Here is a 282,004-nt window from a genome sequence, read left to right as displayed (position 1 = left end):
GGGGGCGGGGTGGAAAAGCCATAGTCTTTTAACATCTTTCCTGCTATCAGAAAAAAATAACTGCAGTTGATCTCAGAGTAAGCATGTGACTTTTACACAAAAATAGTGACCAAGAACCTGGTATATAAGGCATGTACTCTGACACCCGCACCCCTTGCACTATCAAATACTTTCTTCAGTTGGCAGCACTTTCTACTGCAAAAACCCTTGCTACAGTCTAGTTCGTAAGCAGGGTGGAGATTGCCTCCCCCCCGCCCCAGATACACAGCTGATACATAAGCAAACCATTTCTCTTCCTTGTCTATAAGGCCTCATGAGTTGTTCATACAGCATTACCAGAATCTTCAGAAGGATGCTGTAACAGCATCCAGACATTCTCCAAATAGCCTCAGAGAACCAATGCTCATGCCCCAAGGGAAATCAGTGACAACTAGGTTCCTAAAACCCAAAGAAAGTTTTGGAAAAATCCTGTCCATAAAATAAACCAATCAAATTGTATTGCATTACTTCACGGATGCATGCTTTCCTTGATCAGCAAACAGCACAGGGACAGCAGGAGCTTGCCAGCTATGCTGAGGTGAGCTTTCCTGGCAAAGATGGCTTGCCTCAATCTCACAAAGAGCTACTTCCCTACTTTTTTGCTGGAGCCACAAGGTGCTCTAGCTGTACTCACAGAGCAGTTGGGAGCTGTGGAGCAAAAAAGCTTTTGGCTTAGGTTCTTGGGAGCTGTGGAGCAAAAAAGCTTTTGGCTTAGGTTCTTAAACATAGTTGGCTCCAGGGAAATACTGTAGTAAACATCAAACACATGATCTGCCGGCACAGACAATTCTCTTCTGTGCTGCATCGCTTCTGATACTGCCTATATCACTGTCGTATCCAAGTGCCTCCCAGCAGTGCACCAAGTGCTGCAGCTAATATCTGATGTTTAGTTTATTCTCTCTGTTCCCTGAGGGAGAATCATATGCACCACAGTATGAATTGTTTTGAGAGATTATAGGTTCTAAACAGGTACAGCCAGCTTCTTTTTGAAGCTAAAAGTATGTGCCCTGAATGAAAGGTGCTCAGGCACACCATACGCAACAAAAGTTAACTTCACAGACTAGGGCCAATATCCTCCTCTCCCTTCTATTAAAATAGTCTCTTCTGCAAAGAATATCTGTATTCTTCTGGAATAATGTTCTAGTGAAGCAAAAGCCAAATCAACCACTGTCCTACCATAAACATCCATGGAAGTTTTTACACCACACACTAGTGCTGAAATACACCATGACTGTACAGCCACAGCATTCACTGATTCTTATAAAGTATTTTGGAATCCCTGAACAAGAGGAACTATCAGTTTATCATCTGATCTAGGATACAGCCTTTGTTTCCTCTCTGCTTTGCAGACTGTCATTTTCATGTCACCTGCACCAAATGCTTGTACTCTCCTTGAACTAGAACAAGTCTTTTCTAGTTCCTTGGCAATACTCTACATCTCACTCTAATTTGGCTCCCTCAGCTGCGCACATGTTTACCCTTACACGTGGTTCCTGAAACAGGCCTGCCTAGCATATCTGACAAAATCTGAACAAAATTGCCCGAATAGTGATGTTAGTATGAAAAAGTCATATCTCTAGACAATGATACAGTTAAGTTTTATTAATAGCTTGTGCACGTGATGGACAGAAAACACTCCCTTAGAAATGAGCAAGATAGATTAAACAATTCCAATAACACTGCAAGAGAGAATTGCATTTTTCAATGCAGAACTTTTGCATAGGATAAGAATGGTTTCCAGAGGTGTTTGAAGGTTTTGTTACTGTTTTTTTGACAAGTCATCAGAATCTACAAACCTGAACACTAAAAATTCTTGTTCACAGACCAGAATATTTTCTGTATTGAGAAAAAGACAAAAAAAACAAGAATAGTTAAAAAAAGACATACCCTAACAGAGAGGGCATAAGAAAAAAACTAATCAGTTCTGCTCAAAAAGAGCTATTCTATAATTCCCTAGCAAACCCACAAACAGCAATCAATAAAAGTTCCTAATTCTCCACCTGTTCATGTAGCTTTCTTCTCCATGAAGAATTAGGGTCCACACTAAGAGCAGAAAAGAAAAAAAAAATTACAAGAAAAGAGACAACAGCATCCCTGTAGTCTTAATACTATTTCAGATTTTAAACAATGAAAAGTCTTCTAAGAGCCAGAAAGTCACATTTGAATCCCATATGTAGGTCAGAGACAAACTGTTCTTTCTAAAATACATTAGCAATTAAAATTTAGAGATTTGATTTAACTTCACACAAAAAAGTTTCCAAAGATGCACATCTGCCATCTCCGCTGTGCTAGTGGACTGAGATGCTGTGAGTGCTAGAAGCACTGTCAGAACAGGAACCTAGAGATCCTGGAAGTCTAGAGCTCAGCCCCCAAGCTGCTAAGTCCAAAGCCACTGAACAAGTTCTGGTGACAAGCAGATGTTTTAAACTGCAGGGGTCCAGCATGAATAACCATCCGATTTTCATGGATGAAAAAATCAAGTCCGAGGTGCACAGCACATTGTTTTTATCACAGTGGTCTTCTCTAGAAAGAGCACCTCCAAGTCACTGAGGACTCATCTCAAGTACGGCAGCAGGTGAAAGTGTCAGCCAACACAAGCAGGGCAATGGAAATGATGAGTGTATAAACATGTAAGTAAAATAAAAAAAGATTCTTCTTGGATTTTGATGAGTGCACTATATGAATAGGATTGAGGTAACTCAAAAACACTATAACCAAACAGAAGAGCAATTCCCAGGGGAAACTTGTATCCCAAGTTGAAATTCCACCTGTACTCATCTCCGGTGTTTTACTTGTTTTGCCATGCTGTCATCTCTATCACAGAGCCAGTGTGATTTCAGAAATGCTTAACACACAAAACAGTTCTATCCCTACATAAATAACATAAATACTTTTCTTGCAAGAAATCTTCAAAATCCCAAACCTCTGCAAAATGCTACAACAGAATTTGCACATATCTTTTAGTTCTGATTGCATGACAATCCACTTTGAATTGGCTCCCATGGTAACCGCAACATTAAGGTCCCCAGAGAGCCGTCTTGCACACATACACAAGATTGGAAGGGATGAGTCTGTGGCTTTGCAGTTGAAGAGACAGGACAAAAACTTGATTCAGTGCAGGCAGTCTCTCCAAAACAATATCCTCCTTTCAGCTAACAGGATTCAGAAAGACACCATTTCTTTCCCTTAGGAACAGGATTCAGCTCACATGTCATCTCCAGGACTAGAGCACGCACTTCTCTTTAGGAACTGACCTTTGCTACTCTCTTCCCTCACATCCCAGTGCAGCCTAACTGTAACACATGTACTTACATCACTTCACTAGGAGCTTTTTGTTCCTCAGCAAGACCCTGCTTTGTAATTTTTCTAGTTGCGTTGCTGGAAGCCCAAGGAAGCCAAGAAACAAAGCTCTGCATATTTTTTCAGTCAACTGGAGAGCTAGCTGCTCTAGAGAAACACTGTGGTGTAGTCAGCCCAAACATGCAGCTCAGGGAATGTCCCCTCCCCTCTTTCCTTTGCCATACAGATGGCTCCAACACTCCTGAAAGCAAAGGCATCCTTTGTTCACTTGTATCTCATCAAATTCCCTTTCCCAAGGGCATGCCTCATCTCACAGCTTCAGCTCCCTCACTGATGATTTTTCTCAACTGGCCACTCTAAGCTGCTGCAGGATGAGACAATACCATGCTTCTGCAGCACACTGCGTTTCAGGAGCAAGGGAATGAAATACATCTCTCCTGCTTCGTCAGCTTGAGAAGATGGAGCAGTAATGACTAGACTGCAAGCAATGAGGCAGCACTTACTGTTCCACTGCACCACTGTGCTGTTCACTGCCACACACACAAAAAAGTCCATGTCTTCCTCATTTCCACCTGCTAGAAACTGCATTTCATGCAGGGACTTGGTCTAATCAGAACTCAGAGATGCTCAAGAATGTGAGCTGATTTAAGAACAAAACAAAACACCATACTTAGGTTGTCAGTACCTTTTTGACCTCTAGCTTGCTGTGGGGTACACACTATGACAGGCATCACAGATTTTTAATGCAAAAAGATGTATGTGAAAGGAATATTTATCATCCTTTTCATGGAACAACCCTTAAAAATTGAGATAAACATCCCTAGAAGAGGCACTTTTACAACATACCACTGAAAGACAACTCCACTAGCGTCCCTCCTTTCTAGCCCCCTGTAATTTATTACAGCATCATAATATTCAAACTCGGACTCTAGCAAGACAGAAAGAGGCAGGAAAGTAGTTTGAGCAAGACCTGTATCAATGAGAAGCGTTTTTCAGGAGAAAGATCGGAAAGTGATGGTTCACTCTTTGCCCCAAAAGAGGTTATGTTTCTCAGCAAATTAAACCCTTTTGTTCACCTTCCAAACGTATTTTGGCTGAGCTGCCAACTTCCAGAAAAGAGGCAGGAAATAGCAAATGAAATACACTATAATTAAAACCATAAAAGCTATATAAACTTCTAGGCTACTACATAAGACTTCTGTTGAAAATAAGGGGTTTTGTCTATTATTTTCTAAAGTTGTTCTGCTTAACATTTACACAACTTCAATTACTCATAGATAAAAACAATGCACACTCTCTAATGAAGATTACTATGAACACTATCCTTCCTTTGGGAAAGTATCTTCAAGTAGATGAGCCAGAGATACTTACGCAAGCAACAGGTATTTTTGATTCAGTTTCTCAGAAGTGAGAAATAGAAGAGAATTTAAAATTCCTGCCCATTTGGCACAGGGCTCTTTCTGCGCCATGACATTGTTATTCACAAAGTGGATTCAAGTCCTGAACATATCTGCTACTTTACATCTGGTTCCTGTTATTCTAACCTCAGAAGCAAACTGAAAAGAAAAAAAAAAAAAAAAAATCTGATTTCTGCTGATTGCTTACACTTCCCTAAAGTTCCCTTTCTTCGTTCTATCAGCCCAGTTATTTAGAGGATATTACCCTACTCCAACAAAGAACTGAAAAATATGAATTTTTCCAGTCAAGGCAAAGGCTCTAATGGATCAAAACGCTTTCTCTAATTAGAGTTCATCAGCTCCTGCTTCATATCCTAACTACTCCACTGAACACTGAAACACCCTTACAGTTCCGTTACTATGCCTGTTGTATTAGTGATAAGTCAGACACGTACGTTCAACCTCAGAGTTCAGTTCTACCTTCCTAGAGACAACTTTTCATACATGAAGTATCAGATTCTTCTTCCTCTAAACTTTTGTCACAGCTATTAACAACTGACACTGGGCCAGTTGCCTCTGAAGAACGAGCGGTCAGAGAGCACATGCAACATCCTGTCTGCCTCAGGGAATAACCAGAAAACTAGCAGTACAACATCTGTATATAAAACAGCCAGTCTGCTGCTACTCCCTGTCCTCTGTACAGTCGTGATTGCCCAAAGCAGACTTACCGTCAGAAAAGACAGGATCAGGCTCTCCTCAGTTACACCACAGGAGTCCTACTCATTTCACTGGGATTTGCTTATTTAAATCAGAATAGCATGCAACTTTGTATGACCACAGGCTTACCCAATGCAGTTAGAAAGCAAGATCTGCAAGCAAGTTAATGAGTTTGTGAGGGCATGCTAGTCTACTAAAACAAACACTGCTCAAGCAAATTCCTACTGCTTATAGAATCATAGAAAGCTTTGGGTTGGAAGGGACCCCTAAAGGTCATCTAGTCCAACCCCCCCGCAGCGAGCAGGGACACCGCTAACTAGATCAGGTTGCTCAGAGCCCTGTCCAACCTGGTCTTGAATGTTTCCAGGGACGGGGCCTCCACTACCTCTCTGGGCAACCCGTTCCAGTGTTTCACCACCCTCATTGTAAAGAATTTCTTCCTTATATCCAGCCTACACCTACCCTGGTTTAGTTTAAAACCATTACCCCTCATCCTATCACTGTTGTCTCTCCTAAAAAGATTGTCCCCAGCTTTCCTATAGGCTCCCTTTAAGTACTGAAAGGCTGCAATCAGGTCTCCCCACAGCCTTCTCTTCTCCAGGCTGAACAAGCCCAACTCTCTCAGCCTGTCCTCATAGGAGAGGTGCTCCAGCCCTCGGATCATTTTTGTAGCCCTGCTTTGGACCCGCTCCAACAGTTCCATGTCCTTCTTGTGCTGAGGGCTCCAGAGCTGAACACAGTACTCCAGGTGAGGTCTCACCAGAGCAGAGTAGAGGGGCAGAATCACCTCTATCGACCTGCTGGGCACGCTTCTCTTGATGCAGCCCAGGACACGGCTGGCCCTCTGGGCTGCCAGCGCACATTGACGGCTCATGTCCAGCCTTTCGTCTATCAGTACCCCCAAGTCCCTCTCAGCAGAGCTGCTCTCGATCCTTTCATCCCCCAGCCTGTATTGATACCGGGTATTATCCCGACCCGGGTGTAGGACCCTGCACTTGGCCTTGTTGAACCTCATGAGGTTCACACAGGCCCACCTCTCCAGCTTGTCCAGGTCCCTCTGGATGGCATCCCGTCCTTCTGGTGTCTCAACCGTACCACTCAGCTTGGTGTCATCTGCAAACTTGCTGAGGGTACACTCGATGTCGCTGTCCATGTCATTGATAAATATATTGAACAGCACCGGTCCCAGTACGGACCCCTGAGGGACTCCACTCATCACCGGTCTCCATCCGGACACTGAGCCATTGACCACTACTCTCTGGCTGCGACCATCCAACCAATTCTTTATCCACCGAATGGTCCACCCATCAAATCCATGGCTCTCCAATTTAGAGAGAAGGATGTTGTGGGGGACCATGTCAAAGGCTTTACAAAAATCCAGATAGATGACGTCCACTGGTTTTCCCTTGTCCACCCTTGTTGTTACACTATCATAGAAAGCCACTAGGTTGGTGAGGCAGGACTTGCCCTTGGTGAAGCCATGCTGGCTGTCTCGAATCCCCTCCCTGGCCTCTATGTGCCTTAGCATATCTTCTAGGATGATCTGTTCCATGATCTTCCCAGGCACAGAGGTGAGGCTGACAGGTCGGTAGTTCCCAGGGTCTTCCTTTCTACCCTTTTTGTAAAGGGGCACGATGTTTCCCTTTTTCCAGTCACTGGGTACTTCCCCTGACTGCCATGACTTTTCAAATATCATGGAGAGTGGCTTGGCAACTACATCAGCCAGTTCCCGCAGGACTCTGGGATGCACCTCATCAGGTCCCATGGACTTCTGTATGTTTAGGTTTTTCAGGAGGTCCCGAACCTGGTCTTCACTTACAGCTGGAGGGATTTTACCCTCCTGGTCTCCTTCATGCCATCCATCGACTTGGGAGGGGTGAGGAGAGAGGTTGCCAGTGAAGACTGAGGCAAAAAAGTTGTTGAGTACCTCAGCTTTCTCCTCATCTGCTGTTGCCAGTTTGCCGGTCTCGCTCATGAGCGGGGGCACGCTTTCTTTGACCATCTTTTTCCAGCTGACATACCTGTAGAAGCCCTTCTTGTTATTTTTTGCATCCCTTGCCAAGTTCAGCTCCAGCTGTGCCTTGGCCTTCCTGACCCCATCCCTACACAACCGGGCAGCTTCCCTATACTCTTCCCAGGAAGCCAGTCCCTGCTTCCACTGCCTGTGCAGTTCCCTCTTCTTCCTTAGTTTGACCAGCATCTCTTGCCTCAGCCATGCCGGTCTCCTCCCTTCTCTGCCCGACTTCTTACACTTGGGGATCGAGAGCTCTTGCGCTCTCTGGAATACATCCTTAAAGACCTGCCAGCTCTGTTCTGTTCCCCTGTCCCTGAGGACCGTTTCCCAGGGAGTCCTTCTGACTATCTCCTTGAAGAGCTGGAAATTTGCCCTCCTAAAATTTAGGGTCCTGACTATGCTCTTCGTTATTCCCATTTCCCTCAATAGCATTAGTTCCACCAGCGCGTGGTCACTGCAGCCCAAGCTACCTCTGATCTTGACATCCCCAATGAGCTCACTCGCATTGGTGACCACCAGGTCCAGTATTGCATCGCCTTGGGTAGGGGTGCTTATTACCTGGCTTAAGAAGTTGTCCTCAATGCATTCTAGGAACCTGCTGGATTGCCTACAGCTTGCCGTGATGCTTTTCCAGCAGATGTCGGGGTGGTTGAAGTCCCCCAGTAGGATGAGAGCCTGCAAGCGCGAAGCCTCCTGGAGTTGGAGGAAGAATGCTTCATCTGTCAGCTCCTCTTGATCTAGCGGCCTGTAGCAGACACCAACCACTAGGTTCCCTTTGCTGCCTCTCTCTCCGATTCTTACCCATAAGCTTTCAACCTGCTCGTGGTTATTCTTCAGGGACAGCTCTTCACTCTGTAGTGTTTTTTTCTTGATGTAAAGGGCAACACCCCCGCCCCTCCTTCCTCGTCTGTCCCTTCTGAACAGCCTGTAGCCATCAAGAGCTACATTCCAGTTGTGGGATTCATCCCACCAAGTTTCCGTGATGGCAATCAGGTCGTACTTCATTCGTCATGTCTTGTATTGCCTGATAGGAAACTAGGAACAAACAGCATTAGCACTGCAACATTCAAGAATTCAATAGAAATGCATGGTAAGACAGAAGGGTTGTTCCTGCATCACTCCTTGCTTGCTGTGTTTGACATCAGTTGTCAGTACTTCCACAGAACCTGCTCTATTCTACTCTTGCTCCATCCCATACCAGTTACCCAGCAGGCAGTCCAAGAAACATCACCTCCGAAATAAAGAGGAGGGACAGGGGGGAGATACTGCACACTCCCCTGGTGCCCTCTTTCTCAAAGTCATATTGCAATACCTCCCACAGTAGCTTCTGCTTGTTGCTCTCCTTTAAAAGGAAAAAAGGAAGCATTACCTTTGCCTGTGGGTGTCAATGAAACAAACAATCTCAAAGCTCAAGAGAATCAAAATGCACCCTCACTTGGAGCTCCCTGTAATCAATCCTATAGGAAAGGGGACCATAGCTAGTGACTACCATAGTAGTCAGCATGGATTCACCAAGGGGAAATCATGCTTGACCAATCTGATAGCTTTCTATGATGGCATGACTGGCTGGGTAGGTGAGGGGAGAGCAAGGCTTTCAACACAGTCTCCCATAATATCCTCAGAGGGAAGCTCAGGAAGTATGGGCTGGATGAGAGGTCGGTGAAGTGGATTGAGAACTGGCTGAATGGCAGAACTCAGAGGGCTGTCGTCAGCGATGCTGAGTCTAGTTGGAGGCTGGTAAATACTGGTGTCCCCCAGGGGTCAGTACTGGGCCCAGTCTTAACTTCTTCATCAACGACCCGGATGAAGAGTTAGAATGTACCCTCAGCAAGTTTGCTGATGACACCAACCTGGGAGGTGTGGTAGATACACCAGAAGGCTGTGCTGCCATTCAGTGAGACCTGGACAGGCTGGAAAGTTGGGCAGAGAGGAACCTGATGAAGTTCAACAAGGGAAAGTGCAGGGTCCTGCACCTGGGGAGGAAAAACCCCATGCACCAGTACAGACTTGGGGTGGACCTGCTGGAGAGCAGCTCTGCAGAGAGGGACCTGGGTGTCCTGGTGGACGACAAACCATGAGCCAGCAGTGTGCCCTGGCTGCCAAGAAGGCCAATGGCATTCTGGGTTGCATTAAGAGGAGCGTGGCCAGCACGTCAAGAGAGGTTCTCCTTCCCCTCTACACTGCCCTGGTGAGGCCTCATCTGGAGTACTGTGTCCAGTTCTGGGCTCCCCAGTTCAAGAAAGATGAAGAGCTACTGGAGAGAGTCCAGCAGAGGGCTACGAGGATGATGAGGGGACTGGAACATCTCTCCTACAAGGAGAGGCTGAGGGTGCTGGGCTTGTTTAGCCTGAAGAAGAGAAGGCTGCGAGGGGACCTAATAAATGCTGATAAATATCTGAAGGGTGAGTGTCAGGAGGATGGGGCCAAGCTCTTTTCAGTAGTGCGCAGCGACAGGACAAGGGGCAAGGGGCACAAACTGAAGCAGAGGAAGTTCCGTCTGAACATGAGGAAGAACTTCTTCCCTCTGAGGGTGACGGAGCCCTGGAACAGGCTGCCCAGCGAGGTTGTGGAGTCTCCTTCTCTGGAGATATTCAAGACCCGCCTGGACAAGGTCCTCTACAGCCTACTGTAGGTAACCCTGCTTCGGCAGGAGGGTTGGACTAGATGACCCACAGAGGTCCCTTCCAACCCCTGCCATTCTGTGATTCTGTGATAGCTAGCACTAGACAGCTGCTACTACTACTAGAGCCCGGATCCCTTTTACCAGGTCCTCACGAGAGACACATCCCACTTGAAAGGCTGTGGCAGGTCCCAGGTACCAGTGGAAGCCAGCACCGATATCCAAAGCAGACACCCTGCCTTCCTTTACTGCACCTCACTGCTGCTCCCAGAACCACTCCCTCACATGGCTGTTCGTGTGTTTCAGTTTTGTTAACATTAGCATCTTCCCCACAATAAAACTCCACAAAAAAAAACAAGGGCCTTCGTAAAAACACAGTTGGCCATTAGCATGGGATAACCTGACCGTGGCGTGGCAGACACATCTGCCCCATGGAGAATCTTCTGAAGCCAAACTGCAAGCCCACAAGTCAGCAGCAACACAGATATCCCCAAAGCTAGCAAACATCTGCCTCTTCTCACAGTTCTCAGGTTCTGCTACATTTTCTGTTACAAATTTGCACAAAGGATCTCCTCTTCTCACAAGGAAAAGGAAGAGGAGCCCAGAAACTGAAGGAACATGTTAGTGCAAAAAATTTCAGTGGGTTTCTTTGGACGATGTAGAATTTCTGTATTGGTGATTGAGTGACAAGGTACCAAAATACATCGGTGCTCTTCAGAAAGCAGGAAGACAGCACTTACCCTTTTTATTCCAGGTTGTTCATTTAATCCTAGACAAATAGGAACTTCACACATTTTTCAAGCATTTCATAAAGTAATAGCAATAAAATATGTAGGTAAGGAAGCTGTTTTACATTAAATAGGAAAAAAAAACCCAACAGCCTGGACTTCGTAGTAAAAAGATTAAAGTATGCAAGTAAGGGGGTGGGAGGAGGGCAAGAAATGAGATGTCACATACTGCAAAGAAGGAAAGCTATTGCATATTTAACGGAGTACAAGACATTTATTTGTAAACCCATTAGATTCTGAAAGAATACCCATCTTCCTTCCTAACCATTTCCCTCTGTAATGCAAGGGGGGCCCACACTGAAACAGCCCACCACCCTCCAGAAAGGCTGCAGTTCCTTTTCCAGGGGCACTGTATCCCAGTTCCACAATAACAAGCCCTGCAGTTTACTAGCTCTTCTTATCCCAAAACACCAAAACCACATCAAAATCCCACACTTCACCAAAGCAAAGAATAACAAAAAAACCAGAATCCCACCTCAGCATCTGTACTCCTGTGTGTCCCATGAAAATTGCAAGGGAGCAGACCTGTCTACATTAGGAAACACGCAGATCCTGCAGTTCCTGAACTGTCTGGCCTCACTGATCTGGCCTCAGTGTTAGACTACATATGTTGTCTGTTGTCCCATGGCCATACCAGCCAGTAGTCTGGAAGAAAGGAAAGCAGTGGCTGACATCCATGACAATCAGAATATTCTTCATCTCGAGGAAAGAGGGAGAACTTTATCCAGGGCAGTGCAAGAGAGTCGCTCTCTTTGTCGCTCATCAAAATAGCTTATAAACTTCATCAGTTAAGGCACATATTTCGATTCTGGTGTGAGTTTTGAATAACAAAATATTTCCCCCCTTTTCTGCCAGACCACTGTCTAAAATTACTCATTTTTACCACAGCAGAAAGAAAACAAAGTTAAAATGCTGACAAAAATGTTGCTTGAGAGCTTCAAGTAATTGCAGCCTCAGACCTCTTCCTTACAACCAGGACTGTATTTCGAAAAGGAGAAGAACAGGCAGAGGGAAAAGTCACACCACACATTCACAGAACATGACTCTGATCTGTCTGAAGGAAAGGCCAAACTTTGAGTCTCTCCTGTCCAAAACAGACAAGGACACTCACACCTATTAGCTTTCCTATGCTAGCACCAATCCACTAAAGTCATCTCTTTCACAAATCTAAAGGACACAAAAAGGGTACATGGGTGGGAATGTGGGTCCTCCACCTTCTGACAAATTTGATTAAAATTGGCTGAGTCAAACATATCAGCATGGAGTGACTGTCTGCATGTGCCCCGACAACCTCACACACAGCATGATCTTGTAAGCTCATTTTTTCAAGTGTAGTTTCCTAAGGAAACATGGGAAGGAAAGGCATTTTCACTGGCACTCCAAGCAAAAACATAGTTTCATCTGGCACCCTTCACAAGTACTCAATTAGTTTCCAATTCAAGAACAGAAAAGAACAAATTAATTGACCAGTAAAGTCTTAGAATAAGTCTGGTACTGTGCCATCAAATGGAAATGAGGGGAATCGGGCTACAAACACCCCTGCTGAAGGCATCCAAAGTCATCCTCTGCCAATGCTTTTCCCACGGGATACCTTTGGTTCTCATCGAAAGAGCCAACACAGTAATTGCAAGAAAGACTGTAGATTTGAATGCCTGTACCAAGAGAATTTCCAGCAGTCAAAATCCACACACACAAAGCCAGTGAGCTGACATACAGACATATACACACATATCAGGCTACCAAGTGGTCCAGCCTACACAAACGCTAACCAAAGCGCAAATCAGTACTGTAACATGCAAATCAAAAGTGGATGGACAAAAGCCACCACAAAGCTGCATTCTGAAATCCATCTTTACACAGGATGTTAATCAGAATGAGTAAGCGAGTGAACATTTTCATTTCTGTGTGTGCAATATTCCCCAATGGTTCAGTCATTACAGCAAGAACCCAAGCCTTTAAAGACAGATCTGCCTAAGAAGCTGAACACTTCAGAGAGTAAAATTAACTTGGTGGTTAGCTTCCCTTCCCAAAGAATTGTATTAGACAATTATCTACAGAAGTCAAAATCAGGCCAACATTTAAGGGCCACAAGGGGAATAACACAATGATTGCAAAGAAAAAAGCAAACAATGGCTAGGTGCTTGTACTTGTTTGAGTCATATACACAGTGGCATTCATAATGAATACTAATTTTGAGTTCTGCTTTATAAGGCATATTCCTAAAAGGAACTTATTTCCTAATTATGAGCTCCAGTGACCATGCACATTAAACAACGAAAACAAACGGCAGTAGATATTAACATTGTGACAGTCCCATTATCTCTCAAGCAATGCATGAGGATAAGGCTGTTAGCCATCCTCATAGGCAAAATTTACTTGAAATGTCATTTCTGTCCAAGTTCCTACAGCTGTCAGTTTACTCTCCCTCTATCCATACCAAAAGGAGGCAACTGGAGAAAACTGAAGTAAAGATTGAAATTCTTACTTACCAAGAATACCCCTAGTTTAGAGATAAAGTCCTTAAAGTGTTCTTGCTAGCTCTTTAAAAGCAAAAACCAGAAACAGTCACCCTCAAAAGAGACTGGGAAATGACTGGAATTTTTGCCTTAATGATGTAGAACTTTTAAGGGATTCCCTGCTCATCGTCCTCCTTAAAAATGCAGGGGCAGCAAAGACTTGATCTTCTAGGCTACGTGTTCTTCAAGAACATGAAGCATTGCTATTTTGCCACAGAGCACTTCAGGCATTTAACAGTCCTTCATTACCTCCTTAAGAGCCTTCATCTGCAAACACAGCAGTACTGCATTTCTCAGCTGCAAGGCTTTAAGAAGTATCTTCCAGATGTCACCTCAAGGCTCAGCTGAGTGCAACAAGCAAAAGCAGAAGCTTGATGCTCAAGAGCCCCAGCATACACAGCTCCCTTGACAGGACTTTATTTCCTATTTTACTAGATGTATTAAGCAAGAATGAGAGAGGCATGACAGTTTCTGAAGAGATTCACTTACAGCTTCAGCCTTGCAGCGGATGAATTTAAAAGCCAAATGATATTACTGAGAGCAAGAAAACACCATCTAACTTGGAAGCAGTGGGAAAGTAAAAGATGTGCAGCCTATGGTAAAGTTAAAATACCCCCTCATAAGACAAAACCATGCTACTTAATGGGTTTGTGCCTGCTGCATTACTGCTTTCCCAGCACCACAAGTGATTCCAGACAGACATCAAGCTCAAACAGAACAAAAGCCCATAAGTCTCAGAGGAGGTAAAATCTACTGTTTTATCAATGGCATAACCTATTATTGCTGTATTTCCTAATGCAGCTTTTAGCTTAAACATGCAATAACTGGCACAATACCATCATCGCAGGGCTGAAACCAAAAACTAAAAAAAGCTACAAGACTGCACAGAGAAATCACAGGCTTCTCCCAGGACATCACCCATGACAGACACATGGACAATGAACAGTTATGTCTGGAAGACACTCCAGTTATCCCCACACAGTGCAAGAGACCTGCACTGAGAGAACAGCAGCTCATTTCAATTAGGGGAGCAGGACTGCTCAGTTACTCCTCAGTATCTCAAATGTTAAAGATTAACCTCTAGCAAGTCTTCCAGTGATTATACAGAACAGACTTCCAAGGACAATAGCAAGTGATGAAAGAATATTCCGAGACAAGACTGCGTAAGACTTTTTGCCTTCTATGCACTGTTGCATCTTCTCGCCAGGTGTAAAGGATACAAGCTGGCCCTCATCTTAGTCTGAATTCCTGAAGAGACACACAAATAGCAGTAATACAGGGATATGCTTAAAAACAGGATTCCAATGCTGATTCATATTGAAGCTAGGACAGAGAATGACACGTTCTCTATAGCACATTTCAAAAGTTTTGAACAAGACATCCAATTTACATTTCTTTTAATAAAAATAGATCTGCTTTATTCAGAATTGCTGCTGTTCCTATTGTACTTCGTAAGAAATGCAAATTCCCAGAAGAAAAATGCATTATTCACTTCCAGTGTGTGAATCAAGGAAGATTTGCATATATTAGACTGACTCAGAGGTGAGTTCAACTAATGCCAGTCACATGAAAAATTAACCATAGGATCTACTCATATTGCAATAGCAATGACTGACATCATGCAGCAAGAGAAATATTTTGACCTATCATATGACACTCCCAACATGTAAGGATTTCTTTTTCTATGTGAGCACATAAGCGTAACCTAGCAACAGCCAGAGCCTTTACCCTCTTTCACATGTACCTGACCCCAATAAAGCACATCTTTTGTCCCAAACCTTAACAGCTTTTTCTGGCAGAAAGTAGTAAAAGAACGGGAAGGTTTACTGGCACTTCAAGTCCATGACTGCAATCCTGCTTTTTTGTCTTGTTTCTTCCACTCAGGATCCTGAGCCCCATCTCATGGTCACCGTGACCCAGCCTTCATATCCCCGTATGTAAGCAGAATGCCTTCCACTTTTGCTCTACACATTGCTTGTTCATAGCGCTTTCTTTCCCCTCACCCAGCCCCTCACACATACAACCTTCCCCAAGTTATTTCCATCAACCAGAAGTAGATGGAAGCTGTCTAAATGCAGCCCAACAGGAACAAACCTGTAAAGCAAGTAAGCTGTTCCCAAGCGCCCCATCACCCACATTTTGGGATGGGGTACTTTATAGACTAGACTATGAGCATCATATGTACTCCTGGAACACAGCTTCCATTTTAGTATTATGCGAAAAGGAATCAAATACAAACACACACTCTGAAGCTACTCCATTATTCAAGTAATGCAGTAAGGTGGGACAAACAGGCAAATTAGCTTTAAAAAAATGCACTCCTAATGCACATTAACTGTCCAATACTGGTGCATACACAGAAGCCCTTGGTCTAATTCACACTGCATTTATTGCGAAGGGCCTGTACTACACACTTGGAAAGTGCAAGATGCTCTGCAGAAAGCAATGGGGGCCAACCTAAACCCAAGGAAATCTTGTCCTAATTCCCAGAAGTTAGGTATCTGTTCAAAACCCCCAAAACACAGAAGGCTTGGTATCTCTTCCAAAATGCTTGTTTAAAAACGACCGAAAGAAATTATACCAAGTAGTGTATTTTAGCTGTTCTATCTTGGTGGCATCTGAATTATTTTCATTGTTAAGACACAGAAGTAATTGTTTTTGAAATACATTAAAGGGACACAATAAGGTTAGAAATAAGCAGGAGCATTAAGTGGAAGTCAGACTGAATAAACACAAATCTTTTGCCACCACTCCAGCATTTCTCTTGCAGCATTAGGCAACATTTGGGTGAGCACGAAGATGCATATGCTAATATACAATGTCCTGTTCTCCAACCAGATATATTGCTTGGGTTCTTTACAGGAAATTCTGCCAAAAAGGGCATTAAGGCAAATGCTAGTGTTTTCTGTGTGCATTCTAACTAAACAAAAAGTGAACATTGACATACAGTTTCCTAACTATCCAAATCTTAGGTTAGTAGGAAAAATGTTTTCATATATACATATGGAGGGCAGTGTTTGTGCTCACATGTATAGCATTGGGCATTACACAATGAACTGAAAATCAGGTACTTATATCCATGCTCAAAGGTCAGGTCTTCAAGAGTCCTCACTGTCTACTGGACAGACTTTGTACATCAGCTAGAACCAGCATACAGAGTGCTTCTGAAGTTACACACTTGAACATCCATTCCATTTAATTGCACACCCAAGTTCAAAAATTCTCCAGCTGAACAGCACAACAGCACAGCTATTTCCAGAGAGCAGTAGCTAAAATATATAACACACCAAAGATGAGGAATCAGCAGGCCAGCAATGAGTGCCACACAAGCCTGGGTACCAATCAGTAGCTGAGAGGCCAGAGAAGTGCTCAGGAGACCCAGGCTCCATTCCCAGCTCCACATATGCTAAAGACAGTCCCTGTCCATCTTCCCCCATTCAGCGGACATGTTCCCTAGGACAGGAGCCCCCATTCCCCGTGCAGTGCCTTAATGCTACAGGGTCTCTGATAACGAGCAGAGCAAAGACTAATTCCCTTCTCTTCATGCCTGCAACAGGAACAGGCTGACACAAAACTGCAAGCCATCAGTAACTGTAAATAAGAGAGAAAAATACATAATTGAGGCAAATTAGATTTGGAAGAAAATATTGAAGGGAAAGGAATAAAACAGCACTCTTCATCAGCCGAGACATCACTTAGTCATGATCTGGAGTGTTCACACCTGCTGCGCTCTGCCACAAATTCCCACAGCTCTGAAACGCACTGCAGCCGCACTCCGACACCTCTCCTTCTGCCAAGCCTAAGCAGCGTAACAGGATCATTTAGTCATTCAAGTTCCCATTTCGTTAATCACTGTAACACCTTCAAATCTCTGCAGTGTATTTCACACAGAACGTCTGCACAAAGTAAAGCAGCCTCATGGGCCTGCCTCCACGAGCCCAGTGCAAACACCTGAGCTGCTGAACACATGGGCGATCTTGCCACCAGACAGCAGTGGGCTTGGACCGCTCGCACAGTGGGCATCCTTATTTATTCACATGCTTACACAGTCATGTGGGCCTACTAACAACTCTGTTCTGGTCACAGTTTCCCATTGTTTTTTTTTGATCTGTTATATCATAAAGGCCTCAGTTCAGAGAAATACTTTGATACATGCCGCTCTGCCCTGGCTAAGCCAGACCCAGGCAAAACAGGTCTCAGAGCCAAGGTGTTCAAGGCAAGAGACTAGCAAGGACCTAGCACAAAATTCTCCATGGACTCTGTAGATACAAGGTACCTATAACACATAATTGTGAAAGCCCTTTGAAGTGCTGCTCTCTGTGCCTTCATAGACTTGAAACCCTTTGGAAATGCACCTCTGAATACTTATCTGAATAGGGATTTGTCGGTACTTTGCTGCATAGGGGCCCAGATTACAGGAGAATAAACAATACGGGATCTTTATTTTCTACACCTTGAAAACTCCTTCCCAGTTCCCCTTTCTTTCACCCCCTCAGCAGTGACTATTTAGCTGCATTACATTCATGTGGACCTGTTTAGTTCAGCTCCTACTCCATGACCACGGGTTTGGCAGGTGATACAAGGAATGTTTTGTTGTGATGAAAATATCACATCATGACAAAGAATGTTTAACTACCTAAATACAAAAGTTCATACTGCACTTGCAAATAAAGGACTGACATGTCTGTGAGACACAGTGGTGACAAGAAAAATTCAGCAGAGTAACCCTTCCTTCCCAATTACAGCTGCAGACAGCCACATGGGCTGGTGCCAGTAAAATGTAAGCTTCTGCTTCCATGGAAGTGAAATAACCTCTACAGACTGAAAATGAGGAATAAACAGAAACCAATGTCAGGTCTTGTAACTCAGATTAGTGTCTGAGGGTTGAAAGTTTCCAAGACAAGAAAAGGGGGAGATTTAAAAACATCTTTGTGAAACTGCAATACAATTGTCAGATTCATGTTTTTCAACTCTAACTGTTCCAAAAATCCTGGGTTCCCCATTATATTTGGTCAGACATCCTCTTCTGACTCTATAGTACGGAAACGACAGCATTGTCGCGATTCCCAGCTCCTGGTCTTCTGCCAGAGATTGTGAACCTCTATCCTACATCCAAATTGCCTGGGCAAGCACAGAACCACCCATCTCACAGAATCACAGAATGGCAGGAGTTGGAAGGGACCTCTGGGGGTCATCTAATCCAACCCCCCTGCCAAAGCAGGGTCACCTACAGCAGGCTGCATAGGACCTCGTCCAGGCGGGTCTTGAATATCTCCAGAGAAGGAGACTCCACAACCTCCCTGGGCAGCCTGTTCTAGTGCTCTGTCACCCTCGAAATGAAGTTCCTCCTCATGATCAGCTGGAACTTCCTGTGCCTCAGTTTGTGCCTGTTACCCCTTGTCCTGTCACTGGGCACCACTGAAAAGAGTCTGGGTCCATCCCCTTGACACCCACCCTTAAGATATTTATAAGGTCCCTGTCAGCCTTCTCTTCTTCAGGCTGAACAAGCCCAGCTCCCTCAGCCTTTCCTCATAGGAGAGATGCTCCAGTCCCCTCACCATCCTTGTAGCCCTCCACTGGACTCTCTCCAGTAGCTCCTCATCTTTCTTGAACTGGGGAGCCCAGAACTGGACACAGTACTCCAGATGAGGCCTCGCTAGGGCAGAGTAGAGGGGAAGGAGAACCTCCCTTGACCTGCTGGCCACACTCCTCCTAATGCACCCCAAGATACCATTGGCCGCCTTGGCAACCAGGGCACACTGCTGGCTCATGGTCAACCTGTCACCCACCAGCACTCCCAGGTCCCTCTCCACAGAGCTGCTCTCCAGCAGGTCCGCCCCAAGCCTGTACTGGTGCATGGGGTTGTTCCTCCCCAGGTGCAGGACCCTGCATTTGCCTTTGTTGAACCTCATCAGGTTCCTCTCTGCCCAACTCTCCAGCCTGTCCAGGTCTCGCTGAATGGCAGCACAGCCTTCTGGTGTATCCACCACTCCTCCCAGTTTGGTGTCATCAGCAAACTTGCTGAGGGTACACTCTACCTCTTCATCCAGGTCATTGATGAAGAAGTTGTACAAGATTGGGCCAAATACTGACCCCTGAGGGACACCACTAGCTACAGGCCTCCAACTAGACTCAGCGCCGCTGATGACAACCCTCTGAGTTCTGCCATTCAGCCAGTTCTCAATCCACCTCACCGACCACTCATCCAGCCCACACTTCCTGAGCTTCCCTAGGAGGATGTTATGGGAGACAGTGTCAAAAGCCTTGCTGAAGTCGAGGTAGACAACATCCATGGCTCTCCCCTCACCTACCCAGCCAGTCATGCCATCGTAGAAAGCTATCAGATTGGTCAGGCATGATTTCCCCTTGACTACTCCCGATAACCTTCTTTTCCTCCACTTGCTTAATGATGACCTCTAGAATGAGCGGCTCCATCATCTTTCCCAGGATGGAGGTGAGGCTGACCGGCCTGTAGATCCCTGGGTCCTCCTTCTTGCCCTTTTTGAAGACTGGAGTGACAGTGGCTTTTCTCCACTCCTTGTGGACCTCTCCTGTCCTCCAGGATCTTTCAAAGATGATGGAGACTGGCTCAGCAATTACATCTGCCAGCTCCCTCAACACTCGTGAGTGCATTCCATCAGGGCCCGTGGATTTGTGGGCATCCAGATTGCTTAAGCAATCTCTCACACAGTCCTCCTCGACCAAGGGAGGGTCATCCTCTCTGTAGGCTTCCTCTCTTACCTCCAGGGCCTGGGATTCCTGAGGGCCTGCCTTGGCACTGAAGACTGAAGCAAAGAAGGCATTCAGTAGCTCTGCCTTCTCTGCATCCTCCGCCACCAGGACACCCACCTCATTCAGCAGCAGCCCCACATTATCCCCAGTCTTCCCTTTGCTGCTGATGTACTTGAAGAAGCCATTCTTCTTGTCTTTGACATCCCTTGCCAGATTCAATTCCAGGTGGACTTTAGCCTTCCTCGTCGCATCCCTGCATGCTCTGACAACATTCCTGTACTCTTCCCAAGTGGCCTGTCACTCTTTCCACATTCCATGGACCTTTCTCTCCTACCTGAGCTTCGCTACAAGCTCCTTGCTCATCCATGCGGCTCTCCTGCCTCCTTTGCTAGATTTCTTGCTCAGGGGGATGCACCAATCCTGAGCATGAAGGAAGTGATGTTTAAAGAGTGACCAGCTCTCTTGGACCCCCCTGCCTTCGAGAGCCCTGACCCACAAGATTCCTCCAAGTAGCTCCTTGAAGAGGACAAAGTCAGCCCTCCTGAGGTCCAAGGTTTTGATCCTACTTATCACCCTAATTCCTCCACGCAGGATTCTTCACTCCACCATTTCATGGTCACTACAGCCAAGTCTACCTCCAACCTTCACATCCTCAACCAGTTCCTCCTTGTTTGTTAATACAAGGTCCAGCAGAGCGCCTCTCCTTGTTGGCTCCTCCACCACTTGCATCAGAAAGTTATCATCGATGCTCTGCAGGAACCTCATGGATTGTGTGTGCCTGGCTGTGTGGTCTTCCCAGCTGATGTCAGGGTGGTTGAAGTCCCCCACGAGAACCAAGGCCTGTGACTGTGAGGCTACTTTCAGCTGCCTGTAGGCCGCTTCATCAACTTCCTCCTCCTGCTCAGGTGGCCTGTAGTACACACCCACAATAACGTCACCCATATGAGGCTGCCCCTTAATTCTAACCCATAAGCTCTCAACTCCTTCATCTGCCCCCAGGCAGAGCTCAATGCATTCCAGTTGCTCCCTCATATAGAGAGCAACTCCACCACCTCGCCTTGTTGGCCTGTCTTTCCTGAAGAGCGTGCAGCCATCCATGACAGCATTCCAGTCATGCGAGCTGTCCCACCACATTTCTGTGATGGCAACCAAGCCATAGCTGTCCTGCTGCACAGTGGCTTCCAGCTCCTCCTGTTTATTGCCCATGCTATGTGCATTGGTGCAGATGGCACTTGAGCTGGGCTGTCCATCTCACCCCTGGACACTGGCATGCCACACCTGGGCTCATCTCTAGTGAGGTGAGCTATGTCCCCTTCCCCCTTTGAACCTAGTAAAGCCCTCTCAATGAGCCCCGCAAGCTCATGGGCAAGAATCCTTTTTCCCCTTCGAGACAGCTGGACTCCATCTGTCACCAGCAGGCCCCGTGCCATGTAAACCTCCCCATGATCAAAGAAACCAAAATTCCACCAATGGCACCAGTTTCTGAGCCAACTGTTAATCAGGTGAGTTTTCCTGCCCCTTTCAGTGCTCTTCGCTGCCACTGATGGGACTGAGGAAAACTCCACCTGTATCTCATGTATCCAGAACCAGGGTATTTATCCAAGCCAAACACTACAGCTGTCTCTACATATTAACTTATAACCAAGTTTGTAATGAATCTTTGGCAGAGCCACCTATGAACATGACACTTGTCCACACATCACAGCTAAGTGCTTGATTTATGAACAGAGCTCCAGTTTATGTTGCTGCAAGTCTAAGCCCTGTACACAAGCCACCAAGCAACTGACCAGAATTACTTTACATCTGTACAGCGAGACATCTTTCAGCTCCCACACAATTGTAAAGCATGCTGCTGTGCACAGTATAGCAAGGTACTACCCAGCAGCTAATTTTCAGCATGTTTTTCCTATCCATGCAGTAGTTCAGTGCTGCCATGAAACCAATTCAGAAAAAAAAATTACTACTATTATTCAGTCTTGAACATGACATACCCACCTCTGCTCATCTTACTACAATCACTGCCAGAAATCTATAAAGTCAGTTGATCCCAGTTCCGGGGCTTGTTCCTCCAGACATTCCTCAGCAAACCACTGAGTGAGTAACATCCTGACCACTCCCAAAACTTAGCAATACCACCTCAGATAGGCTTAAATGCCAGCTTAAGTCCAACAAAATCCTATCTCGCCATTTACACACCATAAACGTGTGCTGAAGTCTGTGAGAAATAGCACACAGGCAAGTGATGGGACCAAACTGTGCATCCAGCTGCTGGCATATTTTCCTATTTAATGACAAAATACCATTCAGCGTAGCCAGGTACCCACTCAAAGCCAATTCAGCAAGAAAGAACTCCTGGTACGAGTCACCTGTTTCACCAGTCTTTCATCAGGTAAGTGAATAACAGCAAAGAAAGCTGCAACATCGATACCATCACCTGCAAACCACCTAGATGTCAATGTTCCTAAATGACTGCAAGATGGAACGAAGGGGAGAACTATCCTACAGCAACAGACATTTATATTTTGATTTTTTTCTGGCCTACATCTATGAAGGAATGAATTCAATTATTTTTCTATACTACCGATTAACTGCTGAAAATACTACTGATTAACTATCCAAACATAAAATGCTGGCTATTACAGGTGTGTTCTTTCCTTCTCTTTCAAAAGATATTAGCCACAGTTCAGATACTTAAGCACATAAACTCAGCCAAGCATGTTTAATGAAAGCTTTACCTTCTATCACTGCATTTTTAAAGCAGAGAATAGGCTGCCTTTCACCCTTCCAGCATCAGAATGAAAAAGTAACTTTTTCCATGGAATTGAAGAAAATATTGTGGCTAGCAGAGCCCTGTTGAGAGACAGATTAATTACCTACTTGACTGTGCATGCAAGAGTAAGCTTGTCATAGCTAAGGGAAAAAGAAAAAAGACAATCAGTTAGGGAAAGGTAGCAAAGCTGCTGTGCTAACATTCTCCTCCCTTAGACCTTCTTCACAGTTCAGTGCAATGAGAGCAGTATGGTATTCAGAAACAGCAATAAAGCAAAACCAGTCTGGGGAATTCACTGCCCTTTGAATGGGACTACACAGTTAATATTTGCAACCCACAGTGCCACCTTACCACACAGTGCCACCTCACTCCGTTTTCAAAAGTGAGGAAGCCACATTCTGAGTAGCCAAGCTAGAAGGTAACACAATGCCCTTCAAAACAAGTACAAAAATGCAGCCACAAACTGCATCCTGAACGAGCATAACCAGAGCACTAGCTTTCTACAGACTAGCTGTTGCCTGGAGCTCTGCACAGCCCAGAGACACCCAGTGGTTGAATCGTACATCACAAGCAGGTATAATTAATGGCAAAGTTAGGGAACGCATCCTCCCAGTTCATTGGTTTAGCACAATCTCAGATTGACATGATGATTCTCTGCTCACCTCCAGCTCTCATACTGGGGGGAGGAATGGATAGGGAAGTCTAGAAGAGAGACCTGACTGAGTGACAAATGGCAAGAAAGTTCTGAGAAAGGAGAAATCTGCAAGGTTTCACACCAAGGATTATCTTGCACCTGGAGATGTTACCTACACCCTCTGGCCCTTCCTGTGCTCTGCCACTCCTGAGGAAGCCCCTGTAGGCATGGCTCTGCCTTATTTGAGGTCTCTGGCTGAGTTTAGATAACCATTACCTGCAGTCTGAGATAAGGGCAAGTGTTATGTCACACTGAAGGTCAAATGACAGGTAAATGCTTCTTGCTGAGCCGATACCTTCAGCGGCAGCAGCAACCCTTCCTGGCTTAACGGAGACTTAATGACACACAACCACTAGTCAAGATACCTGTGCAAAACAAAAGTAAGCCATCATCCTTCACATTACTAGCAGCATAGGACCAAACTCTACACTAGAAAAAGTGAGAAGGAATACAGATACAACTTGAAACAAGCTTTTAGCAGCTCTGCATAAGTATAAGCAGAGTTTCCTTCAACCCAAGTAGCAGCAAAGCTAAGCTGCAAAAGGTGGTATGGACAATGGGTCTTCCATGCATTGCATGGACTCTCCAACACTAGACTCGGCTGCATCTGACCCAGCTTCAGGCACCTGTGAAGTACCCAAGTTAGGCGGATCATCATAGTCACCTTCCTCTAAGGTCAACAGAGAGAAATGAACAACCCTTGCCACTAAGATGGAAGTCATCATCTAGACATAAGCATCTCTCCATGTCTTATTTCAGACCCGTCATTTAGGTGGCATGAATCCAAGCCAAAGTGTATTAGGAACAGCTACACTAAACAGGGCCAACTAAACAGGATTAATATTATGCTCCCTTACTTGGCCTCCACTATTGTTAAATCTGCGTAGCAATGCTCAATTCAGATGAAAGTAAATGGTGAAAGCACAGTAATCTCCAGAGACACACAGAAATGCATATTTTAAGCTTCTTTGTGGCTCCTTCTGGAAAACAGCAGGGCAAACTTTGTTTACAACCCATAGCACATGCGCAAAGACAAATGCAGCCTTCAGCCAAGTTCCAGCAAAGACAACTCTTTTTTCTAGAACTGAATTTTCATTTTTCTAAGGAAACAGTGCTTTTTTGGAAATAGCAACTGTATTCTAGCAAGGAACAAACATCAGGGAAAAGTAATATACCAAGTGCAAGAATTGGTGACCTTATTGCGATCCTTCTACCATAAGAGGCTTAAGAATAGTTCCATTCCCTGACAGAAAGCTCAGAAATGCAGCAGCACCAGTAAGCCAGAAATACTATGGTGACTCCTTTGTGTTGCACCAAGTATCAGCTCAGATGCTCAAGAGAAACAACAAAGGCATCAAACAGGACACAGGCTAGCCAAGCGGATGCAATATGGCAGCACAACCTGGACTGGAGCAATAGCTCTTTTCACTGACTTGCTGAACACGTCACTTTCTGCCTCACTTCTTACATCCCATAAAATAAGTCCTCTTTTAGCACAAGTTTGTCCTACAGATGAACATTACTGATAACCAGTAGGTGTTCTCAGAATACAAGCTGATCATGGGGTACTGATAACAAAGAAAACAGGACAAGGAGATTTCATGTTCCAACACCCCTGACCCTAGTCACATACTGGATGCAGAGAGGAAGCAAAGGAAGCATCTGAAGTATTGCAGGAGAACTCAGAGACACAGCAGCTGTATAAACCTGAGAAAACATAAAGCAGGCAAGACTGATCACGGAGAACATCACGTGACTACTGTGAAATGAGAGAGTATAAACAAGCTTGGAAGGCTTAAGGTCTTCTCAGAAGCCGAGGGCAGCATTCAGGATTCTGCTAGCCCCCTTAAATCACTCTGTATCTACTCTTGTGCTCTGCTATCAGAATTGGCAAAAAATAAATAAAGTAAGAAAAGAAGAAGCAGGTAGCAGACAGAGCTAGGTCTGCTGCAGCCCCCTTCTCTCAGCTGGTCACAGCTCCAGCTTCCAGCATTTGCCTCTCTGTCAGCCCTGCCTATGCAATCTCCTTTCAGCTATCCCCCATATGACTCAAATATGAGGCATTTGCTCTGCACCACTGTGCGTAGAGACACTGACACTCACACCAAGTTCTACTTCATCACTGACACATAAAAGCAGCAGAAAATTAAGAGGGAAGGTTCCCTCTCCCTCCCTCCTCCCTGCGTCATTAAAGCCTCATCTTTTGCTCTGCGAAGCTTTTAAAAAGAGAAAACAGATCTGAAATGAAATGGGAGGGGTGTAAAAAAATGTCTGGAACAAAATACCATATGTGCAATGCCTCTTCTCCTGCTCTGTGAGCTGCGAAAGGAAACAGCACCTTCCCTGACAGAAGCAACAGGGCTGTCTTCAGCAACTGGGAGATGGAGGGAGAGGAAAGCGGCAAGAAAAACACATATTGTCCACAGTTCAGAGAAGAGCCCCTTTCAGCAGCCATTAGTAAGAAAGTTGCAGAAGTGACAGCTTCACTGCCTCTCTGCCCAGCTGGCTCGCCCACCTACCTTGAAGCAGCATCCAACACCACAGGAAGGGCTGGCTTTGTTTTCAACACTGTTGGCCAGTGGCCTTATACACACTATTACAAAATGCTGCTTTCCTCACAAGTTATGATGGAGCAATTTATTTTCATTGGCATAAGCAGAGAAGGAGAGACAGTCTGATCCACTCTGCAGCAGCAGGACGCTGTGAAAGGCAATTTTACATGTGTACATCACACAGTCATAACACAGTATGCACATTATGCACACCTTGTCTTAGAAGGAAACCTTTCAAGAGAGACCTTTGGCTTCTGAAGATAAACTGGAGCATCTACACTCAGAATCTTCAGCCTTCAATCCTCATCATCCATGTGCTGCTACATCAAAGTCAAACCCCTGGTTTGACTTCCTTCATGACTTTCAACTCCCCATTCCCTCATATTTCCACAGCAGTCTGCCCTATAGTCACAAGAGGATTCTCCTACCCTGTTGACATTATCTACTCCTTGTTACACCCAGTCCAGTCCATGCCGCTGAGCACAAGCTGCAGGCTGAGTGTTGGGTAAACAGTACCAGATCCATCGCACTCCAGTGATCCTTGCTGACATCAACGCTCATAGGCAGCTATTACAAGTCAAGGCCAGAATAGTAAGCAGCAGCTTCCTCTGTGTCTGTGGTGATGCAAACTATTCCACAGTAAATCCAGAAATTGCTAACAGTCACACCCTGCTCTCATCATCTGCACACACAGACACACACACGTACTTACACTCACAGGTGCTAAATACCAGCCTTACTTTTTGCATCGTCTGTGACTTCTTCCCTCTCCAGTCCCTCAAATTTGGTGTCTCCACTCTGACTTCAGACTTAACAAACACTAGGGCAGCTTGGCATATCGGATTTCAGAAAAGCTTCTTTTTCCCCCCACAAATACTTCCAGCTTTCGGTCAGCCCCTTACATCCCAGCTCTTCCAAACAGTGGCTCAGAAACACATCCCCTGACTTGTTTGCCGACATCCATGCAGCTGACCAAATGCTTAGCTCTACTGTAGTGCTATCATATGTAAATCTTAAAATACTTCAAATCAAAATGAGACGTTCCAGATTACAAAAAATAAACACAACATAAACACCAAACACTAACAACTCAAATGACTGCTAAAATTATCAATATATCAGCTGTAATAGCATCATTTTGGAGAGGATTTTGCTGGGGCTTTTTATTATTACTACTACTATATCTGCAGAAGGCAAGTCAAGAAAAGAAATAGCCGGAACGAAGCCTTGCATCCAAGCAACCTCTCTGTGAGCAAATGCTGACCCATTTCAGGACTGGCAGAACATTGTGCTGAAATTAAGTGGTGTGGGTTCTGACAGAAACACATTTTCACAGGTCTAGTATGAAATCTGTAATGCATGCCACTGAATAAAAGCTTCCATAGGCTGTACAGCAGCACCTAAATATTTGTCCTACTGCTGTTCAGCCATAGCTGGCACACATTCAGAGACTGCAAAGACAAAGCCAAACCAAACCTCAAACTGACTTTTCTACCTCCAATTTGCATTACACTTTTCCCTCCAGGGATCTCGCATGGTTTGGTTTGGATTCCATCCCAGCTCAGTCCTGAACAGAGAAATGTATCAAACAATTTCAATGCACGAACACTTTTCATTTTAAATTTAAATAGTTGAAATTACTTTGAATGCACATGCTTGACATTTCAATACTGCTCTGGGTAACTTTTTAATCCACTCATTTTTTACTAAGTGGTTAGAGTGTAGGGCAATTGGACTAAACTGAAAACAGAAGAAGATTGCACCAAGACAGACATCCACAGAATGAAAGCTGTTCGGGTGGAGTGCCACCTTCCAATGGGAAATGAAAACTTCATCACTAGCTATTCAAAATTCAGTCATACCAAACACTGTCCACCGTGAAGCAGGACAAAGTCATGAGCCATCTGCAAAAAGAGGAAACTCCATGAGGCAAATAAGCCAGTTCTGACTTTCACCTCTTTCACTGCAGAGACAGGTGAGGGGACAACAAACTGCCAAATGCCTTGAGGATATGGAGCAAATATGCAGGGTCAGAGCCTACCCTGAAACTTATACAAAAGCCTGCCCAACAGAACAAGTCACCAACAGGCAAACGCAGAGTTAATACATACACTCTGTGTGTGTGTACACACGTATATAGTTTTACAGACACCATATCATGAGGAAGGGTCATCAAAACCATTTTCCTCACTGTAACAAGTAACTGAGCAGCAGTAAAGGACAGCTGGCTTATCCACAGCAGCACTTGCCATCAGAGTCAGTACTGCACATGGTAAATGGGGCTTCCAGTCGCCAAAAACCACAGGGTGCAAAAGCAGTCTGACTTTGGACGAATCATTGCTAGGACTAAAAACTGCAACAGGTAAACTAGGTGGATGGAGAAAGAAGCCTACAGAAAGTGGGGGGAGAAGCCAGAAAACAAGGCTATTAAACTGTAAATTCTTTGATACAGAGAATCTTGTGTGTTCTGATATTGGCTAAGACAACAGCCCAGAACTGGCTGTCCTCTCATAATAAATAATAAAGGAACCTGAAACCATTACAATCCAGCAATGGCTCATCATGGGTCCTATGAATAAAGGACTTGGCAATAACCCAGCAGCCACAAGGCTTATGACAGCTTTCTCAGGGACTTCAGAGAATTTGACTTCTTACCAGTAACTCCCTTAGGCTCCCAGAGGAATCCCCAAGCAGCTTTTCAACCCCTAGGAGTCAGGCCAGTTGACAGCAAAGCTGATACTCAAAAGGCACTGCAATGACAATCCCGCAGCAGAGCAGGAATGCAGGCAAGCAATAAAAGTGATGCTAAACAGGTCCACAATAAACTGGCCCTAACTGAAATTTAAACAGTACAGCGCTGTCAAAATGAAATGGTCATTTACTGACAGAGAGAGCAAAGAAACATAAAACCCCAACAGAACAGTAAGAGATCACAAACAACCTTCAGAAAACAAATGCTTCTCAAGCCTACCACTGCATCTAGATGAAGAAATGTCCTCTTCTACTTCTGAGTGTAGCTGTCTGTGTCCTCACCTCTACCAGGGGAGCAGCATCTTCTGGGCAGTTCTTGCTTTCTGGAATAAAGGCATTCTATTATCCATTCTCCAAGTAAGAAATTTTCTTTTGTGTGTGACAGAAAAGTCCTAGTCATCCTACAGTCCCTTTCCTCCAGATGTCCCGATTCACTCTGACAAAGGCAGAATGTCTAAGCAGCAGTACAGGTAGAGCCACTGCAGCACAGCACTAGCCCACAACCACTGTGGCTGAAGCTAGAAATGCTTGAGAGAGGGCACTGAATTGGTATTTCTCTACAACAGCAATAGCTCTTCTTTGCTCCACAAACCCCTCCTCAATCCATAAAGTGGCTGTACATGTGCTGGGAGGAAACTATTCTTTCACCCCCATACCATTTTCTTCTGCAGGATAGAAGGGACAGTATATTTGTTCAGCATGCATTTTAAGAAGATAGGACATCTCTGCTTTAAACTGACCCCACACACTGGAGATGTATCTCAACAGAGAAGAAGAAAAATACATCTCCTCTGCAGAAATGCAAATACATCCAAATACACCTCTGGCCCAGATGCAGACAGGTGGCATCCTTCTGTAACGCTGCACGTTAACATCCACCCACATTACAGATAAACCACGGCACAATTCACTTATTACAGAGCTAGGCAGAATCCACACTCATCTTCAGAGGTTTCTCAATACAAACAGAAAAAGCTCTTTCACAGAATGCAACCACTTTCTTTAATATTAAGCTTATCTTCTCTACTGAGAATGGCAAGTGTCATAAATCAAAAGATGTGAAGCAGCTTGACAAGGTCATACAAGAGGCCTGTGGGAAAAAGCCCTGGCTGGGGGACGATGTCCCAGGGATGAAAATCCATGTCCATCACTCAGCATGCCGCTCATCAGGCCAGGGGAGTGCAAGGGTGAAAAGAGGAAAGATGTCTTTGTTTTATGCCTACTTGGCAGAGAGCAAATTTAAGGAATCAAAATAATTTGGGGGTCCTCAAAATTCTCAGCATATCCTAAAAGAGATGGGAAAAGTACTTTCCAAATAGCTTTGAGGAAAGCAGAGGTATATACAGTTAAGTACCATTTTAGATCAGGCAGGGATTTGAAGGCAGGCTGTAAACAAAACTGCAACCTTGATCCCTCTGTTCTTTTTACTTAGGCCAAAAATAAACGCAAAACCCCAACCAAACCCATCAGTCCCCGGGCACAGCTCAAGCAGCCTATTGTTCCGAGAGGACTTATCAATCACTACAGGCAACCCTCTCTGATCAGGTCATATGATTGAAGGCTTTACTTTATTATTCCCTCATACCACCACCAAGCAAAGCAGCAGCAGCGTAACAGATCAGACAAAGGAACTGCTGCCCTTCAGAACAGACTCCTGAATAACTGCTCCCTGATGTGCACGTGTATGTGATTTAGCTGTGTGCAGTGGGAATGCAAGAGTAACATGCCACATGTGCCGTTACATACTGAGTTTAAAGAGGCAACACAACCATTAACAACAAGGACATTCAGAACTCCAGTTGGTCTTGTATCCCGAGTTTATTAAAACTACGTGACTATTTAACCCAGTATGTTGCAGCATTCCCAAGGACTATATACTTGCTGAAGAATGCCAGAACTGCTGGGTAGAGGCAAGAGATGATGGAAAACTCAGTGAAAGCTAGCTCTCCACAGCTCGGTCCCAGCTCCAACATAATTGTGTTTCACCAGCATGCAGGCCTCAGGGCTTCTCTGCAGCAAGCCGGAGACCCTCCCTCAGCCTTCTAGTCCTGAGGCTACTACACCCCACAACTTCCCAACCCTCTGCCACTCCAGTGCCACTGTGTTGTGATTAAAACGCCGAAAAAATTAATTCACCTGCAAGCAAAACAGCTTCAAAATCCTCATTCACAAAGAGTGTTTGAGGAATATAGGGGCTTCTCCCCCTTTACCCACTGGAACATAACAGTTCTTGGTCTTTCATACAAAACACACCGTAATTTCTTTCCTGCAGAGCAGCCACCGTGCATGTGTCTACCACTGTAATACCTCAACATTTTTTTCAAGAAGCACTTCAACAAAAAGGAATTCACTCATACAAAGCAAACCGTATTGCTTCTGCAAAACTCCATTTGAGAATCCACAGTCAAAGTGCAGGACCCCTACGGTTACCAGTTCTGCAGTGTGATAGCTTCAGCACCCCTTGTGAGATGAAGCATGTCACCTTAATGCATCCTTAAGGTGAGAGAACGACCAAGCTGACTGGCTTCATCACCCTAAGGACACACAAAGTGACATACTTAATCTGATGAGAGACGGTAAAGCAGTGCGTCTTAATATTTTATGAAACATTTGGCTGTTTTTAATTTTAAAAACAGCAGCTCAATAAACAAAGCAATGGAAAGTTCCCTGTGGATGGCACAATGATAGGTGCACAGCAGCCCACTCAGATGAATGATAACATGATATCCTATGCATCGACTATGTCCTCCTCTCCAAGTCCACACTGGAAGCCCCGTACACTGGGAGATCTTGGGCTTTGCACACTAGCAGGGACTTTTCCAGAAATAGCTGTCTTGCACCAGGATGCAGGACATAGCAGGGGCGGCTTTGGACTGGTTTAGGACATCCAGCACCTTAATCTGGACACACCAGGCTGACACGCCCAAGCTGAGTAAGTGGTTTTAATCAGAAAAACTTAATTTTCTTCCCTACCTCATCAGTTCTGGAACAAGACTACAGTTACAGACTTCCATGAAACATAAAATGCAAGCATCCCATTGTATTACTACTGCACACTTGTTATAAGCTTGCTTGCTTCCTTAAGTAGCCACTACTGGCCACTGTCACAGACAAGGTACTCAGCAAGATGGATCTTTGCTCCTGCTTACAACAACCATCTTTTATTCCCACTCCCATGAAGTCTTGCAAGACACAAGACCGGCCAGAAGACAGATGGAAGAAAAAGCCCAAGCATCAAGTTTAAACACAGACATAAGCATCCCCAGAAGGCCCAAAGGATAGCTTTCAGCAGAGCCTGCTCTAATTCTTTGTTCCAAATACATATATCATCACTTATGAGAGCCTCAGAGATAAGACTTCAAAAATAAGTTAGATAATGGCCCCATTCCTTTTCATTGGAGTTCAGGGACTCACAGATGCCTGGGCAAACTACTACAAGAGGACTGGCTTGCTGCAGTCTCTTTAAATAGAGACAGATCTTGATGGGAAAGGACCTGCTTATACACCCATAGACAAAAATTCCCAAAGACAGGAAGTACATCAGAGATAAAAGCACATCCATAAACTCAACGGGAATGCACATATTGCTTGCACCATGGAAGAACACCACCTTGAGGCTCCTCCCTTCAAGTATTTATAAGTGACAAGTCCTGGCCTCACCTCAACTTCATAGTCCATCCTTTACTCTGCAAAGATTCTGCAGAAATGAAAAGCATTTCATCCCCCCCAAGAAAGGGTATTATTTTGTCATCTGAGGACACTTGCATGGAAGAGCAGAACTGATCGGCAGCTCCTGTGATCTCTGCGATTAAAATGCTGCCTCAGGATATTATCCCCCCCCCCAAACAGTCAATTAGGCTGTGATATATTCATATAATAAAGGCTTTTTCTTATAAAATATGTCAATCCAAGACTGGCAAACATTATACTTTTGCCCTGAAGTGACCTTACTGAGAACAAACATGACAGATAAAACCAGTCCTAAACTAGTTAAATACTGACATCTGAGGAAGCAGAGAAGTGAGGGAATAGGGGGGTGTTTTTTCCAATCCCATCTCAGTACTTTAAAAAAAAAAAAGGCAGGGGTGGGGCGGTTAGGGAGAGCTAAGGGTGATGAGCCATTTCCATGAAGGGCTATCTTACCTTTTTATTATTAATTTTATATACATGTACTTATATACACATAAATATGTACACATACACACATAAAACTACACTCACCTGACACCTAGAGCAATTTCTACAGGTACAATAGCATATTAAACCAAACATCGCAAAATTCTGTTCATGGCATCAGACACAACTGTGTCTGATGACCATCATGACGACCATCAATGGACAATTCTTAACTAGTCTGTTACACTAAGGAGCCTTACACCACATTAAAAAAAAGTCACTATTAAAACAAGAACTGCCTTTGTGGAGCACCCATCCCTAGTCAAAAAAACCACCTCAGCTCTCACTTCTAAGCACAACTGGGATCACCCTGAAAATACAGATGGCCCAGCTATGCTTCTCCACAGTAATGCCCTGCCTCCAAGGGCCCAGTGCAAATGGGAGGACACGTGAAACAGCACTAATGTACACAAGCAGAAGAGAAGCCTCCACAAATCTTAGAAAGCTACTAAACAGCACCACTGCTCACCATCTCCTCCCAGTTTGTTATCAGGAGCAATCTCTAGATGTGCCACAGAGATCATTAAAGATATCCTTATGAATACACGTACACTGTCCGAGTCCCAAGTACAGAGCACCATCCTAGCATCCTAACTCCTGTGCAGTGAAGTGGAACAAAGTCTCTACCCCACAAAAATAGCAAAATCAAGTCTCTGCCCCCTTCTCGAGTAACAGGCAGTGAGCTTTACATCTAACACAATGACACCTTAAATCATTTTATGGAAAAACATTTGCATTTTTTGACTCCCTCACACACTCTATTTAGCAGAGACATCTGTTACTCAATACATATATATTTCATATAAATCCCACCCTCCAAATCCTTTCAATCAGTTGTCACTAATGAAGCTTTGTGTGCAAAACCAAGTGCATTCTGCCCCCATTAGGAAGCCAATTACAGCAGGAAAAACAAGCAATTAACAAGGTGTAAAATAAACATCCTGCCACCTGCCTTTTAATAGCAACCCCACTTCAAACAAGTCACAGTCTCCGCACAGCTTTCAGAATTGGCAACTGATATTATATATCTATTTATGCAGCAGCTGCTATTCATTGCAACAAATATTACAGGCTTACTAGATAAGGTCAGCATATTTAAAAAAATATATAGCAAGTATTAAACCCTGCTTTGAGGCCCCAAATGTTGCTTTTAATGAAATCAGCAGCATCAGGCTTGTCGGGTATTACAGTGAAGCTGCAGTCGCATCCCCAGCTTAGAGAGGTTGCTCTTCATTTCTACTTGCTTAGCAGCTTCTGTATCTGTTTCACTAAATCCAGGGGCCTGAGCAGCTATTAAACAGCATGCAGGCCAACTAAACAATGCAAAGCTCTACAGAGTAGACAAGTCTCTGCTCCTTCCATCATCACTGCCTCTCCCTCTTGGCTTTCTCCACCTCCCCACCATCATGTATAAAGCTGTATCCTATTGCTGGGGGGGTGGGGGCAGAGCACATAATAAAAAAAAATCAAAAGGGAAAACAAATCAAGATTCCAGCTTAGTCTTTGCTCCTGGAGCCTGCAAGCTTTAGAGGGAAAGGAGGGAAATCCTTCCAAAGTCAGACTAGCCAGCTCCAGAGGGAGCCACTTCTCTTTCCCTTTTGTGGAATGGGATGGATGACACACTTCAGAGTAGGTAACCAGGACTAGAGAAAGCCCAACAGTAAATCTACACTATTTAATAGACTCAGGGTAGAGAACGTGCCTGGGAAAACATCAGCCAAGCTTTGTCTTGCATAGTTTTTTGGGTTTTTCTTTGTTTACCTTCCCCTCTCGCTCTGGCTCTCTACTGCTACGTATTTTTCCATGTCATGTTTTGGCTCCTGACTAATGTCCTATTTAATCACTCATTTCAAGATTCATGCAAGTCTTTTTCTCTCAGGGTTCTTCTCTCTCTGGCTTTGTTGAGATCCAGGAGTACAACGCTGAATATGGTACCACGAAGTTTCATAAGCATGTACATGATTCTGAGGTGTTAGTCAGAGACGGAGTGAAAATCAAAAGTATTCCTTCTCTAAATTACCACAGGATGAAGCAGGAAACAGAGCGCTCTACTCCAAACAGAGCCAACAGGGCTATTCACAGGTATATAGAAGGTTGCAAGTCATTATTAATAGTACCAAAACAATCCTTCACTGAAAAGCTCATCGAAAAAGTCCTGAATTTAAATAAGGATTCACTACCATTGAACACAACTGCTACCTAACTCGCAAATGACATCTTAAAAGACCCAAGTCTTCAGTTCTGGTGATTATCTACAAGTATGCAGAAACAAGCAAAGTCAGAATAAGGGGACCAACCACAGAAGGTGAAAAGCACTGAAGTCTCCAGACCTGTTAGGGTGCACACCTTAACCTGACATACTGCAACCCATAAAGTGGAAAAAAAAAATAAATTCTCAGCCACTGGTTTCTCACGCTACCAGTATGAGTGCAGTGATCCCACAACTCCTTCCTACAGCCCTAATTACAGAGAGACGGTCACAAAAGACACAATCTGCCAAAATGAGCTGCAGGAGGTCATATGACCACTCCAGCTATAAAAGTATTTTAAGAGTAGTTCAGTCAGTCAGGTCACTTAATTGACTTTTCTGGTGTTTGTTTTTTAAACAAACAGCAACATTTTCCCTTACATTTTGTGGATAGGAGAACAGGAAGCAGGATCTAGTCCTTAGTCACCAAATCTAGGATTTCAGTACTCGCTACTAACAGTGCCACGGAGCAGTCATGCCCAACTGCACTTTGTAGGTCTAAATCCACAAAAAAAATGCCTAGAAGAAACCTCAATCCAAGCGTGATGGTGGGACAGAACACTGTCAGCTTTCAAAGGTTGTTCAGATCAAGGGAAGAAGCCCTGTACTGCATTAACCAGGAAGAGGGATATATTATCTGCAATGCCCCTGCTCCAGAAGCACATCAGAAAAGCAGTCCATGGTTCTCAAACTTATTTCAACTCTATTAGTTCTAGGGAAGCCTCTTCTGCTCAATGCTAAGGAATGCTCCAACGGGTTTCCTGACCACCGGGCTGGCTGAAGGCCCAAAGAATCAGCAGTCTGGGGACTGCTACTTATTGAAGGTGGCAAGAGACCACAAATGGGACAAAAACTTAGCTATGAGAAAGAGCCATGCAGTTCTAGGATGAGTTCTAGAAGACAGGACTCCAATTCTGGCAATTGCTCTTCAGAAGGATGCTTAAAGAGACCTAATTCTCCAATCCTTCCAGTTTTCATCCCTCTTCAGAAGGATGGTTGACGATACCAAATTTGACTAAACTGCAACAGCTGAGTGTCAGCAGTGGCCAGCTCACATGGAAAAGACGAGTAGAAAGGTGGCATGCCACAAACAGGGGCTCACTCCTGACAAGGTAGCACAGTCACCCTGAGCTACAGCCCGTAAAACATTGACTCTGATTTCTTACAGTCATATGTGTGCAAACGCCCCCCCAACTCTTTCAAACAGACTTCTGCAGTTTGGCAAACAGTCAGATTAAGCAGAGGCTACATGAAGTTGAGCAGAGGATGTTCTCAGTATGTAGCGATCTCTCCAGGTCACAGATCATAAAAACCCTTACATTTTCTAGAATCAAAGAAGTTACAGCCATAAAAGACATATTAGCTCATTAAGCCCATCACCCAGACAAAGCAGGTTATCCAAAAAAGACATAACAAAGTTAAAGTAATACTGTGAGAACAGAGTAAATTTTTCTTTGAAAAAAGATGCTAAGCAAAGTCAGATACGAGAACTAAGTCTGAAAGTTAAAATTCAGTTTTGTTTTTAAGAAATAAGCACATTTCTACAAGGCAGCTGTAGGACACTAACCTACATCTAATGATGTGGCTCTGCCATGAAGCCCCTGTGACAGCCACTCTTTTCTCACTCCAAATCGCAAATTTCCATCTCCAAGCACAAATGCCTTTCACTGCACAGTTCAGTAAGAAAATTACTTTGGAGCCCTGGTGCTGAGAACGCATCAAAGCACAATCTCCAAATTCCAACCCCCCCATATAAAAGATATCAAAGGAGAAAAAGAAAAGACACAGTTTGGCTCCCACTGGCCTACAATAATAATAATGATAATAATCTAGAGATCGCAGGAGGTTCATCTACCCGCCAAGGCAAGTCAATTCGCTCTGTTCACAACTGCGTATAATTGTTCCTGGGACTGCAAAAATTACTGCCTTTTCACTAGCAATCAGAATTGTAAAAACACTTTCAGACAAACTCAAACTCTTCTTTGTTAAAACTATTTGCTCTTTTACGGTTCAAGTTAGGTCTGGCATTTCTGTGCAGAGGGTCAATAATCCAGTCGTTCAAAAAACAGTCACGAAAGACGTATTAACATAAGCTGTGCATTAAGACACAATTATTTATATGCCTGACAGTAATGGCTCTGCGCTGTTCACTGTATCAACTCACAGACACTTCAGCAGGAAAATAAAACACTTTTAGAGAACTTCTGCCCAAGGACAGCTAGCATAATGTTAACGCTGCAGCAAGAGAAAAGTAAGGACCGACAGCGTTCAGACCAATGCTTCATCCCAGAGTCTCCAGAACAGCAGAGTCTGTCCCTAAAGTTTGTAGCCATCATAGCACGCTTCCTTTCCCTAAGCACACACAGCCTATGCCCAATGCCTCCCCAGTTCTCAGATTAACGAAACACAAGGAAACAGTTCCAAGACGCATTATCCTATGCTACCAGACCTCCGCGGCTTGCGGTGCCCAACAAAGCCGGCCGCTTCGCCGCGGCCTCCGGAGCAAGGGCAGCTCCGCGTCCCTCGGACGCCGCGGCAAACGCTCCCCTGCGGAGCGGGCGACGCCGCCCGGCAGCGCGCAGCTCTGTCCCTCCGCTCCCCGCACAGGTCACAGCCGGAAGGAGCAGCGCCAAGAGTTACTCGGGACAGCGTCCGGTCCAACCTGACCTCGGAGTTTGGAAACTCTCCGCAAAGCCGCGACAGCGCCCGCAACCCGACTGGGACTCGGGGGCGGGTTTGCCTTCGGGGAAGCAGACACCGTCCGGGCGGCACAGGGCAGCGTAAAGACCAACAGCCCCTCGGGGCGGGCGGCGGGAAAGCGGAGCGGCTCGCACACCCGGGCAGCAGCCGCTCCCGCCCTGCCCCGCCCGAGGGACCGCGAAAGGAGGCCGAGGAGCAGCCCCGAGCGCTGTCAGAGAGGCGACCCGGCCGCGCGCCGACCGCCGGGGTCCCCCTCACGCCCTCCCCCGGCCGGCCGCTCCTCAGCCCGCCGCGGGGACGGGCTCTCCGGCCGCGGAGCCACCGCGGGCACCGTGCGGGAAGGGGAGCGGGCCGGCGGGCGGGCTGCCGCGGGGTGCCCCGACTCCGTCCCACAGCCCTTCCCGCCGGGGTCCCCGCCACGCCCGCCACCCCCCCGGCCGGGCAGGGCTGGCGACTGCCGCGCCGCCGCCACCAGTTGCGCTTCCCGCCCCGGACGGCGCCGGTACCTCAGCCGGGCGGGGGTGAGCAGTCCCGCCGCTGCGAAAGCCCTCTCGCAATGCAACAAGTGCCCACCCGCCTGGGAGCGAGGAGGAGGAGGAGGAGGAGGAGCGCGGGCGGGCTCAGCCGCTCGCCCCGCCGGTGCTGCCGCTCCGCGCTCCCGCCGCCCCAGCTGCCACTCAGCGCGCCGCACGCGAAACGCGAAAACCAGCCCTCCCCCCGGCACGCGCGCTCTCTTGAGCCGCCCGGGACGCCGTACGCTCGGCCGCTACCATCCCTCCGCCCTGCCCCGAAACGGGGGTGTGCCGGATCGCCGCCCGCCCGCCCCTCGCGTCGGCCAGCACGGTGGCGCCCCGCCCTCCCCCGCCCGGCCGCACTGGTAGCACCCTGGCAGCCGTTACGGTAAGAGCCGCCTCTCGAGGCCGCGGACCCCTCAGCAGGGCCAGGATCTGCTTCGCCGCCTTCGGGTGGGGTTCGTGGGCGAACTAGGACCAGCCGCCCCCGGGGAGGCCTGGCCCGGCGAGCGAGGCCTAGGCCCCGGGCTGCCGCGGCCCCACAGCCGCCTCTTGGGCCCTCTCTCGGCTCGTTCCCGCGGGCCGTGGGGCAGGGTATCTCGGGCTCGGGCCGCGCTCCCCAGGCAGCGGGCGGGGCTGCCCGGCTGCCGGCAGAGCGCCGCTACCCCGCTCGGCCCTGGCGGGCGGGCCTGGCCGCCGGTGGCCGGGCGCGACCGGAGCCGTGTTGCGCCGCTGTGGTTCAGCGCCCCCGTAACGCGGGCTCCTCGCTGGCCTGCCGCCACGTCGTCGGCTGAGCTGCCGCTCGGGACTCGTGCGGGCTCTGAATGCCCTTGCTTATACTGGGGTGAGGTATTCGATCCTTTTGCAGAGGCGTGACACTGTGTTTTTTAACGTTACAGCTACGGCGCAAAAATGATCATCCCAGTCAGATGTTTCACCTGCGGCAAGATAGTTGGAAACAAGTGGGAAGCCTACCTTGGCCTTCTGCAAGCAGAATATACAGAAGGGTGGGTGTTACTGCCGTATGGTCTTTGACTCGGATTTTAGATGGGATTGCACACTATGCAAGACACATATAAGCGCAGGATCGTGGCATTACGAAGTAGCTGTAAAGATGCTACAAACTACAGATGCATCCTGAGGCTACCTATTTAACCAGAGGCTAGAAACTATAATAGGTAACAAAGTACTCCTTTCCCTACTGAATGTTTCTGAGTATTAGTATGGAAGTTTCCAAGTCATAACCTTTATACCCAAATCAGCCTTAAATACTTAACTGTGTGGAAGAGGAAGGAAAGAAACAAGCAGTACAGTTAACTTTGACACCAGTGTGTTTTTTTTTAAAGGGGAGAGAAAGAAGTTACAAGCGTAAGAAGTAACTAACATTGTTAACAATGTATACCCCTTCTAGCGTTTGTTTTCATACTCACTACTCAGAACCGCTAACCGGATTTGAAAGCACTGGTTTGCTGGGGGGAAGGGAGAGTTTAACTTCACTAGACACCTGACTGATAGTTGTAACAATTCTATTTTAAGAAGTCTATGTCTACTTTGCATAGCCGGAATTGTCTTTTAATAGTTTTAGGAGGGTCTGGCTGCGGTGGGACTAATTCAGAAGGGTTTGAGAAGGTAACTATTGAGAAATATTTACATTGTCATCAAGTTTAAGTTTGAATTAAAAAAAAAACAAAACATAGGTTTGCAATTCAAAGGAGTGGAAAAAAAAAGTTAGAAGTTTGAGAGACTCCCAAGTGATGCTGAAACTGTGAAGTAGAAAGAAAATAGTATTTGTGTTGCGTTCACATGGTTAGGATTACTAATAGGTTTTTAAATGGACTTATGTCTATGAAATATCAGAATAATGTATATTAACAACACAGATTTCGCTGCCTTTTCTCTAAAGTAAATCTGAAAACATTCTTGTGGTTTAGGATGCTGTTTTGTCAAATGTTAAACAGTGGAGATCAGAGCAAACAGCGAAGGAAAGCTTTCATTTTTGAACCTCATGTAAACTTGTAGAAAGTTGTGATTAATCTCTGTGCTTCTCCCTGCTTCATGTGGAGTTTGCAGGGGAAAGATGTCCTGTCCCCCCACCATTATCAGTTTCATTAAAAACTGTCCTGTGAAAATCATTCAATACTTTTCCTATATCTCATTAGTTCTCTGAGTGGCCTTTTTAGAGTGCATTTACATCCCAGAACCTGTCAAACATAGCAGCTGTAATGTGTTACTCAGCTAAACTAAAGGTATTTGGAAAGTTCCTACAAAAAAACCACAAAATTTTCTTTCATTCATAGAGTTAAAAGTATTAAAATAGTACAGGATGCTAACCATTTCTCACTAATACTGAAATTTGTCAGAGCTATTCTGGTTGCACTTCTGATTTATTTTCCAAGTATTACATTTTAATATTTTTCCTGTCTTCGTTGTTCCTCTGATTTTGTATGGGACAGGAAGATGTATGTTGTTACTGATAAATGCGCACTTGAAAACTATTGCTGTGGTCACTAGTGTGATTCTGGGATGCCTGTTCAAACATATGCAGTTACAGTATTGCAAGATCGGAAGCAGAGTTCACAGATATCGACCAGTTACAATCGTACAGTGCAGTGTCAGAATCGCTATTAATAGCGGCTTAAGAAATGGATGGACAAAATGGAAGAAATAAACTTGTCTAAACAACGTGTGGTTAAAAGAAGGCCCACACCTTTCTGTTTGTCCCTTAAAATTGCACTTTTTCCACAAGTTTAAAGGAAAGCTAGAGGAAAAGGGAAATGCAACTGAAATTCTTTTAGCTGAAATGTATAGTATGACTTCTATAGTTCTGATTAATGTTAGTATTTGGCATCTCTGATAACTGCATTTGAAAGTTCAGAACTTTCCAGATAGCTCTTAAAACTTATGTATCAACAGACATCAGATGCTTTTGTTCTCAAGTGTTTGGAAAAGTTTAGATACTATGTGATACTATTTATAAATACTCTTTTTTAAAAAATACACTGTTCATACACTTCTCTTAAGTAAATTTTGTAACTGATAGTCCTAAAGTGAATAGCCCAGCTATTTAAGCCCTTGAAGAACTATTGATAGGTACAAGGAGTAACTGACATCATCTGAGAAGCTGCTGGAATTTGACTCCATGTGGTTAGACCATACTGCTTGAAGTCTAACAACCTTTCACCATGGTCCAGCTTATGAAGAGACTTCCTTACAGTTCTTTGTGCTTTAGAAAAGTATGTACCAGCTTCTTCCTACAGGAGAATTACAGGTTTCAGGAAATTACATTTGTTTTAAGCAAATGCTGTATTCTTGCACTGCATCATACAGATCTAAAGACCTGAGTTCAGTCATACTTCATGAATGTCAAATTCTGAAGGAGTATCAGACTGGCTTTATGGTTAATAGGTTGGTGCTAAAGAGCTTGGATAGTGTCACTTATCTTTAGAGGTCTGATAGCGATATCCATTGAAGACACATGCAGTGGTTTAGGCTAGGATGACTCATGTTCTCTACACCACCGTAAGAATCTCAATCAGTCATTCAGAAGGAATTAAGCGGAAAGATTGTGAAACACATTTGTTGAGCAGTTTGCACATCCTTATTTATATATTTTTGGGCAACAGGTTGTATAACTGAATGCCGTCTTACATGGGAACTGGAAAGGATTTTAGACTTCTTCAGAATTAGCATGCCATCCATATGTGGGCTAGTTTGCATTCTGAGTTATTTTAGTTTCTATATATCTCTTACCCTTTTAACATGACTTAGATCACAAATATATCTTGTGAAGTAGGCAAGTATCATCCTCAGTTATACAGAAACGTTGTGTTATAGCAATGCTTAGAGATGCTAACAATAGCATGGATAACGGTGCTTAGATATGACATTCCTTATTCCTGTGTCAGCAGACTGTCTAGTGCCTTCGTGCTATTTTCTGCCATACAAATAGCAGGAGCTGTAGCCAGCACAGGTAATTATGGACTGTCCAGGATTTTAAGAGGAGTAGAAATTATTTCACATGTTTCAGAACTGTGTCCCTGCTACTACACTCACACTTCCTGATTGATCAGATTTTTAACCAGTTCACCTCCTCTCTTTTCTGCAGACTGGTGTTTGTAAAAGGAAGACTGAGTTACTGTAACTAAATACTTGAGGTTAGAAATGAACAGTATTTCAAGTCTCTTTCCAGCTGTGAAGACTAAAATTTTATTTCCAAAATCAAAATACTTGCATCTCACTTAACTTTGCTGTTTCATGACCAAATATGTCCTCATGAGTGGGGTAGTTCAGAAGAGGAAATTCGTGAGAGTTAGTCTGTTACGGTTCTGTTCCTATGGGAATTCTGCAGACTTACCTCTGAAAGTTCAGTAGTTGTGTCAGCTGGATGCCGTCTTCAACGGAAGATCATGTGCTTTTGCAGGCCAGAGAACAGGCAAACACCCTGTCAACAGCAGTAAACAGAAAAGAACATTAACAGCACATGATAAATTTCTGATTCTTGGTTTAAACTGCAAACGAGTTTTCCTCTATGACTAAGCTCAAAGTAATCAGTATGTTGCTTAGGAACACTTACAAGTGGTTCTGACTCACTTCATCCTTTTTTTTTTTTTAATTGTTGTTGTTCATTAATAGAGATGCCCTGGATGCCCTTGGCTTGAAGAGATACTGCTGCCGCAGAATGCTCCTAGCCCATGTGGATCTGATTGAGAAGCTTTTGAATTATGCACCCCTGGAGAAATGAGATTTAAAAAGCACCATGCTGCAAGCCATGTGGAACGTATCTCTAATTCTAAATTTGTAACTAGACTTCAGGCAGTAAAAGACAAAAGCCACCTGTAGTTCAACCATTGAGAGATGTTTACCTTCTGGAGAAAATACCACCCCAAGCCACTGACCTCTTTCGAGGAAACAAAGGGAAGATGAAGTACACTTAACAAAGATTTGGAGATTAAATTAAAAGTTTGGATGCTTCTTTTTAAATCTGTGTTTGGAGTTTTTTTGTGAACTTTTAGATGCTTCTGCCAGCAAAAATAAATGTTTGTTCATGTAGAAAAATGATTCTATTTCATAAAAATGAAGTAAAGGGCGGTCTCTCCCTGTAGCCTTCCTACATTTTCTGGGTAGGGTTAAGTGCCATTTGCTTGTGCTGGTTACTTTGAGGTTAGGAGTACTATTAAGTAAGCAGTTCAGTGTTTTGTGCTAGGTAGGCAAGCGGTTAGAAACATGGGACTGAAGCTCAGGGTTCCAGCGCCAGGGAAGTAATTGAGTTTGTTTGGTAAGAATGAGGTGTTAAATCCTGAAAGCTGCTGGAGTTAGCAGAATGCGCTTTCCACTGCAGTTAAAGTCAACTTGTGGTCTTACGCCCAGTTCTTATAAGGACACTGGGGCCGCTGCATTGTGAAAAACAGTGAATCAGATGGAGCAGTACCCTTTATTCAGGTAAAACGTGTGAGTGTTCCCATGGGAAGCACTGGATGTGAGAATTTACGCAGGCTGGTGTGAACAGGATCAAAGTCTTGATCTTGCCAAGCACCTGCACTGCTCTGTAGCTGGTACACATGCAAGCTTTCCACTTGTTAGTCATTTCGTTGGCTTCACATTTTGCTGTGCATGTGGTGTGGTGTTGCTTGGCCAAATGAAGAGTGCTTGTGCTCTCCTGGGGGAACGAAACACGGAGAGGTCAGGTGTACGTGCAGGGCTCGTGAAGGTTACCTACACTGAGAGACAGGCATTGACCCTGCCAAAAGGTCTCACCTTCCCGTCAGACTGTCAGCTTGCAAGCTGGACTGTCTTTCACACTGTTCTCCACTGTGTGCCCAGGCAGACACACCCACCTCACCTGAAAAGGAAGGAGGCCAGTTCCTACATCTGTGCAGCCTCAGGATTCTGTTTAAATGCAGCGTTAGCCCATATGCAAATCTAGGACAAGTCTTCGTTACAGCAGCCTTGTAGAAAACGGGCTGGAACAGATGATAAACCCTTAATTTGCAGTCTGTTACTCCTTGGTACAGTTAAACTTTTGGCACTAGCGTATCGACTGCTGGGTAAGAAGTATCTCTGTGGATTCTTTTCTGTAGCTGAAGAACTACAAAGAAGCTGGATTGAACAAAACCTGGGTTTCCAGAGATGCTAATTATTTAACATGCTTACTGGGTCAAATTTGTACGCACAAACCTTAAAACTAGATTGTGTCACAAAATAAATTGCAGGACAGCTTGCCTTTGGCTATTACCCTGCCAATCTTTACACTTGAATTTGCATTTCAATTTAGTACAAGGCAATAGTAGATGTTTCCCATATTCAGCAGTTCTTCACTGAAGATGTTTTAAAATCGTATGCTTTATCCTAATGCAAAGAGAATTAAGCAATTCTAGCATTTGTTTCATAGTTGGTTGGATAGCTTATGTTCTGCATGCCTGCTGTATTAGCTAGCTAAAAGTGCTTTAAAACAAGAAAAAAAAAACCCACACTTCTCTTTCAGGCTGTTTTTTAAAAGGGACACTGAAATATAGGATGATCTTTCCAAATGGAACTCCTGTAGGTCACTGTTCCGTGTTGCAGCGGAGCATTACACGGAGATACGTGCCAGCTTGTTCACAGAAAGTTCAGAACGCTGGGCCCACTGCTTGTTCCCTGAACTGTGCTGAGAAAGCGCAGCAGCCCAGGCTGGTGCGTCTGGCAGAGGCAGCCGTGCATTATGCTGTGCGGAAAGCTGTCCTGCACCAGTGCCAAAGAACTGGATTAGATGAGCCGACAGGACTTTGTTTCTATCTGCAAGAGCAATTTTCTAATCTAGTTTTCTGCTTTAGAAGAACATATTTCTTTTCAAAGCTGATGCCAAGTTGTCTGATATGAAAAGCTATGGCTCAAATACTTATAATGAAGATGCAATTTGCAAAAACACAGCAGGCCTCATTCAAAAATTCAGAGGAGAAAGAAAACCACCTTGGATGCTGTCCTTACTGCTTCTCAGACAGAAACAGGGTGCAGTGGAAGCCCATGACAGTCTGATATCACGCCATCAGACAGGTGTTACACAAGGAACAGCAAAAGAATCGAAGTATCAAGACTTAAGTCACAGCCCGCATTCATATTAGTTCATGCAGCACATGACAAACTGTCTGCAACGCAGCTTTTCCTCAGGAATTTGCAAACACAGCAGTGACCAAAATCTGTTTCTGTAATGTGGTGAAGCAAACAGTTTATCGTGTTCATATGAAAGGTTGTCTCAGGAGTTCTGTCCTTGGGAGGGTTAAGAGCAGAAGCAGAGCCTAAATCCTGTTCCGAAAAGTGTCAGTGAATTTTTCAATGGATTTCTATAAATCCCAGCTTTCATCCCTGCTCTTTGGTAAGCAGGAAAGTAATTCTGTAATTCCCTTTTCGCTGTCATTTCTCCTGTGCTTCCTTCTGCAGCTGTTAGTAACATAAGCGTATTGGATCTTTCTAACCTGCCACATCTCTTTGAGAAGAGCCATTAGATAGGCTCACAATAACTGTACTTTTTAAGGTCAAAGACACATGTGTATACCCAAAAAAAAAAGCCTTAGTTTTCCCTGAGTCTTAATAAAAAGGAGCCCTTAGCAGAATCAACAGATAGGCAGAAGTGGCAAAAAAAGATCAATTGTACTGAATATGCAGCCCTAAATCACATGCAGAAATCTGCCAATTGGAAGATTGCTGAAAAAAATGAAAATCCCACCACTCCTCTGCAGTCATTTATTCACTTTATATAGAAAGCATTTTGGAAATTTTTCAAGTCTGTTTTGAAAGGCTGTTGCAGGGATCATGCTAACCTGGTACCAGAAAAGGGAGCAAGTGCAATCAGAAGTGTAATGGAAGAACTGTGGTTGCCCAGGCTGCCGCCTCCCCGGGGCCAGGGTGGCCTCAGGCAGGGCTTTCAGTGTCGCATGAAAAACATGAAGTGGTGCCTGAGGAGCACATGATGGGAGATGGGGTCATGAAAGTACAGACGAATCTGCTTGTGGAGTCCAGCGTCCTGCTTCTACCTCACGCATCAGCACCAAGGTACGTGTGTGCTTGGAAAGCTTTATGTTTCTTGAAATGACAGTTTTACACAAAAAAAAAAAACCATCGATCACGATTCTGAGTCCATCTGCAGGAAGGAAGCGAAGTGTTTTCACGCCTCTCAGTAACGAGTCTCGAACCTTGTATTTCAAAAGGAGTTTTGCTCTGAAAAACAACCTCTTGTGAGTGTCTCACCCCGGGGTGATATGCTGAGAGATGTGTGCTGGGTTTTTGTTCTTCCTGTGACCTTTTCCCAAACACAGCCTGCAATTAGATACTGAAGTCTGATTTCTTGTATATGCTGCTTGTCTATGTGAAAGAAAATGAACTCTGAAAACCCCTATTACAACCAGAGCACAAACCCCATAGCCGTACATTTCCATAGAGATGCCTAACTAGCCATGTGGCTACAAATTTACGTTTCATTGGTAATAAACTACGAGGATCCAGAACACAAGCAGCCTCTTTCCATGCAAATAGCTCTACAGGAAAAAGCAATTATTTCCCCACGCCCCCCGCCAAAAAGAAAACCAAGACCAAAACCAAATAGCTTACTTGCCTCTAAAAGCAATTCAATTCCAAATAGTTTCTAGCTTCAGTAGTGATCCTAGTAAGAAAACAGCACTTCTACTTAGTCCTCTCTCTGAGCAGACCCATGTACATCCATTAGAGCTTAATTAGCCAGTGAGATTTTCTTACTCCTGGAACTTCTCAGTTGACACATCTCCAAAATAGTGTTTTTTCCACCTGGCTCTGACTGCCTAGATGATGAACACAGCTTTGATTTCCCCTTCAGTGCATCTGCACCATGATTTACATTGTGGCTTTATTTTCAGATCCAATTTTTATTCAATTTCTCCAGCCAGTGAGAAAGCATTTTTAATTGTTCAGTAGGAACAGCACAATAGAGATGTTTGAAAACCAAGGACAGGGAGCACGTGGCTGAGACTTTGACTTTGCCGTGCTGCACAGTTTGATGTGTTGCCGACTGAAGTCTGCGGGAGCCTTTTCATTAACTTCCATGTGACTTAAAATGGCCTGGTAGTGTGTGGTGCCTTACACCACTCAAGTGTCCAGGATTAATTCGTTTTGTTAAGTTCTGCTAAGAAAAGCTGTTTGAGGTGCCCAAGCCTTAGATACTCAAAAGAGCTTTCAGATCTTGCTGCAGACCTCAGCCGTGTGCACCTCCAGCACATAAGGCCATTAAAAAAAACAAAAGGCAAGAAGTTATCTTTGCCTTCATAGACTCCAGCCACCCGGAGGGAGCTGCAAGGCAACTGGCTTTGCTTTGGGCTAGCGCTTGGAAACAGCACAATATTTACATGGCAGTAGGTCTCAGTTAAACCCTCATCTCTCTCTCCTTGACACTCGCTTACAGAAATGTATAAGGGATGTAGAGCCAAGACGTGCAGAGAGCATTAGATTCCTACCCTCAATCTTATTTCTCCTTCTTCACAAATGCTCATCTTCCAGACTTTGTCAGTCAACCATTTTGGTGAGCTACACCTTGTCCTGTGCTTGCAGGTCACACATAGCTGGGGTGAAGACATGGAGCTCCCAAGCACCACATGAGTTTCCCCGCAATTTCCTTCGTGACACATCTGCTCCCGTATCTCACATCATGTCTTGTAACAGCCAAGCGAGAAAATTCATGCAGCAAAGTCCTTCACTTATGCCTCCCAAATACGAAGCAAGTGTTTTAATAAAATGGTTTCATTATTTCCTGCTTTCAGGAGCTGAACAAATAGTGATCAAAGAAAGGGATGAAACAGCAGACAAAAAGCTAAAAGCCCATATACTTTGGGGGGGCACAAGAAACCAGCAGTTAACAGCAAACTTCAAAGCAAGTTGCAAAGGCTGTGGTCAAGACTTTCCATAGGCACTAATGATTTAGAATTAACCCATGCCCCACCCCAAGGGCTGGATTTGGAGCTAGAAAGAATGAATACTGAATACCCGGCTCTTTAGGAATCAGACCTCCTTCTTTTAAAAGCAGGTCTACTTGGAGCACTCCAAGAAATGAACTGCTTTTAAAAAAAGAAGAAAGAAATCAGTGTCAGCAGTAGGACAGCTGTGCTCAGCACCCACTTTTCTTGAGCTGTTGCTTTCCGTATTTTCTAGTGGTTTGCTACAGTGACATCTACAAGCTTTGAACTACTTCAGAGATTAGCATAAATGTCACTGTCCTTACCGATATCTCTCCAGAGACCCAATCCAAGTGCATGAAGCTCAACGGGAATCTTTCCTCCAACGCTGGTGCACTTTGGGTCCATCCCCATCTCTTTGCTTTCTCCAGGCTGGTCACATCAGCAAGAGAGACTCCCTTTGCCCATCTCCATGTAACATCATTGTTCATGTCCTTCAAAGACAGAAAAATGCCTCACCTTAAGGTGCATACTTAGGGACAGGCCTTGACAAGAACAAATAGGCTCGTTACACAAAGCTTGGGCAAGCCACTTGTGCCGCACCTCAGTTTCCCTGCCTGTACCTCTGAGTACAGGCACCTTTCAGAAGCCATCAGAGATGGGCAACAAGGAGAAGCCTAATCTCACTCAAACCCTAGTGTCTTCTTTCCTCCCTATTATCAAGGACCTCTACCATATACTGCCCTCAAATCCTAATGGAGTATCTTTAAAAAGATTTTTAAAAGTGCTTTCTGGATGTGAGCAGAGCCCAGTGCGGGAACTACTGATTCAGGGCTGCTGCCCTTGAGCTTGTGAAACAATTCAGAGATCAGCAGCATCACTGTTCCCAGCAATCCAGAAGGTACAAGAACACAACTAAAGCCCAGTTATCTCCAGCTGATAACTCAAAACTTCCTTAAAGTGCTTCCCCCCTCCCCCCCCCCCCTTTCAACTAAGTCTTCCCTATGGCAGCACACATGAAAGCATGCTCCTCCCCAGACACTGCTAGGAGAGGGAAGGGAGAAAACATCCACTTCATGGAACAACAGGGTAAACGGTAATCAAAGCAGTGTCAGCTACTCACGGTTGAAGGCTGCACTGATGAAATTGGATGTGCTCCTACCACCATTCATCAGCCACTGCCCATCAACTGACAGGCTCTGCTCAGCTCTTCATCAATACAGTAACAGTTTGCAATACAGCCAAGTCCTCAAGCCTCCTGTTTTAAAAGAAAGTGGAAATGCACACTTTTACAATTGAGTTTATAAATTTATGTGCAGCAATGGAATAGCTAATGCTTGGGCTGGAGGTATAACAAAAGTTTTTGCTGAAACTCCCCCTGAAAATTTAAAAACAAAACCAAAAAGATGTGTTGCTCTCAGCTGTAGGCCTTTCCTCATAATGAGCTGTGCAGCTGCAGCAATTACTAACTTTAGTTTTTTAAAGGAGCAGTTTAACCAGGAGGTCTTCCTCCAGGAACGAGCTAGTAAATGAAAGCATTAAGTTAATAAGAGCTTGAGTGCTTCACATCATTACAGAGAAGGCCTACAGCTCCACACTTCACCAACTCGATTTTTTAATTATTATTACTGTCAAAACAGCTTGAAGAAAACCCCCTTTTGATCCACTCAGCATTAAATGCAACCTAGACAAATGGCTGCTTTCCTCCGTTAAACAACATTTTTAAAAGGCAAAAAAGTAATAATAAAATTCCACTGATGAATAATTACCTCTAATAAATAAAGAGAAACAAATGCCATTGCCTCAGCAGCTTTCACATCAGCTACCCAAGCTGCTGCTGAACTGAAGGAACATCATGTGTTGCAATAGCTGGGAGCAGCAACATGGAGAAACTCCCATTTCAGGTACGGTGGGAGACATCTGGAGATGTGGCTCTCGACGGCTGAGCAACAGCCAGAGCAGCCAGTGGTTCCTGACAGCCTGGCATCCCCCATCCACCCTGCAGCTCTGTGCTGAGCACAGTTAAACCCATTTTATCCTGCCCTTGTCTCAAACCACAGATGGGCAAACCTGCTTTGGGCCAGGTCTGGGACATAGATCTGCGTTGTCCAGGGGAAAGCTGGAGCCTGCACCCAGGGTCAAGGTGGTCATGTGCTGCTTGAGTGAAGGTCCTTCATGGAGGCTGTAGCCATCCTGCCCCAGACCCACCAAGACAGCAGTGTTCACCGTCACGCCCTGCCAGCGCAGCATGCCCAGGAGGCCAACAAACTCCGACAGCTTCCACATCTCAACCCAGGGCAGATTTTCACAAAAGGTGACTCCTCCAGGGGATACTTGGTCAGCAGAGCTCATCCTTCTGTTAGTGGCTTCTTATAAATTATACTCATCCTTTTTCCCTGCCAACCCACCTCCCCCAGGCGTGTTCCCAAGTCAAAATATCTGAAACTTATTCTGCACTCTGAATGGGATCAGCTAAATGTAACCAGAGAGCTTCAGGCCTTTGCTCCCTTCTGCACGTCTGCTTCCAGGGGGCTCTGTCGGCAGAAGCGGGGAAGTCATATTGCATGTGAGGTTACCGCAATATCACAAACTTAAGCTGGTTATTTCTTTCTTCTTTGTTTTAAAAGCTACAATATTCAGGTAGCTCAAGGAAAAACAACCTTTGGATTTTGTCTGCTCATAAATCCATCACAACAGCTTGGGGGAAAACAGTAAATAAGATATCGGAAGAAGAGCACAAGAGGCCAAAAGAAGAGTATCTGCCTCTGGACATGCTATTTGCAACCAAAGCCAGGTACCAGGCTGTGATATTAGTATGTGGTATTGATTTGTTCTTAATCCAGAGAAATGCCCCCGTAATGAACTCTGCTGTGCCCTTAATGATTTCATATCGAAGGATGTTAGGTGCCTCGCTCATAACAGAGTAACAGCAATTCCAAAAATAGCAAGCCTCATAATAAAATGTTATTGAGGAGCCTGAATTTCAATATAAAAGGGACTCTGCTGTACTCAAGGGCTTACTAGATACAAATGCATACTTTAAAAAGTTGTATTAAAGTCGTGTTGGCGCCTGAGTTACAGAGGCAATGTGAGATGCTACTCCAGGGGACAGCTGAGCCCCAGGTCCCCAGGAAACTTCTAGGCAGATGTGATACAGGCTGGATTTAATCCCACTGGATGACTAGGGCTGGATGCCTAGAAAGCGCTGAGATGCTTTTGAGAGCTGCTCGCGAGGCTGGGAGAGTGTGCCCGCAGTGTTCCTCAGCAGCAAGCAGGGACAGCACATGAACAGGGTGCTGGACCATTAGCCACGTGCCTGACCCTGGCTCTGCCGCTCACCCCCCAGCCTTGCGCAGGAGCCTTCCAGAGGGCCACCAGCAAGCTGCCACTGCAACTGGTGCAAGAGGGCTTGTGAGGCAGGGCAGCCACCGCTGGCTTACCGGTGGGAAGAAGCCAGCATCTGCACCAAGATCAGGGCCACCGCAAAGAGCTCAGAGCTGGGAACACCAGGTCTAAGGTTGGCCTCACTTGCAGGTGAGTCCTCAGCCTAAGCTTCGTCAGTGCAGCAAACAGCAGCCCCAGATTAAGTCAGCCATCCGGGCTCCCCGGCCTCTATCAGCACGGACCTCAGCCTGCAGGCTGGCCCAATCAATAGGACCCCAGCGGCTGGGGAGGATGGTGGTTGCCCATCTCCCATCACATGCTGAGTCAGCAGGGAGCAACGGCTGGTGTACAACCTGGTGTTGAGATGCGCAGTGGGCAGTTGGTGTGAGTTATAGGTTGTATGCATGTATAAAATCAACACACCAGCACACCTGTGGGGAGGAAGAAGGCATCCTCCCAGCTTCAGGAGGTTGGGTGACCTCTCCAAAGCATGGGGTGGATGATCCCAGGGAGCTTGGCTCAAAACGCAGAGAAGTCTGTCTGCATCTAACTACACGCCTGGCCTTGGGGAGGTCTTCTGGCTTAGAAGAGGTCAGAGATATGGAGCATGCCACCCAACTTCATACCCAATTCTACCGAAGGGTACTACTACTAACTTAATGGCCTCAAGTTGCGCCAGGGGCGGTTTAGACTGGGTATTAGGAAAAATTTCTTTACTGAAAGAGCAGCCAGACATTGGAATAGGCTGCCCAGGGAGGTGGTTGAGTCCCCATCTCTGGAGGTGTTCAAAAACTGTGTAGATGTGGCACTTCAGGACATGGTTTAGTAGGCATGGTGGTGTTGGGGTGACGGTTGAACTTCATGATCTTAGAGGTCTTTTCCAACCCATGATTCTATGATTCTATGATACCAGGACCCATTTGCATCTTAAGCCTTGGTCACCCTCCTGCTACCTGGATACAACATATTTCTGCTGGCTTATTCCTACCCATAATTTTGGGCCGCTGCAGCCCCAGATGCAGAGCAAGTGGTCCCCAAGGTATCCCAGCAATGACAGGAGGGAAACACAGGGAGGGGACCCCACTCACCCCAGCATGGCCATCCTCTTTGCAACCCACTTTTTCCATCTGCCTTTTCCCAATCCACTTTCCCCAGGCCTGTTCGAGGCAGCATCCCTCACTGTGTGAGAACAGATCGAGACAAGGTGTCCTCTCTCCAGGAGACATCAGAGATTTTCTCTTTGTCGAGAGTGATGGGAAGAATGAGTCTCATAAGCAGGCAAACGTTCAACAGCAAGTTCAAGTGGACATTTCACCCCAGCTGCAGAAGACGCCAGCTGCAAAAAGTCATCACAGAGATGGGCACAGCTCTGTGAAATGGCTGAAGCAAAAAGCATCTCCGTATTTCCTCCCTCCTTCATTTCTGTATCGCTTGCCCAGCAGGAGCGATGTTTACTCTGGCCCTGGGACCATCTCTTGCTCCTTTCACTCTGGTGTCAGAGACATCCAAATTAGCACTTACCTGCATAACAGTGGGGCAGAATTTGCTCTTGGAACTAAAAACTGGAGCAAGCCACAGCTGAGGGGACGTGACATTTTAGTTCACTGCAGGGTTTATTTAACCCTTGCTCCCAGCACGCAGGATGCGTCTCCCATCCCTGACTCGTCCCACAGCTCCTGCATAGCAAAGAGCTTGTTGCAGAGCTGCTGGAGCTGAAGCCAGCAGTGTGGCCATCCCACTGCTGCTCCTTACCCTGTTGCATTGTGGAGGCCACCTGCAGCGTTGCAGCCCCCAAACCTAAATCCCCCCAAAAGGGGCTGCGGCAGCTGCTGCTTCCCCTCCCTGGGCAGGGACAGGGATGCTGCGATGGTTGGGATGGGCCAGGCAGGGCCAGACACGCACCTCGCCAGGGCAGGGCACCGGGGAGGAGGCTGCTCCTGACCTCGGCCATGTGAGCCAGCTGATGGTGGTGGCACGTCAGGGACACGTTGCTAGCTTCCCGCTAGCGCTTCTGCAGTGCGGTACAGGCTACAACGAAAACAAAACATGCAGCTTTGTTTCTCCCATCCTGCAGCCCTTCCTTCAGCACACAGCCCTGCACCCAGCCCTCAAGCTGGACTTGTCTTGGGTCAAAGCACATCTCCTCTGCCCACTGTGGAACTCAGCCCCAAAACCTCTGTTTTGGCTGGCTCCAGAGCTCCTCTCCTGGGCCAGAGGTGCACAAGGGAAGGCCCAGTGCTGCAAAGAGCAGCCTTGGAGCCCTTTCAGGCCTCCAGGTAACCCGCGGGCACCAACTGGCTCCATTAAGAGCAACTGGGGGCATTTCCTGCCACCTCTAGTGGGACTGGGGACAGGATTAATTAGATGGAGGAAACAAGGGGTGAACATTGGCCTCCTACAAGCCCAAAAAGAGAGCTCAGAACTTAGCTCATAGGTTATTCAGGAGAGGGGATGTAGACTGGGGAAAAAAGCCATTAGCTCAATTATGCCTAACTACAGCCCGTTGTTTCTGACCCGTGCCCAGGAGGTGGTGTCAGTGGGTCTGCCCCTGCCCGCAGTGTCCATGTGCAGGGCAAGTGGAAGTGCCCGAGAGGGCTGCAGCTCACCACCTCCTCCCTCCAGCACCTTCTCCTGGGGAAAACCGGTCTTATTTCTGGGCTAGAAAAGCAAACCTGTTCCCCTGAGCTGGCTCTAAGCAGGTGAAGCAGGAACTGCCTCCCTCTTCCCAAACCCTAACTCCCTCTGTGCTCTAGCCTAGTTCCTGCTCCTAGTTGACCCACAGGTTGGCAGCATGTGGTCCCCCCCAGGAGATGACCAGCATCCTTGGACCCTGTCTCCAGGAAGGACTCTGAATCAAGAGCAACCTCTCCAGTGGCGCGTGGAGAGCAGAAGTGATTTGCATTCACGTTCCAGAAACCTCTGCCTGCAAGAGCAGAATCAAGTTTACTCAAGGCTCCAGGCTATGTAAAACTGGACAAAAAAATTGCTGATGCTCAGCCAGAGGCTGCAGTTCGACACCGATCTGCGTTTCCCATTGCTGGTTTCAGAAGAGGGGTGCCACCAGAGCTCAGCAGTTCTGTAGGGTCATAACTCCTTCGGAGCAGTATTTTTCTTGTTACTTAGCTTACAGGCAGAACTTCAGTGGTGCAGCTGCAACCGGGGCTGCGAGGAGCTTGGCACAGCTTGTACAGACACCAAAAGGAAGTTTTCAGTCTAAGCAGGCAAGGAAAAGGAAATATGATTAGAGGGGAAAAAAAAACACTGACAGGAATGAATTTGCCTGCCGTGCTTAGCCTCGCTGATGCAGGAGGTCAGCTCTCACTCGGGCAGGTGCAGGACGGACTTCTGCTGCCGTGCTGTAGGCTCGTCTGCTCCCACCCAGCACCGGTAACTTCTGACTATCTGGTCACTTCGCTAAAGCGGTCATTGAGCTCTATCAGAAACACCGATGCGAGAGGTGTCCTCAAACTGGGGATGCAACACCAAGCTCCTGTACTGCCAGTCAGCACCTTAACCGCATCCCCGGCGACCCACCGCTCTGTTTGTGAAATGCTGCCTCTTCTCAACCACCTTCATTTAAATTCAGTTCACTTCCATTATGCAGCGTTGGTTTTTTGGTGAAAAGGGCACCAAGAACCCATATTTGTTGGGACTGTGATTTTAATAGTGCCATTAACTATGGTAAGTGAACTGTAAGATACATTTGACTAACATTTCGGATTTGGGTGTTTTTTGGTTGAAAAACACATTTAATACATATTGCAGCCTGCTTTGATGTCCTATGATTTAGGGCTCCACTCCCTGCACTGGGCTTAAGGATTGTTCAACGTGGAAGTGTGGACAAACCTCAGCAACGTTTCTGTTGGGTAATTCTGCCACAGCTGCCAGCTAGAGCCCAAACAACTGAATAATTCATGAGCCCATCCACGGAGCACGAGGCATTCAGCAAAGGGAAGAGGAGGTCAGCTTTCAGCTGACTGCTATTAAAAACTTTCATTAAAGTCCTGGAAGAGAGAGGTGGGAAAGGGAGAAAGGAGGAAAAGAAAATGAATTATGACATTGATCACTTTTGTGGAACAATGGAGGAGGAGGGATGGAAAACACAAAGAAGGACAAAGTATCTTAGGGAGCTGGGCATGTCTAAATGGGACAAGATTTAATTCAGGTAAACATAAAATTGTACCTGACAACGCTCAACACATAACAGAGGAATAACAGGCAAGAGAGGAGCTGTAAGAGCTGAGCGTGGAGGGACATGCCTCCAGATGTCATTCTGCAGTGATGTTAGCTGTTATTTTGGCCCGGGGGGGAACTGAGCTGACATCCTCCCAGAGTGGAGACAGCGGTTGAAGTCCCAGTCCCCAGACCTGAGCCTGGTGCCTCACATCCCAGGCCATCATAGAATCACAGAATGGTAAGGGTTGGAAGGGACCTTAAAGATCATCTGCTTCCAACCCCCCTGCCATGAGCCCGGACATCTTCCACTAGTCCAGGTTGCTCAGAGCTCCATCCAACCTGGCCTTGTACACTGCCAGGGAGGGATCATCCAAAGCTTCTCTGGGCAACCTGTTGCAGTGTTTCACCACCCTCATGGTGAAGAATTTCTTCCTAATATCTAATCTAAATCTGCCCTCTTTTAGTTTAAAGCCATTCCCTCTTGTCCTATCACTACACACCCTTGTGAAAACTCCCTCTTCATCCTACCTTCAGGTACTGGCAGGCTGCTGTAAGGTCACCCCGGAGCCTTCTCTTCTCTAGACTGAACAGCCCCAACTCCCTCAGCCTGTCCCCATAGGAGAGGTACTCCAGCCCTCTGATCATCTTCATGGTCCTCCTCTGGACCCGCTCCAACACATCCATGTCCTTCTTACGTTGGGGGCTCCAGAGCTGGACACAGTACTCCAGGTGGGGTCTCACGAGAGTGGGGTAAAGGGGCAGAATCACCTCCCTCGACCTGCTGGCCAGACTTCTCTTGATGCAGCCCAGGTTTTCTGGGCTGCAAGCACACATTGCAGGCTCATGTTGAGCTTCTCATCCACCAGTACCCCCAAGTCCTTCTACTCAGGGGTCCCCATTGTTTAATGCTGCATCCCGGAATGGGCAGCAAGAAATAAAAGTGTGTAAAACAACCTGGGAAAACAGCCCGTCAGTAAAGACTGCTTGGGAGGGTTAAAAGGCAATTAAACAGGCAGCTCTCCCAGGAAAGAGGAGGCTCTGTCAATACTTAAAACGTGTGCTATGAGTACAGCGTGCTACTGAGCAGCACAGGCCGCTCTCTGCATAGACACCCCAGCCGTGGGTCCCCCAGCATCCATCGCACACTTGCCACGTGAGTGTGGACAAAACACTTGCCTCAGTTTCTTGTGTAAAACTAAGCTTTTTGGTATTGCCCTGCCTTTCCTGGGACACAACGGCTGTGCACTGACACAGGCACCTGCCGGCTGTCAGCAAGGCGCTGGTAGACAGACGCCTGTTTATTTACAGCTGAACGTTGGTGAGGCACCGCTAGGATAATGAGAAAGCCATTTGCTGTACAATACAACAATTCACCTTGGTCCCTCGCTAATCCAGGCCTGGGGAGCCCTTTAGAAGAGGGGAGGCTGAGGCTGTGGCTGCTGGCAGGTAGAGAGCATCTCCGGCTGGTGGCTGACCCACCAGGGCAGAGGACATCCTCCCCCGGGAAAGCAAAGGGGGACCACGACTCTGGAAGGAACGAGCACATTTCTGTGGTGGCAGGTTTCTGGGGTAAAGGGGTTCCAGCACCTCTGAGCAAAATAAGAAATGAGAACCTTACCCGTAGAAGTTCCTGCAGGCAGTAGAAATCCTCCAGCATGGCAGGAGGCGATACATAGATGTAGCTACATGTACACATACATACGGTCAAACACAAAGCGTCGCTCCACACACCCTGCACCCTGGGGTCAGCGCCTGGTTCGAGTTGCCCTCTAACCACACAGAGGGTGCAAGGGGCTTGGTGTGACCCTCATGCTCTCCCCATGCTGCCAGCACCACGTGCTGCAGCCTCCGAAGTCACCTCTGGGACTGCAAGGTGGGGGCGGTCGGGTTTTGCTGTCCCGGTGCAGGGACACAGCAGCAGCTTGCATGATCAGGCCCTGCCGGGGCACTGGGCTCTCTCTGCGCTCCCTGAAGGCAGAAACTGCTCTTCCCTTGTCAGCAAGACAGTTCACTCCTCAAAAAAAATGAAGCCTGGGAACGCCTGGTGCTCAGCAGCTCCTTTTCCGCAGGCAGGAGCAGCAATCAGAAGAGATGAAGCTGCCGATCCTGATGGTCTCAGCGCGTGCAGCGTCCTTTCTGCTACTGCAGGCGGCCGAGAACACAGGAGGAGCAGCCCCCCTCGCAGGGAGTAAGGAGGCTTCAAAACCCCAGCGTGCCTGATGGTCTGCTGTGCTGGAATGAGTCGCTGAGTGAATCTGGTGGGCACCAGCACCCCTGCTGTTCATGTGATTACAGCTCGTTTGGGAGCACCATGCCCACTCCGCACAAGGAATTTGTCATTTCTGAAGGCACCACATGAACCTGCTCCCCACTGCCTCCCTGGCCAGTGGGGCGGTGCCACTGGTGCCACTGCCACCTCTCAGCCCGAAGAGCTGCTCTTCAATGGCACGGGAGCCAGCCCAGGACCCCCCCAGCAGCACCAGCCACGCCAGGAGAAGCTGTCGGTCCCTGCTCACGCGCACCATGCCCCAACTTAGCAACAGTGCTGCTCGAGGCATCTCGTCACTCCTCGGTGCTGTGTGGTGAGGAGCCGCACAGAGCACCCAGCATCTTCTCCCAGGGGTGCACACGTACACACGGAAGCCTGGGGAGGAAGGGAGAGAGCATTCCCCTTTGCCATTTCCCAAGCAGGGTGTATTTGTCGTGTCTTGCCGAGGAGGAGGGTATCGCTGCCTGCTCCTCGTATTTCTCTCTCCGCTGTCTCTCCTGCCCAGCCTCAGCCCAGCAGGAACGCAAGGACATTACAACAACCGCTGACAGGAGGCTTTATAAGCGGTGAAAGCAAGCAGCACCAAAGCCTCCCTGGGTGGAAAATTCCTCCCAATTAAACGGCAGGAGCAGAAAAGGCACGTGTGCGAACTGGTCTGGGGTTAGAAGCAGGCCTGCAGGAGAGCGTGAAACACACGTGTCTTATCTGAAACAGCAGGAACAGTGTGACTGCCCCAAAGCTGGACTCTTGCGTAAATTATTTACTGCTGCATCTGTTTTTCCCTTTTATTCCTGAGCAAATCGTACTGACCACCCGGGTACCCCAAGAGAGCAGATCACCGGCTGAGCTAATTGCTGCAAAGGGCAATTAGCACAGCCCAAATCTTCAGGTCTGGAGGAGGAGAAATCCGCACTCCTGCCTCGAGAGAGGCGGCAGCACCCTGAGGGCTGAGGCTGCACGGCCGCGGGGATGCTGTAAGATGGTAATTGCACCCTGATCACAGACGCTGCGGAAGCAGCCACTTCTAACAAGAACAGAAATTGCTTTTAAGCAATTGCTTCATGCCAAAAGACACTGTGCTACAGACTTCACAGACGCCACCCCGTGACAGCCTTGCAGAAGAAGGGCTAATTTCCCTTCAGGGGTGGGAAGGGTTGACTGGAGCCACACCACACCCCTAATGACACGGAGGGGAACAGGACAAGGCACGAGCAGGTGAGCTGGGGGCATTCCTCTTTCTTCCGTGGCAGAACAGCCGAGGTGGCGCGGTGGCTGTTTACGACACACTTGACATGGAGCCATCCAAGCCACCTTCTGTGCCGCCGCCAGAAGCGTGCAGGCAGGAGCCGCACACCAGCGAGCAGCTGGGATGAGACTGGCTGGAGTTGGAGGAGCTGAGCCCACACCACACTGCACCAAGCCCCGAGAGCCACGGAGTGGCCGTGCCCACTAGCTGCAGGCAGGCCTCTCCATCTGACCAGGTACAGGTGCATTTGGAACTCGTCACGTGTGATTTTTCAGCACCGAATCCCAAAGGGTATAAATAAGGACACGTCTGCTCCCTCTCTTTGACATGTCTGTGATGCAAGGTGGCTATCAGCTACCCCACAGCACGCCGAGCAAACAGCACACAGCGGCACGTAGCACTCCCCACGCTCTGTTATCCCACAGCGGCACAAAGAGGCAGCCCCGCTGCTGTAGCCCACCTATGTCCTTACAGATGGAAAGGGGAAAGAGTTCCACTGTCTTTCGGGTAAGCGGCAACAGGCTGCAGGACAGCACAGCAGAGACCGGGCCAATTCGCAGCCTCAGCTGGCCCTCCTAGGCAGCCCTGACCGGTAACCAGCCGCACTGGGTGTGCACGCCTCCACGCACAGACCGCGCCTGACATGCAGTACCGGGTACCCCAAGGTCCGGTGACTTCAGCTCTCGGGGCGGCACATGGAGGAGCAGCCTGCAGCACCCCGTGGCAGCGGATCACAACCAGGCTGGCAAGATCAACAACGTGAAGCAGTCTTCATTCTCAGCCTCCCAGCTTCCTTCTCAGCCTGGTCCCTCAGACCAGCTTCTTCTGCTGGTGAGGAGTCAGTTCCTCAAGGATCTGAGGAATCCATATAACCCATCCGTCTCGCGGTACCCCTTCAGTTTTGCTACACAGAGTAAGTACACAATCTCAAGCTTTATTTTTCTATTGGCCAGCAACTTAAACTGGGTTAAAAAAAAAACCAAACCAAAAAAAGCAATGAATATTATTACACAGAGAAAAAGTATAAAATAACTCAATTGACACAAGCTAACTTACTGTTCGCATCTCATTCCTCCTGGCCTCTCCCAACCCTGAAGGGAATGGGCGAAGGCAGCTATGAAGATATGCTTAAGAAACCAGAAATATTGCTTCAAGCAACATACTCAGTATTTTCCTCTTAGTTAGTAGTCAATACTTGTCAGGAACTTATTATAAAACAAGAAATAATTTAGAGGTTTCTCCTTTAGATCATTACACAATAATTTAGATTTCTTTCCCCTCTTTCCTACTGCTGTAGAACCAAGGATACACCTCGGTTCCTCCACCTCTCTTTCTGCATTAGTTAACAATTATTTCATGGGGCTGGTGTTGATGGGGGAGTTTCAGATTGACCTGCTCTGAACTTTAACTTGTCACCCTTTAGCACCAGTCCAAGATTTCTGCTCTGTGAACTAAAAAACCCACGCTGTTGCAAGGCCATTTAGGTGTCTGGGTTTTTTTTTTGCTCATGTTAACTGTCTGCTGCCAAGGGACAGGGCTCAGCCCATACCACTGAAAGGCCAAGAGAGGGAATAAATTTGTTTATCAAAGGGCCTGTCTTCACTGCTCAGAAACACCAAGACCCCAACAGCCCTTTCTGCTTCATGGATGAAACAGGCATGCCAGGAGGATGAGAACTAGACACGAGGCACAGATGTTACTATGAAATCAGGCTAAGACCCTGGTTGGCATAATGATGGCACCAAGTCCACAGCAGTGGTGATGTCTATGTCGTGTATGTATCCAGGATCCCAACACAGAGAGAGTATTTAATCAAATCTATTTCTCTGCAGCAAACAAAGTTAACCCAGCACTGTCAATTTACCAAGAACACTGGGGCAACTGGTTGAAGCTGACGCTCCTGACCTTCTTGGCAGCAACCAGTAAAGTGAGCTTCCACATCTCATTAAAGCCAGAAAACGTTCAGTTGATCAATGAGCTCTTTGGAGGCTGATATATGTATAGATTTATAGATGCATAGGTCACTTCCTGCTCATGAGAGACAAGCCTGGAGGTTTTAATTAGAAAAATCAAGCTGAGGACATCTCTCAACATGCAAGAGATGTGAGCTGGTATTTCCACTAACTGAACAGGCCAAAGGCCAGCAAGGTATACCAGCTCCAAAAGCAGACCAGTTCTTCACCAGACCTCTGCAGGGGATAGGCAGGAGCAAACAACTTAGAAGTTTTCTCACTCACACTGGAAGCCACTCAATAAAACAGACTAGACCCAAAAGAATTAGAAAGTTAGTCCATCATCTTTGCTCCTGAATCCCTAGGAGGCAAAAGGCCTCTTGTGGCTCCTAAGGGCACTGTGTTGGGGGAAGATTCAAGGAAGGGGACGAAGGATTGCTGAGAAATCCTAAGGCACCCACATCTTGGCAACATCATAGTCATGACAAGATTTCAGCTGCACCAAGATGTGCTTCTGATCAGCAGGGAGAGTAGCTCCTGCCCCAAGCAACCAGGCAGGCATCCTCTCAGGCAGAGAACAGCCATGTTAGAACATCAGTGCACACTTGGGAGGAGGGAGAGAAATCTTCCATGTATGAGAGACTCAGCTCTGGCTCCAGCTCAGCACAGAAACGTCATCTGTCCTCACAGTCAATGCCTGATGCTGCTGAGCCACTTCTCAGAGAGCAAACCATGCTTCTTGCATAGCATCCTGATACCTTCATGTTGGCTCAGGAAAAGCCTCAAGAGAAATGGCCATGGATAATTCTTACTTTGTAGTTACATCAAGGGACAGCTTCGCTAAAGCTTCTAGCAGAAGATCCACAGCTCTTTTGTTTCTTGACAATGAAGAGGACCCGCTGAACTCGTGGCTGCCTTGTACACAAAAAAGAGAGTTACTTTTCCCCAAGGGGGCAGGTAAGGCTGTGCATAGTTTGAAAGGCATTTAAACACAGAGCCAAGTCCTCAGGTTATAGACACTTCTGTGGCGGTGGTGGAGAGTGGTCAGGTTGGCAGGCGCGAAGGGAAGTGGCAGAGGGGGCGGGACAGAGTTCCCGCAGCTATTAATATGGTTCTGGCTTTAAACTCCTGTACAAGCAGCAGGTGAAAATCATCCCAAAGATCTACAGGGTGTAAAGAGAAGAGAGAAATGCATGAGAAAACAGAATGGATGCAGCGGAGGCAGAGCTTGCAAACTAAAAGCCTGGACCCAGACTGGAGTGGCAGCTAGCTCCTGCCTGGGAATACTGCACTCTAGCTTGCAATCAGCAGCAGGAGAGAACATAATCTGTGCTAATCCTCGTAATTAATCACCAGTGGCTTCTCTAGGGTGTAATTTGGCTACTTGCCAGGACAAAGAGGAAGATGAGGAACTCCCAGAGACATCCGCATCTGGAAGGACAGGATATCCTGTGCCCTCCGCTCTAAAATGGGAATGGGGGCATCCATATCCTACCCCTTTATTCATCAAATCATTTGCAGACCCACCGTGCTGTTCCTCAACATGGCACAGCCGAGGGAGAAGTTCGGAGGACTTAAAACAATCCCAGTGAAGCGGCGTAGGAACCTTCTCCTCAGCGGTCAGGCAATCACGGCACATCCCACAAGAGGTCTCTGCTCGGTTGCCAAACCGCCCGCCACGGCCAGCACTGCCTTGCCTGCAGCCCTGGGGCAGGGGAGTCTCTCCACCTTCCCGGCTGGCTGAGCTCCTTCATCAGAAGAAAATTTTACAGACAGGTAGAGGAGGCTTTTGCTTTGGAGCTAGTGAACCCTCGGGTCCCTGAAGTACCTGGCAACTTCTCCTTGCCAGGCAGGGAAGAGCCTAAAACATCAGATTTTTGCATCCCTCAGCACTAGGGTTCATTTAACTCCTGCCCCGCACCCCCAGAACTCCACTCAGCCCTTTTACCTGCACGCAAGCAATGCTGATTCCCACTGCCCCAATAATTTTCAGATGTTCTTGAATGAAGTTTTCCAGCTTGGTAATGCAACCACTCTGCAAGGTGAAAGGAGGGACATGGAAAATCAGCTTCATTTTAACCTCTTGTTCACTTTAATCCAATGGTTGCAACCCTTCAAAGCAACGCTATAAAGTGTCTGGTGGGCAATCTCTTCCTCCAGCATCACTGGAAAAGCTATACAGATGATGTAAACTGCATCGTGTTCTGAAGCTCTCTGGACCTACTGTCTCAGGAACCGTCGAACAAACCCAAGGCGGCTGCTAGCTGGGCAGAAGAAATGCAGAAGAACATGCCACATCACACAGAGAAAGTGTGTCATTTTTCTCTGAGATGCGTGGAGAAAGATCACCTCATTCACTGCCTAGCACATGCCTGGGGAGCGTGTTTACTCCCATCAGGCCAAAAAACGCTGCCGAGTGGCTCCAGTACCAGGACCTCTAACAGGACATGAGCCTTTTAACAGTAAATTCCTCCCAGTACTATTTATGACAGCAAGGAGTTTCAGTCTGAACCCAGAAAGCCATGCTCTGCCTGCCTCTGCCTTACAACTGCATCCCTGGCTGGCAGTCTGACCATTCCCTCCCTGTTTCACACCCGAGTTTTTGTTATCATAAGGCAAAAATAAATCAGTAAGACCATTCTCTGCAGGATGGGGGGAGGGAGGGGGGAGATCGTCCTTTAAATAATTAAACTGTTTTATCTGTTGAGGCAGGTTTTCCATGGTAACATCAGGGGGATTTATTGTGTAGGTTACAGCAGTGCCCCAGGAGTTTACAGTGTTCACTACACCTACATGCACGCAGGCAGAGGGAAGGAGGGAGTAGGCAGCCCTCCAGGGAGAGATGGCAAAGGCCTCACTTTTCCCATGCTAGAATTAGGTTTTAGAGTCAGCATCAGCTGCCCTGATACAAAGCAGTTACTCCTGTTCCCTGATCTGACCCTTTTCTAGGTTTTTCTTCCCCAAAGCCACTAAAATCCTCTCTGAACTCTGACTGACACCTTGTATCATGATATGCAGCATCTGATTGCAGATCCAAACCTCCCCTTACACGTTTTTCTCCTCTAGAGCTAGTCCAACACATTTAGCAGCCGACAAGGCCTCTCTAAATAATGGAGCTGGGCAGCTACCTCCAGCTTCAAGCAGACCAGAGAGAGGATCGGAATTGCCACCCCTGCCCCTCAAACGGTTGTGGGTTTCCACTCTCAGAAACACCTCATTAGCCCTCAGACTCTCCTCTGCACTTCCTCGCTGGGTCTTGTCTGGATGGCACAAACCTTATGCAAAGCCTTCTTCCTGAAGAGCAAAACCCAGACAAGCAGCTGGACGTATGAGGGGCTTTGACACATCAGAACGACTGGACTTTGTCTCCCTGTTCATTCCCTAAAGATAGATGGTTGGATTCCTTTTAGCTGTTTGAGTTGCTTGGCTTCATGGCAGATGTTACTCATACTCCTCTTCTGAGTCCTACTCAAAGCACAGACGGTGAGAAGAAATAACCTGTTTTGAAGGAGCCACCTCTTCATCCACAGCCCTCCTTAACTGTTAGGGGGACAGGGACAAGGAAAAGCTCCAGTTGCTGCTCCCCATTCTCAATACAGCCAGCCACCGTGCTGGTTCCACTGATTAGCAAAAGGACTATGCTACCCCACAGAGAGTGTCACAGCGAGCAAGTTAAAGCCAGGTGACAGGACTCAAGGGCGCCAAAATAAATGCAAGAATTTTTACCAGCCTTATGCCAGCTGAGTGAATAAATGGTCTGAGAGCTACCTGTTTACTTACTCAGCTAGTCTGGGATTCAATTTGCTGCTTTTCTAGAAAAGAGACAAGTATCCCAACTCCAGCGTTCTTCTCATCCCAAACTGCAGCCCACTGGAACCAGCCTAATTTGCCTGCTATGGGGCCTTTTCCCCATATGCTGCTTCTTCATGCTGTAGGTCAAATCCCACCATCTCAGTCTAGGACCAGAAGTATCTCCATTTGCACCTCACTGAGTAATTCCAATGACAGGAAGCTGTGTCAAATGTAGGGCTCTCATCCAAGCCTCTTGCTAGAACCAACAGCCTCTCCCACTTCCCCTTATCACTAGCATACTCTGCAGTAACAAATATAATTCATTATTTTTCTCTACATCTACATATAAAACAATAGCCTAAATGGCTGAATGCTCAACTAGAGAAATTACTTCCACCTCTTAAAGAATCCTTCTGACTTTGAAGCCTACTGACAGTCTACAGCATCAACCCAACACCCTCACTCCCTACCCACCTCCTTTACATACTTTCTGACAGGCGGCTCTGAAGCCCTTTTGCTCTTTACCTCCTTGTAGATGTTGGAAGGATGGTCTCTTCGGCCACACAGGTCGGTTATCGTCTTACAGCAGCTGTCTGGGACTTTCCGTCCATTGGCCTCTGGAGATTTGATCCACACGCTGTCAGCCCAGTCTGTGTAGTTGTTGCTCCCACAGCACTTGAACTGGATGCACACAGAGCAACGGCTGAGCCTGCAAGCACCACAACCTCCTTCTCCCTCTACCCTCCCACACCACGCCGTGGTCTTCACTCTCCTTTGCTGACTCCAGCTATCTCACGGGCTTTTTTTCTTTTTTTTATAGGCTACTGTAATTGTAAGTGACTTTGGTGTTAAGTCCCCAAAACTATCAGCTTTATCTATCTTGCACCAGCTGACTTTTGGTTACTGCTAGGATGAACTGTAACCAGAGCGCAGCTGCAGCTGCCTCAGCTATTAACCACCAGAGTGGAGAGTGTTAATGGTGGTAACAAGGTAAGTTTAATTACCAGTTACTATCGCAAATGCACCTGCTATGGCAGTATGCATAGAGTAGGACCCATGCTTTGAAAGTGCCTGTGCACAAGGGTCCTTTCCATGGGAAAGCCTGTCAGAACTGCAGCAGCCCTAACCTGAACCACCCCTGGGCCAGGCACAGCTAGCAACAGCAGCAGGAGGGCTCCTTCGTTACATCTTGCTCCCTAGGCTACTGAGAAGCCTAATGAAAAATGTCAGCAGTTTCTCCAAAGCTTTGAAGCGGGAAGTAGAAACAGCTGTCAGAGTGACTTGGCAGCTCCAGTTCACTCTGGGAGCAATGCAGGTATTTCCCCAGTGCTCCTGGGCATGCAATTCACAGATCACACCACGCAATTCTGCTGGTTGCACAGCCCAGGCCCTGCACTCCACCCAACTGCATCTTGAATCAGGAACAGCAGAACATACACTCAATATACAGAAGAAACATCTGTATGTTGGACGTCAAGACCCCACGATGCCTTTTGTGTGCCCAATTTTAAGCCCTGCAATTGCGTTAATTCTCCCTGCCTCTAGCCAGACCTACCTCCTGCTGCAGTTTGTCTACGGCGCTGGTAACACTCTCTTCTCCCTCCTTCCGGTACTTCTGCGTCATGGTGTTCTTCAAATTTTGCTTCAGCTCCATGCTCAGCTGAATGGAAGAGACAAGCGGAATAAAATCACAAGGCAAACTCGCCCCTCAGAGCAACCCAGAGCCCTGCAAACGTTTCACTGCCTTTGCTCCAAGAAGAAAGCAGAGACCCTAGTGGAAGCTACAGCTGCATTCAAAGTCATCCTCCAAGCCTTGACTGGACAGGTTTATTTCCAACTGATTACAGATCATGCCTCCATTTTAACAACTGGAAGGAGGTGCTTGAGGGCCAAATTTCAGCCTGTGCTACACACCACCATATGGGTCCTCACCTTGAATACTTAAGATTGCCAAGACATGCCTGCATCGAGAGACTACAAAGCTGTGCCTGCTTAAATATGAATATGCCTATGAGACCACGTGCAGTCTTCTCCCTCTCAAGCCTGTGACAAAATACTAAAACCCAAATCACTCTGTCCAGGACCAGGAAGAAATCAGAGGCCTGGACATGCTGCACTGAAGCCATGTAGTGTTGTATTGGCATCAAAAAGGATGCCACAGGACGGAATTTAGTGCATGATTGCGAAAGTACTGCGAGGCCTTTCTTGCTAGCATTGACAGAGAGACAAAGTCTGATTTTACAAGTACAGAATTTCTGAAAGCATCGTCATAAACAACTGGCATGTTCAGGTGATCAGATGCAAACATTTCTTCCTGTGGAGGTCCGTTTAATCCAGCTGAACTCTTCTCACCTATCCAGGTGACAGCCAAAAAGTGCCAAAGAAAGAGTTGTATATTTTTTGTCATCCTGGTTCACAAAGCAACGCTGCTTTAGTCCAACACCTGTGAAATTCTAAGTTTCCTATACCAATAAACAATGTCAACATGCATTTTAGATGGGGTCAATGAATGAAACAGGTGGGTAGCCTCTCTATACAGCTATTATTCTACACAGTAAGTAGTAAATGAGAGGTTGAGCATCTGGTTATGCTGAACTGTGCAAAACACGGTCTGCAATTTATTTTCCATTTGAAACACTGTTTTTTCCAACCCCATGTGTCAAATGGGGACAACACCTACCTCACAGAGAAGATACGAAGCTTTATTCGCTAATATTTGCAAAACGCTTTGAGATCCTGCACTGGGAAGCTCTACAGAAGTGCAAAGGACTTTGTGTAATAAAAAAAAAGGAAAAGGTTCAACAGCTGGAAGGCAGAGGCAAATAAAGAGGAGAGTCCATTAGCAGAATTATTACTTGGGAGAAAAGCAGTTACCTGCAGGCTCACGGGAAAGTACGGCGGCATGGAACAGAGACAACAAAACAAACAGTTTAGACACACACATGCAAGCCTTAGACACCAAAGCACGGGCTGAAATAAAAACAGTGGCCAACAGAGCAAGCAGCCAGCAACCAGGAAAGAAGGGGGATTTGCCAGCCAGAGGGCAAGAGGAAGTGCAGCTACGGATCAGAGATGCCCTCCAGTGATCTAAAACACTCAAGGGTACAGCTCCGAATACGCTGCCCTTTATTTCAACCTAAGGATCAGCTCCTCTTCATACATTGTCATATACAAACCTCTTGCCTCTGCACGGATGGATGGACGGACCTTGGCTTCTTGCCACACCTGCTAGGATTGACCTTCTCTGTTAAATACATGCACTTATGCCACTGATCCCTCCTGGTCGGAGCCAGCATAGTTCTTTGGCTCCTCACAAACTGCCAGTGCCCATCTTAGTGAGGCAAAGCACAGAAGGCCCAAGAGAAAAAGGAATGGCAAGGAACCCTGACAGCAAAGCCAACAAGACAGGATGTCCAGCTGCTTTGCAGATAGCCACTTGACAACAATCCTGATTTGCCATTTCCAATCCGCTTCCAGACATGAGAGCAACTTCCCAGGCTGTGCCTTGGTGGCTAAACTCCCTTTGAAAACAAAGTGATGACTTAAGCCTCTGGCCTCTGCAACTGCAAAAAGGGCCAAGCTAGAACTGCAGCTGTTGGGAGCCTACGGTGTTCTCCAGCCCCTCAGCTGAGCTGGTCAGTAAAGCTCTCAAAAACTTCTTGACCTGAAAGGACCTCTCAGCTGGATCATTCATTATCTTTGCCAGTTCAAAAGTACAGCAGTGAGCTTGCTGGATGCAGCAGGAGCTGTTCCTATGTCCTGAATATACTAAGTGGCACTAATGTGATTTCAGTTGCTTGCACTATGCCTTGCAGGGCATTAAGAGAGTTCCCAGATCTACACAGCCTCAAAAATTGTCTTCTACAAGGCTCTGCAGAAAAAGAGCGCACAAAGGTGACCCACAGGAAGGAGCTGAGCGGCAAAGCTGAGCAGCTTCCCTAGAGTAACCACCACCACTTTGTCAAGAAATAATCTAAGGTTTTCTCTACTGGGAGGGGAGTGAGTACAGACATGTGGAAAGGTGAACCACCACCAGACCCTAGGCGCCAAGCCTCCAAGCCCAACTCCCTCTAGAGAAATGGGATGATAACCAGCTGTTTTCTCTCCCTAGTTTGAGTCTCTAAGGTCTAATGTCCACTCACCTGCTGGTAGTAGATATAGGCCAGGATTCCAGCAATGATCTCCAGGAGAAAGATGCACAGCAACAATATGAAGTACTGTAAAATAATGGGAATAGCAGGACATTAGAACAGAATGTAAGGAGATGCCAGGAGCCACCTTTTCATCAGCTGGTAAAATGCACGACTCTGTCTTCATTGATGCTTTTCTGCAGCAGTGTTCAAAGGCAGGGGCTGGGATTAAGACCTGAATATGGTAGGAAAGGAACAATCCCACAGGTTAAAAAAAAAACCACACAAAAACAAACCACAGGATAACTGAAGACAAGCGTTAAGTTTAACTCACGGAGCCAGACGGATGCAGAGAGTGGAAAAGTGCAGGCAAGTGAGATAAGATCCCTAGACAAAAGAAAGTGGTTGCTGGATAACCTGATGACTACACTCCATATAGTAGAAAACCTCCGACTCCGACATCAATACAAAAAAAAAAATTGAAACTTTTGCTTGTTTTGATATCGTGGAGGGCATTTCACCAAGTTACTAAGGAGCAATGCATGTTATAACGATGATTCAATACAGCAACGAAGAGTCTATTTCCCCAAGGGTACAGCAGACCAGCTAAGCATAAACCATACATGTATGTTCCCAGTGACTTCTGTGGGGCTCAACCACAGGCTGAAGAGCACTACTGAAGTGGACGGACTCCAGCACTGATTCACACTCAGGACTGTGACTATATGTTCTGCTGAACTAGGATCTAGAGAGGAAAGCTCAGTATCTCAAAACCAAAGTGAGAAGAGCTCTTAGAAGACTAAGAGGAAAACATGACTATTTCTTAAAAGGGCTTAATGGCAGTGAAATGGAAAGGGATGTGCCCTGCTTATCACAAAGAAGAATCAAAAGGACAGCACAGAAAACTGTCTGGGAACACAAACAGGAAGGGAAGCCAAACCTATGAGGAGGAACATGTGTACTAGATTAAAAGGACTGTGCAGGCCTGAAGACAGAGGGTGATGTGACCACTTCCTCCTTAGGTTCAAAGAGAGCTTTTGAGGGGGAACTCCTGTCCTGACACACAGCCCCTGCTTTGCTGCTGGTCAGCAATGAACAGTTTCTTTACGGATCCAGGCTATTCTATGACTGCTATTAAATTCATCTTTCTGTAGATAAAGCTGAAGAGACACCAGTTCCAGCCATAACAAGCAACTCATGCTAAGTCCCTGTAAGACTTGGCCTCCCCAGGACAGATTAAACCAAGTATCTCCCATTTTCTGTTCTACCCCTGAGCTGAAGAAATGGCTGTTCCCAAGGGATGAAGGAAACAGCTCCCTACAAATGCAACTGGACGTCAAACTGTCTCTCCCCGGCGCAAAGCAGGACAGTGAAGACCTGGACACAGCAAGGTGACCTACACAGCATGGATGCCTTTTGTTGCACAAGGGTTCCACTCCCACTGTGCACCCTCCTTTACTAGTTATTTCCAAACTCTTCTGCAGGAGTAAAATGACAGACACAAACATTCAGTCTTCCTCTTTCACCCCTGTTGGGATTCAGCAGCTGTGAAGGATGGACAGCTGGGTTTTATCTGCAGGCTGGGCTTTAATCTGAGCACACAATCTCAGGCTTTCACTTCCCAGCCCCACACTCTTCCCCAAACGCTGGCCGGCTCTGCAGAAGCCTGTACAAGGTACTCATTCATACCAGGGGAATGAGTCACCAAGCAGAGTGCGGGGAAAGTTAAAGGCTGGTCCCACACTCTTACGGCATGCCTGGACACAAAGACTGGCTTTCTTTTGTTGGGACCTAGTTATGCCCTAACTGCTCTGACATCACCTCTCTGCCAAGGAGGGGGCAGGAGGGTGGCAGGATGCTGAGAACAACGAATGAACTGGAAAGCATCTTTTCTTTATTTTTCCCTGCTCTGTGTCGTCATGTGAGAGACATTCAGGTAGAGCTGAGTTGTGTCACCACAGCTCAGCTCGCTGTGCTGGCTTACGGTGGATAGAAAAAAACATGTAACCAGAAGACCTTCAAAAACTTGAGTCACAAGGCCATTGTAAAAGCTTGTAAGGGAAGTTAGTGCATCTGGCACCCAGGCATTAAACCGCTATGTATCATTACCCTTATCTCAGTCTCATCATTCCCTCAGGGCCACTTCCAAGTATCATGCTGAAATAGGGGAGCAGCAGTTTTCACTCTGGGGACACACAGAGCACAGGGCTGCTTTCCTTCCTCTTCATCTGGAATTGCAGGGCTTTCTTACACAGTTCTGCTCTGGGAGGAGTAGGCTAGCTCTAGCATGGAGCTGCGGGGGAATGCCCTGCTCACTTCCCAAGAGACTGCAGAACAAGTCAGAAATGTGCGATCACCCAAAAGCCTGTAGCAGGCACACGCCTGGACCTGGGTGGGCTCTGGGCAAAATTTATTCTTGCTCTGTCTCCAAGCCAGAGTCAGGGCTGCCTGGTGTCTCCTCAAGATCTACAAGTTCCAAATTTCTTCCATCCAGCTTCAAGTGTTTGAGTGCAGTGCCAAGCTTTAGTGTGTTTTCTCTGAATAACCGAAAGGATGGTTCACCCGCCTACAATCCAAATCGCTCTCTGCAGAGGTCTTTCCACTACGTGAAGAAGAGATACATAGCAACTGCACTCCTAAACTAGCAATCTCACTTCAGTGAGAGGGCTCCAGGCTGAAATGCAGCAGGAACAGAAATCATAACCAATGCATTCCCTTCTCCCCTCTCAAGGTAGCTAACTAGAAGTGGCAGTGTGAGGGGCCAAACCTGAAGAAAGCCACCTTCTTTCTTTACATGCAAGGTCTTCTATTTGACAGGTCCTTTCCTAGGACTTCTGCTTGCATATTTTTGTGTATGAAAGTGTGCATCTTGACTGAAGTACAATATAGTAGTGGTTTGTGTGCTTGCAAAGAACTCGACTGCAGCATCATGACCAGCTAGGCTGCAGATCCACTGCCATGCCTGCTCACAGAGCCAGAGAAACTCCACATCTGTTGCGCAAGCCTCGGCACATCATCTGGCTACAGAGGGACACAAGGAAGGCAAATAAACAATGACCTAAAACAAGTAGCAGAGCTGTGAGTGATGAGCAATGAAATACTACGAAAAGCCTTGAAGTGGGCTCATAAAACTCACAGTTAGGTAGAAAGGCAGCAAAAAAATTCACAGCTTCCTGAGTCTTCAACAGAAAAACAAACTAAAAACCAGATATGCATTTTACAAACAGCACCCAAAGCTGTCAGTAATTGATTTTAAAAGCACCAAGGAGGCACTGGGGAGAGCAGAGAGTGCCACTTACAGCACTCCTTCCCATATTTACATGGGCCTCTGGTACAGAGAGAAATTGGGACAGGGTGGCACAGACACTGGGGGCACCAACTGTGAAGCTGTCAGGATTGCTGTCTGAGCTCAGAGCTGGCAAAGGCCCCCAGCCAGGCTCACCCAGCCCTGGCAAGCACAGCCCTATCTCTTGTGTGGATTACTCACCGGCAACCAAAGCAGAGCACAAGCAAGAAGAGACAATAAGCCTGTGACAACCAGCAAGTCTGAAAGGACATGTGGTATAAGGACATAGAGTGACCTTTTGTTCCCAAGACACAATTATTAGTTTTCTGTGACAGAATAACAAAGAAAAACCCACCGGATTTTCATCTGAAGCTTCTGGCTGAGGCAAAAAGACAAAGGGACATCTCTGGCATGGAAAGTAAGCGTAGCAAGGCCAAAAAGGACTGCTACAGACCAGCAGCCTAATGAAAAAGCACCAGCAACGCATGCACTGTGTGTCCTCCTCTGTGTTTTATTCTCCCTTCCCGGCCCTATTCTGCCTCTCACAGGGATTACCAGGCCTTCAAAGTAGTGGTACAAGCATCAGGCTTGCTCATGACTCCTGTTTCTGCTTCTCCATCCAAATGAAAGAGGGCAAATGCAACAGTCAGGTGAACGAGGATTTGCAAAGGAAGGAGCTGGTGAAAACTTTCTGAAGTATCCTTTTCTGTAACTGTGAAAGCAAAGAGCCACTGACTGTTATTTCCATCACTGCACTCACTTCTGTAGCCCAGAGACTAAATGGGACTGCTGCCATAGTCCAGACTGAAAGTGAGATCTGAGATGGGCAAAGAATAGAAACCTTAGGGCTGGTCAAAAACTTCAGTGTACATGGGTGAGCAGAGAGCTCAGGAATTAAGAAAGGTTTAAAAGAAGCAGCAGATTACAAAACAGTGTGGCTTTTTTTGTGAAAGAAAAACTAAAATATTTTTTTTGCAACTAAACATTCACTGGAAATGTTCTGATTTTTGACAACCAAGTGAAAAAGCATGTTAATTTGGCTTGAACCTAGTGTAAATAAAAGTCAGTTTTGATACAGGTCTCTCACATCTTTCCTCTCTCCTCTCATTTTCCAGAAGAGCATAAGGAATGGGCAGGGAATAAGGAAGGGACAAAAGCTGCAAGATTTTGTTTTGAATAGTTTCTAATAGACACTCTTACATTACAACTATACTTTGTACTTTTGAACCATGCAGTGGTAAGCACGTTCTTTGGGTGGATGAAAGGAAATGCTCTGCAGTAGAACCTGCCCCCTAGGACAAGCACAGCAGGGCTGTTAGGAGCCAGAGGCCTTAGGAGTATTTGCTCTGGGACAAACAAATACAGTTGGTGCAGAACACAGCCAAGGTGTTTCCCTCCCTCCCAGTATGGTTCAAGATAAAATGGGGTGAATACTCCCCCAAACAAAACAATCAAGCAAAGCTTACCACTCTTAGCAAATTCCGACGCTCTTTGAAGGTGGCACAGCAACCAAGGATGCCAGTAACCATGACAACCACCCCAGCCACCACCAGAATATAAGCAGTTGCTGAATACGTGCTGGAGGAGAGCAGGCTGATGTAGTCACTCTTCTCAGCTAGGGTCCAGGTGCCCACTGCCATCACAGCCCCGCCAGCCAGCTGGGTAGAAAGAGAAGCAAGCAAATGAAAAGCATCTGATGCATGAACTTCCTCACCTCCTGGAGCAACTGGACTGGGATACCAGGATGTGCCTTAGCTCTGTAAGCTGAGCCTAAGATGATCTACACTAAAGGAAGGACTAACTGGACCAGGCGCAGGCCCCAGTGCACTGGAAGGAGCTGGGCTTCAAGGTGGTCAGTTTTGCATCCCAGGCAGCCCGAGATGAAAGCTATCTGGGGCATCGACATGTGCACAGTAATTCATACTTGGACCAGAGCCTTCCCAAATGCGGCCACACTGTTATCTAGGCAAATACGAAAAAAATGTCAAGTCTATTGGGGTGCTACCTAGCAGCAGAGGGGAAGAAAACAGTTTTACATCAGCAAGCTTTCCACTGTTTGTAAAGGAGCAAGACTGCCAATAAATGACAATCATGCCCAATATCTCCTTCCGAGACTATACATCTAGGGAGAAAGCAGTCAAGGAGCTAAACAGCCCAGCTGGTTAAACTCTAACCCTTGCAGCAAACAAGCATGGAGAAGCCAGCCAGACTCCTAGCAGTCCCTTCTCTCTTTGCAAGCCTTGTGTTTCTGGAGGGTTTTATGCAGCTTCTAGTAAGCTCAGACAGTTTTCTTTAAAAGTCTGACCTGGACACTCCAATGCTGTGTCACAGGCAGCAAAGGAAAAAAGAATCCTTTGGTGTCAGTAACTATCTGGTGAAAAAATCTGGTGGAAAGCATGACTCTAGGCAGCTCTGCTGTGGACACAGCTGCAAGAAGGTGTTTGTTATCCTTGCTATAGCTGTCCCAGTCTACTGACAGGACTCCCTCTGCCATTTTGAGAGGAGGAATGGGCAAGACAGTAGAGTCCCCAGGCTCCCTGAAAAAGCAAGCCAGGTGAAAAAACAAAGCAGAGACACAGCATATTTTCAGGCTCCCTGTTATTTTCTACACTTAGTACCACGACCTAAAAACAGCCAGAGACTACAGTGTCTAACCATAACTTCTGCAGCCTGGGCAGGCAAGCCCAAGGGATGGGATTTCATCCCACAGGACAGAATCTGCATCCTACTGATGTCAGCACTTCTTGCCAAAGACTTCATCAAGTCCAAGATCTCTGTGGCCCTAACACGAAAACTGCAGTGCCATCTCAGTGCCTCTGAAACAGACCGAAGCTTCTTACCCAGAAAAAAAAGTTGAAGATGAAGAGCAGGTACTTGAGACAGATCGTCCCACATGTTTCCTTCTTTTCCGTATACTCACGCATCTTTCTAGCTCAGAAAGTTCCTGGAAAAAAAAAAAAAAATCAGAAAAGCTTGAGTCAGCCACCACCCCCCTTCTGCCAAAAGGCCAGGGTTACTCTCCTCCTGCAAACTCACACTTCTGATCTTTCGCTGAAGCCAGCCAGCAAGCCATCCAAGTGACTTCAGGGATGCTAGACAGTGCTTGCTTAAAGAACTCTTGTATTCATTTGGGTGACCTACACAGCACAAGACCTGGCACAGTGTGAAAGGGAAGCAGATGGCACCAGCATGTGGCCTTCCTGTACTGCCTTCAACCTCCTTCTCTCTCCCCATCCTGCTGTCACTTCTGGAGACTCATTTTCCTTTAGATAAATACCTGGAGCGAAAGGAACAGACCTACTGTTGTGTGCGCGGTCAAGCCAAAACCACAAATTGTGATCAACATAATGGTTTGGAAACTTCAGTATAGTTCACGCTCCCTTCTTCCTATTTGAACTGAAATAAATGAAATCCCAGTCCTGTTATCCAGAAAATTCCAGTTTCTGACTCCTGACTGCAGACTGTAACTGCTGCTTCTGAAGGCAGCGACAGAAACCTCTGTCCTTGACATTTACGGAATAATCTGTCTCCAGAGAATATTCTTTCCTCACTGGCATTAGTTACAACTGCCTTAAATAGATCCTCTCTAAGTTTTGGCTATTTTTAATCTTTACAACTGTAACTGGGAACATACCTGTTATTGACTCAAACGATCTACCCTTTTTGAACCCCAACAATACGTTGAAGTAATTAATTCTCTTCTTCACTCTGCTTATTTCTCATGGCCCTTCTCACTGGCCAGCTGCCTCCTACGGCAGCTGTCCCAGCTACTAAGAGGAGGAAACATAACCATTGGCTTCAGATGATCTGACAGCGTAAAATGCCACTGCAGATATATAATGAATGGGAGTTTGTTGTGGGTCAGTCCCACTGCAGTATTACAGATCTGCTACACTCTTGAGCAGGTTTCTCAGAAGTAGGTTTGCAGCAAATGTGGTTTCATGTCACTTCACTGCCTCCTGTTGATGCCAGAACGTCTGAACCTCTCCAAAAAAATATTGTCACCATTGCCTGACCAGGCAGACAGAACAAAGGCACTGCCCAGAACACCACTGCCAGCACTACCGGTGTGAGGCAGTTTGCAGAAGTACAACCAAATCCACACCACCTCACCTGCATTCAAGTAAAAAAAATCATTCCTCCTCCCCTACCAGCCAGTGGGGAATGATGCAAACACCTTGCAAACATTACAGAGCAAAATGCTTCCCTATTTCAGCAATTTCCCTGGAAGCAGGCAGGGAAAAAGCCTCTCCCCTTTTCCAGAGGCATGGAGTTCATATTCACTTTGATTACAAAACTTCTTCCCACAAGTGATGCGAGCTTCCTCCAGGGAGCCACTGCAGCTGCAACCCAGCCATGCAGTACAGACACTCATCTACCTTGGCCAGCCCACTGCAAAACACCTGACAGTAAAGAGAGCAAGCAATGGGTGCGCACAGCCAGGCTGCACATCAAGTGGCTATCAGGTTGGGTCAGTCTGTCAGCATTATCTTTGCTGCTACGTTGCTAACCTCTGGCTTTAGAGCCAGACGAACCAAGGCTGCAAACAGCAGTTGCCATTCTGCAGCATAACTGCATTTTATTTGCAGGGAACCGTTTCCTTTAGCTTCATGCCAGCCCACTCAAAACCCCCAGCCAGGCCTGTTCTTTAGAAACTAATAAATGAAGCTAACAGGGAAAGCAAAGGTGAGAACGTGCCAGCAGCCCCACCCATGCTTGTCCCCCCTCACCATTTCATAAGGAAACATTTTTCTCTAGAATAACATCTGGCAACAACAGTTGGTATCAGAAAGCTGTTTCACTGGCAGAGGGAGCAGCTCTGAGATGGTGGCATATATGGAGGAGAATAACTCTTCAGTTATCTTGTCTTCAGCAGAGATCAGAACCTCCAGCAATGCTCAGATTAATTACCATGTTGCAGCACGAAAAGCCCCAGGGCAGTGGGGAGAATGGATGCTGGTGGCACCATATGCGCTGAACAGACTTGTAAATTCTCAATGAGAAGACGCCCTGTGAATGCAACGTGCATGGAAGGTGACAGATCTACTGCTCCCAGAGGCTTCATTTAGCCACAGAACAGGAACGGCAGCAGTGAGGCAGGCTCCCATAGTCACACAGGCCTGAACAACCCAAAACAGGTACCTCAGCCCAGACCCGAGAGACGCCCTCCAGTAACAGCCTCTAAGGGCTGCGCTTGGCTTTTTGGCCACCCCTGCTAACATCAGGGATGTACGTAGAGGAAAACACACCGCAGGTGTGCCGAGACTGACCATGGTTCATATCACTGATAGCCAGGGGACAGTAACAACGCTCACTGTTCTTGGGCTGGCTCCTTAGCCCTGTCCCCCTCTTGCTCCAGGATTTCAGGAACCCTTACCCCTTCCCCTCAAAGTATGTCTCCCGCCAAAAAAATGCCACAACAGGTATTTGTACGTATCACCACACAGCAGGCGCTGGGCCCTAGCGAGGGATGCTAACTTGTCCCTCCTTCTGATCTGAGAGCCCATAAATCCCAGGACTAAGCTGCATCTTGTTCTGGGTGAGGACTGGGCAGACACATAGCTGAGACTGTACTTGCACTCAGATGACAGACAGCCTGAAATTCCCATCGAGACTGCAGGTCCTGCTCCACCAAGCACCAGATACAGGCCTTCCAGCATCGCTGCTGGGAGGAGAAGATCTGTCTGCTTCCAGAAAGCTGGCAGGGAACAGCTGCAGGTTTATAAAGCACAGTGATTCATGCAGGGATGGCAGGCCGTGAATCAGAAAGCAATCAGGGCTGTCTCCTGTTTGATCTATCCTTCCTAGCCAGGAGCAGAGCTGATGGCACTGGCTGCCTCTGCATGCTTAATGACTCACCCAGCGAGCTACTCGGGGAAAGGCAGCTCTCTCCAGACCCTCTTTTTGGAAGTCATGTATTTGTGCTCCTTGTCTCACACAGGGTGGCCTGCTGCCTCCCATCGCCTGCAAAGACTGAGTCAGGATTTAGAGAGCTATGCTGGTCTTCAGTGAAAGCAAGCGAGGGCAGGAGACACCGGTGAAATGCCTTTCCCAAAGAGCCCAGGCAGTGGAGAGGGGAGCCACAATCTGCCTTGCAAGGTAACAGTGACTTTGGGCTCTGAGCCTCGGGGTCCCAAACAGCACAGAGGTGTTGATCTGCGCCACAGCACCGGGATGAACATGGGGGGCCTCATACTGAATTCACTGATGTGACCAGGGTCTCTTGGCTTCAGTCATCTTTATAAGAGACCCTCAGAAGTGACATGAATCACTCTTGAAACCACACAAGAACAAGCAATATTATTTAACACACATGGTTATATTCTATTTGAAAACACAAAGGTCTATTCTGAATCACATCAATAATTACAAATGAGCTCTCCAGTGGACAGAAAATGGCGAGCTATGCCACAGGGGTGTATCTACAAATGCATAAAAACATATTAATTAGACATGAGCTTCATAATAGGAAGCATTTTGCTAACTGAAAAAGTAGTTCAAAGACCAAAAAGCACTTCCATAAAGAAGTTCACTTGGTCCAACCCAATAGACAGTAGCTTCATCAGCAACTTAAAGTTAAGCAAGCAATCATGGGATACAGGCTGTGAAGTTTAGTCAATATAATGAAGAGATGTATTTTTATGTTATTCACCATAGATCAACAACAGGTTCCTAGCCTTGCAGTGTGTGTAGGCATAGAAGTGACACAGGGAAATAATGCTCTAACTAAAACGATGGGAGGAAAAAACAAGGACAAACTCAGTGTGACAAAACCTGCATACGAAAGGGAGGGGTAACAGTTTGAAGATTAATTCAAGAAGCTGGGAGCTGAACAGCTTGAATCAAATTCTCCACTCTGACACACACTTTCTTCATTGCCTTTGGCAAGTCCCTTAGTCTGTCCTTTGCCTCTGCTCTTCCTCCTCAGTGCAGGACCCTCATCTTTCTCTAAACCCAGTGATGTAAGCATCTGCACTGAGAACCCCCTGCTGACAGTAGAACATCAGCTGCAAGGCACAACAGGCTCCAGGTGACTGGTGTATTGGTGAAAGCCTGACAGCACCACAATTTCACTGCCTCAGAAGTCCTTTTGCCAGTCTAGGCTTCTTTGGCCACCAAACTGGAACAATCTCTTTTGGGGTTAGTAAAATCCATACTTATAACGAGAGGACTGTCTGGTAAAGCGATTCTGGCAACCATTTACAAGGCATGTTGGCTCAAATACATCAAAGATTGCAAGATACGAGTAATGAAGTACAAGAGAATGAAGTAATAGTGCACCTACACGAAGAGCAAGAAGGAAAGGATGACCCACCTATACAAACATCTCAAAAAAAAAAAAAAAAAAAAAAGAGAGCGAGCTCACCCTGCCTTGTCTGACTGCAAGCCACAACCTCCCAGCTAGGTAAGAACACACAGTACATGACTGCCAGGCAAGGCAGAGGTCACTTCAAAAGTGAAACCATTCCGTGGCCTGATTTTCTTGGACTCTCATCCTACTGAGTCTGAACCTTTAGGACAAACCGGACAACAGGAACGCACCACAAGTTGAGCTGTTTGGCTCCAGTTCCTGGTGCTGAGCACCTGGGAACACAAGCACTGCACGCACAGCTGTTCTGTTGTGCTGAGCCACCTAAAATCTCAATGGCAGGACTTGCTCTGGTATCCCACATCAGACCACTGTATTTTTATTTGCAGACCCAAAGGCACATAAAGGCACGCACCCACATCCCAGCTCAGAAAGCACGTGACATGCACACACATACACTCTCCTGCTGGCTAGACACTCATTTAGTCATCACAGACATTACTTGGTACATTTGCCTCAACTTGCACAGTAACAGTACTTAATTAAACAGCAAAGAAAACCAGGCCTGCAGGCTTTTTCTGCACAACCTGCCCTAAAGCAGCATCTGACGGATGGAGAAGAAACAGCGCCAAAGCAAATTAAATAACTCCAAGGCCATTAAAGGCATCATTATTTGGAACTATTGATTTTTTGAATGATAGCAAGAAAATTGGTATCCCAACGCATCAGTGACGTCTACTTCATAGATAACTTGTATGCCAGAAGTTAGGTAACTTCTCATATCTTTGCCAACAGACACAAGAAAGGCTTCCTGCAGGAAATCCTGCTGCACCTATGCTGCTACGAAAGTGCAGCTCCCAAAAGGCTGCAAGTCCAACATCATCAGCTCCCTGCCAGCACAGCAACCTCACACACCCAGCCGGCAGGCTGCTGGCCTGGAGGGCAAGGTTCAGCTATCCTGAAGTCTATCTGAGCTGGGCCAGATAACCCTGGCCCTAAGGCAGCCCTTCGTAAACAAAGCAGACGTCCTCTCCTTGGTATGTGCAATGCAGGTGTGGGCCAATAACCTATTATCTTCAGCAAACTCACCAAATACCTCATTCTCCAGCAAGGTTAAACTCCAGCCTTTGAAGGCATGACCTCTCCAAGTTCCCTCTCTGCAAGATGAAAATATTACCACCGTCATTTTACCTACCCCACTGAGCATCCTCACAAAATGCCTCTAGCTGCCTGTCAACTTGCCAGCGCATCTCACAGCCCAGAAAGCGGCCAGAAATCATTAAATAAAGCCTTCCCAGGAGACAAACTCTAAAGCTTGCAGGTGAAGAGCTCCAATTTGCACAACTACCAAGCGCCATTATCCACCTCAAACTAACAGCCAACATGGGTTAACAGTCTTGACACTGACCTCTCACCACCAAAGCAGCTCGCAGCACCCGTGCAAATGTCCAGTCCTCTTCAAAGTGCTTTCTTCCACACCCTCTCTTCTTGCTGGCTCTGGTCCTCTGCTGGATTCAGGAAAGCAGAAACCTGAAAGAGAAAAGAAGAGAGATGCAGAGACTCAAGAACTATGTCAAAGATTATTTTGGGAATCAGTAATTGGTAATAAGCTTTGCCATCAAGTCCTCCTTTTACCAGACAGCACATGAATTCAGAATACACCTTATGAATGCATTTGATTAAATTCGAAAGTGTGCACTGAGTAATGGGGCAGAGCCAAACTGCGGCAGTGGGGAGTGTGAAGACCTTCTAATGGTAGGAAGCTGTCAGAACAGATTTATATTCACTGCTGCATCCTGTAAATGCTGGCTATCATTTCTGTCAAGGCTGCATACACATCACCACGACAGCTCATTCTGGTGCAAAAGGCCTGAAAGTAACTCCATGAGAAAGCTCAGGAAGCAGACTCTGCTGTGCAGTGTGAAGCCCTAGCAGGTGTTAGTGCCTTGAAGGGATTACTGCTCCTAACCCTCCCATGGGAATGACCCTGTAAGAGGAAAGAGGTGGGCAGACAGTACCAGAACTCATTGCGTACGTCCATCCTCTGCTCCCAGGGCTTATAAGCCTCACGATAGGGAGCAGGAACCAGAGCAGGGCCCCGCAGAGAACAAGCGTGCTAGGAAGTCACTGTTTTCTCCACCCTCTATCCCTGCTGAAGCATAATCAAGACACAGTTCCTAAACACCACGGCAGGCTCTGCTGGAAAACAGCTCCCCTGAATTCATCTGCCACTGCCAGCCACCCTACGGCAAGGCTTCAACCTCCCAGTTCAAACTCACAGCACCTCCCTCAGATAAGCAAGAAGCCACAGGAAAGTGTTTTCAAACGTCACAGGAGTTATTTCTCTACAACGTTACTACATTTCTCATAGAATGGTATGGGTTGAAAGGGACCTTTAAAGGTCATCTAGTCCAACCCCCCTGCAACGAGCAGGGACATCTTCAATGAGACCAGGTTGTTCAGAGCCCCATCCAACCTGACCCTGAGTGCTTCCAGGGATGGGGCATCTACCACCTCTCTGGGCAACCCGTTCCAATGCTTCACCACACTCACCGTAGAAAATTTCTTCCTTGTATCCAGTCTAAATCCACCTTGTTTTACTTTAAAACCACTACCCCTTGTCCTATCACAATATGTCATGATAAAAAGTTTGTCCTCATCTTTCTTATAAGCTCCCTTCAAGTACTGAATGGCCACCATAAGGTTTCTCCAGAGCTTGCTCTTCTCCAGGCTGAACAACCCCAACTCTCTCATAAGGAAAGCTGTTCTACCCCTCTGCTTATTTTTGTGGCACTCCTCTGGACCCACTCCAACAGGTCCATCTCTTCCCTGTGCTGAGGGCTCCAGAGCTGGACGCAGTACTCCAGGTGGGGCCTCAGCACAGCAGAGTAGAGGGGCAGAATCACCTCCCTTGACCTGGTAGCCATGCTGCTTTTGATGCACCCCAGAGTACAGTTGGCTTTCTCAGCTGTGAGCACACATTGCCAGCTCATGTCCAGATTTTCATCCACCGGCACCCTCAAGTCCTTCTCAGCAGGGCTGCTCTCAATCCCTTCAACCCTGGACTCTATTGATATCGGGGGTTGTCTGAAGCCAGGTGCAGGACCCTGCACCTGGCCTTGTTGAACCTCATGAAGTTCACAAGGGCCCACTTCTCAAGCTTGTCCAAGTCCCTCTGGATGGTATCCCATCCCTCAGGCGTGTTGACAACACCACTCAGCTTGGTGTCATCTGCAAACTTGCCGAGGGTGCACTCCATCCCACTGCCTGTGTCATTGATGAAGATATTAAACACTACTAGTCCCAATCTAGACCCCTGAGGGACACCACTTGTCACTCATCTCCATCCAGACATCGAGCCGTTGACCACTACCCTCTGGATGCAAGCACCCAGCCAATTCCTCATCCACCAAGCAGTCCACATCTCTCCAATTTAGAGAGAAGGATGCTGTGGGGGACCATGTCAAAGGCCTTACAGAAGACCACATAGATGACACCCACAGCTCTTCCCTTGTCCACCGGTGTAGTCACTCCATCATAGAAGGCCACTAAGTTCATCAGGCAAGACTTGCCCTTGGTGGAGCCATGCTGGCTGTCTCAAATCACCTCCCTGTCCTCCATGTGCCTTAACACAGCTTCCAGGAGGATCTGTTCCATGATCTTCCCAGGCACAGAGGTGAGCCTGACAGCTTGGCAGTTCCTAGGGTCCTCCTTTCTACCCTTTTTTCAAAATGGGTGCTATGTTTCCCTTTGTCCAGTCACTGGGAACTTCACCTGACTGCCATGACTTTTTGAATATCATGGAGAGTGGCTTGGCAACTACATCAGCCAGTTCCTTCCAGACTCTGGGATGCATCTCATCAGGTCCCATAGAATTCTGTATGTTTAAGCTCCTCAGGTGGTCCCGAACCTGATCTCCTCTTACAGTGGGAAGGATTTTGCTCCTCCAGACCCAGTCTTGTCATCCATATCCATTCGAGAGGGGTGGGAAGAGATATTGCCAGTGAAGACTCAGGCAGAAAAGTTCTTGAGTACCTCAGCCTTCTCCTCGTCCATTGTTACCAGTTTGCCAGTCTTGCTCATATGGGGGGCTACACTTTCTTTGACCTTCCTTTTCTGGCTGACATACTGGTAGAAGCCCTTCTTATTATTCTCTGCATCCCTTGTCAAATTCAGCTTCAGCTGTGCCTTGGCCGTCCTGATACCGCCCCTGCACAACCAGGCAATATCCCTATCCTCTTTCCAGGATACCCATCCCTGCTTCCACTGCCTGGGCAGTTCCTTCTTGCCCTTTAGTTTGACCAGGAGGCCTTCACTCAGCTATGCTGGTCTCTTCCCTTCCTTGCCTGAATTCTTACACGTGGGGACTGAGAGGTCTTATGGAAAGCGTCCTTAAAGATCTGCCGGCTCTGTTCTTCTCCCTTGCCCCTGAGGGCAGTTTCCCAGGGCCCCTATTGAGCAGCTCCTTGCACAGCTGGAATTTGGCTTTCCTAAAATTCAGGGTCCTGACTTTACTCTTTGCCTGACCCACCCCTCAGGACTGTGAACTCCACCAGTGCACAATCACTGCAGCCCAGGTTGCCTCCAATCTTGTCATCACCAATTAGCTCCCTTGCATTGGTGACCAACAGGTCCAGTATCGCATCCCTTCTGGTAGGACTGTCTATTACCTGGCTCAAGAAGTTATCCTCAATGTACTCCAGGAGCCTCCTGGATTGCCTACAGCTCACCATGCTACTTTTCCAGCAGATGTCAGGGTGGCTGAAGTCCCCCAGCAGGAGAAGAGCCTGCAAGTGCAATGCCTCCTGTGGCTGGAGGAAGCAGACTTCATCAGTAAGCTCCCCTTGCTTTTTACTACAGGCCATCTTATCAAGCACAAGGTTCCCTTTATTGCCTCCATCTCTAATTCTTACCCATAAACTTTCAACCGGCTCGCGGCTATTCCTCAGAGATGGCTCCTCACACTCTATCGATTTCTTGATGCAGAGGGGAATCCCTCTGCCCCTCCTTCCTTGTGTGTCCCTGCTGAACAGCTTGTTCTTGTTGATAGCAGCGCTCCAGTCACAGGAGTCATCCCACCAAGTTTCAGTAACAGCAAATAGGTTGTAGCTTTCTAGCAGCATGGTGGCTTCCAACTCCTTGTGTTTATTGCTCACGCTGCATGCATTGGTGCAGAGGTGCTTCAGCTGGGCTGTTGGCCATGTCACCTTTTTAGAGGAACACACCTTAATTCCTTTGAGGTACTTCACCAGTGTTTCCCTGTTGGCTCCTACTACCCCAGGAGCCCCTGGCTCCTCTTTGTAAGACTTCATGTGTGCTCCAGTGTACCCAGCATGTCGCAGACCAACAGGCTGAGGGCTCTTGCTAGCACTCCATCGCTCTAACTTTGGCGCATTGTCCCATGGCTTGTCATTTCTCTGGGGGCAGGTAGGCTGCATAAGGCTGCTGTACTGGAAATTGGCCTCTAGCATCCTCTCTGTCCCTTGCTTTTCTAAGACAGAGGGTTCCAAACTTTCTGCAGTAGTTTGTACTGCCACATCCTCAGCCATTTCACCCTCATCCTGCAGCAAGCAGGTTCGATTCTCCCTGCAATCTGTTCCCACTGGCATTGCAGGCAGCAGGATGGAGAGACGAAGAGAACAGCAATTCTTCCTCCCTAACCTGTGTGTTTGGGTAATGAATTAATGATCCTTTGGTTTTAGGGGCTGCTGAGAAGTGAGCAATGCAAAGCAATGTCTCCCAGCCATATCACCTGCTCCTATCAGAAATGTGCACAGTGGATCTGTGAGAGGTAGATACAACTTAAAAGACATCTACATTCAACAAGAAGTAAAATCTCTTGGCCATCTTCAGCAGACCCTGCTTGGCCCTACCGCTCAACTGGGAGAGCACCTTTCTGAAAAACTCTGGATAAGTGAGAGCTTATCTGGGAGCTTGGGGGGATCTCACCTCAGCACCCTCTGGGCCTAGGCATCACCTCCACAGGCGTATCGGAGTCCTGATGTCACCCCTTGGGACACTTGCCAAATCCTTCATTTCTTCTACCCTGGCTGCAGTTGCTGTGTTTTAAATAGACCCCTCTAGAGAGATGTAGACCCTTAACTTCTGCTAATTTTGATGAGAGTCAGGTATCCAGCGAGGACTGTGTGCCTAATACACCTGAGGAGCCGCCTGCTCTTCAGGACAAGAGCTGTCTCTCAGGAGAGGAGCACTTAGCCCTTCAGCTCATTTTTTGGAGACTGTTTACTCCCCAGGGGAGGGACTTAGTGAAGCATAAATAACAACAAGCATAAACTTCAAACTCAGCAAGGATTTGCATGTTCAGTACTACACACATCAACCTGCAAATTAAGTGTTTTATGAGGGGGTTAGTCAAACCTGGGTGAGGTGATGGCTGGCTTCGGGATCCTTGAGGATAAAAGGGACCTTAGCATATAACCAATTTCACAACCATAAAGCAAAAGAAAGCATGAGAAAGAAAGAGCAATCGAGCATACCCGGGACCGTGCCTGTCTGCGCTCTAGCACTGTTCCACTACAAAGCAAGCAAAAACCTTTCATAGGGCTTTCTGACTCTAACAAAACTTAAGCAGTCAGCCACAGCCTGAGAGCAGAAAGCCCCTGTCTGCTGCTCCCAGAAGTGGGTAAGTGGAGAAGCAAACGGTCCCTCCGAGCACCCAGTCCCCTTTGGGAGCTGGAAGGCAGGCCAGAGACCGGCACACACTGTGCAGCCAACGGGAACTCCTCCCGTGTCAGACAACATCCTCTTATATGTCACAAGGCCTCCTTTATCCTGAAGGATCCCGAAGCTCTTTACGCTATTTACACACAGGAACCACTTCACTAGTCATTGAACTGAGAAGAGGAACAATAACCGCCTCTTTTCTCTCACTCGAAGTGCCAGAAATCTGCCTGGCACGTGTTTACAGACAGCTCATAGTAATGAGGGTTTGCCATGATGAGTAACGATAGTTCAGATAGGTCGGGGTCAGCCAACAGACAAGACAAACTCTTCACTGCAGCTTTTTATTGGCATTTCAAATTCTGTTTTCCCAACTCTGTTCATGGGCATTGTAGGGTTTGTGGGTTTGGTTTGTTTTTTTTGTTTTGTGGTTGGCTTTTTTTTTTTTTAAGCTGGGCTTTGTCAGCACTGGAGAACTTACCAGTAGCACTAAACCGCATTTCTAAACAAAACAGTTTGTGCAGAATCAGCTTTCCGCCTGATCCCTTCCTATTCATTACATTCATTTTCAGCTCAATTCTCAGAAGCGAAGCAACTGGGTCCTCAGTGTTTTCAGGGAGTGCTCACAAAACCTCCCTGCCCTGTAGCCATGCCAGTACCAGGACCAAGCCAACAAGTGCTAACATTCATCCCAGCCCCCACAAAGCCCACGCAGGCAATTCTGTACATGAATTCAAAGCGTTCTCCAAATAATGTGACAATGATAACCATTTGTTTACTGTCTACAAATAGCTGGGTTTTTACATGGTGGTTTGAGCTCAGGGCAAAGACTAAGCTAAGAACCCATGCTGTGTTGTAGCTAGCACGCAGTCACTCAAAATTTGGCTGCAGTCTTACTGCAAAGGTACTTTCAGTTTCATTCCCTACAAATCTCTGCAGTGAAAAAGCAACTAGCTAAAAGCCAGTAGACTGTCTGCCTACCCACAGTATGAGGTGCATTTCCCATGGCAGGTCATCATCTTCACCTCACCGAGGTCACAAATGAATCGTGGGACTTTAAAACCTACTGTCAAAAACACGTGCAGCAGTTTTTGGAAGAGAGGGCTGGCAGCTGGTGTGTCACCATGAGGTACATTTCTAGCCTCTCAATGACACAATGTTCTATAATCTTGCTGTCTGAAAGACCCTTTGCCTCCTCAAAGCACCCCAGCAAAGGAAAAAAGGTAACATCTTTTAATATGAGTGCAGAGAGATTGACTCTCCCAGCAGAGATAAGGGGGGGATTCGCTCTCCTCCCATCCCAACATCCATTCTCCTAGAGCTGTTCTGTCCTCCAGAAGACCACTGCAGAACGCAGAGCTATAAAAAGTGAAGTTTTCAAGCTACTTATTAGCACTGCCCTGCCTGTGCCTGAGACACCTGACTGTAGACAGCACAGCAGAAAGCAACATACACACAAAAAGCTGGCACCAAATTCAGCTTTTGTACAAAACTTCTTCTGCTTTGAATAGGCCGTTCCTGTTCGCACTTTCTGTGGTGTCAACAAGCAAAGCAAAAGTCTCTGGAATCAGCCCACACATCTCTCCCAGGCAGCCTGCATCAGTTTCAACTCCACAAAGATCATATTTTAAAAGCAACTGAGAAGCGATTTGACAGTGGAAACTAAGGCCTAACAGTCTTCTTGCTTCAGCCATGTTGCTGATTAGCTCAAGGCTTGTGCCAGCCATGCAGAGCAAACCTCTCAGCGTGTCAGCGATGGAGTTGGTACCTGCGGTCCTAGGAACCAGGCAACACACTTTGCAGCAGCCCAGTGCGCTGACAGAAGAGGGAACGTCATGCAGCCACAGAACAGGGCGACAGCAGCTCCCACCTCAGCGTAGCAGCCATAGAGATAACCGCTGGCATCTTCAGGAGGTTCCATTCCCACCCAGGACAGCCAAGTCATGCGGGAACACTCTTGCACCTGGAACTGGCCATTTTGCTAACAGCAGTGCCAGGAATAACCAAGAAGTCTCTTCTGACCATCAGTCCTTACATATCCCTGACGTCCATGTCTCTGGGGGTGTTGTGGAGTGATCACTAAATGCTTTGAGGAGTTATATTCCTATCCAGAGCTAAAAACACTTTTACTAGAGTCAGATCAAATATCAAGCACAGTCAAGGGCAAATTAAATGACATTTCATTTCCTGAAGCTGTAAGTCCAGTCCATAAGAGCTGTCTCTCTTCTAGCTATCGGAGCAATGCTGGAAACAATGCTCAATCCATGCTGCTTGAGGCTGCCTTGAAAAGGACCATTCTTTCAGTAAATATCAAACAACCCCCAGCCAAAAATAAAACATTCCTCCCCCTTCCACCTGGCTCTTGTGTAGTGAGTTTTAATGACTCCACCAAAACCATTTACACAGCTGTTTCTAGAGGAGCCTCCACACTTGACAGGGAGGCACCAGCATGTCAATAAGTAACTGGGGGGCAAGGGCTGCCCTCAAGGCAATTACCGGCTGGCCCTTTGCCAAGGCTGGGGGCAGGGGAAAAGAGAAGTCCTTGACACCAGAGCACAGGCCAACAAGCTCTAAAGAAACCCCGCAGCCGCAAGCCATCAACCGCATCCCTGAAACACCTCGGTCCACCAGTATGCACACAGACCTGCTCGCAGAGGCACCAGGAGCTGGGCTTGCTCAGGTCCTCTCCGCTGCTTCAAATAACTGCCCAGGCAAAGGGCTGCTCTCCACGAAGGGTACAGAGCTATACCAAGCGCAGAAACTTTGGAAAGACTGTCTCAGCACATCATCCACTTCATTTAGAGCTGGCAGGAATAAGTAACTGGAAAAGCGTTCTTCTGACAGATGCCAGCACAAACCAGCTGGACTTCAAAATGAATCCTGGATTAACCTTCAAATGCCCACTGTGAAAATGAGGTCCCTCTAGGATATCAAGGGATAGAGGAACCCAGAAAACAAAAGTCACTTCTTGCTTTTGAAGAATTTAGACAAAACTCTAAAATTCGTGCTGCAAGTAACCAGGGCAATTCTGGCACAGAAAATAACTCTCCTGTTACTGACCCCAAGCAACAGGGTGTTTCAGCACTGACCACTCCGGTGTCAGGGCCATCTTCCTGTCACTCAGAAAACTCCTCACTACAGTGGTATATCCACATACAGCAGCAGTATCTGACTTGATAACCACCACCGTGGGCACAGAAACAGGCGAACAAAAAAGACTAATTGGTCAGAGTAATGCAGGGAGAGGGCACCTGGGCAGGCCAGACACGGTCAGCAGTCAAAAATTGGGAGGATACTGCTGATCTGCAGCAGTTATGCCCTTCATACACAGAGAAACCAGCTTCCCACTTACACACCTCTAAACATACTGTTGATAAGCATTACACTGATATAACTGCAATAATTTAAGTTGGATACTCTCACTGCTCTCATCTAAGTTGGCTTCCCCCTCCGTTCTTTTCTTTTTTCCTAAAAACGTGTTAAAATTCCTGATGAAGCAGCAAACGGTAAAACCCCTTTCATATACAAGGTGGTTTTCTTCCACATGGAGATAGATGAAGGCAAAGTAAAGCTCGTGACACCAGTGAAAGCACAGTTTTTCCTCTCGAACTGTTGTCTGGTTTTCCCTCCTTCCAGGCTTCTTGCAGCACACCGGTGAGTCAGGATCCACACTGCCTCAGCACCTGACCAACTCTGAGGGCAAACGGCCCAGGGAAGCTGGCAACCAGGATTTTTTCCTGGTCTAAGCACAGTGGTTTAAATTCCCTTTTTCCCTGTCTCAGAATACACTGCACACACTGGAGGTAAGCCCTGGGGAGCACACAATGGACAGAGCAGGCTTTTGGTGGGCTCTCCAGAGCCCATCTCCGAGATGAGGGCAACCTCATTCCCCACACACAGCACAGGAGCTCAGCGGGATGCTTGTACTCTTTCCCTGCTCCAGAGGAGAGAAAAAAACAGCAAACTGGGACTCAGTGGTGCAGAAACTAGCCTGATGGTTCCTCCTCCCCAAATACAGAAAGAGGTCCTCACAATAACAGGAAATTTGTCCCTCCAGAGACCCTCCAAGTGGACAAGGTAAATTGGAGATCACATCAAACCTCTCATCCTACCTTTGGCAGACCTCTCACCTAAGACAAGTGCCCTACAAAGATGGAAGAGGGCTACTCCATGTATCAACGAGGGACCTGCAACTAACCAGCGCTTCCAGCTTGCTGGCAGCTCCGCTCCTCCACAAGCTGTACTTCCACACAGGACTGGACTCATCCCTTCTACAACAGCCGAACCCACAAGCATGAAGCCCTACACTTTTCCACACACGCGTTCCTGGTGCACAGCACTCGACACACACACCTGAGACCCCTGCTTGCTCTAGAGCTGGCTGCTCCAAGACAGTGCCTGCCATGCACATGCCAGTCTGCCCAGCTTCTGCACTCGCCGTACACCACTGTGACTGCACACGCAGCTCCCCACTGCCTCCCTGGGAGCTCTGCGTGCAGCTTACAGCCACCATGGAGAAAAATAACAAATCACCTCTGTTTCTGGGGCAATGCGGGGGGCAGATACGGGACATGAATTCCTCCTTTCTGGATTCCAGCAAAGCTAGGAAGAAATACTGACATTCACGAGCCATGACTATGCCTGCCTCCTCCCGCACTCCAGAAGTCCAGCTCACTGGCTGGCATGTCAAAAATGCCAGCACGGTTGGCATCTGCCAGCTGGCTCTGTTAGCACACAAATTTGACCAAAACCATCCCTCCCCCTTATTTTCTTTACTGTTGCAGTGTGGTAGTCACTGAGGATCAGAGCACTCCCTGAAAACACAACCATGCAGGCATTGCAGCTGTTGCTCTAGCAGATAACAGGTCAGCGAGGCTCAAAACATGATCCACTTCACACAAAACAGAAACCTCTCCTGCAGAAATTCCTACCTCAAACCACTCTTGGTTCCAGTTTGAACTGGAATTCAATCAGTGAAGGAGCCAAAGGACCCATTGTTCATTCTCCAGCTATGCTGGTAAGTCATACACTTGTACTGAACGAGCTGCCTAGGACCCCTCCGCTAATCTCCATGGGCCATAACTCCTGACTGCCCCTCCTTCTCTCACTAGGCCAGTATCTTGCCCCCACTAGCAGCTACTCATGCTTACACCTTCTAAGGAGCCAGGTACACTTTCAGTCCCATGCCAGGCTTATTTCACTGTTGCCTGAAATGCACCTACCAAACTGTACAGCACCTTTCCAGCTCAGACTGGAGAGCCTGAACCACCTGACCAGCAAGAAGAACTAAAGTTAGAAACACAGACAAAGCTGGTCATACCCAAACATGGCCCAGCTCCCAAAACACACCTCTTATTCTGCCATGCAATACCAGGAATGCAAAATAGTAATTATCCGCTTGGTCCTTCTCCTGTCTACTTCTCTCCCACCAGGGCAGAAGTGTTCCAGGGCAAGGTATCAGATGTACTTTCATCCTACCCAGCTGTACAGCAGAGCCAGGTCTTTGACCCACCACATATCCATGTGGTGTTTGCTCCTCTCAACCTGTCCCTCTCCTACAGTGGCAAAGACATCTGGGAAACATGCTGCAGATTTCAGCCCAACTCCACAGCTTCTTAGGAGAGTGCACCTTCCACACAGCAGCCACAGGACAAACTCCACCGAAGCATGGGCGCTTAGGCAGAGCCTCACAACTCTTCCCGTTGTCCCAGATCCCCACCTGCTCTGCTTAAAACCAGGTCCCTGCTGCTTTGTTTTCTTTCCTACAAAAGGAAAGAGAACCTGGGTTGGAAAAGTGAACTTTGCTCCTTTTGCACTCAGATCTGTTAGAAGCAATACATAAGAAACAATGGTCAATGCCAAACATTTTACGTCACCTACTTCTGTCTCAGTTTTTCCTTACGAAGCCTTACTACAGCTGCCAGGAACAACACGTGGGTCTGAGCAACACCCCCATCGCACCTCCCACATGTCTCATTTGAGAGCAGTAGTGTGCCCAGGTGGCCAAGAAGGCCAACAACCTCCTGGCTTCCATCAGAAATAGTGCAGCCAGATGGAGTAGGGAGCTGATCATGCCCCTGTACGCAGCACTGGTGAGGCCGCACCTGGAGTACTGTGTTCAGTTTTGGGCCCCTCACTACAAAAAAGACATCGAGGTGCTGGAGCATGTCCAGAGAAGGGCAGCGAGACTGGTGAAAGGTCTAGAGAACAAGTCTTCTGAGGAGCGGCTGAAGGGAGCTGGGGTTGTTTAGTCTGGAGCAGAGGAGGCTGAGGGGGGACCTTGTCACTCCCTACAACTACCAGAAAGGAGGTTGTAGTGAGGCAGGTGTTGGTCTCTTCTCCCCAAGTAACTAGTGATAGGACGAGAGGCAATGGCCTCAAGTTGCGTCAGGGGAGGTTTAGATTGGATATTAGGAAAAATTTCTTTCCTGAAAGAGCGGTCCGGCATTGGGACAGAGTGTCCAGGGAGGTGGTTGAGTCCCCATCCCTGGAGGTGTTTAAAAAACGTGTAGATGTAGCACTTCGGGATATGGTCTAGTAGGCATGGTGGTATTGGGTGGACGGCTGGAGCTGATGATCTTAGAGGTCTTTTCCAACCTATGATTCTATGATTTCCACCTCTCTTCGGAGGCCATGCCACATCCCACATCCTCCACGCTCCCTCACTCAGATGCACTCTCCTGTTACACACGTGCTCAGCAGGTAGAAAAAGCAACTCCGTGGCAGCTTACACGGATGCAGGCAATGCACACTGGGCAACTCACTGCACAATTAAAACTGCATCTGGTTGGTTGTACCCTGCCAACAGCAGCTGCGGGTCAACAGCCACATGAATGTACATAGCTGTCAAGGGCTCCTCTATTAACCTCCACAGAATGTAATTTCTGATGTCCTTCCTTACCCCACTAAACCAGTATCCTGCCTCCACTAGTGTCCAGCACTGCTGGCATCAAAACCATGCATGAAATGCACACAAATACATACACACAATACAAAAATATGTATATATATTAACATATCAACATGTTCCTGAAAACCCCAGCTGCTATGTGTCACGGCAGCTACTTACGATGACACCCCTCTAAGGAGCCAGCTACACTTTCAGTCCTGTGTCAAGCTTACTTCACTACTGCCTGAAACGCACCTACTGAGCTGTACAGCACTTTTCCAGCTCAGACTGAAGAGCTGTAAGCACCCGACCACTGAGGTCAGAAACACGGACTGAGAGCGCCATGCTAGAATGTGGCCCAGACCCCAAAACACACATCTTTTTCTGCCATGGACTACCAGGAGTGCAAAATAGTAATTATCCTCGTGCTCACACTGCCGCAAGTTTTATTACTGTGCAGCAGCCAGGATGCAGGACTAATAGGACTGATTGAATTCACTCCCCCGGATGCCAAGCTGTTGAGATCACAAGCAGAGGAGTCTGGCAGGCGCGACGGAGCAGAGCACTGGCAGAGAGATGCCCATCAGCAGTGCTGCTATTACAGTGCTGATCCTTGCCAAGAGGGCCTGGCTGCATACAGTTTTTGTGCCATGGGAAGAGATGGTACAAGGTGCTCTCCACAGTACTGAGAAAACACCTCATCTCCATCCTGCAGCCCTGCTGTTCCTCATCACTCCCTCCACACCCTGGCTTCAGGCAGGGGGTGGCAGGGAAAGGCACCTTTCTCATAGATTGGGAAGATCGCCACCATCCTGGGGGAAAGCTCTGCCAACATGAATGTGCAAAAGAGTATGGGAAAAGGGGGGCGATTTTACAAACAGTGGCACTGTTCATTTCATTTTGGCTCTGCTGGGGAAAATCATGCTCAGGGTCTGAAACGAAGGATGAGCGAGTGAGACAGAAGGAGACCTGGTCTTCACCTTCAGGATCTCAAAGGTTTCCTAAACCACCAGGGAGACTAAGCTTTCTGTTCCTCACAGCCAGGGAAGCCGAGGCGAGCTATAATTTCCAGGAGTCACCCTCCCTCAGGCTTTCCATGACCTCAGCTGTTGGTGCAGATACTCAGGGAGGGCTGGAAATAACCCAGCATCGAGCCCAGGAGTAAAGAGTAGAGGTGGGGAGTAGGAGAACACCTTCTCAGGAGGTTTCAAGAACAAGACTGACAAGGCCACTGAAGACAACAGTAGTAGACTGGGACATGAAAAAGCAAAGGTCCCCCATTTTGTTTTCCATCCTTTTACCTTTCTAAGCTTCCTTCTTAAACAGAAGGCACAATAAAAACAGAGGGACAGCATGATTGCTTTTATAGCGACCAGATCAGCTGGAAACGTCAGACAGGATAGTTGGCCTGTATACATGGTGATAGAGAAGTTACATGTACAAACACATATGAAAATGTACTTTCGTCCTATGCATAACAAGCAGCCCAACACAATCCTTAGAGCAGTAGAAGCAACAAGTGAATTCACCTGTGGCATGACCCAACTAGAGGGGGCACAGCTCACCAGCCAACCCCTTCAGGGCTGTCTCAAGAGTAAGGGAGTTGTTGCCCAGTCTGCGTGAACAGCTAGAGTTGTTGCCACAACTTTCATCAGCTGGGAATAATATAATACGCCTGCTGGAAACTTCCTAATGGGGACAGATAGCACTCCAGCAGCCACTCCCACCTAGCATTTCTGCTTGACAAGGGAATACCAGCAGCTTTCTTCCAACCCCTTGCTGAAGAATCTCTCACACCCCTCGACACAAACCTTCCGCAGACTCCAGGAGAACTCTCAGGGCCAGAAACTGCTGTAGGGGCACGAACGAAGTGAAGCAGCCTAATTTAAGGGATGCTATACAGGAGCTAAAATAAAGGTATGTCGTTGCTAAAATTCAGCAGGACACTGCAACAGGTTGATTACAGAGTGCTCAGGAAGAGTCAGGATTTATTTTTACAGTTGACTTGCTTCATGAGATGACATGGAGCAAAGGCTACCGGGAAAGATTCCCCATGGCAAGCAACACCCCGGCGCAACAGCAACCCACCGCCACCAGCTTCCAGAAAACAGAAGAAATCAAACACCACCTGGATTTGTGGTGAGAAAGTGCTCACTCTCCCCCTCCTCCGTCTGCGAGGGTCCCACGAGCCCAACACAAAGGCCAAGTCTTATTTGTGCAACGGGGAGAATTAACAACAGGCAGAGCGAGCTAAGTATCATTTCACACGATTATGGCAAAATTCAGAACACCCTTCCTAACGCACAGCCTATGCAAAGCTTCTGACACCCTCCCCCCCCCCGCAACAGGTTAAAACACTTAAAAAAAAAAAAAAAAACCAGGCAAAAGCGGAGCCCCTGTGAAGCTGCAGAGTGCCACGGGGCGCTGACGGTGAAGCAAAGCCGCGCTGCAGCGGAGCTGGCCCTCAGTGCCCGCGGTCCGTCGGGTACGGCCGGGCCCCCTCACGGCCCAGCCTGCCGGGAGGGAGGGAGGGAGCGGCGGCTGAGGGCAGGGCCGGGCTCCAGCTGCAACAAACCGGGACCGCGCGCAGCGCTTTGTGCCCCCCCCCCGCCGGGCTGCCCGGGGCTGCCGCCGCCCCGGCCCCCCACCCCGCTGCCCCGCCGCGCCACAGCCCCAGCGGCCGCCGAGGGACCCGCGCGCCCGCCCCCCCCCCCCCCGGGCGGCCGCCATTTCGGGGCGCCCCGCCTCACCCCTCCGCAGCGAGTCGCGCCGGACCCGAGCGCTCCGCGCCGCCTCACGCCCCAACCTGCCGCGCTGCGAGGGAGGGGAGCAACCGCCCCGACGCAGCGAGGGCGGGAGCGCGACCCGCCCGGCCCAGCGCGGCGCGGTGCAGCCCAGCGCAGCGGGCGCGGCCGCCCCGACCCCACGGGGCGGTGCCTCGCCGGGGGACGCCTCCCTCCGGCACCCGTCCTGGCCGCAGTGCTGCGGCCGCGCCGTCCTTCGCTCCCTGCGAAGCAAAGCTTGGCTAGAGGCGGCGGCCGGCGGGGCCCGCGGGCTCGGCAGTGCCTGCGGCGGGAGCGCGGGGCGCTGCCGGCGCTGTGCAGACCTGCCCGGCCGCGCCTCTGGGAGCAGCGACCCCGGGCTCCCGCCACCTCGCCCTGGCGTTTCCATGGCCGCAGGCAGCACGTTAGAGCAAACGCGAGCTGGAGCGTCAGTCTCTGTTTTTCCCCTTTTAAGGCGTCAGACCTGCTTGTCTCCGTGAGCAGAGCTCTCCGTGAGTGCCCTGCGAACCGAGATCGAGCCCCGACGGGCACATCGCCGCGTGGTTCCATGGCCTCATTCAGCGCAGCCCAGACACCCGCGCTGAGCAGCAGCCCCGCGCGGAGGCGGGTCTCGCAAGAAGGACCCTGAGCGGCCCCGCACGGGTTTCCCAGGGGTGGGTGGGAAGAGGAGATGTGAGCAGGGAGGGGCGAAAAGGCCGGTTTAGGACCTCGTGGGTGTTTGCGTCGACTGTGCCACTTCACCTCTCCTGGCTGTGTTCCCAACTCAGAAATCACCCGGTCGTTCCCGACGAGCGAACCGCCTCCCCTCAGCCCCCGGGACCCGACCTGCGCTGCGGCTCCGAGCCCCCGGAGAGCCGAGGGGTTGAGCAGGACCTCAGGGGACCAGCTCACGCGCTCAGAGGTTTCTGGCAGGCAGAGCGTGGCAGGGCCGGGAGGCAGCAAGAGACGAAGGCCCCCACCGCAGGCCCAGCCCTCCTTGGCGGAGTCCGGGTGGCCGCACTGGGCCGCTGCCGTCTTCCCGTGGCTGTGGATTTCATGTACAAACAGGAAAGAGCGTAACCTCCCACCCTGGCAGGTTTGGGTCAGCAAACGGGCATGATGAGGCACAACCGCTGCCTGCGTGGCTGCCCTGTGCTGGGGAAAGCCCGCAGGTAAAGGTGGGACACGCTGCAGGAGACCGCACCGCCCAGTCCTCAGCTTATTACTGGAGCAACATATACTTACTGGAGATACATGTTTACCTTGAAAAAAATAATTTTACCTGGTCAGGTCTCGTGTGGACTGGTCATTTCGGAAGAAGCGCACAGCTACGCTTAGGGCCTTATGAAACCACTTGGCCTGATGTGCATATAAAGCATGCCTCACAGGCCTGAAGAGTCTGGAACTGGATTGCTGTGGCTGCGCCAACCGAAATTACTGTGCGACTCACAAACAGCCAGATAAGTAATGAGCAGGCTGATGGTGGCTCAAAGAGCTACCGAAGCTCTGAACTGCAGGACCCTGGATCTATTGGTGTTGAGCAGATTTCCAAATGCAGCATTTAAAAGTGTATAGGGTAAGTTATGAAATACCTTAATACTTGGAGCTTGAGCACTTGGACAATAAATATACAGACTAAGCAATTAGCAAGTAAAAAGAGGATGAAAAGACGCGAACAGAGGAAGGTGACAGGACAGAAAACACTGAGTGAAAGACTGCATGATTCCCATAGCAGGAACTGATTTAATGTGTGTAAATGGAAACTGTCGCTTGGAGTTCAGGCTGCTGGAACAAAGAAGGCAGAAGAAAACCAACATTGCCAACCTTTGCAATTCCTGTATTTGTCCCATGGGAAAGCTTTAAACAACACTGTGGCTTAAGGCTCTCTCTTCAGCCCTGTTCTGGCTTTTCAAAGAGGTGCTGTCTGGCTAATCCTGTTACACTTACCCTTAGGATATTAACAGGAAAGAGACAAGTGCAACACAAGGCAGAGTGGGGTCTCTGCGTGCGTACAGAGCAGACCTTTGTGGGACTGTGGCTGCTTATCGGAGCAGCTGTTTTTTTCACCTTTGCCCCTAGATCTGATTGTATATGTAGCTGCACTGTTGCATGTGCCAGGAGAGGTTTCCTAGGCTGTAAGAAAAAAGTACTTTCTTGTGATACAGTTCCAAAAAGCCTTACAGGTTGTGTGCAAAAAGTCACCTGTACACAAAGAGACTGCAGCTGACATGGCGCAGGAATAAGGCCCCTGGCAGAGTCTGCTTTGCATCCTCCCTTGTCTCATGCCACCTCAGGATATTCCCATTGTTTGATTTTTATTTACGGTGCAGTTTCTAGCAGTTGCTTGCAGAAGGTGGCTGCTCCTAGGGCTTCCATTTAGAGGCAGGAGAGATTCTGACAAAAATAGAGGTGGTGTAGTAAAATTTGGAATTGTGTCGACCATCTGGTCTGTTTTGAGCCTGGTATCAGAAAGGTTTAAAAACTAACAACATGCCCCTCTAGACTGTAAGCATCTAGGTCTTCCAACGGGACATTCAAATCTTGTGCAAAGAGACAACAAAACCCCATCCAGTAATAAAACCCACCCTGGTGCTTACTGTTGTCCAAGTGCAACCTGCTCAAGCTCTGTGCCACTTTGTCATGGTTGAAACAAAAGTCCGCCCTGTTCTCTAAAAAAAGACATCACAGTGAGCTACTTTCTGTGCTATCAATTTATAGCAGGGGAAATTACTAGTGATTTCTTTTGTAAAGCTGCAGAGAGATTAGTTCTGTAATGCACAGACATACTAGTTGAAGCTGTGCCAGGGCATAAGGATTAAAAACAATCAAATTCCTAACTCTAGTGAGTTGGGATATTATTAAAATAAATGTTTAGTTCTACAAATACAGGTATGAGGTGACAACATGCTCTGCCTGAAAGCACTATAACTGCCCCCAGACATCAGGCAAACATCTCCCCTTTTTCTCCTCCCTGCTCTGCCTTCTCTGATCAGTCAGACTCCAGCTGCTTTAAAGAAGAAAAAAATAAGGTTGGATATTAATTGCTCCTGTGCCGCCCCCGCAACATGGGCTCCTGATCAACTTGCTCTCTACTCATAAATCTCCCATTTGTACCACCATGGGGGACAGGCTTCTCAGCACTTCCTCAGCAGCGAGAAGGGGAGGCCATGCTACAACCAGAGACTGAACAAGGGAGGCTGAATCTCCTGAAAAAAAAAATCTCTCAACACAACCATTTGCAAGACAGCATTCCTTTATTGCCTGTACTCTGCTTGCACACTAAGAAAACATGCTGAAGGCTGTACGTTAAAAAAACCACATGGTAGTTCTGGCCAGTGCAATATGACAGCACCGATAAAGGTAATACGTAGACTGGCCTGTATTTGTGTGTGTTAGCTGTATTTCACACCTTTGTCTTTCATGTGCTCTGTACACAGTGTGGGAGGTGCACATTCAGCCCACGTTAGCAGATTCGATACTGCTCTCTCTTCCTTCTGCAGCAACCTCCCAAGTCCTGCTGCTGCAGGTGAGTAAATGTTAGCCTTACTGATGTGCCCCGACCAAAGATGCCAGTTCTTAGTCAGCGCCGCTCCTTAGTAACCTGCAACTGGAGTGTGCTGCAGAGCAATCAGGCAGCAGCTCCCCCAGCTCAGGTAGTGGGTTTGACCTATTCGACAGGTGATAATGTCTGTGCTCCTTCACGGCAGGTTGGTTAGAATGCCAGAAAGCCCCATCAGTGGTCAGATTGCAGGTGCTTTCTGAAAACAGAGAGGATTTCCCTTCCAAAACATCGTTTCTTGCAAACACAAGCCGTTTCACTGGCAGCACTGCCCTACATGCCACACCAGCAGCCCTGCTTCTTTCAGGACCTCTTCTAACTTTTCTGATTCGCAGTCTCTGGAAGGCATTACTGCAGTTAAACACAGAATGAAACACAGCCAGCCAGCAGTAAGGACTGAGCAGGAGCTTTTTTACTTGTAGGTGTTCCTTTAAGCCAGGAATCCTGCTCTTCCAGAGAAAACCTTCCTCTTTCCTACCCAGGAGTAAAGGGCACAAGGAGCAACCATGGAAATTCTTTGTAAGAGTGACAGGCTGTCGGTGACTCAGAGTACTTTTCCTGCATGGGGTATTCCCAGAGAAATTTGTGCAATAAACAAACGTTTAGAGTAGCCGCTTTATCTCAAGAGAGGAAAGACAGTGGATAAATATTGGCCTTCCCTGTGCTGCAAGGCTGGGGGGACTGCTTCACAGCTGCAGTATCACATCTTGCACCTAAAATGTCAGCCACATACAGAAACAGGCCCAAAGAAGAAAGGGAACAGGACATCATACAAAAACTCACTTAGTCCCACAAAGCTTTAAGAGCAACTGAGCTACAAAACGGAAAGTATCACACCCCAGGGAACACCAGGGGCTTCATGCCCAGGCACAGCGGCAGCTATGCCAAGAGATGCGCTTCTGGGGCCAGTTCCTACCTCAGCCCACGCCTCTGCTCACACTGCTTTGCCCCACTCCTTGGTAACAAGAAGGCCCCTTCCCAATGGGTATAGGTTCAGTCCTGCTCTTTCTGAGGCCCTTCACAAGGAAAGTGAGGTTATTGCATGAGGTCAATGTAAGAGAAGAAGCTTCACTAGAGACATGTCACACAGGCAGCTGCCTTTGCGCTTCATACGTTTGAAAGCACTGTGGTCAAGCTAGCAGGCTAGGATCTTTCAGTACTGCTGGTAAGTCAGTTCCTGTATGCTGGACATTCTTCAGGAAAGGATAAGAAAATGGGAGGAAATAGGCAGCATTCAGCAATTAACAAGCTATATATGGCCCTCCCTAGTACGTACAGCACAGCTCCTGCTACAGGTTATGAATCAGCAGCACGTGCCTGTGCCTGCGAGTCCCAAGGCAACTGCTCTGTGTTCTGGGAACAGTAAGAGAGAGACAGTAACAAGGTCCGTTGGGGTAGAAAAGTGAAGAAAGCCATCAGGATGACACATTTTATCGGTTCATACTATATCCACATATGGAATCAGTTAACTACAATATGGCAAATCAAACCAAATTTTGCAGTAAATACAGGGCCTGATCCAGATCTTACAGGAACTGATGGAGGTTTTCCCGCCGACTGCAGCAGGCTTTCAGCTGGGCTCTGCTGTTATGAAATCAAGAGGAGGTGCTGCTCTTTAAGATGGGTGGATCACTACCTAGAGCTAGTCCAAATTTAAAATAATTTCTTTATCTCTTACACTAAAATTCTATTTAACACAGCACCCACTGTGTCCTCCACTGTCTCCTGTGAGGCCACTGCTCTGCCGGAACAAGACTTGATCCCTTTACAGGGAAGAAACCTCTCCAGACAGAAGGCCCTGTTTGTGCTATTAGCCAAGACCAGCCAAATTCCCCCAAAGAAGCAGAGGCCTCCAGAGACCAGTGCTGTGTGCAGAGTTGGGAAATGGAACAGTGTGGATCATACGCACATTTTGGCCTGATTCAGTGCCTTGAAATTCCCAGGTGGGGAAAAGATGCAGCTTCGCCAAGCCTCTGCAGAGCTGATACCGTCAGATTCGGCTTGCTCAAAAGGAACCCCAGCTTCATGAAACGGTGTTGGCATATGTCTCTTGCTGACATATTGATGCACTTTATGTGCAGCACCCTTTCCTCCAGCTGACATCTTCCAGCTGCAGGGCATTCTCCCTCTGCCTGTCTTCATGAGCTGTCAGTAACCTGGAACAATGTTAATAAACAGCTAAGTCCTACTGTGAATTTAACAGAGAGGATGCACCGGGAGGTGAAGGGATAAAAGAAAACAAAAGGATATTTTTCTTGCAAGATTTCAATTACTTTTTTCAAAACTACTTGCTTTTTTAAAAATTAAAAATCCTACAGCAAACTTCTTTCAGACTTACAAAGTGCCTTATCTCCCTTTAAAAATATTGCCACCAAAATTTCACATTCTGTATAATGCTTAGTAAGATAAGGAAGAAAAAACCCTTAGAGATGCATGCAGACTTAAAACGGAAAATGCCAGCTTAAAATCTGGGATAGCACACAAGGTTTCTGTGATGAAGTATTCAAATTAAACTTCCAGCTTTCAACAGCCAGCTCTGCCAGACAAATCTTTGCATGCAATAATGTCCAGTCTCCACTTGGTGCTTTGCAGGCACAGAAGATAAGGACAGGGGGGAAGAGCGCATTGCTCCAGGTCTTTTTTATGACATGGCAGAAAGTCAGTCTCCAACAAGCCCCTCCTCTTCTCCATTGCCCAGCAGAGCCCACACCGACCACCTACAGCTGGTGAAGCATCCCAGGTAGACTGACTGCCCCTGTTCACTGACCTGGCCATGTGCAGCATGGGCTCCATGATGTTATAGCCAGTCATTGCACTGCACTCGTAGAAGACAGCCTTGTATTCCTGCCAGAGAGCACAGCAAGCCCCCATGTTGGCTGCCAGCTCCCCCCCCCCATTCACCCACACCACTGGGAGCTGGCCCACCCTTGCCCTCAGCAAGCCAGCCGAGAGCAGTCGGGGCCAGGAGGGTGGCTGCTGCTGCCCTGCTGGGGCACGCACTCTGCTCACCAACCCAGGAAAACGAGGTGCTTCTTCAGCATTAGGGGCCCAGCCAGAGTGTCCGAAAGGGAACACTGGAGAGTTATTTGGGAAGAGAAACCATATTCCCAGGGTACTTGGATTCCCTTACCTTTGTGCTGCAGAATCTAGAAGATGGGGAACACCTCTGAAACCCTGCCTCCCCCCACCCAGGGGCCAAGGTACCTGTGGGCATGCAGGCAGAGGGAGTGAGGAAGGAGGCAGGATGATTTTGCAGAGCATGCATTAGCGGAGTCCTCAAATGGGAAAACAGCCATGCATGCTCCCCTCAGAAAGAATGAGCATCGCTCAGGAGTTATCAAGCCTCAAGAGAAATACATGAGCATGCCTCAAGGGCCATTGTGTGCCACATGCTGGCCACCACCTCATCCTCCCTGGTACAGGATGGACCTCAGTACGTGTTTGCATTGGGGAAACAGGGGGCGGGGGGGCAGAGGAGGAAGGTGCTATCCTGGGAAATGACTCCAAGAAGGGCTTACTGCCAGCCAGGCTGCCCAGCTGGAGGGAGGCTGCAGAGCAAGTCGAACAGCAGAGCACAGAGTCACACCTTTGCCAGCCTTTCCCCCTCCACCTTGGGCACATTCCAGGTTTGTCTCTGTGCAGCATCCACTTTATTTCCAAGCAGAAAGACCACAGCTCCATCCTCAATACCTTCCTGCAAAAGAAAGAGTAAAGCACCATAGAGACTCAGCTGAGGGAGGAAAGTATCTTGGAGCAGATCCTGTTCCAGCTACTTCGAACAAGACCTTCAGTGCCAGCAAGATCAGGCCCTTTAGATCATTAAAGGGGCATTCCTCAAATAGCCCCAGGGATTTGTGGAAGGAAGCTTAAACTATGGGAACGTATTTCAAATGTCTGGTATGTTCAGCTGGAATGCTGAGAGAGGGGAGACAGGACATAAGGTCCTCCCTGGGAAATAACAAGCCTAAAGAAAAGCAGTTTGCCCTATAGGCTGTGGGGAATTTAAGTTCAGGACGAGCTTCTTATAAAGTTCAATAGTTTTTGTGTGTATGTGTGGTACTATTCGTCCAATGTGTTGTCCTAAACTCAACCATCCCTTGCTGAAAATCCACTGGCCAAGCAAGCTAAGCAACTTTCAACGGTTGTATAGGGTCTCTGTAGGAACTGCTTGCTATTCCTAGGTGATTCCTAGAGCCCATAACCTTTGGTAAAACTCCCTCTAGTTCCACTGGCTCACTAGAACATCACCAGAGTATGGACTGCAGAATGGGGCTCGAAGTTATTTCCAAACTTGACTGTCCTGGATGACTTACAGTACCTGAACAGCTTCAAAGCAAGATAAATACTAAGATGGGGAAAGGAAAAGAAGAGAAATTTATTGGAAGTTACAGATTTCGAGTGCTTTGATTTTCTGCGTGCTCAGTTTAACCTTCCTGAAAGGAATCTGATTTTCAGAGGCTGGTTAACTTTGAAAATCTTAACCTTTGATCTTTTAGAGTCCAAAGAAATAGCTAAGTGCTTTTTTTCTTTCCCCCCACGAGCACGCCTGTGGAAGTTAGTATTAGAAACCTCCAACCTATGCTTATTCATTTCACTTAGATCTTCATTTTTGAGACTTGGCACAATCAAAACAAAATCACCCTTGACAATTTCCCTTCAGCTCTGAGTCATCTACACACAACATTTAAATTATACAGACAGGTATTTTTGTTTCCCCTAGAAGATGCAAGCCACAGATGAATGCTTTTATTGAGAGTTTGGAAACAAAAAGCAGGGGGGCAGGCCACAGTATTAATACACAGCCACCAAATAAAAAAAAAGGAAAGAAAAAAAGAAATCAACTGTTCAAGTAGAAGCAAATGAGAAAAAAAAAGATGTTACTGATATTCCAGTTTCATCTAGAAATCTCAAAGCAGAGTCAGGATGTGATTGTGCGAAGCGCTGTGCACACATGCTGCAGGTCTGAGTGTAAATGCACCAGGGACGTCTCCCCTTTCTGTGCATAGGCTGGACTCCAGGAGATCTCCTTGCCTGAGCACTGGTGTGATGTGACCACGTCAGGAGATGTTGCCAATGCATGTGGGCTGCTTACAAACACACCCTACTGTTTTGGCAGGTCCCGCCATCTTCTGCCATAGAAACAGCCCTCCCTCATTTAATGGGCTACCATTGGCTTTGGAATCTTCAACAAGAAGCCCCTGGTCCCAAACTGACTACCACAGGCAGTACCCAGAGCATCTGCTTTGATAATTCATCTTCCCAAGGTCAATAGGACCTCCTGGGCATCGGACAACGTTGCTCCCAAACAGACTATTTGAGCTGGTCTGGAGGAAGGCAACGGCAGCACTACCAGTGTTGGAGAACCAAGGCCCTGCTCTCACCTGGACACTGCTCATCCAGTTCCGCACCGCTGTGAAGGAGCACTCGGCTGTAACGTCGTACATCACCAGGATCCCGTCCGCCTTCCGGAAATACTGTTTGGTAATGCTCCGAAACCTGAGCCCAGACAAAACCAAAGGTACTCTCAGAACCACGACTGTGTACTGACAAGAGAATGGGATTATCTGTCTTTTAGTGCAGGCTCCCTGCAAGACCTGGCAGCCCCTGTGCCCGAGACATGTCCCCTGGGGCTGGTGTGTACAGACTAGTGACAGACAGGTCAGATCCATGCACCTTTGAGGCAGGCCAGGCAGCCATAGGTAAGCAGGAGTCTTTCCAAAGGCATGGTGCTGAGAAAGCAGGAAGGAAGACCTTTGCAGTCAGGAGAAAAGAAACAGAAGGATCTGTTTGGGTGGGACAGGAAAAGGTAATTGCCTATAAAAAGAGAAATGGGTGGAAAAAACATGACCTTTCTCTAGAGTCTGGAAGAATCTGCAGACTAAGCTGAACCACAGTATAAACTAGGCATGCATAATGTCTTCCCCAGTGCTGTCAAAACAGCAATTAAGATCTCAGCATCAGTAGTCTGTTTCCAACTTTGAATCTATAAAGCAATGCCATCACACATAAAATCAGCAGTAAGACACCACTTCCAGGAGAAATTCCACTAGACATCTACTTTGTCCTGTGAGTACCAGTTAGAACCACAGACTTGTATTTTGGGAATAAATTCCAACAAAGAACAAAGAAACCCCAACCAAACCTTAAAATCTGTAAGCAGTTTGTGATAGGGCCATGATATTACCACGTTGATTGCAAACTAATGGAATTAAATGCAACACAAGTACTGAGATCTCACTGGAGAGCTGTGTATTTCAGCCCGGCACAGGATAACAAGCTCTCCTATTCCATTAAGAGCCAAGAAAACCTACAGCAACCAGCGACCCTCCTGAACTCTTCACATGATTGCCTGAAGCCTGTTCTTTCTCACTGCAGTAAGGGCATGACATTCTAGCAACTACCCAACTGACAAAGCACAGACCCTATCTTTGGCAGTCAAGGTGTATCTCTAGAACTACACGAGAGGCTAGATACTCCAGAAGAAACATCAAATGTAGCATGCGCCAGTCTCAGGGAAGTCACCAAGAAGTTCTTGCATGCTCCAAGGGGTTTCTCTGTCTCTTCCATATGGTATTCACGGTTACACACCTCCAGTTAGAAGTAATTAATATTTCTCTAGAAGTAAGAAAATCTTTTGCTTCTTCCCAGGTCTCCTATTCTGTATTAGCATTGAGCCAAGTTCTCTCTTGCAAGTACACATCTAAGACCTGCTAATGCTGTAGGGGCCTACTCAAAAGGTCCTTCTGCAGAGACGATGTCTTGAATTCGGCCTCTGATGCAATCTGGCCTCAGTAAAATGTCACGTTTCATGTCATAACAATTTCCCTTACTGCTCAGCTTCAGCACTGAAATAACCACAGGAGTCCCACTAAAAATAGTTATTTCTTCAGCATGAAGCTTGATTTTGGAAGAAATAGTTTGCTTTTCAACATATACTCCTACATAGTGTATTCCCACCAGGTCTGCATGATCTAGCTGACTTAGTTAGACAGCATCATTACTCTCTTGGCATAGCTCAGGATTATAATATTCCCATGACCTCAACTTACTCTTGAAGGCCTGCCCTCTTTACATATTTAGCACAAAATACCCAGTGCTTATTTCTACCGGGCTCTTGAGGTTAATGGCCCCCTTGAAATAGCTTTTCACCTTCAGCTTCAAAATGCATTCTACATAAAGTCTAATTTACATGAAGGCAGTGGTGGGCTTTCATCTCAAGTAGCAGATGAGGGTCAAGTGTGTCCTCTACTACTCTGATGCTCACCAACAGTGCTGGTAACATCCAGTGATGGCCCATGCTTTTGAAACTAGAGGCCTTCAAATGGGGAACCTGTATTCACTGTTGCAAAAAGCTACACTGCCCCTCTACCAAGGATGTCACTTCCATGAGTCTGTCAGCAGAAGGGAAGTGGAAGGGGCCAATAACCTCACTGACGGAGTCCAGCAGGGTAGTTCAAATCACCTTCCCCACAGGTCAAACTAATTCATTTGGGCTTTGTCTGAATCAGGTCTGGAAAGGTTCACATACTCCTTTTCACCCTCTGAATAGCAAGTGGTGATGAGCAGCTGAAGACAGCAGTGGCACAACTGAATCTGAGAACATGATGTCTATCCAGAGCCTTTGTTTCTATCTTAATTTGCAGCCCTGTCCTGCAGCTTTTCCCAGAAGCAGTCTGATGTAGGAGAGCTTTGAGGGCTAGAGGAGCTTCGAACCCCACATCATAGAGTTGTTTAAGGATAAACTACCTGAAGCCACAAGCACGCGTGTCAGACATACGGAAATTTCTATCAGTCTTCAGAGCAATCTCTCTGGGCCCTGCTTCGTAGCCACTCCTAGAAATCTCCGAAACAGAATTATGCTGCAGGTTCAGCACTGGAGTAGCCATTGTGACCTCGCTGGTCCTTCTGAAGCTAACAGCTTTCCCAGAGACAGAAACCAGGTGCAAGCACTCTTCCCCCTTCCTCCTGTTTCCTACATGGAGCCTGGCAGTAGGGCATCCTCACAGAAACTGCTTACCTTTCTTGTCCAGCTGTATCCCACAGCTGTAAGGCAACCTGGGTGTTATCCACCATCAGACTCTTCACCTGGTAATCGATACCTGTCAGGAAGTTAACAAAGGTCATAAAATAGGATGGGGAGAGAGCATTTTGTCATTGCAAGGCCAATGGCCAAGATCAACATTATTTTGTTCAGGGAAATGGTAAGATTGACCTGAAATTGGGAGAGGGACTATCTTAACTTTAGTTGGGCTAAAATACAGGCAAAAAACATTTGTCCAGGCTGACTTTCCCACCCTTCTTAGCCAGATCAATCAGGAACCCCATTACTTACCAATTGTTGCATTGAGCTCAGCCAAGAACCTGTCATAGCAGAAGCGGTGGATGAAGGAACTCTTCCCTACTCCAGAGTTCCCTACAAACACCACTTTAAAGATGCGATCTGGGGAACAGCTGGGTGGTTCCAGTGCCTGGAGCTACAATGGAAGAAAGGGATGCAGTTTTGAAAAGCCCAGCTGCAGACTGTCCTTTGATTTAGGCACTGGACCCCTGCACTATAAACCTATGGAGCTGGAGTTAGACGGGAAGAGAGTCAGAAACCCTTAAGTCCCTGGTAGCAGGTGTTTGAGGAAGAACCTCAAGTAATTAGACTCACCCTGGTTTCAGTGCCAACAGGCTGTCCTCTAAGAAGCAATGGAGCATCATCTAATCCATCTGCATTTTTTCTACAGTCAGCATCACCCTTCAAAGTCGTCTTCAGCCACTCAGCATCTGCTGCCAATGACCATTTCTCCTTGTCTCTGCTCTTCTCTCTGAAGTTTGTGCTGCCTCCTTCTCCTGTCTTCAGCCACATCCCATTGCCTGGGAAGTATTTACAGTTCTTTCTGTTGGGTTCTTCCACTGCCACATCCACTGGGAAGGTGAAGGGAAGGTCCACAGAGGCCAGTTGTCTGTATTAAAGCCCACAGGCACCACAAATAGGGTGGGAGGGTAGGGGGAAGAGGGGAAAGGTTGCAAATTCCCAACACAACCAATGCTATTCAATTAGCGCATATGCAATGCTTGCAGGAACTCTACTTCATACATACACTCCCCATACTCCCTGTGATTAAGACATCAATGGCACCCCTAGGGAAAGAGAGACAGCTCACCTGAGCTATGCTGTACTTATATGTACTGACATATATTTCATTAATTTTAATAAAAATTACCACCTTCCGGATTTTTCAAGAATTCTTTGCCTCCCACTTCCCCCAGTATTGAAAAATCAGGCAAAGCATAAGAGATGGGAACAGTAAAAACATTTTTTTATTAAAAAAAGCAACAACCCCCTGCTCTATTTTTATTACTAATTACAACACAAAAAGAAGCAACAAAGGTTTTGAGGTTAGTGAAAAGGGTTTTGACTGCAGGTAGCAGGGCGAGGGCTGGCTGAATGTCCTTGGGAGGCTGGACGCAGCGTGCGTGCATGTCACTGCTCTCTGCTGAAGGTACACAGCTGTGCTCCAGGCAACAAGCCCATCACTTCCAACCACTGCTGTAGCAGGGCCTTACTGAGTTCAGGCAGCAGAAAACTGCCACAGGTGTGCAAATTGCAGTGAGCATGCTCACACCAGGGTCACTTTGCCTGGTGTTGGCTCTGCTCTGGCCTGCATCCACACCTGGCCTGAGGTCAGGGAGCCAGGACCCAAAAGATGTTTGTTTTGTTTTTTTTTTTTTTACAAAGCTTCCAACCAGACACGCTGCGCTCTCAGCAGCAACAAATCCGCAGGACCCCTGCCCAGGCTGTGGTAGTGGGGCATAGATATTGCACTGACTGTGCCTACACAAGAGCAGGCTGATGCACTTTGCTCACTGGGAGTAGAGCTGACATGGTAAGTGGAGGAACAGCCTTCAAAAGAACAGGTAGAATAATCAATTTAAACTACTGGAATCATTGCTGAGGAGCAAGGCAGCATCTTAGCTCTGCCTTGGCTTACGTGGTTAAAGAACTAGACAAAGGGAGTGAGAAGGCTTAGAACTCAAACGGCTTTGTCCACCACAGATATCTCCATTGCCTTCATTTACCACCAGATTGCATTTGGAAGCAGATTAGAGAGACAAGAGGCTTACTACAGTCAATCTCTTTAGAGGCAGGACATCACACCTCTCTCTGCAACATTCTTCTCTTGCTGCTAGTGCGGGAATCAAGGCAACAATTCTCCTCTCTCATTCCTGTCGATACAGCTCAACAGGGTTGCAAAATTCACCTGCTGCCATGCCTACACTTCTTCCGTGAAAGGAAGCTCACATTCCTGGTTGTCCTCCCTGCATCTGCCCCAAATGCCAACCCAGAGCCACGCCAGATGGAACCTCTCCCCATGGAAAACAGACATATCCTCCCAGGCTCAGGGGAACAGCCCCCATCTCCTAGGGCTGGCAGGAGTAGGAGCAATGAGGGGTTAACTCCAAATCCTCTCTGGGGGGTGGGCTGGGTGGAAGGGACAAACACAAAGCTTTCTGAACTGTGACTCCAGCTCTAATGGATTTTATTCATGTTTCTCAAGCAATGTGATGTGACACAGCACTGGGACAGAAACAGGACCAACAAATATTTCTCCCCTTCTCACATCACCCTCGCTGCCAAACTTCTCCACTTACTAAGCCTTTCCTGTGGGTTTATGCCAGCAACAGCTAGCAAGATCTTTGCAAGAAATAGCTGGGGAGGAGGATGGGATATCTTGGGTGACTGGTGCCATAGATAGCATGTTTGCCAGTCACACAGCCACAAAAGGGCTCTGTCAGACCTATCCAAACAGCCTCCCAGCCTGGGCTCAAGAATGAGCCCTGCTCCACAGCTCACCTGTGGCCCAGGAGCCAGAAGCTCAATTCTGAAATGCCACTACCAGAACTGCAAGCATTAAGGGTGAGGTGAAACTGGAAGAAACTCTGAGCCTAGACCTGTGTCTCTGGCTGGCACCAGGAGAAACTGGGAAGCGGTGGAACCTTCTGCAGAGACCTGGTAGGAAACAGGGAAGCATGCCACCTTCAGAACCTCTTTGGGGCCAGCAGCTGCAGGGGACATCCAGCTCCAAGCCGGGTCAGGGCCGGGCTGGCCCCTCTGCCTCTCAGAGGAACCAGGCTTTTGGCCAGTACCGGTGTCCTGGTCACAGTAGTTCGCACAGGCTGATGCTTAACGCCAGCACAGTTCAGGCAGGCAGGAGTGTGTGGGTATTGAAGCCATTGTAGAGTAGGGAAGGGGAGGGGTGGGGGGAAAGGTCTTGGCCACACAGAGATGTTTGCCTGCCCTGGCTGAAGGGGAGGTCTGGTGTGCCAGGTGAGTGTCTGCATAGGTATGGAGGGAGATGGGCAGGATGAACCCACCTGGAGCTGGGCCCTCTCCTCGGGGCTTTCAGCTGCCAGAGAGAACACAAGCCTTGTGCAGCTCCTGCCCTCTCCCATGCCCCAGGAATATGGGCTCTGGCATGAGGCACCAGTGGACAGGATTTCTGCCTGAGGAGGAATTGGCACACTCGGGAGATGATCCAGTCATTTTAACAGAGCTGCCTGACTCAGTCAGAGGCAGCCTTCGTGACTCCCACCCCACGAAGACTCCTGTAGCTTCTAATGGCATTTAGGTTGCTCCCGCATTGCTGCAGGTAGAAGCAGTGCAGAGAGGGGCCATCCCGCTGTGGAAATTAGCTAACAGCGTACTCAGCTTCACGCTGAGCCAACACCACCTGATGACAAGAGGCAGCTATAGCCACAGTCAAGCTGCAACCCCCCCATGCTCCCAAAACCAGCCAGCACCACGGTGGGAGAACTAGACACGGGACACAGCTTGACTGACAGGGTGCTCCAGCGGGCACAGACTGACACCACGAACACAACACAGATGCCCATCTAACCGTTTGACCGGCTTGTCGTCCAGCAGGTAACTGCCTAGCACTGACCCTTTCTTCAACAGGAGCTTTTTGCTTTGAGGCGCCTGGAAGTTGAAAAGAGAAGGGATGAAGGACATGATTAGGACCCAGGAATCCGACCAGCCCCAGTTCAACCACTCACCACCTCTGCAGACTGCTCTGGGGAGTCAAGGCTGGAGCCCTTGCAGCCCCGCATCATGCAGCGGTAGTGCCTCACTGGCAGGTTTGAACAGAGGTGAGCACAGGGCTTGCTTCTCTCAGTTCAACTCCTTTAACTCATGCAAGAAGGCATCGCTGTTGCTGCTTTCGCCTTTGCAACAAGATCCATCAAAAATGGTGATGCCCCAAACCGAACTTTTCCTCTAGCCAGCCAGAGCTTTTATTTCTGTGGCTTGTTTCTCCGCTTGGTCTCACAGCTGAATCTCTCTTTCCCCATCTGCCTTTTTATTATGCTGATATTTTGTGGAACAGACCAATTGCCCTTTCCTCAGAAGGCACTGGTACCCCTCCTGCACCGGTACTCACCTAGAGCCGCACATGCACCCCAGGAAAGGAAGGAGACCACTCTGCAAAGGGCAGCGCACATGCTCTGCCTCACACAAACGTCCCTCTGTATGCTTTCCCCCTACTTACCTCAGGCTACACACTTCCTGCAGCCAGTGTTTACCAGCTCCCCAGAGGAGAAAGCAGGACAACTCCTCTTGCAACCCTCTTCCCCTCATGCAGCATCTTTAAGTGTCAAAGACGAGCAACTTGCCTCTTCGTGGCAGAGAGAGGACTGACCTGCCAGCTCCCCCAGATGCCATGCTAAAGCCTAGCCTGCCCTCACTCACAGGCTGCCTAACTGCCCTGGCTACACACACAAAACACAAAGTGAGAGACAGCATGGCAAGGTGCCCACCTCCTCGGCACTGGGGGAAAGGGAGATGTACTCGCTCTATAGGTCTGGAGATTTCGGACATGTCCTCACATGTTATTTCTGGGGGTAAAGGTGGGGAAAGAGGAATTTGCAGCCTGCCAGGTCTGCCTCTGGCAACGGTTTTGAACTGACCAACACCTGCCAGCAACTCTGGACAGGCCTTCCTTCATGCTGCCCACAGCCCAGGGGAGGACTATGAAGATTATTTCTTCAATAACCCCTGGCTTATTTTTAAAGACAAAAAATTAAGTAGCTGCTCTGTTGGCCAGAACTCCCAGGGCATCTTTCTTGCAATGCAGTCCAACAAAAGTATGGACTTCACAGAGGACCTCACACAACTAGGAACTTTGAGGGGAAAAAAAACCTACACCAAAACGTTTTTTACATACAAAACTGGTGTTCAAGAGGGGCTCCAGCCACAGAAACAATCCAGCACTGAGAGGCTGACAACTGTGGAGCACACATCTTCCAAGGCAAAAGATACCCAAGTGCATAGTGACCCTTTGGTCAACACTGCTATCAGGCTGTCGTTCAACCAACCAGTGGTTCTCCAGTGGTGATGGAGAAGGAAGCTTTCAGGGTTTGAGCAGGTTCACTCAAGGGCACTTGCTAGGCACACAGAAACAAGGAAATCATATTACAGCCCACTGGAGCCGAGTCACGGCCTTCAAGTCACCTGCAGAGCAAAGGGACTCCCAGGCAATCTGCTATGGCACCAGCCTACCTGCAGAGGAAATAGCCTGTGGAGTACGTACCTGGGTGAGAAAGGAGAAACAACAGGGCATGTTTTACCATTGGTTCTGGCATGCTTTATTGGCCTGCCAGGTTTGTGTAACATTTGGCTTTTCACCAGGATGGTAAAGGGACAGACGTGACATCACAGCTGTACAACACACGATGGCAAGGATTCCACAACAACAGCACGTGTACAAGCATTTTGGGTGGGAAAGCTTCTGGTTTATCAGTGGGATAGGAAAAATTCTGGTTTATCAGTGAAATACAAATGCATGTCCGATGTAGTCAAAATCCAGAACACTCTTCATGATGAGCAGATACGAAATTTGCTGTGTCAACAAACAGCGTGCAAGCATAACTCCATAGCCAGATGGGTCATAGGTGTGAAACTGAACCCGCAACCCTTGAGTCTTAAAAGCACCCATCGGTGTCTTGCTCACAGACAGGAACAGCCACACATTGCTATCTGTGACCTAGCCACTGGGGCAAAACAGTGTCCCACAGTGCCGCGGGGCCAAGTTCTGCCCACCCTGGCAAGGCCAGAAACTCTTATGAAGAGCAAGGTATTAAGCTGGGCACCAAGAAGTGCAAAGGAGCAGCAGCTGGGTTGCTGTCAGCTGTGTACAGCCCAACTCCTCCTTCCAAACATTTCAAAATCTTTGCCATGAAAGAACCACTATTCATCACACCTTCATTTCACAGAAATAATACAACTCTTTCCAGCCCCAACAGAGGGTATCAAGGCCTTGGGTTTCTTTTTCACCTGTAAAAGCATTGATAGTCTCTGGCAGAGAGAGCATCACACACCAGGGATCCGCATCAGAAGGCTGGACTCTCGTTTTTGCTGCTGCAGGGAAGGATTGCTATTTTCTCTGCCCCCGAGAGTGGGACAGGCTGGACAGCAGATCTTCTGCAGGTGTATGACAATAGCAGCATCTGTGCCTTGCCTTGGAGCCCTGCTTTCCTGTGGACTGAAATAAGAGAGGCCATCTAGATGTCCTGGCTGACAAAGGGAAAAACTTTACTCCAGTACAGGCTTCGTCTGCTGAGCATGACACAGCCTTGCCAAATGAGCAGTGGTGGTAGGAGGAGTTCACCCTGCTGCCCCATCCCTACCACCGGCACAGGGAGAAGGGAGGGAACGGCTGCTCTGTACTATGACTCTCTCTGCTAGGCAATCTCTTAGGTCCACCTGCAGTGGTCATGCTTCAGAGCAGCCCTGAGCAGGTGTTAGTGGGGGAAAAGGAGAGGAGAATAGAGGAGAAGTGGACAAGCTTTGCACACACAGAGGTACATACCTGAACTGTGGTCTCCACAGGCCACCCACCCCACCCACAGGAACCCAGAAGCTGATGAAGCACTGTGCATGGAAAGAGGAGAACAAGCCATTTCCTTTCCCTGTTTGCACTGGACTCTGCTACAGAGTGACTGTGTTTATTAATTCTCCAAGAGGTAGAAGGAAGCTCTGGTGCACACACACATACTTAGCAGCTTTAAAAATAGAGGGGGTGGAAAAAAAAAAAAAGAGAAAAGGAAACAAAAAAAAAAATCTTCCTTCAAATTTCAGAAACACACATACAAAGGCACACACCTCACCTCCATCCAAAACAGTTACTGAAGTTGTTTTACACAGCTGCTGCTCCACTTGGAGAAGTCCAGCCTCTCCCTCAGCGGGGCATCTCATCCCCTATCTGGGCATGAGCCCTGGGCCTCCTTCCACGTTGCCTTACACACCCGCCTCTCTCAGAGCCTACCACTGCCCGTCCTCACTGCAAGGCAGATACTTTCATGTCTTCAGGTGAAGCATGGTGACAGAGCAGGCAAAGACACGTGGTGGAAAGGATGGGTCCAAGAAGAGCACAGTGCAGCCTTGCCAGTGACATTTGGGAACCCAAAGACATTTTCGTGAAAAAATAAGAATTAAAAATAGGTCACATATTCATACTTATCTTGAAGACTGGGAAAGGCCAGGCATGGAGTTGACTGTTCCAGATGTCAGAGGCCCCCTGCTTTCTCCTAGCCCTCTGACACAAGGCTCACTAATGCACCTCTACCCCAGCAGAGTTCACAGGAATGGGGGAGCTGCCCCAGAGGAACACCTGAAAACATCTGCTACAGACTCAAGGGATCAGAGAAACTCCAAAACCTTCCTATGCCTCTCCATCCCTATTCAGCTGGCAACACATCTGGGAATCCATCTTCTTCCTCACCACCTAGCTCCAGGGATGCATCCAGCTTCACTGCCCTCCTTGCATGTGCCTGGTGCCTGTCACAAGGCACAGACCCCACCGTGAGCAGCAGGCAGCACCCACTGCAGCCCTGCGTGTGGCTGCGTGACAGTCACAAGCTAATGCGCCTTGGATTAAACTCAGGCAGCTGCCAACAACACCAGCAGAGCTCATATCCAGCACAGGCAGAGAGGTGCTGCGAAGTCTGTATGAAGCACCAGACCAGGCGTCGTGAGCTCAGGTCATTGTCCCCCGTGGAAGTGACAGGCCCCCGAGTGGCGACAGCAACAGCAGCAGATGAAAGGAGGGTGGTTGGGAATTGGGATTTTCTTTCTTAGACTAACCAGCTTCTTGGCTTCAAAAGCGTCTCGCTCATCTCGAAGTTTCTTGTTCATCTCTCTGCTCCGAAGGAAGACACAGGAGAGAAACAATGAAGCACTCATCAAAAATAAAGACCAACATTTGAAAGCTAGAACAGAAAGGGGGCCTGAGACACAGATAAAGATGTTATTTATTGCCAGACATGTTGGGATTTCCATGTATCCCAGCTCAGGTAATGGGCTCCACATAGTCCCCTTAGCCAGCAGTAAAGACTAAATTCCTACAGTGGAGGGACTGCTTGGTGAAACAGCACAGCCTGTACACTGCCAGAGCTGGCCAGATTGCACAGCTCTGTCTGGACCTAGAAAAACAAGCAGTGCCTGAGTGCTGCTTGAACACACACCATAGCTTTCTGTGGCAGAAATGAGCACAGTGCTGAAACCTTCAGCCCCTTATGCGCACAAGAGCTCAGCATTTCTCCCCAGCCCTGTTCTTACCTGAGGAGCTCCAGCTGCCGAAGGAGGCTTTTTTTCTCTTTCTGCATGTTCTTGGAGACCCTAAACACATCCCTGGGCAAAGGGGATTTTAAAATGGGAAATAAGTTAGTGGGAGAGAAAACACAAAGATCCCTTTCTCAGGGACACTTGTGGTATCCTCAAAGATAAGGGCCTCCTATGCTAGGAGGATTCAGAGGAAGCAGCACTGCTGCAGGAGCTGGGATGGCTGGGTTCTACCACAGGCTCTCCTGCTCCCCTGCAGTGTAAGGGCAGGCAACCCATTTTCTCCTTTCACACTGCGGTTTCCTCAGCTGTTAGAGATGGGAAGGATGCTCACTGCCATCTGGATCTGAAACATCCCAATGTTTTAGCTAAGTATTATCAGATTAAGCCCAGAAACAGAAACACAAGTGACTAGAAGAGGATGTGTAGGAACTTTATAGAGGCGATGGTTAACTGGAAAATACATGGAGGAGAAGCCTCCTTTAGGCTGAGGAACATCTGTGTTTTTTACAGTGCTTTTCTAGCCAAATGCCAATGAACATATTCATTTCCAACTAACGGCAGGCGGGAGCTAGCCGTATCACTCCCTATTTAGGCCTATAAGACCACTAGGATGTTACTACTTTTTCTCAAGAAGAGACTGGCAATCCTCTGATGAGACCAGGCTTCTAAGCAGAGATCCTTATTCTTCGGTTACTTGCCTGCCCTTCCTTTCCTGCCTGGGTCCCTGCCCTGACACCCCCTCCCCTGCCCATTCCCACCTGTCTTTCTGCTCTTGCTCAAGCTGAGCCTCTTTCTGGAGCTTCTGTAATTGCCCCTTCACCACCTCCAGCTCCCATTTGCTTTTCTCCAGCTCTTCCAGCAGGTTTTCATTCAGGTGCCGGAGCCTTTCGTTCTGCACACGGGTCTCCAGCTGCTCTGAGTTCAGAGACTGTAGCTGATGTTCCAGCTGCAATGGGAGAGGAGGAAAAAGGGTTAAACACAGCAAGGAAGAGTTTTGTGCTACAATCATGCCTGTAAAAACAGGCTGAAAAGGAGATGTAAACAATGAGGGGGAAGGGAGATAAATGCAACTTAGGTCTACAGGACCACCAGTGGCATCAAGAAGGTGAATTGGAAGCAATTATTTCTCATCATGCCAGCTCAGGGGACCAAGCAATGCAATTAGTCAGGCACAGCTGAGGAAGTGCTTCAGGCAGTGTGAGGAGCTTGCTTCTGTCAGGCACTGTAGAAATCAGACCCCAAGTGAGCCTCAAAGGACGACTGGAAAAATTTGGGCGGAAGCGGGGGTGTGTCTGTCGGGACTTATTAAGCATAGTTGTTGAAATGCATCCTCTAGTTCATGGGCTTCCTGAGCCCATGGCAGCTGAAAATGGAATATATCAAGGCCCTAGGAGTATCTCACACTACACCTGGAAAGTCAAGTGATTGGGTGGCCTTTACTACTGTTGGAGACAGGACCTCAGGCTAGAGATGTTGTTTAAATGTCACTGGGGCACAGCTGCACTCGAGGCAGCACAAGACCCCAGCACAGCTAGCAAGCCTGATTTGGGAAGCTTAAAGCCCGCTGTCAGGTGCTCAGCCAGTGATATGATTCCTCACAAATGGCTGGCATAGTCTGGGAAAGAGTCAAAGACTGATGCAGCGGTCAAACCCACCCATCTCGGATGACAAGTAGGGCGTCACAAGCAGGATCTTACTGACACTTCAGTATCTAGCCAGCCATACCAGCCAACCAGGGCCCTCTGCTGAAGCTTGTGCTATGCAGAAAGTGTGGAACCCATCTGAGAACATACAGCCCCAAAATAAAATTATATAATCCATGCTTAGAACCAAAGAGGAGCACCAAGAACCAGTTCTGACCAGTGTAGTAAGTGGCAGAGTCAGCCTTCACATTTATACCTTCAGCTTGCCTTTTCTCTCAGCCTACCTCCTCCCCCTCTCAAAGGGAAAGTAAAACATGGTGGCATACAAGATAAAGTGTTTTTTCCTTGCTACCCTGCTTTCTGCCAGCACACACGTACAACAGTCTTGAGCAGGAGTGAACAGAGCTGACCTTTCCTAGGTTCCTTGAAACATAAGCCCCACACCTCTCCCCACTGAGGCTGCAAGCACAAGTCACGCCCAGCTTTGTCTGGAGACTTCCAGTCGTTTGGACGCCAGGGAAAATTTGAGCGTGACCACATACGCTGAACAATGGAGTTGAGACTAAGAAACAGCAACCCCAGGCCACAGCCTTTGGATCTTTCAATAAGCCAGGGGACAGGCTTTAAGTAAAGCACCTGCCCCTCCCTAAGAAATCTCTGCCATACACAACTCTCCCATTTATGTTGTCTGTACTTGAAGCAACACTGTAGAATAGCACGATCACAATACTGGCTTACACCACAAGAGGGACCTGATTATCCACATAACTCTGAGGCTTATACTAAGCTTAGAGCATCAGAAATGTCCGTTTGAGAAAGTGTCCACGTAGCCCAGTACTCTGCCTCGACCCGTAGCAAGAGGAGATGCTACCTAGGAAGAGCATGCCTGGACACCTAACTATGGTCCATTCCCCTCACATACCCCCAGTATCTATGGGCCCTGGACTAGAGATGTTAAAGGCCACATCCCTGACAATTCCTCCTTTTAATGAACATTCACAAGCCTGTTGTCCATTTGTCCAATCCATTTTTGAACTGCTGATACTGTCTGCCTCCTGCGGCAAAAATCCAGAAGTTCACTGATCTCTGCGTAAAGAAGTATGTTCTTCTAAATTAAACTCATACTGGTCTCACTGAGTGTCCCTCACTTCTGCTGTTGCAGGATTTAGGGAATAACAGTTCTATGTGGACCTTATCCACCACCTTGCTGAGTCCATAAAGCTCACATATTTTCCTTCAGTCTCCTCCTCTCCAAAATCAAGTCTAAGCTTTCCTAGTTTCTCTTCCTAAGGCAGATGCTCTATTTCCTGAATGATATTAGTTCTCTGTACCTTCATATTCAAGAAGGACACAGGGGGGTTAGAAGAGACCAGAACTGCACACTGCAGTTGAGGCGCATAAAGCTTGTGGGCAGCAGGAAAATTACATCCTCTGTCTTCTTCTCAATATCCTTCCTGATGGCACCTAAGTTTTGCTGGCTTTTCCATCTGCTGGACAATGAGCTGATTATTTCAGAAGAGCTATTTCACCCACATTGCAGCTAGGTATCCAACTCAGATACCCCCAGCCGCCAGCAGCTTACAGGTACCTCCCATGACTTATTTCTGTGGGTGTCATGTCTCAGTTCTTCAGACACAAAGGAAAAAGATACCCAGAATGGACCATCCCATACAAATGTCCATGCCAGGGCCAGCACGCTAAAGGAAAGTTTCTGCTTTGATCTTTTCTGTGACTGATTAATCAGTACGTCATTAGGTGCTGAAATGCAAGTATACAGTGTGTACAGCTCTAAGCATCACAGAACTGTTCACCCACATTATTTTGGAGCAGCCAGAAAACACAAACTAGACAAATTTGTCTCTTGCACGTCCATACACAGCTTTCTTACACACTACAAAATGGTCCCAGACTCACAACTTCCTAATTTTTACCCTGTCTTCCTTGCCAAATGGTTATTGTACAACTGATAAGAAGACAGTGCCAAGACAAAACAAAGCAGATAAGGTGTGGGCAAAACATTTGCAGGAAGACACTACAGTTGAAGACAAACCAATCACTTGACAAACCACTTCAACGTCCTCAGAGAAAGGAAAGACCTAGACTAGCTAGTACCAACCCTCAGCAGAGGAAAACCATTCTCAGTCAGAAAAGGTCTTAGCAGAAAGACAGTAGAAGGAGACATGCTTCTTTAGGAAGTGTTTGGGTGCTGTTACCTTCTTCTGGCGGCAGAGGATTTTCTCCAGCTCCTGCTCTTTGCTGTACAGTTCCTTCTGGAGCAGGTTACTCCTGTCATGTCTCAGTGCTTCCTGTAAAGACACACAGCTGTGCATACAACATCCAGCATGGTAAGAGCTGTTCCTTGGCCAGATGAGTCACTGCCTCTGCTTCAGACCAGTTTGACTTCAGCTAAGAGAGATGAGGTACCTGGCAGGTCAGCCTCTCCCTTTCTGCTTTGATCTGTTGCTCCATTTCTTCATAAAGGCACCTGACTTCTCGGTCATGGTCTGTCTCCTTCCTGCAAAAGGCAGGGTGCACACAGATCAGCAGAAAGGAGAGTACAGAAAGAAAACAGGAGGGGAGGGTGGAAACAGATTCCCACTAACAGCTGTGTGGCACTGAGTGGGATTTTAACCAGACCAAATGTTATGAGTGGGCACTGATGCAAAACAAACGCATGGGGATCAGATCAAGATAAAAAGTAATTTTATTACAGCAAGAAAAACCTCTGCATCCTGTAACCCAGTATCTTCTTGCATTTGAGGCAGCATCCAAGCATCAGCTGGTTCCTGACAGCAAACAGCCATGATGTTCTCCTTACCGCTTCAATGCCTGTTCCATAGACTCCTTCTCGTGATTCACCTCCCTTATGTATGATGAAACACGCAACAGAAACTCCTCAAAATTGGGTAAGAGCTCCGGACGCTCCTTCCGTAGCCGAGCCCAGAGCTCCCGAATCTCATAGGGACTGCAGCAAGCGTACAAGAGAGATGGAAACCAAATGAGTTTCTGTGTCATCTTATGGACTGTTACTCCAACTCCAACATGCACTTGGGACAGACAAACTACCCTTCTCCTGTGATGACCTCCATTACACTATCATAACAAAGAGGGGAGTTGGATGGTGACAGAGCACGCATGCAGAGTGCAGATCTACTGCAAGGTTAAAATAAAAGAAGTCATCTGAAAGAGGAAAAGAAAAGTCTAGGAAGCAACCTGGAATTATTATTTTTCAAGCATTCAGCAATAACACACTTGGTGTATAAACCAAGATTCGACAAGATGAACATTCAGCAAATCTGCGAAGAGCTATAGTCAAGCAGCAAACTGTTACAGCCCAGGGATTTTAGCACACATGACACAGGTGATGTTCTCACACCAGGACTGTACTGGTGGATGCTACTGTCCTTGTTATTTATTTGTTTCACAGGTTTGGAAACTGAGGCACAATCAAAAGAAGCGAATTTGCCCATGTGTCACATCTAGATAATAATGGAGGAAGCCCTGGAAACCCTAAGTCATCTTCTTCTGAATCTGCAATAATTATATTGCACTGTTTTGGTGTTCAATGCATCACAAGTTGGACACAACACTTACAAGACTCTTAGAGAAAGAGTAAGCTTTATAAGCCTGCAGACATCACTTCATGCTTCTTTTGGAGGAAGAGCTTTATATTATTATTTTTAATTTTTCTTTTAATCCATTAAGTACTTTGGAGGAACTGCCTTGAAATGTACAGAATAATTATACCTATAGACATTATCCAAATAGATATTTTTCTTTGTCTATGTATTTGTCTCAATATTCTTTGTGAAAAAACAAACAAAAACAACTAAAAAGCTCTTGATTGCCCTGCCACCATTCCATGATAGTCGTCTTTTTCTGTCCCAAGTTGAAAAAGTTACTAGCACTTCATCAAAACTTCGTGTTTTAGATAACAGAACATATTGAGTCCATTGATAAACAAAGCCATTTCTTTCTGGCAAAACAGCAAAGATAGCTCAGATTCTTGCTTCGACCTCAATTAGATTTTGTTTTATATTACTTCTTTACAGCAGCTGGCTTGGCACAAAGGCATGGCATGAAGTAGCTATTGAACCCATTGCATAAAACTGCACATAAGTGGTCAAAATAAAAGACAGGATAATTCCACTTTAAGACTTGATGCTTCTCAAAGCACAGTTATAAACAGCAGAGGCTATTTTCCCACAACAGTAATGTGGCCTTTCACAGTGTCATTCCATTTTTTGAGGCATAACAGCTTTCCAGAATTTTTCAGGACAGAAGTTGTTTAGCATTAAAAGAAACATGCAGGTGCTTCGCATCACAATGCAAATGAGACAAAAAAAAAAAAAAAAATCTGTTTTCTGACAGATGCAGCTCTGAAAGCAGCAAACTCCTTCACTCAGCTTCTGTCTCCAATTCTGTCCATCTCCTGCCCCTACCTGGGCTGCTCCCTGCAAATTTGCAGCGCTGTTGGACTACGATGCCTGAAAAACAGGGCTGCCACTGATGCTGTTGGGCACCCCAGCCCCAGCAGATGCGCATCAGTAAGAACAAGTTATGCAAAGTGTTTCACTTGTGAAGGCCCTAAAAAAAGGCTGGATGACACTGGGGCCAGGAGACACTACTGGGGCCTTGCATTAATGCAAGGGCATTAATATAATGTTTCAAGGCTCAGGTGAGCATCCCTTGCCCAGTTTAGCCTTTCACATTCTTCAAGATCAGCCCAGTCCCAAACAACCCCTCGAGCACAGATCTTTCACAGAGACTCTTAGAACTAAGGCTGTCTGAACATATGTGAACAGTCACCCACCATTTTGGAACAGATAGCACACTCATCCTCCTTACCTTGTCTAACCCTCACATGCTTCTTTTCATTTGCTGCATGCAGATGGGCTTCTACGTCACTAGCTGCTACATTTTACAGCTGTGGTATGAATTCTAGTTTGGGAAACCTGTTGCATAAAGCTCTGCACTGGAAGTAATTGTAAACTGATGAGAAAACCCAAACTTCACTGTGTTTATTTCCAAGCATATGAAAACCCAAGACAGCAGTAGAGAATGCCCAAGCAGTGCTTCAGAGAGAAAGCAGCTCAGTTCACCTCTTTGGTCTTTGCTGGTACTTTGAAGTTTTGGTATTGCAAGATCAAAATAGAGTAGAAGTAATGCCATGCGACTCCCCTACTTACTCTTCAAACACTTGGGCTGCTCCGAGCTGCTCCAGCATGGAACAGAATCGTTTCTCTTCATCATCATCTGCTGGGTCCAAGCCATCTGACCAGCCTGACTCAAAGGTCTCCTCGTGTCTGGAGTGATCCATTCTCCCAGCCCCCTGACACAATTCAATCCCTATTAACTTTCCTGGTGGAAGGAGAAGGGAAGAAGGAGAATAAAGTCAAATTGGATGTTATTAAATAAGCTACTATTTGAAATGCAGCCCGACAGAGCTCCACGTGAAGCTGCCTGCATGCTGCTGCTGTAAAATACAGCTCTTGGTCAGTAAAAAGCCTCCGTTCCAATGTCCTGAGTGATGTCAGTGTCCAATTTGCAATGCTGGGACTGAAACTGGCTCCCAGCCAAACAACAGGCTGTTAGAGCTCTGCTCACATCTGCACGAAGATGATCTACCACCCACGGCCTTGGATTCTCAGCATGTGAAGCATGTGGCATTAGGTCACTTCACTCCCATGGAGCAGCGCTGTGGGTTCAGTTGCCAATGATCCCAGAAGCTTCCTCTGGAACTGCAAGCCTGGCACTGAATAGCACCATGCCTCAGTTCCCCATCTTAAAAAAAGTGAGGAGATCATTACCCTTCCCCTCATGTGCTATATCTGTTCTGATTCAAGTGCTATGGGACAAGCACTGCCTCTTGTTGGATTGTGTGGAGTGTCTGAACAAAATGAACTTACCCTCCAAACATCCCCTCCTGCCCCATCCCACATTAGGATGGCTTCCAGCTATCTGGATCCTGTTTCATGCTGAGACACTAATGCCATGAGAACTTCATGCTATGCAAGGCATGTGACAAATATTACTGCTGGGAACAAATTCTTCTCAAAGAAACAAATCAAGCAATCTTATCCAAAACGCAGGCACCCATCCTGTATACAGAGGTCAGACCTCCATTAGCAGCTACTCTTCCTTTCCAAAACATATCTGCTTGGTTCAAACAGCAGAAGTGACATCACAACTACAGGGCCAGGAGCCAAGGATGTTCAGAGCACGGATGAGAACATGAAGCTGCTCTAAGGGGAAAAATATCCACTATTTGTGTACCTCAAGTCACTTAATTCAACCACTTCTTAGCTCTGCATGTGCAGAACCTAGCCAATTCTCTCCTGCTCTTGAAACGTGCTGTAAAAAGAACTTGCAGTATGGAGATACAGGCCCTACTCAGCTTAAAGCCTGAGGCTCAGACAGTTAATTAAGGAGATGGGCTTAGATTAGGCACTTTGGATGTCTGCTTTAAAGAAGGAGTCATTATCTTTCATTATCTCTCTTTTACAGCTTGGAAAATTGAGGAAGAGAATGATCTGAAGGTTGTTTTGACATCCTAGAAGGATCTCAGATTGCTTTAAATTGAACATTTTAAATGTATGCTCTTTTGTCAGCTGTGCAGATGCACCCTGTAACTTCTCAGAGGCCATGCAAGGAGCCATCTCAAGAAGTAGAGTTGATTGCAGCTTGAACTGCTTCTCTTGATTTCCCCCCTGCACACCCCAGAAGGAAGATAGCAATATGCCAGGCCAAACTCGAGTTAGGGGCAAAGTCTGACAAGGATTTCAATGAAGCCAGACACAAAGAACAACCATTAAGAAAAGAAATGCAGAAATCAAGTGTTTTGCCTAGATTGGAGCAAGTCCCACAGAGCCAGGCTACCAGCACAGGGTGGTACCTGACAACTGGTAGCTGACACAAAGAGAAATCTTGCCTACCTCTGCCAGCAATGCCACTGAGGCAGGTACCCTCACGATGTCCGTCTATGGCTATGGCTGGGACAAATGCCTCAAAACAATGAGATTTGGGAATAACCAAGTCATCCAAGGTGCCAAAGGTGCCAAGGTGTCCAAATGACACCCATTCACCTTCTACACAGCATTGGGCAGGAAAACCCATGCTCCTGAGGTGACTCTTCTTTCTGGCAAAGGCAGCAGAAACAGCCAACAAGGCTTCACCCCTGCAGGCAGGGACACGAGGCAGAAACAGGCATAGTCAGCAGGCACTCAATGGGTTAACACATTCCCAGAAAGGCTGGCCCAAGACACAGCTTTCCATGTTCATTCAGCTTCTCCTTTCAGGGCTGGTGGTTGCGGGTCATTCAAGTTGAAGCACCAAAAAGACCCCCCCTTCTCCAAGTTGTGAGGAAGCCATGAGCAACCACAAACAAGACACTGCAACTTAAGGGCCTCCTCAACCACTTCCGAAAATTCTAGACCACCTGTGTTCACTTGCTTTGACCTGATCCCATTAACACATCTACATGTCCAAGGAAGGTGCTGACAGGGTGCAGATTTTCTGAGAGTTTACAATCAACTAAGGCAACTAAGCACCCATGGCAGAGGTTATTAGTGCTATGGTGGTTCCTCCTCCTTAAAACCTCTTGCACTGCTTGTACTGCTGGATGATGACTCTGGTGTAGGATTAACATTCTCTTAGAGTTTGGAAAAGGGGGCAGTAAGAGGAAAACAAAAGCCAGTGTGCTAGCCTACTGACAGGACTCCTACCAATATCCTCGAACAGCACTGAATAAACCAGCTGAAGACAGTCGCCAAGAGGCATATTTCTGTCCTCTCATCCAACAGGGTCCTTATCCAGATGAACAACTGTGGATCACATGGGCAGATACAGGCTGCAGTACGGACCATCTCCAGTAGGAGATGTTCAGAAGCTGGCTCTACCAGCTAGGCAGGTAAAAGCTGTGGAAGAAGGCAACGCAAAGCCTCAGGAAGAGGGAGACCAGTATTTCACACACACCTTCTCCAAAGATATTCACATAAGCACGGGGCATTGCCCTATATAGCTGGTACAACTTCGGCAGAACCACTGCACTTTCCTCCTTACCAACATAAAACATCATGTCACAGGTGGGCTTTTTCCTTCCTCTGCCTCTGTGCAAGTCCTTACCTAGTCCCATGCTGAACTCCACAGGCGTCAGGTATCCATTACTGTTCTGTTCCAAGCTGTCAAAAACAGTCTCCAGCTGTTCAAGGGTTAGGGGGAGTTCACTCTGGAGCCGCTGCGGAGACAAAAGAACAAAATTAAGACATGACTCAAGTCTTCCCTGTGACTAGGTCCTGTCCCTGCTGTCCTCAGCTTCAGCCCACAGCAATGTGCCCCTTTCAGCCCTGCATCCTGGCAGGGATGTGACAGTCTGCCAGTATGGCTGAGTGGTGACACAAATGCCTGTTTGGACCCACTGATACAGCAACGCTTTCCACTACTGGATGACTCAACCAGGACTGCAGAGAGGGAGCTTCGGGTTATTTTGTTTGGAGGGAGCTCAACCCTCTTCCTCCCCCACTTCTGAACCACTGCCTCTAGTTCCCTGTCTGCCTCCCTTCGCCCCTGCCCCAGCCCTGCCCGAAGGTGGCTGCCCACCGGGGCACTGCTGGCTCCCCGGGGCCACTGCTTCTCCTGGGGAGCTCTCCACCAGCACATCGGGTACCAGCTCCATCTCTGGCCAGAGGGGGAAGACAGACTTGTGGGCGTCTGGATTCAGTTCTCAGCTCTTGCAGGAAATCTTGCAGGTCATAAAACATTCTGTGCATAACAGAGTTAGCTTTCTTCTGTCATCTTCTGCCTGTTGGGACCGTATCACTACCCACAGCACAGACAAAGCGCAGAGAGATTTCGCTTCATTATACATGTGTAGCGCACCTAGCGTCAAGGGGCACCCAAAGAAGCCTCCAGATAACAAAAAGCATCAACTAAAACCTAATTACTGTCCGGTAAACATTTAATAAATACTTATTAATGTAACAATACAAAATTAGGCATCACACAATGCAAAACAAAGTGAGTCAATAATTAAACAAGCATGGACCTGCCAAGTGTTATAGATGGAGGGAGAGATGAGACAGAAGAAAAACAATCTGCATGTAACATTAAAACAAAACTCACAAAGAACTATAGAGATTCTGTTAACAAATACTGTTATTAACAGAAAGCATCAAAACACATTATTCTACAGCAAAGTTATAGTTCAGGTCTAAAGTGAGTTTTTGAGATCAGGCTTCAGCTATGGTTGAGACAAAGTTATACAGCTTTTTTTGTTAAGAGTTTGGTGGATTTTTTTCATTGTTCACTGTGTTTGGGGATGGAGTGTTTTGTTTTTTTAAATAAAACAAAATATTTCTGCCCCCACCCCGATTTCCCACCTGCTGCATGCCTAATGTTTGTAGGAACTGTTGCAAATTTTTTTTACTTTATGCATTCCTTAAAAATTTGGAATGGCAGTCCCAGTTGTCCCAGGAATTCCCTGGAGGTCCAAGGCCCTCCTGGGATTTTCAGTTCCTAGCAGCTGGCTGTGGCAGAATTTGGCTTCCAGAAATCTCAATGAGATAGAGCCCACGTGCACATCCACGCTTGCCAAAAGTAAAGACATGCCACATTCTCCCCTCTTCTGCCACCCACAACTTTACAGCCCCTCCCAGGAAAGGGGAAGGATTTTATCCCTCACCTGCATGTCCACCTTGGTGATAAAACCCTTCTCATCCTTGTCACACAGCTGAAAGAGCTCCCTTGCTTTCTCGAGCATCTCCACCTGCACATCTCCCAGTTCGCTCTTTTGGCTGGAAGAAGAAACACCAGAAGCAATCCCATCCTCCTCATCCCCTTCCTCTTCTCCTTCCCAGCGGACATATCTCAAGAATGCTCCTCTCTGGTCCTCCATCTTCTCAATGACTTTTCCCTCAGGGCAGGGGCAAACAGAAGAGCTGCAGGGCAGGAAACAGAGAAATCCCAATCAAACATGACCCTCCACTTCCACCCTACACATCATCTAGTTATCTGCCTTGTTGGTTTGAAAGAACAATATTCAGCAACCTTATCTGTTACCGAGGGGAGGGTGGTGAAGACAGAAGTGTGCAAATAGTTTGCATCAGAGACACACACCATACATAGGTACACCCTGTACACAACATGGGCGTAACCAAGCCTACCGCACAGCCGTAAACCTCCACACTGTGATGGGCTCCAGCCCCTGCACCGAGTAGGGATGCTCTTTTGCCATCTCTCCTCCTCTGGCTCAGACCCACAGGGCAGTCAGAGTTCTCTGTTGGTGAAAGTCAGGTGCCAAGGGAAGGTTTCAGATGACATGAGAGGATGGACAGGGAATATTAAAGCATGCAGGTAAATCTGCATGGGAGCACGGTGACAAGTCCCACGAGCTGAGACAGGGAGCAGGGCCAGCTCCCAGCTCTCGCACAGCTCCCTGGATGCCCTGACCACAATGCTTGTCTCTGGTCTGGGTTCCTCCGCTAATAACATGTGCTTTTGATCCTCCTGTCACTTTTCTGCACCACTTTTGAACACCAAACCTGCATCACAACTGCAAGAACCCAGAGAGGAGGAAGATCCGTGCAAGTGAAGGAGGAAAGAGAAGAAGCAATGTCTCTCCCAGCCCTCTCCCACCCAGGTCCCCTGGCTGGCCTTCCACCTCTGATGCTTTCTTGTTAACGCTTCCCAAATAGTAACTCCATCTCCCTTCATGTTATTACAGCACAAAGAAAGGTCATACAATTCCTGCACTGGAAAAAACCTAATGAGCTGGGCACTCCTGCCACCCTTGCCTCCCAGCCTCTGTTTTCAGATCTTGTAAGCTGCCAAACAGAATTTTAATCTGAAATGTTCACCTTTATAGGAAGGAAACCACACGACTATGAAGACATTTCAGAGGCCAAAGAAAATAATTCCATTACTTACAAGTACCTAAAACAAAAAGGCTAGGAATGAGAACACCCCTTTAAGCACAGCACTGTGACTATAAAGATGCGTACAACACATCCCTACCCCAACCCACCTTCTGACTTACTGATGCCACATAACACTTTCCAGACAGCTTTTCTTCAGCAACACCACCACATTTTTTAAGCCTTGTTGCACTGATTCCTTTAGACTTCTCCTGCTGCAGGTCTGTGTCCTGCATTGCAGGGCAGAAGTGAGCTGTGCAAGCAGGCTGAGAGCAGATTTAAACAGTGCTACACAAAGAAGGCTGGAAGGTTGTTTGTTTTTTGTTTTTTTTTTTTTAATCTCCAAGAAATCAAAAGCCACGCACAGATGCCATGATAACAAGTTCATTCTGTTTACACTCGTAGTACAATGGGAGGATAAAGAGCATGATGGCTAGGAAGAATGTCACATGTAAGAACTATATGAAGCTGACACAAAAGGAGAAGGCAATTACACACCACGCTATTTGACTCCATTTATTACTGCTGGTTTGTGAGCCAGAGGGTTGTTCTGCTTCAAAGAACAAGCAGAACACTTCACTCCCCCTTTCAAATCAGTGTTTTTTCAGGACACCTTCATTTAGTGTCACTTGAGAAGATATTTATTTGAAACTCTGCCGAAAACTACCTATAAATGGGTATTCTTACCTGTTTCTAGTCAAGTAGACATTCCTGGCAAGCAATGGACACAGAGCTGGACACAAGCTTCAGGGAACACTGCAGAGGAAAGAAGGAAAGAAAGCGTGGAAAGCGTAAAAAGTGAGAAGGCAGGGAATCTCTTTCTCTCTTGCTCTTTTCCAAACAAACACTCCTACCAAGCTTTTTTGTGTTATGGAGCCAACAGCAAAATGTGGAGATTAAAGCTGGATTCTATCCATTAGCTGGACAGTCAGCTTGCGTCTGATGGCAAGTCTGTACGTGTTAGTAGTAAAGAAGTCAGAACCCCATTTTACTTTTCATATTCAAGTAAAAGTCGCAAAGCTGATCTTGAAAGAAAAAAAAAAATCACAAAACCCCCAAAACTAAATATCTTATGCTGCATAGATTTTACAGATGATTACAGTGAGGAAGCACATAGCCCCATTGAAGAATGATAATTATTGGCTGCCACAGGCCACCTTGCTGAAAATTTTTGCCAGACCCATTCCTTCCATGAAGACAAAGTCTTAGCAAAATCTGCACCCTGTACCAGACGGTGAGCGTAGGTGGCAGCAGGGGGAGAAAATGAAACTAGAGTTCAAACCAAGAACTACAACAAGATTGCAGAAAACAGAATAAGAAAAAGTGCAGATAAGAAATATGTTTTCTGAAACATCCCTCTAGCTACGTAAGAGACACTGAGGTCCCCAGAAGTAAAGAAGATCTTACATTCTTATTAGCAGCCTTCATAGTTTCTATTTCAAAAGCCAGAGCAACCCACGCAGACGACGTCTCCCCAGCGCTGCTGCAGCAAACAAAAGGTTGTACGGGGAGGATGTTCTATTCTATTCTCTCTCGGAGACATATCTGCAGGCTGAAATCAGACCCTTTACATCCCTACCTCTAGCAACTCCTAATTTTATCAAAAGCCAAGCTGTACTGTAGCTCCCAAACATTGGCTGAGCTAAAAGCCTCTTAATTAGAAGAGCTGGGAGCCTGACATGGACAAGAGTCAGAAAGGATTTCACTCAGATGTAAAAGACCAAGCCCATTAATTCAATGTTCCAGGTGCAAACTCTCTTTTTCAAGCTGCTTCAAGTGGCTTCAAGCCAGATGTGGCTCTGTCAATGGTGGGACAGCACTTGTAGAGGAACAAAGCGGCAGGTAAGAGAGCACCCCAGTAAGCAAAATACATGGCAGCTTTTGTGGACTTGTCTCCCAGAGGCCTTTGACTGAGAAGCGCTTCATCTCCGTCCCCATTTGCAATGGCATTGCATGGTATAAATGCAGATGAGACACAAAGCAGATCTCAGTGAAACAAATGCTGTCACACCTCCCCCAGTTACAGATCATCACTGCAAACTATCGGGGAAGCCGCTTCATCAGCAAGATGTGGAACATCACTGAAGGACAGCTTTGAAAGAGGCTGCGGTCATTAGAGTACTAAATCTGGGGACTGGTACCCAAAAGCGAGGCCAGCAGAGCTGGCTTGGGTGCAGAAAGTACAGCTTGGGGAGAGCCATGCTTGCCTAACACAAGTGGAGAAGACAGAGAAGATAGCTATGACATCTAACGCTTTTGGTCAGGCAAACCTGCCAGGCTCCCCCAGTGAGATGTAGCCAAGCCACCTCCAGTGGCAAAGCCAGGGGTCATTACCAAAACTTCCCGACAGGATTAATTTTTCCAGGTCTCTTCTGGTAAGACAAGGTAGTCATTGAGTCAGCACCAGTTAAGAATTAGTTTCCACATCTGTCCTGGAGTCAGGACAATCTCTGTTTCTTGGGCTGTTGATTTCCATCATATGAACATCTGCAATGGGTCAGAGCAGAGGTCATCTAGCCCAGCATATTCCCCTCAATAGTGGCCACGAATGGCTGGTGAGGGAAGAGTAACAGCAGGGCAAACACAGAGAAGGCTTTCCTGAAGGGATCGGCCAGCCTCTAGCCACTGTCAGCCTGGGGCAATCCCTGAGCCACATGGTTCCCCTTCATTTTCAGAGACACTTGTCCAGCCTCCCTTTGAATCCACATGAAAACATTCACTGTTCACATGAACATGCTGATAGAAATGGGGTGCCTGCTGCAATCAGTGGGTGCTGACAAAGCTTCACGGGACTATTCCGGTTTTCTGTGTACACAGTTTGACCAGCAACCATTCCACAAGACACAGAGTCCCAGCCTCAGCTCAAACAAGTGCTTCCTGCCACCTTCACATCTGGGAACCGTGGCAGAGCCTAAAAACCCCTCTCCCAGGGCCTGGAATACCTACCAGGAAGGTGGAAGTGCCAGGGACACAAGGGCACCAAGAGGCTCCAATCGCCCTGGCCAGTCTCGATGTGTAATGTTCTTCTACCACCCCCTCTTCCCCCACCCCAGGGGTTTGGCTGTCTGTGCTCTAGGTTAGCTCTGATACTGCACAGTCCAGATTTGAGCAGTGTCCAACATCTGAACAGCCTGATACAGAGCTCGAGAGAAAGCCAGACTTCAGGACCTGCGGATTACACCACATATCTCCTTCCACAGTGTATGCTGGGGCCCAGCAAGCAAAAATTCACCTGCTCCTCACCTTCCCAGAGCCTGGAAAGCAAACATAGATCTTCTCAGACACAGCAAAGAACAAGAAATTCAACTGCTAGTAATGACAGCTAACACCACATCTTGCATTTCTACACGGCTGTAACCCAGACCAGTCTTACATGCATATTTTAAGCACCTGAAGCATAAACTACAGTTTGTCCTGTGCAAAGCTGTGCCAGACAGTCAGCTGGATCCCATGGGCATGGCATTCTTTGGGGAAGTCACAAGATCTGAATTTTAATTCTGACTCAGTTTGCCATATGGCCTTGGGTTAGTCACATCACCTGTCTATGCTTATAGATTGTCAGCTCCTTCAATTTGATTCTGATGCTTGTGACAGGTGGCACTTTATTTTAAGACTCAGTTCCTGGAGACTGATAATTACATGTGAAACTCAAGCATCAAAATAGTTTCAAAGCCTCGAAGTTGAAGAATTAAAAACTTGAACACAGAACTTGAAGAAACTGCAAATTTCAACAAACTTCTGTTTGAACAGAACCAAGGTGCTTTTACTGGAAAGGGGAGATACTACTTTCAAGGTAGCGTTACAGTGCTATGCTTTCCAATTTATTGTCTCAGAAAGCTGCTTCTTGTAGCAGTAAGCAATGTTAAAGAGGTAAAGTCATGGCTAAAATGCTATCAACAGCCAAGTCCTTATCTATGTGACTGTGACCACCACGTACACATGACAACTTTGGGTTCGGGTTTTTTTTTCTTCCACAGCCTGATGACAAAGAGGAAAGGAAAGTGGGGAGCACAGCCAAATTTTCCACAGCTGGTCCTCAGATGACCCCAGTCACCACAGAGCATTGTACATGCAGTCAACACACAGCATTCCTAGCAGTCCTGCCCCAATGCAAGACAATGAATCAACAGTTAATGAAGGAGGAAATACTAAGTACAACTTGCTAAGTGGCTAACCCAGGATCACAGAGCAAATCCTGTGTTTGGGTTCTGTGGAACTATAAGGGAAAGCAGGTTTTTGTTTTCCTATACCACTAAATTTTTGGTGACATTGTGGTAGAAGGCAATATTAAAGAATCCTTATAGGTACATAGTAGGTGTCCAAGGTGTACCACAAACTAAAGTGCTCAGATACTTGCTGGAAAGTTTCCCAAAGGACATCGTCCTGTATCTCTGCCTAAGAAACAAGAACACCCCCATATGAAAGCTAAATATTTAAGCCATTTATTTAAACACATCAGAAGAACACCCTCCCTTTCCTTTCTACTCTCGGTGCAGAAAAAGAATCCTACAACTTTAAGGGAAGGAATTCACCAGGTGTTTAGGTGTGCCTTGACCATGCTCTTGACGAATGTGCTGAATGAGACGGGTATGATCCCATGCGCAAGAGGGCATTACACGGACAGAAGGAGATGAAGGGCTAGGGCAAGGGATCCCTGCAGCAGAAGCATGTTTCTTCAGCAAATTACAAACACACAGCAGAAGCACACCAGGATGTGGTAGTACGAAGCATTTGTTGCTTGCTCATGGAATGGGAGCATCACTCAGGAGCAGCTGAGCAACAGGTACATTTTAAAAGAAAAGGGTAATAAAAGCTTCACAGGTCTTTATACCATTTTATATCAAGCATATGCCACTTGCTTTGTTTGTTCTACTTTCCTTTCTCTCCCAATGTTTTGAAAGCCAATAATTACTAAAAAAAAGTGTTCCTTGTGACCATGTCCTACATCTACACATCCCAGATTTTATAGTACTGTGAGATTCAGTGATCAAATACACTTATTTACAATTATTATCCTAGTTGCATGCAAAATGCACATATTCTAAATGCATTGACAAAACTACAGCCATACAAATCTGACCAGGTGAAGGTACAGCAGAGGTCTTGCCAAGGAAGGACACTGTCCCCAGTGTCAAACTGGCTTCCACACAGGCTGAATTTCCAAAAGCTGCTCAAAGGAACTGAGCACCCATTTGGTGGAAATTGTTTTAAAATGCTCTGCCATGGTGCCTGAAAAGGCTGGAGGAGAGCGGAAAGAAAAGACTTATTTCTCAGTGTACTTTGTTCCAAATTAATATGGCTCTTTTTCTTATCCAAGAAATTTGTTTCCATTGTTTGGATTTTGTTTGGGTGGTTGTTGAGTTCTCCCTTCCCAAAGGGAATGGCAGGAAAAAAAATACACTGAAAAAATAGAAAAACATCAACTGTTTTGCAAGGGCTTTTTTCTTTAAAAAAAACTAAGAAAATCTATACACCCCCTGGGCAGAGAGCCTGAAATCAGGTGTAATATCTAGAGCTACACTTCACACACTCTCTCCCTCTCTATTTTAATTGCCTGCATTTGATTGTATCCCTTTAAGGAAACAGGAAGGAATCCAGGAACCTTTGTGTTGTTTAGTCAGCAGGAGATTAGCCCAGCTTGATAGACCCAAGCTAACCGGTGTGGCAGTATCAATGAGTGACTTCATCATGAGATATGCCAGGACAATACAGAGGTATATCCCAGAAACAGGGACAGCTGCAAGGGGCTCCATCATTCTGAACAGTATCTTAAAAAAGGTGTTCTGCTGCAGTTCATCATTTCCCTCACTGAAGTCCATCAAAGAGGAACACTTCTTTATGACTTATCATAACAACATCTTGATCTTTGCCAAAAAAACTTGCCATGAAGAAACCTGCTCAATGCAGACACTATGCTCCTATCTGCAAGCAACTCAAGATTGGTAACAGGCTTTTTTTTGATTTCAAGAGGTGAACAAATAAACTTCCTAAACTGCACTCACTGATGCTTCCCAATTCAACAATACAACAGACAGCACCAACACATACCAAGAACCATCAATGTAATGTCTTCAACACAGACAGGTATCCACGACATACTGAAACACTATTCTTTCCCCCAGAAATTGCCACAAATCCTCCATCACACACACGCTGCTCTTCAGCTATGCCCGTCGCAAGTCAGCAACATTTTGCAGCTCTCTCACACTGGCACAGTGTCACAGCATTGGCACTGCAAACACTGAGGGCTCGTGTTTGCACTGGAACCGCTCCTACTAATCGAGGTTTTGGCTTTATTGGGTTGTTTTGCTTGGGGAGTGGAGAGAGAAACCAGCAGTTTTTCCTCTACTGATATTTTGGCCAAGAGCTAATTCTCAGCGATTAAAAACAAAATCCAAACGACATTTTTTCCATAAACAGCTAATGGTCTTGGATCTGTCAATACAACCAGCACACAGCTGATTTTTCACAAAATAAAGAGCACACCTGCAATAAGACATGATAAATAGCAACAGCTAGTTTAAAAACAACTCATTTTTACAAATTCCTTCACTTTATAAAGGCTTACAGGTTTCCTGAAACTTTTTTTTTCTCCAAAGAGACAGAACAGAACGTTGAAACAGCTCAAACAATCTAACAGAAGGATTTATCTTATAAGGAATGGAAAAAACAGCAATATTGTACCCTTTGGTTTCAAGACAAAGAGTTAATTGTATTTCCATAGGCTGGAGACCATGCTGCACATCCACAAAGGACATGGTTAGCCAGCAGTAAGTAAATCAATAAATACCATTCACTTGGTCAAATAGAAAAGGCTCTGAGCAGTATCAAGTTTCCCGCTGCTGCTGCTGCTGTTAATGTTCTACCACAAATACATGGTTGTTTGAGGACCGAGGCAATCAGCTCAAGAAAATAATTGAGAAAGACAGGATATTTTAGCTGTGAAGAGATACTACAGCCTTTATTCATGTTAGCTGAATACTGCTAACAGTGTTGTGAAGGTAGATGCTGCTCTGAGTTCAGCAATCAGCAGGTAGATTACACCTGCATAACACCAAGCATATTAACCACAGAGCAAGTGCTCTGCTCTGCTGGTGATACCCGCTGGCAAGGCAGCATCAGTTGACATCAGACACGCTAGATCATTTTTGATTCAAAGTGAACACTGAGCACTGCGAGCCCAGGCAAAGGAGATCCCTCCTCTCTTCTACTCCTCTTTTTCAAGGGCTGGTGCAGCAGGCAGGAGAACCCCATAAGGAAGACAAGCTCCAGATCTAAGCTGGCATTCAAAGCTCTTGAAATAGTCTTTACAGGAAATTACATAAATCCAGGGCAGTCTTCATCTTGTTTAATTGAACATCACTGGCAATTTCCTCCTGCCTTACCAGCCCCTTTAGCAAAGGGAGCACTTGCAAGCAGAACAGGTTGTACCAGAGGCAGCAACCAGAAGCCAGTGCGCTTCTGCTAGGCTTGTGCCACTAGTTTTTGAACAGCTAAGATGTCATCCAGGAACGCTTGACACACGACAAGTACCACCTTGGCTGCTGCAGCTCAGCAAGGACACGTCAGCAGAAATGCTGCTGTGGAGACTCCTTTCACGCCCTGAGAGCAGCAGACCCACAGGTACACAAGGCTCTTCCTCTGCCCTCAGGAATGCAACCACATTTGGTGTCCTGCAGAGAAAATTCACGCTGAAAGGAGGCATCCCTCAGTCCTGTGCTGGTGGAGAGCTAGATGCACTCCATCAGTGTCCTTAAAGTACTTCAAGGGCAAAATTACATTATGCAGAAACAGCCATTTGTGGAGTAAGTGGATAAAAGGTTCTAATGGATACACAAAACTTCAAATGCAAAAATTTGGGGTTTGTGGAGTTGCTCATGTAACCAATTCCTGACTGGCAGAGAGAGCGAAGAATTGTCCCCAGTCACTGTCTTCTTTAAGAATGTGGGAGCCTCAGATAGAACTGGGTGGTGGCAGTTGCACATCAAACAGGAGGAAGCACATCTCTGCAAACCATTAATGTGTGGGACTCGCTGACACGGGATGCTGAGGATGTCACAGGTGTTCATGGGCTGCAGAAGTGGCTGGTATTTTTCTTCCCTGAGTTTGTCCATAAACGACTATTACACAAAATATCTGTCTTGGTGAAAATTTTCTGAACCACAAACAGCCATAAGAGTTTACTAGGAAAGAATCATTACACATCCATGCTGGGAAGACGAGCCTATCTGCCATTAGCTGCTGTTGGAGACACAGTGCTGGTTCAGCCTGGCCATTCCACAGCATGAATAGAGGCTGCTTTCTCAGCAGCAGGAACCACCCTCAAAGTACACAGAGTCTTCTGCCAAAAGGACTGCAGAATTTGCTCTATTTTCACCAAGGACAGTCCTACGAACTGGACTTGGTACTCCAACAGCCAAAGTTCTTCCCACAACTATCACTGCCATCAGACCTATAACTTGGGTGCCAAACTCAACTCAGACCTCCCTTTGAGTTCTCAGATTCTTGCTGTCTATATAATGCTGGAACAAAGATTTTCCTTTCCAACAAGAAGCTCAGTCTCTCCGACAGCCATGCATCTTGTCTGACCTCAGCAGCAACCCTCCTGGGCTGCTGTTACCTATGCACACTCATCCAGCAGAGTCACTGTTTCAGTCAGTCACCCTCTCCAGGCATTCTTTCACTACTTCTCACCTCTGTTGTAAGAAAGGGGAACAACAGGTGTTAGCTTTGTGGAGGATGATCTGTCTGCCACACAGCCTCTGGATGCTGAGAGAAGCATTGACTGCTGCCTCTGGTGGGTTCCCAGTCTTGTTCTATCACTTCTTCATTAAATTTCCCAACAGCCACCCACTGGCCTGAGCTCAAGCCTCTCCTGGACAGACGCAAAGTTTCCTTGGCTGCCTCAGGGCCCTCTTTGCGCAAAGGCTAAAAATACTGCAACAAGCCCATCTCACCTGGGGTACAATAGGTGTAAGATCACAGAAGGGGGAAGAGCCTTATCTTTGTTGATCAAGATCTTTGATTTTGCAATCAACCTCATACAAACAAAAATTCATCGCCTTATGTTGTCCTCAGATAGCTCCACCACCACACACATGCACAAATAAAATGTCAAACCAGAACATCAGATCACCTAATTCCCTTTCAAAGGAGAAGCACTCACTCACACTGCTTACTGAATACTTGTGATAGTGATTTCTTCTACAGCTGAGCCACCAAGTTCTCTGCAGCACTTGAAACCTCCTTATCCAGAGGGCTACAGCTGCAGGGGGGATGCATGAAGTTCAGCCATCTTTTCCTCATCCCAGTAAACTGACCTCCACTCTATTCAGAGCTGGACACAGTGATCTCACCCCCATAACCTTTTCTGCAATGAGGGAGAAGCTTTACCTCACTACTCTGGATCTGTGACTTAAAGGACAAAAATGGTTTGCAAAGATTAACATGTAGGAATGAGTATGGAGAGGATTTCTAGGCACCACAACTCCCTGGAGAAGCCTCTCCATGGCTGGTGATATATTGGTTTTTCCCAGGAGCGATGTATGGGACCCACGGACAGTTTGACCTTTCTGCAAATGCTATTAAAACAACAAACAGAGCCGAGGCAGCTGAGTGAAGCCAGTTTCCAAGAAGACTGGTAACCTGTTCTTTGCCTCACAGAGATGAAAGTGGCCATACGCACAGGTGCGTGACACTTGGTTACCTCTCAGCTAAGGATCCACCCTAACAGTGGGGATAAAGGCAAAGATTCACCCCATTCTGCTGGCTGTGCTATGCAAAATGCCTTTCCTGAAAAGCCAGTGTAATCTGTGCACTGGAAAATGATTAAATCCTTGTCCTCAATAAAGACACCTCTTGGCTTCCAGACCGCTGAGGGGGCCAAAGGTGACTTCTTGGATCCAGGGAGTCAACACTCCCTCTGCCTAAAGAAGAGAGAATGGGTCTGAATGTCCAAGAATTCCAGGATCTCATACAAGATATCAGAAATATCCTCTCCCTTTCTCATTCAGGGGGGACAATCTCAACCAAATACTACAAGGCTCAGATTTCTACAAGAGAGAAAACCAGCAGTCACAAGCCCTGAACTGTTCGTCCACAAAGCAGTATAACACGTGCAACTGAAGGGCACGTGTTCCCTGCATACCAGGCACAGCTTAGTGCAAGGAGCAATCAATGTAAGGAACAGCATTTGAAGCAAACTTGGAAGCAGGTGCTGTCTGAGAGGTGCTTTTGTTCGACTTGTACAACTGTTCTGGGAAAGAGGAAATTACTGGGGGGGTGGGAATATTCCCCTTTTTGACAAAAGTTGTCACCGAGTCAGAAGCACACAGCAGCAACACTGATGTAGGATTACACAAAAGGGGGACAGCAAGTTACAGGTATGCTTATGGGAGATAGTGGAAAATTTCCGGACACAAGTTTTTAAAGACAAATTTCTAAGTCTTCACGAAGTATGCAGCAGACAGTCCTAATCCAACCAGCTCAAGACATCCATTTCATAAGAAAACATCACAATCCCACATGTTCTAAGCATGTACTTTTTCCCCTTTGCTTTTGAAAAAGTGACCATTGCAGCTATTCCTCTAAATCAGCAGTTTCCCAAATCAGTGGGTTACTGGGATTAGTTAAGTGACCTGCAGAACCACATCCAGAACTGAGAGCAAGTTTCTCCAGTTCAACATTTGCAAAGACTTTGGGTGATCCAAACAGAATCATTAACCATCTGTTAATTACGCACCTCCAGCTCTTGAAAACCACAGAATAAATCTTCCTTCTTCTGTCAGGGAAATAACCACCGCTTTCTGCAGTGATATATGCTGCCACCGCACTCAGCGAGTCTCTGTCCTGTTTCTACTCTGCTGCTTTAACGCAAAAGCAGGAAGTCAGAACAGAAAGTTCCTAGGGAGAAACTCCGCTGAGACACAGCAACTTGCAAACTGGTTCAGACTTCCTTCTACTCAAAGAATTCCTTGCCCAGAAGAGAGAAACTTTCTTCCCTCCCCTCCACCCTATTACACAACCCTGTTCTCTCTCTGCAGGTGTCCCCAAATACCTCAAGCAGCAGGACAGTATCGCTCCCCTTCCCTGGAACCGGCAGTACATTCCACAGCAAAAAGCTACTGGAGAACGAACACCGCCACTGTAAATAGATTATCAGAGCAGGTCCAACCTAGGAGGTGTGGTTTACAATGCTCCCTACGCATCTCATCCCCTTTCCAACAAAGGCTGGTAGCCACTGGTTCAGAAAGCAGCACAAGAAAACTCTCCGTCAAGCTCCCAAGGTAAATTCCTTGCAATCCTGCCTCATGCACGGCTGTGAAGGAGAAGAGCTTGTCTCTGAGCTGCCTTCGGCAAGGGGCGGAAAAAGTGGTAAAAAAGCAGATGATGCCTCGTCTCATACTGAAGTCACCTTCCCTGAGAAACTCTAGCTGTGCTTGTAGGTAGCTCGCTGCCCACAACACATCTGCTCTCAACAAGGGCAGGGCTGGAAACTACCCCTGGGAAACCTGCCTCAAGTTTAATTCCACTTTTACATAGCTGGCAGCCTGTTTCACAAAGAGCAGCGTCGAGAGCTTAGGAAAAATAAAGGTAAAGCCTAAGGTGGCACTGCAAGGAGCATCTTCCCAAAGCACTGTAAAACACACCGCGGGGTGGGGTGCACACCCCAGGACTTTCTCACTAAAGCGGTGACACCCTCTATCTTGCCACTGACCAAAGCACCCCTCTATCCCACAGCAACACCAAAAGGAAGCAAAGCTACCCCTGCCCGCTGACAGTTGGAGATGCTGATGGGGATTTGCTGCAGCAGCTCCAGGGCCTCCAAGCAGCATGAAGTTGCCCTCAGCTGTGTCAGCTCCCACTAGTTAGGCCTGAGGACTTTGTGGAAGCTGACAAAGAAAAGAAAAAAAAAAAAGCATGTTGAGACCCTGGCAGGCTGGCTCTGTCACCTGGTATGGTTTTTTTTCCCCTTTGCTCATCCTCACCCCAAATGCCTCTTCGTGTCAACCCTCAAGCGTAATATTTGCCCAGGAAACAAGTTTTGCCATACAAGTCACGAGTGGGCAAGCCCAGCCTCTACAGAGAGCAAAAAACACTTTTCCACCAGTTCCCACTGAGAAGACTCCAGCTGGTGTCTGAACAGTGGAGACTTCATCAGCCTGCAAACAGAAGAGCTACAAATAGCCCCATCCTCCCAGCAGCAAGTGATGATGGGACCTGCAGAAAGCAAAGGTAAAGGCAGGTCCTCCCCCCTGTGTTTGAAGATGGTTATTTCAAACCCCAAACTGAAAAATGGACATGAAGACTACCACAAACTGCCACCTTTGTCTTTAATACACATTTAACGGAGCCAGCGAGCTCCTCTGAGCCATCTGGGAGGGCTCTGTGCTGCCAGAGGGCAGCTCTGCTGCTCTCAGACCAGGACAATCACCACTCCTCACAGGCTCAGCTTTGCCTCAGCCCCAGGACCACGCATCCTTTGGGGCAGGCTCTAGCTGTGTAGCTGAGGCAAATAAACCCAAACAAACCCAGACCAGATGAGTTACCTGCCTCTGAGCAGGAAGGTTTACTCACCATTTAGTTTACTGTTGCAGCAGAGGTGATGCTTAACACTGAACCATGGTCTCAGCTGGGATGCTGCTAGAACAGCATGAAAAAAGGAGCAAACTGCTCTTCTGCACCTCACAGCCTGTCCTGTCTCTAATCTCCTCCTGGGGTCCTTTATAAAGATTCTCTTAGTACTGATCAGAACAAAAAAAGCTTATCGAACACACAAAAAAATAGTATTTTGGAGCCACATTAATGAATCCTTAGTGTTACATGGATAAAGGTCAGGAAATGCAAAAAGTTATGGTTCCCATAGTAATGCTAATTCAACCATATCACTCATCCTGTGTATTTAGTGGTACACGTTGAAAAGAAAAAGGCTTCATCCACTGATGCCAGAAAGGTTTTTCATTTAGTATTGAATACCACCCCACACACGCAACATTCATTGTTCAGAGAAGTGGATTTTCAGATCGAATTGGATTAATCCAATCTAAGCATCATTGCAGCTCCCCATATCTGGGGCAATAGCAAGAGCTCTCAAGCATGATTACAGACTGAACGTTATTTGTCCAACCTGAATAGAGGAAAGGGACCCAGGCGTCAGAGTGGGTTGAGTCACCAAATCACAATTGGTGCCTCTTCTGCACTTATATGCAGCAGGGAGGTGGTAAGGAGAGAGGGGAGAGAACAACAGACCAACACCAACCCACACACACCCATAACTAGTAACTGTTAATCCATTTCTATAGGTGCTGATTTCTTTGATACTGACAGCCTGAAATATCCCCTGCCTAGTATCCCACCTCACGAGTCTGGAAACAGGCTGCGAAAGAACTACAGCCATGCTGACCTCCCTCCAGCACAAATCTGCATAATGCTCTGCTCTCCAAGCTCCTAAAGTCTTATCTTCATGTTTTGCATAAAGTCCACACCATTCTTCCCAGAGAGAACAGCTACAAGTGGACCATTTGCATTTAGCAGCTTCGACTGAGCAACCAGATTTGCATGGGAAGCAAAAGACTCTTTCTGTGCCATAGGAAGCACATTAAATCAAAGGAGTTTGCGCATCCGTATTGGAGCAAAGGATTACTCCTCTGGCTACTTGTCTGGGAAGGAGGAAACAGCGCAGAGATGCAGAGATCTTGCAAACTCCTTTAAGAGGTAAAGAGGGTAAGCAGGAGGGAAGGCTGCTCTCAAGCACAGGAACAAATTGTGCAATGGAAGAAACGTGTACATTTGTGGGGGCATCTGCATGTGTCCTTTTTCCCTCCAATAAATCTGCATTCTTTCCGTAGTTCACATGACCTCAGACAGAAGGGCATGAGATGCCTTTGAATTTCAGAAACCTGATAGGTGAAGAGAGAGGCTCTGGCAGCACTGCTGCTGAAGAGGTCCTCAGCCCTGCTAGACACTGGATGGAGCTGTACATGGAGCAACATCAGCCCCAGAGTCTGCAGCAGGACACAGGCACAGGAATACACAGCAGAAGTCTTTCTGCCCACAGGGCTACTGGGTGGCTGTTCCTTCACTCACACCCCTCAGGCCCTTGCTGTCACCATCCCGTGGGGTGCACTCACCTTTGCTTTTGGGGTCCAGCATCAAGTCTCCATGTTTTAAAGAGGCTTTGCAGCCCTCCCCATGGCTGCAATGCCTGGCTATTCCTCAGAGCTGCACAAATCGCAGACAGCAGTTACCCACACCTGCCAAGGGTAACAAGGATTTGGTCACGCTTTATCTTATCTAAGCAACAATGATGCTTGTCTTCCTTCTCAGGCAAAGCTCAGCAGCTCTGCAGCTGCCAAGGAGGGGAGCTAGGCAGAGGCCAGGAGCTTCAGCCTGCAGTGAGTCACATCGGAGCAGGATGGCTCTGCTGCCCTGCCTGTTCCACCCCACAAGCTGGGCATGTAGTCCACAAGCAAGTTATGGGGAAAATAAGGCTCAGCAATATTTACACACCTCATCTCACCTTCCCTTCAGCTGCTAGCACAGGCATACAGCTCACCTTCCTCAAACACAGTGCAGCCACGCTAGTCCTGGCCGACATATAAGCCAGTCAATTTTATTTCACAGGGAGTCAGACCATTTGTCCAAAGAGAAGACTTCAACATCCGTCATGCTGTCAACCTACAAGTCACCTACAGCTTAAATATCCAGCTGGAGATGAGCTCAGTTTCATCCTCTTCATTTTACTGAGGGGAAACTGAGGCAAATAAAAGCACTACTCTTACTCAAAGGTGTTTTGCTGGATGAGATGAAGTGGTATTCAGCTGCTATAAACAGTGAGGGTCACCACGTTTTCCTGTATTGTGCTTTAAATGTGTCCCCCCACATCTACACCTCTCCCAAGCTCCTGCTATGCCCAGCCAAGGGCTTACAGCTGGCCTGCATGCCTGTGATCTGCTTCTAACCCTCCTTTTTCAGAGGTTGGACTTGCCTTGCCATGCTCAGACTTAGCTGGATTTTTCCCAAAAGATTTGCTTTCTGTAGCCTAAATGACATATTTAGACATTCCACAATTTTATATTTAGTACCACACAGCTACCAGTCGTACTCCTCCAAAGGTCTGCAGATATCCTGCTTGTCATTCTTTTGAAGAGCTTGAGAAAGCAAGCAATAAACAGCTAGATATTGTTACCTTGATTGCACAGCTACAACAACTGGACTTGACATTTTTCAAGCCTTCACTGCATTGCTTTAGTCTTCATCCAGCACATGTGCCAAAGGCTAATTCTTTTAAAAAACTGCAGAAGAGGTCTTAACAGCTCTCCCCTCATTCATACTCTCACATCCTCTTCAGAAACATGGGATGCCTCAGCCCATGATACATCATCTGCTGTGAACAGTGACATCTTTGCATCTGCCAGGATCTCACCAGTATCACAAGCTCAGGCCAGTGCCATGCTCAGGAAACACTGGACCACCACAGCAGATGTCAGGAATTCAGGGCTCCCAGTCATGCCTCTAAAAATTTAGAGGTCTGCTGCCATCCTCAGAACAGCACCAACCCTTCCCGCGGGGCTTTCAACTGTATGTAAACCCCAAATTTCCTTCCGAACCAAGCAATCCTTTCCACATAGATGGGGCATTAACTGGTACAGAAAAGTGATATGAAGTCTTGTACAGGCACAGAGATTAAAACTGCAGAAGCAGGGAAGAGAGCTCCTCCTTCAGATGGCGTCTCTGCTAAATTAACTGCAACCACACACTTCACTAGATAGAAAGCAGGGATGTTACAAGCTTCTCTGCTCTCAAGCTTATTACTTGACAGATTTTCCTCCAGTTATGCCAACCAGATGAGAGCACTGTACCCTTCCAGGGCATTATAGCATACCCCATTTCCTCCAAAACAAACCAACGATTAAAGTCACAGTCTCTAAGAGCACAAGACAGTATTTGTTCCTGCTTTAGTGCTGTGTGACACACAGTTAAGAGAAAAACACTTGGTTAAAATATCCACAGGGCTTCCAAATCATGTTACCCAACCCAAACAAAGCACAAGAAGGCCCACCATGACCCCAGACTTCATCTGAAAGTTCACAGTACCACCACCCATACACATCCCACAACAGCTATGAACCTGAGGTTTGGCATTGTTTTCTCCCAAAGCTCACAATACTTGCTATTACACTTGAGGCCCCTAGGTCCTGCAGTCAAGTGAAATACTGAGATTCAAGCATTCCTGGCAGCTTATACAGACAGGCAGAAATCTCCAAGACAATCAGAAATCAGCATGAGAAAGCAAATTAAGAACATAAGTTTCAAAAAAAAATTCTGTCATCCTACGGCACTTTTTTTATTTTTTTAACTGTCTGATGGTTTATAAAAGCTTAGGGCTGTCAAACCTTTTGAACATATGGCCTGAGAAGAGCCCTTTGTGCCCCTTGCCACAGCGGCAGCACGCAGGGAATACTCCGTGAATCCACCCCAGTGTTCCTTGCACAGCTGCAGGGGTCAGGTTTGTTTAGCAAAATGTGCAATTAGGTCCATGCATAGGGAAATACTTCTCGGTATCAGCCAAAAAAATAAACCTTTAGGATGAAGGATAGGCAAAAGAGAACACTGCTGGAAAAAATATTAAGAGAGGTTATCAGAACACCAACAGCATCTCCCTTTCAAGCTGGTGGGCTATCCATACCTCAAAGGATACACAGTGGCAAAGGACAGAAAGCCTTACTAACTGTTGCAATTCTGCTCTTTTGATGCCACAACAAAATGGATCATTCAAGATTCAGACATTCAAGGTAAACCAAGTGTTTCCACCTCAGACTTTATATGGACAGCAAGCAAAGGTGTTGGCAGGAACCCGGAAGACGCTACACTGCTCTTCTCAGTAGAACAACACATCTGCCACAGCTGAAGTTTCTTGCCACTAGCTTTAAATCCGAGACGAGCTCCTGCAAGCGGGTGAGGAGAGGTGGGAGGATTTGGTCCTCAGAGCAGCCTTATCAAATAAAAAAGATTTAGACAGTGAGTAACATGTGGGCTATGTTATGGAAACCAAATCTAGTTTATTGTACATAAGGATCAATATCTGCAAAGCTCTCTGACCGTGAAGAACATTGTGCATGGAGCTGTGCCCACATGATTTACGTTACTGCCAATTGCCCTCATCCTATTAGTTTATTCTTGGAGGCTGTCTGGCAGTCACAAGTAACGGCAGCCCCCCCAGCGCTGTCTGTGCACTGCTAAAGCCAGCCCCGCATGGAGCCTTCCTTTGCAATACAGTCTTCATGTCAGTAGATGATGGGGTCTGGATTCATTAGATGCATCAAACTGAGATGGGGGCAGAAACCTTCCTGTTGATGGGGGCAAAACAGCCAAGCAGACTTTCCAGTTGGACAGTACTCAGCTTAGCTCACCACAGCAGAGAGACCAAGAGAAGAGTGATGCTCTGGAGAACGAGACCAATGTTGTTTGCCCAGCAGTGTAGCTTCAGAGAGATATTATACCATCGAATGAAGGCTCCTCAAATGTTACACCTCGGGCCTCCCATCAATCCCCGTGCATGAAGATGCCCTGGCAAAAGGAGAATTCCTCCACCCCAGTCCACTGTAGTTTCTCAGAACCTCCCCTGGACTGCCTGAATTGGCAAGTGAAACAACAGGCTAGACTGATCACCTATTTGATCTAGAAAAGCAATTCTTGTAGCCCTCAGGAGAGGTGCTACACAGACACACCTGTATATAGCTGCTTATGTGACCCTCAGAAATAAATATAGCTCCAGAACATGAAAAATAAGATGTGATTGCCCCTGAACTTGGGTAAGGCAATACTAGAAGTTACCAGTTTTCTGCGAGCCCCTTGATGCACAACAGCCATCTCCATCAGAATAAGCAAGGACTCAGCAGTTCGCGTCTAAAGGCGCAAGCTGTGTTTGTATTACCCTGCCTCCTCGCAATACTCCTGAGCGTGGCTGTCTCCCTGTGTCCGAGGCTGGTGATCACTGGCCGCTTTTCCCCTTGGCTGTTTTCAGGAAGCCCTGCAGGAAGGACCGGAGGTTCAACACACAAGTTCACCAAAGTGCATCCCATGCGCATGGGATGTTAAAGAGCAAGACGCTGAAGTCTTAGGGGAGGGAAAGCTGTGGTAATTTTCACTTCCAAAGAAGAGGAGAAGCAGCGCTAACACAGCTGCCACAGGGACCCGTGGCATCTTTACTGTGCAGTGCCATCTGCACCTGGACTGTGGTAAGAAAAAACAAAAGTGTGCTGGGAGAATGCGAGAAGACAGAAGATCTCCATTCAGGCCCAGCATGCAAGACCAAAGCCCCTGGACCTCATCTCAAAGGAGCCTGCAGACTTCAGAGCGACAGAGGAGGGGAGCAGGCAGAAAGGACAGCAGGTCCCCAGCCCGCACCCCAGCAGGGCAGCGCTCCCGCCCCAAGGCCGCGGCCACGGCCGCACCTGAGGAGCGGCGCGCGCAGAGGAGGCAGCTTTGCGCGGGAACGTGGCTCCCCCGCAGCCGGCCCCCGTCGGCAAGGGGCGGCTGACAGCCGGGGCGAGGCCGGTACGCCGCCGCGGGCAGGCAGGGACCGCCGCAGCGGGCAGAGCCCTCCCGCCACCCGCGCCCCTCTGCCCCCAGCCGCAGGGAGGGGCGGGGGAAGCCGGTGAGGTGAGGGTGAAGGCCCCGCCGGGGCCCTTCGCTGGGGCGGCCGCTCCCCAGCACCTCGCCCCCCCGGGTCCTCGCCGGCTCCCCGCCACCGGCCGGGACTCCTGAGGGGGTCCTGCCCGGCGGGCTGGGCGCCAGCGGCCGCACAAAACAGCGGGGAGCAGCCGCCCGGGCGAGGGGACGCGTCTCCAGGGGCAACATGCCCTCAGCCCGCCTCGCCGCTCCCGGAGACCGCCCGCCCGGGGAGCCCCTCACGCCGCTTACCTGAACCGGCGAAAGGCGAGCGGAGCGGAGCGGGCCCCTGCGGCCGCCCGGCCCGGGGGAGCGGAGCCGTCGTTCGCGCCGCAGGCGGCCCCGACCCGGAAATGAGCGGGACGGCGGGCGGCCGTGCGGCAGGGCTGCCCGGGCCGCCGGGCTGCCCGGGCCGCCCCCCGCCCCTCGGGACGGGCAGCGCCGGGCCCCGCTCACAGCCGCCTCCCCGGCAGAGCCGCGGGCATCGCCCGGGCCGGGGTGCGGAAGAAAGATCAACTCCAGCGATTAACGGGGACGGGCGCCAGCCCCGCCGGCGGGACCGGGGAGCCGCGCACGGCTCCGGGCGCTTCCCCCGAGCGGGCCGGCTGCCCCAGCTGGAGAGGGACCAGCGAGGACCTCGGTGGCCTAAACAGCCGCACGACAGGCAGTGCCGCCTCTTCCAGCGGCTGGCAAACAACCCCTTTCCTCAGGAGATGCCCCCGGACCGAATGATTTGTCGCGAATCCGTGCACAGGCACCAAGCACCTGCAGCTCCCACGGGAGGATGCTTCGTTCCTCCTGGGAACCAGGTCTGATCTACCCAGAAGCCCCACCGAAACAGAGACTAAAATCATTTGGGGTGTTTTGGCTCAAAGAAATGCAAAATCCACCATTTTTCACCTCGAGGTCACTCCCCCATTCATCGCATGCTGATGCCCCTTTACCTTGAGGGGATTTTGAACGGGATGAACTGGATAGGGCTCAGCAAACCAAACGCCCGTTGTACGGTGCATTCAAAAATATTTAGTAAATCTTTAAATGGCAAGGCAAGCAACCTACCACAGCCAGGTAAATATATTGAGAAAGTTTTTATTAGAAGGTATATTTTTGCCACAATAAATAGTTACATTTTCTTCAGCAAAACATTAGAAAAAAGAAACAGAAGAAAAAATGCATCAACAATTTAATACTGAACTGTTCAAGTGACTGTGAACACTACTTAGTGACATTGCCATGTAAATACATAACTTGTGTATGCTATTGCTGGTCTAGTTGCTGCTCTGACATCAGTCATTTCCACAGGATCTCCACGTGCGTCGTGTGCTCAAGGGTCTTCTCAAACTCGGTAACAGCAGCAGAGTCCCAGGACACATTTAGCTCAAAGACCTGCTTTAGACGCTGTTTTCAAGAGCAAGAGAAAACCCAGGAAGAAAAAGGTTTTTATTTCAAAGTTACATTTCCAAGTCTTCTGTTTGGAACTGCACGTTTCCCCTCCCTGCGCAGGAATGCTGATGTGGATCCACACAGTGAGATGGATGCGGTTAGAGACTGTCCCAGTGGAGCTGCCTGCAGACTGGAAACAGCCATGCCCCACCGGCAGGCAAGGGCAAGGAGGGAGAGGAGAACACGTACTGCTGTGTTCAGAAAGGCAGACGCTGCAGGGACCCAAAGGGCAGGCAGGCCAGAGCCCACTGTGAAGGCACAGGGCATGTTTGGCACAAAGAAACCGGCTGATGTGGCAGCCAGGTGAGGTGGTCCATTCTCTCATTGATGTAAGGGGAAGAAGGAAACAAAGATTGGGAAAAAACCAAAACAAACCATGGGCAAGGCCCTCTAACTTTGGCAACACTCATCCCTGCTACCTACCACATCAAGCATGTGTTTAGCAGAAGTGGACCCCTAAGAGAAACACATAGACAGAGTTTCTGCTGTTTCTCCAGGAACCACTTTGGCAAAAGTGAGAGCTGTCCTCTCAGAGGAAGGAGTGAATTACTAGATTAAAGAAGGACAAAAATGCTGGGGAACACACAATAAGTACTAGGGACACCCCAGTGCTGGCAGACAGCAGATCCTCTTTTCCTCTCTGGTCCGAGTGTTGCAGATACACAGCCCTCCATGAAGTCATGAGAAAACAATTCCTAGGTCCTATAGACAGCAGTCAGAAGTGAAATATTTTCTCCTATCCCTTGAAAATCAGCTTGCAACAGTATTAACAGTAGGGCAGGCAGCAAGCAAACCCAACATACCACATGCATCGTGGCTCACAGAGCCTGCCATAGATATGGACTGTTGTGCACAACATAAAACAACTCTGTGGTGTTATACAGGCTAGGGGCTGGTTAGGTGCGCAAGAAGTTAATCTCAGCCTTGTTAGAAGCAGCAAGCAGTATCTGTGTCACAGGAAGGAGGAAAAAAAAGTGGAGTCCTGAATGCACAAACCCTTTATGTGAAACACTGGAAATAGCAAGGGTTGGGACTCTTGTAGAGTTCAAGTGAATGCTATAAGGACAATTGGACATAGACTGCAAGGTGACCTTTTGGTCTAGCAACCTGACCCCTCAACCACCATCTACTGGACTGGAGAGCAGACAGGCCCCGGCAGCTCCCTGCTGGGTGGCCCAGCCACACATTTTGCTGAAGAAGGGACTGACTGCTACAGATGATTACCTTGTTCCTATGAACTTGACAAGTGTAGATTAATCAGCATTTGCTGCCCACACAATAATGCATGCTATGAGGTACACATAGAACAAAAGCTTGAAGAATTCCAGTTAGCACTATTACAACAAATCCCTCCAGGTCCAACCCAGAGCCTAACCAGAGGTTTCCAGGGATTTCAAAGTAGAGTCTGATCTAGATAAGGCAGCACTGTATAACAAAAAGCTACTCTTCAAAAGCAGCCACTGCCCTTTTTCTGCATCACTGGGCTAGATCTTCCCTACTTTCTTCGTCCTTCGCAATCTGTGATGAACGAGCAGCAACAATTTCAAGCAAATGCATGAAACTTCTCAAGGAAGAGGAGGGTAGTTTGGGGTATTTTTGACAGATCTGCAGTTCTTTTATCAGACCTTAAATCTGTAAAGCCAACAAGCTATCACACAACAGCCACTGCATCACTTGGGGAATAAACACAGGCAAAGAAAGCGTTAATAGGTAGTGGTGCTTTCCCAGTATCCGCTCACACCCTGCAGATTAGCATAGGGAAAACAGGAGTTTCCTCCCTGAAGAGTGAGACCTTTATATTAAAAGCCATGCTTTGGTTTGTGGTTACAGTTTGAAGTGTACAAAAGCTTCTATTTGAGAGGTTAATACAATAAAATAAACAACAGCAGAGGTGAAACGCAGAATGAAACTTAGGCCTTTTACCAGGCACAGCGGTTAGTCTGTTGAAATGCATGGACCAGAACCAGCAAGCCTTCTACATCAGAGCCCTGGAAGACAGCGGCACCAGCCCAGCCAGTTCTGATGCAAGAGGAGAACAGAGGAGATCCAGGGGATAAGGGTGCCAAGCTGCAATTTCTTAGCACACTCTGTTGCCAAGAGAATTCTATTTCATAGTTTAGTGGTTTATGTAATCGCTCAGTGGTTTTACCAGTCCAGGAAGAAGGGATTAAGGAACAACAGTTGCATCATTTTCTCCACCCGTATATTAACACAAACAAGGCAGAGTCAAAAGGACAGCAGCTTCTAAGCACAAGATTTTCCTCATCCAGCTTTGCCCCTCACAGATGTTTTGCTTCTGGATGAAATGCCCTCATTTCTTGCCACTAAATATCTATATGGTCTTGCCAATTGCTCAGTGTGCTTTAGAGGAAAGATACAGATTTGGCAAACCAAGCAGCTGTGCATGTGCCATTCCCCCAGAAAAGGTAGCCCAAAGCAGTGGAAGAAAAGAAATGCCACAGCAAAGCACAAAATAAAAACCTTTTCTCAATTCCAATTTCCATCAAATTCACTCTGCTCCCACAACTGACAGCAGCTTATTGCTGGTTTACTTCGATTAGTTATACCCGTCTAGCAGAAGGCTTTTTTGGCAGGCTTTAGACAATCACAAGATTGATCTGTTCCATAATCCAATATTCCAAATCTGGTTTCAGAATCCTCTAGTTTTTTCCTCTTCCTGTAGCGACTTCCCTGTTCCCTAATTGCACTAGCTATTAAGACTAAATCTGACTGCATAAGTGCAGGCCCACCTCATAAGCTATGCAGGCCCTTGTGTTACATAGGTAGGTTACATCCAGGAAGAGCAGCAGAGGGTGATACTCTTAAGTTGTAAGTTCATATTTGCACTGGGATCTCGCAGACAGTTGGTTAGCACCACAGCTGCCCCGTCTATTGCCTCACAGCTCGCAATGGCCACTGCAGGGAAGTCCTGATGCTTATCAGTCTCCACCAAACACTCAAACCCATACCCAGTGCACAATTGTGCTGATAGGAAAAAGCACCCACCACCTCACCCACACTGCTCGTGCAGATGCAGTCAAGCAGATTCGCTACTTTCTCCAGCTATTAGCAGAACTTCTGGGGTTATTTTCCCTTTCTAAATCAAAGCAGCAAAAAGAGTCTATTATAAATCACTATTCCACCTATAGGCTACATAATCAACTTCAGATACCCTTTCCTGCTACCCAGCAAAGACAGCATATGTTTGCTTTGGCCAGTTGCATCCTGTTTGTGCTAGGAGAGGTAGAAGACGCCTCATGCAGCTAGGCATGCTGCAGAAGAGAGATACCAGGAGCTGGTTTCGTGTCATAGTGCAAGGAGTCAAGCTTAAGTACGTGCAATCCCCACAGGAAGCCACGTCTCACCCTGTGAAGAACAGACCTCACACTTCTGCACAGCAAATCACGACCAGACCACCACTGAGAAGGTAGTACCTTACACGGCAGAGTCCTGCCCTGTTACAGACCCACATCTTTTAAGGGACGAGACAAACATAGCCGGTTACAAGCAGGCTGCATGTGCACCAATATCCCCAATTTCACCTCCACTTCTCATCCTCCTGCTATTGCCAGCTGCAGAGCTGTACCTGCAAGCCACAACGGGAGGCAGGCAAGCTGCAAGGCTGGTATAGCTACAAGTCTACATTCTTCTCACTCCAAAGCCTCAATGTCCAAACTCTGAGCAAAAGGTAGAGCCAAGCCCCAGTCTGGCAGGAGATCCCTTCTGTATCACCAACTTCTGATTTCCTTCAGTTGTATGGTCCCTTAAGGGGCAAAGCCTGAGCCCTGGTGACAGGCAGCCACTTCCCCAGCACTTGCTGTGACACTCCACCACAAGCCTCTCAAAAATAACATGCCCTGCACAATCTCACCTTCCTACAAGCACTTCACATTGCTTCAGCTGCTAAGCTGATCTTGAGACAGTCAGGCTGAGCTTTTCCAGGACAACCCCACACTAATTCCATTCACAGTGACAGGAATGGGGCCTCAAATTCAATGTTTCCCTGGAAAAAAAAAATCTGTCAAAATTACTTCTTTAAACTAAGCTCAATGACTGACCTAACACTCAGAATTCAAGCTGCAGAAGTTCCATGAAGACAAAAATCAAAAAGGGAGAGACCATGACAACATGAACCGGGGTAAATACCCAACTTTTCTCCATTTTTGCAGTCCCAGGACAGTCTGCAGCAGGGCCAGTGCTGGCTTCCAGTGGGGATGCAATTAAGGGGCAGAGGAAAGAACATGACTTCAGTAAAGAAGAAAGTCAAGAGAAGATTTGGAAGCCATGAGAAAAACTGATTTGGCAAGAGGCTACTTCATCTTTCAGTAGCACAAAGAGCTAAGGGATGTCAGATAATTTAGGAAAAAAACTGACTCCTGCTCTAAGCAGCAAAGGAAGCTAGAAGCTGTATGAACTTGAGAGCGTCACCTACATCCTGATTATTTGGCAGTAAAAAACCAATAGCAATTCAAAGTGCATTATTTGGCAGAGCCCAGCTGGGTCAGCATCAGCCTGGCCACAGGCAACATCCAGGCCTCAACACAAGTCTAGAACAAGGTATCAGCCCATGTGTGCCTTTGAACACAGACATCCCTTGCCTGGCCCAACAGGCAACAAATGGCTACAGTCAATTCCACCAGTCTCCATCCCAGGGAAATCCCTTCTGCAGCATATTCATGAGCACAGGGCAGTGCTGCTGCTGAGGGATGAGACTGGTCCCACCCTACATCTGCTCCCCTTCCCACCCACCCTCATCTTCTCATTGCAGCAGGCTCAGAAGAGTGGCAGGTACTCTTTTGCACAGTCTAGAGGTGGAAGCTTTATCTGAAACCCTTCCCGGGGGAAGAGGGAGGCCTGCATGTCCACGTTGATGCAGAGTAAGCCCAGCATGAGCTGGCGTTGGTACTCCTCCCACTTCATCATGACATCAGACAGGGAACGGTTGCTTCTCATCCACATAGGCAGTGCTTCGCCACAAGCTGGTGCAGAAGAAATTGGCAGGCTCTGTGGCCCTCCAAGCTCGAGGTGATAGTAAAGCCTGAAAGGCAAACACAAGCAAAGACTCAGTACATGGCAAGACTTGAGCAGGTCACCAGACCAGAACCACAGAGCTATTTTGTGCTACCCCTGACTGCATGATCTTAGCCAGAAGTCTCCGTGTGTCCGTTTTCCACCCATCACATCTCTTGATTATTCAGACCACGAGCTCTTGTGGGTAAGAATCATCCCCTTGTACTAGGATCTGCATCACAGCTGGGACCCTCTGCCTACTACTGTAATACAGTTTCCTATCCTCATCCAAGCATCATAGTCTTGCCTCAGCCTCAAGCCATGGCATATTGCAGGGAGTTCCATTCAGAAGCACAGGCACAGAGACCCAAAGCACTCTGCCTCATCTGGAAACCCTCTGGTGTTTTCTGGCCACCCTAGTGCCTCCCCCACCCTAAACCAGGCCTAGATCTCAATGCAGAAAAGGTCATCTGAATGCAAGTACCCCTTAGAAGGAACTTTTAGGGGATCCTCGGCCAGCAAATGCCACACAGACAAGCACTTCTGTCTTCTACAGGGAGAAAAGAATAAGCTAGCATACTGTTTTAGACCTACATCTTCTGCGCTACTGTTATAGCCACAGCTTCATTACAGGGTCTGTCCTGTAGTAGGAAGAAGGAAGGAGACTCTGTGCTGAGTCTATCCCAACCATTAATGAAACCAAGAGACCATGGACCAGATTTGCGTTTTAGGTTGTGTAGCAAATCCTTCTGGTCAGTTTGTGCCTTACTTACTCTGTACCAATGGAGTAGAGTCTGCAGAAGTCAAAAGGTGGAAGGGGAAAATGGAGGGCTCCTCCAGTACAATGCTGTGGAGGAAAGCAGCTATACCTGGCTGAAAGATGGCTGCCCAGTTTCTTCTTGGCTTTCTTCACAAGATAGTTGCAGATTTCAGTCATCTGCTCCCTCATCCATCTAATATCCTCAGGGATATCTGGGAGCCATTCCAGCAACCTGGGAAGAGAGAGAAGATAAGCTCAGGAAGTGTGGGCTGGATGAGTGGTCGGTGAGGTGCATTGAGAACTGACTGAATGGCAGAACTCAGAGGGCTGGCATCAGCGGCGCTGAGTCTAATTGGAGGCTGGTAACAAGTGGCGTCCCCCAGGGGTCAGTACTGGGCCCAGTCTTGTTTAACTTCTTCATCAACGACCTGGATGAAGAGTTAGAATGTACCCTCAGCAAGTTTGCTGATGACACAACACTGGGAGGACTGGTGGATACACCGGAAGGCTGTGCTGCCATTCAGCATGACCTGGACAGGCTGGAGAGTTGGGCAGAGAGGAACCTGATGAAATTCAACAAGGGCAAGTGCAGGGTCCTGCACCTGGGGAGGAACAACCCCATGCATCAGTAGAGGCTTGGGGCGGACCTGCTGGCAAGCAGCTCTGTGGAGAGGGACCTGGGAGTCCTGGTGGACGACAGGTAGACCATGAGCCAGCAGTGTGCCCTGGCTGCCAAGAAGGCCAATGGGATCCTGGGATGTATTAGGAGGAGTGTGGCCAGCAGGTTGAGGGAGGATCTCCTTCCCCTCTACATTGCCCTAGTGAGGCCTCAGCTGGAGTACTGTGTCCAGTTCTGGGCTCCCCAGTTCAAGAAAGATGAGGAGCTACTGGAGAGAGTCCAGCGGAGGGCTACAAGGATGGTGAGGGGACTGGAGCATCTCTCCTACGAGGAGAGGCTGAGGGAACTGGGCTTGTTCAGCCTGAAGAAGAGAAGGCTAATAGGGGACATTATAAATGCTTATAAATATCTGAAGGGTGGGTGTCAGGAGGATGGGGCCAAACACTTTTCAGTGGTGTCCAGCGACAGGACAAGGGGCAAGGGGCACAAACTGAAGCATAGGAAGTTCCGTCTGAACATGAGGAAGAACTTCACTCTGAGGGTGATGGAGCCCTGGAACAGGCTGCCCAGGGAGGCAGTGGAGTCTCCTTCTCTGGAGATATTCAAGACCCACCTGGACGCGGTCCTGTGCAGCCTGCTGTAGGTGACCCTGCTTTGGCAGGAGGGTTGGACTAGATGACCCACAGAGGTCCCTTCCAACCCCCACCATTCTGTGATTCTGTGACAACCACTAGTTGGGCCACCACAAAGGACAAGATGGAAATTATGCCAGTTTTGCCTCCTGTCAATGGTTACTTTTTATTTTTAGTGACAAATGCAGTAACAGCAATTTACACTACCATTCACAGAACTAAGGGGGAGAAGCTATGAAGGATGAGAACAGCCCAGGAACTTATTCTTTACATCTCGTGTCTGCACTTTCCATATTTTTCATCCATTTTCAGATTTAAAAAGTGTTTTCCCCCAAGCTTTTCTATCACAAACTATCTCCTTCCAGAAACTTTCCATAGGGTGCTTTGTACTAAGAATAAGTCTGACAGACCTGTCTTCCCAGCCGTGTAAGTGTAGAGCTGGAAATGGCTGGGACTATTCTAACCCTTGCTCCAGAGAGGAGCCAACTCTTGTGTGGTTCCTGCTTTCATCCCTGCATTCTCAGTTCACAAGTCTCTCTTCCAGGTTCCAAAATTTATCATTATTTTCTAGGGCAAGTTCCAGCACACAGTCATCTTCCTTCAGGCTGGAATTATTGGCTGCAGCTAAATGACAGATGAAGGTAGGAAGTTTTTTGGTTTTGTGGTTTGTGTTTTTTTTTTCCCCCCTCCTCTGTATGTCTGGTAAGTGACAGGAACTCTTTCCTCTTAGAGAGGATTCCACTCTCTGTCCATTCATGCTCCACCAGCTACGTTGAACACTTAGTTGCACTGGGAAGAAAACCACTGAGGGAACCAGTCACAGGCCTACCTGACAGTGAAGGAAATTGCAGACTCCAGAGGCAGCATATAGGGGATCATCATTGCCGTGGCCACACGTATAGGCAGCATGTTGGTAATACCAGTCAAGAAACCTCTCCTTTCAGTGCAAGCCTCCAGAAGAGCTGAAGACAGAAGAGAACACGGCTGAATCCCCACAATGGGACTATCCCTTGCCATACCCCAGAAGCTACCCAGCCTGATGTCTCCCCTCTCCACCTTCCACTTCTTAAGGAAGTCTTGCTCAGGGTAGTACTTCTCTGAGCACAGCTGAGGCCAGCAGCTTTTAGCTTTATCAAAGGAGTGAGCATCAAGATCCCCTCCCCTCCTTACCATGCAGAACGCTGTCAAATGAGTCACCCCCTCCCAATTCAGCCTCCACAAGGTAAGGTAAGGTACTTCATCTAAGAGTCCCCGACTCCCATCTACTCATCAGTGGGTGCCAGTTCAATGCCTGGGTACAGCCAAGATACTCGAGATAGCTCGCACCCAGAAGGGGCTAGCCTGGAAAGCTGTTGCTCAGCCTCATCTGCCCATGGCACTGCTCACACAGAGGCACAGAGACTGGGGCTGCTTGCTTGCCAAGCCCAGCCACAAGCAATACCCACAATCCAATATTCCTCTGAAGAGGACCAGGCAGCACAGGAAGATTGCGTGGACGCTCTCCCTTTGTATCATACCTTGGTTCAGTCTGGGAGGTAAGTGTTCAAAGATGTGCTCTTCAACAACAGCAAGGGCAGTATTGTCCTCTAGTTGGTCCTCAGCTTCTGTTTCTTCCTCGGTTTTCTGTTCTGGTGAGGCTTCTATGGCAAGGAGAGGAGGGGCAGGACTTGGACGATGGAGGAGACCTGAGAACAGAAGTTATACCATAAGCATGACACGAACTGTCTGCCCTGCCTGGCCTTTAGAGTGTCAGCCCTCACTTCACCCTAACCCCCCTCAGACAGACAGAAATCATATCCAGCCCCTTTAGCTTATATCTGTTGTAATGCTTACCACAATGACTTAGAAACCTAGCTGCTTTAAGATCATCCTCCTCCTTCCCCACCAGAAATTCTAACTTTTCCCCTTCAAGTATTGCAGGGTGCTGTTTGACAGTGTTTTGTTAATATAATCTGCCAGTCACCAATCTTGTAGTTGAGGTTTCCCTCCCACAGCTTAATCCACAGACACAGCTGCATGACTGCTCTTATCCCAGTAAGGTACACAACATAGGGCAAACAAATGTGCTCGATCTGCTATAAATTGACACCAGGTGGCATCAAACACACACTCCACCTGCTACAGCAGCTGGAGGAAAGAAAGTCCAGCGGTTGCAAGTAGAAGAGAGTGAAACAGTGGTGTCAAACTGCCAGGCGCTGGGGGCTGCTGAGGGCATGCCTGCACTCTGCGCTGCTGCGCCACGTTAGACATACCCTAGCTGCACATAAAAAGGAGCAAGGTATCTGCAGGAGGTCCAAGTGGCACTGGTGCCTAACAACTGTTTTGGTGTAGTACTGAGCACATGGTAAGTGGCTTCAACATTTCAGTTGTGATATCAGAGCAGTGGCTTTGTCAGTGTCATTAAAATCCTTCTACATCGCACTGGAAAGATGTCCACTCTACCTCTGCTTCCTGAAGTGCTAAAATAGACTTATTAATTTAAATTCTGTACTCCGATATCTGAGGCACAGCTCAGTTTTGCCCTTCCACCTTTCATATGCACCACTGGCTATCCTCAAAGCCAAGCCAACAAGTCTGGCACAGCAGAGGCAAGTCAGTACACCCTATGAACACACGCCTTACCATTCTTCTTCAGGAAGTGCAGCGCATCCCGATAGCCCTGCTTGCACATATCCCGCAGCACCTGTGGGCAGAGGAAGGCAAGAGCAAGTCATTTGGAGATTGTCTGGCTGAGCCTAAACAAACACCCAGCTCAATTTTGGCTTTAGAAGAATTCTCCTGACTCCTGAGCTACCCCAACAACAAGTCTCGTCCTTGTCAGCCCTTCCCAGTTTTTGAGCAGGAATTGGAGGTATAACATGAATACACTAGATATGGGAATCACAGGATAAACCAGACTGGGAGGGACATCGGGAATCCTACCTAAGCACAGGCTTAACAATTGCAGCCACCTCATTTCCCCATCTAGAGCTGATGCTGCTGCGGGCAGCCTTCAGCAAGTCACTCTGACAAGCAGCCCAAAATACTTCCCAGCAGATACCAGGAAGGGCCACTGCATTTGCGGATAAAGCCAGCTAAGACTAGAGAGAGGGGGCAGGGAAAACCTTGTCCGAGTAATTCAGCACATGAATGCTTATTATGCCGAAATGCCAGGGCTATATGAGGCTGAGTTTGCTCAGCAGCATGCAAAACTATTTGCAGTGCCACCTGCTCTGCTAGCACTTTTTAGGAGACAGTCACTGGCTTCACGCTAGCAGCTCCATCCTGACCTTAAAAAAACTCAAGAGCATGTTGGTTCCAATAGCTGATACAGCCTTGTTTACAAGCAAACCTGACTTCCTGGCAAATGCCACTCTAGAGAGCCACATGGGAGTACAGTCCAAGCAACTGCTACCACCTACATTCCAGATCTCCCAGTACCAAAAGAAAATCCAGCAAACTACACAACCTCATGCAGATGGCCAAGGTTCACCAAGTCACTGGGTTGATAATGTCAAGGTTAAAAAACAAACAAACGAGACAGAAAATTAATAGTGTCTGGAATCTTCTTCTGTTAAAGTGCACAGTATAGCCAGTGCCTATCTACTGTCCCAAAGTTGTGGTGCTGCCAGGAAACTCACCTGCGGCTCTGGAGGAAACAGGGCCTTTGAGAGGCGGTAGAGGTTGCGAAGGTTGAACTGGATGCTTGTATTGGTGACTCTCAGCTCATGCATGTTTGTGGAACTGTCCCGTGGACAGATATCACTTTCTCCTGAGAATGGAGACACTGTGATTGTGTTCTTCAGCTCGTATCGTGGCAAGTTGTCAGAAATCCCTCCATCAACGTATCTCTGAAATCAAGATAAACGAAGCACTCTTCACTCTCATAACTGATCAAGCAGCTTTTTTAATCTGTGTCCCTATTGATATTTGCACCATCAACTTGGCAAGAGAATGGAGTACATCCACCAGCACTGGAGGAGTCAAAACCAGCAATAGCACAGCCATGCTGTTTATAATATCCTTTTGCTATGTGCCTTTCTTCCTATGGTCAAGTGTGTTGGTCACAAGTGTTCAATGAGAAAGGCATATTCACTGGTGTGACTGCTGATTTACATCTCCTATGGGGTTTGACTGCTGTTCAATTAAATAACACAACACAACAACGACCACCTGCAAAGCAAATTAGCACTGATCTAAGCTGTCACACTGTGACATTGTGCCACTTTTCGCTTGTGTTTAAAGCAAGTAAGCTCAGACACGGGTCCCCACTGGTGGACTAAGAGTTAAACTAAGAGTAAAACCAGCTGATTTGTTGCTAGCAGGCTTATCAAGCAGCAGTCCCAACACATGCATACACATTTGGAATCTACTTGCTGTGGTGTGATAATAGCATACAAGGGACTTGGGTTTTGCTCCTTATCAGAGTGTTCTGTACATATGTACCATAAGTACATTTGCACTACCCTTGCAGGAAGGACAACCCCAGCAGCATGTACTCAATTCAAAGCGTTCTTTGAACCACTATAACTGCATGAGGAGCTGAGCAAGACAATCTCTATCACAGGCCTTTGTCAGAGCAAGCAACAAGAATAAGATAAAAGGAAGGGGATGTCGGTCAAGTCGAAAGAGCAGGAAGTTTGAGAGCTTTGCAGTCCTGCTGATCTTGTATCACAGTTGGTCCTGCCATTTGCTGCCTGGAACTCTTCCCTTTGGGCAGGTTCAAACGCAAGTCATCATCAGGAGCTACACAGCACTGTAAACAGAAGCTGTAACACCTTTCATCTATGCTGGGTGAGGAGCTGAGCTGACAGAAGCTGAACCCAGGCAGAGCATGGAAATGCTGATCGGAAGAGGAACTACTCCATTCTGTGTCATGCTTTGCCTTGTCTTGCAGGCAGACTGACCACCAGCATCGGTGTTTAGCTGCACAATGCCTAGAAAAGTGCCAGCTGTTTTGCCTGGAGGGTGCTTTGCACTTTGTTCTCTCTCGCCCTGGATGGCACACAGGCAGACACCTCTTCTTTTCCTCTGAGCCTGAGGAACAGTTCACAGGCTTTCGGGCTGAAAGCAATCAAATTCAGCTCTCATCAAGGCAACAGGGTCAGGAAGGACTGCACAGTGGGTTTCTTGGGGGCAAACTAAACCTTGGGGCTATCTCTGCTTACAGCCTACAGGTTCAAGGGATTACAGCTGTAGGCTACAGCAGCACTAACTCATAGCACAGGTCATTTCATCCTCCTGTCAGGCATTGTTCACCAGACACAGTATCAAGACAGACATGGTTAGTGACTCCTGCACCATCTGAGCGCAGGCAGTGAAGAAAGTGGAAGGATGGGATAGATTAAACTCAAGAAAAAGTACACCCTGTTGGAAACAGGAACACTCAGCTTGCTTACAGGATGCTTTCTAGACAACAGAGGCGCCAAAAAAATCAACTGAATCCTCGCTCCCTTTTAAAGTGGGCGTCAGTCTTCCCTAAGCCAAAAGCAACCATAGTAAACTGTCACTGTCATCATCTCCCCAAAGCTGCTCCACTGAAAGCCAGACGAGGCACAGCTAGAGCTGGAGATGCCTGGCTGACTCCCTCTGCAAGGATGAGACCATGACAGGCTGAGTGGGAAGAGGACAGAGCAAAGCAGGCAGCACAGTGCCAGACACCCACTTTGTTTCAAAAAGATGGAGTTGTGGTTTGGTGACTTAGCTAAGACAACACTGGTTTTGCGGTAAGGATGCAGAAACACACGTCTCCCTGAGGGTGGCAGCATGAGTGAACGGATGCCATCAGAAACAAGGCTTAACTACAGTAAGGCTGACCAGGCAAAGCCTTCTCACTGCATGGAAATTTAGGAATACACATGCAGACCCGCGCTCTGGTCCACCATTCCCCAACCAACGCCGATCATCATTCCTTACTCAAGATCAGCTGCCACTTCTCTGGGTTTGCCTGAACCTCCAGCAACCCAAGAGTAATGACTCCACAACCTCCTGCAAAGCCCCTAACAGTGGGGAGCCACGGGCTGGAGCCCTCAGCTGCCTGCAGGCATCAGCAGCAGCTTTTGGGGAAGGTTCATGGACTGGAGTTAACTTTGGGGTGCCCAGTTTCATTCCCTCATGTTCTCCCCTTCACTCATTTGAACTGACAACTAGCTTTTTGACCCTCATTAGGGGCCTAACAATGTGCCACAGACAGTTCACAGCTAGCGCATGTGTTGACAGGTCAGTTATTGACCCCTTCATTTCTTGGTATTTGAGAATTCTTTTTTCCCCTCCCCCCACCCATCTTCATCACCCACTCCATGGGCTACCACACCTCAGAGAAGTGAACACTGCAATAATATTAAGAGGAAGACAGAATACGAATTTTACACCTTGCACACAATTATACTGCCTTTTGGTCCTCATGCCAGGCCTGACAGCTTGTCCTGTGGCAAATACAGTCATCATCACAGCTAGGAACCACGTAGTACCATTTCAAAGCCTTTTCCCAGGCTCACACCACAACCCAATTTAACCTCTCACCAGTCCCCTTTCAGAGACTGAGAGCCATGATTTTCTGGGGGAGAGGTAGGAACTAATTTCCTCATCTCGGATATTCCCTCCCCACCTTTCCCCATGAGGAATCTTGACAGAAGTCATCCCTCCGTGTGCCAGGGCAGCTGCACATTCCAGAAACTCTGATGTTGTACAGGGTTTTGGAATTTTGAGGTTTTGCCTGATCCACACTGACCTCAACTAGCCCCAAAGAGGTGTCAGGCAAGAGCCACTGTTATGCTCCCTTCAGCTGTGGGACAAAAGCCCTGCCTGCAGCTATTGAGCAAATACCAAATCATTACTGATTCTGTCACTTCTCTGAATGCCTGGATGTTGGACATTTCTTCTAGGTCATTTCCCTGCCCAACATGCTTGCAAAAGACAAAACCAGCCAAGTTGTATACTATGGAGGAACAAAACCGACCGCACTTTTAGGATACAGGTAGCAGTGGGAGTAGATTCGGTGCTGTTCTCTGACATGCTGAGCCATCTTGGTCAGGTCACTTATGGGAAACCAGGCCACACATACATTAATAGCAGCTCTCCCTTTTGACTACTAAGTTTGCAAGCAAACTGCCTTTTAATATGCACATTAGCCTGCATAGCATAAGGTGAGTCCAAGCTCAGCTGAGGCCCTTAAGCATGACTCCAGTATTCAGACATGCTCCAGCTCTGTGCAGCTTTCAGATGTTTTCATTTCTAACATGCAAACACAGAAAGCAGAAACTACTCTGGACAGGAAGTTAAAGAAAGCTCTAGCAGGCAGAAGACATTCTCAGTGGAAGGACAGGAAGAACTCCATGAAAAAGAGTCCTGGTATCAGCACCACTAGCTAAAACCCCACAGAAAGTAACAGGCATATGGGAGAGGAACTACATGCATAATTTCTATCCTGGACCCAAGTTCTTTCCACTTGCAGAGGGTTGGAGCCTCAGCAATGAAGACCATTGTATGAAGCAGTCAGGAGAACCATCTGCTAAGTCAGCCAGCACTTGCCCAGATTGCTATATGCTACCATCATGTTAAATCCTCTAGTCTTTGGGACATTTATAGCCAACTGCAGGCAGCAGTGGAAAGAAGTCACATCCACTGTCGGAAGTTGTTTATTTGGGAATCTCTCGTACTTCTTCAGGCTATTTGCTGCCAACAGACAGGCAATAAGACTGACAAAATTGAGTACCAGCATTTCTGCCTTCTTATTCATTAGTTTTAATGAAGGAGCATCTTAGAGCCTTTCTTACCACTCCACGCAAGGTCGGAGGTATCAGCCCACAGTAGACAGGGATAAAGGTGCTGCAGACACAGGCCTGAGGGAGAAAGAGACACAGAATGTAAAAAGCAGATCAAAGCCTACTGAATCCATTACTCAGAACACCACAGTGGCATGTACTGACGATTACACACCATTACTAAGGATATCTGGAGACCAAGGCATGCAGTTCCTGCCTAGCCCTCTACAGTAAGTTTCTGTTCACCTGGATCAGCTCCTCCTTGGAATTGAAGTCTGACAGTATCACGTTTTCTCCATCAGAGACCCGCGTCAGGGAAATACCCAAGCGTCCCGCTGCAACCTCATGCCCATTCTCTGGCACAGTCTTGGACAGACACATCCGAATGATCTTCACCAAGTTGAAAGATGGGTGGAGCGGGCCCAAGAACCTCTTCCGGGCTTCTTTTGACACTCGAATAATGCTGGCCCCAGCCTCACCTGACATGAGAGAAAGAAAAACGTACCATGAAATCCTAGCAAAACTAGCCTTCTCCTTTACGAAATAAGGTACAGAAAAGCCTAATTCACAGCTTTATGTAGAAGTTTCTCCACACTGGCTGACACACAACTCAAGACGAGAGGCTGTTATGGGCAGTGTTATAAAAATCATGGAAGTTTACTGTCTTGGACCTCATTGCAAAGAGCTACCCTCACCTTATGTGTGTTTTATAAAGTCAAGGAAGATGCCATGCACCTGGCTAAAGCCTCACACTTTTTCTGTAGATCCTGTTTCACTGGCCAATGCAGGGCTGGTAAAAACACAGACTAACAAAGAAAACAAGGAAGATGCTTTAACAGTTTTGAGCTTATGGCTAAATCCATTTCAAAACACCTTCCACAAACTTTTCTAGTAAGCATCTTTTTTCTGACAGAAAAAAAGTCATCTGCCCGTCAGCAAAAGTGACAGTAAACAGGAATGTTGATGCTTTCCAGCTGAGCAATCCCAGCTCTGCTGTGAACACCAGCTGCATCTCAGGTGAGCAAGACTGACACTATCTTCCATTAGGGAATCAATGACTTGGTATCATCTGCAGTGCCTTTGGTGTCCCATCCCTTCCGTGTCTGATTCTGCAGCACTGAACTAGGCCCTGATGGCAAGCAGGACTCACAAAGGCATGTCTGCTTTACCCTGCCACAGTCACCCAGTTGGATGTGGAGGAGAGGCGACATCCCATCTGCTAAGCCCATTATCTCACAGTCACTAGGAGCCCGATCTGACAAAAGCATCAGGGCTCTGCAGTGGGAAAGGAGCGATGCAAGAAAACAAAACAAAAACATCAACCTAAGACAAACCCTCAGCACCCAGCATGCTGCCCTTTGCACACACTGACTGCTGCTTCCACATGCATCTCCTAGCTGTGGTAGCATACAAGACAACAGTTCCTCCGAGTACCAGGCAATCACTGTACTCCCAGGGGCATCGGGAGTATACGTGTGGGAAGAATTAAAGAAACCAGGAGAAAAGAGAAATGCTTTCACAAATCAAGACTTCTCTCCAATCAAGCTGAAGTTCAGTTCCTGGAGAAAGATGGAAGACCGAGTTCAAGCCCATTGGAAATCCCTCTCTTTTGCTCTCCCACGCAGTCCTGCAATTGCAGAAAGGAGGCAGAAGAACAAAAGAATCCAAGTTAGACCCAGGTTAGTACATATAACGGAGATAAGAGCAACAACAGTCTCAACACTATTTGGACACATACCACTCTTTTGCAATAGACATGTGCCAGCAACATGTTTTCCATCAACCCAGCCTGGGAATATGATTCTGTGCTTAGCAAACCCATCAACAGCAGCAGCTCAAACATGCACAGAACTGAACTGCTGAACATGACCAGAGACTCAGGGGTCAGGATTTTAGGCACTATGAGGTAGCAACTTAGCAGAAAATCCAAGTTCCCCTCTCTGAAGCAATTTTTAGCACTATAATCCCAGCCTTTTACTCTGTCCTAGAGCAATGTTTAGCAGTCTAATTCTGATCTTACTTACTCAATTAGCAGTAAGCCATTGAGCCCAGCCTGTTCCAGACAGTAGCCACATGGTTCAACATTCTTCCCAACACAAAGGAACTCAGCCTCACAAAAATTACATTTTATCATTCATAACACTCCCTAAGACAACTTCACATCTGACAAGGGCAGGAAAGACACACAGAGAATCTGCAAGAGCCAAAAACTGAATGTACCCCAGCCGAGCACCTTGGCCACACAACCCCAGGAAACCCCACTGCACTGAGTGCACTGCAGCAAGCTGCTAGCTTAGCTGAAAAACCCAACGGGAGGGTAGTGTTGAGCGTGCAGCCATGGGGAGACACCCTGGGTGCAAAGGCCATGCTGGCAGGGGGGGCTGTGTGTCACCCAAAAGATGGTGCTTAGAGAGTGACACTTTCAGACTCAGCATCTCAGCATGCAAAAAGATTTTTATAGCAACACTGAAAACAACTCCAGTTAAATAGAGCATATAACTCTTTGAACTAAAATATGAGCTGGAAGTTGCTTAAGAAAAACAAAACAGCAATGTCCCAACTATGCCAGGAAACAGACTGAGGAGAGACTTCAGTTGCAGCTGCCTGCTCTATCACCTTTTCACAGCCAAGTGAAGCGGAGGGACAGAGAAGAACAGAGGACAATATAAGAACTACTTCTAATTAGCAATTTCACTCTGAATACTTTCTGGGTGTCTGGGCTTTGGGGGGTTGGTTGGTTGTTTTATACATCTGTGCATACATGCATACACACAGGAGCTTCTGAAGTACTTCAGTTTAAGGGCAGCTGTGATTTGCTTGGACTTGCCGGCTCACTTGCACCAAAGCTGAGTGCAGAATGGCTCTGTGGGAAGATACAGGCACAGGGTGATCTGCAGCACCACCAGCTTTCCTGGAAATAAGGCCAGCTGAGGGTTCAGCCAAAGAAGCCAGGTTTATATAGCTAGATTCACAACAGGTGACAAGCCCTCTTGGAAATACATTTGGGAAGAGAGAGAAGAGGTGAGATTGTTTTAATCCCATTACTTCCAGAAGTGCTATTCCAGGAAAACCAGCTCAAATTCTGATTGCAGCCTGACAGAGGGAGCAGCTGAATGAGAGGTGGTCAAGAGAGAAGTCCTACGGGGATCAGCCGCAAGCTGTCAATTATTACTAGGACTAGTCCAGTGACAGTTCCAGTCCATAGGAAAGTTTCCTGTGTTTTTTGAGGGATCTGGCAATTCAGGACACAGGGTCAGGTGAAAAAGCTAAATTAAGTTCCTCTTCTCTTACTGAAGGTATGTACTGAGGGGCAGAGACAATCCCTAAAAGTCAGTATTCATTGCTGGGAAAACATTTCATTCTTCTCCCATCAACCAATTAATACAACACTTCTCCCTATATAGATTTGCCACACCAATATTCCTCTAAAAATTATATATTAATATATGTGGAATATTCCATTTTCATTAGAAAAGCCATATCCCTCTTCTTCCCTGCCCCCACTACTGCCCCAGTGGGTGTTGATATACACGAGTCTGAGTACTGCATGGCCATCGTCCTTATCTGAATTTCATTTGTGATGACGCAAAGGAGCATCAGACAGTTGTGTTCTGAAACACCCCAACAACGTGTCCCTTGCAAGACAATGGAGGCCAGCTGCTCCACCTTTGCTGGTTCATCCTGTGATCCTTCCACCCCGGCTACAAGGGGCAAATTACTTTTACCTGGGGGAAACAATGTGAAGGCAGCTGCTATTTCACATTCCATTTTCAAGCTATGTCAAGCCAGCTTCCCATTAGCTTATTGACATCGCAAGATTGTTCCCTTAAAGAACTGGCTTTCACCCCCACCAGTCATGCTCAACTCCAAAATAACACAGTATCTAAGCCTCTACTGCCTTGCATTCTTGCGCATGGCTGCTTACCAGGTCATATGTTTTTAAAAGCCTAGAACAAGATACAGGCCACTGACTTCCAAGAGCAGCAAGAAGACAGAAGATAGAGAGCTACTGCAAAGAGAGCTCAAAGCAACTAACATCCATCACAAGCTTCATCACCTTTTACTCAGAAAGCCCATTCCCCTAAACTACCCTTCTCTAACCTGAAAAGGATTCAAACAGCATGTGCTATTTATAACTGCATACAAACATCTCCAGCCACAGCAGCCTTCTACTCCTCTGTCTCTGGAAAATGAGTAGAGCTGAAGATCAGTCACCTAAAACTGATGTTAGCTGGGCAGTTGAGAAGACCCTTAAAACAGCTAAGAGCTCCGAGATGAAACAGAAAGGCTACTTCAAGCCTGTGCAATGCATAAGGATCAGGACCACCACAAAAGGTTAAACACCCCACAGCAGGAGGGGTGGCAAGTGGAAAAGCAGGCCTTTTCAGACCCACATGTTCAGCAGCAGGGCTTTTGCACCAAGGGCACCGTGATGCTCACCTGTTGACATTAAACCACACTGACACCCATTTGCCAGCCAGCAAAAGGACAGCTGACCCATAAAGTATTTGAAGTGGAAAAAAAGCCCCTAGGACACAAACAAAAATAGAAGCAAAGAGGCAGAGGGGCATTCTGGATATTCCACCCAGCAGCTCCTGTGATTGCAGCTCACCCATGACACTGCAGCTCCCTCTGGAAGAGCTCCATGTCGGCACAAAGATCACCCCCCGCACCATGGACATTCCTGCTCCCTGGCTAGCGCAGCAGTAAACAGGATGCAAGCTTAAAGGAAAGGCTCTCCAACAGGATGGGGAACAAAGGGTGGCACAGACAATGGATGGATGCAAGGACAGCATCTCCTGTCCCTGCTGGTATGGGGCATGCAGAGAGAGATCACACCTAAGACTACAGATGCCGTACCTTGCCTGGACTAACGGAGCACGCAGGGAACTGTGCAGTTCCCTGCTAAACCTGCTTCTCACTCAGCACCAACAAGAATTCAAACAGGCTACTTCCCACACATCTGCAACATGCGAGGCTCCATTTCTCTCTCCCCACTCCCACTACCCAGCTAAGGCTCCAGGCTGGCCAGACACCGAGATACCAAAAGCTTCCAAAGGAAGCCAGCTAACAGAAGGAAGTACAGGTGCTTTTGACATTCCTCCAGCACCTGGAAAGCACAAAGCATTGTTAGTTTGGGATGGCATGACCAAGCTCATTTGACTGCAAGATTTTCAGGACAGGAGCCAGCTCCTGTGTACCATAACCAGGGACCTCATTCTGGAGCTGCTTATGTTCTGCTTAGCTATCTGTTGGAGTGGTGATTGCGTGATGCTAAGCACAGATGCTCCCTGCAAGAGTCCCCAGCTATGGTCTTCACACTTCGCTTTCAACTCAGTTGCTGAGCATCGCTGGACATCTCATGTTTCCTATTTGTAGATCTCAGTCTAGACTTGAATTTAGGAATAGGATGAGTCAGAAGGAATTTCCTAGCATTGTCTCCCTCAAGGTTAATTTAGCTTGGTTGCCTGTCCCTTGCTATTTCAGCTGTTCCTCTACCTCATGCACAGAAGAGCTAAAAGCCAGTCTCTAGTGATGAGCATGTTTCAGGAGAGCTGTCCTGTGTTCCTCCTCAGCAAAAATCCCCAAGCTCACAGTTCCTGCACCTGCCTCTTCTGTGAATACCGAGTAAGCAACATGCATGCTACTCCTGCCTGGCCACTCCCAGGAGATGACATTCCTAACCATAACAGACCTGTCACCAGCCCCAAAACACAAAGCTGTAAATAAAAGGCACTGAAACAGAAGTTTGCAATCTGACATCTAGAAAATAGTTAACAGAACTTTATCGAATGTTTCCTCACAGGTAGCTCAGTCTGCCAGAAAATGCCTGTTTGTTCACCCCAAGGAACAGTGCATAGCAATGTACCAGTGATCCAAGGACAACCCCTGTTCTTGTGGGCAGAGACCTCAGTTTGTGAAATCCCCCACTGCTTTGCTGGACTTCTGTTCCTCTTCCCACACTCGCACTAAAGTAACCTGAACAAAGGCCAACTTGTGCTGAATGGGAACCTGACCCAAGATGTCCTGTGACTGCTTATCAGTGAGGCCAGATGGATGCCAAAGGGGGGCCCAAAGACAGATTCCTGCCAGCAGGAAATAAAGTGAGAGCAATGTCTTATGATCTGCCCTTAGAAGAAATTTTCAGGTGATAGGTGTACCCCACAGCTGGTGACAGCTCTTTAGTTTCAGTGTGAAATCCTAGACAGGTGCCTAAAAGCACTGGGTGTGGAGAGGATATCTATCCCTCACTTGCCAGAAGTTGTATAACTCCCACTATTTAGCACAAAAGAAAAATGCGCATTTTAAAATATTTGAGGCTGGTGGATGGCAGCTAGCAGTGGAGCCTATGAAAGCACCAATGTTTTTCACATCCGCACACATCTTCCTGTAAACCAGTAATACTGAGAAACACCATGTACCAAAACAAGCTGTTCTTCTGGGACTTCCCCAGTTTTTGTTGTTCTGAGGTATATTTATCTTATTTATATTTATTTTAACTTCTTCACTCAATCCCTCGCTCCCACTATTTTGCCATCAGTTAAGAAACAGCTCAGCTGACTTGGCTCCAGATAAGAGACAGAGGAAGGAAGCGCTTTTTTTTTGGCAATACGTAGCTAGCAAACACAACTCTCCTCAGCCCCAGCCACTCAGTCTGCAGACAGCCCTACTGCTTGACAGGCTGTTCCCCATGGCAGGTAACCCTTCCCATTAGAGGCTCTACGCAGGGATTTAATTCAAGGTCAACAAGTAAATGATTTTGCAAAGGAGATTTCTTAGAAAGCCTGGCCACCTGCTGTATGTAAATAATGGTCTTTCTCTCCCTCTGCTCAAGAGCGAGGGGCACTGATGTATACCCTATCAGAGTAACTCCTAGGGATCCCTGTCAGACTCTGGTAAGCAACATCTATCCTGACCTTACAGGTGGGGCAGTGGAAACGCAGAGAGGAAGAGACAGCTTTTCAAGTAGGGCCAGCTCTCCCAGCCAGAGGCAGATGATCAAGGAAGGGCTCAGCCCACAACACTTTCTGGCTCAGATTCTCAGTACTCAGCATTGCAAAGTCTAGACACAAACAGTGCCAGGACACAGCCTGTGGCAGGAGGGCTAAGTAAATCCAGATCACCTGCAACTGCTGTCCCCAAGATGTTTACTCTTCTATTTAAAGTAAAAATTGGAAAAAAAGGCAAAAAGCTTTATTCAAATAAAGCCAAAAGGAGACATTTTCCCCCTTTGAGCCAAAAGAGATGGTTATTTTGTGTGCTTTGGATACCAGTTAATAGACAAACCAGAACTATTGCCATGTGCTGGATGTGGGGAGCATAAGCTAAAGATCTTCTTTTAAGTTCCCCCAGTTTTTTTCCTCTTGCACAGAGCAGCTCACCAAGCAGCCCACAGTGACTGTTGCCTTCCTGTCCACTCACTGGTACCTACAGGGTAGGATCACGCAAGCAAGCCAAAGTGCAGATGCACAATTCATACCTTGTCTCACCTTAAAGCAGGTTGCTCTGCTTTGCACAGAAGCAAAAAGGCTTTAGGAGAACAAGCACAAGAGCTGCCAGGCTTGATTATGTCTAAGCTAAACCTTTGCACCAGACTTAATATAGTGTTGGCACACCAAAGCCTCACCAGGCGACTGATGTTCTGCAAGCTAAGGCCTGCTTTGTTTCTGCAGCCAGGACTGGACTATTTACTCTTGCAACACAAATCAGAAAACAGCGCAGCTGCTACTGCGAAACTATCAACAGAAAAGGCAAGAGGCAGCTCAGTTCAGGCAGGCAGCCAGAATCATTCTCCATCACAACCACAACAGCAATCCCCACTAGCCTAATCTTTCTCCGCTGTAATTCCCTAATACAAGGCTTAATGCTGCATTTCTGTTCATTATGTTACAGAGAAATTAAATGGTGTAACAGTACATGAAAAGGAGAAGTTGCTCAGGACCACAGGCAAGCTGTATGAAAGCTGCATCCTGTCCTCATCCATCCATCAACCCCTGCCAATGCTACAGAGCAACTCAAATTGCACGGGGTGACAAGAAAAGGGAATGCACACAGTAAGAGAAGGTGCAGCTCAAAATCCTGCTGCTTGCTCCGATCACAGCAATGCTGGGTTTTGGATCACTTAAACAAGCACTCAGTGAGAGAACACTAGCAGAGGGGAGAAGTGGACCAAAAAACATGCAGTAATAATGCAAAATTGCTTTTTCCCTCTGCCCTGCACAGAGGCAGAAGTGGAACCACATCGAACTCTTGCTTTATTCATGCGAGTGAAAACTGCTAACACAAAGCCTTCAGTGGTTGTTATTCTGAACAAGAACCGGTGGAGAAGGATCAAGTCTCACCCACGCGCACAGTGTTACACATACCCCCTCCATACTAATTTCTCAGGGGTGGTTTGGAGGATGGCACCGCACACCTAGAGGAAGAGCGCACTGTTTCCACTTCACAGTGGAGGTATCACTAGAGGGAAGATGCTTTGGAAGAAGAGAGACCAGTGCTACAGGACAGCAGATACCTTTGCCAGGCACCTGTTCCATAGGCTGATGAAGACAAAGTGGAGTGAGCAGTTGTCATTACTGTTTCCAGAGCCTGAAGAAATAGCTGCCATGCCAGCATCATCACACAATAGCCATTACCCTCAGCTGGCTCACCAATACCAAAGCGAGGCCCACACACATCTTTCAGGGGCTTTCTATCTAACACCTGCTAACTGCTCTCCTGCTTGCTTGCAGGCAGCAATCGTTTTTTCACCACAGATGTTATCAGTGACAGGGCTGGCTCTGTCATGCAGAAAAGGGCAGCCCATCTTCCCTCTCCGCTGTCGTTTCTCACTGTACACTTGCGTGGCTGCTAAAGCACTGTCTTGCCCTGGCACAGAATGAAAGGAATAGCTCTGCAGTCCTCCACTGGCCTTCAGCCTACATCGTGCCCAGCTCCCTCATGCTCCAACCCATGCCAAGCACTTACCGTGCACCTGCAAGCACACTGCTTGCTGCGCCCGCTTTGCCCTTCCATCTCATACAGGCATGTTAAGTGTCACCTTACACTCCTGAACTCTACCCCACTAGCCACAGCATGAGCAGAGCCTGCTACCAGCAAGGAAGCAAGAATGAGAAGCTTTGTTCCAAAGCAGTCCTCAGAAGACGCATGGGCAATCTCATATTGATGATGAAGCTTATTTGGGAAGTATCTTCAGTCAGACCACAAGGCAGGCTGCATTGCTGGGGAGCCATGACACAAGAATATCTGGAGACTGACATTACCTTTCCTCGATGGACATCAGCAACAGTCCCCCAACCACAACTCCCAGGCATCAAGATAATTCAGGTTCTGAAAGCAGCCACATGAGTAGGACAGGAGCTGCTCAACCCTTCCGGCAAGGCTGAGCAGTGCACAAGCAAGGAGAGCAGCAAGACAGATCTAGCAATGTCCACCTGAAGCTCACAGAGAATGAACTCTTCTGTGTGCCGAACTATGGCTAGTAGTTAAATGGTTAGTTTGCTCCCATAAAGAAGTTTTTACCAAGCCCCCTATACAAGAACACTAGGCTAGAAAAATTACTGTAATTCCTCCTGTGCTGACAGCCCACTCTGAAACAGGGCTCTAACTTTTCTCTGTGTACGACACAACTATGGTAGCCTGAATCCATACCCCGCCTCCACGACACACTAGAACAACTTTCTTGCCAGGCCCAACCCTGAATCAGCAGCACTTAATGAAGCCAGCAAGAACAGCTCTTTAATTAACATATGCACAGGGCTCCCCAATTTATTTACACCTTCAGATGACACCTCCTCTTCTTCAGAATGTTAAACTAGATAATCCACAGGAGTGGCAGCTCAGAGACACTGCCAGAGCCTCCAACGCTAAAATGGTACTCAATCCTTTAAATGCTAATCCAAAAGGCTTCCAAAACCAGTATCCACCCAAACCAACTGCAGTGCATGAAGAGGAAGAGAAAGGATCATTCTCAGAAAAAATCTTCCAGCCATGGCATAGCCCAAAAGCCTGGGAAACAGCTGCAGATGACAATTCATTGAAGCTTCCTGATTCTAGAGGACTTGTCAGACAGAGGCCATCAGCGTAGATCTGGCCTTTACCTGCACCAGAAAGCACCAGAGTTTCAGGTCTGGGCAAGTGCCAAAAGGCAGCACAAAGCCCTGAGTTCTACTAGAACTACCAGCTTCCACACCTGACAGATCCCAAGCACCAATAACAAAGTGCACACCACCTGCCCAGACTCATCACCAGTGGCATTGCACACATCTTGGCTTGTTCTGAGCCTTTCAGCTAGGGAGAGTCCCCTTCTCCAAGAACACCGAGGGCAGCTCTCCCACACACACTGTACCGCAGATCAGCACAGCCCCAAGGACAGGATCAGGCCTGTCACAAGCAGCTATTGTATCACAAGCTCCAAACTCTCTCCTCCCTTCCTCTAGCCTTTATAGCTACAACAGGCTGAGCTACAACAGTCTCCAGCATCTTTTCTACACCCCTAGGCTCACCACTTCCCTCCCTTGTATGTGCTTCTTGGAAGAGATTTTCTACTACCGCAGACCCTATCACTCCCAGGACACGCTCCGCCTTTTCCCAAGGACATAGACTTATTTAGGGCCTTCTACATGGAGTCATTTCCTCTACCCCTCCTTTCCACCAGCTCTTGCTCTCTCTCTGGTACCTTACAGCCTGCTTGACAACGAAGGCAGCCCATAGCAAACACACATACACAGGCTCCCTCGACTCCCAGATTCTTTAAGGCACATCCCACAAACTGAAGCATAGCAAGTTCCATCTGAACATGAGGAAGAACTTCTTTACTCTGAAGGTGATGGAGCACTGGAACAGGCTGCCCAGGGAAGTTGTGGAGTCTCCTTCTCTGGAGATATTCAAGACCTGCCTGGACAAGGTCCTGTGCGGCCTGCTGTAGGTGACCCTGCTTCAGCAGGAGGGTTGGACTAGATGACCCACAGAGGTCCCTTTCAACCCCTACCATTCTGTGATTCTGTGACTTTCACCTCAAGTCCCAGGAACACAGCAGAAAGAGGCCAAGTACTAGAGCTGAGCAACAGAAGTGTAGAAGTGCAGAGGATTCAATGGGAAAGTGGTGGCCAGGATGGAATCCAGCCAGCAGCAGGGTTTGCCTCATGGAGAGCAGTGTGGACAGGAGTCACCTGCTCACACTGCTCCTTTGATAGGAGATGTCTGAGCTTTTGCGAAGGCCCTGGAATTAGGAGGCTTATCCATTCCCAGCTCCAGAAAGAAGGAATGCTGATTAAATTACCATTTTTCCATCCCTTGTATGGTCCTCTTCAAATACAGCAGAAAGCAAGCACAGCAGAGTTGAAAATCCTCTCCAGCCAGGCTGGTGAACATCTCATCCCCACTTCATGTTGGGCATGGAGGGAAACATGCAAAAGGCCAGAGTGATCAGGGGGGTAGCATGAGAGTACAATCACTCCCAAGCCCACCGCGCTGGAAGACAGCAGGGCCCTCTGACAGGCAGGAAGCAAACACCATCAGCTACTGGACATGGGAGGTAGAGCTGCTGTAACCACTACAGCACCAGGAGTTTGGAACTGGAAGACAGAGCAAGGAATCTGAAGAAGGTTTTTGATTTATCAGGACTAAACTTAGCTTTCAAACACAATGAATAACTGGACATAGGACCCTGAAGAACACACAAAAGCTTCTCTTATTTTATAGGGAGGACCTGCAGGTGCCTTGAAGAGTTTTGGGAGATATGAGGCAGAAGTGGAACAGCTGGCACATGCTACAAGTTCAAGAGAGATGCTGACATTATGGGTCAGAAGAATGGCCATGCAAAGACTACTTATGCTGTTGCCACTGACACTGCACAGCTACTGCTGCAGCTAACGGAGCACTAAGCTGCTGTGCACAGCTACTGTCTATGTGGGGTGACAAAAGACTAAACACATGCATTCCTATGACTGTTTTTCACTAAAAGTGGCTGCTTGGCTTCCCTTGCACTCATCCAGCAAGATGGCTGCAAGAACATCTCTCCTGTGGGAACCTCCTTATTAGAGCCAGGCAGACAGCAGGAGCAAGTTCCTTCTCTCCCAGGAAAAAGTATTACAGGGTGCTCCAGCTGCCTGGCTGCCAGCTTACTCATGCGGACACCCGAGCCTGCAGCCCTGTGACCACTGATGGCACCGATCCAGGCACAGCAGCTTCTCTACCAAGCCAGTGAACATTTCCCACTATGTCAGCACAGAACATTCCCCCCGCTCCCTCAGCCTCATTTTCCACCAGTGAAAGCAGCAGCAGCTTTACTGCTCCAGGGAGCGCCAGGAGGTTCCCCATGAATTACATCCACATCTCCACGTATGTACACCAGAGTGTCTCTGCTTTTATTGACTGAGCTGGGGCTGCTGAGCTCAACAACTTCTTCCCCAGCTAGTGCCTTTGCAGGAGACACAAATGACAATCCCTCCCTGTGCAGGGAGGGACTTGAGTTTTGAGATGCCACAGATACTCTGAAGCTTTCCTTTGTGTACCTGAGGAGATCTACAGATCTCTTCACACAGCCACACCTGACAGCATCACATACACTTTGCCTAGGATAAGCTTCATGACTCACACCGTGGCCAGCATAAACCGACATTGCTCTGAGGACTCCATAGAGACTAAGCTGATTTATTTCCCTCTCTCAAGCTGGGATTTTGTGTTAGGCTCCACATGCACAGAGAAAATAACCTGTGACCAGTCCTTAAGCCTTTGCATGCAACATAATCAATTTCAGAAGCTCAAGATTTAAGACGCTGCTATTGTTCGTTATCTCAGTTTCAAAAGGTAAAAGAGAATTTGCGTGTTTGTGTTTTTTCCTCCTGCTACCCAGTGGAAAAAGAGTCTACAGCTCAGCAGCGTATTTCCTGGTGGTCACATGGTGACAGCTGACAAGCCAAACCTGAATTGTCAAATTATTGTTACTTCATCTCAGGTCAAGCCTAAGAGAGTCCTGGCTAAGATACTGATTAAAAAAAAAAAATCCTGTAACCAACCCAGGAATTGCTCTCCAAAGAATACTCCAAACAACACTGCTCAATCTAGCAGATACATGGCCTCCCCTCTGTATTCTCAGTACTAGAAGCATCCCCTCAGCTTGCTTTATTATTTTCTGCTGATATTTCATGCTTTAGAACAGCTGACTCCCACAGATGGGGGTTTGAGAGCCAGCTTTGCCTCTGACAGCAAAGCCCATCTCTTCCCCTCAAAAAAGAAAATTCAGCAGTTCCAGCCCACTCTCAGATGAGAGCTGTATAGGACAATATTCACATGCTACACAGCCAGTTCAGATGCTGTTGGTTAAATATGAGTCACAAGCACAGTACGCGACCTCAGCACCAGCTCAAAAACAGCTTTTCAGGGACTAAAGGTTCACATCCCATCATTCATCCAGACTGCTATGCTTCCAAAGCGGGCACACCAAATCCCATACAGCTCACCAGAGTGAGACGACTCAAGACCCTTAACAAAATCCTATCCCCTACTCTGCACTAAAGACTTAAGAATCCAACGGTGGCTACATTTTAGCACTACTCGTGACTGAAAAAAGGACAGTTCTCATCATGTCATGTAAGCCAGTTTTACTCATCCAGGCCCAGCGACTTAAGGATTTATTCAGACAGGTAAGTATCCTCAGAGCTCCAGGCCTAGAATTTGTGAAAAGCTGCATGATTTGAGGTCAGCATAAGAAGCAGACTGCAAAACCAGCACAAAAGGACTTCTCAGTTGCTTGGCTTATAAAGGTGCATTTCCTGGTGTGCTGGACTCCAACAGCCCCAAGAGAAGACACAGGCATGACAGAAGGCCATTTCCCAGAAAACCCTCAGGACAAGAAGTGATTCATGCTACAACACTGCAGTATGCACAATCAAGTAATTTGCAAACACGCAAGACTGTCTGATGCACCTTGATAGCCACACAGATTGCTGGAAAAATAGCAACAGTTTTTCACGCCAGTGAACAGAATAAACTCAAAGCTGGAGAGCGCACTTCAGATGTGGGACAATACCACTGTTGTAGCCCTGGAGAATAAATCCAAGATCCCTACAACTTAACAGCAAAGTGCTTAACTCTTAAGAGCTAGACGAGATCACATCAGACCATAAATACCTCCTGGCCTCTCATTTAGAAATAAGGAATACAGCTAATATGGATGCCCCACGTTGTTTTATTTGGTAATCTCCAATGCATCTCTGAAGTCCACAGCGAGCTCTCAAGGCTGCAGATGATTTCGTCAGGACTTTCAGTTCAACATTAGCCCATAGCAATGCCTTACTGCCATATACAAATGACGGCAGTGTGGTCTGAATTCAGGGAGCAGGCAGAATCAGCTCAGAGGCAAACTGAAAAGATGCAAAGGCCAGAAAGAAAAAGCTGGAAAAGAAATGACAAAGTGGGATCTTACACTTTGAAGTCCGTCTGTTCTCTCTGATCAGTGTCTCAAAGGATTGGAAGCAAAGAAAAACCCCAAAGTCAGACTTTTTTCCACTACTCCCCAGGAAGTATTTATCTTTGCACAGCAGAGTATCATTGAGTTCAGAGCCAAGTACAGATGCATGAAGGCACTAGCCTTACCCACACACAACCAAATAAGCAAGGCTTCTGCAAAATTCCCCTCTGCTTGTCATCCATCAAGAGACACTATATAGCATGCCAACTTGATGGACAGGGCAACAGACAGCACAGGGTAGCAGTTGTCATAAGCTTCAAAGCCCACAGGCTATTACACCTGCTCTCTCAGACAGAAACCACCTGCACGGCAAACACCGGTACTCAGGATGCTACAACAGACTGTCGTAGGACGAACTGCTCTTCTAGCACAAGCTGCAGCTGTACCTTCTGCCCCATCCCCTTCTTCCCTATGATTTCATTCTAACCCCTGGACCTCAGCCTGGAATCTGCCCTGCCAGGAGGGTTTATGACTGGGACAAAGTGCAGTGATACCATGCCCCAAACAAGCACTCCGTTTGCTTTTACTTTCAGAAGTCAGCTCTGTTGCCTTACATCTGCTCTCTACCCAAGATATCCACCAGCCACTTAGGCAGAGTCAAAAGAAAACTATCCCAGAGATCTAGTCAAACTTAAGACAGAATTCGAATACTCAAGATCCAAGCCTTGGCTGGCTTTAAACAGCATGGTTTGCCCTCTTTCAGGAGGGAGGTGAATGCAGCCTAGAAGGTGGCCCCTAACTCAGGCCTCTTTATCATGGCTCCCCAAGTACCTTATGTGCAGTGGGGAAAACCTATGCTAATCCCAAGTCACAGAAAGCTTTCTACCACGCTGGGTAACTCCCCGATTGCAACGCCTAGCGCACCATGGATGCTCTGAACATATAAATAGCAAGAACAAGGTAGACATGATAACAGACTTGCTCAGCACTCTAACAGCATCTGAGCAACACAAAGGATTTGGGCACTACCAACAGCCTGTCTCATGTTGGTGCCACACCTCTGAGTGGCACAGGGACACCCAGCTAGGGAACTAATTGGGCAGCCACCTCTTCAGCAGAAGAAACAGCAAGTAAAGCAACCAAATCCCTGGCAGCTATCAGCAAATGGATCCCGGCAGGAGAAGTGATTAAAGGAGGCCTTTTCCCTTGTCCACATTAAAAGCTGGCACCACAGCACGACTATAGCCTTTGAGAGCCCAGACTGGGGTTTGAACAGCTGGTAAGAGCTCCCATGAAGCTCCAGAAGCAACAGTTACACTTCGTTGGGCATTTCTGTAAACAACATGCTAAGGCAGGGGAAATTTTCAAACCTAACTACATAGAAAAAGCTAACTTATGCTGCATAAAGCCTACCTCTCAAAACTCTACCTGTCCCCAAAGAACAGGGAGTGCCGTGGAAAGATACCTGTGATCAAGGTGAGAGGAGTTCAAGCAGTAAACAGCTCTGGTCTCACTTGGCTCTAGGGGAGGCTCGTAACTCTGAGACTAAATAGATATACCTGATTCTCTCACACAACATTCCCCTCTCAAGTTTAAGATACTTCCCTGCATTTGTTATTCTCAAAATAAAAGCTTCCATGTACAGACTCTAGCACATTTGTTGACTTTCTCCCCCATATGCAAAACAGCTGAACTTTAAAACAGCAAAAAAACAGGAGGCACCACACACCATTCTCTCCAGCTGTTCCCCAGACATGCCCTCAGCAGGGACAGATTGCATTACGTACCTGCTTCAGAGGTAACTTTTTAAGGTTTCCTCTGTAACTTGAGAACAAAGACAATATCTAACTAAACTGCAGATCTAGCTCTTGCAGAGGGCAAGAAAACTTCCCAGTGCCCTACACCCTCAGGAATAACCCTCCTCCAGAAATAAAGGTGCTAAGAAAGAAGAAAGAGAGATGTCCTAGTTACCCGGAGGCGCTGCTCAACTCTAATCCGTACAGAGAACATACTGCTTGATGCGTCTGTCTCCAGCTGCTTCACCTCCCATTCGCAGCCGCTCCGAGCCGGTGCCCACCCGGTGCGAGGTCAGCTCCTCACCAACAGCCCCATCAGACCTACACCCAAGGAAGCCAAATCCAAGAACCAAGCCCTCACAAGCCCACATTACTATGGTGGGGGCCAACACCGGGACCCCCCACCATCAGCAGCCTCTTCGACGTGTGGTGCCGGCCACCTGCTCTGCAGGGCAGCACCCACGCACACACCCGTCCACTTCGGACGCGTCCTCCACTGCCTCGCAGGGCTGAGGTGCCTCCGACACCCCCTCGGACCCCAGCTTAGGGCACGCAGCCACCCGCCCGGGACCGGGCAGAGGGGATGAGGCGAACTCTGAGGCGAAGGCCTCAAAAACAAAACGCCGCATTAGTTTAGGAAGAACGGGGAGGAAAGCAGAGCGGTATCCACGCCACCACCGCCCCCCGGCGCTGCTGTAACTACAAAAGCAGCGACCGCGAAGGGAAGACTGGCAGGAGCGCCCGGCTCTGGCCCACGAGCCGCCCGCCGGAGTCCGCGCCCGCCCCGCGCTCACCGAGACAGGCGCCGCTGACGAGGGCGGTGGCGGTGAGCGCCCCGGCTGAGGCGCCGTAGACCTTCCTGGCGTTGGCGACGAGGAAGGGGGCATGTTCCTGCAGGCAGCTGGCTACCCCGATGTGGTAGACCCCCAGGAAGCCGCAGCCGGCGAAGGAGATGTTCCAGGTGGAGTCCGGGGGGAACATGGCCTCCGCGCCCCGCTGAAGGCGGCGGGGGAAGGGGGGGAAGCCGCGGAGCTTCTCTCACTTCCCACCGCCCCTGGGCGGGCGGGACGGAGGACGAGGGCCGGGAGACGCGGCTGCCGAAGAAGTGAAGCGGTAGCACGGCCCTGTTTGCCGCTGGGGTGCCGGCGGCAGCCGCCCAGTTTATACGAGGCGGACCGGCCCTCGGGCCCGCCCTCGGCCTGCGGAGGGGACGAGCTGACGGGCGGAGGCATGGCCGCCGCCCCTCAACAGGCGCCGGGCTTGGGCGGGAAGCAGCCGGCCCCTCCTTCCAACCCTTGCTCCGGTGAACCTCCTCGCAGCCCAGGGAGGCCTGCCCCCGGGGGAGATGTGGTTTCTCGCCGGCGGTTGAACCACGGCAGCCGTGCCGGTGGCAGGGACTAAGCCAGCTCCTTCGAGGAGAAGGGGGAAGGAGAGGATTACAGCTCCTCGCAGCGCCCCAAACCGGGGCAGCAACCTGTCTTCCCCCGCAAAACCTGCTGTTTCTTGGAGGCCTCTGCTCCGAGTTCTTGGAGCTCCCTGCAAGTACAGGGAGGTGGGCAAGGAACACTAGAGGAAGGGAAAAGCCTTCTCCTTTAATGAAGAGCTGAGGAGCCAAAGGGAGGCAAGGCTCAGCGCAGGAACAGAGCAAAAAGCAACCCCCCTTTCTAACAGCTTTCGCCACCTCTAAACTCGCCAAAACACACGCAGTTGCTTACCTTTGCTAACCTCTTAACGGTTTTCTCTACGTGCCCCTAAGCGCACTGAAACACTTGGCTTTGGTCAGGGCAACCACAATTTTCAGTAGTGCGACTGCACGAGCGAGCCCATGGAGTGTCAGATTGCTGTAGAGAAGCGCTGGGTGAGAGGCCAGTAGTATTAGGAGATCAAAATAGATTTCAGAAGCGGGAAAGATCCCCTTGTCAATACAGACTATAATCATTCAAACAGGTATGTATGATAGCACAGGGACATCAAAAGGATCAGCATAGCAAGAGCAGCAGCTGCTCAACTCAAAGCAAGGAAGCAAGATCAGCAGGAGGGAAGTTTAGGGGGTACAAAACAAAAAGCGTAAGTACTTTTTTTGATAGAATCAGCATGGGGCAAAAGCACTTTCTATCAAAGTATAGACAAAAGTAAGACTGAATTCATTTTAGCACAAGTCTACCAGCATTAGTTTTCTTATAGCTGGTCAGAAGTTTCTCATTTGGGATGCTGTTATACCTGTCCTTAACAGCTTTCAGGCTAAGCAAATCTAGGCTTTCCTCCCCACAGGAATTTCACTAATTACCTTAATGGAGGTCATCCAAGTAGCCCTTCTCCAGTTCCTTCCACTCTAAATGTCCTTTCAAAGGATAGGAGGCAGGCTGGCATGCTCCACGTAGAGGGGCCATCCAGGTTCTAAGACCAGCTGTCTACTGCTTCAGTCTACTGCCTCACAATCAGATGAGTGAAGCAATCAAACTCAACAGGTAGCCTTTGTATAAACCCAGCATTTGAGATCAAGTTAGGCTTTGTACTCCAGCCTCTACCAACTAAATGCTTTTTCGTTAAATGTTTGCACTTTCCTTCCATCAGACAGGCAGGAGTCCAGCCTTATCTTTCTTCTAGGTCCTAGCCCTGGAGCCCACCACCTCACCTAGCTGCCAGGAAGTACCCTTGACACATATTAGCTCCAACCTCAAGCACCTAAAGAATTAGCCCCACTTATCTCAAGTCCTCTGTTTATGCCCGGTACCCACTCTTCTTTCTCTTTCTCATACCTCTACTTGCTTTTGTAATTTCCTTCCTCCCTTGTGCTTGATGTGGTTACGTAAGCCTTGTCAGCCCTCATCTCCTCCACCTGAGGAGGTGAGTGTTGGCACACCTAAGCCTTGACCCTGTTAAAGGCCCTTAACACCAAGACAATCATAGTGCTTTCACCCCATGTTTCTGGTGACATGGGAAGTTATTTCCACATAGCCAAACCCAAAGAAAACATTGTGTCTTGCGTTTTCCAGAACAGGGGTTGCACTGCAGAAGAACTAGTCCATGGGCTGTGGCTTTAGCAGAAATCTGTGGCAAAACTGAATACTGAACCTTGTTTGCAGATACCTCCCTAATGCTTGTAACCACAGGAACAGCTTCATTCTTGAGCCAATGCTGCTTCCTCTTTTTTCAGCATTTCACAAACCTTAAGGTTCCTAGTATGTCTGGCAAAGAGAAATAGCAATGCTGCAATAATGCTGGGGTTAGTTTCACTTAATTTCTCAACAACGTTCTCATCCCGAGTTGTTTACATCGCTCTGCCTTGGCCTTCAAGGTTACCTATTTGAGGAGGTTAATGCTGTGCTCCTGAAACAGGTTAATGACATAAACCATGGGAACAGTAATCTCTTGCCTAGTGCTGACTGGGTACTGGCACCAGTAGGCTGGCAACCAGCTGTGTTTTCCTCAAAAATAAATGATCCCCCCAAACTAATCTTTTTCTCCTCAGTAAGAAAGTACTGCCATAATCCTGCAATTGCTCATAATCCTGCAATGAGCCAGGTCAGCAAGATTTGTATGGCAGCTTTTCATGTGTATCAAACTCCTGTCAGAACACTGCAAGTTCACTCGTGCCCTTATATGTTGTGATGCCACTGAGACAGCTTCTAATTCAATCTGTCTTTGCTGCATTTGTTTTCTAGTCTAATGAATGTTGAGCAGTTAGTGCATATGAGATAGTAATGTACAAGCAAACAATCTCTTTGTTTTTCAGGTAAGACCTTGGTTGTTGGCAGCCAACGGGAATTAATTTTAAAGGGAAGCTGAGAGGCAGTCTGTTAGCTGTTGCCTTCAGCATGTTACTTTAGTATTGTTGCCTGTAGTCAGCAAGAGTGGGGCACTGGTCATGAAGCCCAACCGGCGTGCTGTTAACATCACTGGAAAGCCAGACTTCGATGTCTTTTTCTTACCTGTGGTGTCTGCGTATATCGGAGAATTCCATGGCAAACACTTGGGACTTGCTTCACAGGTGCATCTCCTGAGGCAATGGAGAAGTCTGCTTGTCCTGCTCTCCTGGGACTGAATGTTCCTTCTAGAAAAACTACTACAGATGTCTCTGCCTTATGTAAGTCAAACCTACTGAGTTCAGCAGGGCTGCCTGCATGTAGCAGCTTACAAAATTTGGCCTTAGTACTAAGAGTGAAACTAGTTAATTTGACAGTTGCCCCAGGGAGCCATTTGTTATGACTACCCAGTAGTGTCCAGGACGTTCTCCCTACTTTCCAAGTAGTGAAGATGTCATGTCGCTCTCCTGGCCCCACGGTGTTTGTAAGGGATGATTTTCAGTCAGAGCTGATTTGAGATGGTGCAGTATTTGCATCCCAATGAGGAAAGCTCGCATGTTTCAACATCAGGCCTATGACTAAATCACTCTCTCCGACTGTCAATTTAGTAATGATCAGTTACCAGTGTAATCTCCAGGCATGAGGCTATCCTTGCCTTTCCCTTTCTTTATGAAGTCAGGAAAAATCTGTTCTAGCGAAAATTGATTCTGCAAGGGGACAGGCTAGGCCACCACTCCAAGTGTTTGCAGATACAAATTTTCTCTGAGACCATTATGGAATATGATGCATCCACCTCACTGCTACCATTGCCTTTGGAATCATTGCTAAGTCTGAAAAGGCATCAGTGACGCTTCAAAATTCAGAACAGTGTCCACAGAGCAGGGACAGGGATCCCAAGTCCTTCACAGCTGAAGCTCAGTGAGATCAGCAGAAGAGAGTGGTGAACTCCATACAGAGCACCAAACAAGTCTGCAACAGAGTTCCAGGCACGTCTCTGCTCATGTACAAAGCCATCAGGTGACAACTGTTTTGTAAAGAGGTACAGGGGAAGAAAGCTTAAAATGCTTTGATTTTGCATTGGGAAGAAATGTTCACCAGGCGGAGGTTTTAGCAAATTCAGCAAAATGTGTGTGAAATCTTGGAGTAGACCTGTTCCTTCACAAGGAATACCTACAGGGTGGTTATGTAAAACACACTGGCTCCCTGTGGCAGCATAACCAATGCTGTATTTCCAGTGCTTTGTCTGAGAGCTGCCCCCTTCTCTAAACAGTTCACCAAATGAGCTGTCCTTCTCTTTCTCAAAGCAGATTGATGTAAACTCCTTTCACTCAAAATTATGCACTTTCAGGAGGGGTAAGAGGACACCCAGCACAGGATCAGATCCGTAACTCCAGGTTCAACAGGTCATAGGGGGTAGAGGGAAGAAAGAAGTTAGTCTAGATGTAGCTGTAGCTCTCCCCTCACCGCAGTAGCCAGCAGCTGGCACAACAGGTTTCAGCCTCATCCCACAGGCCTTAGCACAGCCAAACTCATGGAATATCTCAGCACCACTGAAACAAATTCCTTTGTGCATGGAAAAACCCTGCTGAGTGGTGTGACGGGGCAGTCCCTTCCTGTGAAAACACTGACTTGGTTCTCGCAGTGGCTGAGCAAAGCAATATTGCAGGGTGGGCAGGGTTACCTCACAGTAAAACCACAACCCAGAACCACTCTTTTTCAGTGATCTGGAGAAATCAGCAACGAAACACAGGTATACCCTTCAGTGCCAAGCCACAGCCGTTACCAATCTGTCAGAGAACTAGAGCGAACGCAAGTTTTCATTACTACCACAAAGATCACCATGCTAGGACTTAAGAGACGAAGTAGATGAAAGGTATTGGCACTGTTACCTCGGGTTAACTTTCTTGCAGCAGGCACAGAAGGACAGCAAGGGTTAGTTGCTTAAATCACGGCCATTTTGAGGTCTGAGGATCTAACTTTCAACAGCTCTCTCCCTTGACTGCTGTGAAGTAATGGGCATTTTCTCTCAGCATACCACAGGGAGATAAAAGTTTTTCCTACTTGAATTTCACCCATCTCTCCTCTCAGAAGTACTTGCCATGCTTTGTCCAATGACTCATAACCAACACAGCTGTATCGGCTAGTGTTTTTTTTTATGTCCAAAACAACTTTAGAAAAGCTTCACAATAGACTGCTCCAGGATTCCTCTTTTCGACACTACCTGTGGAGACTTGGCACAAGATCATCATGTGTTACTTGAACTCTACCTATTTACAGCTACAGCCAAACACCGCTGTAGAAATCAGGCTAAGTTGCCTACCAGAACCATCTCCTAGCAAAAAACACTTCATAAATTTGCTGTCATCCCAAGCTGATGTGATCTGGGCGCACCAGAGATCAGTTGCAGTTCTCCAGAAATATCATTCTACTCATAAAATAGTTTACTTTTGTTCAACTCAAGGTGATTCACGTCCTGATAGTTCAGCTACTCCCAGAGCAGCCATTCAGTAAGAAGAGCACCCTTGCATTGAATTCAGTGTGCCATGAAGGGAAGGATTTTTTTTTGTTACAGATTCGATGTGAAGCATACAGATGCAACATGAAATCCAAGCACAGTCGTTTATTGGTGTTGTCCTTAGATCTTGGAAATTTGAGACAGAAATTAAATCAGTGTTTTTAGGTATTTACGAAAACTAATTCCTATAACTAGCTCTGAAATGATAATGTTTCTGGACTAATTCAGACCTGCTGTCCGTTCAGTTTCATGTTTGGGAATTGATTAAACAGATCGCAAAGAATAAAGTCCTTTTATTGCTGAGTAGATAGGACTCTTTCCTGAGTAACTGGGACAGCAAAATAATATGGAGAATGTGAACTTAAGTAAACATCGGGTACATTCAGCTTCCACATACTCTTTAAGAAACAGAGTGTCAGAACAAGCATCCAGGTCCACCCAAGCTTAGCCATTTCCTAAGTACTGGGAGCTGAGTCCCATGGTTTGTCATAGAATTCACACAGCTGTTTCAGACAGAGATAAAAATCAAAGCTTTGTCAGAGCTATTTTAAGGACAGATGTCTGAATCCAATAGCACTTATATGGTTATAATAATAAATGCAAAAAAAAATTTAAACAAAGAATTTTAATAATTTGTCTACAACAAATAATTAATCAAATAGGCCGAATCCCATGTCATCATCGGATTCTTCAGATTCCTCCTTCTTCTCTTCTTTCTTCTCCTCAGCTGAAGGAAAAAAAAAAGACCAAACCAATAGTCAGTATTTACATTTTTTGCACCACAGATTTAAGATACACGTTCTTCCATATTATTAGTATTTCAGCCTCCATGGTTCATTAATTCAGAAGCAAATGCTTCTGACTGCCCAAAGGAAAAGTATCCGTTCAGTTTACACTTCAGTCACATAATGAACTGCCAAAGTGGAAAAGCCTTGAAATTTTGACTCAATTGTTAAGATTTTAACAGGGAAACACAGAGCTGCCCTGTACCAACAGCTCTCCCGCCGTACTCACCAGCAGCTGGGGCAGCAGCGGCAGCAGGAGCAGCAGAGCCTCCTCCGGCAGAGACTGCCACAGCTCCGCCCGCCGGCATGCTGGCAAGCTTCCCATTACCTGCAGGGGACAGAAGAGAAAGGACTGAAATGCTCATCGGAAGCACAGAGGGAAGGTGAAAAGGAAGAGAAATCAGAGTGCAGAAAAAACAGATACTATGTCTTGTGGACTGAAACTGTCACTATTAGCTGAAAGGAACAAGAGGCTGAACCCCTGATAAAGTATAACCTGTTCTGTGAAAAAAAACCTCAAGAGTTTAAGATTCACAAAGGCTTACACTGAAAACACTGACAGCACATTAGTCAGTTCTCTTCTGTACACAAAGTCTCCCGCCTTTTTTTTTTTTTCCCCAAAACTGTCATATCAAAATAGCGGCAAACACATCCAACTTTACACATACAGAAAACCTGTGTGTTTTCTGAATACAGCATAATAGCCCAGAAATGGGTAATTTCAATATAACTCAAAAATAACATGTAGACAGCACCGACTTCCCTCCCTCCTTTTTTTTAACAGTATAGAGAACTGTGAGGGTGACTGGATCACACCTACAGGAGAGAAGGGGCTAGGGGGAAAGATTTATTTATGGCAAAGAGTACAGTATTTGAAACAAATCTTCCAGCACCTTACCAACCCTACTGCATCTCTTTTGAGATCAGCAAACTGACTTCTGATTTATGCTCGTCTTTGGAAAGCTAGCTAGTTCTCTGGCATCTGCCTTTCACATACCAAGGCTCCCTTGGCATTCAGGGTTGTGTACACAGTATGTTTGCCTGTATTCCAATTTCTGGGAAACAGTTTCTAAATAATTCCCTGTTACTTCAACCTCTAATAAACTAGCCAAGTAAACAAAACACATCAGTATGTTCTAGGAAACTATTTAAAGTATTACAGCAAGAGCTAGCATGTGTTGTAAACACATGCATAATGGCTCTCTTAGGTCCTCAGACCACACAGATACAAATGTCCAGTTACTGCTCATACCAGCAAGGCCAGCATAAGTCCAGGCAACCTTTAAGCAGATATATACCTAAAAGCTCCCTTGTGCCTATGCATTTGCAAAAAAATACAAATTAATTAATCAGAAACCTTTGCACCACCTCAGCTCTGCTTTACTTCAGCCCTATGACCCAATCCATGAATGTTCTAAGTTCCAGCTTTGGTAAGAGCCAGCAGGTAAGAGCACAAGCTTCTGCAGAAGTCAGCACTGCGAGTCTCATCTTGGAGAAAAGGAAATGCCAGACTTGGGGAGCTCTAAAAGAGATGTGCACTGGAGAAGCTTATATTAATTGCAGAGGGTGTAACTGTACTCTTAATGTGAACAGACACTTCTTTACATTTAACAGTCTGTTCTTCTGTTCTACATAATTGGTACATACAAGTGGGTAAATACAAACAAAAAACCTCCCAGAGAACTTGAAGGACAGCCAATTCTTTCTCCAATCAACATGTCCAGAAAACTACGTCATGAGCAGACTACCAGTCAGCTCGTACGTGCTTAAGTTTTCCAGTTTAATGTGGTCCACAAGCGAAACCCAGCAGGTACTGACACCAACCTGCAGAGAATTAGAATGGACCTGGATTTCAGTCATTTCAGCCAAGATCGAGCATGGAAGTCCTCAGCCACAAAGCTAAACTGATGAATAATCAGGGAGCTGGCAGCAAGCCTGCACTTTCGGGTCTAAGTTACCAAAGTAGCAGAGGCAATTATCTGTGACACTCAGAGACTGTACTTACCCTGAGCAATTACATCCTCAATGTTTTTTCCATTCAGCTCACTAATAACCTGCATAAATTAAGTTTAGCATGTTAATAGTTTCAAAACAGCATAAGATACATTTAAACAAGCACTGATAATCATCATGCACGATGCCTCCATCCCACTGCTTATACAGCCCCAACATTCCTTATTTCTCAGTGGGAGGAACAGGACACTGAAATGAAAATTTCAGCTAAGTCTTTCATACTTTTCTGTGAAAGCTTTTTAATGAAATCTGTTACAATAAATTCATCATGAATCGAAGGACCTTGCAGAAAGAAGGATACACAGATGTTGTGGTACCAATTAGGAAAGCCCAGTAAAGGCCTGCCACTCACTGTGGGACTGTTAGCATGCCTTGCTTAATACCCACTGGAAGGCTCTGAGGCACTGGGCCCTAGACCAAAAACCACAGGGGCCCGTTCCTAGCATTACCAAATGTTATAGCCAAGCTGGCTACTGTATCCTTGCACTGGAACAGAGTCCCAACTCCAGTTTTACTACCATTGTTGTATAACCACAGATGAAGGAAGCAAAACACAAAACCAAAAATTGCTAAAGCAAGCAAGCACTTAAAAAAAAGAGAGAATGCCACAGACCTTACTGGTGAGTCCCTGCTACCAAGAGCCAGTGCTGAACACTGCAGAGTCACCAAAGCTAAAGGACTTTAACCAAGAGCTCTTCCATAAGCACCTCCTGCTTACACAGAGCACGCGACCAGGGAAAGGCCGTGCCTGTGCGCCTGCTGCATCCGGAAGGAAGGTGGTTTTAAAACTTCACCAGATTTACGCTGGTGTAAGACACAGCCAGTGCAAATAAAAAAGGATTAATCATGACCAAAACAAATTCCAGAGAAAGTTTCGGATATTGGAGGATCAGGGAAAACAACTAATTTACGAAGGTACTAAACAAACATAAACAAGCCAAAGTTGAAAGAGCTGGCATTTAAACATGAGCACCACAAGTTCAAACCAACATCCCAAACGATAAAAAGGATGCTGTCAGCTCAGCCAATGCATCATTTGTTTGAGCCTATGGTAAAACACTGTCTCCAGCTGGGAAAGTAACTTGTTTTTAGTTCCACCTCTCTGGAAACATTCTGCATACAAGTACGGGCCAGGCAATCAGACATTTTTTTTTGTTCTTTCTTTTCCATGGCCATTTATTTTTAAGTCCACAAGCTGAAAGTCTATTATATCACAAGAAACATTGTAATTAAGATACTGTCTTCTTAAAAAGCCTATTTTTCAGCACAACCATTTCAGCGTTAATTTATTTCGAAAATCTTCCTACGTATTACTATTGAATACCTTTAATGTCTATGTTATAATTTGCCTATGTTTCTGGGTGAAGGAACAAATGCTTCTTTGCAGTACGCTAAATAACAATTCATTACTGAATATCAGGCCTTCAAAAGTGTTAGCTTTGAATCTATACTGACCAAAAGCCAAAATTAAACATTAAATACAAATTATACACTGTGTCAGAACAGAACCTGTTTTCAATACATACTTATCTGCAGCCACCATCCCACTGAAAATTACTCGACTGAACAGTCAGAGGTCAGCAACAACTGACAGAGATCTTTGCGGACAACAGGTGTTAAGAAAGCCAGATTTCTACAACAACGCTATAAAAATAGTTCTGACCGGTTAAGCAGTTTTAGAAATCACCCATATAACGACCAGCAAACACCTGAACAAAACAAGCCTAGCTCAACAGCCTGGGAAGTGAAGCAAGGCCGAGGTCGGGGGACAGCTCCGCTGTCCGACGCTGATGGGGACGTGGGCCTCTGGAGCTCAGAGGCAACGCCACCTTGTTCATGCGTTCATCGTCCGTCTCGATGCCAACGCTGTCGAGGATCTTCTTCAGGTCCTTTGACGTGGGAGACTCGTTGCCACCGAGGACGGCCAGCAGGTAAGCCGCGACGTAACGCATCCTGGGGGACAGAGAACTGGTTAGGCCGAGGCTCCTCTCCCCACCGCCCCGGCCACCGGTGCTTTGCTCTACCGCAAACGGGAACCCGCGGCACGCGAGGCCCGCACCGGTCTCCCGCCAGCCCGGGGCCCCGCGCGCGGCGGCTCCGTTAAACGCCGCCAGGCGCTGCTGCCCCAAGGCCCGACCAGCCCACCGCTGGGGGAAAGCGGTACCCCCGCCCCGGCTCCCCGCGGCGTTCGCCTCCGCAGGCCCCGGCCGGGGCAGCACATGGCCGCCGTCTCCCCCCCTCTCTCGCCCGAAGTGGTCTCGCCCGAGCCCCGCGGGCGGGAGCGCCGGGAGTGCCCACTCCTGCGGGTGGGGGGGGGGGGGGGAGGAAGGGGGAAGGGATCGCCGCACGCTTACTTGGGGTGAGGCGGCGGCACGAGAGACAGGCCTGGGACGTCCACTCGCGACGGCAGCCCGGCGGCGAAAGGGAAGGGGTGGTGCTTCGGCAACGCCTTCTTCCCGTCACCCCTCAACAACGCGCGTCACCATTGGGCCAGACCGGCGGGGCGCGGGCAGACCAATGGAGAGCCGCGGGCTTTGCTGCCGCGCTAACGGCCGCCGCGCAGGCGGTGGCGCATGCGCAGAGCGGGGCTGGCGCCGGGTGGCGGAGCCGCCTCAGCGCGGGTCGCGGCCGCTCATTTTCCGTCTTCAGCGCTTTTTTTTTCCCCCAAACTGCGGCATCCGCCTGGCCCGGGCGACGCGACCCGCCCTGGCGGGGTCGACGCGGCCTCCCCGGAAGCGCACGCAGGCCCTTCCGCTGAGGAAGAGCTCCCCGCAGTGGGGGGGGAGCGGCCTGGCCTGTCCGGGGCAGGCCAGGAGTTAGGCCTGGCCACGGGGGTTACCGCCCGCGCTTCTTCCTGCGTCAGGGAGATGGATAAAAGAGAAAAGTTAGCGTTGTGCCCAAGTCCGGTAGCCCCAGGCGAAGCAGAGCCGTTGCGGCAGCGGGGCTGCGGGGAGGCCTTGGCTCCACCGCCCTGCCGCCCCGGGGCTCCCCGCAGCGCCCGCCGCCTATCCCGGGACACCGGTGCCGCCCGTCCCCTGCGGGGCCGAGCCCGAGGGAGCCGCGCTGGGCCCGGCTGGGCCGCTGAGGCCGCGGCACCTTTAGGAAAATCTCATGCTGCGACATTGTCGCGCCGGCGGGACGCCCGAGTCCGGCTGCCCGCAGCCGCCCGGCCCGCCGCGTCCGGCCCCTCCCGCGGCCCCGCCCGCCAGCTTGGCGGGAAGGGGCGAACGGAGCCCGGCTGGGCCTCGGGCACCCGAGTGTTTTGTGCCAGGGACCGGGTGCGGAAGGGGTGAGACAAGCATGGCCGTGCTCAGCGGGGCGCGGGGCGGCCGGGGGGGGGGAGTCCCGGGGCGGCCGGGGGGGATCCCCGGGGCTGAGCCTCGGCTGGAGGGCCCTGCGGGGGCCTGGGGCTGCCGGAGCTGGCAGCGGGGCAGGTGACTGTGTGTGTGCATGTGTGCACAGGCGTGTGTGCGTGCACGGGTGCCTACCCATGTCTGTGTGCACGCCTGAGGCTGCGTTTGTGGTCACCTCGCCTCTCCAGCCTGGCCAGTTCAGAGCTGTCCTCTGGTTCCTTCGCCACCAATAGCTGTACAAAGCTTTACCAGACGGTCTTTTTGCCTATGCATACCTGTAAGAGGGCTGAGTCTGTGTGGTGTACAGCCTATCTGTAAGGAATAATTTTTTACTGAGGCAGTAGTTCCCGTTTACCCATTCTTCCTGTCCTTATGTGTCTATAAGGTTTCTGCCCTTTCAGGGAGCCGGGTGTGACGCCTGCCCCCAGTCTGTGCCTTGAGAACACCAGCGCTGCCACGTCCCACAGGTTCACAGTAAAAATGCGCTGCTCCTCAGGGTGTTACAGGGGTGTTAGCTTGCTTCTGCTGGACTTGGACGTTAAAGCCATTAAACATTTTTTGTAGTTCTACATCACTCACTCAAAAGAAACTCCTGTTTGCCTATTCAGTCTGTAGCAGGGTTTTAAAAGAACTGATATTCACACCTTAAGATAGCTTAATTACCAAGTTTAGGAGAAATTGCAAAAAATAAAGGAAGTGGAAAGAGTGGGAAACAGGGGACCTGGAGGTGTGTGACTACTGGTATAAAACCAAGCATGGTGCCTTTGCTCATCTTTGCACTACCAGTGTGCTACGATGATAGTGGCTGACTTTGAAGGTCCTAGGTGGATGAAGGCTTCTTCAACACTAAGAAGGCAGGGGAATAATTAATTTGTTAAAATTTCATACCTCTGCTCCTTCAGGTTTAAATCCTTCTTAGCATGCACTCTGTGATATCTACTTTTCCCCTGTCTCCTTATCCATGGAGGGTGCTGTGAGGGGAGGAAACAAGGACTAGCTGGCAAATAGACGGCCATGGCTTTGTGCCCGGTTTGCTGCGTCAGAACATCCCTGCAGAGGCAAATCTGCAAGACCCCCAGCCCCTCTGCACAGTCCAGTGCCCCTGAGCCACAGACATGCCTTTTCTAACACCCTCCCTGGCCCTGCCATGCTTGCTCTGCTGCCCTTTGCCTGCTTTCATCTGCACTCGCTTTTATCCCGTTGGCACCCGGTTTCACAACTGGGTTCGATGAGGATCCATTGCACCCTATGAGCAGCCTCTGAGCTCTGCCCCTGGCTTGGCTCTCCCTGCCTTGGTTTCCCCTTCCACTCGTAAAGCTTCCCGCTAAGGCACTTTGAAATCTGCATAAGACATAGGCATTTACATTTGTATCTTTTAATGTTAGTATTGCTGTTTATTCTGGTGGTGGGTAATTGCTCCATTCACTGCCAAGATGTTAACTAGGAAAACTCAGGTTTTCCCTAGGACAAGCAGCCTCCATTGCATCCGTCACCCTGCATTTCTGTGCTCTTTGCCCACAAAGCTTTCAGTAACACGCATGTAATCCTTCCTGCCCTCTTGCTGGGACTATAAACTGTTTCCAGCTGCTCTGGGCTGGGGCAGGAGGCCTTCATTGTGCACTTGTGTTCTCTTTCAGAGCCATCTTTCCTCCTCCTAGTCCCAGCTGCCTCGTGGTGCCGCCGGTGCCTGCCTGTCTGGCAAGTCAGAGCATGTCCGGACCCTGTGGACGAGATGCAGAAGATGGCAGAGCCACTGGGGCTCAGGGACGAGTGTGGGGAGGGGGCTTTGGGGGCTCCTGCGCTCTCTGGCTCCTGCCTTGCAGACAACAGGCTGAACCTGGATGTTTATCCTGACGGCTGCTGCCGGTTCCTCCAGCTGTTCGAGGGGCGACAGGGAGAGGTGGTCCAGGTGGAGTTCCTACGGCTCAGCAGCAACGATCGCCTCCTTGGCACCACGCTGGGCATCCTTCCTCATCTGAAGCACGTGAAGTCCCTGGTACTCAAAGGTAAATTCCTGGGCCTGTCACTGTCCAGCTTTTCTAGGCTCAGCTTTTTTTTTTATCCTTCTTTCCACATCTGCAGGACTAACCGCCCTTGGAATTGTTTTGTTCTCGTGCCCCTTACTACAGCTTTGGCTCTTAGCCTTGCTCAGAGTTGCATGCACAGTAGGATACAGCTTCTAGACTTTTATTTCCTTCCTTTGTTTCTACAGCTGCCTAAGGAACGTTTTTTGGAGTCTGGTTGGGTTGATGCTGCAGCATTTTCTTTAGCCATCCTCTAGAAGAAGAGCATTTTTTGCACAGTTATGCAACAAGAGGGGCGATTGAAAAGTGTTGGATTTTTTGGTAAATGTTCATCTCCTCTTTCATTTTTGGGAGTATCATGAGCTGTCTTTACTGCATTTCCATCTGAATCAATCCTAGCTTAATCCTTGCTTAGTGTCAGTGAGTGTAGGTTTAGCAGAGTTCAAGACAGATCGGAAGAGGCTGCTCGACATTCTATCAAAAGTATGACTCAGGGCGTGTACATAATTTGGCAAGCTGTAATAGCTGTTAGAGCTATAAATACTAGGTCATTCTTTGTATCATCTCTTTATTGTAGGAGGACCTCAATACAAATGGTATAATGTCTGTATCAGACTGAATCATTTGCTCTTTGGGAGGTGGAATTTTAAAAATAAATGAGAGACAAAGGGGGAGATTTGGACCAGAATTCAGGGTTCTAGCTGAAAACTGAAAAGATTGAGGTTTGTTTCTATATCTGCCACAGATTTTCCACGGGAATAATTTCATTTGTCTTTTCCTCCTTTAGTATGGTGAGGATAATGGCAATATCTTTTATCAGCCTTGTTTTGTGAGATGTGCACACACCCTGAGCATCCTGAAGTGCAATAAAACGGTTGGCTAAGATTTTCTTATGTACAAAGTGCAGTGTGTCTCTTAGTTTGATTGTTCTCATTTTTTACAATTATGCAGAATAAAAAAAATGTTTGGTGCCCTCTGCTGTATGTGTATACAAATAGATAACGGTGGAGGGAGAGTAGAAAATGATGAAGAAATGGAGTTTTGGAAGTTTCCTTTTGTTTGCTCAACTTATTTTCAGTGGGTGCAGCGCTTCTCCAGTTTGAGTGTCACAAGCTGGGGTGGTGGACTTGCATCCTTCCTTCTCTGCACTGTCCAGCTTACACAATACTGAATTACCTGCGCTTTTTTTCCCCCCACATTTTCACTGCTTTCCTCACATCTGCTCTCCAGTCTTGCAAGGGCAGGTCTCAGTCTTCAGGGCTGTTTGTCCCTCAACAGCATGGACGAAGTCTGGAGGGCGGGGAATGTCTCCTTAGTCCATAAAGTGTTGTGTGTTGGCCACTGGTGCTGGTGGGGAAGAGGTGGGCAAGGAGAGTGGGAAGCTTGGAGGGGTATGGGCTGTCCTGCTGAAGGATGATATACGTGTGGAGTGGCCTGGCTCTTTCTAAGCTTCGACTCCAGATGTGTTTAGCAGAGCTTTTCTGGTTGACTGTGGCATCTCTTGATTTCATAACAGGTCTTCACCATTATACTCCTTCCACTCATCAGGAAACTGAGGCAAGGAGCAGAAACCCCACTTCTCTATGAGTACTTTGTAATCAGTGCTGCTCAATGTGATCAGTAACTCCCCATCTTCTGGGTCTCTGTGCTAAGGAGTCTCACATGAGGCTGGTGCGGTATCCCTGTAGCATATTGACCTCTTCCTCCACTTCCCTCCACACCCAGGTGGCCATGCCAGGGATGAGTTTGGTTCGTGTCAGCATGGCTCCCTGACAAGCTTGCCACCAGATGTTGGGAACCTGAGGTGTCTCACCCACCTGGATCTCAGCTTCAACAGCCTCTCCACCTTACCCAGCTGCATCCTCCACCTCACCAGCCTTCGTGCACTCCTAGTGAGCCACAACAGCCTGGTGGCACTCCCTGAGGACTTTGGCAATCTGAGCAAGCTGACTTACTTCTCTGCTATGAAAAATCAGCTGAAGCACTTACCTCAGAGCATTGGGGAGCTGGCAGTGCTTCAGGACCTGGATCTCTCAGAAAATGCTTTGGAATTCCTCCCCGAAGAAGCTGGGAATCTGCACAGCTGCACAGACCTGGATCTCTCTGGGAATCGCTTATCAAGCATCCCAGACTCCTTAGGTAAGTATTTTCTAGTGGAAAAGAATGTCATAGGCTTGCTGAGCTTTTGGTGCAGTCTAGGACCCCCGAGGCCCTCAGTCTCTGTTCCCAGAATTGTTAGCACAAACGTTAGAAACAAATGGAAGGGATATCCAGAAGAAACATTCTTGGTTCAGTCAGTCTCTTTGAGCATTAATGACTCTCTCGACCACGCTGTCTGCTTCTGTAGAGCAGCAAGACTTCTCTAAGTTTTCAATACAATTTACAATAGCTGAGCATCTGGCCTGGCTGGTCTTGGGTAATGCCCAGGACTGGAAACGGAAGAGCTGGGGTTTAATGGGATGCAAATGTGGGCTTGAAATCATGCTGTCTGGTATGAACAAGTCCCATGGAACCAGCTCTGATTTCTGCTGCCCAACTTCCTGGCTCTTGGGTCCTATGTTACTTTGTGCCCAGAGTTGTCATTGATGCTGTTACCAGAGCATATTTACGTCCACACTCGTAGCTGGGTGCTGAAAGGCAGAAGGCAGAGGAGGCTGCGTTGCCTCTCAGCTAATTCCCTGGATCCCATTATTTTGTGACCTGTGGAGATATTGGGCTTTTGTGCTTCTCCCTTATTGTGCGTGGGTGTACATTTGATGAGGAGAGCGGTGGGAGGGGTTAGAGCTGATGTGCAATACAATTAACAGCATGGATGGGGGGTCACTTCTTGTTCTAACCTGCAGCCAATTTGAAGTCTCTGCGGCGGCTGCATCTCCACAGCAATCTCCTGGTGACAGTCCCTGCCTCGCTTGCTAGCCTTCCCAACTTGTCCAGACTTGATCTGCAAAACAACTGCCTCCGTGCCGTGCCCCCCGAGATCCAGACCTCACCATTCGTGCGCCTCCGAGGCAATCCTTTAGGAGAAACTGAGCCATCCCTGCAGGCTGGTAATTGCAAGGCTACTGCTGCTGTGGGTTCTGCCTAGCTGTTCCCTCACTCAGCCCAGCATGGTGTGGATGGGTTTGGATTAGAGAACACAAGCAAGGGGAAATCAGATCAGTATTTATTTGTCTGGAATAATTATTATGTTGTAAGGATACAGACAGTACTAGTTCTGTTTTTACAAGTGCAAGCCCAGTCTGAAGGGCTCATGGTCCCTGGAACTGGGCTTGATAGGAAAGGTTTTACAGTGGAAGTGAAAATGGGATTCCCAGGAAATGGATCAGGAGAGGCCCCTAAAGGGGTCCAGGCTTTCTGTCAGAGGTGAGCACCAGTTCTTGGACTTGCTGCATGACCCTAAGGCTGTGATGGTTCATGCTAGAAGCACAGAGAGCAAGAAGAGGTCATTCTGCTCTGCAGTTACCTCCTGCTTTCCTGTGGTTCCCAGGCTGCAGAGGGGCAGCTCTTTGTCCAAGATGAAGGTGATGAATGAGCAGGAATCTGAGCAGGGTTTCCGAATGGTGCTCATGTTCACAAGAGCAAGCGCTGATTCCTAGGGGTGGCCCCAGGTAATCAAACATGGTCTTGAGAGCTGCAGGGCTGGTAGATCAAAATATTTTCTAATTCTCCCTGCTTCTGAGTTTTCCTGGGGGAGACTGAGCATTGCCAGGACGTCTTGGGACCCCTAGGCCTCTTCCCTCCTCCTGCTGCTGCTTGATCTGAAGCCCACTGCAGTGTGAGCAGGGTTCCAGTAGCGACTTCCATCAGATTAGGATTAAGCCAAGACTGAAATGTGAGTTCAGCCTTTCTTGTCTACCTTGATTTAATTAACGTCTGTCTTCTCCTCCTACCCAAACCTTCTTATTGCCGCAGATGAATCCAGTGCCGGAGGCCTACGAAGACTCTTCCTTGCATCAGGAGAGGACAGGTAAACCTCTGTTATTAAGAACTTATATTACAGTGGTCTAACAAGGTCCCAGACAAGATTGGTGCATGGTGGATATTGCATGTGTGTATGGGAGCTTATGGCCTCAATAGGCCAGTCAATTACAAGGTAGGAGATTCTTTTGTTGATTGTCTGAAGTCTGATTTTGTTGATTTGCTGAAGTCATTGCACAGTTTCATACATTCATGCATTTCTTCTGGAAGCTTTACTGTCACCTCTGAAGGCTGCAAAGTGGTCCTGGCCTGTGGCATCCATTTCTACTTTCCACCGGGGGCTGCCTCTGACCCCCTGCAGATCTACTTCCGAACCCTCGCACCGGACCCTCAGTGGGTAAAGCTGAGACACCATGATGTCCTGCTAAGTAGAGTCCTGGAGCTGCAGCCTCATGGGGTCAAATTCCAGCAGGTGAGGACACATCCAGGCCACCTCCTGATCAATCTGCCTTTGCAGTAGCTTGGCAGAGTCTTCTGAGAGAGTCTTTTGGGACTTTTGAGACAGCTACCGCTATCACTGCTGGTTTTAAGTAGCTGCAGAACTGCCTTTCAGAGAAGTCTTGCTGCAAAGACTCAGAAAGGACACAGCCAGCTTCTCTGTCGCTGTGCTGGTCTGGCTCCTTTGCCTTCCCCACTGCTCCTGCTTGACCTGAGCTGTACCCTTCCTCACTCACAACCCTCCTCCTGTGCCAGAGGATAAGTTCTGTTCCAGCATTTGGCCATAACCTGCGAGGAGAATGGTCTGCATCCTTCCCTAAAAGTCTGATTGTGTGTTTTTCATTCAAGCTACTGACTACTTACACTGCCAGCCCTGTCATGGCTGACAGCAACTCACTGCAAAAGTTGCTCTGCCCTTTCTGCCCGCAAGCTGCTGAACGTTTCCTGCCATCATACTAGCGGACCTGACATCTCCTGTCTCCTCCCTGGAGGCTACAGGACAGAGCAGGTCCCTCTCTCCTCCTCCACTCCCTGCACACAGGCTGTGCTTTGCCATCCCCCTTCTTGTCTGCACAGGAAGCCACAGAGCAGAGCTTGGCTTGGTTTTATCCCTCCTATTGGTGTCTCATGGGAATGCTTTTTTTGCCAGGAGGTGCAGATCTGGATGCCATATGCTTCCCCTCAAACCCTTCACCAGCGTGAGGTGGTAGTTCGGACCTTCAGTGGGCAGAGCTGGAGTGATCTGAGAACAAGAGGGGAGCAGAAGAGAAAAGCAAAGGTAAGCAGATTGGAATAACCAGGGGCACATGTTCCTGTTCTCCTCTTCAGTTTTGCCCAGACAAGAGTGAGACCATTTGAAATATCTCATGAGCTGTATTTTGACCAGCTGCTATGAAATGTAGTGGATTTCAGCTCCAGGTTTCATCTCTCATGGAGGTGTGTCTCCTGAAGTTGATGAGTTATAGCCTGCCATGCTTCATCCCTGTTCTAGTGCTTTCGTCTGCTCGGCTGTTACTGGCACTTATTTTCCCGCCTTTACTGCATTATGTTATATGCCTATGTGTCTTCTCTTCCCTGTCTTCTGTTACAGAAGCATGTGGCCCACTGTAGTGTCCTTCACTTCTCTTGGTTCCTGGTGGTGTCTCGACTTGTGCAAAATGAATGCAAAGTGCCAGCGGAGGGAACATTGCTCTTTTCCAGTGTGGATCCAAACATCAAAGTGACCTTTCCTCCTGGAGTCACTGAAGAGACTCGCAGTGTCAAGCTGCAAGTATGCATGCTTTAAAAAACAAGCTTTGGTAAGGCCTAATACAGTTGTTCTCCCATGCCAAGCAGGGGAGCTGAAGGTGAGATGTCCGCCCCAGGGTGGTCCATTTGTGTCTGACATGGATGCTTTGTGGGCTGACCTATCTCAGACCACCTTCTGTCTGAGCTTCCCTGCCTGCAAAATGGGCTGTGGTCGAAGGTGCCATGTGTGGGGAAAGCATCTCCTGGCAGTTCTACCGGTGCTCCCTCCAGCAGATCAGCAGTTAGCTGCTGTGAAGGGAACACAAGGAGATTTTGCCTCTTGTTCCCTTGCAAAACATGCTGAGCCTAGCAGAACACCTCAGTGAGTAAGACTGGGTTGGGGTATTTACATGGATCTAATTCTAAAGCCACCCCACTAAATTTAATTGTTCTGTAGACTTGCTAGATAGTCCTAAATGCTATTGTAATACCTTGGTCTGTCCCAGCTTGCCAGGTTGACACCACTATCAGAGCAGACTTCAGCCAAAGTTCACTGTGCTTCCATGTCTCACCGGGCCCTGAGCCAAGAGCAGCATTTGGCTGCTGGGGGAACTGGGTGAGTAATGTGGGAATTTGGGTGCCTGACTGCTCCACTCACCATGCTGTCTTCCACGGCCAGGTGCTGCCAGTCTCTGCAGAAGAGATAGAGGAAATCACGGCCAATGCAGGGTGCAGAGCCAGTCCCCTGCTCTGCCTCTCCCAGGACTCCCTGGTTGATTTTCTCAGGCCAGTGAGAATTCAGCTGCCCCTCCCACCTGGGGTCACAGGTTAGTTTATTCCCAGAATTGCAAAGAGAAACTCCGTATGTGGAAAACCACAAATGGCAAGCTGGGAATTTTATTTATCTCTCGTGTTAATGATAAAGCTTACTGCTTTTCCTGCAGGAACAGCAGGGTGTGTCTGCTAAGTGAGTGGTGGTGCAGGGTGGTGGGAGCTGAAGGTAGTTCAGGTCGAGCAGACCAGCGCTGGGCTTCACAGACCAGCAGCACAAGCTGGGACAATGGCCTTGGCAAATGGGTTTCTCTGCTGAGCCACAGGCATATTTAGACTGCTGGCTTTGGTATAATGGGCTGGAGAGGCACTCCTGCCAGCTGAGGAGATGCTTTGTAACAGGACTTTGATTCACGATTGGGAATAGCTTGAAGTAGGTAATGAACATTCTGCCTCCAGGGGTCTGCCCTCTCGCTTACTTCCTCATGAATATTTCTTGCTCATGAATCAGGTGCTAAGCCACTGTAGTTAAAAGTGTATGATCATACACTAAGCCATCTCCCGCTCTGAATACTGCTATAAACAGCCTCAGCCTTGCCAGGGATTCCTCTGTGTGCTGAGTACCCTGTGTCTCCTAATTCCTATTTTCTTTGAATTTTCCTGGCTTTCTTGTGAAGAAGTAAAATATTTTGGATGCGACTTGGCCGTCATTGTAATACTACCTGGTATTTGTATGTCTGAAGTGCATCAGGATTGATAAGTCTGTGGGATGTACATTTAGAAAGAGATAGAACTTAATTAATAACACTAGATATTGGTGATGGGAATTGTCTAATGAATCTGTTGGTGGAAATTAGCACACTATCAGTTTAAATCTTCATATTCTGCTAGAATATTCTGGAAGCATTGGGGTAGCCTCATCCTTTTATTGCTGCTTTTCTTTGACCAAAGTTCAGTCCTGGATGCTGAAGAGAAGGCCATGAGCCTTAATGTGGTGCTCTTAAAAGGTGAATCCCCCAAAACTGTGGCTAGGTTTGTAAAGTTGTGAGTAAAAGCTTCTGCTGTATATAGCATTTCTTGACTGTTGTTGCATTTAGGGCTAAATTTGGATCGGTCAAGACTGCATCTTCTCCACGGTGACCTGGAGGGTCAAACCTGGGATGACATTACCAATCAGGTCGTGCTGGAATTCACCCATCTTTATGCAGTGTTTGAAGTCACTCACTTCTCCTGGTAAGTGCAAGATTAGTCCTGAGGAGAAGATGAGATATTCCTCTGCCTTGCTTTTCCCACACTCTGTCCAGGGGTCATGCCATTAACCCTACCTGTTCCCTTTTCCTTTGCAAGTCAGACCCCGCTTAGCACTTTGTCTCTACCCGTCATACTTTACAGTCCTGTGGGTGTGACACCGGCTTCTCTTCCTAGGCAGGATCCCTCATTTTTCTTAATTCCTTGTCTGCCAGGTACTGGCTGTGGTACACCACCAAGACCTACATTGGAGGCATTGCCAAGAAAGTCTATGAGCGGCTGCGTATGTACCAGGTGAACTTCATTGCTCTGCAGAGGAAGAAGGACCCCGAGCAAGTCCTGCTACAGTGTGTCCCCAAGCACAAGGTCTGATCTGAGTTGCATTGCCTTGCTCCTGGGCTTCCTGGGCCTCCCTTTGTAGGATGTAATGGCAGCAGTGCACCAAATGGTCCTGTTCACTGCCCCAGGGTCATGGCTGGGGTGTGCTGTCACCACACTGTGTTGGTAGTGTGATACCAGCTCACCGGGAGCTGAGGGAAAAAGGAAAACTCATTCTATGCAGCGGTAGATGCCATGTGGTGGTTTCCTCCCCCTGCTAACCTTGAGGACTGGGCTGCTAAAATCACCTGAGCCACAGTAACTGGCCATGTGTGTGCTCTTAGCATCCAGCAAACATGAGGCAAAACATGTTGTCTTAAACTTCAGTCAAAGATATTAAAGTTAACACGTCACTGGTCTGACATGGGCTAGTAGTGTGTGCAGAAGCACTGCTTTGGTTTCAGCTGGAGTGGTTAGAAATGGTACTCTTCCTGATGTTCATTGTACTGTTCAAGGGGTGGAACAGAACAGATGAGCCCTTCTTAATCTGCTTCCACGCAATATCAGGTTAGGTTATGCTATTAGTTTGAGCTAATCTGGCTGACTTTGTACAGAAGGAGATGGGAAGCACTCATGCATTCTCTTCTGCCACCTCTGCCGTAGGGGTATCGGCCCTCAGCAGTGTTGCTTCAGATGTTAGCAAAGTAAGTGTGCATCTGTGTTTGTGGAGCATGTACCTTGACAGACAGCGCAGCTCAGTGAGGTGAGGGGTATTTTGTCAGACTGCCAGAACTGGGCTGCATATCCAACTCTCTCCGTAATCCTCTGATCTGGTTGCTCGTTTTTTTCTTTGTTTGTTCTCCTGTATTGAAATGACTTGTGGGCATAAACATCTTTAAGGATTCTTTGTCTCTTAGGCTCTGGGCTAAAATTGTTTCCAGAGGAGGCAGCAATTGCACTGGCAATGAGATTAGGGTTCAGGAGTGTCTGTATTCCTGCTGGGAATGGTCATGGGGTGAGAAAGAAGGTTTACTGTTACAAATAGAAAGAGGAAGAGACACCACAGCTCTAGCCTGGCTCTTGCACTGCCTCTGAGACCCCAGGTCTGACTGTGATCACAGGCTGCAAAGCCGAAATGAGCTTTCTGGTGTCCTCAGCTGTGTGCTGTTGTAGTATGTGGCTTTTTGCAAAGTGTCCTGGTTCCGGCTAGGATGGAGTTAATTTTCTTCCTAGTAGCTGGTATAGTGCTGTGTTTTGGATTTAGTTTGAGAAGAACTCTGATAACACAGGATGTCTTAGTTACTGCTGAGCAGTGCTTACACAAAGTCAGGGCCTTTTCTGCTCCTCACACCACCCCACCAGTGAGTAGGCTGGAGGTGCACAAGAAGCTGGGAGGGGACATGGCCAGGACAGCTGACCCCAGCTGACCAAAGGGATATTCCATGCCGTACGGTGTCATGCTCAGCATATAAAGTGGAGGGGGGAGATGAAGGAAGGGGGGACATTTGGAGTGATGGCATTTGTCTTCCCAAGTAACCGTTACGCGTGTCGGAGCCCTGCTCTCCTGGAGATGGCTGAACACCGGCCTGCCCATGGGAAGCAGTGACTGAATTCCTTGTTTTGCTTTGCTTGTGTGCGTGGCTTTTGCTTTACCTATTAAATTGTCTTTATCTCAACCCATGAGTTTTCTCACTTGTACCCTTCTGATTCTCTCCCCCATCCCACCGAGGGGGAGTAAGCAAGTGGCTGTTGGGTGCTTAGTTGACAGCTGGGGTTAAACCACAACACTGAGAAAATGTCTTGTAGTGGCATACTGTGAGGGGGACAAGGTAGCAAGTAAATCCCTCCCTGTCTTTGAAGGTTACTGACCACTTAAAAAGATAAAGACATTGCTGAAAATGCTTTTTTATTGGCAGTTTTGTTAGTCCTCATAGGCTTTTCTGCTCTTTACCTGAGAAGAGAAATAGGGAAGCCACAAAACTCAGAGCACCACTTCTTTGTCTGTACTGAACGTACCTTGGATAGGAGGGGGTGGGTGTTTGTTCATTCTTTTACATCCTATCCATGTAAAATGGACTTTCCCTGTTGAAGGTGAGTGAGAGGAACATCATGGGCATAGGGACATGGGTCAGAGGACAGATGTGCATCAGACCAAACACAGGTCCTGTGTTGTCATCCTTGTCAGGTTGACCCAGTGCTGAAGAAGCTGCAGGACCGCTATCGAGGGCCTGAGCCGTCCGACATGGTGGAAATGTTTGAGGGAGAACAATTTTTTGCAGCTTTTGAGCGAGGCATCAGCATCGATATGGGTATGGTAGTACTGGGCTGCTTTCTGCTCCTACCTCTTGTGCTTCTCTAGCCCTAGGCATGTTTCTGCTGAGAGCTATACTCCTCCATGGCATTACTTTCTGTCTCCAGCTTGCGAACTACTCACAGCAGCTAGCCCATGGACATTGCACTTATCACATCCTCTGGTCATCCAACTTTTGTGTTTACTTTTCCCTATGAAAGTGCTGTTTGCAGACTTTAATTTCCTCTCATGCTGTTGTAGTCTGCAGAGGGCAATAGCCAAGTGTGTTTATGTTATGACTGATCTGCTTCTGCAGCCAGCTATGCCCTTTTCCTGGCATCTTCGACACCCCACTGGAATGCCCATGGTGCTCTAATTCATGTTGCCCATTTCTGAGAGAACAGATGTAAAGATTTTTTTTGGAGGTGTTTCTGAAATAATCCAGAGCAAAGAATTCACCCTAATGGAGCCATTAGAAGAGAAGGAAGGAGAGTGCAGGACCAAAACTCATGATGATGTTCTATGCCCCAGTGTGTCTGGACCTGTTACAGCTGCAAACTGAGCAATTTTCTGCAAAACCGGAACCTACAGTTCAGTTTCATTGGCGTAAATTAAGCGCAAGTCTATGAAGAATAAAGTGCACTTTCAGTGGAGTTGATGAGGCCAGAATCTGTCCTTCTCTCCTGATTTAGGCTGGACTCTAACTTAATTTCTAGATAATTACTATTTGAATGTTGTACCTGATTATATTTTTTTCCCTTTCTGCACCCACTGCAGAAATGGTGAAGAGGTAGGTGACCTATTTTTGTGCATTACAGGATGCTTCTGCAGCTGTTTCTACCGTCCAAGGGATAGAATGGACCAAGGATGGGAGGGAGGTGCCAAGGATGGACTTGACAACGTCTGAATGTCTTGCCTTGCCTTGCCTTGCGTTCCGTTCTTGAACTTGATCTCCACCTTTTGGCCATTCTCTTTTACTGCTTTCCCGTGTCACCCAGCGAGGAAGGGGGTGGTTACAATTCCTTCAGGCATGAGTAGAAGGAGTAGGTAGTAGCATGGAGGCTGCTAGTGGGTGATGGGCTGTTGCCAGGCTTGAAAAGCTGCACACTTTTCTGCACAAGTGTTTGCTGCTTCTCTGCACAGATCGTCCCGACTGCGTGGATGGACGTCTCTCGTTTATTTTTTACTCCCACTTGAAGAACATGAAGGAAATCTATGTGACCTCCCCTGTAGACAGGAAAGGGCAAGCTGTAAAAGGCCAGGTGAGCAACCAGTCACACTGACTTTTTGTTTCCTCCACCATCATCATTGCTTTTACAGTGCTCCTCATGATAATCTCTGAGCACCAATGGTGACTCTTTTTTTCTCCTGTTTCCCTTGGCTTTGCATTTCACTGACTAAACCCTGAATAAACAAGAAGAGCAGTCTGAAAGGATCACTCATCACTTAGCGCTGTGACTTACATTCCTGCCATTAACTTTTGGGGTGTTGGCCGTGAGTCCAGCCTTTATGGCAGAACCTCAGTGCTCCTCCCAGTTGCACTTAATTGGGAGGCCGTATTTATGGACTGAGGATAGGCGAGAAATACTGAATTCATTCTTTCCCAGACAGCAAAGGCATGATGCAAACAGGCTTGGCCACTGTGCTTGAATGTGAGCCTCACTGGATACTTTCTTTTTGTCAAGGTCTCTTTCTACCGAGGGGCAGTTCCCGAGAGCATCCCTGAGGATGCCAGCAGGAGGAGGAAAGGACCAGACTCCCTCTGGCTTGCTACTCTGCCCATCAAACTGCCTGTGAGTTGTTTTGTCTCCTACAGAAAAATTAATCTAGATGGGGTAAGAGCATGACCTTCCTGCTCAGCTAATTGTCTTCCTTTGTGAGAACGGATGCAATGAATAACTGCCCAACCACGTCATTGGTGTTGATTTCCCACTGCCCGTGAGCTCTTCTGAACAGAGAAACGTGAATACCTGGGAGTGGTCTCCATCTCTCCTGCCAAGCACAGGCTTGTTGGATGGGTGGGCAGAGAGGGTGAATCCTTTGAATGAACGAGGGATGTAGAACAGGAGGAAGCTCACTGTACTTAAGGGAAGTGTCTGTTTTGTTTATAAATTTCCTAGTAACACAGCTCACACAGCAGGAAAAAAGAAAGGTCTAGGATGAGGTAGTTAGGCTGGATTTGAATACAGGCGTTAAGTATAAATATTCTGGTGTGACCCTCAGGCCTTTAAGGGATAGGCTGTATGTTACAGTGAGAAATGAAACTTTTGCTTATGGAATTGAATTGATTTTTGAGAAGCTTAAAACAATAAAATACTTTTGTAGGCTGAATGCTTCCCTTTAGATCATGTGCCATGATCTCACATGCCTTTCTGACACATGCAGCCTCAACTACAAATCTAGACTAAGTGCTCTCTTACCACTGAGGCAAATATGCTTTTGGGGGCCGGTTCATTGAAAAATGCTCTGGAAAGACAAGAAAGGAAATTTCCAGTGTGATCTATGACTATGAATGCTATGATTTTGTATTTTTCAGAGGCGGTGATCATTGCTGGTGTTTGCCAGCATGAGTGCTCCTTGCTTCTTACAGCCTAACTCTTCAGCCTGAAGATCTTCCTTCCTCCGCAGTAGGAGGAAGGAAATTTCAGTGTGGAGACTGAATGGCCAGACACTGTTCTCTGCAAGAACAATTTGCTTAGCATGTTCTCTCTCTCTCGTCTGTGTGACACAGCGATTGAAACCCCGCTGGGGTGAGAACCCTGGTCCCCTGAATGGCTTCTCCTTCCCTCCCTTGAACCTGGGCAACGCCGAGACTGGCTACCTGACACAGGCAAACCTGCTGAGCATTGCCAGGCGCGTGGGAGCTGACTGGCAGACCGTCGGCCTGAACCTAGGCTTGACCTATCAGCAGATTGAGCGCATAGGATACAATAACAGGTAAGACAAGACACAGTGATCAACAGTGATGCATTATATCTATCTCTGTCTATCTGTCTGCAGTGTAATGGTATAAATTAATGCTTGGCTGGTTGAAAGTTTTCCCACTGGAATTGTTTCACTGGATAAAAGATGGGTTGGCTAAGGTTCTTCTCAAAACATTACCTTTTTATGGAAAACTGATTATTTTCTCTTGCTGTTATAAAACAAAGCTTTATGTTTGAAAAACAAAATTGGGAAATAACAAACCTGATGAGCTTTGTAGTTCAGATGAGTCGCATTCCTGTTTTGTTCTGTGGTCTGGATTCCTGGCCAGACTCCATCTCTGACAATGAGCAGTGGTCTATGGCATTAATTGTGAATATCATCTTTATTCAAAAAGAGCTTGTGGTACGTCATGGGACGTGCAGTCTGACTGAAAAGCCAGAGCAGTAGCAGAGAGTGAGACTTGTTATGACCAAACTACTGTTCCTGTGGGGAATTTACATTCAAAAGCAGAATGCTTTAGTTTGATATTTCCATTAGGAAAAAGATTTTTAGAGACATTTTAGTTCAGGAACTGCAACTCCTGTATAATGGGTGGGGAAAAGGCAGGTCCACTGCATGCTTTGTGTGTCTGGATGGCTTCTTTGGGGCTCCAGTCATGGGCTCAGCTCAAGTAAGCCTTGTTTGGGTTGCCAGTCAGGAGAGCGTCTTGGTGACTTCTGTGCTTCACCCTTTCTTCAGAGAGGACCTTGATAAGCAGATCTTGGACATGCTTTTCTCATGGGCACAGCAAAACTCAGAGGATCCTGACTGTGTGAGCAAGTTGATTGCAGCCATGAAAGAGAGTGGCCGTGAGGACATCGCTGATGAGGTCGAAACCATCATTGAGCTGGGACGGCAGAAATACAGGGAGTCCATCCGCCGGGTGGGCTTGGAGCAGGAGAGCAGCACTGAGGACTCTGCAGTAGCTATGACGTAGCACCTAGCAGAGAGAACTGGGTTTCGTATGGGGTCCCTCTGCGCACCTGCAGTGACAGTGCCTTGGGGCTGCTCCCACCTCAAGGGCCAATGTCTTCCCAAGGAGCTGGACGCTGATTTAGTTGTGAATGGACGACTGAACTCTCTTGGGTCTATATTCACATGCCACTTCTGCCAATCCCAGGCAGTTCAGAGTGCATTTGTGAGCCTTTTCTGTACTTCCGCTTCTTGACCGTGAGCTTTAGATTTCAGAAACATGGAGAAATTCAGAGACTGAAGTGTCTGTCAGTTGAGTAGTGGCTAAAGTAGCCTTTAATTAATTAATACTCATGTTATGCAAATTTATTTATAACTTATTCCTGAAACTGTGTTCTGCTGGAAACACTGGGTGTGAGCATTTGGGTCGGTTTGTGCTCCAATGCTTGATGGGAAAGTGGAGGTGCACTTGTGTTTTGAAGGCCTGTGGTGCAGTGGGGACTGTTCAGCTATTTCTGTTAACAATGTGTTTTGCTCACATGAAAATGTGAACTGTGTTCCCCATGAAAATGTTTTCTGTTTTCTGCCAAATCTCTTCCAGTTCCCTCAAGCCCAAAACAACACCTAAGTATTCGTGGGTAAAAGAGAAGAAAGTAATTTCTAGTAAAATTGCTCTTGTTTTTTGGTTTTGCTCCAAAAACCAAATTTTGGAACAAATAAAATTTCACATTGTCCCTAGGTTGCTGCACCTGCCAGGCTTTTTAGATGACACCTACATGCTGCTGGTCTTTGATAGAGTTCCAGTTTTGTTTTACAGATAATTAAAAATCCATAACCCTGCTGTTCTGGGAGAGACTCTAAGAGAAAGTAAAATTTCCCTTGCAGTTTCAGAGGGATATTCTGCACATCCTCCCAGTGAAATACGCCTACGTAGAAGAGAAGGTGTGACCCCTCTTGAAGTCTGGTGAAAAGCATGACTGAAATTTGCATTTTAAAAACTGGTCTGACCAGCTGTGAAATAGGCACTGTTGTGGGATTGGCATGAACTGTGCTGAGCTAACTTCCCAGTTTTCCAGTCTTGTGTAAGGTTGGAAGTGTTTATTGCTTTTTAACTGCTTAGCCATTGACTACTGAGGCTCCCTTCTCTTCCTGTTCCCCATCTCACAATGACCCACTAATGACAGTGGGAAATTTCATGGAAGCTTTTTGAAAGACTACTGTCATAGAATCATAGAACAGTTTGGATCGGAAGGGAGCTTAAAGATCAGCCAGTTCCAACCCCCGTGCCATGGGCAGGGACACCTTCTGCTAGAGGAGGTTCCTCAGAGTCCCATCCAAACTGGCCTTGAACACTGCCAGGGAGGGGGCAGCCACAGCTTCTCTGGGCAACCTGTGCCAGTGCCTCAGTCCCCTCATAGTAAAGAATTTCTTTGTTATATCTAATGTAAATATACCCTCTTTCAGTTTAAAGCCATTACCCTTTGTCCTGTCACTACATGCCCTTGTAAACAGTCCCTCTCCAGCTTTCTTATAGGCCCCTTCAGGTACTGGAAGGCTGCCATAACGTTTCCCTGGAGCCTTCTCTTCTCCAGGCTGAACAACCCTGACAGGCTGAACTGACATCTGTGTAAATTCAACTCTTTCAAGACAGGTTTGGATTCAGCATATCCCACTCTCTAAGCAATACTTAAAGGGCTGTTCTTAGTCTGAAAAACAAAAGTCAGTATAAAAATGCCACGTTGCAACACCCAAAGTCAACCTGCAGCTACAGGTCTGAGAAATCCTGGTGTTTTCTTCCCCCGTAAAGAATCGTCAATGGTTTCCCTGATGCTGTGTTTCAAACCTGCCATCAGTACTATTGAAAGAGGCATAAAATCGTTCTGCCTTTTTTTTTTTTAAGGCTATTCTAACATCTCAGGCCACAGAGTGATTAGTGTCCAGTCCAGAGCACTGCACAAGGACTTGCAGACTTGAGTTCCTCAGGTCTGATGTCTTAGGCCATGCTGGCCCTCAAGTCTCATGATGGGTTCAAGTCAGCAGTTCTCTTCTGAATGTATGTTTTCTCTGGTAGTTTGTGTCATACATTCTTGTCTGTAATTTTGATGTATACAAGCAAGGTATTCTTTCTTTCCTTCAGTTTTGGAGACATGCATTTGGGCATATTGCTCTCACTGGGAATAAAATAAGCACTTCACTGTTTCACAGCGTTGTCTGCTAATCCATAGCGCCTCGAGGTGTTAGACAGAGCCAGGTCCCTTTAAACTTGCTGGCAGAAAGACACAGGTGAGCTTGACCATACTGTGCAGAAATGGGAAAAGAGCTTGTATTTGGGGACTGCTGGCTGTGAAGCACCAGACAGGCTGCAGCTGAGTTAATGGTATCCCTGTAGCCTGGCTTTGCTGCAGTGGGGCTAAGCCGGGAAACACGACGTTCGGGGCATGGGTTTCACTAGCTGAGTGTATGACTAGGGCTCAGGTGGAGCAGGTCTAGGAAGCAATAAGTCTAGCCTAGAGGGGACAGTGCGTAGGCTTAGCCTGGCCTCCGGTGAAGGTGCAGGAGGCTTTTGGCTAGGCAAAGCTAGGCTAAGGAAGTCTACAGGTAGCATAAGGTAGCACCCACAACTACAACGGGAGGAAGCTAGGCTGCGCTTAGCTTTCTGTTTGTGATGGCCAGGCAACAGCTGAGTTAGGCAATGCAGAAAAGAAGGGTTGAGTAGGCTGGACTCTGTGGAGGGCTCATCCAGGCATTGGCACAGTTACAGCTCTTCCAGATAACAGATAGATCGGGCTAGGAGAGAGGGAGGTTAGTGCTAGGTGTTTAGGTTACTCTAGGTGTGGACTACAACCAGGCCAGGCGACAGGAGATACCAAACCCTAGACAGTATCATCAGTAGAAAAGCTCTTCAGGATTTGTGTCAGTAATTTAAGGAAAGTAAAGTAACCACCCCAGACAAGTATTGTTATCTCCAGTCTTTTGCTGCTGAGTGGCAGCTGCTGGGCTGGGCTGCGTCGCTGGTGTCTGGTTTTCTCCTTGCAGTGACACCAAAGCAAGCACCCAGCTGAGGGTATAGAGGTGCTGGCGTGAAATCAGAGCAACCTTCTGACTGCTCTTTCCTTCAGCTGATTTGGCAGCAAATATTTGAGCTGGATGAGAGTCAACGGAAAGCAGGTTAATTTCAGGTGTGTTACCTTCATCAATAATCTCTTTGAGGTGCAGTAACTCCTTCATAAGCCTGTAGTTGCTATGGCCAGTAAATGCTGATTACAGTTGCAGCAGATGGTTGAAGCAGCAAAAAAAACCTAGTGTGGCATTTATCTTTTGAATCAAAAGATTGCTTTCCTTTCTGGCTTCTTTCATGAATTCATCAGATGCTGGAGTAGTCTCTTTCCCTTTCCAGCTATCTGGCTTTTCCTGGTGCCTATTAGCCACCTTACAGTGTCCTACTGATGGTCTGGTAGATTTTGGGGTTTTCACTGTGCGCAATCCTGATGCATCCAAAATTGCCTCAAATTTCAAGCAGGAAAAGCCTCCTTACAAAAAAATTATAAAAATAAAGAGAGAAATTTTTCGGAGTGGGAACATTTTTTCTCCTCCTCTTTTGACTGTAACATCCATACCTCTTTAGCTCTCATAATTAAACCCTTTTCTACTTCATTAACTTGCAGAATGACCAAGGGGCCCTGGGAGGTGAAGAGTGTGTTTCCCACATACTACCCTCCACTTCCAGGTTCTGCTAACCATGACAGTCTTCTAGCTGCCAGGAGACAGATTCAGGTAAGATGCTGCTGGCCCCTGCAAAGATTAATAAAAGAAATTGCTGAGAAATGAAAGCTCAGGGAAAGCTCAAAACAGTTTATTAATTCTATAAAAAACACAAGGCAAAGCCTGACCATACCCTGCAGGGGGTTAAACTGTTTACATTATCCTGGCAATAAAGTGCTCTGTAATTCCCAGTAAAAAACCTGAAGGAAATAAGAAGATGGGAGGGAGCCCACAGGGGCTGTGTTCAGTTAGTCTGTTTACTGTGGCCAGACAACAATACTGTAAAATTCAACATATCCATAGGATTGCTCTGATAAGGCAAAGGAGATACCTGTGGTGCGTTGAGGACTGGATGGTTCAGCCATGAATGTATCTATTGAGCTTGATACAAATCTGAGGGAGCATTGGAAGACACCCTGCCAGTTGATAAGATTTCCTGCTGTTCGGTACCCTACAGTGTCCATACTCGACAGTCTCATGCTACTGTTGCTTTTGAAAGGGAAAGGAAATCTGATGGTCCTTAAATTCACTGTTTTCGCCCAAAAGGAGGATCACAGCATGTTTTCAGCCTTTAAAGCCAAGAGTAGCTTTCACTAGCAAAGCTGTGGGACAGGTTTTCAGACACTGGTGCATCAGAGCCCCAGCCCAGGGCTGCCTCGAAGTGAGCCCACCATGCTTATCAGTTCTATGTTGTTAAAATGAAGAAAACAGCCGTTGCTACAAGTCAGTGTGTGTCCATTTCCTGAATTTCACAGAAAGAAACTGTATGCTCTTAAAGCACTATTTTTCTGTAAGTCCGTGTGGCTTGAAAATCCATGGGGAAAGTTTGATGCTTCTTCCAGTTGGCAGTTACCTTGAAGGAACTCAGTGACTGGGAAATGTAGAAACCAGATAGGCACCATGACAACTGAAAATGTAGCCTTTACCCTTCCTGCCTCACAGTAGGTCTGTAGGGTGAACCCATGTAGAAAGTTGCTTTGGGAGGCTGGGACTAAGATCCTTCCACTTGGTTTGCTCATTGAACATCAGTGCAGTTCGTGTCTTTTCCAGACAGGATATAATGGAACTGGAAAATGTGCAAGGGGCAGGAAGAATGCTCAGAGATGAACACTACAGAAGATTTTTAATACTTTTTTACAGCAGAGTATTGCATCTTCTGGGAAAGCATGAAGCCTGTGAATAGATGGTTGCCATCCACTGTTTCTCAACTAGGTGGCACCAAATGAAATAATCCAACATTACCTGCAAATGAGCAAAAGGAGGTACTTTTTCCCTCACTGTGCATAGATCTGACTCATTGCTGTGAGATGTTTGAGGCCAAACATAAATGTTGTGTTCAGAAAGTAATTGGTTAAATCAGTGGGAAAAAGATCCTCTAAAAAGCAAACAAATATGGAAAGCTGAATGCATTCCCCCATGGAAGGAGTGAGAGACTGGGGCTTCCTTTCTCAGGCAGGAGATGAATATGACAGCAGCAAGAGAATATGTGGAGAAACAAAGCAGGCAGAGGAGGCAGATCAGACATCTCTACTTGCTGTCTCTGGAAAGGCAGTATGGTTGCAAGTCTTGCTTCTGCTGAAGCTGCACTGTGGATAAAGGGAGACCATGCTTGCATGGGTCGGAAGCAGCTGTTGCTTAACCCCTCCTTGGAACCACGTGGCCGAGCTTTGCTCCTAGATTGAGAATTTCAGTGGTGACCCATAACAAACCAGATAGCACTGCCCAAAGGAAAAGATGGGAGTTCCACCCTGGACAAGTTAAGCTTGAAAGCATCCACTCTGCCTTGTTTTCACTGTGTCTTAGCAGAGAGCTGCAGCTGGAGGTATCTCCAGCATCTCCTAGCTGGGTACACAAAGTCCCATGTGCTGGGTCACCAGGTGGAGCCACATCTTGGGGCAGGCCCTGTGTGGCCATCAGATGCTGGGTCACAGGAGGCCACCAGGGAATATGGGTCGGTCACAGGGGATACAGGACAGCCTCACACATCACGGAGAAGTTGAGCAGGTCTGATTTAGCTAACAGGACATGAGAGCTTGAGGAATGCTGTCTGCAGACATTTAGTGATTGATTTAGGAAAACACCAAGCTATTATTCCTCATCTTTTAGTTGCTCAAGCTGCCATAAGTTTCCAGGCTTTCACCACCCTGTCAGCCCTCTGCTTGAACCAGCAAGGGTAAACCTTGGTATTTCTAAGAAAAACACAAATAGCTTGAGAAATTTTTGAGTTTTCTTCCTTCCTAATGCAGAAAACTTTTTTCCTGATAAAAAAAGGTACCAGTGTGCTGCAGGTCCACCCGTGGAATGGCTCCAAGGCAGCACCAAGAGCTCAAAGCTTTGGGTATGAACAGGAGGTGGCAATACACAGTGAGCTGAGTAACCCCAGATATTTCCCAGCCACGCTGGCTCTGCCAGGTCTTTGCCACGGGCCAGACCTACCTGGTCTTCTGGGGGTGTTTAGCATCACCAGCTTTAGAAACAGCAAAGCTGCATGCCCAGGAGAGAGTAGGTGTCATGCAGGTGGTGGCTGCAGTCCCTATGGAGATGCTGATGCCTCCCCACCCTATGAAGAAGGGACCTGGTTGATGAACCTGGGTGGTTAGGCTTCTAATTATTCTTTGTTGGGCTGATGAAGAGAAGCTTTAGATTACAGTGAGAAGTAGGACAGAAGCGCTGGCCGAGGGAGGTGGTAACAGGATAGCCAGGAGAGGACATGAGCTTAGGTATGAACCTTTGCCTTGGTGCTTCTTCAGCCCAGTCCTCAGAGGATTTCACTCCCCTGGAAGCAGCAATGGCTTGGGGGGGGGACAAATGTTTTCTGTTCTCTTCCCTCTGGGCTGGAGAAAAAGCAAATCCTTGTGATTTTTAGCTTCTCCCCAAGACCAGAGCTGAGAACAAGCACAGGTTGTGACGCTGGTTGTAGCTGCTCCCTCCCAAGACTGCAGGTTACTGGCTCATGGGGCCTGGCACATCCTTCATGTGCTGCAGGAGCATCAGGCTGAGTGACAATCCCGGCAAGGCTTTCATCCTGGTGCACTGAGAGGAGCAAGAAAACAGTATCTCCCCCTCATATATCCCTTACAACAGATGATTTGGTCGCAGCCCAGCCAGGGAAGAGATCCTGCTGCTTAAACAGGCTATTTTGTGACAACTACTGTGCATCAACGATGGCTGGAGGGCAGAGGCAGTCACAAATGGATCCATCAGCTTTTTGGGGTCCCAAAATAACCTGGCCCTGGAGGAGCTGGCGGCCGATCTTGGTGAAGCAGCAAGCCTGAGAAGCTGTGACTCTCCCTGTGGGTCAGGCTGTTTCATTTTCACCTGCAGCAGGATGGCAGTGTCCTCGGTGTCCACTTCACCCTCCAGCCAGGCGGCATGGAGCCCTCTCACCTTTCTGCCCCTGAGAAACAGCAAAGAGGGTTAATGCTGCTGCAGATTTCCCTTAGTTGTTTGCTGGTGCTGGAAGGGCAAATGAACAAACAAGCTGTGGAGAGTGAGGAATGCTGTAAAATCCTGGAGCAAATGGCACCATTTGGCATTGCTTGGCTGCACACCCCAGGGAAAGAGAGTGATGCTCCCTATACTGCAACTCCCCATAAATCTGGTGCCACCTCTGCGCCGGGGCAGATGCAGACGCAGACGGTGGGATGCTGTGGGGCAGTTTCTCCCTAGGATGAGGGGGTAATCACTGCCAAAAGGCTCCTGTGGCAATAGGCAGCTGCAGCTGCGGGCTCACTGCCAGCAGCTGTGCCCAGTGTGGGATCTGGAGGCTGATCTCACCATTCCTCGGCACTCAATAAACAGAAGTGCCTTGATGTTTTATCCAGGAGATAAGCATGCAAGGCATTAGACTGCTTTCCCTTGCATGCTCTGTGCTGAGCACGGGAGCCAGCACTGCTGCTGTGGGGCACACTGCGGACAGGCATGCAGGAAGGGGGGCTGCTGGGTGTCAGGTAGCCCTGAGGCCGGATCCCTATGGGTGCTAGGCATGGTGAGATGCTGGAGGTTGCCAGCCCTGCAGGGCCATTTTGCAAGCCAGCTCATGACACATTATCTGTTAGTACTCCAGGGTCAACTTTGCGGCTCTAAAAGTCACTTACAGGGGGAAGAAGACTCTGCTTTTATGCCTTTTTGGCTTCTTGATGATCAATGATTGAAGCCTGGAAGTTTTTTGCTTGTTTTTTTTTTCAGAGACTAACATAGCTGAGCCTTGATTTCCCTGCTTTTGCTAGAGAAAAGTGGCAGGAGAGTTTGCTGGTAGGAATCGAGGAACACTTGTGTGCCTTGAGCATAAGGGACCTTCCTCCCGCTATTTGTTAGGCATTTGAATCAAACAGCTACTAAGTCTGCAGCCTCCTTCCGAGGGGCGATGGCCACAGGGGACAGACAGACCATGTATGCTGGTTCACCTGTGTGGTCTCGCAGCCTTAGCTCTCGGGGACAACAGAGCCGGGCTCAGGGTAGAGCTGTCCCCTTCCTGCACCCCCTTCCCTCGCCGGCTGCATCCACATCCCCTCTCACTTCTGTAACATGTCTGCACAGAAAATGAAACCAGACAGTGGTTTCTAGGTGATTCCCGTCATCCAAGCCGACAGCCAGCTGTCAATCTGTTCATTTTATTCAAACCGCTTGGCTGTACTTTCACCAGTCGGATGCTGGATGCCTGCCCTATCACCTCTCTGCAGTTACCTTTGGCAACCCATCCTGTGGTCCCAATGGAGAACGAGATCAGGCTTGGCTGAGATTGATTTTTCCACAAAACGATGTTTGCTGGTGCTAATTATATGTTACTGCCTCTTCAATCTTTATCAGTTAAATCATCTGCCAGCGCTCTACTAATCATGTCCAGGATGGCCACCGGGCCAAGGGAGCAGTGACCAAGCTCTTCCAGTTTGGCTTTTTTAAGCGTTGGTTTAATACCCACACTTATCTGGCACTTGGGGATTTCACTTGTACTCCGCCATTTATTAAAACTGAAAGCAACGCAAATGGGGAAGGAAGCTGAAAAACACGACCTCGTGAAAGCCTCTTTCTCTGCCAGCAGATTGAACTTGACCCACGTCCTTGGCAGCGCTAAACCAGCCCACGGCCTCTCTGGCAGCCAGCTGAAAGCAAAGCAGGATTTTGAGACCCGTGCAGTGGGAGCTTTGTGACAAGCTGAGCACAAACCTGGTACAATGCTCCCATGTGTGCCGTGATGACAATGATGTTGCCTCATACAGGAGTTCCTGAGCTCTGCTCTTCACCTTGTATCAGATGCAGACATTGCAGCTTTTGAAGCTCCACTTTCTACCAAACTGTTTTAAATCTCTTTTGTGTCTGTCAGAAGAAGAAATTCATGTCTGAGAGCAGAGGAAACCTTGACAACCTGGCGCTCGCTGAATGCAAACTTTCTTCCTCTGTTTTTTTTTATCACTTCTCTTAAAGGCTGCCAGAAGAAATGGGTCCTTTGCACAGTGCAGATTACAAAGAGCAGTTGTTTTTATGCAGCAGAACCAAAAACAAAAATGGGGGATTCCAGTCCTCTTCAAACTCAGTGCAAAGCCAGACAGCATTAACCTTTTCTTTGCCAGGGGACAGTACTGCCCTACCAGCTCATCTATGGGATGGCGCGTTACGATAAACGGTAACATCTACTCCTCTCAGTCCATGCCAAGCTCCATTCCATTTTTGTCTGAATCGGTACAGTGCAGTGAAACCCACCAAAGCCTGTGCAAAAACAGGGCAGAGTGCAGATGTGCCACCACCAAGGAAGGAGGTGGGAGGGAGGTTCGCAGCTGGGGAGTGGGAAAGGGTGACCGCAGCTCTCCCGCGTTCTGTTTCCCTGTTCCCCAAACTGGATGAGCCCCACATCAGTGTCCGCCAGCACCTTCCCAAGGCCATGGTGGAGACAAGGCTGTGGGCTTGGACAGACTATGCCAGCAGCCACCTGCCCACAGCAGGGAGCTGCGTTTTGCTTCTGTGAAGGATGCCCATCCAATACACACCAAAAAAATGGCTGTGGTGCACAAGCCTCCTTCCTTGGTTGGGAACCACTTCTCTGGAGTGAGCTTTGTCACCTCCTGTGCTGTATCTTTTCATGCTTTGCCCAGCCCAGGTTGAAAAGTGCACAAGCTGCTCCCTTTTTCACCGACATCCAACTCATCAGCATTGGCTTCTGGTGCTTCAGTGACCTCTGGTTTGCTCACCTCGGGTTACAGGTCCCAGACTGTGATAACAAGCTCCTCTCGTTTCCAGGTGCGTTCACAACTGATGTTTCTGGGCTGTTCATCGTGACTCCATGCAATTGTTGCTTCTCCCGCATACACAATGTCCTGCTTAGCCTGACATGCTCTAAAGCCCATGTAGCTGCTCTTCTCTGACAGTCTCGGACTCATTGCCTGGGCTCACTCCTGTGAGCCGTTGGTGCAGCGCTGGTAACGCCACGCTTGCTGCGTCGGTTCCAGCGCAGTGCCTGGCGCCCGGGAGCAGTGAGGGTGCCCTTATGGATGCATTCCCCTGGAGATCTTTCCCTCTTTCCTTGGTGGTGTCACACTCGTAGGCGTCATCCCAAGGGGCGCAGAGAGCTGCCTGGCTGCTGCTGTCCTCCCTGACCTTCTTGCTTCGTTTCCAAAGCTCACTGAAACGGTCTCTGTGGGTGTTTTTGTAGAAAGGCTCAGGGCCTGTTATGCTTCTGAAATCACGACGGAGCCCATTAAAACCAACAGTGATGCCTGCCTGTGGCCTGGGGGCTTTCCAGCGGGGCAGCGGGCGGCACAGCACAGTGACCCAACCGACCACCACCGGCTGGGTCTTGACTTTGAATGGAATGCCAGATTTACTATTTTCCCCCCCATTTTCGCTCGTCCCGTTGTTCCACCCGTGTGCCGGCCCTCCAGGCGGCTGCAAGATGGCTGACGGGCGGGGTGAGGCGAGCGCAGGTCGCCCCGCGGCGGGGCGAGGTCTGTTTGCTGTCGGAGAGGCGGGCAGGGCTACGGGCACGGCGGGACACCCCGCTGCTCCCGTAGCTCCCGCCGCCCGGGGACGCCGCGGCCCGGCGAGGGCGCAGGCCGGGGGAGGCCGCGGTGCGGCCGGGCCCGCGTTGCCATGGCGACGCGGCGGCCGCCCCGGCGGGGAGGGCCCGGCGGCGGATTTTCCTGCGCCGGGCGCGGCCAGAGGGGGCAGAGCTGAGGCGGGCCGCGCCGCGCCGCGCCGAGCCGAGGAGAGGAGCTGCGCGCCGCCCCGGCCTCCGGCCCCGGCGGGAACCTGCCGCCGCCCCGGACCGGTAGGTGCGGGCGCGGCCCTTCCCCGGCCCTCGGGAGGCGCCGCCGGGGGTCCCGGCACCTTTCCTGCCGCCGGGCTGCGGCTCGCCTCCCCGGGCCTGGCCCCCCGCTGCCCCGGCCCCTCGCCTCGGGGGCGTGCCGGGGCCCCTTCCGGCACCCCTGGTGTCCGGCGGGCCGGCCCCTCACCCCGTGGGCTGCGGGCTCCCCGGCCCCCCGTGTACCCCCCTCGTCGTCCCGCACTTCCCCTCCACCCTTGGGGTTGTGAGCCTTCCCGGCCCCCCGCCAGCCCCCCTCACCCCGGGAAGTGCCGGTCCCCCCGCCCGCCCCCCTCACCGCAGGGGGTGGGGGTCCCCCTGCCCGCGTTCGGGGCCGGAGGCGCGGGTGCCCCTCGCCTGCTGCCCGCGCCGGGCCGCCGCGGGTGACACGTGTGCGGGTCCGGCCGTGCCCGGTAGCGTCCCGGAGCTGCTGCCGCTCCTGGTGCCGAAAGCGATTCGCACGCTGCTCCGGGGCTCCTGGTTCCTGAGGTGATCTGTGGTTCTGTCGCCTGCGGCCGGCCCGGTCGCGGGGCAAGGTCCTGGGTCTGAGCCCTTCCGAGCATCTTCCAGGCTCTCCTGAGCCAGGTCTGCGCCTCTCGAGGGTGGGTGAAGGTGGTGGTGCTTTGCCTCCCGTGGACGGGGGACATGGGAATGTGATTAGGCTGCGGGATTTCCTCAAGGTCACCCTGGGAATCAGACCCCAAGCATCCTCTCGCTATCGCTGCTCCCACCGGAGCTGCCAGGCTCCTGCTGGGCGAGGGCACAGGCATGAAAATCTGTTTTCCAGCGCCCTGGGCCTCTCTCCTGCAGGAAATCTCAGATTTTAGTTTCTACACCTTGCCAGGCTGTCGGAGTGACAAACGTCAGAGCAGGAGCCCCGGCTATATTTATTTGGCTTAATATCTTTTAGATATTAGGTGTTCACGGTTAAAGGCTGGGTGTTTTTGCCATGGCGTGTTCGTCTCTGAGAGTCTCACTGCTGTTAGGATCTGACCTCGCGTGGCGTGGCTGCCGCTGTTGGTGTTATTTCTGCAGTGATTTTGATCACTGCAAGTCACTGTGGCATTGCCTCCCAAGAACTCACTTCTTGGCAATGGCAAGCTAAAGGCAATTGAACTAGGGTGGTACTGAGCTGATAACGATGTGTGGGACGTGGGTGGCAGTTGTCTTGTCCTCAGCTTGTGTTTTGCTTTCCAGGCTGTTATAAATAAAGGTATAGATGAGGTCTAATAGGAGGACTTGCTCTAACCTCTTCACCAGAAAATAAAACCCAGTATTTGGTGAGGATTTACACCTTTGAATGTCTTGCCTGTAGGATTTTTAACTGTGCGCTGCTACTTCTTCTCATTGGGGTGCAATTTTTCTGCTGATGCTGTGCCCTTGGGTTCATTTGTCCACTGAGTACCCATTGTAGTAAGGAGCAACGCTGTGTTTTGAGGGCAGTGGTGATCGGTGGCAGAGATGAATGGCCAAGGTGGAACAGGGAGCAAATCTGTATTATAAATTGGAGCCCAGCACTTCTCTGAAGGAAAGTCTGCAGTCTTGTTTGATGCCCAGCAATCTTGTTAATGTCTTGCTAAGATGCCAGGACCCTAGAAGATCCTCCTGCTGCCGTTTTAAGAAGGAGTAGTGTGCTGTATTAAATTACTAGGAGGCAGAAATCACTGACAGCCTGTCAACTGCCCTTTTCCTGCCAAGATTTAAATTAGCGGGCAAGACGGGAAATATGCCAAGGTGACAGCAGCACAAACATGTGGAAGCAGCCCCCCTGCTCGCTTGTGTGTCACACTTTGTGTTGTACGTGTCTAGCGGGGCAAAGGTGCGATGGAGGGAAGGGATGCAGCGGCTCGGGTTTGGTGTGCTTCGAAGCCTGGGAGCCACAAGGATTTGGAGCTGTGCTCTGATGAGTGTCACAATGGAGAAAGTCTCGCTTAGGAGCCCCAAGCACTTCATGTGCCTGCGCAGCTGATCTTGCGTAACTGTTGTCATGCTGAGAATTGTGAAATAGTAGGAGGGAGAGATTTTCTGGAGTAGGTCATCAGTGGTTTTAGGTGAGAAAAGCATGTTGTGCTGTGTCTAGCTGGAGTAAAACACGTCTAGATCCAGCATCCCTGACCGGTGGCCCAGTGTTGCGAAGTCCCCTAAGAACAGCTTTTCTGTGAGGGGTAAAGCCTGATCTAGGGAACACCCTCATTGTAGCGTATGAGATGACCGTGTAATGCTGTGAAAATAGTTAATTATCCTTGGCACCCTGGGCTTTATCTGAATGATCTGCAGCCAGGAGGCTGTAAGAGGAGTGGCTGATGAGTTGCACCTTCTCCCTTGGCTAGGTGTGGTGTAGGGCTGCATGGTCTCCATCTCCGGCCCCCCAAAGGGCCGGGCTTTGGGTTTGCTGCTGGGCTGGGGACTACTTGTTTTACAGATGTTGGAAAACCTCTGGATTCTCTTTCACCTTGTTGTGGCAATACAACGCTCTTGGAAGGCAATTGCCAAACTCACAGTAGCTGCTGGAAGGGGGTATGTCCTCATGAAATTTGGGAGGTGAAAGGCTTGTGTGGCAAGAAGAAAAGTTTAGCAGTGTTGAATGTAGCTGCGGAGGGACTCGTGTCCCTCTGCCATCTTGCAGCACGTCTGCCTTGTTCCAGTGCGATGCCTTCGTTTGTCACTTGATCCCTGGGCTCGCTTGGGCCAGGGAACTGCAAATGTTTTGCATTGCCAACTTTGCAGTGCCAGCAAGATGCCCTGCGCTGGGTGTAGCTCTTAATGGGCTATTTCTCTTTGCCTGAAATCATATTGTGCTGCCAGAATGACATAAAAGAGCTTTGAAGTAGGCCCCAAGGGGGAAGGAAAAGGGGTGGAAAACCACAAAATATTTTTGTTCTGTTGTTAGGAGACCCTGTGCTAGGGAGATGATATGTAACCAAACCAGGTTTGGAATAGCTGGGACAAATGTGTTCCCATGTGATCCTGAGTGCTGCTGTTCATGTGTGCTACGGTAGGATGCTAATTTCCTATGAAGGGAGTTTCTGCAGTTTCCCCTTTTCCAGGCTGTTTCAGAACAGAGATGCATTTCTAAGCCTGTCTTGTTCCGGGCTGTCTTTTTTTTTTTTTTTTCCCAGAGTGTTTTTTTTCCCTTTTGTTTTTGTTTGTTTGTTTTCTTTTTCCCCAGAATGAAGTTTCTACACAGCTGCTGGCAGGTGAGCTGCGTCCCAGAGCTGTGCACCTTGGCCCTTGGCTGGAGTAAGCTGATGTAGCTCTGGCAGAGGCAGCGGAGCAAACTTGGTTTGTGCTAGCTGAGGTTGGGCCATCATGTGTGAGCCCTCGAGCTACAGGAAGAGCCTGGGCACACAGCCTCTTTAGCCTGTTGCTTACAAATTTGTTAATGCCCTGTTAGGCTTCCAGTTGGACACACTTGTCTCCAGCTGCCTCTGCTCCTCTCTTTAAATCTGCAATACTGTGTAAGGACAAGTGCCTGCGCTGCTCCTTCAACAGCGGCAGTGCGGGATGGGGAAGGATCTGTCTGGTCACAGCATCCTGCCTTCTGCTACTGCAGGTACATAAGGACTGGTTATTATTCCTTTTATGTCTGTGTATGCATTCACCTAAATCCTTAACCATGTTTTCAGGAAATGCAAAAGCCTGCTTTGATGCCCGTGTTTGCACATTTGGTCTTACTTAGAAGTACCTGAAAATCTGCACTCCCAGAAAGTTAAAAGAGTCGGAATTATTAATTACTCATCATGGCAAATGAGCTACAGATGCTGCCTGTGTGAGCCAGTGCATTGTTTTTATTTTTCACTCTCAAACATATCATACACACTGCATATGTTTCATTGTGCTTTTGTCATAAATGGCTGCATGGACTCTAGCCTTGCTGGAGCTGGTTGCCTTGTCTGTCTGCAGTGAGACAGCGGGACGTGACAGCAAGCATTACTTCTCCTCTGCTGAAGAGGTGCCTTGAGGTCTAATGGGACAGTGTGTTTTCAGCTTCCCTGGGGCCGTGATTTGACGAGGCCTTCCTGCTGCAAGGCTGAGTCCTCTGGCCTGTGCCTGGCTGGGGTGTGGACCGTCATGTGGCCGTATCCAGCTAACAGCACGGCAGGTTGCTAGAGCTAATGCTGTGTTGCTCTAGCTAATCCTAAGAGCAGATAAATAATCTTTTCCTGTTCTCTTCTGTTTGCTTTCCAGCACAAAGATAGCGGGAAGGAGGAGGTGGATTGAGCTGTCCAATGCAAAACTGGGTGTTGCTTTGACCTTGCAGTGTTCATTGCCAGGTAGTTCCAGCTGTTGTGAAGATAAAGTAACAGAGGGTACCAAAGCTTTAGGAAACACGGCAAAACCCCAGAAAAACTCAATTGCAAGACCTTGTCACCCTGGGTGGTTTGGATTTCTGTCTGACAGTTTCCTCTTACATGTCGACATGTATGAAAGCTTTGAATGTTTACTGTCTTAGGAGGGCTGCCTGCATGGAGATTATTTGCTTGGGGAAGGGAAAGGCACCTGGGCAGCAATACTTGTTCCGTGTCAGGAGAAATGTGATGGGATGTTGTTTATTTAATTTGTCGGGTCTCTGTTGACCTTGATTTAATGCAGCCTGTGGTGAGCTGCTCACAGGAATGCAGTCTTACAGTTATTTTGTTAAACCTTTTTATAACTGGTTCTTGTTGTCGTTTTGATGTAGCTGTTGTGGGTGGGTGGTTACACCTTGTCAAACTGCGTTGTGCCCGGCTCCTTCCTTTGGGTGCTGATGCTGCTGTGTGGCTTATGAGGAGAGCTGTCTGGATTTTTTTCTTTGCTGGTTCTGCAGCATTTATCCAGAGGCCAGAAGGAGAGAGGTCAATTTTGATCCAGCTGAGTGTCTTAGGATGGCATGAATTTGAGCAGCTGGAGATGACTAAGTCCCATAAAAGACTGTGCCTGCGCCGGCTGGAGTTTGACTGTGTGGTTGGGGCTAATGCTCTTGATTTAAAGGCTGTCCCAACTATGAGGAGCTTTGTGGACAAAATGGGGAGAGGGAAGGAGAAGGAAAACTTCTCTTATACAGGACAGTGGTGCTGCTGCGCTGAATGACTGTCTTGGAGGAGGCCTTTGGGAAGAGAGAAGGTGTGTGCTTTTCATTTGTAATTGGAGCACAAAGATAAGGGATTTTCAGCAAGTCATTTTGGTAGGAGAGAGATACTGTGCAGGTGAGCTTTTAGTTTGGATCAAGCCAGAAGCCAGTCCAGTAGTGTGATCCTTCATTTCTGAATTCAGCCGCAGCTCCCAGTGAATCCTTTTTGCTTTGGCATGGGGCTGTGCTGTGTGATGTTAAAGCTCCTAGCCAGAGCGAGCACTGGCTTTGCACGGATAAATGTGTGGAAGGAGGCGGTAGCATGTGGTGTGCTTAGTCTGGACCAGCACATCTGTCATTTCTGTTGCTGCTGAGTACTGTGTCCTTGTCACTGCGATGTCTGTCCCCTTACTGCCTTTAATGGTTGTGCTGCCTGCGCACCTTGGCAGATGAGACTAGGGCAGTTCCCTGTGCCTACTGGATAGGGTGGGATGGAAACACCTTCTCCAAGGCCACCTGCAGACTGGGAGCTTGTTTGGTGCCCCGTTCAGTGCTGTGCTCTTTGCTAAATTTTGATAGTTAGGGAGTTATAAAAAAAGAAAAAAGAAGGAAGAATGTTTTAGGGACAGGATGTGTCAGGGGCTGACTGTGAATTTGGGTACTGATCTCTCCTTTGCCACAGATTCAGAGCACGGCCTTGGATAAGCAGTAAAATGTCTGTCTCTGACCCTGTCTCCTACATCAAATAGAGACAGCAGCACTTCCAGGGTTTTGCCACGTCTATGTGATAACAATGGCGTCTGTTGCAGAAGGTATGATCTGATGTAGTAAATGATCTCTCCTTCTGGGTGCTTCATTTTTCTTTTTCAGTTTTTGTTGGCTTTCTCAAGGATGGGGGTAGCACCCTTTCCATGCCCTGGGTAAGCTGAGCTCTTCTCTGTAAGGCAACAGGAGCGCTTGTTGGTTCATCTCATCCTTTGGGAGCAGCTGTTGTTTATGAAGGCTCTTTTCTAAAGGTAGTGGATCATTTAGTGGACATAAAACGCACTGTGTTGGCCTGATCCCCTTCCCCTGAACTGTCCTGCTTGCTAAATCTGTGCATGACCTGAGCAGCTGTTGTCTTTTTGATGCCCCCTTTTTTTTTTTTTGCAGAAACTTACAATGAAGATTTGTTGGTGCCCCGCTCTAGTTCTTCAAAACCAATGGAGAGCTTGAAGGAAATAGCTTGGATACTGAAGCGATAAGCGCTACAGAAATGCCAGACACTATATAAACAACTAAACTCAGCCCCCGGCCCTTCCTGAAAGAGGGATGATTTGCAGAAATACTTCAACAGATGGTCTGAATTTGGCTTTGGAAAGGGGGGAAGAAATGCCAGGCCGCTGCCGAGCGGTGTGTGGGCGCGTGCCGAGCACGGCATGCCGCCTGCCAGCACGCTCCGGGAGAGGCTGAGCAGGCTGTTCCTGCAGCCTCTGTGAGCTCGGGAGGTATCTGTGCACTGCTGGCTCGGTCTCTGCGGCTCTGCCAGGTCCCTGGCGCACAGCGAGCTCCTGCTTCTCCTGCGGCAAGGTTCGACTGTGGCTGCTTGCTGGGCTGTTCTGGAGGAGGTGGGCCGTGGCCAGTCTGCAGAGGCGTGGGCTCAGCTCGTGGGGGAGAGGCTGCGGGGCTACCGTGCGGCTCGTGGGACGTGGCTTGGCGTGCGGGTGAGATTGCGGGAAGGCCGCGGCGTGATCTGACACTGGGTTGTCTCTTGTGCTGGCACAGTTACCTGGACTTGTGGCAGTGCAAATTCAGGTGGTCTAGTGCTGGAAGCAAACATCCAGCTGTGGCAAGGGGTGTGTGCTGTTGGGACACATCTGTGCATAGATGTGGGTTGACAGACTTGCTGGTAGCCTGAAAGGACAGGGGGTGGGAGAGGGTTTACATGTCATTGTGAGGGACACTGATGAACTCTGGCAGAGCTGGCTGCTGTGGCCAACCTCCCCTCTCCCCTGATGAGCTTACTGCTTGTGGTGGGTTGACCCTGGCTGGACACTAGGTGCCCACCCAAGCCTCTCCATTGCTCCCCGCCTCAGTGGGACAGGGGAGAGAAAATATAATGAAAAGCTCATGGGCCAAGATAAGGACAGGGAGAGAACATTGACCAGTTACCATCATGGGCAAATTAGGCTCGGCTTGGGAAAATTAGCTTAATTTATTACCTATCAAATCAGAGTAGGGTAATGAGAAATAAAACCAAATCTCAAAACACCTTCCCCCCACCCATCCCTGCTTGTCGGGCTCAACTTATGATTTTCTCTCCCTCCTCCCCCCAAGCGGCGCAGGGGGATGGGGAATGGGGGTGATGGTCAGTTCATCACACATTGTCTCTGCCGCTCCTTCCTCCTCAGGGGGAGGACTCCTCACACTTCCCCTGCTCCAGCGTGAAGGTTCCTCTCATGGGAGACAGTTCTCCATAAACTTCTCCAATGTGATTCCTTCCCACAGGCTGCAGCTCTTCACGATCTGCTCCAGCATGGGTCCCTCCCATGGGGTCACAAGTCCTGCTAGCAAACCTGCTCTGGCATGGGCTCTCTCCACGGGTCCACAGGTCCTGACAGGAGCCAGCTCCAGCATGGGCTTCCTACAGGGTCACAGCCTCCTTCGGGTGCATCCACCTGCTCCGGTGTGGAGTTCTCCGTGGGCTGCAGGTGGAGATCTGCTCTACCGTGGACCTCCATGGGCTGCAGGGGGACAGCCTGGCCCACCATGGTCTTCATCACAGGCTGCAGGGGAAAACTCTCTGCTCTGGCATCTGGAGCACCTCCTCCACCTCCTCTTCACTAACCTTGGTGTCTGCAGAGTTGTTTCTCTCTCACATTCTCACTCCTCGCTTTAGCTGCGGTTGCTTGGTTTTTTTCCCCCCTTCTGAACTATGTTATCCCAGAGGCATGACCACTGTTGCTGATGGGCTCAGCCTTGGCCAGCAGCGGGTCCATCTTGGAGTTGGCTGGCATTGGCTCTGTCGAGCGTAGGAGAAGCTTGTAGCAGCTTCTCGCAGAACCCACACTTGTAGCCACTGTGCTGCCAAGACCTTGCCACGCAAGCCCAATACACTGCTCTTGCAGAGGAAGGGAGAATGTGGTTTCCCCAGCTGGTACCAGACCTGGGGTCCTGACACCAGCCATGGCAGCAGGAGAGTGCTGTGCCACCTCTTGTGTGGGCTCTGCTGTGGGGCAGGTCGGTTTTCAGTAGCCGGCTGGCTCTGATGGGGATTGTGGATTGGAGCCAGGAAGTCCTTGTCTGAGGACCTCTGGAGCAGAGCGGTGTGTCTGGTTCCTGCATAGCCAAACCATTGTTAGTCTTCCAACACAGCATGCCTGTTACACTGCTCACTGGCACGACAATTTGTTGTCTAATGCTATTTGCCATTCCTGCCATGCACTCTTTGGCAAGGCAGTGTTGGCTACTGGTTAAACTGTGAGGTGTGCTTCAGGGGTGTGGGGTTTTTTTTTGTGGTGTTTTTTTTTTTTTTGTAAACTTTATGAAAACAGGTCTAGTTCTTAAGCAATGCAAGATGAATTGCTTCACTGAGGATGGTTAACGTGTCAGGAAAATTCCTGTGGCTACATCTGGCAGATAGCAGCATTGCACTGCGTGTGGAGTAGCTAGATAACACATTTAATGTCCAGAGAATGACTTTCCAAGTTCTGCTTCTTTTCACTTTTTTCCTCTTGCTCTTTTTCCATTCTTCATAGAATCATAGAATGGTAAGGGTTGGAAGGGACCTTAAAGATCATCTAGTTTCAACCGCCCTGCTGTGGGCAGGGACACCTTCCACTAGACCAGGTTGCTCAAAGCCCCGTCCAACCTGGCCTTGAACACTGCCAGGCGGGGGGCAGCCGTGATATCTCTGGGCAACCTGTGCCAATACCTCACCACCCTCATAGTAAAGACTTTCTTCCTTATATTGTATGTAAATATCCCCTATTTCCGTGTAAAGCCATTACCCCTTGTCCTATCCCTACATGCCCTTGTAAAAAGTCCCTCTTCAGCTTTCTTGTAGGCTCCCTTCAGGTACTGGAAGGCTGCTGTAAGGTCTGCCTGCAGCCTCCTCTTCTCCACACTGAACAGCCCCAACTCTCTCAGCCTTTCCTCATAGGAGAGGTGTTCCATCCCTCTGATCATTTTTGTGGCCCTCCTCTGGACTCACTCCAACAGCTCCACGTCTTCCCTGTGCTGAGGGCTCCAGACCTGGACTCAGGACTCCAGGTGGGGTCTCACCAGAGCGGAGCAGAGGGGCAGAATCACCTCCCTGAGCCTGCTGGCCACGCTGCTTTTGATGCAGTCCAGCTGGCTTTCTGGGCTGCAAGTGCACATTGCCAGGTCATGTTGAGCTTCTTGTTCACCAATACACTCAAGTCCTTCTCGGCAGGGCTTCTCTCAATCCGTTCTCCACCCAGCCTGTATTTGTGCTTGGGATTGCCCCCACACATGTGCAGGACCTTGCACTTGGCCTCATTGAACTTCATGAGGTTCACACAGGCCCACCTCTCAAGCCTGTCAAGGTCCCTCTGGATGGCATCCCTTCCCTGCAGCATGTTGACCACACCACCCAGCTTGGTGTCACTGGCAAACCTGTTGAGAGTGCACTCAATCCCACTGTCCATGTCACCAACAAAGATGTTAAACAGCGCCAATCACAGTACTGACCCCTGAGGAATGCCACTGGTCACTGGTCTCCACTTGGACATCAAGCCATTGACCGCAACTCATTGAGTGCGACCATCCAGCCAATTCCTTATCCACCAAGTGGTCCATCCATCAAATCCATGTCTCTGCGATTTAGAGACAGGGATGTTCTGCGAGACAGTGTCAGATGCTTCTTGTGTTATCCGTCTTCTGCTCTGTTTAGGTGAGCAGGACTGCATGTGTTTTCGTTTGCCTGTGGCCTCCTAAATATATTGTCTTCCTGCAGGAAATGCCTTGCAGACTACTGATTCATGGCGCTCTGGGTGAGCAGGGGGCTGGTGGATGGATTATGCCACAGACTCCTCAGCCATCTGGCAGGGGTTGCAGTGCCTGTGACAATTCCTTTCCTTGTCGCAGAGTGTGTACGGGTTTCCCTGGAGGAGCTGCTAACCTTTTTAGGAGCAACATGACCTGTGTGGGACCACTGATACATGTTTAGCAAGAAACCAATTTGCTGTGATCTGAACAGCTTTCGCTTAAGCAAACAGCTGAGGTGGGAGGAGAGAAATGCAGGAGCAGAGCGGGTATGGTCATGTACCGCCACAGCAAAGGGACTGGCAGCAGCAGTGTCCTTTATCACCATTCCTGTGGCTGAGAGGCAAGAAATATTGATTAACATGGCATTTAACTAGCATTTCTTCTAGTGTACTGGGAGCATTAGTCAAATTCCGCCTTCAGCGGTGGGAAGTAATGAGATAAGCTTCGTTCCTTGGAAAGGTCTCTACCTGCTGTTGCAAAGTGTTTGGGAGGCTGGGAGGTGTCGTTTTGTTACCCTGTGTACTCTCCATGTCTGGCCTTTTGTACAAAAGGCACCCAAAACACTTACAGTCTTGGCTCTAGCTAGCAGCTGAGCTTGCAGCCAGTGTTTGCACTCTTATGTGGTGGCTCCTGCTTGATGCTTCTCTGTCGCCTTGCCTTAGGTGAAGCCCAGCTCATCACTCCAGAGGGTGACACAGGAGGGTTTACAGCCTTTCAGACCCTGGGGTCTTGTTTCATTGACCTACGATATTTTAGCGTTGGCCCCCACATTGGCGGCTGGTGCTCTCAGGCCACTGTGGCTTTGCGGCAGGGGCAGAGCGTGGGGTTTGCTGGATGCCTAGGTTGTTCCAGCCAGGTTCATGCAGTCCCTCTTTGGGACTCTACAGCTATCAGTAGACGTATAATCCCACAGGGCTCTGGATTTCTAGGTCTTGTAAATAATTTTATTCAGAGCCCAGAAGCCCGTATCTCCCAGGCTTTCTTTGAGGGATTCTTGTTCGATTTTATTGTTGTTTACTGGGTGTGTTTTTTTTTTTTTCCAGTCCTCACAGCAGTCAGGTTGCAGGCTCCTGCTGAGAGTGGCAGCCCTGCTTCTCACTCCTGCATCTCTCTTTTTGTGCCAGCACAAGCATTTGTGTGTTCACAGCTATGCACTGACCTGGGAACAGGCCTGGTCTGAAATGAGTTCCTCTAGTTGCTGGGGGAAGGAAGAGCTCCGTCTTTTTTGGCAGTAGCCTGAAGTTATGCTGGACTAGTGTTTGAGCAACCACAGCCTCTGGGAAACAGAATCACATGGCTTAAGAGAGATGCACTTTCTGGGGGCTAAAAATCCCTGGTAGGGTTTCCTTCATGAAACTATTTGCATCTTCTCTGCTAACCCACTGTCAAGGCTGCATTGAGCCTGTACCAATGCCTCTCTGTGCAGGACAAACTGCGGTGTACTACACTTACGCAGCCCTGGGTCTTGCCTGGTGCCTGCCTGTAGATTCTGTCTTTGAGGAGAAGAGTCAGCATCATGTCTTTAAAACGCCCTGCAATTCACATGACATAACCCTTGCTGCCAGAAAAAGGTGCTTGCTTTTCATGCCTCCCTGGGATGGCCCTGTGTACCGCCGGATGCACACGGTATAGCAAGAAGTGGGAACAGAGGGTAAGAAAACCCCATGCCTTTGCTGTGCTCTGGCACAGTCCCCTAGTTTCACAGAATAAGTGTGTGCTTCAGAAAGCACTCAGTGAGCACGTGTCCTTGGAGATGCAAGGAAATATGACCGACTTCCTCTTCCTCTCCCTCCCTTGCATGTGTGGAGGTGGTGGCAGTGCTTAGCAGACACATTTAGCGTGAGCACAGCTGATGCCGAGGAAGGCTCCTCTCAAGGCTGGCAGAGGTGAGGGATCTGGTTACCCTTAGGCTGCAGAGATGGGAGGTCCTCTCTCAGCATATCTGAACCTTGCTGGGATTGTGCGTCGTCTCTCTTTCCTGCTGTCCTTTTGCTTCTCCCTGCCACAGTCTGTCCCTTCCCCTTCCCGTTTCTGAGGGCTCTGTTCCTGTTTTGACATGGAGGGTGCACATGGTCTTGCCTGCCTGCCCCTGTTGCCAGATAGGTTTTGGGAGCCGGTTGAGACTGCTTAACTTGGTGGAGCTCACACTGCAGCTTCCACGTGCTGCCTGTCCGGCCAAGCTGTCCACTGCTGGCTTTGGGGACGTGGAGGAGACAGGTCCACGTGAGGAACGACGTGTGGCAGGTTGCTGGGGGACCTGCAGCCCCCATGCTGCTCCATGGCCAGAGGTTGCCAGTGCCAAGTGGTCCTGGTGGGAAAGGGGCTGCCTGCAGGGTCCCAAAGCAGCAGGGTGGCATCCCGAGGCTCACGATGTGCTCTGCGCCGCGGAGGCAGGAAGGGACAAGCTGGCTGTCCCTTTGGAGAGGGGATCCTGTGTCTATCGTTGCACCAAGGGCTGGGGGAATGAGCAAGGCTTTTTTCGCATTAACCAGGCAGCTGGGCTGAGTGAGCCACAGGGTGCGAGCCGGAGCGCTCCTATTCTTCTCCTCGGAAAGCCGTGTCAAGGCAAGTACTTTACTCTCTCGCACAGCTATTATGAAAGAGCCTGGGTTTGCTACGTCCTTCTCTCCTTTTGCCCTCAGGGCACGCTGGGCTTGTTTGAATTAATGTAATTAGCACACGCCTTATTAGCTCACTAAGGCACAAAGAACTCATGTATATTTGTAGCCAGGTTAAGCAGCCCCTATTAATTTAATAACCGTGTCCTCCTCAGTGCCTGGCAACAGTTAATCGCTGGTGGTGACTCAGAATCAGCCAGTATGGAGGGAATGTGGGCAAGGTGTATATGTGTGCGGTTCTCTTTTATTGAGTTGTATTTTCATTAATGAGCAGAGCTGTGAAGGGAATTAGCAGCAGGCGCAGTAGACGGAAGGAAGTATTTAGTGCAGGTTTACTAAACAGTCAGCGCTGGATATTTCCTATGCTTTATGCTGTCTGTAGAAAAGGATCTATAGAATGAATCAGCATGATGTGACACAGACTGAGAGGCAGAAACATACAGAATTAAAATTTAGCAAACTGCTGTTGAACTCTGCACCAATCAGTTTATGAACTAGGTACTGATAGTAATTTTGCTTTGTTGTCTACCCTGTTTCCCTTCAGTGAATCCTGGTGCAGAGGAAGTGGCTGGTGTGTTCTGGCGCTGCTCGTAACTGAGACTGCAAAAGGGCAAGGTTCTCGTGAAGGGACAAAAAATAGTTGCAAGCAGTTTCATTTTCTGCACTGCTGTGGTCCTCAGTCGCCTTTGCTGGTCTGGGTCTTGCCACATATAGAGCTCAGGTAGATCCTGTGGGTCACTACCAGGGTGCTTGCTACCAGGTTTGGGGTTTTTGGGGGTTTTTTGTTTGTTTGTTTTTTCAGAAGATGCAGGTGATGGGGGTGAATGCCAGTTTCACCTGGAATGACGCAGCCTGGAAGTCCAGGACGGTGGTGCGTATCTGTTCCTGTATTCCTGCATGTGGGATAGTAAGGTCCTGCACTGCTTCTAAAGCTAGTGAGTGAAGCATTTTGGGGGCTCTTTTCAGCCAAGATCATTGATGTATGCAAAGGAGGCTTCCTGCATTTCTTCTCTTCTTCTCCTTCCTGCAATAATGACAGGTCATGCTCTTTGTGGTGGGCATGAGCTGGAAGGAGGAGCAGGAAGAGTGGTGCTGGAAAGCTTGCACAGTTTTGGTCAGGTTTTCTGCAAGCAGCTCTTGGGGTGAGATGAAGGTATCCCGCCTGCTCCCCCTCTCTCTTTTTACTTTTCTCATTTGCTCTTTCTACACCTTGCCAAGTAAGCTTGGGCTGTCAAGGCCTAACTGTTCCTGGTCATCATGAGCTCGTGCAGGAGCATCGTTGAGAAGATGAGGCTGTTACAGGCAGATGGACAAGTAAACCCCATGAAACTGGACAGAAGTGTGTATGCGCTTGTAATAATGTGCCCGCTCACTGCAGCTGGCAGGGGACCAAGTCCCCAGGCTCCAGCAGAGAGGATGAGCTCTTCTGGCTTGCATCTGCTGAGGACCTGGTCCTCTTGGGAGGCAGAGTAGGAAACTAAAAGTCTCTGCGAGATCTCTGTGGAGTGACACGGGATGCACACAAGTCTGTCTGCGGCAGGTTGGAGCAGATAGATTTATTTCTCCTTCCTTAAGGCCTGTTCCCAGGACAGCCCAATGCTTGGATGAAGGCACTGTGAGTGGTTGGTGGGGTGAGGAGCTGCAGTGGTGTAAGTTGTACTGGTGGTACAGAGGTACTATGTACAGCTCCTAATGTGTGCATTGCAAGGAAAAAAAAAAATAAAAAATGAAAAAGTCTGCAGGAAGAGAAACGGTTGCTGAGGTACCTCAGGTCCTGGCCGGAGATCGTAATTTTTTTCAATTTTTTTTTTTTCCTCTTTTTTTTCTTTTCTCTGTTTCAGGGGCAGGAAGGGACACTGCTTGGCTTGGTGGTTAGGAGGCTTTCTGTGCAGGATCAGAGCAGCCCCCTGGCTCAGAGCTGTGAGCTGTTTGGCACACACTGAGACAGGGGGTGTTTTCTAGGCCAAGTTTTTTAGCCAGTGACAATTTTTTTTTTCCCCCCTCTTTCTTCTCTCTGTCTGTTCCCTGGCTTGGATGAGTTTGGAGAAGGAAGGAGCAGCTTTGCCATAGTAGAGTTTAACCCAATGGCTTCATTGGTCTTCCTTCGCTCTATGCCGTGGGAGCAGCCATGTGTCAGAGCCGGCTCAGCAGGCCCCGTGCCTGGCTGCTGGACTGGAAGGGATAGAGCTGAATTTCTAGCCCTGGAGCAGCTGAAGTTGGGGCTATTTCTGGTGCACGTCTTGTTCAATATCTGCCTGAAGGAACACAATGTAGGGGAAAAAAACTTGGATTTGTGGGTTGTTTTTCTTTCTTCTCAAAAGAAGAGTTTGTATTTTCCCCCTCTTTCAAGGAGAAAAAGCCTTTTCTAGGGCTGCATGCAGTGTTCTGAGAAAAAACATACTCATCTTGTGACATGAAGGTCATGGTCATCTGTAAAAATTGGTCCTTGATGTGGCTGCCGCCAAGCTCTCCGACTTGTGGGCCATCATCAGGGTCCTGGAGGCCTTGAAATGCATTGTGTCCCTCCTGCGCACCCCGTGCTAGCCCCGAGGTAGGACCGGCAGCTCTCAGCAGGTCTGCAGCAGGCACAGCACTGACTTGCGCTGTCGGTCCTGCCCATCTGCAGCCTGGGGTTTTGGCTGCAGCGAGCCGGTACTGTCCCAGGAGGATGCACTTCAAGGCATCCAACAGGAACAGCTCTGTGAGTGTCTGGGTGTTGCTCTGATGAGGTACTGCTGCAGTTTGGCCCAAAAAGATGCTTATTCATCTTAGCAGGGCCACTGACACCCCTTGCTTTCAGAGGCTTGTCCGCTGAGAGCTAGGAGACCTGGTTTTGTTGGTGATGGGGAATGAATGGTCCCTTTCAAGCCCAGGCCATCAGCTCAGCACTCTGCCTCATTCCTACGGAGAGAGCCAGAATCCAGCCCTCACTTTCCCTTGGACTTCTTGGTTGGTTGTTTTTAATTACTGCTTTGTACGTGGTGATTATTTTAAATTGGGAGGGGGGAACTTTTTTCTACTCTGCCAGTCTCTTGCAGAGCACCCAAGGGATTTTGCACCGTTTAGTTTCTCAGTGGTAAGTCCTTCCAGATTAAAGAGTTGGTCTGTCTGTCACTGTCAGTTGGCTCTGCCTTTTCTTGACCACCACAGATTACTGAAGAAGAAATGCTGTATATAAATTCTTGTTTGCTTTCCCAGCTCTGTCTCCCATCTGCCAGATTCCTGCTTCTCAGTGAAGCTGTCCTCAATCTCCAACCTAATGCTGCATGTCTCTGAAGCTGTAATTTCATAAAAACTGGTATGGAGAACTGATCCAGAGGAAAGCGAGTTTAAAAATAGTTAGAATCACACAAATTCAGTGTGTGACTACATGATTTCTCAAGTGGCATTTGGAAAGGGGTGTCACTGGCAACAAGCACACACTTATGTCATCAAAAGATGTCCAAGCTGTAAACTTGCTTGTACACCAGCATGATCGTGTGTGGGCAATTTTACTATCTGTCGGTTAGCTTGTGTTTCCACTGTTGGCTCTTCGGCTGAAAAATAACATAGGCCATTATAAACTTAATATAAATAATCATTTTCTCTAGAAGTTGCCACATATGCAAACACAATGAACTATACATAGGATTAGTAGTTTTGTAGCTACTTTTTACAGATTTCTTTGAATTGGGGCATGGACTTACAGGTTCCTACAGGCCAAAGGCTGGAGCCTGCCACTATTTTCAAGCAGAACACTGGGCCTCAATTTCTGCTGTGGCTGTGCTCTGACCTCATACCACCACATCACTGAAGATTTTATGATGAGACGCATGGAAAGAGTTCTTGGCCCTCTGGCTCCTACGCCTCTTGGTCCTCTTGCTATGTGTTCTCAGTGAGATGATTGCAAGCTCATTTGTCCTGATGAAACCTTGCCTCTGGTTCCTTCAGCTTGGCAGTCCTGATGTCTTGGACAGCAAGACTTGCGGTGTGAGCTCGGGGTGAGTCACTTCACCTTCTGATGGCTGTCCTCACTGATCCTGTCTTGCAGCTCAGCTGCAAAACCTCCAGGACGGGAACCATCCTTGACTGAAAGTCTATGCAGCCGCAAATATAACAGGTGCCAGATCTGCGTTGGGGCCTCTTGGTGTGCTGCAGTGCTGATACCCAAACCCAGCTTCAAGATGAGTGTCAACTTGCCGGCTCTCAGTCTGGGGCAGTTTCCCAAGACATGCAAAGTCAAAGGGCGTATCTGGCATTTGTTCTAGATCGGCACAGGGCTGCTCCTCAAGTCTTCCTGTCTGGCTTGAATGCAGATGACTTGGCATTGAGCAGTTGCCCTTTGCAAACCTTTCTGCCCGGCCAAAGTGTAATGTGCTCTGGTAACTGGAGTGTGATCTGGTGTTAGGACCTATGAGCTGGACTCTGTTTCCTGAGCTGTCCTGGAGTAGAGCTGAAGGGTAAGAGGCTCATCTAGGAGAGAGATTATGTTGGTGCAGGGAGAGGCCTCCATGGGACTCCCCCTGTTAAGCAATAGGGCAAACAGCTTCTGCACTAATCTAAGCAAGTTGCTGGTTGTTTGGCCTGAAGAAGCTCTGCAGGTCAGGAAGGTACTTCTCTGGCTGCTCACAGTGCCTTTTGGAGGCCTTTCTCCAAGCCTTAGCTCTCACAGGGGCAACGGAAGATGCTTGTTGTCTTGACTTACTGCTTAAGATTTCTCAGCAAAGCAGGGACAGTTGTGTGATGCTGTACTGGGAGTCGGGGGGCAGCCTGTCTATTCCAGTGGGTTGGAGAGCCCAGAGAGGAGGGCGTGGGAAACCCAAATGTGTTCTTTCTGCTCCTGCTGCCCTGAGGCAGGAGGCTCCCCACCTCTTTCCCTGCTCTTTTGTCGGTTGCCTTTCCAGCAATACCTGCTGCTCCAGTCACTCTGATCCTTGCTTTGCAGTTGATCCTTGCTTTGGAGTCAGCAGGTAGTCAGTCAACACTTTTCCCAGTGTGCCCAAGGCCAAGCAGACAGAGGGCCTGTAGCTAGGTGCAGTGAAGTGTCTGGTATCTTCGGTAACTCTTCTGCTTTGCACTGAGGTGGCCCTGATGACTGAGGCCAGCAGGCAAATCTGAAGAGAGAGAGTGTGCCTTCAGCACATGGTGGGAGTTTTGTCCCTGAGATGGAGACTTGGTTGGACCAGCTCAAAAGAAGCTCTTGAGTGCTGAGCCCTCTCCCCCTTGGAAACTGGTGGACATGGCTGTGTTTCCAAGGCCGGTCTCTGCTGTCTCTGTTTTGTCTTCTTGACTGCTGTTACGTGAAGAAGGTAAGTGAGGTCTCTGAATTTCCTGTAGTCTCAAATAAATTCCTGGGGGAGAGGATAGTTGCAACACTGTGCATGCAGTATCAGAATATAGGACATTGCTGTAGTCCCAGGGTCTTGCAGGACACTGCACCCTGTGACACTTCCACCGTGGCCCTGTTGTGACTCCTCTCCTGTCGCAATGTTATGGGTAACTACACTGGTCCAGATGGGTAAAGAATGTGCTGGGCAAGTGCCTCTGCTAAGATGCTGGACTATTTTTGTTCATGGATTGTTTTTTTCTAAGCTGGAAAGTTGTCATGGGAGCAGGATGTTCCTCAGACTGCCAGCTGTGGTTGGAAATCCTGTCTGAAGGTAAAGGGCAACTCAGCGACAGAGCTGGAATGAGAGCTCAGGAGCCTTTGCTGCCAATTGGGAGTTTTGGTCCTCTTTTTCCCCCTCTGTGGGCATCCAGGTAAATCCATACTGTCACCACTCGTGTTTGCAAAGCCAAACACCTCTGTAACATGCCCTCAGCCTGGGGACCATCCTGCACTGCCAGGAAACTTGCCTGTTTCTTTGTGGCATGAGGGAGATGTTTTGAGGCGTTCTTCTGTCATCGCAAGGTTTCGCAGCATGAAGTAGTTAAGGCTCCCCAGACTGAGCCCAGTTCACAAGGAGCGTGGAGACCCAATACGGGGGCAAAGTCTGCCTGCGTTTTTTTGTGAGGGTGCCAGCCTGACTTTTCACTGTGAACGTGCTCTGGATTTTTTGGCTGTAGATAGGAGGGCGCCGGGGAACACCTATCCCAAGTAGCCAGCGAGCAGGAGGCTGCACAAGGCAGAATTAAGTTGTGGAGGACAGAAGAGGCTGCAGGAGCTGAGGGCTCTTGCGGCGAGCTGTCAGGAAGGACGAGCCAGCAGCACCCTGTGTGCTGGAGCTCAGCATCCCTGCCATCCTGCAAGCCGAGTGGGCCCTGTGCTGCTGAGCCCGTCCCCACGGGGGTGTGAGCAGCTGGTGGTGCAGGCAGGTGATGTGGCACCTTCCCGCTGGCACTTCGGCCTTTTTTCACTGGAGGTACCGGGGAGACATGCCCTGGGCTTGGCGCTTTCAAAGCCCAGTGTCATATGGGGACAGGTGGTGGCTGACCGTGAGGTGGGTGAGTTTGCTTCTTCAGCCCCAGGACTTCTTCCTGGTGGCAGAACGGTACGAAGGGGCCACGCTGTCCCACTCTGCAGCTGGAGGAGGTGACAGTCTGTGACAGTGGGGGAGCGTCCACCAGCGTGTTCGAGAGCTGCTTTGTTTTATTGAGGACTAATGCCATGTCTGGTGCTTCAGGGAAGTTCATGGCAGTCCCTGCTTTTGAGAGCCTAAGGGCAAGGTAGCAGCTGAGATGAAGCTGCCACTGATCCCCTCCATCCTCTCTATCCTGAAATGTCCTGAGCAGGCGGGAGCCAAGTTGACAGCTTCTCCCCGGATGTGGATTTCTGGTGCGAACTCCTGTGTGTTCTTTGTGTCCGGCATGCATCTAGAAAGCAGCTTCTCTCAGGAAATATTTGCAGTTCAGTTTGCACTCCCTAAACCTTATTGCTGTGATGGCAGCTTTGCTTCAGTTGTTAGTGAAACTTGGCAGGGTGTTCACACCTTCAAATGGGTTTGCGCTGAGAAGGAAAGTGGTGTGCTGATCCGGGAGGGTTTCTCCTCTCCCAGCAAGTACTAGGCTGCTGATTGCTTCCCCCCACCCCCGTCTCTGACCGTGAGCGGTTGCATGGTTGTGTCCTCTCAACATAGTGGATGCTGGCGCAGCTTTTCTCCCTCCTCTCACCCTCTGAGCCCTGCTTCTTGATGTCGGCTTCTCTGGCTGGGGTGCTGAGTTTGTCTGCTCGCAAGACACATGGACATATGTGGAAGCAAGTCCTGTTTTCCCCTTCTGCTGTTTATTTTCAAGTCAAGGTTGTAGTTCAAATGTTTGCTTTCAGTGACAGCTCCAGCATGTGCTGGCCTCCGGTTCTGCCTCATCCCTGCCTGACCGCTCTGCACAAATGTTTGTGCTGGCACTGAAGTGGGGATGAGAACACATGTTTGGGTGTAGGGAGAGGATGGGATTGCCTCCTTCGGCTGCAGCACCAGCTGACGTGTGCTAGAGGTCTTCTGTCAAAACAGCAGCCTGTGTGCGCTCAGATAAATTGCCATGTCCGACAGGCTGTGGCCGAGAGGCTGCACTCAGCTGCGGAGTGGGGCTGCTGGGGAGGGCAGAGCCTGGAAACTGGGAGGGCTGGTGGAGGGCAAACGCGAGGAGCCGGCCTCTGGGGGGGGGCTGCTGGCAGGACTGGGGGAGCTGGTGGACTGGGAGAGAGCTTGCGCCTGGCTTGGAGGATGCCAGCAGTGGCTCTGGCAGACTTAGCAGAGGGAGAGCAGAGCAAGAAGGAGGGTGCTGGAGCTGTGGGGACCCCCGGGGTCAGACTGTGGGCAGAGAAGTGCCATCTAGGGGTAGAGGTGGCAACCTACAGCCATAGGGCAGTGCGGTGGCAGCAAATGTGATGAGCATGGTCAAAGAGGTGTGGGTAAGCTTAACCTGTTACTTCTCCTGTGATGTCTTGGCTTGTGGAGATGCTGGGTGCCTGTGTCTCCGTCTGAGCTTGCCAGCAGCACACATGGCATGTGGTGAGACCGGCGTGCTCCTCTCCATGCCCTGGGCTGGGCTGTGATTCTCTGGTAAGCACTTTTTTCCTTCAGGTGATAGGGTGAGAAGCAAAGGTGAAGAGTGCAGCACAGTGCCCCAGGCTGGTCAGGAGTGCGGGCAGGTCTGCGGTGTGGAAAGGTTGGCCATCCTGGAGAAAACCATACCATCTGGGTAGTGTAAGTGGATGAGTGTGTTTGGCAAGGCAGGGGAGCGAAATAACACCATTTTGCTAGTGACTGAGGCTGTGAAGACTAGGTACATCCAAAGCTGTCTGGGTTTGCATTGTGGTACCCCCAGTCTGGCTGCTGTGTTGCTCTCTGGAGCTGGATTTTGCGAGCTGGGAAAAGGGAGAGGCTGGGTTGAGGAGACTCCTGGGCTATCTACACGCAGCAGTGAGAGCTTCGGGCTGTTTGCGCCGCTTTTCTCTGGCTAGCATGGAGGCAATTCCCCGTGCTGCGGTGTGCATGTCACTCTGAAACTAATTTGCTTGATCATTTTAATAAATGTAGAAGGGATGTCCTGGTGTGTGGGTAATGGAGCGTTAATCCACGCCTAGCTGTGTTAACAGCACTCTGGGAAAGAATTAATGCCACATAATTCATTGCACATGCAGCTCTCGCTCTCTTAATTACGGGATGTTCGATTTAGGACCCACCTTCCATGAGGCCTGCTCAGGCTCTCTGGCTTTGAGGTGGGTGTCTGGCGGCTCGTGTTTCCCCTGGCCACCTGCTACCAGTTTCCTTGCAGCTCCTGTGCTTCTCGTGCCGTGCAGGTTCCCAGTTTCAGCAGTGCTGTTGTCTGCCTGGCTGTGAAGTTTAACCATACGAAGACTTTCTGAGGCATCAGCACCTTTTCGGTGCTGCTGGCTTGTGCGCTGCCTCAGTGCAGGTGTTGATGGGAGGTTTCCTGAGAAGATGCAAGCCCTGGTTCCTGACCCTGCTCCCATAGGAAGCCCTGGAACTGCACCCCTGCTTGGCTGCAGAAGCTTCGCTTGCCTGCTTTTGTTTGCATTTTTTGGCTTCCCAAGAGCACCATGTTCCTGGGGAGATATGCTTAGGCTTTTACTTAATCTCTTTTCTTTCTTGGTTAAATGTTGTATGTTGTTGTGGATTTGTTTTTTAAATATCCTATAAAATTACTGGCATTCTTTCCCAGCCTGTGTATTTCCTCCTCTCAGCCTTTGGGACTGCAGCAGCTATTTTCCTGCCCTGGGAGGGACTGGGGACCAGCTCTTCGCAGGAACTCCCTGGCCAGGGTGCTGGAGGCTGCATCGTTCACCATCTTTTAAGGAACTCGGAGAGTTCTGTATATTACAGCAAAGTGCTTGGATAGAGTTTGCAGTGACTTTGGGTTTGTTTTGCAAATGGTTATTTGCTGGAGCTCTGTTTAAACAAACAGAGCTCAACTAAGCTTTCCACCTCAGTGCATTAAAATCCCTTAATGCGTTAAAATCGCCTGACCACGGACATTCAGGGGCCTCCGCTGTGCCAGGTGCTGTGTAAACAGTTATCAAGTGCTGGTGTCTGCTGTAAAATGATCACATCATTCGCTTCCCCTCGCTCGTCCACAAGTTGAGTAGCTTTTATTAGGGGAGATGATACGAGTCCTGGCATTTGCTGGCTGTACAGCCAGCACCAAGGAAACCTGTAACTTTGCCCAGTTTTAAACCTAGGAAAACTGTTTTTATCCCTTTGTGCTGTGCAGCTGCAGCGGGAGCTTCTGTTCCCTAGTGGGAAGCAGCAGCAGTTTTCCAGCTGGGTCAGGCAGCTGGGGCGGGCACTGCAGTTACTGGGAAGGTGGATAGCTGGAGCCAAAAGCCAAAAGAAAAAAAAGGAGGAGAGCTGAACTGAGCTGTCCCAAGTCCCTTTCAGTGCAGTAGCGTCTTCTCCCACCCACATCACCCTACTTGTGTCAGCAGGTAAGAAATAGCCCTGTGATACGTCTGTGTGTCCATCTCAGTCTCTCACTCTTTCAGCTACCTGTCAGTGGTGAATGTTAGCAGCCTTGCTGTCTTCTCTTGCGTTGCCCTTTGCGATGGGTGCCTGGCCTCCTGAATGCCCCTCCGCAGGGAAGGGTGCAGCTGGGGCAGCAAGGGGGGAGTTTGCCAGAGTTTGGAGCGGGGTGTCAGGACCACTTGGTGTGTGTGTTTTGTCAGAGCTGCTGCCTCAGTAAACACAAATACCTTATTGAGGTTATAGATGTTACCAAGTGAGTTTTCATGATTCAGGGCTTGTTTATGCCAGGGTTACAGGCTTTCAGCGGCTGGTTTCCCTATACTTTTATATTTTGGTCTTATTCTGGTTAAATTGATAGAGAGTTAGATCAGCTGGAACCAAACTACTCTCGGGGACATGCATATGAAGGCAAATGCAGTGAAAGGGGTAAGCGGTTTTCACTCAGAAAGTGCAGGCTTAGCTAATCTGGAGGTTTCTAAGGTCTGCTTCCACAGTTTAGTCAAGATCAGGTAAGCTATCTGAAGAGGGGTCACAGAAGGGATGGAAGGTGTAATAGTGTAGTGCAGTGGGTGAGGTTCTAGTGTGGCGCTTTGGAGAGGAGCTCCAGCTCCATGTGCTGGTCTCTCATGGCTTTGGCTGAAAAAGCAGTTTTAGTCTCGTGTCGTCCAAACATGGGACTGTGCAAATGCTTTTATGCTGCCCTGTCCTTGGCACTTGACGTAACAGGGAGGGGAGCAGGTCAGTGCTGAACTGTGTGTAACCTCACCCGCTCTCCTTCCTGTACCTGTTTGCACCATCACCAGCTCTTTATGCTTTCAGGGACGTTTTATTCTCAAGACGCCTCTGACCCTCATGTATTTCCAGAGCAGAAGTGTCAGCCTGAAAGCTACCTTGTTGGGTGTGAGATTCTGTGTGGCTTAGGAAATCTGCAATTAAGGGGCAAATTTCATTCCAGAGGCAAAGGGCAAAGATACCTCCTCTGTTTCTGGCTCACGACCCATGTGGCAGCTGAAAGGGGAGAGGGAGGAGAGTAGCTGAGTGCCACTGAGATGCCAGATGAAAGCATGGGGCACCTGGTTCCCAGGTTGGAGGTGAGGAGAAGACAAGGACACCTCCAGAAAAGTTGTGGCCGCTTCTGAAATTTTCTCCAGTGTCCAGATTTCTTTGTGTGGTGGCTTCTACCAGCTCTCGTTAAACAGTAGCAGTTAAGAGTCTTAGAGAGAACCATTCCTGCAGACTTGGAGCTTCAGTGCTGTGCCAGTAGGCACTGAGCTGAAAGGAGTGGTCCAAAGGGCAAAGTCACATCAATAGCTTGGGAAGGGAGAGGCGCTACTTAAAAGGCAATGTTGGGACAAGACTGAGCATGGGCTATCGGTTTGGGCTGGGAAATAGAGGAGGGATTGTAACCACTGGAGGAGCGGGTTTTTGAAGACGGTCCTTTAGAAACAGCATGTATGTATTGGAGGGAAGTGCTGAGCATGTCTTGCAATGGCAGGTGATTGTCTTGGGATGGCGGTGTGGACCTGCAGAGGGTTGGAGGTCTGTCCTGGATGCTGGGCAGAGCTTGCGCACTGCCTTGCTGCTGCTCTTCCTCACGTGCTGCTGGAGCCTGATGACTCTGGCAGCTCTTCTCTCCATATGTGCTTCTATATTTATATACACACATACATTTATAAGGCTCCCTCTGGAGCTCAGTCTCCTCTCAGAGGAGACCAGGTGCTCCCCTAAGTTGCTCATTCCTTGGCTGGCCTCACCCTGCAGTCTGCCCAGTAGGACCTGAGCTTCAGGCAGTGTGTCTCAACTTTGACTCCTTGGTGTCTTTCTCTCCTATCCCAGGAAGAAACTGAACTGAAGAAGTGACTGAAAAAGAAATTAAGGAACGATTTGAAGGAATAAATTCATTTCTTAACAAGATCAACTTTGAATTAAATGGCTGATAAACAGATCAGGTAACTTCTTCAAAAATTTTTGAGTTGCTGGTTGTGCTGTAGATTTTTCTTTTAAAGTGTTTCAAACTTACTCCCTTTTGTGATATTGGAGGTTGGAGGAAATCACCCGGTCGTCTCCTCTGGCCTTAAACAGTTCTGATTCCTTCTCTGCTCATTTCTTACCTGCTTTTTTTCAGCCTTCTGTTATTTTCTGTCTTTGCCATGTTGTCCCATCTCTGCTTTCTTCAATTCTTCTCTACCATTGCCTTTTTCTTTCTGCCCTCTGCTTTTTACCCTGCACGGATCTGTTCCTTTTTGCTTCCTGTTTCAAAGGTCAGCTTGGCCTGCTGACTTCAGCTTGCTGACATCAAGGGAGCAAAGCCAGCTCCTTGACCAGCTGAGGATGCAGTGCTTGTAATTACAAAGTCCGTGTAGATGCAGTTTTGTGCCCTTCTTTTAAAGCCCATCAATGCTTCAGTGATTGCAGGAACATGAAGTACCAACAATAATTAGTGACACTTAAGTGCGCAGCAGGAACTTAAGAGCATTGGTCCTGGCATATGCAAAGGCTGCATTTGAGTCTTCCCTGGAAATGAAGTGGGATGAGTTTTCTGGGAAGATACAGTTGTACCTGTAGCTGCCTAAGAGCTGTGTCAGATGGGTCTGCACAGCCTTGCACATGGTTTCAACTTTCTGCTGCTTGTGAAGTTGCCCCAGATAAATGAATCCTACATGCTGTGGGATTTCCATGGCTTTTTTTGTGGTGGTCCTCTTCTAACATCCACTTTTCCAGGTTACCAGTTCAGGACAGAAGGGTTAGGTGGGTGAATGAAACCTGATGATAGAGGACTTGGCAATGCCTGAATGCTACAGGCAAGAGGGCTGCCGCTTTGTAGCGTTTGCCATGATTAGGATATCTTCCTGCATGCCTGCCTTCTGCAAATGAAAGCAGTCCTGAGCTGCACTGATAACAAGACAGCATCATGGAGTGTTTATGTGCCTAGGCTTGCCCGTCATCAGTTACCCAATTTGGAGAGCACTTGGCGCTCTTATACCCATTTAGGGTGTGCTGAGATTCACCTCCATGGAGCCTGATTCGTGTATGTCCCTGATAGCCTCAGCAGAACAAGAGGACCAGATGTCTGTGGCCATTTGAAGCTTGGTATTTTGAAGGAAGTGGAGATGTATCCTCCGAGATCTGCCCCAGCCCTTCCGATGTGCTCTTTGAAGTGTGAACATGAGCTGGCTGGCTACAGGGACTAGTTAAAAGGGCTGAGGAGGAGCACTAGGAGAACTGGGATGCCTTTCTATCCCTGCTCGTGTTAAACTGAGCAAATGGCTTTTTTTGTGTGCTAGCCTGTGTTATCCCTGTTTCACTAAGCCCTGCGCGCCTAGGTAGTGAGAGGCAGTAGCTGTGCAGAAGCTAAACAGGACAGAGAGACCAGGCACAGTGGATTCTCATTCCATGAGAGAGCAGAACACACTGAGTTGAAAAGTGGGATGATTTAGTCACAAGGGAATAAGCTTTTGATTGAGTTGCAGTGCCTTCTGTCTTGGGTTCTTCTCCATGCCCCAAATCCTTCACCTCTCCTGCTTAGGTCCTCTCTCACAAGCCTGCAGTGGTCACAGGCAGCCAAGCCAAGGAGGTCTGTCTAAGCTTGGAGGATCTACCGAACTCCCTCTTCCCTTGCAGCGTGCATCTGTCGTCCCTTAGCAAAAAGAGACTGATACCAAAAGACTTAAATCCACAGCAGCGGTTTGCTGCCAGGTGTGATCAAGGGGATGGCATTTCTGCAGTGGTGCACGTGGAATTTGATCTCAGCATCTTGCCAGATACTGCTGCGTAGTCTGTCTGTACTAGTCTCCCTCCACAGTGCATGTGGGGTAACCTGGATGGTTGGATTCAGGTGTGATGGGGTGTTGAGCAAGGGTTTCTCACCCATGAATAGAATGAGAGGCTCTCTGCAGCCCACGTTGCCTAAATTTTTGACTTGCCCAGGCACATCAGACTGTTCCCCTTTATTGCTGGGGTCTGTGCTGAAATTGGGGAATCTTTTGCACTTACGGTGCCAGCAGGCAAGATGTTTGCCACGTGTCTGTGTCTCACTCCCACCTGATATAAACCCTGTGATTATTTCACTCTTGGAACAGGATTAGAGAGGCAAGTGTCTGCCTGCCCCGGGTGTTTCAGGGACACTTAGAGAAGCAGTCACGGTGCTGAGGCTGAAGAGGGGCACTGGTTGTGCCTTGCAGTCTGTGACCGGCCAGCAGTGACTTCGGAGCTGAATCTGGGGAGGCTGATGTGAACCTCTCTTGATATGGTCTCCTTCCCAGTGGTGCCTCCATCTTGACACGCTTTTATCTGGTCTCTAACTTCCTCTTTTAGTGTGACTATGGGTTAAGTAAGGAGAGAGCCATGATGTGAAGCTTACGGTTTGAAATTTTCCCATGCCTTGAGAACAAGTTGAGCATAGGAGGTTGCAGGCAAATCTATTCCCTCTCAGACTGTGGTGCAAAGATCCCCGAGGCAACAGAGTTTCAAGCTGGTGAGATCTGGCAGTTTGGCCCCGCGCTGAGCTCATGCACTGATTTGTGCCTGCCTCGTGAATGTGCTGTGCTTGATTTAATCTCTGTCATTACCATCTTGTTTGGGGATGCGGGCTGAGCTCAGATCTGTCTGCCTGTCCTTGGCACCTCTTCTTCCAGCTGTGCCAGCCCTGGGGCTGCATGTCTGTGTTGTATTGGTGTGAGTGTTGAGGATGAAGGAGCTGTGGCTGCAGGAGAGTGGAGGGCTGAAAGGAGATTCCTGGAGTGTCAAGGTCATGCTTAGCACTTGTGGGCAAAGACTTTTTTTTTTCCACCGTTCTTGTCTGCTTCCCCCAGGGAGACCTCAAGTTGAAATCCCAAGTCTCCATATCCTGCCTTTCCCTTGTGCCTGAAGCTGAGAGGCAGCTCTTTCAGCATTGCTGCTTATTGATCCTCTCTGCAGTTGCCTCTCAATGCAGAGCACTCTGCAAGGCTGCTGCGGGATGAACGTGTTTGCAGAGCTTCACCCCACCGTGCCACGGCCAGCCTCACCGCTGCTGCTTCCAGTGGGTAATGCAGTCTGTGCCTCTGTCAGAGCATCGTTTCACTGTCATGAAAGGCAGCGTGGCTGTTCCTGCTGTGGGAGGACTCAGCCTTGCTGGCTCACCCAGCTTCAATCTAGGACTGCTGTCAGCTGTCAGTGTAATATCTGACACGTTCTGTGTTCAGGGAGCCATATCCTGTGCTTTATTGGAGGGAGCTGGCTCCAACAGGCTTCCTTTGTCTCTGTGGGTAGTGGTTTATCAAGCATGTAAGTGCTGGACGTCTTTCGTAATTGAATTTTCTGGGAACCCGTGTTTAGCTGATCTGGCTTTCACTCAGTGCCGCTTGCAAGAGCTCCCTATGGGAACACAAAGGCGAGCGGAAAAAGCCCTGTGTTTAGGAAGCACATGCAGGCAGTCAGGTTTTGATTTCTCAGAGAGGTATAGGCTCACGTCACCACGTCTGCGGCTGTGCAGGCTGCCAGTTCAGTGGTTTCGCCAGGCTGTTGGTTTATGTGTGTTCCCCTAACCCCAGGCAGTGGGTCTGGAAACAGTTTCCTGGAGCTGCAACCGTCTGCTTCTCCGCTGTCAGCTAGGCGCTGCTTCTGGGCGAGTTCCCTCCTGATGGCAGAGCTGACGTGTCACAAACCTCTCCTTAGATGTGTATCTGATTGCAGTGCTGAAAAGCATTTGCCAGTAAACTTGCTGGCTTGGATGCCATCAGGCCCTAGCTGAAGTCTGTCCACGTGGTAGACAGTCCAGCCCTCTGTCTTTTCTCCTCTAGGGACAACAGAAACCTTTGGGTCCTGGAGAACAGGGTTTCTCCTTGCTCGTAGCAATGCGTGGCTTAGCTGTTGGACTCCACTCATCAGGGGTGTGTGCTGATGCTATGTGCTGCTTTCCCCTCCTCTCCTGTATGTTCAGCAAGGGCCAAGCTTGGCCTTGAGGCAGAGCGCCCTTTATGCTGGGGGACGACAGCGTTGTTGCACGGTGATGTATTAACTCTGGTCGTGCAAAGGAGCTCCATTCTTTTCTCTTTCCCTCTGCGGTGTTATCCCATTGCTAAGACATCTGTTTCTCTGCATCTCGTCCCCTTGCAGTTTACCTGCCAAGCTGATCAATGGAGGGATAGCTGGGCTGATTGGGGTCACCTGTGTATTTCCCATTGACCTGGCAAAAACTCGCCTGCAGAACCAGCAAAATGGCCAGCGGATGTACACCAGCATGTGAGTACCGCCTGCACAGGCAACATCCCCTGGGGCTTTCGGTGGGGAGTCCTTCCACTTTGTTATCTCTTTCAGGTGAGTTCAGTGTTTCTAGGAACTGGGCTGTCCCCAGCAAAGCCAGGGGACAATCTTGAACCAAGCTGTGGTAGAGCGGATAAGGCAAGTAAAGCAGCATTTCAGGCTGCTGAGCCCAGCAGGTGAGATCTCTGCAGAGGACATATCTGTTTGCATCCCTTGCTTGGGAGCAGCGTTGGGGCTCAGGACCAAAACACAAGCAGCCCCGTCCGGTTTTCTGCTGGGCCACAATCAGGTGCGTGAGGGAATTTCTAGCACTCTGCTTCCGTGACTCATATTGGAGGTTACTGTCACTTCCTTTGCTGTGTCAGTTTTAAAAAGAGAAAGCAGTCACCCATTCCCAGCCTAGAGCACTGCATGCAGACCTTTTGAAGGATCATAGATTGACACATGCTGTAGTTACCCCAGCAGTCCTATGTCCAGAGAAATGAAGTGCTGCAGGCTGTAGGAAAAGAAAACATGAATATATCCAGCCCACCAAATTCAGCTGGGGTTTGTGTGGGATGCTTTGGGCTCTGTATCTACTGTAGATGTGCACCACACTCAGCACAAGATACTTTATCCTAGAAACCAGAGTCAGGTCTTAGTTTTCCGAAAGTGCTGGTGTCACTGAGGGAGTAGAAGGGACTGGGAATGATGATGTGTGTCCTGTCCTCCTCCCACTTTGTTCAGAAGTAGTGTTACCTGCTCCATGCTCCTCCACACCAGTATTTTCCTCTTTCCTGGCCAGGAGAATTTGAGGCAGAGTGGGAACAGGAAGGAAATGCTCTGTGTGTTCATGGCTTTAGTCTCCGGGCTTCCTTGCTCTAGCTGACGACATGTAATTATGCGTGAGCTCAGGTTGTAGGCTTTGGCATGCCATGGCAGACTGATGCTTCCCGTGACAGTTACAGCACTCTGCTCCCGGCACTGTTTGTGTGCCCAGGCGTGCTGGCAGGACGTGGCCTCCTGTCTTGCCTTGCCTCGCCTCTCCTTTTTGTTGTGTCCTGCTCCTGCTGTGCATTGCTTCTCTGCCCTCAGCACTGCTTCTCCCCCTGACCTGACCAGAGACAGCAACAGGAGTTCGGGCAGGGTGGAGGCTTGTAGGTTCCTCTTGAGAGTACATGCCTGGATGCCTCATCTGTGGAGGGGAGCTCAGCAGAAGAGAGCGCAGTAGGCTCAGTAGGAGATGCGACTCCAGCAGTTGAGTGCAGATCTGCTCCATAGCCAGGAGTCGTTGTGAGATGAAGTGCTGTTAAGAAATACGCAGGGTTTGCCCTGTATATTTGAGCTGGCTCCTGCTGAGAGTCTGCAACAAAGCCTGGATGTGGATGAGTAATGCTAGAGGGGTGCCTCTGGCATTGGCAGCAGCTGTAGGAAAGTGAGCTTAGGCTGCTGGGGACAAGTGAAAGGATCTTTTGGGGGCCGAGGGGCCAGCAGGGACAAGGAAGCAATGGGGATAACGCATCCTCTAGATAAACATCAGGCCGTCCTGTGTCCTACCTGAGCAGTCAAGGGAAAGGCACTTAGAGGATGCTGTTACCATGCGTGGAGTGTGTCCTCAGAGACACCCTTAGCTAGGGATTTGGGAAGGCTTGTCTGAGCTCCCCAGTTACAGGGGCTTATTTTTTGGGAAATACTGTATGCCCATCAATACCACGTCTCAAAGGTGTCTGCTGAACACCCAGGAAGGAAGCAAGTTCATTTAAAACTTTGTCTGTCTTGCTTTAAGACAGCATGCCTTGCTTCTGCTCAGCTTGAGAGACCGTTGGCATCAGGGGAGCCTTTCTCTTGAAAGAGCCACAGTGGAGCAGCCCTGAGGGCTGGAGAGAGCTGGACTTTCGGGCTGTGCAGCCCAGGGTATGTTATGTATAGTTTTAGCTGGCTGTCGGCTCCCTTTTTTCCAGGGAGAGAAAGGACATGGCCTTGGCTCCATCTCTCTTTGCTGCAGCTTATGAGGCTGGGAGTGACATGCAAGCCTTATGGTGAGGCAGCAGGGCTGCGTGAACATGGTGAGGAGCAGCTCTTCCCGCTCCTCTCTCTGCCACAGCTTGTTCAAAGCAGCACCGCTGGCTCAGGAAAAATGCCTTGCCTCCAGCACTGCGGTGGAAGAGCTGGATGGCAGGGATAGGAGAAAGGTGCCCCTAGATTTCCGGGTCTTCTGAATGGGGGGGGTGGGGAGGCTGCTTCCAAGAATGGGATGGGTGTGTGCAAGCTGCGGGAGCTGGGATGGAGTGTGTGAAAGACGGGGTCCAAAAGGGTGTGGAGAATCCCAGAAGAGAGAGGAAACTCATTTCTGCAACTGGCAGCAACGGAGGATGGGCTCTTCACAAATAATGTGGGATGCCCTAGAACAGTCTTGACCCAAGTAGGGCCATAAAGGCCTCGAGGGAACTCCATATTTCCTTCTCTCCCACCTCAGCACTATTACAGAACAGAGATGAAATTTGCTCCTTGTGTTGCCAAATCTCTTGGAAATAATGTATTCTTGTTTTCATCAGCCACGCTCTCCTTATTTCTGCTTAGAAGAGCCTTTTGTTCCTTAATTATGTATGTATGCATGCATGCATGCCAGTGCACCTCTCCCTTCGCCTATGGCCCAGCAAGTACCTGTCCCTCCCCAAAGACCCCAGAGCAACCTTCAGCCAGCACCTGGGCTTCATGCAGCCATGTTCCAGCCAGGGAACCGCTGCCAGAGGATCTGCGCTGCCTTCCTGAGCTGCGCCTCTGGATTTGTTAGGTGTGTGTTTGTGCCTTCAGAAGACTCTGAGCCATCCCAGCACTCTGTACCCCTTTGCAGTAGACTGTTTTCCCCTTGGAGCAGACCTCTGCGGCACCCTGCCACGCTCTCCCCTGGGCAAGAACCTGAGTGCTCGCTGCCTGCTATGGGACCCGATGTGTTAAAAGTAAATGCTTTAATCTGCATGGGAGGTCACAGATTACTGACTGTTCAGGTCTTCTAGTGTTTGTGTGCCTTGTGTCGAATTGCGTGGAGTAAATCAAGCAAGTCAACCTTGAAGGTTTTGAGCCCCCCTTATTTCCCTTCCAGAGCTGGATTTAAAAACATGTGCATGGGGATCTGCTTGTTAGAGCATCTCATGAACATTTGCCACAGGGAACCCTGGATAAACAGCCCTTGCAGTGACACTTGTCCCTTTTATGCTTCTATAAAGCAGACAGCACGTGCGGGGTGAGCTGGGGTTTCAAAGCCCCTGTGAATTAGGAGCTGAAACAGGACTCAGGCCTGAACAATAGTGTGTTCAGCAGCTGACGCAGTTGCCTTCTCAGCTCAGGGTTTTGCTGACAGATTGTACATGAAAACCACTCCAAGAGATTTGTTTTGTTTTTCTCTGCTCTCAACCACCTTTGAGCTCCTGTGATTTATGACTCTGGTTTTTTTGCAGGTCTGACTGCCTCATTAAAACAATTCGGTCGGAAGGCTACTTTGGCATGTACAGAGGTAAGTAAAGCTGAGTCAGGTATGATGCAGCTTTTGCGTTGGAAGCACTGGTACATAAGTGGGAGGAAAAGCCCATATTCTTTGGCTTATAAGGCAATAACCTAGCAATATCCTAAGATGTCGAAAGGTGCAGCTGTTTCTGAAAATAAACTCCTCCACACCAGCTGTCTGCTCAGCTCTCCACCATTGAGGGCTTGAGCCCTCCCCGTGGCTGTTTTGTGTTAAACCTTACCGTTTACTGAAGTTTGTCTTTAGTAGCAGCTGGACTTTGTTTGAGAACTGTATGTGTGTGTTTCCCAGCTTGGGCATGAGTAACTTCTGTCAGTGGGACAGTAGCAAACCTCCTGTGTCTTAGTTTGTGGGTGATGATTGAATTTATGTCAAAGCCCACCACCAACGTGGTCAGGCCTCCTGTCCCATCTAGTTGGTAGCTTGTCTCCAAAAGTAGCTGTCGCTCAAGGATGCCTGAGTGCGTTGTTGAAGTGCTAAGACAAGCTGCAATTAAAAAAAATGAAATTAAAAATAACCTGCCCCCAGAAAAAGTCCCTTGGGGTGGTAAGAAAATCAGACGCCAGCTCATGGTGGAGCTTCAGCTGTTTGGTCATTGTATGCTAACCTGCTAGTAATCTCCTGGCTCCTTGGCTTAGGCTGTCTGTTGCAGCATTAGTTCCTCAGTTGACATTGTACCTTTTGTAGTTTAAACACAAAATCCTTAAAAGCTTTTGAAGATTTTGAGGAGAGAGGAACAGCAGGCCAAATTCTGACTTTACTCGTAGCAGAGGCAAATGTGGAACACCTTCTTGGCTTGCAGCAGAGTCCAACTGGCTTAGCTGGCACTGAGCTGTGGTTCATTTTATGTACTGGTATCCGATTGCCTGAATATGCAGTTTTTCTCTCTGAGGCGTTTAGATAGCATGCTTTGTGGCCCTCATTCACTGATAAAGCCTGATTAAAGTGCTGCTTTGATTAAGTGAGTCCTTGCTCCTTATTTTTTCGAGCGGGAGTCCAGAAATGCTGGCGCCTTGCTGTTGGCAGCAGTAGCATCTCTTGCCAGTTCTTCCATAGCTGCTAAGGAAGCACAGATGCTGCGGCCATCCATGCTGGGAGCAGGCATTGGCTGTTGAGGCAGCGTCTCTTGTCCAGCTTGCTGGTGGGTGTTTCAGGGGAGTGGGGTGGATGCTGGGGATGGATTGGCTGGTTTGTGCCAGCTTTCCTGGGAGCAGGCAACAAGACAAATAACCCTGAGGAACTCTGGCAAGCTCCATCTTCAGTGCTAGCAGTGATGTATGTGTTCCCCTTGATTTCTCCCAGAAGCTGGCTGCTTCTGTGTTCCTAGCCAGTAACGGAGCCTCCGTTAACTTTGGCTGTAAATATGCAGTGGCGGGCTGCTTGCTGGGGAGCAGAAGGATGATGATGCTCTGGAAACTTACAGGGAAGACTGTAGGACCCATCAGGGCCTGTGGGAGAGACAGCTCAGTCCTGTAAGTCCTGAGTGGAGGTGGTGGAGGTGAAGTGCATTTCCAGGCTGCTTTTCACCCCTGAGCAGAAATCTCAAAGTGTGTAGACGGGTTTGCATAGCTCTTGTTTTTTCCAGCCGTAATGAGTCTCATCAGCCTGGTCCATGTCTCACTAACTTTGTACTCCCTCTGTTCAGGGAGCTGATGGTGGTTTGAATTTGCTTGTCACCTCTGACTATTCAGTCGGGAGCTGGATTTGGAGAGGGCTTTTGTGAACAGCTCCAGCTCCTTCCAGAAACTGATAAATATTTGAGCATGGCCAGGGTGCAAAGGTGGGTCCTCCAAATACAGCAATCCCGGTCTCTGTGCCTCAGTTCTGTGAGCTGATATTCGCAACCCTTCCCTCCCTCTCAGGGAGAGGATGGTGGGTAAAATACGTCCAAGATTCATGAAGAATGTGAGTACTTTTCTAGGAAGAAGTTGAAGAGGCAGTTTAGCCTTGCAGACAGGGGAAGATGGAAATCGGATGATGGGATTGGTTCCTGGCTCTCTCCATCTGTCTCAGTTCCCCAGCAGAAGTTGCTGTATGACTCACAAGCTCTTATTTTCAGCCTTTAAGCTGAAATTGGGAGGATTTTATGTTAATGTGCTAAAATGGCAGCTGTTGTGCCCCACAGAGAAGTCACAAGCGCGTCAGTTGTCCCTGCAGGGCACTTTGCCTCTGTTGGAGGACAAAAAGGATCTGTTTGGGCGCAGCCATTCCCACTGTGTGACTTCATGTCTGCTTCACATGTGAATCAAAGCTCCCCAGTGCAGACAGGAGAGAGGCTTGAGCTTGTGGGGTGCTTTTCTGCAAATCATCTCTGAAGGAGTGCATGTGGGCAGACAGTGCTTGCTCTGCATGAGTAGCCCATAGTGAATTGTGTGATGTAGAAGACAATCTCAACATTTCTCTCAAGTTCTTCCCCAAAAGTTGCAAGGATTCTTGGGTTTGTTTGGGTGAGGAAGAATAGGAGGTTTTTTCTCATGATTTTTTCCACAACATCTAGGTAGAAGCAGTGCCTCAAAGCTGGGTGGTGCTGTCTAGCCCTGTCTGTCCTCCAGGGATGACGGTGTGCTGGCTTCAGACATGATGCCAAGCAAGTGAATCCATGGTGCCTGTGGGCTCATGGACCATGTGGACACCAGTGGAAGGGGACCTAGGAGAGGTGTTCTCTCTGCTCCCTGCTTCAGTCCATCCAGAAACCACTGATAGATCCCAGCATATGCGCTGGAAAGTCCCACTGCTGTTTGCAGACCAGCCATTTAGCCTAGCTGGCAGGAGGCAAAGGCCTCGATCAGGTTCTGGAAATGCTCTTTGCTGTTGGTGGTGTTTTGGGGGTAGCTGCATTTTAGCTGCAGTAGTGTGGCAGCCTTCCATGGCCTCTGTGAATATCCGTCCCACGTGCACCAGTGCCGCACTGGGGATGACTCAATTCCTCTGTTATGTAGGTTGCTGGTGGTACATAAAGGCAAGAAATGTGTTTTAATAGCAACACGCAAGGCTCGGTGAGAAGAGGGCACTTACAAGCTCAGTTGGCAAATAACTGGTTTTGCCTCTACTTCATTTTATTCTTTGTTGTGCTTCTGTACTTCGTTTCAAAATACTTCCAATTTTTTAATGATTGCAGTTTATTTTTGCTTTTTTTTGTCTGTCATTGCTTCTGGTACACGTAGCGTTGCCTATAGGCCACGGTTAGATTTAATTATGAAAATAGAGTCATTGGCATAGCTAGAATTGAAGAGCTATCACATTTTGTAAAAAGATAGAAAACGCCATGGAAGGCATACAGCCAGCAGCTAAAGTGTCTAATTTCTCCTCCTCCAGTGAACTGAAGCTGTTATGGATTATTGAGGACAGGGATTATCCATTCTCTGCTAAGCAGCTTTACTGAAAATATCAAAGATGTAGGAGAGAACCCGCGTTCATTAATTTTGTCTCTCTGTATTGTGTGTGTTTACCTTCTACTTTATTTTCAATTGAAGGAAAAATTGCTGTGAAAGCCTCTTGGTTCCTGGAGGAGGTCAGCACGTGGAAATGTACTTCTTGGTTGATGGTTTGGAATTTGCTTTCTCTCAGTGAACCCTTTGCACTGGTGTTAGAGTAGCAGGTTCATTCTTTTTTTTTTCCTCTCCTTGTTTTTCCAAGGAAATGGTTATTCATGCCACATGTCAGTAACATACAGGTGTTTTGCTTTGTAGCCCTTAGGGGCGGGGTTGAAGTTGTCTTCAACTTGGCATTTGAGGAAACAATTCACGGGTAGCCACTTTCACTTAAAAATCAGGCTGTGTGGATTTGCTTTGTAGATCCTGATATGATTGACATTAAAAGGTGGAGGTAGAGCATGAGGATCATGTCTGTGTGGCTTCTCATCACATGTAAGAGCCACAGCAGGTGGCTTACACAATGTGTAGGAAGCACATCAAACTAAAGCAGCACAATCACTGGTGCACTTAAAAGTCTGCAGAAACCCAGGAGTGTGAGAGGGCTGCCCTGCTTCCGGTCTAGTTAATTTGGCTCCTGTAGAAGATGATGGCATTTGTTGGATGTCGTGGCCAGTGTGGAATGAATGCATTGGCTTAGCTTGCTACAAGGTGGTTTTACTCTGTATTTTCTGCAAAATCTGAACATGGCAGTCGGAAGGGTGGAAAATGCGTTGGGCTGCCCAGCCCTACCCAGCAAAAGCTGTCTGTTTCCTTGTTGCAATTTCCCGCATGGTAGAGGTGTGTCCTCTGAGCAGAGGATGTGAAGCTAAGGATTCCTGGTCCTACTTGTACTGATCCCAGCAGTCCTAGTTACAACTTTGCTTCCTATTCTGAGGAAAGTCCCTCTAAACCTATGTTTTACCATGTTTAATTTAGGAGTTCTTTAATAATATTTGGAGGGAAGGGAGTCTATCCTGAGGAACAGAGGACTGAATTGCCATTCTTTAGATGTGTTGAGCCCTTATAGCTCCTGTCAACTTGTGTGCAAACCTCCTGAGAATGAACCCCGCCAAGTCTTTGGAGCCTGGTGGGAGTGCAGGCTTCTCTGCTTCTCTTCTCAAGAGAGCTTTGGGACAAGTTGTTTAAATCTCTACAGCGAGCATCAATGCAAAAGGTATACCCTAGTATTTGTGTTTGTCCTTGCAAAGATGTTCATAGACCATCAGCAACTCTCAAATGAAGCTCCTCTGGAGGGCTTGAAGCTCAGTATGCTTCAGTGCAGGCAGGGAGCGCTTGCAGTCATCTGCTGGAGGACTTTTTGAGCCGTAAGATTTAAAGGGAGGAGAATATTCTGGAGCATTAATCTAATGGTGCAAACCCCTTTATACTCAGAAGGGACTGACCCTCCCCTCACCCCATTCCCCCCAGGACAGCTTGAAAGCTACCTTCCAGCTGCTGTGTTGCACTAATGCTGGTGTCGGTGGCCCACAGCAGCCGACCAGGCCAAGCAGACCTTGCATTGTGGCAGGCAGAGTACAGGGATTTGCTGTTTGTTGCTCCTGATAAAAGGGCACTCCAGTGGGTGGCAGGGGATCCAAGCTTGCCACGGTGCTCGCAGGGATTTTCTGCACGCTGCAGCTTGTGGAGGACAAAAAGCCACTTCAGTGGTGGCTGTTCTGAGGGTGACACCCAGTGGTGGTGTACAAGGGAAGCTACTTAACTCCACGGGTTGGCCTAGAGCTGATTGACTTCAACCAGCCTCCAGGTCTTTCAGTGGCTCTGCCTTTTCTGGGCTGCCCGGTAAACAAGCTGTTCTGCTTTTGGTGGTGGGGGGCAGGGGCACTAGCAAAGAAGGTGGGACAGGGGGCTTTGCTTCTCAACATCACAAAATATTTGCAAAGAAGTTGAGACTGGTTATTAATCCAACTTGTACTCCTTTCTTGAAGGTCTGATCTGCATTCTTCTGGATTCATAGGAATGCATCCTTGGATGAGAGAAGAGGATGCATGTATGCATGGGGGAGGTAGCAGTGAAGCTAAAGGAATTACAAGAAATATATTGCAGATGGAGCAGCAACACATCAGGGGATGTTTTAAAAAAACCCAAGGTGTTGAGAGGCAGAAATCCTGTCAACTTCCAGTGGTGCTTCATGTTTCTAAACCCCTTTGGTGCATTGGGAGCTCGCCTTCATCAGTCCTTGGTTTTCAGCAGGAGTTACAACACATTCCTGAAAGATCCAGTTATCAGTTCCTTTATTCTCATTCTCCAATGGCCTTTTCTTCTTTTCCTTGCCCAGGGGCTGCAGTGAACCTGACTCTAGTGACACCAGAAAAGGCTATCAAACTGGCAGCCAATGATTTCTTCCGGCATCACCTCTCCAAAGACGGGTGAGTAGAGGGTGCAGACCTTTCATGTTCAGATTAGAAGACACCAGCTCTTGCAAGGTCAAGCCTGGTGAGACATCAGGGCAAAGGTGGAATAGGGTGATGTGAGGACTGATATATGAGTTGACCTTGAGCAGCTCAGCCAGTGATTACATTTGGGCTAAGGATGTAATGTCTAAAATGGGAAGTGAAAAGCACTCCACTGGATGACTGCTTTTTATTCAAGCTTCTAAAATAGTCCAGGATCTAAGCCAAGGTTAGCAGATCCAGAATTTGTAGGCAAAATACTTGAGAGGAACCCAATGGCACTGATCACTGCTCAAACAGCTGCTGGGAGGACCATGGTCCTCAGCATCCTATTGGATGCTGTTGTACTCTTTCTGGCTTGAACAGATGGCAAGTCAAGTTTTGTAGACCCCAAACTTGGCATGCCTCTTGTCCTTTTGTAGCTTGAAAATAGTTTTAGAGAGGTGGTGAATCTGAATTGACAGAAGGCACTTGCACTGTTGCCCAGCAGCTGACCTGCAAATGAATGCTGAAGGAATAAAATTACCTGTTTAGCTTGCAAGTGGGGATTGGTTCATATGAGTTAAAGGTGAGTGAAAGATGATAGCTCAGTGGTTGAGAGAAGCTGGACTCTGAATATTTAATGCTGTTTTCACCTTGATGCTGATATTTCCATTGCAATTTAGAGGACACTTGCATCTCCCTTTGAACTGAGACCTTTCTCCAGTGCCAGTGAAGGGAACTGTCTCCAGTCCTCAGCAACAGTAGTTAGAAAATAGCCTGTTTGGGACATGATCCTGACTTTTCCCATCAGCAATGATGGGGTGGAGACTCACTGAAAATGCAAAGTTCTGCCACAATTACTTGGCTTAACAAGTTCCCATAATGTACCAGTCTCGGCTGCTGCAGATCAGTGGCTCAACAACTTCAGTGGAGATTGTGGACTGACACAGGTTGAGGATCTATTTTTTTCCATGTGCCTAATCTTTTTGTTCTAGAGTGTTTTAAAGTAGCAGCTAACATATGTCTGTGTGACTCATCGGCTCGCAGCTGTTTGTGATTTTTCTGTCTCTTCAAATAGTGTCTCTTCTGTGCTCTGCTCAGACAGTGGGAGGTAATGATGTCCTCATTGCTCCTCGCTTCTACCAAGCAGTGGGTCTGGTCCCTGCAGCGGACAACGTGGGAGGCCTTGGCATGCTGCAGTAGACAGGAGCACAGCTAGCTCTTTGCCACCACCTACGAAGTGAGGGCTGAGTAGGTTGTACAGGGAATATGAAAGGGTGCCAAGCTGCCATGCCTTGTACCACTGCTGAGAGAATGGCCCATGGAAGACATCAGACCAGCAATGCAACATGTTTGGCGTTCTGAGAGAGCAGTCACTGCTGTGATGTTTCAGCCATTAGAACATGACATGCCTGTCAATAGGTGTCCTGCACCATGAGAGGTAAAGACTTCCCCGTGGGACAAATGTGTGTATCTTCCTCCCAGTGCTGAGGCAGGCTTTGTGCAGGTGTTTTGAGTAACTGGGATGCAGCTGTTTCCACAAGCAACTGCAGTCTTCACCCAAACCTCTTCCAGTTTGAATTCTGGGTTCCTGGCTGATCCACACATGACGTGGGCAATGTGGTGTGCTTGATTCAGAATAAAGGTGCTAGAGAGTTTTGCCAAGAGTAAGACAACCTGTTCTCCTAAAACATATGCACTAGAGTACAGTGTACCTCCTGGGGCAGGAGTGTGATACCACTTGGGTAGTGGGGAGCCTTTGTGTCTCAACACAAAGCATTTTTAATTCCCTTAGAGAAGAGAAAGGTTAGGCCACAGTTAGGTGACAAGAGCTAGGCAGCATGTGGAGTTGGGGTCACATCTCATTTGACATCCATGGAGGTCTTGGATGAAAGAAATCTGGTCAGCTGTGCTTGTGAGGATAGCCAGCATGGGCTGGACAGAGAGGCAGCGCCTTGATACTGCTGTGATAGATGGTTTAAGGTGTTTCTAACTAGAAATGTCACTCCAAGATGTGATTGGGAAAGAAAATGCTTTGCAGGTTGGCTGTGGCTGGTATAGGCTATGAACCTGGGATCTAGCTGGAAGGTTTGGTGCTTGTTGTGACCTTGCTTAGTGTATGGGGAGCAGGGGGTGATGGAAAAGGCCATGACATTACCAGTGAGGATAAGGGCCCTTAGAAACTGCAGGGCAGCTGCTTATTGTGCGATCCTTTTCCTCCATGCTAGGGAAATCCCAGGCCTGGGGGTAGGGTATGTAACCTGCCCGGAGGGGTTGTGCCTGGCTGTGCTGCAGTCATTGCATGCTGCCTTGCCTTTGGCACTTCACAGGAATTTCTCCCATCTGTAGATGTGTAGCACGTGGCAAATAGGAGTGATGGCAAGGGGCCGTTTCACTGGGTGACAAAGCTGTATGTTACCCAAGGGTTTGCCTTGCTCTTGCTCCCTCTTTTTGGGAGGAAGCAAGCTCTTTGCAGTCTGCAAGCTGCTTCTTCTGTCCCCTTGTCCCTAGTTACCTTTGTAAGACAGGGCAGGATTAGCAGTGCTGGAATCCAAACTCCTCTCCTACCCAGGGCAGAACAGGTTACATACCTGCTAGCACATCGCAAGGCTGGGCCACCTGTTTCACAACTCCAGTCAAAGCCTAGGTATGAGCAGCAAAATAGCCTGAGGTTAGAAAGGTGAAGATTCAAGCTGCCTGGCATGTCAATGTGGTTTCATTTCTGGATATGTAATTGTAACAGCCAAGGTGGTATATGGTGTAAAGCTCAGCTGAGGGACTTAGGCTCAGTGTAAGGCTGGGGCCTGTGTTTTCATGGTGAGCCACCAAGATCTTGGTTCAGCTCTACCAAAGTCTTTTTTGTGCAAGCCAGGCTACCTGGTATACATGCATAGTATTCTGTACTCTTAGGCCAGCATCCCAAAGGATGCTGTGGTGGTTTTCTGACTCAGAGCTGCAGAAGTCTTCTAGACCTGTTTGACATTGAATGCCTTTGTTGTTAAGCTTCTAACACTTGTCTTGCTTGAAATGTGTCTGATAAAATGTGCGTGTTCTGTCGATGTTTGCTGATTATGCTGTGTCCTCCATGTGCAAGTGGAAGAAACACATGGACCAGAGTGTGGCAAATCCAGCACAACCCGTAATAGCCTCAAGTTACACAATGACTTTTAGTGTGCATTAATTTTTTTATTTTATCCTTTGAAAAACTTTGTGTTGAAATGAAATTACTTTTAAACTGCTAGAAAGAAAAGTGGCATAAAGCCTGTTTTCGAAAGACCATACTGAAAACAACACCTGTGGTGTAGGAAGCGCCTGGCTGCAAATTGCTGGAAGAGTATTTTGGGGATGTATCACTGCAGATTTGTGCTAGACTTCCTTTTCCCTGGCCATGCTCTTGGATGTTGCTGGAGGTAGAGTATTGGGGCAGCAGGACATGTCTGTTCTTGCAGCCCTCTCTGCCCTGGGACTAGCTGGGGGGAGGGGGGCACTCCTGCCTGTACAATGCTTTTCCCCTCCTTTTGGTGCAGGAAGGATTCGTGCTCACAGGCCAGGGGACTTGGTTTCTGCTTCTTTGACTGTTTCTGTTTTGTTGTCAAGAACATTATGACCGCCTACTGCTACAGCTTCTTGTTTCATAAGGAAACAAAACTGTGTTGGTCCTCCCAAGCTGTCCTGATCATTTAGGAACAAGGGAGGCATGGGTGAGTTATGTGAGTGCTGGAAACCCCCTTGCTATGCCGTGGAGGAAAGGAGGAAATCCAAGATGCTGAAAAATCTGAAGGGCACCCCATGACCCTGATTGAGAAAGGCAAAAAGGGTCAGACATTGTCCTGTGATGATTTTGATGTAAGGGCGTCTACAGTTCCCAGGAGAAGAAGTAGAAGAGGTGACCCACAAAAGAGTCTTCAGGTAGGTCCTTGCTCCTGTGCCACTCTATGATGGCTGGGCCACACGGCTGGGGACGGCAGGATGCGCGAGGGAGGAGAAACTTCCAACTTTCCAACTTCAGGCTGCTGGAAACAGATGGGATTTTGTTTTTTTCCCCCCTCTGGATTTCTGAAGCTGGATGTGTTGAGAAACCAATCATCTCACAGCTGCTGTTAAAATAGCAGCAGCTTTACTGTCCAGAGCAGAGGATGCGAGGAGTCACTAGGCTAAGTGAAGCACTTGAGTATGAAGCACTTGGGTATGAAACTAAGAAAGTGGTCTAGATTGGTAGTACACCAGCATGCATTTAAAGTACATTGTTGATTTTTGGGTGCTCAGTGTGTGAGGCCTCTTTGATAGATGTAAGTATTGCCTACTTTTTATGTTCTTTTTGAATCTGGACGTTAAATGCTTCATAAAAAACAGTCCCTTTAAAGCGTCCTGCAGTGTTTCATGTTTATCCTCAAAGTGTTGAGTGGCAGACAGCTGTTGTGTACGGCATGTGTTTGCCAGGTTTTGTTGTTCATTTTTCAGGTTCTTGGTTAAATACTCTGCCTTGGCTGCGGTAACAAGCATTTTATGGCTTCTTATAAAAATGATTTCTTGCTCATAAAAACTCTTCAGTGTCCCTGGATGGGTTTCTTGCTGCTCTTCTCTGAGGTGTGTTATTCCTTTATGTCTCCTGTCCTTTTTAATCTTGACCTTCATTTTGTTTGTTGTTCTGGAGCAAAGGCTGGCAATCTGCTGACTTAACAGCTCGCATTCCTAGGAAGACCAGCACAATTGTGTTACTTGTGTCTTTGCTGATGCCAGCAAATTTTCCTCCTTTGTGCTTCCGCCTGCCGTGTAGCTTTGGTCAGAGAAGAGAAATAGCCAGCTGTAATCCTGAGACAAGCAAGGCACTTTTCCTACTCTCCCATGCAGATGGGGAGACTGGAGCTTGTTCTGCATTGCCTTCCCGGCTGATACGTCTCCCCAGGGCTACTTGCTTCATCTGCCCCTCTTTCAGGCTCTCCTAAAATACTCAGACCATCTCTTCTGTGGCACCTGTTTAAGTAGCCATTGCCTGGCCTGGCTGATCCTTGAGCTGCAAAATGCTCATATATGGGCCATAAAGCGAGGCTCTTGATTTAGGAAGGAGGGATGCTGCTGATAATCCTGGTGGTGAGCTGCTGTGTCACCTTGCACACACTGTGCTTTGGTCATTCTCTGGGCAGGAACCCTTGTGGGCCAAGGTATCCTCTCCTGTAGTTATTCACTGGATGTCCACACACTTACTTGATGCAGATAACCCTCATCCAACCCACTGGGACCTGTAGGTGGGGGAATCCAGCCCTTCTCCTAGAAGGAGCCAGTTACGAGCTGATAATCTCACTGTGCCTATTTGGGGATAGCTGTTTGAGGGGGTCTCTTTTATTTAGCACAGAGAGGCTCAGGGAGTTACGGTGGGTTGAAGTTAGAGACATCAAAGGTCAGCCAGAAAGTAAATGCACTTTCGACTATTAATCTAGAGGGAGCTAGAGATGGGCTACTTAATCACAGAATGCACTCATGAGAGGAGCGTTGCCCTTGTCTCCATTCGAGGTGTACGTCTTGGAACAAAACACGGGTTCTGTCTGTGTTCAGCGTGCTCAGACACGTTGCCCTGTCCATTGTTCACTTCCACAGACATTCGTATTGGAGCAAAACACTTGGGATCTCCTGCCAGGGCAAACCTGATGTAATGGGTGCAGGCGCAGAGTCACCTTCCTCTTGGCTTAGTCCAGACAGGCAACACACAGCTACTGCAGCCGGAGGCAAGTTGTACCATACCTGGAGTAACATCTGCCAGAGCAGCATTTAATCTGGTGGCATTACTTTGAGGTGGATCTGTCCTTCATCAGTCCTTTGTCTTGCTTTTCTGAGACGTTTGAGCTGGCACTAGAGGTTAGGGGGAGCTTGTAGTAGGAACTTTCTTGCTTTTACGTTTGCCAGCATCGTAGCTCTAGCGTTTCTGAAGCACGTTTGCAATAGCTTATTGTCACCTCTTGGAAGATCACAGATTGGGTTAAAGGGACTGACTGGCAGTTTGTGTGCAGGTCTCTGTGTGACTGTGGCAGACAAGTTGCCCTCCCTTTGAAGGACAACTCCTGTGTGTTTGTCCATATCAAAGACCCACTATTTAAATTGTTTGAAAGCAGCTTACTCTTTCTGGCTTGAAACTCTTGGAGAGCTTTCTACAGCCTGTTGCGTTGACAGACTAGAGGCAGAGGTTATTTTATGAGTGAGGAAGGTGATGCCCAAGCTGGGGACAGTAGCGTCTTGGACAGCAAGTAGGAGCATATGGCTTTGTATGGATGTTTCCTTAGGTCAAAGACTTCCTGTCTTTGGAAATCTTGTCATCCTTATTCCAGAATGACTGGTTTTGGTCCCTGCCCAAGTACAGTCAACTCCTACATGGTCAAGATTTTTCAGAAACTTGGAAAAAGTCCTTCTCTGCTCCCCTGTGACATCAATATACCAGCGCTTTCAGAGATCCTAACTTTGGATTGATTAACTGCTTTGAAAATCCCTCCATAAACCTCTAGTTCCCACTTTTTGACTTCCTGATTTTTCAGCTTTAGTTTGAAACTGTAATTTAGATCGAGCATGAATCTGCTCCCCTTCCCATTTGACATCGTTGATTTGTCAGTAATTGCATGTCAGTTAAAAAAGTGGAACGACTGATATCTGCTAGTGCAGAGTTTGGGGCTATTGTGTACATGTTATATTTAACGCCCTCTTGCTGTGATAAAAGATGGTTTCTACATTTGTAGGACCAGATCCTTGCTAGTGTTGCAGCTTTTGAAGTCAGTTGAGATGCGCCAGTTTTTAAACCACTGAGGATAAGGCCTGTGGTGCCTTAAATATTTAAACCCCTTTGTCACCTAGAGATGAACCCTCTTCAGACTCCTTTTATGTGCAGACTGGTGAGGTTTTACAAAGAGAGTTTGACCCCTGCGTGGCAAATTTTAAACCTCTTGACAGAAGATTTGCTCATCTTATGCTATTTTTTCTCTTGGACCTCCCACAGTTCCCAGGATATGTAAACCAAAAGCTGAAAGCCCTTGTTCTAGATACTTCTGATGTACCTGTTTGACATCTCTAAAATACACCCACACACATAAATCCTTTGCTGGATCACACTGACATAGCTCCATGAAGTTCAGTCAAGCCAGGCTGACTTTTGTTGGCTGGGATAATGGTCCACAGATGAACACATAGGGAAAATCTTCGTGATCTTTTGAACTGGGTATCAAAGCAGTCGCCCTGGATGGAAGCCAGGAGACGTGTACTCCAGGTGTGCTTCAGGGCGCTTGCTAATGTGAGAGATGCTCTGCTGTGGGTAGAGGGACTGTCAGCCAGCTCCTTTGTGTGGTTTGCTTCCTCCCACAGCTGGGCAGGGGTTGTGCAGCCTTGCTGCTGACTATCAAGCCAGCAGAGACTGACGCTGTGCTCCAGGCCACCCAAGAGGCACAAGTTGGCCACTTCCAGGTGTCAGTGCCAGGGAAGACCTCTGGATTTACACACCCTGATACCTGCATACCTCCAGGAAAACTTGCTGCGCATGCTTCAGCACCCATGTGGGTAACTCCATGGGAGGGATTGTTCTTTGCAGCTTCCCATCTCTGGGGGAATCTGGAAAGGGGAGACCGTGAAATGTTCCTCCCTTCATCCTCACAGGAGAGCTCTATATTTAGTTGCTGGTAATCTCCTTTGTGGCTCTGTGCCTCTAATCCCCTGCTCTGATATCCTCCCTGGAGAAGATGAGAGGTGGAGAAACTGGCCCGGCTGATGTGGTGGGCCAGCAGGATCATACCCTCCCTTTCCTGTAGGCTTGGCATTGAAACTTTTTTGCTGGCCCACAGTGCCATAGCTGTGCTCTGTGTGTGTGCATATGAAACCCCCAGTAAGGGAGTGTGGCTTGGTTTTGCAAGAGAATAGGGCATGTCATTGTGGGACTGCTTTTGTCGTAGTGTGGGGACTCGCCTTGAGTAGGTTAAGATGAGGTATTGCTGTGGGAGCAGGGCTAGGGGAAGTAAAAGTAGTGCTTGCATTTAAAACAGAAAAAAGAGGCGGCTGTTTCCCTCTGGCTGTGTGATTTAGATAGGCTCCTCCCCCAGTTTAACAGCAGAGCAGATTAGAGGCACTTTTTTTAAATCAAGTCGATGTTTTCTGGTGCCAAGGGGTGAGATTTTTCACAGGGTGAAAACTCATCAGTTTCTGAAAATTGAGGCCTTCTGAGCATTTGCATCCTGAGTTCTTCTTTTTAGTCTTAACTGGGCTATTTCGTGGCTTTGGAATGGAGGAAGCTGTGAAATGGTGCATTTTGTTAGGCAAGAACATGTCGCTTGTAATCCCTGCTCTCTAGTGCAGGGGATGCACAAAGCTGTGGTGCTGGGGGTCCATCCCATCCCTTGTCCCTCAGGCGGGACAGATTTAGTGCAAAGGCTACTTTTTCAGATTTGGAAAGGCTGGTGAGGTGAAGTCATCCCTAAGCACAGGGGAACTGCCTCCCTGACTCTCATGTTTGCTGTCTATTTTGCTTTTGTTGGAGAACTCCAAAGCAGCAACTTGAATGTTTTCCCATCTTGCTCCTTGCCCTGTGGTCTCTGTTTGTTTGTTTGTGGGGATGTTGACAGTGTTTAAAGGACTACACTGGCAGAAGGAGAGCTGCTTATCCCCCTTAATGCTTGGGTCCTCTTCTGCCTTCCAAAGTGATACCCTTTCTGAAGGCTGCGCCCTGACCGGGGGAAACACAGGGCTGCAAGAGAGCTGCAGCTCGCTGTCCAGGGACAGAGAGGGTTGTGCGCTCCTGTCTTGGGCTGTTCTGGCTGGGCGTGTGGCTTTTTCTGCATGTTCTGTTTCTGGGACCGAAATGGGTCTTTTCCTCCAGATCAGGGGACGCCGGCAGATCTGCAAAGCCTAGGCTAAGCTGAACTGTCAAGCCTAGCAGGTTCCACCATCCCCTGGGCTTCCTCTCTTGTAAACCCCAGGCTCAGCGGTGTGCCCTGAGCCCCTGCACCCAGCTGCCCCAGTGTTACTCCAGGCCACTTCCTCTGACCGACTATTTCTCTTTTCTTTGGGCAGGAAAAAGCTGACGCTGCTGAGGGAAATGCTGGCAGGCTGCGGCGCGGGTACCTGCCAGGTGATTGTCACCACTCCCATGGAGATGCTCAAAATCCAGCTGCAGGATGCAGGGCGAATTGGTACGTGGGCTTTTCTTCCCTGTGCACTGAGCAGGCAGGAGAGACAAGGGCTGGGACTGGGCTCAAGGCAGAGGGGGAGGGAGTGAGCAGAGAAAACCCTTTTCCTTCCCCTGCTCTCCTAAGTCAGAGGTATCTCAGGCTGTAGCAGAAGTTTCTCCTCCTCTTCCCAGCTCATTTCCCCCTGCTCTTTGCTCACCTGGATTTGCAGAGGCCCTCGAAGTTACAAACAGTGATGATTTTTTTTTGCTTGAAGCAATAAGTTTGACAAGTGAAACAGCAAATGCTGCTGGTGGATGGAGAGAAACAGGAGAGGTGGTTGGGTGGTCAGCTTGTGAGTGATTAAAACTTGTTAGTTACTGTGCACCCAAGAAAGGTGGCATCCTCCAGTGCTGCTCCTGTGGTGCTTTCTCCATCTCCATCTTTTCTGATGTCTGTTCTCTCTCTTCTACCCCCCTGTAGCACCTCCCTAACAGCTTCCCAAGGCCATGTGTCCTTTCCAAATGACTTGTCACCCTTCTTACTCTCTGTTTGTTTTTTTTTTCCCCCTGACAAAACCAGCAGTTGTCTCTGCTGAAACAGTAAATAAAATTCTCCCAGTGCACTGGATTTGGAAGAGATTTGGGGTCAGGCTCTCGGGGCTGTGGGCAGGAGCTAGCAGGAAGGGGCAGGAGGGAGTGCGAGGCTTTTGGCTGAAACACTGTGGGGCATTTCTGATGAGAACGGAGACCAGAGTCGGGCATGGAGACTGGGGGAAAGAGCTGTTTGCTATCACCTTAATCTCTTCCAGAGGTCAGCCTGGGGTATAGCCTTGTTCCCCAGGAGCACTGCGTGACACCGTTAGAAACCATCAGATACCATTTTTGTGGCCTTTCCTGGAAAACGGGCCAGTTTGTCCTTTAAGCTCTCCTTTGATGGGGCATTCCTGAATAATCACAGATTTAATTTTTCTTTCCTCTCTTCACCGTTTTTAATGTAGACCTTATCCTGTTTGTGCATATTATTTTAAAATTTTTGAAGGAATTAAACCGTGGTTAGGGTTCAGAAGAGGTTTTTGCTACTGCGAACAGCCTGTTCTCTGTGGTGTGCCTGTGGCAGCCAGAGGATTGCCTACAATGCTCTCCATCTTCTGGCCAAAGAGCAGAAATGCATCAGTTTGAAAAGGCTGGGAGAAACCAGGTTGCATTTATAAATGTGGCTGAGGAACTCCACAGGTTAATGATTGCTTTCAAGGGAAGGAAACAAAGCACAGAACTGTTGAACCTTTCTTGTTTATGAATATCTTCAGCATGTCCTACCTGGGGCTTGGGGAGGTTGCTGGAAGCAGGTACTGTCATCTGCCTGCTCGTGGCAGCTCCTTTTCTCTGCACCGCAGAGGTCATGCCTGACAGGCTGCTCCTACTCGGGTAAAACCACTCGGCAGGAGAGTGCAGCAGACAGCATTGTGGTGTGGCAGCAGCCAGCTCCGAGACTGGGGCGAGCTGGGTTGTCTCAGGCTGAGGGAGATGGGAGCAAAAGCTTGCAGGGCACCTAACTGGTCTTAGCCTGCATGTTTTGGTGCACCTGGAGATCTGCCTCTTCCTGCTTGTCCCGTGGCACCGGGCAGCAAGAGACTGCTATTGAGCATCTTGCAGACCAGTGCTCTCTCCGCTTGTCCCCAGCGGCACAGAAGAAGCTGATGGCAGCGCAGGCCCAGCTCTCCTCTTCCTCTGCGGTGGGGGCAGCGGAGCCAGCGATGGAAACGCGGACCACAGCAACACAGATAACAAGGGAGCTGCTGCGGAGCAAAGGCATCGCGGGACTCTACAAGGGCCTGGGAGCCACGTTGCTGAGGTAGGGTGGCGTGAGCTCGAGCACAGGGCACCCGTGTTCCCGGTATTGAACCTAAAGCAGCAGCCGTCCAGGGGATGAGCCTGCAAAGAGGGTGTTGGCTTCAGGGGGTGTGGGTTTGATTTGGTTTGGTTTCCATGCACAGGTTTTGCGCATTAGAGAAGGGGAGGTCAAGGAAGCAAGAGAGGCCGCCTTTCTGTTTCTGGAAGATTTAATTCTGCTGCTTTCTGTGGAAGGTTTTTGTGTCCCTCGTGGTCTGTATTTTAATGCTGTGGAGAAGTCCTTGTGAGCTAGCAAAGCAAAACTGTCAGCCTGAGTCTCCAGAGTGTGAAACAGGTTCTGGCCCATGGAGCATGCTGGATGCAAGGGCTGGTGCTTGCTCTGACATGGTTTACCTGGGCTTTCACAGAGTGACTCTCCTCTACCTTTAACAAAGGCAGCGTTAAAGCAACGCCCAGTGGGATGAAGGGTAGGATGTGAACCTCTTGTAATTAGCAAAAGTGGACAAAACAATTGACCTCTGAATGTGCTGGGGTCTTTGGTTTGAGTGTTGAAAAATCAGGGTGAGGCCATTGACTCTGCAGGGCTGCATGCCCCTCGTGGCCTGTTGTCCTTTGTGCCATCGGTTTTGCCCCTGCTGGGTTTTGGCTCCTGTCTGCATTGCAATTGCAGAGCTAGGATGTCTGCATTGCACTCGTGGCTGCGCTGCCAGTGCGTGATGCTTGCAGCCCTTCCTTTGATGCTGAGTTTGTTGCTGTCCTGCTCTGACTTTGCTCATCCTTGTTTTTCTTTCTTCTCTTTCCACCCTCCCCACCACAGGGATGTCCCGTTCTCCATTGTTTACTTCCCACTGTTTGCAAACCTGAACAAGCTGGGCCAGAAAGACCCCAATGTCAAGGCTCCGTTCTATGTGTCCTTCCTCTCTGGATGTGTGGCTGGCAGTACGGCTGCAGTGGCTGTTAATCCTTGCGATGGTGAGTCCCGAGTAGCCTGTGGCCTCATGCTGAGTGACAGGAGTCGGAGGCCTACAAATGGGCTAGGCAAGGAGGAGGGTGACCGTGCCAGCCTCTTTGCAGCATGTGTGTACATGGGAGGTACAGGAGGGGAGCTCTGCTGTCTGAGCTGCCTCCAGCTCTGGTGATGTTTCCTTCAGCTGAGCTATACCTTTGGCCACAGCTTACCAGAGGTTTGCGGTACTTGCTAGATAAGTCACTCGTTTCAGTCATTGTTTGCAGGAATGGCTGTGAGCGTGCCCCTGAAAAGGCACATTTCTGTGTGGAGTGATGGTGTTTACATTCACACAGTCATGGACAACCAGAGGGAGCCTCAGATCTGTGGCCTTTTGTCCTGCTCCACAGCATCTGCCTTAAGTACCACCTTGGTTTCTCTGCTGTGAACATTACTGGAAAGTAACTCCTCACTTCCCAACATTGCACATGCTCCAAGGTGTGAAGAAATGTAAGAACAACATCGTATATTTTAGATACTTCTTCCAGAAGGAGCTGAGTATTTGAAAATCAGTTCCTACTTTGCAGAAAGATATCTGAATTTGGAAGTGTTTAAACCTTAAGTCAGCCTTGGAAGCCTTGGTCACAGTGAGGGGAGGGGATTGGGTTTGGGGTGGCTGTGTTTTTTCTTTTATCCATTTGTAAAAGAATGGGTTTGGTTTCCCCTGTTTTGCTGATAAATAAATGAAAATGGTCGTGTTCTTGGTGATCTTGTTTTGACTGTGTTCCAAAGACATTACTCTCAGGGTGGCTCTTGCCTGCTGAAGAGCGTGCTACATTCCCAGTGCTTACCACTGTCTCTTCTCTCTTTCTCCCCAGTGATCAAAACTCGGCTGCAGTCCTTGCAGAGAGGAGTGAATGAGGACACCTACTCAGGAATCCTGGATTGCACCAAGTAAGGCTCCTTGCAAAGGAGGCCAGCACATCAGATGTATGGCGTCTGCTGCTGCCCGCTGCCAGGCAGTCGGTGCCGCTTCTAGACCCAACCAGCAGCTTCTCTGTTTCAGGTTCCCTCTGAACCTGTGCTTTTATCTGTCTGTCTGGATAGATATATGGATACATGACCAGATATATACTGTTCATACATGTAGACCCTACATATATAGGTGTATGTATTATATCCCTGATCATTGCAGGGGGGTTGGACTAGATGACTTTTGAAAGATCCTTCCAACCCAAACTATTCTGTGATAGGTATATAAAAGAGAACTTCTTCCTATTTTGAGCAAGGTAAATATAGCACTTACATATAGCAAATATAGCAAACCCCAACAGTCATAACACTGAGGTTTTATTTCTGCAAAGGGAGGCAATGCTGTGGTTGTCTCTCCCAAGGCCCTGTTGTTTGAAAATCCTAGAGCATGAAGTCTCTCGTATCCCTCCTGGGACCGCTCTGAGCAGTGGCTGCAGGAGCACCGAGTGGGCTGCCCCCAGCCGCGCTCTCCTCTGACCCTTTACTAAACTGGCCTGTCTGCTTCGAAACATGAGGGGAGTTTCAAAACACAGGTGCTCAGCTTCTGTATTGCTGTTGTAACCAGAGTCTCTTGCCATCTGGCTGTGTCCCATACTGATGGTGGAGCTGGCCCCAACTTTTCAACAGGGGCACCTCTTGACGCAAGCATGGGGTTGTCAGCCATCCATCCAGACCCAGGCAGATGCTCCTGCTCCTGGCCAGACGTAGGGATGGGGCATGTCCCTGCACAGCCATTTGCAGAGCACATGGGGGATGGTGGGTGATCTGCTGCAGAGGCAGTGCCAGGTGACAGCGCTTGCCTGGGCTTAGTCTCTGGAGGGAGGCAGAAAGCCAGGCCATGGCCACAGGCTCTCCTGGCGTGCTGAAGGGGTAGGATGGACATTTACCTGTCTGTGCCATTTCTCCCCAGGAAGATCTGGCTGAAGGAAGGGCCCATGGCATTCCTGAAAGGGGCCTACTGCCGAGCCCTGGTCATTGCTCCTCTCTTCGGCATCGCACAAGTTGTCTACTTCATCGGCATTGCGGAATTCCTGCTGGACATGCTCCCCAAGCGCCGGGCCTAGCCCCAGCGCTCCTGCGTGTGCCCTCCTGCCCTCTGCAGCACTGAATTCATCCCTGTATTCGTCATCCATGTCGATTGATGTCAGAGCAACAGCACAAAAGGGTTCGCGCAGGGACTCCGAGGGGACATGGTCTGCAAACGAGCAAACGCGGGGAGGGAGAGTGTCCCTTTTCTGTCTCGGTCTGGAACCTGCCCCCTCTCCCTCCTTCCACAGACAATACCTGATTATGCAGATCTTTTTTTTCTTCCCTTCCCTTTCCTTTTTTTTTTTTTTTGTTTTTAAATTGTCGTTCTTAAGGACACTGGTAAGCACAGACTGGGCTTGCAGACCCAGAAGTCTCCTCCCAGCCTTGGGGAGGAAGAGGGATGGGAGAGAAAGAACCTGAACCCTCATCCACCCCAGTCCCCGTCTCTCATCCTGGAGTTGCCAGCTATCTGAGGAGGAGCTGGAGGGGCAAATGTGTCCCCTCAGCCCCTCCTTGGCTCTGCTGGCCCCGGATCGAGAGCGGGCGCTGCGCAAAGAGGGCTCCTCACGTTGCTGCTGGAGGCACGGCGGTGGGCATGCTGGATCTGGGAAGTTCCTTGGCCTGGAAACCTTCACCCTCCCTTCTCCCTTTCTTGAAAATGAGTTGGACTTAGAGGAACTTGTTGGAGATCAGAGGAAGGGAAAGGATATCGTTACTATTGATTTTCTAATTATTTTTGTTTTAAAGCAAAGGGATGTCCCTCCTAACTAGGTGTCACAGGCACATCCAGGTGAGGTGCAGAGATGAGATGTCTGCTCTGTAGGGAACATGTCTGTGAGATCACACGAATGTCCGAAGGTGCTTCACTGTTTGGCTACAGGCAGGGGAGGGAGAGGAACTTGGGATCAAGTTATTTTTGGTTGTTTGTTTTTTTTTTTTCTTTTTTTTTTAACGGGTGTTTTTGGTTTTGTGGTGTTTTTTTGGTTTTGTTTGTTTTTTTTTTTAAATGCAGGGGTTGTGGGGAGGGAAAACCAAACAACAAGAAACCACTTGCATTCCTTCAGCCTGCCTGCCCCTGAGGTGATAAAGTGGTGGCTGCAGGTGTAGATTAGCGAATTTTTTTTTTTTCACACCAGCCTGGTCCAAGGTGCGTGAAAAGAGGCACCTGCTCCGCTTCCGTGGTGCCCAACCACGGTGCTAGAAATGCTGCGCCTGTGTGCTCACCTTGCAAGGTGATAACACAAAGTCTAGTCCTGCTTTGGTGTTTGACTTGGGCATAGTTGGAGCCAGCTGGTGTCAGAGAGGTGGGGTGTTCCCGCACCCCAAGCGAGGAGCTGTTTGTGTGTGCCCGATCATAGGTTCGAGTCCTCTGGATCACAAAAACTCGTCATCCCACTCACTTCTGGGGTGGTGATCGTTGTTGGGTGGCAGGGGGCAAATCCATCCCTACAGCCCACTCCGTCAAAGGGATGCTGCCCCAGGTAACATCGCTTGTCAGAGGACTTCCTTGGTCAGTACTCTCTTGGGCTGTGTAATTAATTCTAGTTTAAATGATCTTAAGTGTGCAAGCTACCAACCCAGTGTGATCTTCTCCATTATTTATTCCATTTGGTGCAATCCGCCCGACTTTGGTGTTTAAATTAAACTGGTTGATTTCACTTTTAATTCCTTCATTTTGCTTTGTTCTCCAGGTGCTTGCTTGGTATTTGTGTTTCAAATGTATATTTAAATTACTTTAAAAAAAATCTGTTTTTAATGTTTAAAAGAAAACATCTCTTTCAACAGTCTTGGGTTAGGATTTTGCAAAGCCTTTGTGTTGAGGGCCGCCTTCCTTGATGCGTCCTTTTTCTCTTCGAAAAAGTTCTGTGGCTGCTTTGTTACTTGTTGCTTTGCCTATGTGAGTAATTTTCTTTATTTTTCTTTTTTTCTTAATGACTTTTCTGTGTATTTGGGAAGGAATCTGTGCAAAGACAATGATAGATGTCTGTGCTGTGTGTAGTGCTGTGATGCTGCTCTTGCTCTGGATTTCCCGTGGGTGGATTAAAAGAGAAAGTGTGTGTTCGTTTTTTTTTAAGCTGCCCTGTTCCTTGCTGCTTTGTGATTTACAAGGAGGGGTCCCCCTTGGTGACAAAAGTAGTGGGGTTTCCACTCACCCTTCTGCCTGCAAGGATCGCTTCCTGAAGCTAGGTGACTTGTGGCTGCGGGTTTGTGTCATGGGGTCACATTTGGAGGAGAATTTGGTGCAGTGAAGGGCAGAGGTTCAGGGAAAGCTCTCCCTGTTCTTTTGGATGCTTTTAGAAACCTCTTTGTAAAACAGACTCGCCAGAGTCTGGAGCTGGTAGACCTGCATGGGGCTGATTTAGCTGCTTGGACGTGTCCCTGAGGCAGGAGGGCGGGGGGAGGGACTGTGGCCCTATGGGAGCCCCCCAGGCAGGCAGGGTGCAGCTGACCAAACAAGAAGAGTCTAAAAATGGGAGAATGCCCATCAACTTAATTAATCACTCATTAACAGAAACCCCAAAGCATTGACTGCAGTACTGAGTAATAAAAAGTAAATAAATACACTCATAGAAACACACCTCCGCTCCCCTCCCTGTGGGTGCCGCTTGTCCCTGGGCAGGGGCCAACCCTCAGCACGGGGCCAACTCCTTGTGCGTCCTACCTGGTCCCTCTGGCAGAGGGTCCTCCCCAGGCCCTTCCCTGTCGGGCCGTGTCCCCTGCTCCTGCCCCAGCCAGGGCTCGTCTGGCTCTGGTTTGTTTGGGCCTGGTGGGGTTTGCTGCCCTTGAGTACATTGGGGTGGAGGTGCCGTACGCCCCTGGCACGGGTTCAGGTGGGTGGAATTTCCTGGAACGCAATGAGGTGATCTTCCTAAAGTCCTGGGGGAAAATCCTACAAAGCAAAAGGGAAATTTCCTGCAAACCACTGTGGGAATTCCTGGAAAGCAAAGGGACACTGTCCTAGAAAGCTGCAGTAAAATATCCTGGAAAACGAAGGGGAAATTTACTGCAAGACAATATAGGAATGTCCTTGAGACCACTAGGGGGAAATATTCGAGACATTGGTAGAAAGCAATGGGGGAACTTCCTAGAAGGCTGCAGGGGGGGACAGCCTAGAAATCAAAGGAGGAAAATTCCTAGAAAGCAAGCAGGAAATTGAGGAGGAAATTTCCTCAAATACCAGGGAAATTCCTGAAAAGCAAGAGTGACATGTCTTAAGATAAGCAACAGTGGTATTTCCTAGAAGGGAAATCTCCTAGAAAACAAAGGAGGAAGTGCTGGAAATTGAAAGGGAAATTTCCTGGACAGGAAGAATGAGATTTCTTGCAAAATAATTCCTGGCTTCCCAGGGAGAAACAGTCATGGGCCATTTTCCTAGAAAGCAACAGAAGTCCTCTAACCAGAGAGAAAATTCCTAGGAAGCAATGGAGGACTTTAGAAAGCAATGAGGAAATTTCCCAGGAAGCAAGGGGGGAATTTCCTGCGAAGTGGCAGGGCAATTCCCTAGAAAGCAATAGGGGGATTTCTTAGGAAGGAAGGGGGAAATTTTCTGGAAAACAAAGGGCAATATCCTGGAAAACCGTGCAGCAGGTCTTAGTAAGCGGAAGTTCCTGGAAAGAAGGGGAAATTTCCTCAGCAGCAAGAAGCGTGGGGGGAAAGAGGCCAAGAGCCTGTGCTTCAGCCCCGGTGCCCGCCATGCTTGTCCTTGGCGAGTAAATCTGTGCAACTCCTCAGGGTTTGTTGGTTGGTTTCACTGCTCCCTGCAGAGCTCGGGCGGGGGCGAGCGCTTGGGCTGTGCGTGACCTGCCTGCTACTGTGGTCACTTGCACATTTTCCTCTAATATCATACAAAATTTAACGCAAGAATCTACACAACCTGCGCCGCAGTGGTCCAAGGGCCAGGGTGACCGCTTTCTCTCCTGGGCGGCTGCAGACGGGACCTGTGTTACTGGAAACCAGCTGTTGCCCCGGCCGGCTGCCGCTTCTGCTTTCTGGGGTGGGGGACGTGCTGCGGCCATGCACCGGCCCCCGGGACCCCACTCCCACCCAGGGATTGATTTTCCCTTTCCCCCCCCTTATTTTTTTTGCTGGTTTCGCCCCCCAGGCAGTGCCCAGCTCCCGTTGCGGCAGCTGCCAGGCGCGGAGGCTGCGTGCCGGAGCACCCAGCTGCCCACATGCGTGCCGTGGGTGAGGGTGCTCTGGCACACAACCTGTGAAGGCGGGAACAGGCGTGGGCCCGGAGCAGCTCCCCGGCTTTACGGGAAAAGGGAGCGCCGGGAAAACCAGCTCCTGGACGCAGCCGGCGCTCACAGCCCTCCGGAGTTTCGCTTCTAATTTATTTTCTCACATGCCGTTAGTATGGAAACCAAGGCAGCCCGAAAGAAGAAGGATTAAAATAAATATAATAAATGAAAAAGGCCTGGGAGCTTCTGGCCCTGCAGCCAAGCCTGGCAAAAGGCCTGTGACCGGGAAAGCCCCGGCAGTGGTGGGTGCAGCTGCTTTTGGGCTGAGGCCCCCCCCCGAGCCCCCCCGCGCCTTTCGGGGTGTCCCCGCCGCCCACCCGCTCCTTGCGGACCTGCGTTGTTTAATTTTTGGGCCCACAGCGGCCCTCTGGGGAGCAAACCCCGACGCGGAGTCCCGGGCGTTTCGGCCCCCCAGCTCGGGCCCGACCTGCCCGCTGCCCCCCGAGGTCCCCCGTCCCGCGCCGGAGCAGGGCAAGGTTCGCCTGGGGGGGGGGGGGGGGGTTCTTTTTAATTACTGCTGATTTGGGGAGGGGGTTGCGCAGCACCGGGGGGTGGGGGATACGACACCAGAGCATCCCCCCGGCGCACGGCGGGGACCGGGCGCGGCGGGGGCGGCCGCCGGTGACACTTTCACTTTCGGAAGGGTCACGTGGTTTCCAGGAAACCGGCGGCGGGCGGGGGATAAAAGGGGCGGGCGGGAGGCGGCGGGGACCCGGCGCACCATGGCAGCGCTGCAGGGCGAGGGGTAAGCGGCATCTCCCCCCCACCCCCACCCGCCCGCCCCCCGCGGCCGCGGCCCCGGCCCCGCCGGTGACGGCCCCGCGCCCGCAGGGAGCCCCCGAAGCTGCGGTTCGGGCCGTGGCTGGTGAACGCCGTCAGCAGCGGGAGCTACCGGGGGCTGCGCTGGACCGACCCGAGCCGGCGCGCCTTCCGCGTCCCCTGGAAGCACAACGCCAGGAAGGATGTCACCAGCAGCGACGTGGAGATCTTCAAGGTGGGCGGGGTGGGGTTGACCAGCTGCGACCTCAAGGTCTTTAAGGTGGGGGTGGCGTTGGGGGGGGGGGGGGGGGTCACCAGCAGCAACTTTGAGATCTTCATGATGGATGGGATGTGGGAATTGGAGAAGGAGGGGAGACCAGGCGTCCCTCCAACCTCCGTGCTCGTGGAGCCGGGGTCCCCGTGACCACCGGCACCCCCGCCCCCCCCCCCCCCAGGCCTGGGCAATGGCAAGCGGGCGCTACGAGGCTTGCCCCGAGGACCCAGCCAAGTGGAAGACCAACTTCCGCTGCGCCCTGATGAGCACCCGCATGTTCGTGCTGCTGGAGGACCGCTCCAAGTGTGGTGACGACCCGCACAAGGTCTTTGCCATCGCCTCAGGTGAGCCTGGCCCCGTGGCGGGGTGGGGGGTGGGTGCGGCGGGCGATCTCGGGGCACCCTGCTCAGGCCGCTCTCCTTCCAGCTGCCCACTGGCACGGCGAGGAGGGAAGTTTCAGCAGCCCTGACCCCGCGGTGCACCAGCAGCCACAGGTAGTGGGGTGGGGGCCCCACTGCTGCCGCTCAGGCATTGCAGCCCCCAAAAATGCCAAAACGCGAGGCAAGGGGAGGCTGGGTGCCCCCCCATCCACAGCGGTCAGACCCCTTCCCGCTTCCCTTCACAGCTGGAGCTTGCCCCCCCGGATGTGGCCCCAGCCATTGCACCCCCAGGTAGGCACTGGTCCCCCAGTTTTCTGGGGGAGGCACCACAGTAGGCTCAGCTGGGGCTGGTTTTGGGGCTGTGAGACCTCCCACATGCTGTGCCCCCCCCCCAGGCAGCACCGACCCCACACAGCCCCCCACGCTGGAGGACCTGGAGGTGCTGCAGTGGGTGCTGCAGCAGTGCAACATCTCCCCCTGCAACCTTGGCCCCCCGACCCCATCCTGGGCACCTCCAGGTGAGACCGGCCCCACTTGTGGGGTGCAGGATGGGTGACACCGTGGGTGGGGGACCCCAGCCCCTTCCCACCGGTGATTTCCTTGCAGGGGACACCCTGCTCCAGCCTCACCCAGACCCCAGCCAAAACAACTGCCCCCCACCGCCTGCGTTTCAGCAATGGGCGCCTGTGGCAGAGCAGCCCACCTTGGGTGCCTACAGCCCGCCGGACCCCATGCTGCTGGAGGAGCGAGGTGGGTGCTGGGGGGCAGGAGCCAGCCCTGGGCGTGGGAATGCTGTAACAGGGTGGGAAGCGGCTGGGGTGCTGCCATGTGCACCCCCATGCCAAAGCGACACCCCCGCTTCCCCCCCGATGCTGCCTGTCCCCTGCCACAGGGGCCACAGCACTGCTGTGCCACTTGCCGGAGGTCACTGTCCCCGTGCCCTCCCCAGGGGAGGTGATGCTCTTTGCCCCTGCCACCAGCCCTGTGCCGCTGCTGCCTGAAGATAACACAGGTGAGGGTTATTAATAGCTATACATAATTATTGTAAAAATCATAAATATTACATCTGATTGTTAATGGCTATTAATGCTCGTGGCGGGGCATTTTGGGGAGGGGGGAGCATTTTGATTTGGGGGGATGCGGCTGCTGACCACTGCCCCATGCAGATGGCATCATCCCCATCCTGGACATCAGCATCTACTACCGGGGGAAGCTCTTCTACCAGGAGGAGGTGCGGGGCAGCCAGTGCCTGCTGGCGTACCAGCCCTCCGACCCGGCCGTGGCCCTGCGCCCCGGGCGCCTGGTGCGCTTCCCCAGCCCCGCCAAGCTGGCTGACGGCAAGCAGCGGCGTTTCACCGAGGAGCTGCTGGGCAGCGTGGGGCTGCAGCTGGAGCAACGCGCCTGCAAGCTCTTTGCCACCCGCCTGAAGAAGTGCAAGGTCTTCTGGGCCCTGTCCCAGCAGCTCGAGGGCAGTGGGGACCCCCCGCCTAACCTGCTCTGCCGGGACCAGGAAACCCCCATCTTTGACTTCAATCAGTTTTGCATAGGTAGGCAGGGGTGCCTTCCCCTCCCCCCCCCCCCCCCCCGCTTTTGGGGGTTGTGGGAGCCAGCTCCAGGATGTCACCAACATCCGGAGCTTCCCAGCCCCCTCTGCGTCCCCCAGGCCCACATCAAAACTAAGCCCTGTTTCCCCTCGCAGAGCTGAGGGACTTCCGCAACGGCCAAAGGCAGCGGTCCCCTGACTTCACTATCTACCTCTGCTTCGGGCAGTCCTTCTCCAAGGCCAAGCCCAAGGAGTCCAAGCTCATCCTGGTCAAGGTGCAGGGGCCAAAACCCACATCTGCCCCACCACTGCCCAGGCAGGGGGAGTCTCGGGGGGGGCCAGGGGAGATGGGGCTCTGGGTGCCCGAGGAGGGGGACCTTGGTGTCCAGGGGAGGTGGGGGACCCTCAGTGTCCACAGACATGGGACTCTGGATGCCCAAGGAGGGAGACCCTCAGGGTCTGGGGCATATGGGGATCTGGGTACCCAAGAAGGGGATACCTTGGGGGCTGGGAGAGATGGGGTAACTGAGTGACAGGGGAGCAGGACCCTTGGAGACCAGGGGAGAAGGGGTGGCTGGGTGCCCAAGGAGTGGAACCCTTGGGGGCTCGGGGACAGAGTGGAGCTAGGTGCCCAGGGAGGCGAACCCTTGGGGAGCAGGGGAAATATGAGGGGGCAGGTGCCGGGGGAGGGACCCTTGGGGGCCTGGAGTCCATGGAGGGCCACCCAAGACATGGGGCAGGGGGCCCTTGGGGGCTGGGCAGGAGGGGGTGGGAGGAGGTACCGGGTCCCCTGCACACCACCTTCCCCCGCTCCAGGGGGCTGGGGCCGCGCAGCCGCCTCAGGCAGCTGCCCCCCTAACCCTGACGGTTTGCTGCCGCAGCTGGTGCCCAAGTTCTGCGAGTACTGGTATGAGCAGGTGCTGCGGGAGGGAGCCTCCTCCCTGGACAGCGGCACCGTCAGCCTGCAGCTCTCTGACTCCTTCAGCCTCTTTGAGCTCATCGAGCACTGCACCATGCAAATGGACTGACCCCCCACCCACCCCGCCGCCCCCCGGGACAGGCACCAGTTGGCGGGGGACCACTGGGCATCACCAGCAAACCAGCATCCTGCCCAGGAACGCCATGGCGGGATGCCTATGGTGGGGACCTTTCTTCCTCTGCTTCCCCACCCCAAGGACAGCTTCACTGGCCCATCCTGGAGCTGACACGTTGCTTTTCCCTTCTGTCAGCTGCTAATGTCTGTTTTGGTGGAATGTGGTCATTTAAAGATTTATTTTCTTAAGTTTTCTAAGTTTAAATATATATGAACAGAAAGGTTCTTCCTGCTTGATGATCTTGCCTGGACATCTGCCCATCAGTCTCAGTCCTTCATCTCCTCCAAGTGTGGGGGGGCCATGGCCAGCCTTGTGCCAGCAAAGCCCCTGCTGGCAGCGGGCTCGTAGCAGAGGACTTGTCAGCACCTTCTCCCCTCTTAGGTTTGTGTAAATGGGGTGACTTCCTACGCGCGAAGGGATGCATTTATTGGTGCACTTACTTCCATGCATTAAGGCTGCAAACATGACTTGCAAGCAAAGCGCGCCAAGGACAGCTTTGCTTTGGCTGAGCAGAAATCTTTCTTCAGTGAGCTCCTCCCCGCTGGCCTGGACTTACTCACTTGAGATGTTCTGGAAAAATAAGGCAGTAACTACAACACGAAGCTCCCAGAACTCAGCTCTGAGGTGCAGAGGTGGTGGTACCTCAGGGAGGAGTGTGGCCCAAAGATGGGGGGTCTCCCCTCCCCGGGCTGCATCCCCTCCTTTCAGGAGGAAGGGGAGAGGATGTGCTTGGCCCTCAGCGTTGGACCCTGGGCAAGGGGAAGTGGCAGTCTCCTTACCTGCTGGTTGACGTGGATGCTGCTGGGCCCAAAGGTGGTGGTCCCATAGCTCGTCACGTAGTAGTGAGCAGAGGGCTGCGCTGGGGGCTCCTCCAGCTGCCTGGGCACTGTGGGGATGGGGGGGACACCATCAGCACCCCAGCTCCATGAAACCCTCAGCCCTCCTCACCCCGAGCACTGTTGCGGCACAAAGCCAGGCCCACTGGGCTTACCTTTAGGCAGGAGCAGTTCTGTGCCAAAGCAGTGCCCGCACGTCCCACAGGTTTTAACGTCTTCCTTTGTCCTGTGGAGGAAAAAGCCCAGAGGAGAAGAAGAAGCAGGCACTGACCTCAGTGTTTCCCACAGAAGCTGACAGCAAGGCAATGGAAGAGTCCGTCTTTGCACCTGACCTGAGGTCCTGCTGTTGGTGGGACAGCTGCTGCCTTCCCAGCTGCCTGAGCACCTTCAGCTCTTCAGGAAATGGGGCACATGTGGGACCTGGCCAGGGTGCACATTATGTACCTGAGCCCCAGAGTCTCAACTTCTGCACCTTTATTTCCATGCTTGAATTTCCCACACAAGTAAGTGCTAACACCAGGTGGGACACTGGCTGCTATGGTCAGGAGAAGGGCAATGTAGTGCCCAGTGAGTTTCACAGCTAATTATTTCACACAGCATTTAGAAGCTGACCAGCCCCACCACCACTGCAGCAGCAGCGCCCCCGGCTCCAGCCCTCAGCTTGGCAGGGCGCAGCGCATACGTACATGGCGTTTGTGCCCTCCGTGTCTGGCCAGATGAGCTCCGCGGGACAGCTGGCTGTTCGGCAGGGGGTCTTCACGCACATGTGCAGCCCTGGCCACTCCGCAGCGAGCTTCTGGACGATGAACACAACTGCCATGAAGAAGTCCCAGGCAAACTGGAAACCTTCCAGACAAAAGGAGAACGTCTTGCTTACTCACAGCCACCCAATCTGGGCGACAGCCCAGGAGATGCTGTGGTGATGCATGCATTGCTTCCAGCCTGCCAGACCACAGCCAGAATGGTTGGACCAGCTCTATT

General features: G+C 48.5%; 9 protein-coding genes and 1 non-coding gene across 27 annotated transcripts in view; 4 read left to right on the top strand and 6 right to left on the bottom strand.

Annotated features, from left to right (window-relative positions):
• Positions 1–38,806: 38,806 nt before the first annotated feature.
• POLR2L (RNA polymerase II, I and III subunit L) lies at positions 38,807–43,506 on the top strand. Of its 3 annotated transcripts, none has more exons than XM_075425481.1 (3): positions 38,807–38,914; positions 39,426–39,533; positions 43,159–43,506. In XM_075425481.1, the coding sequence occupies exons 2-3, from the start codon at positions 39,439–39,441 to the stop codon at positions 43,265–43,267; spliced, it is 204 nt and encodes a 67-aa protein (XP_075281596.1). In that variant the 5' UTR covers positions 38,807–38,914; positions 39,426–39,438; the 3' UTR covers positions 43,268–43,506. The 3 variants fall into 3 exon arrangements, with proteins under 3 accessions (XP_075281596.1, XP_075281598.1, XP_075281597.1); XM_075425483.1 differs by lacking the exon at positions 38,807–38,914 and adding an exon at positions 38,922–38,984; XM_075425482.1 differs by lacking the exon at positions 38,807–38,914 and adding an exon at positions 38,923–38,979.
• A 16,899-nt stretch (positions 43,507–60,405) lies between these two features.
• Positions 60,406–96,874, bottom strand: CD151 (CD151 molecule (Raph blood group)). 3 transcript variants are annotated; one of them, XM_075425199.1, is made up of 9 exons: positions 96,777–96,874; positions 81,369–81,490; positions 75,492–75,595; positions 74,118–74,309; positions 69,378–69,452; positions 66,791–66,895; positions 65,761–65,916; positions 63,392–63,478; positions 60,406–62,606 (listed from the first exon to the last, which is right to left on the bottom strand). In XM_075425199.1, the coding sequence occupies exons 3-9, from the start codon at positions 75,573–75,575 to the stop codon at positions 62,547–62,549; spliced, it is 759 nt and encodes a 252-aa protein (XP_075281314.1). In that variant the 5' UTR covers positions 75,576–75,595; positions 81,369–81,490; positions 96,777–96,874; the 3' UTR covers positions 60,406–62,546. The 3 variants fall into 3 exon arrangements, with proteins under 3 accessions (XP_075281314.1, XP_075281313.1, XP_075281315.1); XM_075425198.1 differs by lacking the exon at positions 96,777–96,874 and adding an exon at positions 96,281–96,431; XM_075425200.1 differs by lacking the exon at positions 96,777–96,874 and adding an exon at positions 96,337–96,357.
• On the top strand, positions 89,089–273,970 carry SLC25A22 (solute carrier family 25 member 22). 6 transcript variants are annotated; one of them, XM_075425193.1, is made up of 12 exons: positions 223,992–224,069; positions 225,716–225,861; positions 225,998–226,414; positions 244,191–244,303; positions 248,451–248,576; positions 252,035–252,090; positions 257,809–257,899; positions 266,942–267,060; positions 268,719–268,890; positions 269,707–269,861; positions 270,714–270,789; positions 271,778–273,970. In XM_075425193.1, exons 4-12 carry the CDS (start codon positions 244,284–244,286, stop codon positions 271,929–271,931), a joined length of 969 nt encoding a protein of 322 aa, XP_075281308.1. In that variant the 5' UTR covers positions 223,992–224,069; positions 225,716–225,861; positions 225,998–226,414; positions 244,191–244,283; the 3' UTR covers positions 271,932–273,970. The 6 variants fall into 6 exon arrangements, with proteins under 6 accessions (XP_075281311.1, XP_075281309.1, XP_075281306.1 ...); XM_075425194.1 differs by lacking the exons at positions 223,992–224,069; positions 225,716–225,861 and adding an exon at positions 219,673–219,762; XM_075425191.1 differs by lacking the exons at positions 223,992–224,069; positions 225,716–225,861; positions 225,998–226,414 and adding an exon at positions 219,675–219,762.
• On the bottom strand, positions 99,543–148,024 carry CRACR2B (calcium release activated channel regulator 2B). Of its 6 annotated transcripts, XM_075426220.1 has the most exons (20): positions 147,935–148,024; positions 146,946–147,041; positions 129,698–129,766; positions 127,780–128,035; positions 126,225–126,336; positions 123,290–123,461; positions 120,919–121,065; positions 120,525–120,615; positions 120,314–120,406; positions 117,216–117,403; positions 116,452–116,523; positions 115,978–116,032; positions 111,737–111,816; positions 108,505–108,799; positions 108,184–108,325; positions 107,869–107,950; positions 105,233–105,347; positions 103,438–103,545; positions 102,619–102,695; positions 99,543–102,007 (listed from the first exon to the last, which is right to left on the bottom strand). In XM_075426220.1, exons 4-20 carry the CDS (start codon positions 127,990–127,992, stop codon positions 101,923–101,925), a joined length of 2,127 nt encoding a protein of 708 aa, XP_075282335.1. In that variant the 5' UTR covers positions 127,993–128,035; positions 129,698–129,766; positions 146,946–147,041; positions 147,935–148,024; the 3' UTR covers positions 99,543–101,922. The 6 variants fall into 6 exon arrangements, with proteins under 6 accessions (XP_075282335.1, XP_075282339.1, XP_075282336.1 ...); XM_075426224.1 differs by lacking the exon at positions 102,619–102,695; XM_075426221.1 differs by lacking the exon at positions 146,946–147,041 and having other exon boundaries at positions 147,935–148,023.
• PNPLA2 (patatin like domain 2, triacylglycerol lipase) lies at positions 148,756–181,308 on the bottom strand. The gene is made up of 9 exons (XM_075427496.1): positions 180,892–181,308; positions 164,135–164,367; positions 163,901–163,966; positions 159,767–159,976; positions 158,769–158,829; positions 157,664–157,831; positions 156,976–157,108; positions 155,005–155,127; positions 148,756–154,163 (listed from the first exon to the last, which is right to left on the bottom strand). Exons 1-9 carry the CDS (start codon positions 181,076–181,078, stop codon positions 153,899–153,901), a joined length of 1,446 nt encoding a protein of 481 aa, XP_075283611.1. The 5' UTR covers positions 181,079–181,308; the 3' UTR covers positions 148,756–153,898.
• On the bottom strand, positions 187,025–191,680 carry RPLP2 (ribosomal protein lateral stalk subunit P2). The gene is made up of 5 exons (XM_075425385.1): positions 191,571–191,680; positions 191,046–191,169; positions 189,209–189,257; positions 187,433–187,531; positions 187,025–187,145 (listed from the first exon to the last, which is right to left on the bottom strand). Exons 2-5 carry the CDS (start codon positions 191,166–191,168, stop codon positions 187,069–187,071), a joined length of 348 nt encoding a protein of 115 aa, XP_075281500.1. The 5' UTR covers position 191,169; positions 191,571–191,680; the 3' UTR covers positions 187,025–187,068.
• Positions 188,918–189,050, bottom strand: LOC142362109 (small nucleolar RNA SNORA52). The gene has a single exon (XR_012764680.1). It is a non-coding gene; the product is annotated as a small nucleolar RNA SNORA52 (small nucleolar RNA).
• Positions 192,355–210,923, top strand: PIDD1 (p53-induced death domain protein 1). Of its 2 annotated transcripts, XM_075425383.1 has the most exons (16): positions 192,355–192,505; positions 194,207–194,575; positions 196,319–196,732; positions 197,437–197,640; positions 198,506–198,560; positions 198,782–198,983; positions 199,659–199,787; positions 200,100–200,279; positions 200,916–201,063; positions 202,105–202,240; positions 202,471–202,621; positions 204,759–204,882; positions 206,007–206,125; positions 206,549–206,656; positions 207,595–207,800; positions 208,527–210,923. In XM_075425383.1, the coding sequence occupies exons 2-16, from the start codon at positions 194,302–194,304 to the stop codon at positions 208,762–208,764; spliced, it is 2,688 nt and encodes an 895-aa protein (XP_075281498.1). In that variant the 5' UTR covers positions 192,355–192,505; positions 194,207–194,301; the 3' UTR covers positions 208,765–210,923. The 2 variants fall into 2 exon arrangements, with proteins under 2 accessions (XP_075281498.1, XP_075281499.1); XM_075425384.1 differs by lacking the exons at positions 192,355–192,505; positions 194,207–194,575 and adding an exon at positions 194,818–194,914.
• Positions 273,971–276,836: 2,866 nt separating the features above from the next.
• IRF7 (interferon regulatory factor 7) lies at positions 276,837–280,407 on the top strand. Of its 2 annotated transcripts, none has more exons than XM_075426241.1 (11): positions 276,837–276,882; positions 276,969–277,131; positions 277,352–277,514; positions 277,597–277,664; positions 277,796–277,841; positions 277,946–278,068; positions 278,157–278,300; positions 278,500–278,562; positions 278,717–279,097; positions 279,250–279,368; positions 279,975–280,407. In XM_075426241.1, the coding sequence occupies exons 1-11, from the start codon at positions 276,860–276,862 to the stop codon at positions 280,119–280,121; spliced, it is 1,440 nt and encodes a 479-aa protein (XP_075282356.1). In that variant the 5' UTR covers positions 276,837–276,859; the 3' UTR covers positions 280,122–280,407. The 2 variants fall into 2 exon arrangements, with proteins under 2 accessions (XP_075282356.1, XP_075282355.1); XM_075426240.1 differs by having other exon boundaries at positions 278,443–278,562.
• LOC104335349 (malignant fibrous histiocytoma-amplified sequence 1 homolog) overlaps positions 280,356–282,004 on the bottom strand; it is an 8,072-nt gene continuing 6,423 nt past the window's right edge. Inside the window, exons 8-11 of one of the 2 annotated variants that reach the window (XM_009941079.2) lie at positions 281,710–281,869; positions 281,179–281,249; positions 280,967–281,073; positions 280,356–280,757 (exon numbers count right to left, since the gene is read on the bottom strand). In XM_009941079.2, the coding sequence (XP_009939381.2) occupies positions 280,740–280,757; positions 280,967–281,073; positions 281,179–281,249; positions 281,710–281,869 (356 nt within the window). In that variant the 3' untranslated portion in view covers positions 280,356–280,739. Of the gene's footprint in view, positions 280,758–280,891; positions 281,074–281,178; positions 281,250–281,709; positions 281,870–282,004 lie in introns of those variants that run through there. The other variant, XM_075426239.1, reaches the window with a different exon arrangement.

Source organism: Opisthocomus hoazin, chromosome 7, assembly GCF_030867145.1.
Source record: "Opisthocomus hoazin isolate bOpiHoa1 chromosome 7, bOpiHoa1.hap1, whole genome shotgun sequence".
NCBI classification, from domain to species: Eukaryota; Metazoa; Chordata; class Aves; order Opisthocomiformes; family Opisthocomidae; genus Opisthocomus; species Opisthocomus hoazin.
Note: the sequence above shows the minus strand (reverse complement) of the source record. Positions and strands in the feature narration are given on the sequence as shown.

What these genes read in the sequence shown, in the direction of transcription:
- SLC25A22 (XM_075425194.1), top strand. Translation starts at nt 244,284, where the DNA reads ATGGCTGATAAACAGATCAG. An exon ending in ATGGCTGATAAACAGATCAG is followed by an intron (nt 244,304 to 248,450) that starts GTAACTTCTTCA and finishes GTCCCCTTGCAG; the next exon opens with TTTACCTGCCAAGCTGATCA. An exon ending in CTACTTTGGCATGTACAGAG is followed by an intron (nt 252,091 to 257,808) that starts GTAAGTAAAGCT and finishes TTCCTTGCCCAG; the next exon opens with GGGCTGCAGTGAACCTGACT.
- POLR2L (XM_075425481.1), top strand. Translation starts at nt 39,439, where the DNA reads ATGATCATCCCAGTCAGATGTTTCACCTGCGGCAAGATAGTTGGAAAC. An exon ending in CAAGCAGAATATACAGAAGG is followed by an intron (nt 39,534 to 43,158) that starts GTGGGTGTTACT and finishes GTTCATTAATAG; the next exon opens with AGATGCCCTGGATGCCCTTG.
- IRF7 (XM_075426240.1), top strand. Translation starts at nt 276,860, where the DNA reads ATGGCAGCGCTGCAGGGCGAGGG. An exon ending in GGTCTTTGCCATCGCCTCAG is followed by an intron (nt 277,515 to 277,596) that starts GTGAGCCTGGCC and finishes CTCTCCTTCCAG; the next exon opens with CTGCCCACTGGCACGGCGAG. An exon ending in CCCAGCCATTGCACCCCCAG is followed by an intron (nt 277,842 to 277,945) that starts GTAGGCACTGGT and finishes CCCCCCCCCCAG; the next exon opens with GCAGCACCGACCCCACACAG.
- RPLP2 (XM_075425385.1), bottom strand. Translation starts at nt 191,168, where the DNA reads ATGCGTTACGTCGCGGCTTACCTGCTGGCCGTCCTCGGTGGCAACGAG. An exon ending in ACGATGAACGCATGAACAAG is followed by an intron (nt 189,258 to 191,045) that starts GTGGCGTTGCCT and finishes TAATTTATGCAG; the next exon opens with GTTATTAGTGAGCTGAATGG. An exon ending in TGAGGATGTAATTGCTCAGG is followed by an intron (nt 187,532 to 189,208) that starts GTAAGTACAGTC and finishes TGTCCCCTGCAG; the next exon opens with GTAATGGGAAGCTTGCCAGC.
- PIDD1 (XM_075425383.1), top strand. Translation starts at nt 194,302, where the DNA reads ATGCAGAAGATGGCAGAGCCACTGGGGCTCAGGGACGAGTGTGGGGAG. An exon ending in AGCAGAAGAGAAAAGCAAAG is followed by an intron (nt 199,788 to 200,099) that starts GTAAGCAGATTG and finishes CTTCTGTTACAG; the next exon opens with AAGCATGTGGCCCACTGTAG. An exon ending in CCTCCCACCTGGGGTCACAG is followed by an intron (nt 201,064 to 202,104) that starts GTTAGTTTATTC and finishes TGTTGCATTTAG; the next exon opens with GGCTAAATTTGGATCGGTCA.
- CD151 (XM_075425199.1), bottom strand. Translation starts at nt 75,575, where the DNA reads ATGCGTGAGTATACGGAAAAGAAGGAAACATGTGGGACGATCTGTCTC. An exon ending in GTCGGAATTTGCTAAGAGTG is followed by an intron (nt 69,453 to 74,117) that starts GTAAGCTTTGCT and finishes ATTATTTTACAG; the next exon opens with TACTTCATATTGTTGCTGTG. An exon ending in CCTATATCTACTACCAGCAG is followed by an intron (nt 66,896 to 69,377) that starts GTGAGTGGACAT and finishes TCTTCCATTCAG; the next exon opens with CTGAGCATGGAGCTGAAGCA.
- PNPLA2 (XM_075427496.1), bottom strand. Translation starts at nt 181,078, where the DNA reads ATGTTCCCCCCGGACTCCACCTGGAACATCTCCTTCGCCGGCTGCGGC. An exon ending in CCAAGGAGGAGCTGATCCAG is followed by an intron (nt 163,967 to 164,134) that starts GTGAACAGAAAC and finishes TTTCTCCCTCAG; the next exon opens with GCCTGTGTCTGCAGCACCTT. An exon ending in CTCCGACCTTGCGTGGAGTG is followed by an intron (nt 159,977 to 163,900) that starts GTAAGAAAGGCT and finishes TCTTGATTTCAG; the next exon opens with AGATACGTTGATGGAGGGAT.
- CRACR2B (XM_075426220.1), bottom strand. Translation starts at nt 127,992, where the DNA reads ATGGAGGACCAGAGAGGAGCATTCTTGAGATATGTCCGCTGGGAAGGA. An exon ending in TCACCAAGGTGGACATGCAG is followed by an intron (nt 126,337 to 127,779) that starts GTGAGGGATAAA and finishes TTGTCTCCGCAG; the next exon opens with CGGCTCCAGAGTGAACTCCC. An exon ending in AGGGGGAAAGGCTGGCAAAG is followed by an intron (nt 102,696 to 103,437) that starts GTGTGACTCTGT and finishes GCTCTCTGGCAG; the next exon opens with GAATACAAGGCTGTCTTCTA.